The 225,430-nt window shown below is 39.9% G+C and overlaps 7 protein-coding genes across 30 annotated transcripts; 6 read left to right on the forward strand and 1 right to left on the reverse strand.

Annotated features, from left to right (window-relative positions):
• Nucleotides 1-6,209: 6,209 nt before the first annotated feature.
• Nucleotides 6,210-19,922, forward strand: LOC137139754 (cytochrome P450 3A27-like). 4 transcript variants are annotated; one of them, XR_010916387.1, is made up of 14 exons: nucleotides 13,376-13,531; nucleotides 14,770-14,863; nucleotides 14,937-14,989; nucleotides 15,091-15,190; nucleotides 15,296-15,409; nucleotides 15,532-15,620; nucleotides 15,772-15,920; nucleotides 16,006-16,133; nucleotides 16,222-16,300; nucleotides 16,580-16,740; nucleotides 16,838-17,064; nucleotides 17,156-17,318; nucleotides 18,178-18,325; nucleotides 18,700-19,922. XR_010916387.1 is itself a non-coding variant. In XM_067527451.1 (13 exons), exons 1-13 carry the CDS (start codon nucleotides 6,282-6,284, stop codon nucleotides 18,271-18,273), a joined length of 1,524 nt encoding a protein of 507 aa, XP_067383552.1. In that variant the 5' UTR covers nucleotides 6,210-6,281; the 3' UTR covers nucleotides 18,274-19,922. The 4 variants fall into 4 exon arrangements, 3 of the variants coding, with proteins under 3 accessions (XP_067383552.1, XP_067383550.1, XP_067383551.1); XM_067527451.1 differs by lacking the exons at nucleotides 13,376-13,531; nucleotides 14,770-14,863; nucleotides 14,937-14,989; ... (7 more) ...; nucleotides 16,838-17,064; nucleotides 17,156-17,318 and adding exons at nucleotides 6,210-6,352; nucleotides 9,158-9,251; nucleotides 9,325-9,377; ... (7 more) ...; nucleotides 11,677-11,903; nucleotides 11,995-12,157 and having other exon boundaries at nucleotides 18,178-19,922; XM_067527449.1 differs by lacking the exons at nucleotides 14,770-14,863; nucleotides 14,937-14,989; nucleotides 15,091-15,190; ... (8 more) ...; nucleotides 18,178-18,325; nucleotides 18,700-19,922 and adding exons at nucleotides 6,210-6,352; nucleotides 9,158-9,251; nucleotides 9,325-9,377; ... (7 more) ...; nucleotides 11,677-11,903; nucleotides 11,995-12,157 and having other exon boundaries at nucleotides 12,281-13,422.
• A 2,394-nt stretch (nucleotides 19,923-22,316) lies between these two features.
• On the forward strand, nucleotides 22,317-36,652 carry LOC137139760 (CTTNBP2 N-terminal-like protein). Of its 3 annotated transcripts, none has more exons than XM_067527470.1 (5): nucleotides 22,317-22,471; nucleotides 24,806-24,913; nucleotides 32,278-32,529; nucleotides 33,089-33,196; nucleotides 34,200-36,652. In XM_067527470.1, exons 1-5 carry the CDS (start codon nucleotides 22,466-22,468, stop codon nucleotides 35,496-35,498), a joined length of 1,773 nt encoding a protein of 590 aa, XP_067383571.1. In that variant the 5' UTR covers nucleotides 22,317-22,465; the 3' UTR covers nucleotides 35,499-36,652. The 3 variants fall into 3 exon arrangements, with proteins under 3 accessions (XP_067383571.1, XP_067383573.1, XP_067383572.1); XM_067527471.1 differs by lacking the exon at nucleotides 22,317-22,471 and adding an exon at nucleotides 23,250-23,398; XM_067527472.1 differs by lacking the exon at nucleotides 24,806-24,913 and having other exon boundaries at nucleotides 22,372-22,471.
• A 5-nt stretch (nucleotides 36,653-36,657) lies between these two features.
• On the reverse strand, nucleotides 36,658-41,269 carry capza1b (capping actin protein of muscle Z-line subunit alpha 1b). Its single transcript, XM_067527473.1, has 10 exons — nucleotides 41,137-41,269; nucleotides 39,798-39,861; nucleotides 39,615-39,666; nucleotides 39,318-39,381; nucleotides 39,027-39,233; nucleotides 38,860-38,939; nucleotides 38,564-38,642; nucleotides 38,414-38,485; nucleotides 38,187-38,249; nucleotides 36,658-38,087 (listed from the first exon to the last, which is right to left on the reverse strand). The coding sequence occupies exons 1-10, from the start codon at nucleotides 41,173-41,175 to the stop codon at nucleotides 37,947-37,949; spliced, it is 861 nt and encodes a 286-aa protein (XP_067383574.1). The 5' UTR covers nucleotides 41,176-41,269; the 3' UTR covers nucleotides 36,658-37,946.
• Nucleotides 41,270-41,681: 412 nt separating this feature from the next.
• Nucleotides 41,682-51,146, forward strand: apeh (acylaminoacyl-peptide hydrolase). 2 transcript variants are annotated; one of them, XM_067527467.1, is made up of 23 exons: nucleotides 41,682-41,806; nucleotides 42,309-42,438; nucleotides 42,523-42,649; nucleotides 42,740-42,827; nucleotides 43,001-43,076; nucleotides 43,180-43,271; nucleotides 43,399-43,473; nucleotides 43,606-43,743; nucleotides 43,834-43,925; nucleotides 45,287-45,327; nucleotides 46,227-46,348; nucleotides 47,300-47,360; nucleotides 47,456-47,553; nucleotides 47,671-47,722; nucleotides 47,821-47,909; nucleotides 48,024-48,162; nucleotides 48,528-48,611; nucleotides 48,997-49,077; nucleotides 49,360-49,448; nucleotides 49,762-49,952; nucleotides 50,177-50,279; nucleotides 50,375-50,481; nucleotides 50,578-51,146. In XM_067527467.1, the coding sequence occupies exons 1-23, from the start codon at nucleotides 41,795-41,797 to the stop codon at nucleotides 50,681-50,683; spliced, it is 2,193 nt and encodes a 730-aa protein (XP_067383568.1). In that variant the 5' UTR covers nucleotides 41,682-41,794; the 3' UTR covers nucleotides 50,684-51,146. The 2 variants fall into 2 exon arrangements, with proteins under 2 accessions (XP_067383568.1, XP_067383569.1); XM_067527468.1 differs by lacking the exon at nucleotides 41,682-41,806 and having other exon boundaries at nucleotides 42,024-42,438.
• A 147-nt stretch (nucleotides 51,147-51,293) lies between these two features.
• Nucleotides 51,294-55,471, forward strand: tlr9 (toll-like receptor 9). The gene is made up of 3 exons (XM_067527466.1): nucleotides 51,294-51,552; nucleotides 51,812-54,784; nucleotides 54,899-55,471. Exons 1-3 carry the CDS (start codon nucleotides 51,424-51,426, stop codon nucleotides 55,103-55,105), a joined length of 3,309 nt encoding a protein of 1,102 aa, XP_067383567.1. The 5' UTR covers nucleotides 51,294-51,423; the 3' UTR covers nucleotides 55,106-55,471.
• A 479-nt stretch (nucleotides 55,472-55,950) lies between these two features.
• LOC137139756 (ERC protein 2) lies at nucleotides 55,951-195,832 on the forward strand. Of its 17 annotated transcripts, none has more exons than XR_010916388.1 (21): nucleotides 55,961-56,317; nucleotides 58,416-59,538; nucleotides 62,653-62,676; nucleotides 62,823-63,578; nucleotides 71,339-71,383; nucleotides 73,095-73,250; nucleotides 74,450-74,542; nucleotides 75,437-75,604; nucleotides 90,294-90,461; nucleotides 106,593-106,730; nucleotides 110,687-110,875; nucleotides 115,414-115,607; nucleotides 115,922-115,936; nucleotides 122,186-122,279; nucleotides 126,258-126,410; nucleotides 130,189-130,349; nucleotides 152,861-153,008; nucleotides 159,169-159,333; nucleotides 163,819-163,880; nucleotides 179,616-179,726; nucleotides 194,454-195,831. XR_010916388.1 is itself a non-coding variant. In XM_067527453.1 (20 exons), exons 2-19 carry the CDS (start codon nucleotides 58,681-58,683, stop codon nucleotides 163,843-163,845), a joined length of 3,549 nt encoding a protein of 1,182 aa, XP_067383554.1. In that variant the 5' UTR covers nucleotides 55,961-56,317; nucleotides 58,416-58,680; the 3' UTR covers nucleotides 163,846-163,880; nucleotides 194,454-195,831. The 17 variants fall into 17 exon arrangements, 12 of the variants coding, with proteins under 12 accessions (XP_067383564.1, XP_067383554.1, XP_067383558.1 ...); XR_010916389.1 differs by having other exon boundaries at nucleotides 179,682-179,726; XR_010916390.1 differs by lacking the exon at nucleotides 179,616-179,726 and adding an exon at nucleotides 188,653-188,737.
• A 1,542-nt stretch (nucleotides 195,833-197,374) lies between these two features.
• On the forward strand, nucleotides 197,375-208,952 carry wnt5a (wingless-type MMTV integration site family, member 5a). 2 transcript variants are annotated; one of them, XM_067528001.1, is made up of 6 exons: nucleotides 197,375-198,477; nucleotides 200,225-200,362; nucleotides 201,141-201,289; nucleotides 204,048-204,295; nucleotides 207,257-207,549; nucleotides 208,184-208,952. In XM_067528001.1, the coding sequence occupies exons 3-6, from the start codon at nucleotides 201,153-201,155 to the stop codon at nucleotides 208,640-208,642; spliced, it is 1,137 nt and encodes a 378-aa protein (XP_067384102.1). In that variant the 5' UTR covers nucleotides 197,375-198,477; nucleotides 200,225-200,362; nucleotides 201,141-201,152; the 3' UTR covers nucleotides 208,643-208,952. The 2 variants fall into 2 exon arrangements, with proteins under 2 accessions (XP_067384102.1, XP_067384101.1); XM_067528000.1 differs by lacking the exon at nucleotides 200,225-200,362 and having other exon boundaries at nucleotides 197,378-198,477.
• The last annotated feature ends 16,478 nt before the right edge of the window (nucleotides 208,953-225,430 follow it).

A 225,430-nucleotide genomic window follows, 5' to 3' on the forward strand; every position in this document is an offset into this window, starting at 1 on the left:
GTAGCAAACTGGAATTGTATTTAATTTATGAAATATATCTAAAAAAGCTGGGGTGATGAAGCACTACCTGAGTAATGTCAGCTTTTATACAGTACTTACGTACCTAGGTTTTAATATACATTGTAAGACTGCTTGACTCCTCTCACGCACTCTGACAAATATAATTGGTAAGTCTGGTTGGGTCAGACCATCTCTAATCTGCTGTGTTTGCTGCTCTCTGGGTAAAGAATAGAGAAGCAAGAATTACAAGATTTTCCATCTGTAAATCCATGTTAGGTTTGCACAAACGACAGAGCCCAAATCCAAGTAATGCGCGTTATAGGAGCTTTCTGTTCCCTCCTTTTGGGATTAGAGAGTTTACCTCTGAGGGCAGAGTAAGATGAGTGTGAGACAGATACACACACATGCGAAAACACACATGCAGGCACATAGACAGATTTTTGTCTCTGTATATAACAGAAAAATAGCACGTGTACATACGCATGCCTTTTTTTATATTCGATGTTCATTTCTGCAAATCCCAAAACTAGGATCAATGTCAGTATGGCTGACATAGTTGGGGGCTTGATAACAGCTGTATCATCCTATATATCTTATTCAGTCCCAAGCTCACTCATGCACCAGCTGCAGGGGAGATATAGAAACAGGAGGAGGAGGAGGGTGAGAGGCAGATGGTAAGAGGGTGAGAGACAGACAGATAAATAGATGCTGTCTTTTGAGGAATTCAATAGTGCTGTTAATGAGAAGGAGGGTGGATGGAGGTGTGTTCAGACACTGGTGAAGGCTGTCTGCACAGACAAACCAGTCACGCCAGTGACATCTTTCGGATTATTTGTAATGGCAATGCAGATATCACTGAGATAAAAGTGTCACCTAATTGTGCTTGGTCCACAAAGAAGGATGAGAGGTCTATAATTAAAATAAAATGCACAATTATCTACTGTTGTCCTGACCCTTCATTTAAGACAAGGCTTTTGTTATAAACTAGCTCTTGACTTAGATAAAGTCAATTTGCTTTTCATTAAATTGCATTCGCTGTTTATAAAGCATTACAGTAAAAATAATAAAAGAGGATCCTATTAAACAAACGATAAAATACATTAATAAACAACATTCCCACAACAGGGAAACTCTGCATTTAAACTACAGAAACAGGCACAGTTGCAACAAATCTCACCAGGCAGTTTGTACCACAGAACAAAGACTAAAGTAACTAAAGAAATTTGGCACATCTGGATCTTTTTTTTTTCTACAGAGTTAGAAATCCACGACCTCGTGACCTGAGAGGTCTGACTCATAAAAGTAGTAGGGAGCCAAACAATTTTCTATGTAAAATTCTGTCAGTAGAATTTTACAGTATTTATTGCTCTCAAAACTGGTGAGGTGATATTAGTACTTGAGTAATACCTTCTTCTTTCTGTGCATGAGTAAGAATTGCTGCATTTCAAATATCTCTTTTTCAAATAGTCTTTTTTTTTTTCTTCAGCAAAGAGATTGTTACAGTAGTCAAAAGATGTAATGACTACATGGCCAGTTTCTCAGAATCCACATGTAATAATCCTTAAGTGTCCAATATTTCTTTTCAAGTGAAAAAGATGCACTACTTTTGTTGCTTTAAAAAAGTCAAAACAATTCAAAGATTGTTTCAAAATGAGGCTCAAGTTGTTTTGTTTTCATTCGTAATTTTTTTTTTTTACCGTAGACAGCTATTGTCATCCTAAACCTATTAGAATTATGTCCTATTTGGATGACATATTTCTTCATTATAAAAATTATGCCAGCGGCACCCTTTAAAATAACCTCTGAAAATATGTTCACATGAGCTGACATTTCAAAATATGTCCTGCAAAGCTAAAATTTAGCCAAGCTTAAAGTAAAAGTAAAACAAAATGACAATAGTCTGTGCATCGCAAGCATTTAAGAAACTCTTTTTATTTATTTACTTTCTTTTGAAAGAACAAGCAGCACATTATTTTGCTTGCAAAGCTCATTTTCATACTTTTGGACATTGGTCTGTGCACATGTTTTAAGAGTGACTATGTGTATGTGTGTGTGTACTTAATCCTTAATCTCTGCTTTACTAGAGAACAGGGTCACTTGTCAGTTGAACAGCAGTGACACCTCCTGAACCCAGGCACATGTCCAACAAAACATCAAAACCACTAAACCCTTCAAAACAATCCAAAGATAGATCGAGAGATTACAAAGTCACATCTCCAAGCAGCTTTCACACGATTCAAAATGTCCTCAGTATTAGAGAGCAATCAGCACATGTAATCTTAAAGAGCCCTCGGTGTGAACAGCTGCAACTCCAGCAAAAATACATATGTTGTCTTTGCTCATCAGGGTCCAACACATACATTTGTGCCATTTTAAGCCGAACAAGTAAAGTTGATTCATTACTGGTTCCTATTTACTTAGAGCCGTGTTTCTCAACTTGATGGCCAGGAGTCCATGTGGGCTCACAAAATACGTCTAAGGAAGTGCAATATGATAAATAAAGCAGTAAAAACTAGTCTGCCACAGAAATGATTTCTATTTTTGGTTACGTAGTATAAATAAGACAAGTAAAGAACTGACTGATGAAATAGGTCACAACCTGTAGATATGCAATTAGGCACTGCATCACTTTAAAGGGACACGAGGTTGAGGACTGCAGTTTTAGAGTTAAAATGTCAGGTTTGGTTGCACTACAAAAAAGGTTAAATAGCTACATAGAGGACATTTACAGTATATGTACTGGTTTCAACACCATGCATTGTTTTTGGAGTTAGTCTCATCAAAGTATCCATACCTTCACTACTTAGTAACAGTATAAATTCTGTGTTTAGGGTGAAATGATGATTGTGTCAACTCCGCATCTGTAGAATTAATATTGACTATACATAAAAACAGCAGTCAGATAATGTCAGACCAAAGCTTTCTACACTAGCTTGACACTACATATAGCTGAGATTTTACAATCAAACGTTTCTGGCTCTGCACATCTTAGAAATCCTTTGGATAGGAAACCAAGTGGATTTAGTGGATTCAGCAATTTAGCACACGCCGCTGATGGCAGTGATGGAGTCTTCACACTCTTGCTCTTTACAGAGGAGATCTATGAAGGGTTCACTGTCCTCCCTGCTCACTCTGCACTTTCCTCCAGTGTATATTGTAATGAACTCTCAAGCACTGTAGCCTGAACACCCACAAAAGTGTGGACCAGGCTGCTCCTAGTGTGTCACTGGAGGAGGATTCTGTTTCATGTAGTTTACCAGTGTGTGTAATCAAGTGCTGCTGTGAGAGAGGAGCGACAGGCAATTTAAGAATGATTAAAAGCCACTAAATCACCCTGTCACTGTACTGTGAGAGTGTGTGTAAGTGTGCTGTAAATCTGTCTGTGCTTGCTTGTTTCTTGGTACACTTTTTCCCAGCAAAGTTGCCTTTCATCACAATGGCTCGCCTGGACGAGCCGCCATAACTCACTAAGAGTAGCCGACTGATGGAGAACATGATTTCCTGTCTAAACTAATGGGATAGATTGGACACTAGAATCGCCATCTAACAAATAAACATTACACACTCCTAGTCAAAAGCTAACATCGCTGTGTCTGTCATATTTGAATGCAGATTTTCATTTTGCCCTCACACTCCAGCAGAGAAAAGAAACCGCTGTTAAGATGTTTGTCAGACAAATATGTGAAATATAAAGACAGGAGGTCAAAATCTTGTGCTGTGCTGTCACTGATGCAGGTGTGTGACTTTGCAGTAGCTCAGATGGGACACAGTCACAATGTTATACAACTCCCTGGAGTGGGGGTCCCTGTACCTGCTTCTGCTGCACAAAGACATATTGCACCAGAGGCCTAACTGTCATTAACAGATTAACAGATTTACTTCAAAATTAGAGTATGCAGCTGCTATATGTGTATGCTGCTGAAGAAATGAATGGTTTGGCTGCCTAGTATATTTCTGACCTGGCAGACCACTGCCAGTAATCTGATAGTCACCTTCTAGCTTTTCCCAGAATGATGCAGGTCTTCAGACTGAGCTTTCACTTACTGCTTTCTGGAATAAACTGCCTGTTGAACTGCGAGCATTCAATACTGTTTAAAAAAGATTAAGATTCAGAGGTCATTGTAAGGCAGTCTGACAGTGGGTGATTTTATATTTTTCAATATTAAATTACAATATTGAAGCACCTTGCCACTATTGGCAGAGTGTATGAAAAGTGCTTTACAGATAAAACTGACAATATCACAATTGCTACCCTGCACTGTCCTCTGCTGGTAGGTACACCAAAGTCCAGGACTTAATAGGTCAGAATAGGATGAGTTCATGATTGCGTTATAAAGTGACTTTAGTTTCACCTTCAGAACTACCAGGTTCCAGTCAGACTCACATCTCCCCATGACTCACCTTGTGATGCTTACACATGCAAGGCAGTAACAGACAGAGAGAGATAATCATCGGCACACATCTACAACACTCACTGGTTATAGAAGGTGACATTCACCAGGCTGCTCGCCAAATCACCAGTCAAGCTAGGGTGGTCACTGCAGACCACACAAAGGCACAATTAACTCTGGGAGCCTTTTGACAGCTCTACTACTGTATGTGTATATTTGTCACAGTGACAAAAAGTCCCTGTCATTTAACTGCTGTCATCAAATTAAGCCCTTGTGAATAGAAGTACAAAATTCTGATTTTAGTACACTTTTTTCAAAGAAAAATAAAAGTTTTTTCATTCTGTTGTGGGGACAACAGCAAGAGGAGAGAGAAAGAGATGCCTTTTTTGTGTGCCTCAATATAACTCGGCTTTGCTGTCATCTGGTCAGATTGGCAGGTGTCCCTTCCAATGTCACAGACTCCCAGAGGCTCAAAGCTGACAGGAGGAGCCCAGACTTCATTAGCAGGTCAATTACCATTTCCCAGACAACATCTGGAGGACACACTGGGCACCCAGCTGCTATTACACACCTCTTAATTTCCATCTCCTCATAATAGCAACAGAAAGAATGTAACGTCAGTCTAATGACTCCGTCTTCAACTTGTACTGAATGTAGAACTGCATTAAGGCGTGTAATTGAATACTGTCTGGCAAAGTACACAGGGGTACTTAAAACAAAGTCATAAATGTTAGCTTTGGAAATTTATATCAGTCGTACGGTTGATATATTAGTACATTATTCTTAATCTTCCCCCAGACCTCATCTGTAGCTTTTTCCTTTATTCTCATGGCCTGTCCACAGTACCTTATCTCTCTCTCATGGCTTTCTCTTACTGCAACTGCGCTATTGCCATCCACTGTAGTGCTGCTGGCAGACAAGCATTTGCAAAATTATGAGTACACAACACACTTACAGAAATACAAGGGAAAAAAAAAAAGGAAAAAAAAGAACTCCATTCATTCTCAGATGGCCCATCCACAGTCACGAGTAGCCTCCTCACATCAAAACAGAACTTTTTTTTTCCCGTCTCAGTTGACCGGTTGGGGCTGTCTTTCTGGAGTTGTTTTCCTTTTATTTGATGTACTTGTTTCAACAATCAAAGAAACGTAACTGCATCCTTATGAGGGAAGGAGATGTATTGCAGTTGAAAGCAAAGTAAAGAGTGAGAGGACACACAAGTAGGACAGGAGGTAAAAATGCCCACATAGAAAGTAATAAACAGAAGAAGCAGGTGGCGGGTTATCTGCTCATGTCAAACCTGTATGACTGGCTTTCAGTATGAGGGTACTATTGTTTGTAGTGACAGTAAATGCAGAGTTTAAAAGGTATTAACCTGGCAGGGAAATGTCTTTCAGGCAGTAATTTGGAAATAAATAGTTTGCATTTATTTAACACTTCTTTACCCCCTCAGCCACATGGTATGTTATGCCACTGAGGGTACCTAAAATCTTTAAATAGATATTTCATAAACATTTAGCTCTGTAATAACCTGTAAATCTGCCATTTCACATTAATGCCAAAAATCATTATAAATAATACACTGAACTATTTGAATTTGTATATATATATATATATATATATATATATATATATATAGAGAGAGAGAGAGAGAGAGAGAGAGAGAGAACGAGACATATTTTATTAAATTATGTATTCTTATTTTATTACTATACGGTTATTAAAAAGAGGAAATGTGATTTGCGCGCAGATGTTCAAAGTTCGCACTTTGACGCTTGGACTTTGCCTAGTGATCGACATCTTATCTTCCCCATCCATGTGGATCCGCCTCTGTCCAGGGCGCAAACACAGGAAGTGATCGACTCCACAGCAGCGCTGGCGGCAGGAAAGATGGGCTGTTTACCCGACTGTTCTATGGAGACCTGGAGCTTAATGGCAATCGTTGTAACTCTAATTGCAGTGTAAGTGTACTTGTATATCTCTGTCTTTTCCAACGTTTAGGGATAAAGGTTCAGCCTCACGTGTAGATGACCAAGGGCGGATAAACTTACGGCTTCTCACCTTTGGCCTGTACAGGTGGATCCTGTATGACTGTTTTAAATTTAGTTTGTTTTTCTTTAAGTGGAATCTGAAATCCCACCGGACTTGCTGGACATTTGGGAACTGGTTGTTTTGGAACTGCAGTTTAGCAAAACAGTGACTTAGCAGAGAAATTAATTACATGGATGTTGTTTACAATGGGCACAGAATATATAAGATAAAGGAAACATATAGGAAACAGGTTTCACTTCCCCCAGAATGTATCCAGAGCCGTGGGTTCCTTACTTTACCAGGTGAGATTAGGTGTACTTTAACCTTTAAGACATGTTAAGGTCAATAAGGTGCATAGTTTTATTTATTTTTTGTCCTTTCGGCTTATCCCATGAGTTCAGGGTTGCCAGAGGGGATCATTGTGATCATGTTGATTTGGGACTGTTTTTTTACAGGATGCCCTTCCTGAAGTAACCCTCCCCAATTTCTTCGGTGCTTGGACCGGTTCTGCACAGCTGGGGAAGGGAAGGGGCTGTTAGGTGTTCAGTGTCTTGGTCATTAACCTTCCTCTTGTGTTAGCTTTCTGTTACCATCCCTTGTGTTAACGGGTCAGTTTTGACCCGTGTCCTGAATCAGCTGTAAAATACACACAAAAAAAATTATTTCTCATGTAATTTGTTTCTCATTTGTTGGTTACCTTGTTAGGCTTCTTTTTCAATGAAAATATTAGTTTTAATGTTTTAGGTGTGGGCCTTTTGGGGCTTTTTTTTGTCAGCATACCCCTCAATCTTAGTATAAGAACATTGTAAAATGAACCTCAATAGAAAAATATAAATAAATACAAGATTGTTTTGTTACCTTACCATTATTAAGGGTTGTTAGAACACATCACTTTAATAATTTTGTTCAGTTTTTTTTTTTTTTTTTATATTTTTAACAATAGTAACATCTATGGTGTTACGGGTCAGTTTTGACCCATATACATTTACTTCAAGGAAAAGCCAAAAAATAAAATGATTTCACTAAAATTTCACTAAAAGTTTCCTCCTGAGAAGCTCTTATCCAAGGTCATAGCTGGTACAAAGAATTGTCACAAGTGATATTGTGACTCTGCAGTCCAGTAGTCACATCGAGGACCACACGTTTTCCTTGATTTTTCTCTGGGATGCCACCAGCAACTTTGCCTGTGTAAATCTGTAAATTCCAGGCATAGCTTGTTTTTGAATCTCAGGCTGCCCAGATTTTTATACCATAAGTGACATTGTTGCGCGAAAAATATTTCTGTCTGTTGATGCGTCCCAGAGACTATCAGTGGCCTCATTGCAGGATCTGTACCCTCCACCAAGAAGAAGAACACCAAGGTAAGCATCTAGGTGTTCCTCATCAATGTCTTTCCACTTGTCACCATGGACTTTTTTTTCCTTCAAGGTTTGTCAAAGCAAGAATTACTCTTTTTAGTGACAATGGCATAAAAAGCTCAAAACATGTCTTGATGTCACTGACTCTCGTCACAGCAAACCTTGTGAATCCAGGGGTCATTTTGATGACATTTGCAGCAGCTGCCCTGCCATGTGCATCATGAGGTACTGACCTCCAAAAGATCTTACCATCTTTGGACTTTCAGCAAATTCTTCAATGGTGGCCTCCTTATCAGACTCATCAGATGTGTCTATCTCTTCTGGATGAAACTTTACATTGTCTTCCTCCTCAGAAACCTGCTTATGCATGTCGCTTTGTTCCTCTGTGTTTACTTCCTCATTTTTACCAAAAATACTATCCAGAACTTGGCTTATTTAAAATCTTTCTAATTTTTGAAGCTGTAAATTGGAGATGTGAACTCTGCAAGTCACCAATTCAATACTGAATTCACACGTCTGGACACGTCCATGTTTGTTTGTTTGTTCTGTATTTGTGCAGCTATACAGGAAAACAAGAGTCACCTAAAGCTCACATGATTGGGAGAGGAGCTGGCTGTCAGTGTTTAGGCTGACAGTGCACTTATTGTTTCAGTTTTTGCTCTAAATATTGCTTTATAACCTTATTTTTAGAAGTGGGTCGAAACCGACCCTAACATCACAAATGTCATAATTTCATTAAGAGCATTTCATAATTTAGTTAGAAGTTTTAAATGTTTTTTATTTTGTTGAAATAGAGGTTACTGACAAAGTCAAAAAGCCTTGATGTAACAAACAAATGTATATGGTTTTTTTATGCATTTAAAACTGAAAATGGGTCGGTGCCGACCCTAACACAAGAGGAAGGTTAAGGAGCATATTAATAGCTTAGAAAAGTAGACTCTTTTCATATCAGACATTCAAAACACAAGTGCAATAAAATATTAAGCGTAGCTGGTTTCAGAAGTGAATGACCACAAATTGGAACTCAGCTAACTGGTTAGGGATGATAAAATTACATAGATAAAGATAATGATAATAAAAATAGGAAGTTAAAAGTTCCACCAGCTCAACATCTAGAACAGAGGCAGCCCTGCTGATTCATTGACGTAGGGACCATTTGAATGTGCAGTACAACTTAAATCGGATAAAATTATTATTGTCCATGGAGAGAAAATAGGATATTTTATTATTTTATTTTTTCACTGTTGTTGTTTTGTTTACTTACACTCTTAATATAACACAAATAAAAGAAAGTGTAAACAAAAACCCTGGAGGAAATTGGCCATATGGCAGAAATGGGGTGGTTGTGGTTTCAGTTATTGTGTTTTTAATCCTCAGGTACGGATATGCTCCATATGGCGTTTTCAAGAAAATTGGCATCCATGGACCCAAACCTTTGCCCTTTATTGGGACATTTTTGGAATACAGAAAGGTGAGAAACACTTGTCATATTGGTAAAGTGAAAACTTTTCACTTTTTCACTGTTCTTTCATTTTTATCTTCAGGGCATCCACAATTTTGATACACAGTGCTATCAGAAATATGGGAAGGTGTGGGGGTAAGTGTTTAATATTGAATAAGAAGGACTAAATCATGCCAATAATCTGTAATGCAACGTTCAAGCCTGTAACTGTTTCACTGCAATATCTGCTATTGCATTACAAGGTTGTACGATGGCAGAAGGCCTGTACTGGCTATAATGGACACCGAATTGATAAAAACAGTCCTGGTTAAAGAGTGTTTTTCTGTATTCACCAACAGACGGGTAAGTAAAAACATTGTTGGGGCGACATCCCAAGGTAATAATATGAAACGAATCCAACAACATAACGTAAAGAAAGAATCTTCTGTGGGTGTGTGTGGTTTAGCGTATGGTCTTAAATGGACCCTTACGCAATGCTGTTTCAGTAGTCGAAGATGAGGAATGGAAGAGGATTCGCAGCATACTCTCTCCGTCATTCACCAGTGGACGCCTGAAAGAGGTTAAGGAGACCACTAAAGCCTTTTTTTTTTTATTGTTTACTATTCACTTCTGTACATATACAGAAATGTCAATGACACGTCTACACATATTTTAATGCTGTTATTATTTACTTTGGGGCAGATGTACACGATAATGTTGCACCACTCCAGTAATCTAATCAAGAGCCTTCAGAAAAAAGTAGAAGCGGATGAAGTGATAGAGGTTAAAGAGTAAGTTTTTGTTTTTGTTTGTAATCAGATTTGGAGACAAAACTCTTCATCTGAAGTTTTTCTCTTTTACTCACAGATAAGAGTTTATACAGTAGTAAGTTTCAATTGCATTTGTGTCTTTTCTGCAGAGAATTTGGACCTTACAGTATGGATGTTGTGACCAGCACTGCCTTCAGTGTGGACATTGATTCCATCAATCATCCGTCTGATCCTTTTGTAGCAAACATTAAGAGAATGGTCAAGTTTAACTTCCTTAATCCATTAATATTGTTAGTGGGTATGTCACACATTGTTTTTTCATAAGAATGTCTATCGTGTCTTCTTGACACATGAAATAACTATAGAAATTAATTTTTTTTTTAATTTCAGTTCTGTTTCCATTCCTTGGGCCACTACTTCAGAAGATGAACGTGTCTTTCTTCCCTGCTGACGTGTTAGATTTTTTTTTCAACTTTCTGAGGATGGTTAAATCAGACCGTAATAAGAATGAACATAATGTAATTCAGTTTAGCTACAGTAGATTCCTTGTTGGCTCACTTTTTGTTGTTGTTCCCAGCATTTCCAATGAACATTTGTATTTGTTTTTTTCTGGCAGAATCGCGTGGACTTCATGCAGCTAATGGTGGATTCACAGATGCCAGAAAACTACAAAGATTATATGAGCTCCAAAAAAGGTAAATAAAAAAAAAAAACAGATGGAGAAAGTAAAGTGCATTTATCTGTGGTTCTGACTAAAGGTAAACTTTTCATTGTTTTTATGGTAGTGTGGCTGTACATTGTTTGTGTATTTAAGTCACATTATTCCATGAAAAAGTGGTTGATTGTTTATAAGCATATTAATACAATCAAAATGTCAACATCAAATCATCGATATTGGAATTTCAATAATGTTTATGAGTGAAATAAATCTCAGAGTATGATCAGGTTTTCGTGAGAGTACAAGTGGTCTTAAAGCTTTTGCTTTTTTCATTTTGTTCAATATAGCGTCTTCCATCCATGTAAATACATGGATGGAAGACCAAATGTTTACATCAATTAAACACTCAACTTACATTTGGTATCTTTTAAGTTGTTGTGTCAGTCACTAATTATATGCATCAATTATGACCTTTTGCAATCTTCACTTGCAAAAAGAAGAAATACACAAACGGGACTCCAGACCTGGTACTAATCATGAATGTTACTTCTTTAGTTTACCACTTCTTTAGTTTTTCTCTGTCTGTCTGCTGGCTCCATAGTGCTCCGTATTTATATCTGCTCTGGCCGCAACTGACCATCCAGCTTTTGAAGCTTAGATCGCTCCTCTGGTATCTGTTTCCATCTCACTCCGTGGAATCTGAGTTTGCATTAAAAAGCTGTCACCATCACGGTTCTGTTAGTTCAATCTTGGTGTGTTTGTGTTCCAGGACTGACTGATCATGAGATCCTTTCTCAGGCCATGACTTTCATTTTTGCTGGCTACGAAACCAGTAGCAGCTCATTGGGTTTTTTAGCCTACAACCTGGCAACCCACCCCCACATCCAAAAGACCCTGCAAGAGGAGATTGATGAAACCTTCACAGAAAAGGTCACTTTGTTTGTTTCACTCTAACTTTTTGTTTCATCATCTACTGCTCCTGTGCTACCAACTAAATTATACAAAACCATACTTTGCCTCATTCCAGATCCGGCCAACCTATGAAGCCCTGATGCAGATGGAGTACCTGGACATGGTGGTGAATGAGTCGATGAGGCTGTACCCTATTGGTACTCGGTTGGAGAGAATGTCAAAGGCATCTGTCGAAGTGAAAGGTGTCACCATCCCTAAGGGGACTGTTGTCATGATACCAGTTTACGCTCTCCACCATGACCCTGCTTTGTGGTCTGAGCCTGAGGCCTTTAAACCTGAAAGGTACTTTACAGGGTAAAAAGTGGGTAAGGATCAAAGTTTTTTCAAAACTTAGTAATTTATGTAGTTATTGGTATTTGTTCATTACTTTCAGGTTCAGCAAACAAAACAAAGACAACATAGATGCTTTTGCATTCCTGCCATTTGGAGCAGGACCAAGGAACTGTATTGGCATGCGATTTGCTCTGCTGATGATGAAGTTGGCCATAGTGGAGATCCTTCAAAACTTCAGCTTTATCACATGCAACGAGACAGATGTAAGAAGACATTTCCTGTATTTATCATATTATAATAGGGACAGATTTATATGTATAATAGGGTGACAGTGGCGTGAACCTTTGTTAGAGGCCCCTTTGTGACACAGTTATCCGTTTTCCTAGATTCCAATGGTGCTGGGAAATAAAGGATTTACCGCACCCAAGAATCCAATAAAGTTAAAGCTCAAGCACAGAAGAACAACCACCAATCCACAAACCTAAATCTGATGATCTGATGGTCAACTTGCTTCAATTTCAAATCAACTCACATGTTTATGCTGCCCCAAGAACCCCCTTTAGAAGAAAAGGTTTTATATTGTATACAGAGAGAAAGGCTGCTGCGTTTGTTTATTTGTTTCATTAATGCTTTGTTGAGTTTCCTAAGGTTTCTTTTTTTGCCTCAGCTTGGGTTGCATTTTTAATAAATTCCACTTTTTTTTCCAAAGTTTTTCAGAGTCAAGTAAGGCTGTCTCCCTTTACATGGGGAGGATACATGTGGAACACAAAGCATTTGTTAAATGAAAACAGTTTGCAGAACTAGAATTCTTTTAGTAAGCATTTCATTAGGAAGTGTAAAGACAGTTGACAACCTGCCGTGTATTTCATTTTTCTGTTATCATTGATTGACAAGTGATGATGATGAATGAAGTCATGAAGAATGGGAAAGGAGATTGATGGCTTTGGGCATTTAATCATTTTGTGCAACCGGCCTGCCAGGGAAGAGTCTTTTTACAGCGGTCTTTGACAGACATTTGCCACTTGTGGTTGCAGATTGCACACTGTGCCATAGCAGACAGAGTTACACTGTTTCTAATGTTTTTAAATTGATCTCTTGTGCTTCTTTAAGCAGATGATTCATCATTCAGTTATATTTGTGATATAATGTGATATAAATGTGTAACCTTGTCGTACTTAAAAACTTAATTTTTGGTCTGGTATCATTTTTTTTTATTTAAATTGACCTTATTACAGTAAAGTACTGTCTTCGTCGGTATCAAAAACACTTGGCAGCTATCATTATTAGCTGTCATTGATTCGCCATTAGTTCCTCTATAATGACAAATGCTATTAAACTTTCAAGGCCCGGTGATAAAGAAGCAAGTTTTCATGATACTTGAAAGGCCTATTGGAGAAAGCAGTGCAAAGATAGAAAAATTTCCAGTTCATGAAAGATGGCTGGGCCAACCTCAACTTATGGTGGAGATGTGATCTTGCGTAACATGTTTTCAACGCAGCTCCGTGGCACCGCCTCTGTTCCGAGATTAACAGTAGGAAGTGATCGACGGTGAGCACAGGAGGGAAGATGAGTTTCATACCGGACCTTTCCTTCGAAACCTGGACTTTAATAACCATCGTCATCACTCTCATTGCAGTGTAAGTATATTGTTAGAGATAACGACGGAACCAGTCGCACCTATAGATAAAGTGGTGCAAATGAATCTTTTGTGACAGTGCGTTAGAGGTGAAGTCTCTGAGCACTTTCAACTTTTTGAACTTTTGAACAAAGTGAGTCTGAGATGAGCTGTGCGGTTTCGGTCCAAATGTTACACATTTTACCCAAATTATTACTAGTTTCTTACAGACCTGTACATCAGCCTCACAGTTCCCCTCTCCTACGCCTACAGATTCATTGTCTATAATTTTTTTTAAAGGAAAACTCTCTTCTAGATTCATTGTCTATATTTTTTTAAAGGAAAACTCTCCTCTCGAAAACATGAATTGCACTGTGATACTGTACAATTATTCTTGGCGAAAGTTCTGTTAAAGCTGATACAGACAGGCGCTATGTGGTGCAATGTGAATGACGAAACTTGAGCACATTATCTACTGGGCCATATGTATGTAGGCTCAGTTAGGGTTTAAAGTTGAATGTAGGCCTAAAGAAAAAACCAAAAAGAATATACTTTGTTTAGAATGGAGTTTTAACCCAAAATAATAAAAAAATAATAATTAGATTTAGAAATCACGATGTAGAACACACGGCTTTAAAAGCGTTTTTTTTTTATTATTATTATTATTAATTGGGATTATAAATAACATGTGACATGACATAACATATAACAGAGTCAAATTTACAGACTTGAGCTCTCAGTCTATAAATTCACACATCAGCCATTATAATTTGCCATGCATTTGTAGGTTACCATAAGCTTAACTTTAACTGTAGTACCATGAAATAAAAATTTTCAGTAGGCACGACTCCTGCCTATAGAGGTCAGTATTTAGTAGTAAATATTTGCCACCAATGTATGATCATAAGAGAAGTTATTCAATCTCTGCTTGCAATGAAGCAAGCATAGATTGCAATAAAAGCTTCAGTGTATTAGAATTACTGACAACTGAACTGAACTACTATTTAGTGCCCCTATTTCTGTTGGAAATAAAAATACAACCTGACAGATGGTGTTACCATTTACTGACAGCAAGTAAGTGTATGTCATTTACTACCGAGACATTTTGTAATTTCAGTTTTGTCCTATGTATTTTGCAAATCTTTACATAGACAAAACATGAAAGAAAAAACCCTGCAATGTGCAGTATGTCACTATAGAAATGGTTTAATCAATAATTAGTTTTGGTCTCAGGTTTCTAATTGTGTTTTTAATCCTCAGGTACGGATATGCTCCCTATGGCTTTTTCAAGAAAATTGGCATCCATGGACCCAAACCTTTGCCCTTTATTGGGACATTTTTGGAATACAGAAAGGTGAGAAACGCTTATCATATTGGTAAAGTGAAAACCTTTCACTTTTTCACTGTTCTTTCATTTTTATCTTCAGGGCATCCACAATTTTGATACACAGTGCTATCAGAAATATGGGAAGGTGTGGGGGTAAGTGTTTGTGATTAAATAATAAAGAAAAATTGTACCATACTTTTCTAATTCAAGTTCCAGCCTGAAACTGAAGTACTTTATCTATGTTACGTCATAAGGTTATATGATGGAAGGCAGCCTATCCTGGCTATAATGGACACAGCAATGATCAAAACAATTTTGATTAAAGAGTGTTATTCAGTTTTTACCAACAGACGGGTAAGTAAAAAAATACTGCAATTTCACAAGGATATAAATCAATAATAACCACAGAACCCAATGTAAAAGGCATCCTGTGTGTGTGTGTGTGTGTGTGTAATTCAGGACCTGGGCTTAAATGGACCCTTAAGCGATTCTGTTTCAGTAGTCGAAGATGAGGAATGGAAGAGGATTCGCAGCATACTCTCTCCATCATTCACCAGCGGACGCCTGAAGGAGGTTAAGGAGACCACTAAAGCCTTTTTTTTATTGTTTACTATTCACTTCTGTACATTATTCAAAAATGTAAATCACACATGTCTACACATATTTTAATGCTGTTATTATTTACTTTGGGGCAGATGTACACGATAATGTTACACCACTCCAGTAATCTAATCAAGAGCCTTCAGAAAAAAGTAGAAGCGGATGAAGTGATAGAGGTTAAAGAGTGAGTTTTTGTTTTTTTGTTTGTTTGTAATCAGATTTGGAGACAAAAATTATCGGCATTATGCTGGGTTTTTTTTCTGTTTTTTTCAGTGTCTGTCCACCGTTATACCAGGTGTAACTAAATAGAAATTGCATTTGTGTCTTTTCTGCAGAGAATTTGGACCTTACAGTATGGATGTTGTGACCAGCACTGCCTTCAGTGTGGACATTGATTCCATCAATCATCCGTCTGATCCTTTTGTTGCAAACATTAAAAAATTGGTCAAGTTTAACTTTCTGAATCCCTTGCTTGTGCTGATGGGTTTGTGGAACATTATTGTTTAACAAGAATGTCTATCGTGTCTTCTTGAGACCTGAATTAACTAATTGATTTTCATTCATTTCAGTTCTGTTTCCATTCGTCGGGCCACTTCTTCGGATGATGAATTTCTCATTCTTCCCTGTTGATGTGGTTGATTTTTTTTTCAACTTTCTAAGGAAGATTAAATCAGACCGGAATAAGAATGAACACAAAGTAATTTATTGTAGATACAATAGATTTGATGTTGGCTTTGGTTTTGTTTATAACATTTGCTTTGAACATTTGTATCGTTCTTTGGCAGAATCGAGTTGACTTCATGCAGCTCATGGTGGACTCACAGATTTCACAGACCAACAAAGATGAGATGAGCTCCCAGAAAGGTAAAAAATAAACCATCATTCCCAGATCTACAATTTCTTTATTTGTTTGTGTACCATCAGTTTAAAGAAATCAAAGTTGACTTTCTTCCTTTACACAAATACAATATTGGTGCATATACAATGCTAGGATTGTGCTCATTGTGTCATATTTATTGCATAATTGACAAAACCTTTAGACGTTTTCTACACCATACAGTTGGCTACCAGGCCATAACTGTCATCACTATCATTACTATCATAACAGCAGTCATTTTTTATCATGCTGGGTTTGTGTTCCAGGACTGACTGATCATGAGATCCTCTCTCAGGCCATGATTTTCATTTTTGCTGGCTACGAAACCAGTAGCAGCTCATTGGGCTTTTTAGCCTACAACCTGGCAACACACCCCCACATCCAAAAGACCCTGCAAGAGGAGATTGATGAAACCTTCACAGAAAAGGTCACTCTGTTTGTTTCACTCTAACTCTTTGTTTCATCATCTACTGCTCCTGTGCTACCAACTAAATTATACAAAACCATACTTTGCCTCATTCCAGATCCGGCCAACCTATGAAGCCCTGATGCAGATGGAGTACCTGGACATGGTGGTGAATGAGTCGATGAGGCTGTACCCTATTGGTACTCGGTTGGAGAGAGTGTCAAAGGCCTCTGTCGAAGTGAAAGGTGTCACCATCCCTAAGGGGACTGTTGTCATGATACCAGTTTACGCTCTCCACCATGACCCTGCTTTGTGGTCTGAGCCTGAGGCCTTTAAACCTGAAAGGTACATTACAGGGTAAAAAGTGGGTAAGGATCAAAGTTTTTTCAAAACTTAGTTATTTATGTAGTTATGGGTATTTGTTCATTACTTTCAGGTTCAGCAAAGAGAACAAAGACAACGTAGATGCTTTTGCATTCCTGCCATTTGGAGCAGGACCAAGGAACTGTATTGGCATGCGATTTGCTCTCCTGATGATGAAGTTGGCCATAGTGGAGATCCTTCAGAACTTCAGCTTTGTCACATGCAAGGAGACAGATGTAAGAAGACATTTCCTGTATTTGTAGTGTTACGACTGTTACCATCGACCACTATACATGTATTTAACACATTGGGTACTAAAAAATATGGTTGTTTATCTGGGTCACAGTAGTACACATAGTGCCATATATTTTCTCTGGGACTAAAGACAGGGCCAGGTGTCAGACTGGAGGTTTTAGCTTGTGAGATTGCATCCACATCCACCTCAGTCATTCACTGTAGCCAGTCGGTGACATCCTTGTTACTGGCGTCTACCTGAAGCTTGTTCAAGTGCCACTCTGCTTCATATGTGAGATGTGGTTTAGCTGATTTGTCTGTCTGCTCTGTGTTGCTCTGAGTTGCAATGGAAAGGTTTCCTGACCAGATTGTTTTAAAATGTTCTCTTTTGGATTCGGCCCAGCTTTTACTTCATCTATAGCAACAGAAGTAGAGATTTTAAAATACAAGGTCTCTCACTGGAGGAAGAGAGAATCTTTTGAAAATTCCCCAGTCCCAAATCAAATGTATTAACCCTTAGGTGTCTGCTTTAGTTTTTGAAAACTTCAGATTTTCAAACAGACAATCATGTGACTTGATCACACTAATGTGATCACAGACTCCTAAGGGTAAAGTTCTTCCTCCACCTCTTCAACAAGTCTGTGTATCTGTTGTCCCTGCCACAATTGGCATATCATGCCATAACACTGCTAAGCACCTGATCTATAATGTTGACGTCAAACATAACACCTACTTTTGAGTATGACAGCTCATAATCATTTAAACATTCACATACAGGGCTGTGATTTACACATATGATAGGTTGACAGTGGAGTTGCGCTTGTGTACAGCCTCATTTATGACAGTTTCCTGTTTTCCCAGATTCCTGTAATGTTGGGAAATGAGGCATTTACCGCACCCAAGACTCCAATCAAGTTGAAGCTCGAGCCCAGAGGAACAGCTGGCGATCCCCTGTGAATCTAACCTGACGGTTTTCACTTTTACCTGCTTCAATATGAAATCAGTTCAGGTATTTGAGGCAATTTAGAAGAAAAAGGCTTCTTATAAGAAAAAATATTTTATATTTCAAATTTTTTTCAAAAAGTTTTTTTTTTTGTTATGGATGTAGACAGAAAACACTCACAGGCATGTACTGTTTAACTGTTTCACATGTAGTCTAATTCTAAGCATATACCTCCACTAAAGAGTCTGTAGTCTAAGCTCCATTTGCAAAATTTAATATTAATTTGGTTAATTTAAGCCAAGTTCAGTGTAAGTCTTCTTAAACGAAACAATTTAACAGGACAGAACAAAAAGATTTCCTTTTCCTATGCATTACATCGTTTCTGTAGGTCTATCAAAATACGCTAATATTTTTTTTTGTTGTTATGTTCATGTTTGCAGTGATGAAGAATGTCTAAGCCAAATGTTTGTCTATCCAAAGGTGTGTTTCACCTGCATCACACTGTGCCAAGTCAGGCAGATTTACTCTTTTACTGATGGCTTTATTTGTTTGATTTGATTAACCAGTGAATTTCTGTGATTTACAGAATGTACTTATGTGCAAAATATGTGACTGCAGTTTATATTTACACTTCAAATTTGTCACAAAGTATATATCAAACTATTTGAACGGAACTGTGTGACAAATAGTTAGCTTGATTGTTAGAGTACTGTAAACGCTTTAAAGAAAATAAATAATTATATCAAGATATTTTAGTCCATATTATCCAGCCTTATAAAACCTACATTTTTGAATGATTTCTTAAAATCTATGAAAATACAAAAACCTTTTAAAATTTTCTAAATGTATTTTATTGTCTCTCATTCTTATAGTTATGTTTCTTTATAGTCATTTGATTGATTCTTGACAAAATCATCATCATCATCACATCAAACATAAGCTCAGTCACAAGGGCTTGTGCCAAGTGATCCACCCGTATGTTAGATTTTCATTAGTAGCATTAATCAAAGCAAAGGATACATTTGTTCACTGCATCTATAATAAATTGTGTCTATAATAATTGAATAATAAATGTGTTTAAGGCTAATGGAAAAGTTGATTTTTAAGTTGTTGGTATTTCATATAAGATATTTAGGAAAGGCAATGGTGTATTTTCCATATCAGTGACACTAATGATGTACAACTATACAATTGGAATATGATCATCAGAACTAGAAAATGGAGCAATGTAAGCAGGTGGCCTGATCTTTGGACTCATGTTTTCTTTTGCATCCTGTTGGTGGCTGTGTGCATATGTGCGCTGTTTGTTTGAGGAAGAAATTACTTCAGGATCACTATGGGACTAAATGGAGGCCTCACTTTGCAACTTAATGCCAGATACCCTTGGATACCTTTTCTGTGGTTCAGAGCTGTTTGTGGCTTATTGGTTTATATAAAGTTGAGCAATTGGATGTAAATGAATATTCAGACCAAGTCTGCAAAATATAACAATGGCACAGGAAGAATGGGGTGAACTGTCCCACTTTTTACTCTTTAATTTTTTTAATACAGTCATATCAGCCATATTTTAGTATGTGAAAAGTGAGAACATTTATTATTTTAATTAGAAGTTAAAATTTCATTTTTGAAAAGATAACTTTATATGTTATAACAGATGTTTTTTTAATAACACAAATGTGCAAATGGAAAAATAACTTTTGAATATTATTTTAAACCCACAGCTGTAATCAAAAATGCCTCATAGCACTATTGTATATTTGTATTAAATTGTGTTAAGATGAAAAAAATATTCTTAAACATATGTTTAAATAATGAAGGATGTTTTGGTAATCTTTGTTCACATGAAAATGCTTTATGAAACATTTAAAAAAGAAATGAGTCAAATACCACAGCTCAAAAAACAATGTGGGTCAAATGCTAGAGGTTACAGGTGACCCCCCACGTCTTCCTTTTAACTGGCAAATATATCCTAATGCTAAAACATCACAACTACTATGATACACTTACTAGCTGGAAACTAAGAAAAGACGTGGTCATAGCCTGGAAAACATAGTTTGTTTTATATACGATTCCATAGGTCCAATGTTTACTGTTTGTTTGTTGCCGTTTTCGACACATTTAAAAGCTGACAATTTGAGAATAACACCCCTGACTCTGCGAACACTGTGATTTTAAGAAAACTTGTTGGTTGCGGTAGCTTAGTAGTAATGTGTCATGATCAGAAAAGTGCAGTATTCAATCTCTGCTGACGACATTGGTATGTTTAGTATACAGTACATGTGTACGCTCAGTGTACATTGTGTATGTATAACATGGTGTTTTACTTGTTGTAAATCAGTGACAAGTAAAATGGATGTGTAAGGGGACCTACAAAGTAAACCTCTACAAGTCATCTTACAAATATTGTAATGTGAATGCTTTCTTTTTGGTCTGTTTGCTCATCAAAACAGCTATTAGCTGGTCAACAAACAAATCAGGTCTAGCAGGATTTGGACCAATCAGAATTTATGGGCTGTAAGTGCTGTGACTCAAAGCTCCTCAACCTTGTCAACCACTATTTAATGTTTTTCAAAGCTGCATATTTAATCAGGTAAATATGAATAAATATGCAAATATTTGGGCTGATGGTTTCAGATAAGTTAGATAAGTTAATTAGTTATAAGATAAGCCAGTGTTTCCCAAACAGTCCAGTCACCACTTCTTTCTAATTTTAAAATCAGTCAAACAGAACCTCAGACTGCTGCAATTGTACGTTACACTTTAAAAAAGGTTAATATTGAGACAAAAAACCTTTAAATAATTTAGTCCCAAGCTAATGCTTTACAAGCCATAACTGCTTATAGTTTGATTATAGTAATAACAGTTTAATGATGGAGTGTTTGTGTTGCAGGTCTGGCATGAGATCTTTCTCACCCTGATTCTCACCTTTACCAGTAGCAGCTCACTGGGTGTTTTGACCTCCAATCTGGTAACCATACCATATCCAAATGAACTTACATGTGTAGATTGATGAAACTTTTTTTAAAAAGTAATTTTAGTTTATCTCCTTTTTTTAAATAACTAATTTGTTTGTGTCCAACAACCCGGTAATCTGTGCTACTTATAACACTATACAAAACTAAACGTCAATCCAGGCCTGGCCAATGTATGAAACTCTGATTGCGATGGAAGAAATGGACACAGTGGTAGAATGAGTGAACGGTGTCACCGTATCTAAAGGGACTGTTGTCGTATTACCAGTTTACATGACTATTGTCAGAGTCTGAGGAATATGAAAAAGATCTTCAGGTTTCTGGTTCTAAAAAAGAGATTCTGTAGGAAGGAAACAACAATTGTTAACGCGTTCAACCCCATTTTTATTTCACTGAATATTGGCCTACATTGAAACAATTTAAGGGGCTGAGTCTCACCATTGTATGACAATCCCAGCACTACTACTGCAATATCTTTATAATCTTCTATATGTGACAGGTGTGTAAACATTACTCAGAAACAACCAACAGAGCCTAAAGCAATGCTACTGTTTATATTTATGCATCATGAATTCATGCAACATGAATCTTACATTAATTCATTTTAATATCCCAAAGAGCTACAAAAGTTTAAATCTTTAAGGTTCATTTGACACATCTAGTACACGAACTGACAGGAGTGTCATTCTGCTATCTGGCCATTAAAGGGTGCTGAAACACTATGAGATAACAACAAGATGCTGGTTTCAAGAACGGGAAATTTGGTCAAACCGGTTTTGCTAGTTTACGTATTGAACGCTACGAGATTTATTTTTCTTCTTCCACATATTTATAATCTGTGAGAAAATTAAGAGACAGTTAGGTTGCACTCTACTTTTAGTAACTTATTAATTACCAATCAGAACTACTCGTTTCATTTTACGGTTAGATAAATTAAATAATTAAAAGTGTCTGTGCAGAGGAGGGGACAAATCAACACTGGACGTCCGGAACAAAGAGGTTTATCCCAAGACTAGATAACGCCCGTATCCCCACCCCAAAGCGATAGCGCTCCGCCATTGGTCAGAATGTTGCACTACGCCCTCCTGATTGGCTGGCGGCCTCGTCAATGACGGTCTGTTGTTCACCCTCTCCCCGCAGCGGCAGCGCCTGTGACAGTGGACAGCTTTGATTCATGCTTTAAGGATCAAGGTTTTGGATTTACACAACAGTCAATGCAGCAAGAACAGCGCGCATGAAGGTATGTTTAAATGGCAATTTATGGGAACATTTTCGGCCTGCTTTCAGAAATTCATTCTCAATCTCAGTAGGGCTTGTTGGTAAGAAAGCAAAATGCATAAATCCATACGTGTCTGAGCCAATCCGATATTTGCTCGCACTGTGTGAAGCTTCGGCTTTTCTGGTTAAATAAAACTTCGGCTGCAAATCGGCTAGGTCTTTAAGTTGAATAATCACAGCAAAATAATAACTACATAATCCGTGGCCAAAAGAATAACAATCGCTGGGATTATGGCTCTTATCTGAGTTCGTTTTCAGGCTATTGTAAGTATTATTGATGCAGTATTGATTTTACCATCACCACTAGGGCGACATACAGTTAATAACCAATTTAATGAATGGGAATGTCTACCACACTTTGCGAAATGAAATGAAATTAATGTTGCGAAAACGGAAAATAATGACAGTCCCTTGTGTCAAACAAAGGCCCAGGACGGCAGGTGGATCCTCCACTGTTCCTGAGCAACCACTGCGATTATTTACTGCTTTCTACTCACTGCGCAGTCTGCTAAACAAATTAGCACAGATCTTTCCTGGTGTCCCGACCAGGATGATTGAAGTTTAACGCAGACTTTGTTTGCCACCAGGCAGAGAAGATTGTAAAGAGGAAGGCACGAAAAGCAATCAAGTGTGACTGGATGCACACAGTCACAGAAACAAGGCGTCACAGTGGCATCTTCTGACTGTCACCATTTGTTCATTTGCATGAATTTACAGTAACATCTCATGACAAGCTTTGCCTGTATTTCAGCAGCAATCATAAAGTGAAACCATGTGGGCTCTATGGTGGGATTCATGGATTTGTGCTTCCCATGGTGTGGGCATCCCCGGAATGTTGGAATCCTTTTCCATGGAAGCTGATTTACAGATATTGGGTGACACATAGCAGGTTAAGCCTACAATGACAGCCACACATTAATATCTAACCTAGACTAACACCAAAGTACGTAAGCATATGTGTGGTTGGGTGGGAGTGGGAACTACCCTCGTTATGCAGGACATGTTATTGGCCAGTAACTAACTACTGATTCACACAGTTTGCTGCGAATGTGCGGTGAGCCACAGAATGCAGAAAGGAATTTTAAGAGAGACAGATAATGTTCTAGGATGCTGCTGCAAGACAGTGAACAGTACCATACAGAGCCAGCCTTTGCTGGTGATGAGGAGAAGAGGAGACGTTTGTTTAAAGTGATGCAAAAAAAAAAAAGTTGCTTTCATTTTTAATGCAGTTTGTTTTAAAAAATCCAGAACAAACAAGTGAGCAGAGCATGAGGGCTCACTGAATGATTTGATGAAAACAAAACAGCAAGAATGTGGCTTTTGCAGCTCAACTGATCTGATTGACAGCAGCTTAATCACCAAAAAAGCAAACGAGGGAATGTCTTTTAAAAGAAATCCCGCTGTTAAACAAGTTTGAAAGACTTGTAGAATGTAGGTCAGTGAGCACTAAATCTGTTCTGGCAGCTTGTGGTGGACTCTACTAAGATTTTACTTGGTCTAATTTGACAAACATCTGTGTGTGCCACAAATCCTTAAAGCATCCTGCACTGTGCTTTGTCATTGTGTTTATTCATGGTGTGTGGGAGAGAACAACACAATGTGTAAAAGAGAAGGCTGATCATTTGAGCTTCTGATTAACACTCTTATACATGATTAACACTCAGAGCAGAAGCCACACTATTCTACAAGGCTCTGAAAGCAGCTTCACCTCCCGCTTAAAAGATGATGTCACCTGTGTCTTATCTTTTTCTTAATTTTAAAGATGATGTCAGCTGTGTGAGCTGTGTCATGTCTGGTCCCTATGACCAGACTGGACCAAGGTGATGAATCACAATCACAGTGGCTAGAGTGTAGGATGGCTAAGACCTTAGAAGTGTGTGCCAGTGTGTTTTCAACAAACATCAAACATCTTGGGATTCAGATTATATTTTGCAATGAACAGTTGGACCTGAACACAGCAGATAGCTGCCCCCAGTCCCTCAGCAACTTACCATGCAGATATGTTAATGACTTGGTGTTTATAACCATGGACACAATACAGCGAGGCCACAGATGGGACCCCAAGTCCAGTCCTGCATCGACTCTACAGCACTTATTAACAATAGCACTACTAAATGCTGTTCCAAACATAAGTTCTCTTATTCACAATACTTATGAAGAATGTTTGTATATTACTTGTTTTGCTGGGCAACCTTTTATTTTTTATATAACACAACCAGGTTTGAGTTGTCAAGCATGGTATTGTAATTATATTGACCAGTAAGAATATGTTTCCGAATCCCTTTGTGCTCTTCAGGAGGAGAAGATGAATGTGGAAGCTCTGAGCAGAGCTGAGCTGCTGACTCTCCTCAGTGTCTTGGAGGGAGAGCTGGAGGCCCAGGATGTGGTTATACATGCGCTTAGGGTGAGTCGGCAGCTACAACCTGCACACACAAATTCCCCTTTGAGCCGTGTCATACACATCGCAGGAAACCATGCGCATTATTCTAACTTAAACAAAATGTTTATATTGTAAATTATATTTTGTGTTTTTATAGGAGAAACACAAGGAGAAAATTAACCTGTTTCTATATTACACCTGAAAGAACAATGTGAGCTAAAAGCAATAGGGTGTGTAAACAGGAAAGTGAGGCAACATAGCTAAAAAAGACATCAGCAAAGGAGCCATAGTGGTTTGCCAGGACAACTTTATCAACATTATCGCTGGTCAGAACAGCCACAGAAGGAATCTGTGTTTATTTGTACATTCACTAATTCGTTCAACTCAAGCACTATTCAGATGTACTTTGCACACACTGTGCGCTCCGGCACATTTCCCTTCACACTTGGTTTTGCTCAGATGTGTGTTAAGTGACCATTAGGCTTCACATTTGATTTAATATGGGAAGGTGCTGTTGCTGCAAATTTTTACCTTGGCCAAAGAGAAATACTTTGGTGGCGTGCATACTTGTTGTTTGGCTTTGGCAAATCAGCTGCATGCAACTGTGTTTGGAACGCTAAACTCAAGCTACAAAAATCTCAGGCAGACTTTTAAAGCAGTCAGATGCATTTTGAAAATGCTATTTAATGTGTGCAGACGGGCGACTTAGGTGACCTCTGAATGTGTTTAGATATGTTGAAGACTTGAGCAGCTTGAACTGTGAAAAGCTATTTAGACATTTTTCAACAACCACCTAATCAGATTTCATTAATCCTCAGCTTTTATGCAGCTTATTTACGCATATTCAAAGAGACAGTGCTGTATGCCCCTGCAATGCAATTTCTGAGTCCAGTTTGATTGGCTCTCTCCATGCCCCTGGATGGTTTTCACACTCATGACCACAACAGCTGCTTCATGCTTCGATGAAGATGCTTAGGCCCAGATTGTTTGACTGATTGTCTGAAATAGTAATTGGGGCTGTGAGGAGGACAAATAACAGTCTTTTGACTTTTTCTAATATAAAGCCCTAAAACATTGATCTAGCAAGTGAGTAAGACTGTTATCATGGCACAATTTAATTGCCAAGGCCTGAGGGGAAACTGTTTTTCCACGCCATTTTATATGCATCTTGTATGGCAGTTGTCCAGATATGACACATGTAGGGCTTGCCCTGGAATACTTACCCACACAACCATTCCCTCAGGACAACTGTACAGTCGCCGTGTGGTCTGTACATGTTCTTCTTCCTATATCTATAGCTCTACTGCTTATTTCCTTCCTCTGCCCTCCCTATTCTCTCTTCCTCACACACTGCCACATTACGGGGGGGTCTTTCATGTTTGACCATGACCCATGTCCAATCTGTCCGCTCACTCACATAAACACACTCTCGTGGTCTCTGGTGGGCCAGTTGTGTTTATTGCGGAGAGGATGTTAAGAGTTGTAGGCTCAAATCACTGACTTCCTTTGTTCCTGCTTTGAGCCTCTGTACCACTTTTGCTGAATGGTCCATGTTAGTGCAGATTGTGTGTAGACAAGTGGCTGCAGGGAGAGTGTCAGGGTTTGATAGCAGGCTAATGTGCCTTCACTGTCTTGGCCATGTTTCATTTTCCCTCAATCTTGATATGCCACAAAATGTTTCTATAAAAGTTTTGTTTCTCTAAATAAAGCTCCTTATTTAGTCAGATCAAAGAACATACCACATTAATCAATCTCTGCATGTGACAGTAATGTTTAATTTTGTATGAGGATGGTTTAGAAAGGCAAAGAGACTCGCTTTCCTTCTTTACATATTTCAGGAGCAAGTGATAGTTGCCTGTATATTGCTCAGGACAACAACACTCAGGAGGTGTCACCTATGGACTTGTCTGTACAGATTCTTGATTGAACACATGCAGTTCTCACACTTAGAGAAATTTTTCTAGAGGGATAATTCCCAAGCATATGACACCAGAAACAATTCCTGCACCTCCACATGAGTGACATATCTTTGTAGTTGACGATTATACAGGGACTAATGTTACTGTATTATTGTCTTCTCTCTGAGGCATAGATGGCACAAATCCAAAGCAGAGCGAGTTCTCAGTAGCTCAAAGGAATGTCCGTTAAAGACATGAAGTAAGGTGTAAATGGGTAGCATAACTTCACACCTGCTCCTAATACTCAGAAATGGGGCTCTAAACTGTGTTCTTCACTAAGTAAACAAGTAGGAAACAAACTTTCTCACAGTGAAATATGCCTGAGGCTTGTGATGTTGATTACCTGCAGCTCTGGAACCAGTGTTGTTGTTTGACAATTGTTTCCACAGGTTTTGTTTTCCAAAGCTCTCAGATTTGTGGGGTTAAAACAATTCCATCTTGATTAACAGGGCCTGTTTTGTTTTTAATATGTCATCATGTCTTGAAATCCTAAAATGCTTTGTCTATTTTTGCAGGCTGACGTGTTTTCCTGACTTCATAAACAATAGGGCCTGGGTAGTGTGTGCTGTTCAGATAAGATTCTGTATTATCTCACCCTGCAAGAATCACTTCACACAATTTGGTCATGTTATTGAGATTGACTGGAAAAAAAGAGCTATATATTAGGTTCTCTTCAAATCAAAGCGGTACCTAATATGACACTTTTGTGTACACTGGTCTGTGAGTTCAGTGCAAAAGTCTGCATCTCTTACCTTACACTGAAATGCAATGTTCACTCTAAGCGTCACACAATGAGAATCCACATTCAGGTAGTACACATTATTATTATAAGCGACAAAAATTGTCAAAATGTGTATAGAAAGGTTGTAATAAAATAATGAAAATGAGATTAGTGCAACAATTTGCATCCCCGTAATAAATTAATAAAAAAGTCATTTTCATTTCTGTTAAAGGAACATTTGTACCAGCTAATTGTATAACTCTTTGATTTATTGTTTTTGCCATTTCAGAATAAATATACTTGAGCCTGAGGCACGAGAGCTCACTGACCTAAAAAATGCTCAGATAACATCAGAGTGATTTTACTTTCTTGTTTTTATTATGAAAAAGCAGCGCACAGAAAAAGAAGTGCAAATAAAAACAAATAAAGGGTCATATCTGCAGTGGTAATGTACTCCACCCCTAACTGCTATTTGCACTGAGCAGGAGAGTATTTGCCAGGTGCAAATGAAACTGTGATGTAGCAGGTCAATTCAAAATGAGACAATAGCCAGTCTGAGATTGAAAAAATGAAAAAAAGCCCTACTTTCTAAGTTGACTTCATCTTTTTTCAGTTTTTTTCTCTTAGTATCACTGATTTACCCTATCAGCACTTCCGTCTCTACATAAATGTTGCCAAGTGTCCAAAGGGTGAAAGCACCTGACTATATATCATCACTAACCACTGATGATAACATTGAAGTCAGGTAGGGAAACATTAAGCAGAGGCTGCACAGCCCATAAAGCTAGGTGAGGTTTTATTTGGCTTCTCCCCAGTTGTCTAAATGCCATTGGTGGTTAATGTGTGGGTGTGAGATACGGAAGATACAGCTTAAGCCTTAAGCAAACACCTTAGCTTGCACTTGAAATCTCATCTCTCTCGTTCTCCCTCTCACTCGCTTTTAGAGAACAAAAGCCCCTGAGGTAGAACCTCTATACAGGTGAGTTATACTTACTAGACCGTGGAACTTGTACCTTCAACTTATTACCACTTACTGTATGCCCCCAGTGACAAAGATCATTACAATATGCTGGGGAAATCATTGCACTACCTTTGTACTAGCTCACAACAGTAGCACAATTCCTCACTAGCTTCCAAGTTTTTAAAGGGACCAAACAATGTTAAAGAGGATGGAATAGTTATTTCTGCAGTCGTTCGTGCGACTTTTCCTCTGCGTCATTTTGGGAAAATCATCAGTGCAGCTTATTAAACAACTAAAGTAAATGTACAATTTGCTCAGGCTGCATTGGTACAACTTTGCACCTATTGCACGTGGATGGTATTTTACTCTTTAGTCAACACAGGACAAATTCAAATGGCTTTTCCATCTGTCATTTCCAAGAATGATTAACATCACAAGTCATCTGCCAATTCTCAGTAAGTCTTCAGTAACTGCAGATAACTGCAGGCCCAAAGCTTTACTGTAAACCCAGTCAATTTAAGACCAAAGTTCACAAGAGTAGATTTTTATGTAGAGATACTGAATGTCACAGATTAGCGCTCCAGGAATTTATCATTTAAATAACTACATGTAATGTAAAGCGATGACAATCTCAGTTTATTTATATCCCCTATACCCTCTACTTTATACCCACCACACTATGCCCTTAAAACTTACTGTTTTAATTTCACAGGCCAAAGTTCTACTGTGTCACTTAGCTTCATCAATCTCTCGAACTCCAAGTTCAGCACCAGCTGATGACCCAAGCAGCAGTCAGTTTATCCATGAAACACATTAGTACCTGTGCTGTGAGGACAGATCAGAGTTCATTCAAATCTGTTGTGAGAGTGATATAACATAATGGATATGGTGATGGGGCAGACAGACAGATCAAAAAGCACTATACTAGAAAGAATAAGGTCCAGGAAGTTACCATTACATGGAATAGGTAAATAAATGAACTGAGTGAAACATAAAGCGTCAGTGAGTTACATTTGCAATTTTTGATTTAGCTAATGATTGTGTGTCAAGTTAGCTAGTGATTACTCCCCATCTCCAGAATGTCACACCAAACACTATTTTTAGTGGCACAAACAGCTAAACAGCTAAGGCAAGCATTCCTTATAGTAGGTTTTTTTTTTTGGCAAATGTTAGTGAAAGACGTGCTAATTGATAGGTATCACATTACAAGCAGAACCATTTCTCAATTGTGGATTTGACTACCTTGGATAATGTTTTTTGTTTTCTATTGGAATAACAGAAGAACTGGAAGAACTGAAAGTATTTTGATGTTTACAAAAATAAGATGTTGGAGCATCCCAAAGCATTGTCTTCTTCTTGGCAAGGTGCATGCACTGAACTCTTTAAGTTTATCTTCAATGAAAGAGGCTTTTCACATCTGACAGGTCTGTTCTTGTTGTCCTTTTGTTTCTTCTGAAGAGCGGACTAATTCACCAAGAATGCATACCCCCCCTCCCACGACAAAGCTTCTGGATTTTGAATGTTACCCTGGAGACAGCCGGTTATGCTAAGAACCTTATGCAGCATGGTGCTCACACACTAAGGCAAACATAAGCCAGCTGCATGCTCATAGATGTGCATGCATACAATAAACAGGCATATTTATTTTTATGATGGTTATGTATTTCTTGCACTTATAGTATTGTTGCCAGAACAAAGTCTAAACTGTAATTTTGCAACTGGAGGTGTGGTATGGTGCTACTATTCAGAGATGTAATTCTGTCTCTGTTAGCTACTGAGTCCATTGTTTGATAGTCATTGTAGAGGCTTAGTAAGGAAACAGGACTTCCTGACTCTTTTCAGCTCACACAAGGGCAAGACTTTGCCCTGAGGCTGAAAATAACTGACTGACTGAGGTGGAAAGTATCAGGTTGTCTGTCCTGCCATGTTATCGCACTGATGAAAAAACCTGTTGAAGAAAGCAATGAAGTAAGCTAGATAACAATATTTTAGTAGCTACAATGTTGCATGGCATTTCAAAGGAATTCTTACATGTTTCATTCAAATTTAAAATGGCAAAACCGTAGAGAAAATGTAAATCAATACCGTATCGCATATTAGTTCCCAAAACCTAGCTCTACAGACGTTTGTCATGACTATAGGGCAGAAATTAGAGCTTTGCAGCAGAGAGGGTTTGCTTGTTGTGCCCTCTCATAAAGGAAAGCACACTCTGTCATTATGATCAGAATTATCTTGAGAAAACCATGAGCGAGTAGACCCTAGGCTAGAACTGCCACACACACATGTGCACAATCAAATCTCAGCACAGCCCTTAATGGCCTGTTTTTACAGTTTTTAACTCAGGAAGCTGCAGTTTTGTCTCCTTTTAGATGAAAAGAGTTTTTCTGCCCGGCAGAAAAACAAATTTTCACCATGACACATCTTTACACTTTTAATTTTACAAAAAACTGACATACAGATACATACACTCATACCCACTGTCACACATTGAAGGCTACTGGGTCAGACATGGGGACAATGCACAAGACTGCAGGCATTGAGACGATGTCTTTGTGCGAGTCCTGTAATCTCTTCACTGAGGGTCACATTCTTTGTTCAGCAAGAGAAAAAGCCTCAAATACAGCCTACTTATTGATTCCCTAAGGGTGCAGCTGTTTGAGAAAGTTTGAGAGAAAGACACTGACAGAAAGGCTAAAGCAGAGAGAGGCATTTTCTAAGAAATGATGATGAACCGGCTGAGGAATGTGGTGCCATGCATGTTTGGGCAGGGGGATTGGGGTGTCTGATAGGGGCCGCATGGGGAGATGGAGACAGTTGTCCTGAAAGCACGTGGAGTAAGCCCTGGGGCATGTGCCATCACCTGACTCTGCGTTTCTCTAGAACTTAATTCTGTATGTAATGAGGCACGTTGACCATTTGTCAGGGTGACCAGAAGTGAGGTTAACAAGCCCAGTTTTGGTCGGTTTCAAACCAGTTAAATAATTAGCTTTTATACCAAAATGAAACAGGTGCACTTCACTTCCGTATTTTGTTTTAGTTTAGGTATACCACTTCATTACAAACAGCTCTGTGTGTGTGATTTCATGGCCCGGTCCTTCATCCCTGTATCCCTGGGGAGGAGTTAACATCTGCCCCTGGTGGGGGTTGGATAGCTCTGCCTCACCTCTTTGTGTTTGGGTTCAGGGGAAAGACCATCTGCTTGTGCTCAAACTGCTCACATCACTCCACCACTACATGTTTCCTGCCCTCTCTCTCACACACACACACACAAACACACACTAACACACATCTGAGCCTATGTGTAAGCAGTGAATTGGATTAATAAAGTGTGTATCTACAAGTCAAACCTGTGTATATGCTTATACAGCATGTTTGTGATGAGCGACCTTGTATTTTTCTCAGCACTGGCAGCTGGGTGTCATGTTGACTTCTCAATAAATGTTTTCCTGTCCTGCAGTGAGGAAAGTTAAATCCCGACATATACAAACACTCTGGTCATTCCTTTCTGCTCATTCAGAGCTGAACGTGTACACAGACACACATATGTTAAAGTCTGCTTCCTCTAGGCCACAGGTAGATGTTTGCAGCAATGCAGCTCTGAAATAGATTACATCAAACCTCTGCTGCCTCACTACTACTTGGTTGCCTGCATGCTTCCTCATTTAGTAAAATCAAATTTTGTTTTCAAGTGTCAGCATATTAGTATAAACGACACAGTTTAATCTGTATGCATTTGTGTATCTATTAGGCTCAGCACAGAGATGCTTTCGTTCAACAGCGCTATGGCCAATATGACCTCAGCGATCCATTCCTGGCCTTGCAGCGTGACAGCGAAGCTGAGGAACGCCAAGACACACTCAGCCAGACCTACAAACACCCGCAGGGACGGGCGGTGGGCCCAAATCCACTAGCTGTGCTTAAACTGGTCATGGCTCACTGTAAGAAGATGCAAGAAAGGATGATGGGCCAGTTGGCTGCTGCTGAGAGCAGACACAGGAGGGTAAGAGACATATACAGCCATGATCCCTCACTGATGCACATTCACTGAGTTATGCAGGTCTCGAGGTTGCATTCCAGGTTTGTTTTGGGTGACAATGTTACAATCAAGCGAGTAAGAGTGTCACACAGTGGCTCACACTTGTACAATAGGCTTGTTGTGTGTGTGAATGTGTTCATCTACTCACCCTGACTCCATCATTCAGACACTGTAGGCTTGGCTTGGTGAAGTGAGGCAAACAGACAGCAGCTGCACCCATGGCTTTGAAGCGTGATATAAAGCAGTTTCACAGCACATTTTTGGGAAAAATAAACAGTCAACCTATAGAATATCTATGAGTCAACTTGAGAGTGGTTACAGCACTGACTAAACCTTGTAATAAAGCGGAGGTTCTGCTATTTAGGCTGATGAGCGAGCCACAATAGCAATACATTGTAAGGCAAAAAGCAGAAAAATACATTTCAACAAATGAAATTTGCTAGTTTTGGAATAATGTCAAGTCCTTCTGTACAATATGTCATGTCATACACCGGATTGTTTCATTTGTCTCTCTGTTCGATAGATGATAGTTGATCTGGAGGAGGAGAAACGACGGCACGCCCAGGACGCTGCGCATTGTGATGATTTCACCTTCATGCTTCAGATTGAAAGAGACAAACTGATGCAACAGGTGTGTCAGACAAGTCAAAGATACAAAGCAAAAATGTAGTGTTGCGCATTTTGCATTGTGGTAATGTTTGGCAAAAACACCCTGAAGAGCAACCACATCTCTCATGGTGTAAGAGATTTTTTTGCTTCTCATTCCCTCGCTCTGTTCCTGCTCTTCCTCTTTACTCCGCCTGTCTGGAGAGTGTCCTTCTTCATAGTAGTGGCTGTGATTTAAAATCCAGTGACTGAAGGAGTAAGCTTTGGTGCAGCTCCATTGTGTAACTCAGTGGGGCAGAGAGGGCTTGGCCAGTTAAAGTACAGACACACACAGGCACCCGTCTGTACAAGCACAGGGGTGTTTCATAGGAAACAGAGGAGGAAGGGGCCATTGTTTAGTTGTGAAGCAGCCATGGCGCCTAATGGCCCCAGGAAATCTGAGATAATGGACGTCCATGTCTTACGCGAGGTCACACACACTGTGAGCACACAACCAGCCACTATACAAACTTCACATAAGAGCCTTATGTAAGAACGGGCTTCCTGAGTGTAGTCTTCCTCAGGCTTTCCTGCTCTTTTGAACACTAATCTAGAATTTATTCCACCTTCCTTATATTACTCATCAGCGCTTTTAAGTTCCATTGACCTCACAGCAAACTAAACCTTCAGTAGTTATGTCTTGCAAGCCAATTCTTTAAAAGGTGAAAATGTGAAAAACAGCTGTCACTCATTCGTCTCTTGTGACAGTGAAATGATAAATTGTACTCCCTCATTCCTGATTCTGTATGACTCACGTGGATCCAATTTTAGTCAATTTCAAAGAAGAAATATTGCTCATTTTCAAGTCACTTAGAGTATACAGTTGTGGTGGTTACATATCCAACAACAGCTTTTCAGTAAACCTTTTTCCAAATGGGAAGGTCTCTCATTCTGTATTGGATCTAGTGTTCTTTTGCCTCCTTGTGGTCAAATGTGGTACAGCGAGCCTGCTTTGACTCTTTCACTCTCTTATTTACCTCCTTTGCTAGTTGGAAGTGGAACAGGAAACAGTGCGGAGGTTAGAGAAGGATCATGCCCAGGCAGTGAGCAAGGTGGAGGAGTCATTGTCCCAGCAGCAGCAGCTCTCCTCAACTCTGTCTCTGGAACTCCAGAAAGCCAGCAGCCAGGCACAGGAAGAGGCTCAAAAGGTCTCCCAACTTCGCACCTTGCTCCAAGAAGAGACCAGTGCTCTGGAAAACCTTCGGAAAGTGCTTGAAAACGAAAAGAGCAGGGCAGCCCAGCTAGAGGCCAGGTGTGAGAGGCAGGTGGCTGAGTTCGATGCAGAACGAGAGCAGATGAAAGCCAGGATCAGTAAAGAGGAGGAGGTGAGTAGGGAGCTTGCAGGACAGGTTGAAGAATTAAAGAAGAGGTTGGCGGAACGGGAAGGGTCTAAAGAAGAGGTAAAGGAAGCTGTTATGGATGTGAAAGAGTCTCTTTTCAATACGATGCTGGTTTCCACCTCTGTTCAGACTGAGCCAGATGGAAAAGTAAATGTCCCTCCTAAGTCAACCTCGCTGTCAAAAGTCAATGGCCTTCACGCTCATAAAGAGACAGAGCCAGAAGGGAGAGGAGCAGAAAATGGAGGGGTTGTAGAGAATGGGGGAGGAGCACCTTTACATTCGCCTCTACATCCTCATCCTAACCCTCACCCTCACTCTCCCTCCAGCACAGCTTCTTCTTCCCTCTCCTCTTCCCCTATTTCCTCCCCCGTTCTTGCCAAACGTCTGGGCAGCCCAGGCTTCCATCAGTCCTCCTACCAGGCTGGAGTCAACCAACGATTCCAGGCCGCCAGGCACAAGTTCCAGAGCCAGGCTGAGCTTGAGCAACAGCAACATGGTGGCCCTCTTTCCCCCAGGGATCTCTCCCCCACCACCGCCTCCATTCCTCCTCCACCAGAACACAGTGCAGCTAAGCAGCTGGCCCGCAACACCGTCACTCAGGTGCTGTCCCGCTTCACCAGCCAGCAGGCAGGAGTCAAGCTAGCAACAATCAGCAGCTCTCCATTTGGTACAGACTACCGCAATCTAGCAGCATCTCCTACTGGGGGGAGGTCCCCTTCCTCGGGGCCTATATCTCCAGGCATCCGTTCTCCCCTCACTACTCGATCAGAGAGGACCCATCCTCCTCCAATCCATCCCAAGAAGCCAGGCATGAGTCCAACTCCAGGTTCCCCGAGTCACTCTGCTCGGACCAGCCTCTTCCCAGAGCTGACAGGGACCTGTGGCCATAGCAACAGTGGGCAGGAGGGATCCAAGGAACTGGACCTGGTTTTATCTTCTAGCAGCTAATGGACAGATCATACAAACTAACTGCTAATGGAGTCAGACATAAATAAATATTTACTTTAAAATAATTTTTGCTAACCATCAAACTCACTTTAGAGTACTCACAATCATTAGTCTATACAATACACTACAAAGCTGGACTTTCCAAACACATGCAATTATGAATTTAATGCACCCCAACCTCTGTACCACAACCTAAGAAAAACCTGTTGAAATATAGTATGTTATGTCTATAACATCTCTATATTGTCTATATTTCCATTTACAGAATTCTTGAGTTTGCAATTTTAGAATGAAAATATTTATCTTATTTACCACTTTAACAATATGAAATCCCTTATGTAAAGGGACAAAGACTCTTCAATTTTAAAGAAAGAATTATCAAGTTGATTTTATTTGCAGAACTGATTTTCTTTTACCTTAATGCTCAAACTGCCATTCCTGTTGTGAGGCTTTAGTCAGAGGTAAAACTATTTAGTATGTAAAAGGGCTAAAATACATGGATGTAGAGTTACAACAAATGTGTAGTTATCACCATTTCATACATACAATACACATCTTCCCTAATAATTCTTAGCAGTTCCTGTACTAATTCTCCATAAAACATTATACTGTAAATATTTTAAAGAATTTGTGGTTGATTCCTAATGATCGCATGCAGTTTTTTTTTTAATCTGTTACAGTTATGAATACACTGAATTTTGTCTTGGAAAAGGGAGAGCACAGTTTGCACTACATTACTGTAAAATATTGAAAACTGTATTTACAATATCAGATGTTTATTCGGATAAATTAATTTCAGCTTCACCCAAACCAAGGACTATGTATTATTTAATCAATTCATGAGAACTAATAATTTCATTAAGACATTCAACATAATGGGACTAAAGGTTTTAATCTTGCAACATACATATTGTTTTGTCCCAGCTGTTCTACAGATGGGATATTTGCTTAAGGTTTACCCTGTATTCGTTTTTTGTAATTACCATAAATCTTTACCTGTGTACAGTATTGGGTTTAATGTCCGTGTCTGTCTTTAGTAATTGTGCAAATAATTGACACCTGCAACGCCTGGTGCTATTTTAAATGATTTGCCAATGACTGGTGGGCTATGTAACAATTTGTATGTGGCAGTATTAAAAGTGAGTGACACGCTAGCCAATATGTTCAGTCCATTTATTTTTACAACAGAATGGGGCAGTACAGTCTTGAGCTTTTTAACTGATTAACACACATTTGCAGTATAGTGTGAAGGTTAAACACAGCACATGGTCTAGCCAACATGTAACTGATCCAGAATCAGCCTGCTGAGAAGTCATTTAACACACACAGAATATTCTCTTGCTTTACAGGGTAACTGCTTTGCATTTGCTTGGTGCTGAACAATACACAAACTGTTACACGTAAGAGTCCAGTAGTCTAGGACTCCAACAAAAACAGTGTATTAAAATAGAAATTTGCATACATGAGTGGGGGGATGAAGTTCTTTACCATAGGAAAGAGATTTTGGCAAATAAATCTTGGTTAATATGAGTTTTCCTTCCACAAAGGAAAAGTTTTACAGCAATGGAGGTGGTGTCGCCAACGTAAGAAAACAAAGAATGCATAATAAACACAGCAGTGCAGGAGTTGCTTTATCTTATTTCAGTCACCTTAAGTTCCATGGGTAGAGATGCATCACTGGAGTATAACAGAAAACAAGTAAATGTTCCCTCAGCCGTGACAGACACTGACACACATACAGGCCTACAGTGCATGAACCGAGCTCTGCTGAGGATTGTGCTACTTCTACATGTTTAAAAACATGTAGAAATACTGTTAACCTTTTTTTTTAGCATTGTATAACTATCATCTATGTCAGTTAACTCGAAGATAAGTGCTATTCATTATCTAGTCAATGACCTGATTTTTTGATGCATCTCACCTTACATGACAACCACAAAGTCACAAAAGCCATGTTTTCCTGTCCAGAATGAAACCCTGATTTATGATGGTGTGCTTAATTTCTTTTATCAGCTGCCGTTTGTTGGGTTGAGATCTCAACTGTGACATACCCACAGCTGTGCATCAGTCTTAATGACAAGAAATACTTTGATATCTGACACCTGAATCTATGCCATTTTGTAATTCCTTGGATGGCTGAAGGAAAATTTACTTCTTATATGTAGCAGTCCCGAGCACAGCACTGCACACTGACCCAACACCTCTTTTTACAACACACCTAGAGGTAACCATTATGTCCAAACCTTGATTATCTCCAAAACCCCAACTGTCTTGTAGCAGACAGGTATCTGTGCTTAACAGTCTGCAAATCTTCAGTTACACTTTTTTTTTCTTTTTTTTCCTTGCCCCATACTGATATAGTTTTGCTTTGGTTAGTCCTTGCACATAGATAGGCAGGTTATGAACCTAGTAGAGCCCACATCTCCCTGGTCAGTTGCTGACCTTCCTCTAGGCATTCTGCATCTCCTTGCCAATTTTGTAACTTAGGATCTTATTCCAGTCAATTTTAGTGCGTGTGACAGGCAGCTGGCGACGCAGGGCTTTGAAAGTGGTGTCAGACATGGTCTGGTAGTTCTCACTGATTGCAGTCTGAGGGCAAAATTAGAAGGAAAAAAAAAATCACATATGCCATACGTACATTTATTCATTTTAAAGTATAAAAAGTGTAGACAATAAAAGGCAGCATACCTGGTAGTCATTTTCTGCATTCTCAATAATATTAACAAACTCCTTGGCTGTCTGGCTTTCATTCTGTTTAGAAATACACATAAATGTATCACTTCTTCCATTGGATGACCTCATTTGTATATACCTGGATGCAGGCAGCCCATTACTTTTTAAGCAAAACAAAGTTTGAACCATGCAAGAAACACTGTAAAGTTGTTTTTGCACTTATGTATTGAATGTTAACTTACAGTCACCGGTATTGATTCTTCAACTTCCTTATGGCTAACAAGCTGCACATTCCCATCTTCATAATAGTGAACCTGCAGACACACTTCATTAGTAGGTTGGTGTTTTACTTGTGTTTAAAATGCTTGATATCATTTAAAGAGATAATTCACCTGTATTTTTAACACTCCTACCACCTGAGCTGTGGACTGACCAATGGTGAGCTTCCACTCTGACCTACAGCGTCCATTCCTGGGTGAAGACAAATTAAGAAATGCCCAATATAACAACCACAAAGGCATACCAAGAGCCTTTAGAGACCAATTATTTAACTTCCACCACATGTTAAACAAATGCGCAACATGTTTGTGATAAAGATATATCACAGATTTAGTGTTTTATCCTATTAGATACACTATATTCACATACTATGTTATTAAACAGCCATATAAAAAGGATGTCAATATACCAAAAGTTTTTGGGTTGGAACTGATGTCCCTCAATGCAAGCAATGATAATTTGCTGACCATCAACTGATTTTCCATATACCTGAAACACAAGGTTGATATAGGTAAGCATTTCTACAGGGAAAATGTAGGCCATTGTTTAGGTATTGACAATTTTTATGTGACTTACTGTGCAGACTCCAGTGGGGTAGTGCTCTTTGACATAGGCACTAAGGCCAGAATCACAGGCATCCCTCCAGCTTTTCAGGGCGGTCTCTCCTTCATACGGCTGCACATCGCTCACCTCTTTTCTTAGGTGGTCAAAGCGGAAGGACAAATGGTTGCGGGGGTCCAGGAAACGTCCCTGCCCCAAGTCACCATGCTCTGTGATCAGGACCTATAAGGGGAGGAAAAAGAATGAGGTCTGACTCTGACATTGCTCATCTGAAATGAAAAGGAATGACTTAAGAAAGAAACATACTGGCTCATCGTAGCCCTCTATTTTTGCAGGGGTAAACTGATCCATGTTGTATTGGGCAAAGGAGCTGTCAAAATAGATTGGGATCAAAGGTATAGTAGGCATCACACTGCTCTCAACAAAGCTTTTCCACAGACCATTTTGAAAACATTGAGTAGTACTTGCCCTACTTACTGTGTAACAAATGCTAAACCTTACTTTGCAACTGATTGTCCCTCATATGGAGGGTGTGAGGATTAGGTCTTTATAAATTATGAAAAAGTACATTTTCGACATGAGACATACTTAAGTCATACTTACTGTGAAGCCCCCTCCCTAAGGAGGTTGTCATTGTTAAGAAGAAGCCGCACATCTAAAAAAGAAAATACAAAACACTGTTTGTGGGGTGATTTTAAGAGACAATTTTAAAAGTTGGGAGCAAATGTTAAGTTAAATAAAATACAATGTTATTATCCTGATCAATTTTCCACAACTGCTTCTTACCATTGAAGACCTCATTGAACTCTCCTGGGGGAGCATGAGTCACAAAATTGGCTGCTATGCGGACCTACAGAAACAAAGTATGTGATTAATGAATTCAGACATTCTGATAATATGACTTGCCAGGCTCAAGAAGAAAGAAGGAACACGTGAAGTCTTCTATTTTCTCTGTTTTTATAGCTTTATAAGCAAAACAAATCTCAAATCAAAATTAACAAGTCAATAAAAGCTAAAGGAAATGCATTGCTTATTTGTTATTTTGGTAATAATGTGGCATGTCGGTGTGGTCTTACACTGCTGTAGCTGATAGCGTGATGCACTTTAGTTTTGCAATACTAGTGGGCTCTTTTCTTGTGGCTTTTCTTTTACATTTAAATTTGCAAATCCTATGCTTAGCAATTCACTTTATACAAAAAGAATAGAAGGTCAATTACACAAAAGGCATACAGTCGATTTTACTAAACAAATATGCTTTTTTGCTCAGTAAACCTGAGACAAATTGACTACAGCTTTGGCCATTGGAAGCAAAAGTCAGCTTGAAACCCCACGAAACAATAAGCAGTAAGTCCTCAGTAAATACAGAATGGACAAAGAGTTATAACTGTCATGTATCATGCCACAAGCATACCCTCAATTTTCTTTATGACAGTTCTTGCTGCTTATGTGGACAATGTCGCCACTCCATTATCTAGCTTTGAAACACGTAGTGGGTGAAAATCTAATTATCCCTTATAATCGCCTTTCCAAACATAACTCTGTCATTGATTAATTTTTTTTGCTTTGCCTTCAAATGGCAATACGTCCAGCTGCAAATGGTAGTACCGAGGGTGTCACTAAACTATAGACGCTCATATCCTGATGTCAAGCCATGTGAGGCTAGAAGTATTTGAGCTGCAACTGAATCTGTTTGACCCAGAAATCCCAAAGCAAAGTAACGTTAGCCGATGTTAGCTAACGCTATGAGAGGAATACGCAGCCCACACTGTAATTATTGCAAACTAGCATGGACGTTTAAACACGACTTTTACAGCGGGGTGCCGTTACATTCATCCTGATGAATCTAGTGACAACTAATAAAAAGTTGACTGCACAAATATGTAGTGGCTAACTCGTCTGCCGACGTTTACTTCAGCTGCTAACGTTAGCCAACAAACATTGACGTTACAAGCTCTCACTAGCACTGGGAAGTTAGCTAATGGTAGCTTATAAACATAAGTTTATCCCTTTGAGTGGCGACGAAAAACGGACATCCTCTTTTCAAGACCCAGGCGTTAATTTATATGAACACATAACACGGATATATCTCCAAATAAGAAGCTGGCATTGAACAAAAAACACAAACCTTCTCCTCATCTGACAGCGGCTCCTCAAAGTCAGCCATCTTGGCTCTTTGTGACCCCACCTACCTCGGCTGACTGACAGAGGCAGTACGGTGGTTGTCATTCATGCAAAAGAACTGATTAATACCAGCATCGATTTAGTAACATGCCTTGCCCAAAATATAGATATATATAGATGTAGACATATATGTTTTAAAGTATTAAAAGAATATGCAACTCAATGGCACAGTATTTTTTACAATGTAACACTGTCTACAACTATTTCCAACGCCAGAGGGCGTAAAGTCTCGGTATTTTTTTAACCACCTCTTCTTTTAAGGCGTTGCAAGGAGGGTTTGTCTACAAAATAAAAGCATATATTTAACACGCTAAAAAAAGTTGTATATACATATACATAGGGCTAGGACTGACCTGCCTCATTTACAAATTAAAGATAGATAGACAAATATTGTAACTCTATATTGCTGTGTGCTGTGTTCATTCGCTGGTTCGTTAATTGAACCCTAGATACGTTTTTCGATGTTGATTTTATTTTGGGTTTGGCAACAGGAAGTTGCAAACGTACGTGTTTTGGCTCGCTTTGAAACACCCCCTCCGTTCACTCTATTGTTCTTTCAGCGGGTTTACATTTATAGACCAGCGACACACAGCGTCCCTGTCATGGATTCACAGGTAATCACTAATTAGCCACTTGTCCTTCGCACCTGAATACGTACGCTCAAATAACAATGTGTATATATACGTACAAACGTGTACTTACGCTGTCAACCTTTTGCCAACAACTAAACTAACGTTAGCCAGCTTTCAAGTCAAGCTAGCAGAAGGACGGACTTGTTCGTTGGTTGATGTCACTGTTACGGAAGTTCCTGGTCAGATTAAATCTGCCAAAACAACAATTTTGCTTCACACAAACTAGCTTGTTACTTTGGTTTTACTTGTTAAACCACTCACCATTTGACAGTTTGGCTTGTACAGTTAGGCAAAATTGTTTATTAACTGACTTAATTTCTTTATGGAGGGCTGAGTTAATTATCGTTATACGTACTAATTTAACTTATTGCTGGCTAACGTCAGTTAGCTAAGTCACCCAGCTAGAATGAATAAAGCATTGTTCGCAGTGAGACAGTATGTATCACTGACACGCAGTTTGAGCTTTACTGCTGCTTCTTGTCAGGTGATCACCAGTCCCGAGGAAATTGCCAGGCTTTACAGAGAACACAGTCTTTTCCCGTCTTTAAACAGAGCAGATGTGGGCCCTGTTGTTACCTCTCAATATGGAGGCAAATATAGCAACATATACACAGGTAAACTTTTATTCTGCACCATCCTAAAGTGGTCAGACCTCCCTACGGTCATATTCATAGCATGTTCCTTACTTTCTTCTGCAGAATGGAGCCAGTGTGATCTGGACAGGAATGAAAATGTCAAGTTTTGCCGGCAGTACATTCTATTCCACGATGATAAGTCTGTGGTCTACTCTGGAGCCTCAGGAAACTGCACTGAGATTAAAGGAGAGTGCGTACAACATTTTGTCATTTTATCCTTATAGATCTAACCATTAGCAAACTGAACAAAAGTGTCTTATCAATGTGTTTCTGCTGTCAGGGTACTTAGTAAGGATTCTCCATCTGGGCAAATGAAGGCTGTTGTCAGAGAGTGCCCAATCAAAGGAGAGGACAAACAGTTTCTGGAGGTGTGCAGCTATCGGTCTGACTGAAACTCAGCTCTGAATTTCTCACCCACACTTCTAAATGTCTTTGTTTTACTTTGCTTTTTTTAACTCTGTTCCATTTTACAGATAATGAATACATTTAAAAGCTAATTAAATCCTTGAATTCACTTTCCTACTTCTATGTAACCCCTTAGATCTGGAGTAAAAACATCAAGATGAAAAGCATCAATCTAACTGCTTTAAATAAGCATGGCAAAGTCTATGAAGACGGTAAGTCATTTTTGAGTCCTTTTTTCTTTGTTGATTAATTTGTTTCTATTTTACTATTTGAAATCTAAATTACATCTATATATTTACTATTTTACATCTTTAGAGCAATTTGGCTGCCTGGTTTGGTCCCACTCTGAAACACACCTCTTGTATGTGGCAGAGAGAAAGAGACCAAAGGCAGAATCCTTTTTTGAGGTATGTCAGCAAAACTAGCTTTAAGGTCAAATCATCACTTAATTGCATAGACGAGAGAACTGCTGCATAAACTATTATTATAGTATGATAGTTTACTTGTTATTCTTTCTAATTTTTTTGTTTGTAGACTAAGTCACCAGAGTTGTCTTCTGTTGGAGATGAGGAGGAAGCCATGAGAGTGGATAAAAAAGAGACTGTAAAAGTGAATTCAGTTAATAGTTTTGAGAAAAAAAAAACTCTTTCACTATTCATATATAATTTAGTTATGTTCATGTGTTACTAATCCACTATGTTGTCTATGTTTGGCACGAATGTGTTTTCTTTTTTCCTGCAGGGGGAGCAATTTGTCTTCCACGAGGACTGGGGAGAGGCATTGGTTAATAAAAGCAGTCCTGTGCTTTGTGTTTTGGACATTGAAGGTGACAATGTTTCTGTGTTAGAAGGGGTGCCTGAAAATATCTCGCCTGGACAGGTTGGTACAACAGTTTCTGCAATGTTCAATGGCTCTGTGAACCTTTAATATCTTCATACTCTTGTTCTTGTTGTCACTCTGTCTCTACAGGCATTTTGGGCTCCAGGTGACACGGGTGTGGTGTTTGTAGGTTGGTGGCATGAGCCTTTTAGACTTGGCCTGAAGTACTGCTCCAACAGGAGGTAATAACTAAACTATCTAAACTAAACTACGGCAATCTGTTTACACCGTTCGGAGAAAATTCAGAAGCAGAAAATGTTCTCTTTGAAGGATGACTTTGGTCATTTTCTAAGTTAACCATAATGTCCATAATCACTATACAGAGCCAACATTGAATCTTCTTTTTTCACGTTTGGTTAGTTGTTAGACCGCAGCCTGGATTCACTTGTTCGGTGGTGCCATAGGCCTCTTTGTAGTCCAAACACTATTAACAACACTTTAGTCAGACACACCGAATAACATATTTCTTCATTTCGAAAACCAAGTCCCTTGTTAATACTGTCCATAGTCTTCACACTCTCCATAATTGCACCCTAAATGTTTTGCATGTGGAGTACACTGGCCTCAGTGCAAGGGAGTACTGAATCAGAGCAGACAGTGCAATGTCTGGTGGAGTGAAGAAATATGTTATACAGTCGAGTGGTGTGTCTGGCTGATGGGTTCTTATTGGTTTTTGAACAACAAAAGAAGTTTATGGCACCTGTAGGAGCCAGCTAGGGTTTCATATCTTTTGTTTAACTTGTGTATTGTAAGGTTAATTAGAATAAGAAGTATATGTATAGGCGTACTGATGATGTCATTAGTGACCACATATGGCTTTGATGTTTGCCTTTATAGTTTGCCTTTGCCTGTCACCTTTTAAGATTGGTAACCTGTTGTCAAGGACACGATGCCTACCAATGGTTTGTTACAAGAGAGTTCAGTTCAGCTGCTATTAAAAGGAACAGACATGGACAACATGAGAGACAGTAACTGGAGCAAAGGAACTGACTTTAAGATAGTGGGGACCCACAACAAGATAGAAATGAAGGGTTCAGTGCGTAGCAGTGGAGGCACACGGTTTCTTACCGTGTTCTGGGGAATAGATATAAGAAACGTGTTCTGTGGATTTAGGAATCACTTTGAAAAACTTTTTTGATGTTATTGATTCATGAACGTTTTTGTGAAATTACTGCTCGTAAACTTGTCTTGTAGAATTAGTCTGTTATCGGCTAAGTTGAAAAACTAGCAACACAATAAATGTTCAGTGTTCACCATACAACGATCCCTGGAGTAAATAGTTAGTTGGACCATCAAATACAATTAAGATCACCTCTACAGCACCACTAAACAAGTGATTCCAGGCTGCTGGCTAACAACCAACCAAATATGAGTGTTAGTTTGTCTAATCCCCAGACAATTCAGTGTTGGCTTTACTTTCTATATAGTGATTGTGAATAATAGATGTAATATAGGTGACAGAACTTATCTTTATGAATTATAGATTAATACTCCATGGACTTGGAGTATTAATGTGTATGTATGTTTCCCTCTTCTCTGTCAGGTCATCTTTGTTTTATGTGGATCTTACTGGTGGGGAATGTGGTAAGTAACTCAGTTGTCAGTTGTTGCTTCTGCCTCTCTTTTAACTGGCAATCCAAAATATGAGCACATTTCTCCCATTGTATCTTCCCTTCACTGGCTGCCTGTGCAATTTAGGATCCATTTTAAACTTCTATTTGTTTTTAATGTTTAAATGGGGCTGCCGCACTGTACCTCTTTGAGTGTCTGCATCCATCAGTCCACCCCGGTCACTTAGATCAGCTGACCTGCTGCTTCTGAGTGTATCGAGAACTAAACGTAAGCTCAGAGGAGACCGAGGTTTTGCAGAGGCTGCTCCAAAACTATGGAACACCATCCACATTAGACAAGCCTCATCCTTGCCTGTTTGTTTTAGATCCCTTCTTAAACCCCCCCTGTTTTCATTGGCCTTCGACACAGTCTAAGCTGTCGACATGATTTTCTCTGTCGATTATTTTATTCTGTCTGTCATTTATTGCTATCTGTTTTTATTGTACACGTTTTATACAATTGAATACTTCTGTGCTGTGTTTTTGTCTTATTTTATGTTTTTAACCTGTACAGCACTTTGGTCAACCTAGTTGTTTTAAAGTCCTTAACAAATAAAGTTGCAATTTACAAGTAAACATAGTCCAGTTCTGTTAAGACATTAACATTAATGTCCATCCAACACTGAGCTGTTTCATACTAAGCTTTGTTTAATGTATTGCTATATGGTCCACTGACATAAACAACTTGTGCTTTTGATAGTTTTCAATATTTTCAGTATTGTTGAAATCTTCAAATGCACTGCATTAACTAACCAAACCTTAACACCACTCATTTTACACAGATTTATGTATTTTGCACCAGACAAATATTTATAATGAAATATTTACAGGTACATTTGGGATGCTCATGTATATATTTTTTGTGTTCTTCAGAGCAGCTATCTTCAGGCACCAGTGCAGTGTCCTCGCCAAGGTTAAGCCCGGACCAGTGTCGAATTGCCTATCTGGAATGTTCTGTCTTTGGACCACACATGCAGTGCAGCAGACTTTGTATGGTAAGACAGAATGCAGCATTTTTATCCGAACTATCCTAAGAGGTTAAAATACATTTTTCGTTACATAGTGCAAAAACTTGTACTTTTCTATTCTCTTGACATATGACATATTTGTAGGGCTGGGTATCAAACTTAAATAAATTAATAGCACCAACCAAAGTGCTTATAATTGCTAATGCCTTGTTATTCAATAAGAAAGTTTGATACCTAAGCAGAGGCTGACAGTGCAAGCGTTTCACAAAACAAAATAAAGCCTCAAAGAGTAAGAATGTGGACTGATTCTCAGTCTCTCTCTCTGTGAGACGGCAGCTTCCCCGGTCCCAAAAAGCTCCCCCATGTGCCAGCAGGAACTGCTCATCAGAGAGAGGAGGACAGATGATTTATTTAATTTCTCATTTTTTGAAATAGGGCGATGCACATTAATCAACACATCAGCAGTGTGCATCAATGTAAATATGCCAGAATTAGCACAATAGCTATTCATCCGTCATCCTAAGGCACGTAGATGCCATTAAAACAGTCCGACATCACAATAGATGCTTGCAGACATAACATTACATGTGGATCACTGTGTGATGGTGACTAATTTCTATATTCTTTATTTTTTTACTTCACCTAGTGACTAATATTTCATTTCATAAAGATTTTACATATAGGGGAAGCAAAATATCATGTCGACGGTATTTTGCTGTTGTACAAATAAAATCTAATGCAACAGTCCTACAGGAAATGGTCCTTTCTGAAGGAGAAAACTTATTTTAGTGAAAAAATGCCAAGGTGGTGAAATTAAACAAAAGATTTGTTAAAATTGATATTTTAAGGATAATGCAGGTACGGGTATCGAAATCAAGGTACCAGTATAGAAAGACTTTTTAACAATACCTAGCCCTACATATTTGTTGATGTGGAATTCTATTTATGAGTTAATAAATACATTTGTTTTATTTCTAGTATGACTGGTATACTAAGAAGACCTCAGTAGTGGTTGATGTGGTAAAGAGACCTGGAGATGGTAAGGTCTACTGAGATGTAGGTACATTATATGACTTCCTATTCTACTGTATCTCAAATTTTGTTCTCTCTCTGTGTATTGGTGTGACTTCACAGATGGCTTTACCGGTATATACAGTTCTCAGTTGTCCCCTCAATGCTGGTCAGCTGATAGTCAGCGTATTATTGTTGCTTGTCCCCAACGCAGCCGCAAGGTACGTTCAAACTTGGGAAATAGCTTCTTGCTATTATGAAAGAAAAAAGACAAAATTACACTTTGTGTTTGGACTGAGGATATTGTAATAATTCCAAGTTGTGATTCCTCTTTTTAGGATCTATTGATGGTGGACATTAGCACAGGGAGAGTCACCTCATTAACTTCAAGTAAGTTAGACTTTCCATTAACTACGTTCACGTCTACAGTCTTGTTTTACTGATATTCAGCGTTTGCATTGTCCAATAGTAATTTTGTTTGTCTGCAGAGTCTGATTTTGGTAATTGGTGCCTGCTAAACATGGAGAGAGATCTGATGGTGGTCAGCTGCTCCTCTCCAAATTGCCCTCCAAATCTGGTAGAATCAGCATTTTCATTAAGAATTGAGTATTTTCAATTCGATAGGTTCTATAAACTATTATGTTACATAAAGGGAATTTGTTACCTCTTACATTGTAATTCTTTTGTCCAGAGGGTGGGTTTCCTTCCCGCCAGAGATTCCGAAGACGAAGTGTTGTGGGTTACTTTAGAAGACTCTCAGACGTTGCCAGATATCGACTGGCAGATTCTGACTTTCAACCCTCCTCCAGAGCAGGACAACTGTCAATATTGTAAACATTCATAAATGTATTTTATTGGTATATAAAAAAGGAACAGCTTGCAGAAGTGCCATTGTTCTAAGCTTCATTTTATTATCTGCAATCTAATTTTTATTTATTAAATAGCTTAATAACAACTAGACCTTAAAGATTTGGTTTTATACCTGGATATTTGTGCAGCCACAAAATATGCAATGTAATTATTATGATTAAACAAGAAGGAGTAAAATGGTTTACAGCTGAATGTTTCTGAGGTCAGAGAGGGTAAAATGTGTATGTTTCCAAGTATACAAAAGGTTGAAAGGGTTTCTGCTGTCTGTAGAAAAAATAGAACAGTGCAATTGTAATGGGACTTACACCTTTTTTCTGTGTTTTAGCTGGCCTTGATTTTGAAGCTGTGCTGATCAAACCAAAGGAGGTGAAGGATGGGCTAAAGCTGCCTCTTATTGTCACTCCACATGGTTGGTTCCTCTCATTACGGCTCTTTAGCCACTGTTTGTTACTCACATGGGAACATAATAACCACTTAAGTCACATTAACTGTTTAAAGCTTTGTTTATGTTATAAACAGGAAATGTAATATTTCATCTGTATTTTGATTTATTTCTGCTTAGTAACACATTGGCCTTGCCAGCAGTGGTTACTATGACGATAGTACCCTTAGTGGTAAAAGGTTTAAATCGCATTTATCTTCTTTTTCTACAGCTGTCTCTTCTGTACTGTGTTTCTTTGTTATACTAGTTCACTGTTTGCATTAAAACATAAGTGTGACTCTGTGGCCTGTGAGACATGAACCCAGAAACAAACTGGCTTTTAGAAGTATTTAATAGCTTTTTCTCTCATTAGGTGGTCCTCACTCAGTGATTGTTGCTGAATGGCTTTTGTCTTCCTCTGTGCTATGTAAAATGGGCTTCGCTATATTACTGGGTAAGTAACTTTTAACATTTTTACTCGTTTCTTTTAATTGTAAGTCACCATAAAGCGTCATTGGGGAAATTGTAACTACTTTCAGTTTGTGGGCAATGGCTAAGCAGAACATGGTCAAGGTGGATGTCACCGAGGCCAGCAAAGTCCTGAAAGCTTTGCTTTCTTTTTTTTTAACCTTTTGGTTTGAGACTCATAATTTTATAGGGTGCTGTCAGTGTGATTATGTGAATAAGAATGCATCATAATATCTAGCATAGACACTGTTCATTTCATCTTTTTCAGTGAACTATCGTGGCTCTCTTGGGTACGGCCAGGACAACATTCTCTCATTACCTGGCAATATTGGCAACCAGGATGTCAAAGATGTGCATGTAAGTATATGCTGTTAAAATATAAATGTAAAGTTCAAATGATGAAATTGGTTAACTGAATGTATCTTTTGTTCCTTCTTGTCAAAATGACTTCCAGTGCAGCTTAATGGAGAAATTTAAATTATTTATTATTAAATTGATTTTATATTAAGTAAATTATATTTGCATTCAATCATAATTTAAATGAGTGCATTTTTTAGATTTCTTCTCACTCCCCCAGCTCCTGCTTTAGAATTCTCTTTGTCTTGTACAAATAATGTTTTTATTTTTTCAAGAACTTTAAAGAACTTTTCCCTGTTTTTCTAACCTCTAGTTTGCTGTTGAAAGTGTTCTGAAAAGTGGCAAGTTTGACTCGCAGAAGGTGGCAATCACTGGGGGCTCCCATGGGGGTTTCCTGGCCTGCCATCTAATTGGCCAGTACCCAGGTTTTTACAAGGCCTGTGTGGCTCGCAACCCCGTCACCAATTTGGCGTCTATGGTTGGCACCACAGACATCCCAGACTGGTATGGCTTTGTATACACATGCCCAAATTCTTGGTCACATTTGATACTTTTATTAATTAACTGTCAGTTGTGGACTACTACAGATCTAGTTTTATACTTGATATTCCACTCTGACATTGGTAAACATGTGACTACCATTAAAAGCCATGTCTGCCTTCCTGCCAGGGAAAAAAAACTTGAATAATACTTCTCCTCCTGTTAAATTTAAACTGTGATTTTTGCAGGTGTGTGTTTGAGGCTGGCTATGACTACAGTACAGACTATCTACCTGACCCCTCTGTTTGGGAACAGATGTTGAAAAAGTCCCCTATTAAACATGTCACACAGGTATGGGTATTGTGTGTACTGTGTATGCATCATGATTCTATCACTTCATTGGTATTTATATGTAATTAACTCAACAAAGATGATTTCCAATCTAGGTACAGACACCAGTATTGCTTACCTTAGGGGAAGATGACAAGCGTGTCCCTAGCAAGCAAGGAATTGAATACTACAGAGCTTTAAAATCAAAGCAGGTCCCAGTCCGGTAAGCAGCTTCTCTGAGTACCATTCATTGGTTATGTCAGATATGCAGTGCAGCTTTTATTGTTTATCCACTAATGCTCTGATGTGTGTTGTGTAGGTTGCTTTGGTATCCAGGGAACAATCACTCTCTCTCCAAGGTGGATGCTGAGTCTGATGGCTTTATGAATATTGCTCTTTGGATAATTCAACACTTGAGTCAGTGATGGTGTATAAATGCACAGTAGAGTGTAAATGCTGCTGCTGCTGCGACAAAAAGATGGCAGAATACTACTGTGTGTAAAGAATAATATACTCTTCTTTTTGTGCGGTCCAGTCTAAAGCCAAAGCTTTGAATGTGCTTTCCAATTAAAACACAACTCTAATTCACTTTACTTGTTGCCACGGTAACTTTCACAATGTGTGGGGAAATAATAGTTTTATCACAGCGCTGGAATACAGGCTGTTTTGATTTTGTATTTGTATTCATACTGTAACATTTTTTATGTGTGTCTATATACACAATGACCATAGGTTTTCTGTGTGTTAATTGTGATTAGGATATGCAAACAAAGGAAATGAATAATCCATCTTTTTTCTTCTAGAGTACTTAAAATAAAAAAACACAGTAAACTGTAGATTATAAGAATTTCATGTCACAGTGCACTTAATAAAGTGATTGTGCAAATACTTCTAGTGTGGGTTGAGCCTTTAATATATATTAATGTGTTCAAATTGAAAGTGTCCTTATACTGTCCTTTAGAAATTGTTACAAAATTACAGACGTCCAGCTGTGTCCACCAACAGAACACCCCCATTTCAGAAAAGGACATGTATTCCAACGTGGTTGTGTCAAAGTGCAATATGTTTGGGTGTGAACAGTGTTCAAATCACGTACAATGTCTGTTTTAGCTGCCTCTCATGAATTTAACGTAGGTCACATGATTTGCATCAGACTACGGTATTTATGAACACATGCTTTCACTTCTGCATAAAACAAGAAGCTGCAGTAGGCTTCATGTCACTGCGCAGACTTAACAGTTTGCTTCATTTTGCTCGCAGTGTGACTTTTGAGATTCATGTTCCATCCACTATGGTAAGTAAGATGACATTCTACTACTGGCAATGTACTATTTTTTGCTGTTATAAAATATTCCACGCACGTCTGTTCTATTCTAAAGAAGTGATTGATTATAAAGGCTTCAACAAACCAAAGTGATTTTATTGACATTTGTTAGAGAAGTTTCTTTATCTTGAATGTTCTGAGTAATTATTATGTAATATAAAATAGCCACTTCAGCTCCATTTTCTCAGCCAGCAACAAACAACTGAGTATTCATTGATTTTCTTTTCAGGCTCTGTTGACAAATGTCCTCGTCTTTAGTGAGATTCTTTCATTAGCATGGAGCATAAATATGCTCTTCTTCCCATGTGACTCTGATGTGAATGCCACCACAGTTGACTGCTATGACAGACCACTCAACCATGTCCCCGCCATTAAGTCCATCTCTGTAGTGTCATTTAACTTAAGCCGAACTAAAATACAACAAGTGGGGCAGTTTGATTTTGAAGGTGTTCCAAACCTTCACACTCTAAAAATGATGGGAAATTGTCAACCAGGCCGACTGAGAGCCCTGGCAGACCGTTCATGCAAAATGGACATCCACATTTATGCTTTCAAGAACCTATTGAAGCTTAAATTTTTGTATCTGTCGGGAAACAGCCTCACCTCTATACCCTGGTTACCTGAAAGCCTGAGGGTTCTCGACCTACAGAATAATTGCATCTTCCACATTATCTACCCTGTAAAAACACCAAATCTCGAAGAGCTCTACCTCTCCAGGAACTGCTTTTATGCCAACCCTTGCAACCAGTCCTTTTACATAAATGAGGGGGTTTTCAGAGAGCTTTCTAAACTCAAAAACCTTGCATTAGGGTATAATAATTTGACAGCTGTCCCTAAAGGACTGCCTCCCTCATTGGAGAAGTTGGATTTAAGAGAGAATACAATCACAGAGATCCCAGAAAGGGCATTTGCCAAACTAGTTGCCCTCAAAAGTTTGAATTTGGAGTGGAACTGCCAACGATGTGACCATGCTGCAAGGCCCTGCTTTCCCTGCCCACAAAATCTCCCTCTATACCTACATCCAAACTCATTCTATTCTGAGAACAGCTCCATCACTTTCCTAAGCTTGCGAGGAAACTCACTAAAAACATTCCCAGAGGGCCTATTCAGACCATTAAAATGTTTAAAGAGATTGGACCTCTCGGACAACCTCCTAAAAGACGCAATACAAGATGGTACCTTCTTCACAGAGCTGAAGGGCCTCACTTGGATCAGCCTTATCTATAACTATGAACCACTGAGGACATCTCCACAACTGAACCTCTCCAAACACATTGGCAATATTTCTGGTCTACAATATCTCCTTCTGAGTGGTAACTTTTTCCACACGCTTTCAACAGACAGCCTCAATGTTCTGTCCAAACTTAAGCATCTAATGAAACTAGAACTGAGAATGAACTTCATTAACACATGTAACTTGACCGCTCTGAAACAGTTACCATCGCTCACCAATATCGACCTCTCCCAAAACATGCTTAATTTCCTTCCATGCTGCGCTAATCCATCATCTGAGATTATGGCACAGGGAAACTGTCAGAACCAGAATTTGTATGCACATAATTTACATGACCAACCCCTCATTGTAATTGATCGAGAAGACACATCTGGAAGCGACATCTGGGAATCCAACTATTCAAATGTACTTGAAATGTCAGAAGATGGTGATTCACAATTTCCATCACTGTGGGATTTTAGAGGTCATTGCTGCCACAATAAATTAACATTTGACCTGTCTCAAAATGACATTCTGTCTCTTAATAAAGATGTGTTTGTAGGCATGGAAAATGCTGTTTGTTTGGACCTTTCCTTTAATTATATGAGCCAAACAGTGAATGGTGGATTGTTTGATAGCATGGAACATTTAGTTTTTCTAAATTTGTCATACAATAGGCTTGATCTTTATCATAAACAGGCTTTTAGTGAGCTTAAAAGCACTCTGAAGGTATTAGACATAAGTAATAACGAGTTTCACTTTAAAATGAGGGGCATGGGCCATCGTTTTGAGTTTCTTCAATATCTGACTCACTTGGAAGTCCTAAGTCTGGCGAACAATGGCATTGGCATGAGGATAGATCAGAGACTGGTCAGCAGCTGTTTGAAGTTCCTCTACTTCAATGGGAATCAACTGGACATCATGTGGGAGGCTGATAACAACAAATACACGTATTTCTTTCAAAACCTGACAAATCTAATCTACCTGGACATCTCAAACAATAATCTAAAGTCAATATCACCGGAAGTGCTATGCAGCCTTCCAGGAAGCATTAAGGCCCTCATCATCAGCAGCAATGTGCTGAACTACTTCCCATGGCACAACATCTCAGCACTTGGACATTTAATTCACCTGGACCTCAGTCAAAATTACCTCTTTTATTTACCTACTAATGTAATTGAATTTGGAGCTAATTTTTCTCTCTTGGACCTCAGTCACAATCACATTAGTGTTATTCCAGAGGATTTCTTCAAAAAGGCAAAATCTTTGCAGTACCTGTATCTCAGCCACAATTTTATCAAAGAGTTGGACCATCAGTATCTGCCGGCTCCCTTTAAAAATGGTAGTGCCCTTCAAACACTCACCCTGCATGCCAACCCCTTTAAATGTGACTGTGATACATCTTGGTTGGCAGACTTCTTGCGTACTACCCCAGTCCAGATCCCTTATCTCACCACACACATACACTGTGAATTCCCAGAATCCCAGCTAGGTCAGAGTATACTGTCTATGGACAAGCGTTCCTGCCAGGACATATATGGCAGTTTAGCCTTCCTTATCTGCTCCTTCTTGGCTGTGATGTTCACTGTTTTGCCCCTGATGAAGCATCTTTATGGCTGGGACATGTGGTATTGCTTACAGGTGTTTTGGGCTGGACATAAAGGCTACTCACAACTAGCAGGTGCTGATTCACATTATCACTATGATGCCTTTGTGGTGTTTGACACAAGGAACCCAGCTGTGAGGGACTGGGTCTATAATGAGTTGACTGTCAATCTAGAAAACTCAGGTCATAGGAGATTTAGTCTCTGTTTGGAAGAGAGGGACTGGATTCCTGGGCTTTCATGCATTGAAAATCTACACAATGCTGTTTATAACAGTGTAAAAACAGTGTTTGTACTGTCCAGTGGTTTTAATGGCGGCGAGAGAGTGAATGGTGTTATCCGACAGGCTTTCTTCATGGTTCAGCAGCGGCTTCTGGATGAGAAGGTTAGTGAAATATACTTTTTCTCTTTCATGCACGTTTTGCACATGTCGATATTTTCTCTGACCCATTGCCAGGTTTGTAATAATATGTGTAATATATGATTTTATCTAAACAAGGTGGACACAGCTGTGCTGGTTCTTTTGGATAAGATGTTTCCCAAACTGAAGTATCTACAGTTGAGGAAGAGGCTGTGCAAAAAATCAGTGTTGTCCTGGCCGAGAAACCCAAGGGCTAAACCCCTGTTCTGGAATCGAATGAGAATGGCACTGTCATTAGATAATCTCAAATTTTATGACAACAACATGAGTGAAAGTTTTATATAATAGCCTTTGAACTGCTTGTAAAGGGCACTGTGGTAAAAAAAGAAAGTTCATCTTTCCCTTACCTAATTTTGACAAACGTATATTTTCCGATCAATGATGTCAACGATGGTTGATGTTTAAAATATATAGTAAAACGTTTTAATATTCTTTTCTGTTTTTTCGTAAGCCAATGTTGCTCTGTAGGCTGTTTGAAATGTTTGAAATTTGATGATGTGACTTCTGTAAATTTCAAAGTTTCTTAATTTTATTTAATTTTTTTCATATTGACTTGACCCTTGCCTTGAATGATCTTGGGCTGATATTGTGGGCTGTTAACCTATTGTTCATACAAACTGATATACTGACTGAAATAAACTTGATTGGATTTTATTCGAGTGACTAGACTTTGTAAAGACACCTTTTATACCGCCTTTAAACCCCTAACGTTTAAAATTTCACTTCTCGTTGGTTAGCTGTATGGAGGAAATGAAAGTGATGATAGCCAACAGCTGCATACATTCAAGTAACAAAAGTCACTTTTTTTATTCTAGGAGCTTTGGGGCTATTGTGTATCTACAAAATCTCCATCATCAGAATGTCAGGGACATTTGCTCTGTAGGCGTTTGACAATTACAGAACATTTACAGATAAGAGACAATGGTGCATGTAAAAATATTAATTCATCAGCAAGAGCTACTGAGCTGTCCAGCTTGTTGTACTATTTTAGTTTTCTGTCTCACGATCCGGAAACTCCAACGAATTTACAGTATCTTTTTTCTGAAAGGGAAATCTGGCCAAACATAGTTATTACTGCTTATCTGAGTGAGTTACACTGAGTGGGTGAAGACTGAAATGAACAGGGGCAGGTGTCACTTCGGAAACTTCTTAAACAGTACTGACGTGTTTTAAGGTGTTGGAAACTAATTGTGACTTTCCTGAAACATCAGTCAGCGGGGAGGTGGGGGTGTAGCTAATACCTTCCATGTTTCATGCTCAGCATGTAGGTGTTTGAGCGGAAACCCTCCCACAGTTGCTGTTCTTGTTGCCCTACCGCGCCGCGTAGGTCGCACACGCGCCAGCGTGGTAAAGCGCGCCCACGCAGACCCGTTGGCAGGACAGGTCAGCAGAGAGCTGCTGCTGCTGCTGCTGCTGCTGAGCCGATGACATCATGGAGCCTGCGCCGGGGTCGGACCGGGTACAGCTGGGGCACGGGGATGGAGCGGTGCCTGTCCGGTAAGCTAGAGCACACGCTGTGTCCACATCTGGACTCCGTGGCATCATTTAGCGACACCGTTTGAAGAAATGTGCGCTTCCACTTTGCGTGGCAGCTTAATTATTATGTAAGGTACTAGCTCCAAGTCATGTAGCCGTGTGCATATGAACAAGAAACTAATCCCTCATGCGATGGTCGTAGTAGAGATATTCGAGCGTGTCCGTGCTGCGTCCTAACACGAACGACCGCCGTTTTACTCGTGCCGCTCCTGAAATATAGTGAGGTGCACCTGTGGGTTGGCAGCATGTTGAGCTCCGCGACAGGCGCTCGTATGTGCAGCGTGTCATCATGCAGAGTTATGCCATTGCAGTTTGGGTGGTGACTCGACTTTTCTCTTCGCGGCAACAGCTGGCGGCAAACTCATACCTGAGTACGGAGGCTTGGCCACCTATGAAGTGGGGCGTTTCCTACTTTTAGCTTTTGATTTTTTACATCTCAAACGACGTTTTTTCCTGTGACTCTGCATCTGGTCGTGACTATTGCTGCCTAAAAATTGGCGCGTATCCATCCTTACAAACTTAGGACACCACCATCCCAATGCAAATTATCTGCACACAAAGCTTTAACAGTAGCAAGCTAACAGGTTCCCATGTTTTTTATTTTAAAACCTTTAGACGTGGAGTTTTTATTTATAATTGCTAAATTCCCACGCTCACTTTAGATCTAAATGTAAAGCGGTTGTAACATTTTTTTGGGGGGAATTGATGGCTCCATTGCTGGCACATAAGGCTAAATTCATTGTTCCAAACAATGATGGACAAGGGATTGACAGATATGTTATGACTGACAAGGAGACTTAACCAATCTCTCAGCTGCATCCTGTGCGTTGACTCCCGGGATCCAATCCTCTTGGATTAGAGGAGGGATTATGATTTGGATTTGCCTCTGTATCGCAGACAGTCCTGAATATCTGGTGTATCATGGATTGTGTAGTGCCTACTTTGAGAACCCAAAGCATTGTTTTTACTTTTATTATTTTTACTCTACATCCTTTTTTCCGTCTCAACAGTAACTAACAACCTTATACTACTAACTATGATATAGAGAATGTAACTCTATGTGCTAATTTTTTCTATGTGCACAATATTAAAATGCTGTACTCTTCTTTAATTTATCCTAAATTCCAGGTTTGTGTCCATTTGTCCTATATTTTTAGTCAAAGACTAAGGTACAGGTATGTCTACAGTCAGATGATGATAGCCAATGGATTTGCAAGTCCCTCAGAGTGTTGGTGGATAAAGACGGTGCTTTCAATTCCACCTGCCATCGAACACTGCCAATGCCAATTACACAATGTTGTCCCTGTTTCCATCTGACCTGAGCAGGCTTTAGAATCCCTGTGCTTTATGAGGAGTGTAATTAGTGCTCTCCATGGTGCTGAAATGATCCAGCTGTTCCCTTTCCTTGTTACTACTTGTATTTACTCAAGGTGCCCGAATCAATATGGGCAACACTATGGCCCAAGAGAGGCCAGTAGCACCCATCACAACAAATCTATTGTTTCTTAGTTAGAGACATTGTTATCCTGCCCTCCCATCATCCTTCTAACACCATATCCAATTGATCACAGTTCCACACCCTGCTGCTATGAACCCTGCTTAGTTTGCACTAATTAACTAAAGCAGAATTGGTAACTCAGCTCTTCACTGGGTGAACACCCCTAATCAAAGACAGAAGAAAAATAATGTTAGTTTTCAGGGGCAGGGGTGGGGACTATGAATGTCAAAAATTTAGTTGTGATGTTGTAAATGTTGTCTGTACGTAACTGGTAAATCAACAAGCACTTTAGGTATTTACTATTTGAAGTCTCAGTATTTTAACCATAAGATCCAAATATGTATGTAGGGCTGGAGTGGGCATTTTATGGCATCTGTGGCCTTTGTTACATATTCTTTTTAATGATCAAATAGTAGCAATTATTTCTCCACGCAAAAGAACAAAACGGTTTTTATTATTGCCCGTCATTTTGTAAAAAAAACAAAACTTACCAGTCATATCAACCATGTATTTGATGCTGCTTGTGTTATTTTCATTTGATATGATTTCCATTCTACCTAGAATCCACAATGGTTTGCACTGTGGATGAAACCACAAGACCTCTGGCTTCTGTGTCTGCGAGCTGTGTAGTCAACAGTCACTGCTACTTTCTCCTAATAGAACTGAAAAAGACTCAAGCCTCAAGCCCTAAACAATCAAGGATGGACAGGTGAAAACTGAGAAGTTGCCTTTATGCTAAATCTAGTTTTCAGTCTTGTTCCATAAAGGGGCATGCAAATATTCACACCCTTAATAGCTTTTAAAAATCCACTTTTATCACATAAAAATGCCTTTAAATATTAGAGCCAAGTCCTCGCAGACTAAGCCGTGTGCTGGGCCAAAGAGTAGCGGCCACACTGATAGCAGCACATCTCATTCACGTTTCTCAAAGACCCCTAAACATGGGAAAGGCAAACAAGCTCTAAGCTCAGCACCAGGCTCCCGCTCAGGGCTCGAACCGGGCTCTGTGTCGGGAGCTGTGCCTGCAGCAGTGTCAAAATTAGCTGAAGGTCAAGGGTCAGGGTTGAGGCCAGGCCCAAAGAGTAAACCTGTATCATCAGCAGCCAAAGGAGCAACTCATGGTTTGGCAACTGCACCTGGAGGCAAAACCCTGTCAATGGAGAACATCCAGTCTTTGAGTGCTGCTTATGCCACTTCAGGCACCATGTACCCTAGTGAGCGGGATTCCTTACAATCCTCTGGTGGCTACCCTAAAGGCACGATGACGCTAGACAGAAGCACTAGCCGATCTTCCTACTCTGGCCGGACAACAGTTACAAGTAGCAGCCCAAATATCACCACTTCTGGGCTACACCCCCCATCAGACTGCTTTGGAGACCAAACCTTGTTCTCCGCAGGATCTTCCAGTTTGCGGCGCCATTCTGTGAGACATCCGCACTCATCAGATTCGGCTGGACGTGGGGAGGTTTCCACATTTGATCTCCAGGCACAGCTGAGGGAGCTCCAGAGAGAGAATGACAATTTGAGGAGGGAACTAGATGGAGAAAGGGATGGAAAGACAGGCTCCAGTATGAACAGTGTCAACTTCTGGAGCCCTGATGTAAAGAAAGACAAGGGAGTTAGACGGGAGGAGGGAGCGAGGACCTCAGCCTTAAAAGATAGGATGAATCAAGAGGATGTGCAGGTGAGAAAATTTGGCAAATCGAAGATAACCTAAAGCTACAGTGTGCAACTTATTTATTTATTTCCTTCATTTATTTTTCATAGAAATAGGCTCCAAAACACATCTTAAAAGTTGCTGTCAATGCCTCCATAGTCATGAATCAGCACTGTCAGCAATGCAGGCAAATATTTGCTTTTAAATATATTTCAGTAAGGTTCACCCTTTTAATCAGTCAGAGAATTTCAACAATTTTTTCATGATTAGTGACTACAGCAACATTCTAATTCAATGTCATTTGATAATGACTAATGCCTGAAGGGCTGTGCAGAGTGTGAAGGAGCACAGCAGAAAGTAGAAGAGCACTGAGGAGTGGATTGTTTTTAAGTCTCACGTTAGAGCCAGTTTAAGTTGCATGTTTTAGCTTTAAGTTTTTAATGGTAAGCCACTGTAACATAAACAAGTCTTCGTTAGAGGAGATGTCACAATATTGAAGGGATGGAAATTTTTGATGAAAACGTTTGTTGAGACTTTTTGTGTTGATCACATCTGCCCGTCACACATTTTTTTGCTGCCTTCAAGGTTGCATACAATGTCTTCTGTGTGGTTCATTTGTAAAGATGTTTGCCTGGCTCTGCGCTGTCTGTGTTTCCATGGGAACGTGCCCTGGTGGCAGCCATCCTAAGTGTTAGCCAGATTCTAAAAAAGCTCACAGCCATTCCTGATGGGGCAGTAACAAGTCTGTCCTTTGCTACCTCTCCTCCCAGTCAGAGGCCTATTCCATCTGTCTCACTGCATAGCTGCTGTCTATTCTTTGTGTCTCTGTCTTGTCAGGGTTTAGTTTCTGCATTTCTCTCCATGGCATTTTACATCCTGTGTTCATGTCTTTTGGACAACAAAGTGTTTCTCTAGAGGAAAATATCTGGAAATCTGTGTTAGAATTTCATTATGGAATCTGCGTAGCATTTGTAGTTTGTGTTGAACCTCTTTATCACCCATTTGTGCTTATAATCTCACACATAAGCATCTCTTCACTTTAATCATATCAACAACATATCAGTGCTCTTCCACCTAATTCATCCATTGTGTAACCAAGGAGCCACCTCTGCATTTATATTTATAGTTTTTTCATCTCACATTATCACACAGTGTGAGGACATCGTGACACACAAACACTTTCACACGTTCAATTTTAAATCACAAACCTGTGAAATAAAAGTTAAAACGGAAAAACTTCCTCTACAAAAAAACAATCTCAAAATGCTTCCTTTTGATGAACAGAATTTACCACTAATCCTCTTCAGAAGAAAGACACGTATCATTTACAGGTGCACACACACACACACACACACCCACACACACACGCACAAATACTACTTTTACCACCTGTGAAACTTGCAGAGGGATTTCTGATGAAAAATGTGTATTACATTGAATCACTGATTTTGAGATGTGATTTTCTCTGTTCTGCTCCTCCAAGCAACAGATTCATACAGCTAGTGTAAAGTGGCATCTCATTGGTCTCTACCTTAATCTCTTATCACATTTTCTCCTTTTTTCTTTATTTTCTAAAGCCTCTTACAACATTTTCCCTTTAGATTTACAACCTATTACACAAACTGACCAATGTCATTCTTTTCCAGCAAGAAAAATGTTAATGTAAGTGTATACAAAAAGACAATTTTGTATACTCACTGGAGATGTGTCTATATTACATCAGTATTTATTTATTTTTTTTTCAGTATAACAAACCAAGAAAGTCAGTGTGCTTTAACTTGCACATCGATCAGGAGGCAGCGTGGGAAACATTTAATCCTGGCTGTGATCGGCAGGTGTCAGAACACGGGGCATTGCAGCTCGCAGTCAGACTGCTCATGCTGACACCTGTCCACCACAACATTAACATCACCACGCAGTGTTTACACTCCCATCATATGAAATATTAAAAGATATATTTCAATTACTGTTTTTGAAAACAGAGAAGCTGTACCAGTGCAGAGATGTTATTCACTTATCACCTCTATCCCCCAAATCTCCTTTGAGAGAATCACTTCCTCTTTTTTATCATCTCAGCTTCCCCTTGTTTTTGCCCTTCAAAACACTGTGAACAGTTCAGTCTGACAAGAGAACTTTCCATTAGCATAAAGAGTGTCACATTTTCTTTCAGCTGCAGTGACCAGAGTTGTCCTCTAACCATCTGTTTGTGAGCATGTTTGTGTGTGTTTAGGCATCGTTTGTTCGCTTCTGTATATGCGTCTGCAGTCTTGGTTGTCTGTGTGTGTGCATTTGTGTGGAGGATTGTCCACCCACTAAGACTTGATATTAAGTGCTAGCTTGTTGCATTCATTATCCCTGTTCACCTCATCACCCTCCTACATCTCTGTGTCCTTGGTGCTCCCCACCTTCTGGACTCGAGCACAGGAGTCAGAGAATGTGAGGAAAAAATCTTCACTTATATGAAAAGATTTGGAATGTAACTCTTGTTCATGTTTGGGTCAATGCATTTTAGACCATCTGTATTCTGTAAGGTGCATTGTGTCTGTTTCTGTCCTGTTCACTTGATTTCCTTATTGGCTTTTCTTACATTTTTGATGATTATCTTGCTCAGGAAATCATAAAAAATATCCAAGTGTCCATTGTTTGACTGCAAATTAGCAGATCTTAATTTATGTTACTTTGCAGTGCAACATGTACCAAAAGCAGTAGCATTACTGCACATCACTACACTCCATCAGTGTCTCTTCGTTTCACTTTGCAAAAAATGCAACAGTTTCATGAGTTTGTCCATTTGTTTATTACTGTGTTAACTGTTTAATTTATTAATAATTTGTCACTTTATCAATATTAACTAAAGGGCACATTTGTGTCCTTTCAAGGCATAGCCTACTACATTTGGGCCAGTAGCTGTTGATCTTGCTAAAAACAAGGCCCATTCAAGTACAGTCCATTCTCTACATTCTTATTTTTTTTGTCAAGAGAAATGTCGCCCCCATGTAGCCACAACATGTTATCACAATCACCCAACAGATTTATAAACTAAGGAGACTAAAATAATTTCCATAATAGTTTAATATTCTGCTTTCTATTTTGGCTTTATGCATGTGTGTGTCTTTCTTATGTCACATCTCTCTGCTGCAGCATGGAGACATCAGAAGAAACAAGGTGTGTTTTATTTCATCCACTTTACATTTTTCAATATGTGTTTGTGTATGTGTGTGCGCATCATGGTCAGGGAACTTTTTTACTTGTGTGGTATGTTTTTGTTCCAATTGAATAAATGAGAGCTTAATATTTCTCTGCCTTTGTAGCAGCTTCCTTTAACAGTTCAGGAGCTTCAGGAGGAATTGAGAGCTCACCGGGAGATGAACAGTCACTTGCAGCAACAACAGCAGCAGGGGAACTGTAGCTCATATCGGGAATTCCATATGGACCAGGACCACAGAGGGGGGCCCAGCCCTGGCCACAGCCCCAGACAAAGCCCTAACAACCTGCACAGTCCTGGACCAAAGAACAGCCGCAGAGCCAGCCCATCCAACACCTACAATCCAAGCCAACAGGAAGCTGACATCATCATTCACAGCCCTGGGTATGGCTGTAACACTGCAGTTGCCACACATAGAGTCAGCCCAGCCAACACCCTTCAGCCTGGGCCTAGGAACAGCACAAATCGGCCCCTCTACAGTCCTAGCCAAGGTGCAGTCATAGCGACCGGCTCTAGTTCCCATCGCTCCTGCAGCCCCTGCCAGGTCCCTGGGTGTGACGGCTTCTCTTCACCCCTTGCTCTTGATCTATCAGAGGAGAATTTCTTCCAGTTGCAGTCGGAGCATGAGAGGCAGGCCAAGGAGCTAAACTTGCTGAGGAAGACGATGGAAGAGATGGAGAAGAGAATCGATTCTCAGAAGCAGACGCTGGGTGCCCGGGACGAGAGCATCCAGAGGCTGTTGGAGATGCTTCAGGGCCAAGCTCATGGTCAGGGACAGTGGGTTCGAGGACAGCGGACAGGCATCATGACGATGGCAGCGCAGGAAGCGGAATCCCAGCTGGAGAGCATGCATGTGAGAGAGGTGTGATTCTTTTCCTCATATTTTTTAGGGCTCAAGAAAGTGACAGCTTATATACCTGAAACATTCATATGCAGCATCAAAATGAATATACCAGTAGGGCAGTAAAACATCAAGGCAGCTGGTTGATATTTATTAATTATGACCAATGACTTGGTGTAACATTATGGGCATTTTTGATATTGTGACCTAGTCAACTGCATAATAACAATTCAAAGCAATTATTAAGTCAGAATGGTTTTGGCCAGCGCCAGTGCCACCTGAAAATGACTTCTGCCTACCACAATACAGTATTGTTCATTAAGGCAGAATAAAAACATACAACAAAATCATTTGTTTTAAATACCTAAAGATACTGTATTTGTTTTCATTCGCTTTTTCTGTAAAGGGATTATTTAATCATATTTTTCTGTGCATGCATTTATGTGTGCAGTATGTCTCTGTACTGTACGTATATGGGTGTGTGTGTTTATATTATGTGTCAGGGCAGAAAGCAGCTCAGCAGGTCTTATCAATGGGCCAGATTAACATACGGAGATCTCTAAGCCGGTGTTGTGCCATGCAGTTTTACAATCTGACTTTGTATGTATATGTGTGTGTATTTGTGTGTGTTGTTGTGCTGTTCAGTATGTACAGGCTCCTATGGCAATTGCCATATGTCTGTGTGCTGTCTGTAGAATTGGGCATTTTCTGTTTATTCTACAACATGTGGTATGCAGTGAGCATGTGGTGCAGTGGCATTTTAAAATAATTAAATGAGGTGGATGTTTAAAACGGCAATCACAATTGATATTGATTTTTGTCTTAGATTTTAGACATTAAAATTAATTGATTGAGAATATAACAGCGCCAATCCACCAGTGAGCAGTGGTGTAGCACAGGTGTGTCTCTATCCTCTATTAAGAGACCTAGGAGTAGGCTCACTCCTGCTTTATTTATTTTTAACTCCCAAATCTTCTTAGCCTTTAATTTCTCTACCTCTCTGTCAGTGTGTGTTTATGTTGTTGTGTGTTTGTGCCTTTTTCTGTTATTGTTTGTTTTGAAGGTTCTTGTTTTTTGGGTTATGTATTGTTTGTCTGCCTCTGTGTCTGTTCTGTCAGAATGATTGTGTGTGTTGTTTGTGTGTGTGTGTCAGTGAGCATGCGTGCACATCTGGGGCCTGTCGGCTTAGCCTTTCCAGCGAGGACACTACATTGCCGGGCTGCCGGAGGCTGATGGGATATCCACCCATGCTGTGTGTTTGGTCACTGTGGTGATTTTGTCAGAGGGGAGTGTGGGTGTTTTTGCCCATGCTAATGCATCTTGGGATGTTAATACAACCAAAGATGTGCATATTTGTGTTTGTGTGTGTATTTGTGCGTAGGACCTAACCATGCCGCGTGTGTAAGAGGTGAGTACCTGTTCACACACACTCTGTGTGCCCTGCTATTTTTACCTGCTTGACAGCTTAACACATACTGTGTGTGCTGTGAGGGAGGAGGGGATGACTGAGTCTGAGAGGCGAGAGAGAGAGATGGGAGAAAAGAGTGTTTTTCTAAGGTAGAAAAACAGACTGTGTTTGTCTGAATATTAATGTATGATTAATGAGGGAAAACACTTGGGCCGCCCTGATTGAAAAGAGAGGCGAGTGTTGTTCTTTCTTTTTTTTTCCCTCATGCTCTTCTGGCCCCATCACCTCTGAGGTTGCAATGGGGTGATGGAGTCTCTGCGTGTGTGTGTGTGTCTGCGTGTTTGTGTGTGTATGTATGTGTGCTTGCATGTGTGCATGGACATGTGTTGAATTGAGATGAATTTAATGATCATTTCAGTGTAGAGCTTAATTTTTCATTTCAAACTAAAAAAGTCAGTGAAAGTCAGATAGTTCCAAACTCAATGTACGTGTACTGTAGAACTATTTATGTTATTGTGTGCATTGTAAATAAAGCAGATGTTAAGATTTTTTATTATTGTGTATGCTTTACTACAGATAAAATATTTTAAACATTTGAAAACAATTAATTAAATAATAAAACTAGTCTGGTTTCTGGTTTAATATTTCGGCCACTCAAACTTTTCATATTGTAGAAATTTCAATGGTTGGTTCAGGTGGTTAGACAGTGTTAAAAACTCAAAAATGCAAATATAGATTCATTGAAACATTTCACTAATTTAACTGTAAGAAGAGCCTACTTTCCAGAAAAGGCCTCTTGCCATTGTTTATGTGTATTAGTGGTAATTGTGCTTTACACTTGCACTTGTGAAGCGAAGCTCTTTATGGTAGTGCAGTTATTGCATTTATTAGGCTGCACTATTTCTTTTGATTAGCTCCAAAGGAAACCAGCCCAACTGCCTTTCATTACCACACCTATTAGTCTCCCTTAAATGACCCAACTTGTTTAGCCTGAACTGGCATAATAAATGTCTCCACTTTCAGTTCAGTCTTTTTTTTATTTATCTTTCAAACTTGGCTGAGGGGTTGACAGAGGGGCTTTCTTCATATTCTTTGTTGGTTTAAACAGAAACTATGACCTTAAATTAGTATCTGTAAGATCCTATTTTTTACGTAAGGATGTTGAGACACACATGCATCAAAATAACCTGTGGAATTTTTATATTATGCAAATCGGAGAATTGGGTAAATGCCCACAAAGAATTTAAATCTCTGTTTTTTAATTTTCTGCTCGTGTTTTAACCCTTAGAACTTATAGACCATGTTCAGATGTGAAGTTACACTAACCATCTGTCTGTGGTGATGGTGCATATGGTTGACTGGTGTTCAATATGGACTCATTCCATTACTCCTTCACCTGCTGATCTGTGTTGTCAGGAAATGATGTGTGTAGTTCTGCTCTCTCACTTGTGGTTCCTTTTCAGCTTTGTCAGCTGTCATGCTGCCTTAGCTGCACAGACCTTACAATATGGAGGCCATATGTAAAGTAGTATGTCTAAGGTAGACTATTTCAATTCTTTTAAAATGCCTCCTCTCTTGACTATGTCCACAGATAAATGTTCACACTACTAACAATATCCACTAGGTGGCAGTATTCTATTAGACTATACCCACAGTGGCGCTTACATGCAACATCTCTAAGTTAGGTGGCACACACATAAACATACATACTGAGACCTAATCGACTCTCCCCAGCCACCACACACCGTATCTGAAGAGATCTCACTCAGTATTGTATAAGTTGCTCTACTGTTATGCAAGGCCAAAGCAGGGCTTCTCTGTTTTTCTGTATTATGACTTTCTACAGAGGCACTGCTGCTGTTTTTGGCCCTCTCTTTCTGCCCCACACTGATGAAACATCAGAAATGTATCTTTTTAAAACGTTGAAGTGCATGATAATGAGAAGTGGATGGCAAGTTTAAAATCTGTCTTTTCTTTTCATCCCTCTCTCATGCTGCCAGCCTATTAACTGTAGAATTTTTATACTTCTCTCTAATTTATCATGTGTCTTTCATAGTTTATATTGTCTGCCCATGAACTTTTCCCAATTTGTCATCGCTCCCTAGGCCGATGTTGGCGTTAGGTTAATCTTTAAATGGCCTTTACACACAGGTGGGTGCCTGGTGGCTACTTTCAGTCTCTGCTAATGAAGCCCCTCTCCGCTAAAATTAGAAGACCACTGTAAATGTCATGAGCGAACACTCACACACACAAGTACACACATCAGTGGTCCCTTCTCCCCACCACACCCCAGGCACCACATACTCGCCACGCTCTGTTGAGCTCCCAGAATGTTTGAGCGGAAAAGTTTATCGGGACAAAATTACACCCCTTAAACCTTCTCCTCACCCCCTCCCTGTTGCTCAGCAAGGCTTTGATTCCCTGATTTTGCCTTTGTCTTTACAAAATGCACATTTAAGCAGCTCTTTTGAGCTGATAGGCAAACAGATTTTTTACATTTGTGGCCAGCAAATGTGTTTCCTTTTTCTCTCACTGATGGAGAAGGGATGGGAATGTGATTGATGAATGTGTGTGTGTGAGACTGTGAGCGTGAGTGTGTGTGTAGAATCTGTGAATGTTCTAGTCTACGCATGGTGTATATGACACCATTGCCTTCAGGCTGGAACTGAACCTTTTGACCGAAACCTTCATTTAGGATGGCGGCACCTATTGCTATAGTGTTACATTTGGTCCTATTCATTCCATATGCTCATTTCTCTCACACATGTGGAGCAGAGAAGATAGCCTTTGATGACATGCTCTCTTAATTTCCCCCATTTAGAGAGACAACAGTTTCGAGAACTATGCTCTAACTGTTCTTGACACTCTCTCCAAGGGACAGATAAATGTGCTCAGGCAGACAAAAAGACAGACAGGCACACTAAGAGTGACACATTAATACACATATGGTCAGTAGAAGATTAGGGCTGTGGCAGTGGTGGGCATGCTACTCTGTGGGAGGCATGCTCTGACAGCAGTAATCCCTCCTTATCCACAACTGACGTACAGGCGAGGATAAGGCCCCTGTCTTCTTTCATTTCAGCTCATTGGGAGAACTGGCAGGAAAAGGAGATATGGGAAATCACTGTAAACCTCTTGCCTCCCACTCTATGGCTACCCATGTTTTTTATGTTCATGTACTGCCAATGTACAGTTTCTCTCTACAGTTCTCTAGAGTTCAGTACGATTTTTAGGTAGGCCTATTTCTCATTTACTTTTTAAATTGTATTCATGATTCAAGATTCAAGATTTTTCAACATTTCCCCTATTAGAAATAAATGAATGTGGACATATAGATTCTTTTGTCATGGAGCCTGTGTTCTGTCACCTGGGACACTATAAAAGTGGAAGGGGTGGGCTCAAGCTCTGAGGAGCCTCTGGGGTTTGGTAAAGATGATGATCTGGATAGGATTTAAAAATGCTTGGCATCAGTGAGATGTCCCTGAGCAAGGACCACTCCCTCAGTTGTAGTGCCCCTAACTCCTAACTGCTTCAGTGGCACTGCCTGGTGGCCAGCAGCAGATCCGACTGTGGTTGTGCTGGGTGGTGCCTGGGTGTGAATGTGCGTGGCTGCATGGGTGTGAACACGGTGTTCATAAAAACAGAGAACATCTCATGTCTCAGTGGGGACTTTTGTATGTTAATATTAATCTGACCTTTTATTTTGGTTCCTTTTAGACAGGACCAGGTCCAGGTCGACCACATACCTAAGTATGCTTTCAAAACAATTGTGGTGGAACCTGTTGATGTTATTTTATGTTTTGCATTTATGATGTGTTTTGGATACAAGCAGAATTGTTGTGCATCATGTGCAACATGATCATAATCATTAATGATTATTATGTGTGTGAACAATGTGTTTGGGCAATAAAGCATTTGTTGGAGTGGGAACAAACCTTGTGGAAGGTGCCAGAATTAACAAACCATGAAAACATGACACCCCCGAGCCCCTTCTCCTATTTTAAACAGATGTTGAGCCAGCACAGGTGATGCCATTTTAATAATGCTGCAGGGTGAACAACGGCTTCCCCATTCTGGATTCATACCTTTTATATACAACAGTGCGGAATGGTGCCATAACTACCCCTTAATCAGGCAGTGTAGAAGGCTAATGTTCCTTCCCCGATTAAATAAAGATCTAAAACAGTAGTCTACTTATGCAGGAGAGTAAATCCATTCATCATCTTTAATCAATTATCCTGTTCAGGGTGGCAAGGAGCTGGTGTCTATCCCAGCTGTCAGTGGGCAACAGGAAGATTACAACCTCGACAAGATGCCAAAATGTATTCCAGGGCCAGCACAGAGAGACAACAATTAACAACCCACACAAGTACAGGGGGAACATGAAAACTTCACACAGAAGGGCCGCAGCTGGCAGCCACATTTGAACCGGTGAGGCAACAATGCCAACCACTCCATAACCATGCTACCTTGGAGACTTAACTAATATCAGAATACAACCAACTCTATACAGTAGCTAGTGTTTAGCATTGATGCTCTGACGGCAGACTAAAATAGATTTGCCTTAACAGGCTACAGATCCTACATGTAGAGGCAGGGATGGTGGTGAGAACATTAAAAGTTGTGTACATACTTTTAGAGCTAGGCAGCAATGGTGACATTGGCAATGTAGAAATGGACATTTTTGGCAGCTTAAGTTATATTTTCTAAGGATGAGATAGATAGGTGCTGCACTGGAGCAGGTCACACATGCATGTAATTAAAAAGCTTCACATGTATTGCGAGACTCATCGAATTATGCGTTATTGTTCTTTTTCCTGTGTGGACATTGTCACGCTCGGTTCAAATGTGTCATAGTTGTAGGTCAGAGCTAGCATTAATTATTGATGGAGAAAGCTTAGCGCATGTGCTGGCAGAAACTGTTGCTAAGCAAGAGCTGTACCATGCCAGAGACATCTGCGAGAGAGACAGAGCAAACAAGTGAGAGATAAGAAACATTCAGACACAAAAATTGAAGGAGACAGATTTGTATGACATATAGTTGAGTGGGTTGCCTGCTTGCTAGTAAATAGAGAAGAAAAGACAGAGAAAGGAGACAACAGTTAGAGACGGAAGGAAGTTCTCTGGAGGGAATCAAACCCGGAACCCACTTAAAGATTATAGGAAGTTTTTTTTAAATTGAAATACAGGATGGATGGACAATAAGGATGTACAATACAGGGTAAGAGCAGTGCTTAACAAAAGACAAGCAACGTCAAAACACGTTCTCATGTCTCCTGAAAGACAAGGAGACATAGAAAGTGATCAGTTTATTTTTTAAGTGGCTCTGAAGCTGTAGGAGTGCTAAAGATGATGAGCCGCCAGGCTTATTTTTACCGAGTCCCTCCCCAAGAGCTCCATCGTCGGAACCAGCTCCAGGCTGATCCGGGCAAGACCAGGGCTCTGCAGACTGTCATTGATATGAAGGTAGGACTTGTAGCAGCTTGGAAATAAAAAAACTCAGGTGCATTTTAAGTAATAATGTGCCATGATGTGTATTACTGTACTGTATCAGTTCTCAGCCTAAAAAATGTTAGTATTTTTACAACAGCTGTAGATATGACACTTTATGTCAAATTTGAGATAAGGGAAATGAAACTGTCCGATGTTGTGATCTCGCATCAGCAGTCTAGTTTGCTCTTCTTGTTGTGGCATGTTTTCTGGTTTAGTTTGATATCAGCTTTTACCAAGAAACAAATGATTTTTGAACACTGCTGTTATGTGAGCAGTAGATGATCTGGCTCTGCCTTAAATGTAACAATAAATGTATATGCATAAAAAAATCTATAAATGGCATCTTAATGTTGTCTGATGTCTGTATGGCAACTATGCCTAAGTAGAGTCCATTACTGGCCCATGCAGAGTTGAGCACTTATTCAATTTGTTTCAAATGTCACATATGGAAGCTTTCACTCTCATCTCAGCCCTTTGAAGTTGCTCGAGCTGTGAAAAAGCAGTTGACTCCACATGTGTAACTGTGCACACCCCGCACTCTCACATATTTAGTGTTTATTCAGCAAGCGCTTGTACCAAAAGTGGCTCCTTTACAGCAAAACCACAATTATTTTTCACACATGCTTTGTGATTTGTTTGCTTATTAACAATCTGCGCATGCGCTTGCCAAGGATGCCCACAGTGTTGTAAATGAACGAGAGAAGCCAAATTAAATCAGACTACATTAACTACAAAAGGCCAAACAAACCAGAAGGATTAGACAAGACAAGGGCGAGATTAAGAGAGCCACATTAACTTTCTTCTGTATTTGTCCAAGCTGCCTGTGTTGTCTGTGTGTTTGTGTCTAAATGGACTATATATGTCTAATTTGTAATTCCAGAACACCAACCCCCCTTTCTGTTTTGATCCTGATGTTATCTGGCAGGTACAGTAATGAATGCTCACTACTTGATCATCTTTTTCACGTTTTTTTGTGTTTCCTATCCTATCTCGATTACACACACTGTGGTGTTCCTTTTTATTTGGAGCGTAGCACTATCAAGTAAAAAAGTTCACATTTTAGTGATTTTTCTTAGTGGTTTCTACAACTGTTACACACAGTACATTCCTACTGGAGCGTATGTTGTTTTTAATACTGCCCTTTTTATTTTCTTTGGGCTTGCTATGTTTCTCTTTCTCTGGGTGATGTTTTCTCTTGCTGTGCTCTGAAGCAGAAATAAATAGCTGTTAAAGACAGAGCATAGCTTTTGTTACAGAAATCAACTTGAAGCTATGGAAATAATTGAAAAGCTAAATGTGTGTGTGGGCATTTTTGTCTCCTGTATCAATGTGTGTGCTACTGTGTGTTGGTTAAGGTAGAGAGAGTACTCCAGATGCCTGGACTCCTTAATATATTTGAAATCTGTGGGTTTCCATACACTTCGGTGTAATATATGCACCTTTCTACATTCCTTTTTGATTGCTGTAAGTGTGTTTGTGTGTTTAGGATGGTATATGTAGCACTGTGTGGTAGGAAGAGCTGATGTCAGACAATATAATAGAGGGCAGATGCTTACATGTTGTCTGTGGTTTGTGATGATGGCATCATGCAGTCTGTTTCCATTTATTCAATTACCTTTCTCTTCTCTTCCACGGTTTAGTATTTAACGTATGTCTGAACCCATGCAGATAAACAACCTCAAGACCTGTCCATGACAGGCGCTTTTATTCCCCCAAAGATGTTCTGAAGAAAAACATCTTGGCTGCACACAACTTCCTGCCTAGATATTTCCTTTCTCAATTAATTTCTCTAGACATACCTAGCTTTACATTAATAGGTTATAATGTACATACAGGATGCTGTGGACGTTTGTGTTTGTGAGTTGCTTGTATTGTCAGGGTGTGAGTTTTTCACATTTTCCGATGCCGAGTACTTGTCAAAGTGAAGCAGGCAGATATTATATAGGGTACTCAACACTGACCTTAACAGTAGAGTCCAGAAATTGCTACTTCAGTGTTGGCTTCACACACATGCATACACACACACACACACACACACACACACACACACACAGTTCTAGGATACAAGCCGTCGTATTATAAGCTTTTTTTTAATGGTTTTAATAATTTATAATTAGCAAAACAAGCTAGGTTGGCTGTGTGAACACACGCGTAGACACAGTAGAGTAAAACCGGTTAGGCTTTATTTTAGTCCGTACTTAACCTTATAAAATACACTTCGATCCTCCTTGATATCATTGAGGTCAAGCCTTCTCTAATAGCTAGTAGCTAGTAATAGCTAGTAAGTCCTTATTATGTAGGGTGTTCATCCAGTCAGGTGTACTCTGCCATTCATCTACTGTAAAGCCTTAAACCAGTTATTTTATAATGATCCCAGACTACAATTAACAAGCACAAAGCTTTTAAATCACTGAGACAAATATTCTCTTTCAAATAACATTTTGTCAACCTTCTCTCTTTGGCCTCTATTTCTTGACAGTTTAGCATTTTAAATTGATACATTAAGGGTTAAAGAAATCAACAGATCAAAGAATCAAAGAACATGAGAAATTGTTGTCCTATAAAAAGTCCACAATTCATTTAATATTCATGGTCAGGTCTTTGCCAACTCTGTTTGCCTATTGTTGCCGGTGCAGGACACCAAGATCTCTTCCCTGGAGAGGAATATCAGAGACTTAGAGGATGAGGTCCAGATGTTAAAGACCAGTGGCTTGCTGCACCCTGACGACAGGCAAGATGAGCTCAAGCAGGTCGAGGTCTACAAGAGCCATTCTAAATTCATGAAGACTAAGGTATAATGTCTCTGCACGCCACCTGAGACGACTCCAGACTGCATGACCCGAGTGATGTATGTTAACCTTAATAACAAGTGCGCAAGAGCCTGTTATGTGCGTGTTGCTTGTGGCTATTGCATGGTTATGCAGAAGTAAGCTTAAATGTGAAAAATCTTAATACTTACTGCATGATGCAGTGTGCTGCATCTTTTTTTTTTTTGCTTTTGCTTTATCGAGCCTCTGAGCTGCTTGTGTTGCATGGAGACCAAAAACTCCTACGCTTAAAAATGTATTTCTCCACTTCTTGTGTACTTTACCTGCTTTACTTTTACAGTGTCACCATATGTGTTTACTGTCCTACCTCTGGCTGGCAAAAAGACGTTTAGTAAAGCCTGACTCAGATTTCTCTGTCTTACAGTATATACTGGTTTAATCATTGGTGCACAGCAGTGCACAGACTGACGTGCACACATTTGAATAGGCGCATGGACATGCTAAAGAGTGCACGTAAAAATATGAAGTTTCAGGTTTCGGTTTTTAGCTGAGTGTCCATGATGACTGAGGCCCATGAGTGAATCCATGTGAAAATAATGGTCTTTGGTTCATTAATGGTGCTCTTTGTACAACCCATTTGTCATTGCATGAGGGAAGTTCCTGATTCAATCATAAAAGAGATGTTTTTATGAATGGGACCCTAATAGATGAATATAAGCTTACAGCTACAGAGGAAAGAGCTCTCTCCTCTAACGTACTGACATGGGATAATATACATGACAGTGATGGTCCTGGCTCGATCTCCCATGTCTCATCTTTCTGCGTGCAGTCACAGAAACACCAGGATATGCACAGGCACAGAGATTCATTCTATATCCTTGAAGTGTTTCGGGTCCTGGTCTTTCAACAGTGGTGTTGACTGGTGTTGAGGTGAGACTGTGATAAGAGAGAAACCAGAGAGGACAAGGATGCTGTCCTCTTTGGTTTCTCTCTGGGCTTCTATGTACTCTAACATACTGTAGAACGTTGCAGGATTTCTTTAATGATGATAAGGGAGCATTAGAGCAGACAAGTTTATTTATCCATATAATTATGTCTTCCAAAAATTCAGTTTATCATTCAGAAACCTCCCTTGTGTTAGTTGTTAAGTGTTGAGGAGCCGAGAGGCACCTGTGTGTTGTAGTTTAGTGGTTTGCTGTCTTCTTGTCTTTGTGTCTCTTTAGGAGCAGGACTTGTCACCATGTGTGTCTTCCATGAGACCAGCTCCCACATTCCTCCTCCCCACCCAAAAGCCTTGGATCACAGAACAAGCCGAAGTATCCTTCCCATTCATCTCTGTCCTCTCTCATTCTCTAAATTTCCCTAGTATTATTTAAATTTCCACGCTTCTTATTTACTTTTTGTTTATTTTGACTTCTTTTCAACCATGTCTTTGTATCCTCTCATCAGTCTCACCTCTCTGAATATGTCTAACTCCATGCCTTTTCTGCTTCACGTCACCTTTTGGCCCTCTGTCTCCTATTAATCTATCCCTTTCCTCCCTGCTCACTTGGACTCTTTCCGCTTTCTTTGAGTGAGGGTTGATTTCTCTGTTATGAGGTAACCCCTGCTTACCTAATTAGAAGAATCACTCTTTGAATCAGCGTTGTGCATATTTGGCAATGGTAGACAGATGACAATCTTCTGCACATAACTGGCCTCAGCACAGAGACCTCACGCTGTTATTGCATTTGATTTCCTTTGAGGTTTTCTGTCCTGTTCTGAATGACCTTTCTTAAAACAACCTGTAATCTGTCAGCTATGTGAGTGTAATATTGTTTGTCTTCACTCTGGCTGCATGCATGTATTTTTCACCCTTTGCTTTTTTAGTTTGTTGTTTCCAGAGGACAGTGGCCAGTAGGCCTGGACTGTAGGCCTACCCACAGTGAGGACTGATAATGCTGAGATATCTGTCTAACACTATCTATTTATCTATGTATCTATCTCTTATATACTGTATATATACATTTATATTCCCATATTAAATTACATATTTAAAGTTCTTTGTGTTTGAACAAATTTCTTTTCTTGCAGATTCAGTAATATAGTAATCAATAAATTTTTTTCCACTTTTAAAAGTGTTAAATTTAAGTTATCTGCAGGAATATCATTTCACTGAATGATGGGGTTTTCACAAGAAGTTTATGTGTTTGTATGTGTGCGATTGCTAGATCGAGCAGCTGAAGCAGGAGCTGAACAGGAAGGAATCAGAAATGCAGGCCCTGCAGACCAAACTAGAAACACTGACCAATCAGAACTCAGACTGCAAGCAACACATTGAGGTACTAAAGGAATCGCTGAATGCCAAGGAGCAACGCGCAAATACATTGCAAACAGAGGTCAGTGCACGCACACCCTCACATATACAAAGACATACAAAATGTCCAGATGTACAAACACAGACAGATACACCTACAGTACACTGATGCAAACACTGACCATGACCCAGTCCAGCTTCCTGGAAAACAAAACACATGATACACACAGATGGATGAGGGAGTTGCTGGAAAGTAAAGACGTCTGTAGCTTCTTGAAATAACTTCACTGATAGCAGTGGTGTTATGGCTCATTGCAGAGCTGACGTAGAATGCGTATTTTAACACACTTTCCCAAGTAAGCATTTAGATTTTTCTTCCTCAAAATAGGGTGGCCCATTTGGAAATTATATAAAGCTTTTAAAGTCAAATTTAAAGTGTAATAACCTGGAATTATTAAACTGTACATTAATAGGCTAATAGTGTATGTGTTTGCTCATTGTCAGAAATGTCAAATTTGTAACTTATTTTCCATTTCTCAGTCAAAAAGTCATAAACAAATAATAATATGACTTAATATTAACAGGGAAGAGGTACAAATCCATCTTTTGCAGGCATAATCTACCTGGTTGCAACTACTAGAAAATGATATTGTGATAAAAGAGGTAGTGAACACCCTGGACAGGTCACTAGTCTATCTCAGGGCCAACACAGAGAGACGTACACAGACAAACAACCATTCACAGACATTTAACCTAATGTGCATGTTTTTGCACTGCGGGGGGAAACTGGAGTACCCTGTCAAAGCTCATGCAAATAGGATTCACTGTGCAAACTCTACACAGACATGACACAGCAGGCTAGGGATTTGAACTGGGGACCTTCTGGCTGCTAGATGGCAGACCACTCCAATATTGTGCCGCCCCACAACCATTCTGCATACAAACACATGGGATTTGCCACTTTTATCACTTCCTGAGTATGTTCAATTGATTAAGGTAGGGGGTGACTTTGAGGACAAACAAGTCTACATACCTATTGTTTACTATTATACAATGGTTAGATTCTAGTGTTCATGTTTCCTTTTATACACTTTTATGACTTTTGGTCTGTTGCTTGCTTGTACTAATGTTTTTCTGATCCATTACGATCAAATATGTGAGCAGTAATTAGCTGTTTGGATAATGCTGGCTAATTAACAGTGATATTGATCAATAATAAGATTATGAATAAAGTCACTTTTATGACCATGGCACATGCACAGATCAAAATGATTCAGCAAATACACTGTTGCTGACCACATTCACTCAGATGCTTACTTACATATAATGATTCTGTTCTCAGACACACAGCATAGAAAACCTCGGCAAGTCTGCATGAGTTTGTCTTTTTCTGCCTTGGTTTCTTTCTTTTTTCATTTCTCTACAGGACATTGAGGTGGGTGGAACATGTCTATGCGTGTGGCTCATTTAGTCCACCAGTGGGCTTGTACGTGTGGGTGGGTCAGTCAGTCAGAAGGCTGGAAAGAGCTGGCAGCCTTTTCTTTTTCATCTTAGAAGTTTTTACATTCTGTGGCTCTAATGATTAAATCACAGCTGCTCGGGATGGAGGTGGTTGGATTGTATGTTGGGGGTGGTTGATCATTTAGCATTTTTCTCCATCACTCTCTAGACTTGGAACTGATACTCTACATCTCTTTGTGTTATGCAGTTTAAAGTAGTCTGTTAACTATGTCCACTCATCTCTACAGGAAGCAATTTGGGCCAAAATTAGGCCTAATTGTCCATACATGTGCAAGGAATTTAGGCCCTCACCATTAACTGAATACATCATACTTAAAGGAATTGGTTTTTCGATGGCTGTTTTTTTCTGGGCACAGGTTTTAGTTTATGCATCCAAATGAAATGGCATGATGTAAAGGCATTTGTATATACGCACCTGTGTAGCCTCTTGGAAAAGCGGTTGACCATGATTACAAACTCCACAGTGTGACCAACAAGATAACATAATCTGAATTAAAGTTTCCTCCAAGTGATGTCATCAGGAGGCGTTTTTCAGCTAGAAGTAGGAAGATATTTAAATGTAGGGAAGTCAGAGGCAAGTTTAATCGCATTCATTTACAACCTCAATTCCAACAAGTCAGGAAGACATAAATATAAATCGCAAATAAAAACAGAATGCAATGATTTGCAAATCTCATAAACAACATCTCAGATGTTAAATGTGAGAGTTTTTACAATTTCAAGGAAAATATGAGCTCATTTTGAATTTGATGGCAGCAACACATCTGAAAGAAGTTGGAACAGGTGCAACAAAAGGCTTAAAAAGTAATTGCCACAAATCAAAAACAAATGGAGGAGCATTTGACAACTAATTAGGTTAATTGGTAACAGGTCAATAACATGACTGGGTATAAAAGGAGCATTTCAGAGAGACAGAACCTATTGAATGTAAAGATGGGCAGAGGTTCAGCAATTTGTGACAAACTATTGGGGAACAATTTAAGAAACATTTTCCTCAATTTAAAATTGCGAAGACTTTGAAAATCTCACAATCAGGAACACATCTAGAAATCATTGTAAGTGAAGTCCAAAAATGTAAGTTACAGCTGTATCATGCAAAGAAAAAGCCATATGTGAACGCAATCAAGAAACGCTGTCATGTTCTTTGGGCCAAAGCTCATTGAAAATGGTCTGAAGCAAAATGGAAAACTGTTCTGTGGTCAGATGAATCAAGCAATTTGAAATTCCTTTTGGAAAACATGGATGGCGTGTCCTGCGGACTAAGACGGAGAGGGACCATCCAGCTTTTTATCAGCAGACAGTTCGAAAGCCTGCATCTCTGATGCTATAGGGATCTATTAGTGCTTATGGTGTGGTCAGCTTACACATCTGGAAAAAGAACCATCAATGCTGAAAAGTATATAGAGGTTTTAGAGGAACATGTGCTCCCATCCAGACAATGTGTCTTTCAGGGAAGGTCTTGCAAATTTCAGCAAGACAATGCTAAACGACATGCTGCATCCATCACAACAGAATGGCTTCACAGGAGAAGAGTCTGGGTGCTGAACTGGCCTGCCTGCAGCCCAGACCTTTCACCAATAGAAAATATTTAGTGCATCATTAAACAAAAAAATCGAGCAACAACCTAGAATCCTGCATCAGACAAGAATAGAACAACAGTCTTCTCCTAAAACTTCAGCAACTGGTCTCCTCACTCCCCAGACATTTACAGGCAGTTCTTAAAAGATGAGGGGATGCTACACAATGGTAAACATCACCCTCTTCCAACCTTTTTGAGATGTGTTGCTGCCAAATTCAAAACGAGCTTTTCATTAAAATGTTAATATTCCTCTGTTTCAACATCTGATATGTTGTTTATTTTCAATTGTGAATAAATATCGGTTGATGAGATTTGAAAATCCTTGCATTCTGCTTTTATTTGCATCCCCTTGTTTTTAGAAATTAGGGTTATATATGTACTGCTCTAGACCCAAAAGAAGCAAGTTCAATATCAGTGAAGGTGTCCTTTAACTCGCCAACACAATTGGGGGTCCCTGTCTTCTTCCACATTTTCCCTTTGTTTAAACTATTTAAAGATTATTGTTTCAAACAAAGTGTTTGGACTTTCTGAAATATATTTACATTTATGATTAACTACTGTGTTCATAACTAGATTTATTTGCCTGCTTGCCTAGTTTGGATATGCACATAAGCCTTTCACGAATTAAAAACTGCATCCTTCGCTGACCATTGCCAGCCATAGAAATATAATCTGGCAATGAAAAATAAGTATAATTGTAAACCCACATCTGTTTATAGTATAGAAAGTGAATACACTTGTAATTTGTAATCACAAAAACAGGATTAAGCACCAGGCTGCTCTATGTGGCTTTGTTGCCACCCTGTATGACTGCTTCTTTAAAAAAATTGTGATTTTTTTTCTGAACTGTGCATTTGAACTGTGCAGCATTTGATATTATTATAATATGAGTCTGCACACTTGTTTATGCACTCAACTTCAATAATCATGAGCAATGCAAATAGAGGTTAGGATCCTCCCACCTCCCAAAAGATTTATTTAAAATAGGTTATATAACATATCACACATGAATATTATACCATACTACTCTTAACTTGCTGTTAATTGATCTACCACCATTGAATTTGAAATTATGCCCTTATGCCTAATCTATGTGTGTGTGTTTGTACTGTATGTGTGTATGTGGATGCATTTTGTGTGGGAGCATGACAAAGAAATATATATAATATAGCATGAGTAATGCTCCTGCTCTTTTTAATTCTTACAGGCTTCTGCCACACGACTCTAATCAGAACAGTCTGGATCCCTGCAAACACACACAAAGTCTCCTTTCTGGTTTAGAGATTTGTTTTTCCATAGTTTGAAACTTGCATTTCCCTTGCTTGGGAAAGGCCAGAGATTTTTGGACTAGATGGTCAAACCAGAGGATGAGTAATGATACTGAGTTTGCAAGGGGCCAGCCATGGTCATGCATTACTCCACTGTCTGTCAATCAATCGGTTAGTTAGGATAGCAGTTCTCACAGAACCTTTTCTTCCGTCCACCCATATTATTCCTTCATCTCCCTTTAGAAGTTTGTTTCAACTCTCCCACATCTCATTTAAAATTCCTCCACAACCTCACATTTCCTTTTTTCCTCACTTATGACTACTGGCCCATCATACCTCCACCCGTATATGACTGCGTGTTTGGCAGGTGGGTCTGATCATGAATGACAATGATTGGTGCAGTAGTCCACTCTCCCAGAGACAGAATGGTGTCTCCCAGGCCCGAGGAACAGCTTCATCTCACAGTCACTTTTTTCGAGAACCAATTTCTCTAAGGACGGATTGGCCACTGAACAGAGCGGACACTGTGAGCAAGGGAATGAGAAAATGGAGGTGTATCTATTTGTCAGTCAAAGTTAGGGACAGTTTCTAAATTGGTGTGATTGAATCCGTCTCCAAGATAACTGGAAAATGTGGAAAATAGTGAGTGTGTGAGCAACGAACCTCTGCTGCGCACATCTGTGGAAACTTAACTCTTACAGTAGCTCCATGTGCTTTTCTGGTTACGATCAGGACAAAGCAGGGCTGTAACTATACCCCGGCAGATCAGGTAACCTATCAGAGGCCTTCCTGCATATTTAACAAGCCGTCAACAAAGGGACAGGCCACAACCCCAGAGCGAAGGGGGTTTGCAGGTACTTTCACCACATTCAGTTTTCTTTGACAACATAATTTCAAGTATAAGCATTTAACTAAAAGAGGCCTCATCAGAATTTGTTGTCTGACCAATTTCATTGTTCGACTTAAAAATTCGTACTTACTCCTTTGAACTTGAAAACAAAAAAACAATTCACTTCTCCTAGCTGGCTATAGTTGTCAAGTTTGAACACACTCTGATAAGCAGCTCCTAAATACATATAATTAATATACTGTACTCCAGAGGTAAAATAAGCAACTATTTGTACGTACTATGTTCTGACAGAGTTTATTTTTTTCTTTGACGCAACTTTCCCCTTATGCCGACAAGTTACTTTCTAACTGCAAAGCATCTCCTAAACTCTGCATACTGGGTTACAACACTTCTGTCTTGCCTCAGTGGTTTAACCTATTATAACCATCCTGTATCTCTGCAGTACTTCAAATAACATAATATGGAAACAATAATTAATGTGAATAGGAGTGTGTTTCAGAGGAAATTTCCCTAGATTTTACGTTCTGAGGTCACCGCAAAAAAGCAGGATTAACGATTAAAACGCTGTCTGTTTTCATTTTGGAAATATTAACATGCTTAATTATCATATATGATTAATGCAGAACATTTAGGAATGAAGATCTTGTTTATCTAGACAAATTTTGAGTGTGTTTTTACACAATACTGTGTCACATCAGTGTGGAAACAAACTGAGACACATTCCGAAATGAGAGCAATAGAGGCTTCATTTTTCTCGATTGGAAATACTCATCTAAGCAGCTCCTTCGGTCACAAATACGCATACAAATGAGTTGCTACTGGTAAGATGATTGGCTTGAGCTTTTTTTTATTATAAAGCACAGCCAATGTGTTTTGTTTTTGAATGATTATTTTGAAACTAGACAAAACACACAAACCATAATGAGGGCTGTGCGTGGTTTACTCTCTGTCAGTACCTGCTTAAACAAAAAGCAGTGTGGTGCTGATAGACAACCAGGGACAAAATGCTTCTTTCTTAATGTTTTGACCTCCTCTGTCCTCATGTTCACCTTGCTGTTTTTAGACCACTTAACCCCTAGTGTTAATGTTGTGGCTAAGTGGTTTAAGGGTTGGACCCTGCCTACCATCTTCACTCACAAATGGTTCCTTTGAGCTGTGTCTCACTGGTTATATAGTGCTACAGACGTTCATGTTAAAATGTGTAACATACATTATCTTGAACAAATAATTTATTGCTTTTCTCTGTGTGGTCTGCTTTAGCTGTTAACACTGGGAGGCTCATAGAGTCACACCATTTGAATTATTACATAAGTTTTTTTGATATAAAACAAATATTTTTCTAAATTAATGTTGTTGTCAGCTTTTATTTAAGCTTGTTATTTTGTGAACGTTGATGTGCTTTGATTTAGATGTTCAGAGGTGAACATTTTGCAGGTGATTTATCCTCACAGGGGAAATCCAGACCTGAAGTAAGCTCAACGTGTTTAAATCAAAGTCTGAATCAGGTCTATAAATAACACCAATATAACACTTGCTATTTTGTTCCTGTCTAAATGCCAGAAGACATGTTAGAAGCAGCGTACTTTAAATGCACACGATGCGATGTGGCAACATGTCTGTGTTTACCAAGAGAGTCTGTGGTTTTTTAATTTAAGTTTCAAAGATGTGACCTCAAATATCTTGTCCTCTCTTTCATCCCCAGCATTTGCAGTGTGTGTCTGCCCAAAGACCTCCAAAGAGTTTTGAGTTTGAAGTTGAGATGTAATCACTCAAAAAAGATCGGAAATGACTCGCTAACATCAACCTTAGTGACAGTGATGTATAGGGCAAAGAAGAAGAAAATAGAAAAGAATTTGGAGTTGGAGACGGAAAGAATCAGAGAATGATGGAGTGACAGGATGAAGTGAGGACTGAGAGAATAGAGCTGCTTGATGGATGTAGGAGGCTGTAGGCTTTCGTCAGTTAGTGATGCAATGGTACAGTTTCCTGTGCTCCCTGCTGGACTATTTTTGTTGATCTTTCCTTGTTCCCTTTCCTGACTGATGGCTCATATATGTAGTGAGGCGGAGAAAAGATGTGGTCTCAACCAGGTTGTGCTCCACCCTGAATTCTCCTCCCGCTGTGTCATTCTTTCTGCCTCATTTCCATTTGTTTCATTTATTCAACGTTTCTTTTCCCTTGTACACTATCTACCTTCATTTGTCCTATCTTTCCCACATTCTCATCCCCCGTCTGCTGGTTACTGCTACAGTGGAGGGTGTAGAACAAATAAATGTAAGTGAGAAGTTGATGAAGTGGACTGTGAGGTTGTTGGCCTACACAAATGGAAACATTTCCTGTTTTTGGTTGACCACTAATTGTCAGCTCCATATTTAAACCCTGGACCTGTTGTGATGAGCCCCAAACAATTCATACTAGTTTTAATATGACCTCATGTGAACTTGACAGAGCACGGTCACCATTCTTAGAGCAGCATGCTCATGGGTTCCTGGGGTGGTGTGGTTTGAAATGCAGTGTGAGTAGCAAAGCGCCTCGGCCCCCCAGAACAAACATGGCACGGTCCAAAATAAAGCCCCTTCGAGTGCTTCAGAGGCCATGTGCAAAAGCAATAACGTGGAGTTATAGGGGTCAGAATGAGGATGAGATGTTTAATGGTTTACACAGGGATCAAGGTAAATATGTGCACAACTGAAGTAGCTGACAAACACAAGTGTGTGCACATGGCTACTTATGCATACAGTATGCACATGAAAATGCACTTTAGGTTTGTGCAAATACCGATACCACATGCTTTAGCACAAATGATGTGTAAAGTTAGAGGACATCTGAATTTAGTTCCCCTGCGATTATGCGCTCGCTGTGTTTTTCTGTTTTTGTACCTTTTGAAACTAAAAACACAGACAGAAATGGGGCTGTGCTTAGTCTGCGGTGCCTGGTTAACCTAAAGACAGTGAGGTGCTGACGAGAGAAGGCCAGGAACTATAGGTTCCTTTGGTTTGACCTATTGCCTCTGCAGGTTCATGCTGCTCTACTGTAAACACCTAACAACATTATCTGGTCCTTATCTGCACATCATTAACACCACCTGGTGGTGTTAATGATGTGGTGGAGGGATTAGGATCAGGATTGGCTCTGCGACCAGTCTTCAGCTGCACAGCTTCAAACACAATAAGCTGTGAAGCTCTGTGTCTTCTGGCACCTGTCCATCAACATTTAAACCAGGAGATGGTATTAATGTTTTGGCTGATTGACTTTCAATTTAGGCCCGACCAAGAACATTGTATGCTGTAGACAAGTTACCTCTTCTCATTGTTGTTTATGTGTCAGCGCAGATCTCTGCCCTGAACATAACAAGAATTACTTGAAGAATTACTTATTCATTCATTTTATCTGATGCACCTAAACAATAAATTAGGCTTTTAATTTAAGTTTTTTTATACTGAAATATCTTGAGGATGTGTTAAAAAGACCAGCAAACTCGCAAACAAATAAAGCGAACAGGCTTCACTTGGTGATCAAATCAAAAGGATTTCAGGTGCATACTGTATACAGCAGCCTTGAATCGTGCTCCACATGTTTGTCAGAGTTACTGTTCGGTTTGGTTTGACAGGAAATGGATTTCCTGGAAGCAGGATGTAGCAACTGGCACGAAGCACTGGAAATGATCAGGAAAAATAATCAAAGACGGAGCAAGTGTTAATGAGGGGGAACGCCTGCAGCGTCTCTTCCTTTATATGTGTGTGCGTATGTGTGTCTCTACTGGAGGAGGTAATGATGATGGATGGAGGACAAAAGAGGGATTGAGGCAGCTGCATGCTGCCTCAATAGTGTGATGGTACTGGTTGTGGATTCCCTAAACTTTGTGTTATCTTTCTGCTTATACAACAGAAAATGGTGGGGACTTGCCACTGGTACAGAGCGTGGCATGATTGATGTAGGCTGTAGCTACTGGCATGATTAACTTTCATGCTTTGGCAGAAAACCTTCATTCATTCAGATGACAAAGATCCTTTTGTGAGTGAATCCTGGAGTTCTCCGTGTGTATGTTTATGTATTCTTGTCTCTTTTTTTTTTTTTTACATCTGTGCTTTCCCATGTTCTCCCTGTAGCCTTTGGGCAGACAGCTGTGTTGCCATGGTTTTATCAACAGATGTTGCGGTGTACAATGAGACTGTGGCCCGCTCTCCACCCTGAAACCCATGCTGTGAGGCAGTTTACATCCGTTTATTATCCCAAGCCGACCCTGAGGTGATTTGTCCATTATGCACATTCTGATCCGAGTTCTGACTCTTGCCTCTCCCCAGCTTTGATGACACACTTCAAATGACACCCAGCCTAAGCCTCAGGACAGAGAACGTCCCTCATTTCCGCACAGATCAGCCCCAGTGTCGTCATGTCTAGTTTGGCCTTCTCAGGTGGAGAGGAAATTTTTTGTTTGTGTGCCTTTGCTTGTTTATACAGTATACCAGACATGTATGTGTGTGTGTGTGTGTGTGTGTGAGTGTGTCAAATTACACACACAAAAAAAACTGGAATCAGTGCAGGGTCTTAGGTAAGCCCTTATTTACAGTTTCCCTGTGAAGAGCTTCATTACTTGGATTTGATGTTTCAGCTTCCATCTGCACCTGTGTGCACATACAACATGCATGTGTCTGCTCAAAAGAAAAAAATCCATTAGGACTCACTGTTGTCTGACCGACAATGACCTTCTGACATGTATCGGAAGTTTCTATTGCGCCATCAGGAAACTATGGATCATTTAACACCACTCATTCTCAGATCTGTGCTTACTGTATATACCATGTGTATGAGGCAGTACAGTATATATACTGCAAACATATGCATATCTTATAAAAGGTGAATACTCACTGTTTATTTGTTTAGTTCTTTGTTTTCCTTCTGTGTCATATGTTTTGGTTTTTCTTTGATGGTATCGTTTTAATAAAAAGAGATCTTGAAAGGATTCTGGTAGGTATTAGACCCTAGTGATCTAGAATTGTCTTGAAATAAAAGAGCCTTCATTTATTTAGTAAAAAAGTCCAGACCTGGCCACATTAATGGCTAGACAAACAAGGCTTAGTTGAATATTATGTCATAAATTTAGATGATTAATTTAACAGCACAGGCTTTTAAATAAATTAAGTGTAATGGCTCCCCTTTTTCTGTATTTATACAGGCGGGCTGGACGCCATAAAACCAGAGAAGTGACTCACACAGCTGTTTGTAGTGCACCATAGTGGCTCGAGCAGATCTGAGTTTAAACTTGGATACACTGCACCAGACTCGTTCTTGTAATTTAAGAACTTTTATGGTGGTGTTGTCAGCAGAAGTGACATTTAGACTTCTTTGAACAGCAATAAACAAGATTGACTGATGGTGTGTGAAAGTATGCATGCAAACACCATATGTGAGATTTGAAATTATATTTGAAATATTTTCCAAACATTTCTTTCAATATTAGACTCCAGTGTGGGAAGTTAGAGTGGAACTGTAAATAGTATGTTGGTGCATCCCTGGGCCTCAGCTGTGGTCTGTCATCATCTCTGGCCCTGCTATTTGACTTTGATCTATTCATCTTCAGCCTCTACCACAACATTATTAGCCTCTGCTGGTTTTAACATCCTGGTGGACACAGGTTACCATGAGAAAAACATCATGCTGGTCATGACAGGTGTCAGAATGCACAGAGCTTTGCTGCTTTCTGTGTACGGGGCTGTATAGTCAGTGCCCATGCTGACTTCAGTTCACCACAACATTAATACCAGCAGGTGGTATTATTGTTGTGGCCAATCAGTGTTGTCCTTTTGTTGTTTATTGCACCCCCCCAGCTCACTCTAGGCCTGACACTTTTGCAGATCTGCTGGCCAGAAAAACTTTTATGATGAAATGTGAGATATTAAAGTGGGAGGTGAGGACAAACAGAGAAGCTCTTTTCTTTTAGCCTCTGATTTACTTTGCTAACCAGTGTCCAGAATCCACATTTGGCTGTAATTTGAAGCATGTGCACACTCAATCCTTGCATGTTTAATTGCAGGTAAATGCATGTGTGATGTTGCAAACAGTTAAATCTTTGCGTTTGAGCATGCACACTTTGGAATAAGTTTATTCCCTCATTTAAAAAATACCACACTTTAGAAAGAGTTAATAGTCTTGCAACCACAGAATCTTGAAAACATATCAAGATCAGTTTTCAAATGATATGGTGCTGAGTGAAGGGCTGGAAAGCTTAAGTGGGGTACTGGGAGTGATATAGATGTGTATTTTTAATGTTTTTTTAATTCATCTACTCAGTGGAACACCTCAATGTAATATCGAGTTTCCCCTTTGGATTTGAAATGGGCCAAACTGGACAGCAGTCGGTTCGTTTATTTCTTTTACTTACTTTGTTCCAGTGTTTCTTTTTTCTCTGATGTTCTAAAATCCCTGTGCTGCATAGGTAGAATTACAGTAGTACACAAGTTGTCCTGGATACCACAGGAGTTTTGCTTTGGGTGTTATCTCTCTCATATAGAGACAGAAATCTGCACTGAAATGCACAAACATACAATTCCATGGTTGGGAAATATGGGCCTGTCCCAAACAAAACCTGGCTTGAGTACTTGTAGGATTTCTCAAATTGACACATGACTTGTGTTTAAATGGCAATAGGAAAACCTCAGTGTTTGGAGCATCGCATGATGGACGATGAGGCCTAGTTGGGAGATGACATGGTAGAAAAGGGAAGATGTGGAATGGAAAATTGAAGAGGAAATTGAAGGAAAGAGGTTAATCACCCTAACTTGTTCGTCGTCTATCATCTCAGCATATGTGCCAGCTGATAAAGCCATACAGTATTTCCTGTAACACACCTACTGATGGGGTTTGAAGCATTGTGGGAGCAGCATGTCAGTGGTTTTATAATTTACAATATTTCTAAGCCTTCGATCTGTTAGGAATCCCCATCATCTTCTAGCCACTGTCCTTCGCCTTTTCATTCATCGCTCCCCTTGCTTTCAGCATTGCTTCTGTTCATCCTATCATCTCCTCATCTATCCACCTCTCTCTGCGCTGTTACTGGCAGAAATGAGCGCTTTAAGAGGGTATTAGTCGGGTGTCTGTACAGTGCTATGGCAGCTTAGTGGGCCAGTCCATGTGAGACAGCAAGGATTTCCTGTTAGGCCCCTTAGCTGAATTCTTTGCTAAATTGTTCCTTGCCAGGTGGGGTTGAAGGAGAGTGGAGTTTCTTTTTCTCTGTCTCTCACACACAATCTCAAACACACATGCACGTGCACACACACTTGCGGACAGCAGGACATGGTCATCAGCACATTATAATGTGCAGCCACTGACATACTGTGCCTACTGTACACTGGATTAGTGGTGTCACTGGTGTGTGTGGCAGTGTGTAGTGGGGAGGACAGAGCATGCCTCAGTATTAGGCTCTGGTTGTCTGCCAGGGGAGCAATATGAGATAAATACTTCACCATCTTACACCTGAGGGTCCTGGGCTGCTTCTAATGCTGCTACTTGAGAGGAGCCCTCTGCCTGTCGGCAACTTCACGGTGACCTCTTATTTTACGAGCTGGTAAGAACTACAGTAACTGTAATTGTGTCCAAACAGAGCCCTGCTTCTAATGTTCCCTCTATTGTCAAAGTCTTTTTCTGCCTTTTCTGTAGTCACTAGTGACACCTTAGTGTTTTAATCTTTAATCTTTTCACTTGTAACTGTCTAAAGTACAACTAACTGGTGGTAAGGAGCTTACTAACTTACTAATCACTCAGAAATTAATTGAATTAATGAATTTGAATATTTTAGCTTTAAAACACATGCACACACACACATGCACACACACACACACACTCATGCATGCACAGTACATCAGGTATCACAGGTGCTGGAAGACGTGTTTTTGAATTACGAAGAGAACCCTACAGGTTGGCAGTTCCTCCTCACTTTTGTCGTGATGATAAGCTGTTGATCTAATTTACTTCATGGAAGCATTTTTATGTCCCAACTGTGTGAAACTCATTTACTGTAGTCGATTTTATTCATTGTTCATCAGGCTTACGAACAGTTGCTCATAATACATTTTTTAACTCTAAATATACAAAGAAACTAAAAATCTTAAAATGTTTCTAAAGTTGGATACTGAAAGTACAAGAACATCAGAATTTCACGTAAGTGCAGTTATGGAGTAAATATACTTTGAATGAGTAACTCACTCTCTTTATGAATCTACTTATGTACAGTGTGATACTGTTATAAGCTTGACAACGCAAGAGAGTCTGTGTTTTCACACTTTGCTGGGTCCAAGTAACACTTAGTAAAATGACCTTTTGTACTTCTTTCCTTTATCTGTGACAGTATGTGTGTGTGTGTTTCTGGAATTTGAATAAAAGAACACATATGCACAACTTGAAATTAAGTTTAAGTGGGCTCACTTGTTGAACTGTGAATAAAAAAGTGCTGGAAATGTAATCAAGTGTAAAGAGCAACAGAGGAGCACATACTAAAGTGCTTCTTACGGTGAGCTAGAAGTGTGTATCCAAGTACAGCATAGTACAGTATGTACTGTGTATTTGTGTGCATGATTGTCACTGTATGTGGTACAGCAGAACACCAATAAAAAATACGTCCAAAAAGACGTTATGGAGCGAGCTCAGATATCACTCATCTCATAGCATACAGCCAGATACAGGGGATCTTAATGTGTGAGCAGTGTGATTCGTGGCAGCATTGGCCCAATCATACAATAACAAATGATGGGACAGGCTCCAGCCCCCTTCTCTCCCACTCCCCCATACTTTCACTGCATTGGCGGTTCATATTATGAACATTAGGTCAAAACTAAGGTTTTACTACTTCCACATTTCAACAAGTGAATGTGTTGAGATATGTCAGTTCCAGTGCTGAATAATCACATATGGGCCACCTAACTGGGGATTGGAATAGACTTCCTTCCCAAACAGTCTGCCCTGTACAATGTAATAAAACACACTTTCTGCTTACACCAATCGGCCACATCACTAATACCACCGGGTGGTTTTAATGTACAAATATTATGAACTAAGAACTGATATATCATTTTAGGTTTAATAACTGTCAGCACATAAAGTGGTTAAAATCAGCTCCACTTGTACCAACAGTGATTGCTGACCCTTATTTTTTATTAATTACTGTATATGTTTTACCATATTTACCATAATCAGTGTTGAATAAAATACATTGTTTTCTTATAGGAGTACTTATCCTTTGCCCTTTAAGTAAAATGTTGATAATCCACGTAGTACTTTTTCTTGAGTAAAAGAAGTGGTACACTTTTAGGCCAATATTGACATTTGTATTTGAGTATTAAGTTTGTGTACTTCTACCACCGCTACATGCACTGTATAACATTGTGCTGCATATAGGGCTGTGTACATACGCTTGCCACCTCTTACTCTTATTTCCATTGTTTTGTTCACCTGTTGGTTGGAATTGCACTTCAGTCTCTGTATGAATAACTCCCTATATGAGTGTCCGTTCACGACTTCTGCCTATCTGCACTTAACATTTTGTCTTGGTCTATTATAGGTAGATGCTCTGCGGTTGCGTCTGGAGGAGAAAGAGCAGTTCTTAAATAAAAAGACCAAGCAGCTGCAGGACGTGACTGATGAAAAGAGCACACTATCGGGAGAGATCAGAGACATGAAGGACATGCTAGATGTCAAGGAGAGGAAAGTTAATGTCCTGCAGAAGAAGGTATGTGAATTCAACTAAAAAAATAATAGAGTATCCCATGCATCCAGTGTGGCCACACCTACAATATGTAGCCAACTTTTGTTTTAAACTTGCTTAACTGCCTTCAAGAAAAACTACTGCACTGAAAGATTAATTGTACCTAGTAGAGCTTTAGAATTTAGTAGAAATTAGTTATTTCTCTGGTTTAAAACAAGGACATTTAATGAAAGCTGCAATTATAAATATTTTCACGTTGACATTATTTATGAAATACACATGTTTAAAGGGGTTACTTGTAGTTACAAAGCTAGCAAGACTTATTAGGACACAGTTTTACTGTATCTCATTATGATCTTTGCGTTTGAGCATGCACACATGAAACGTAGATTTCAAATTATTTGCAGATCATTGCATTGCTTAGTTTTTGTTTTATTTAATTTTTACATAATGTCCCAATTTCTCAGAAAAAAATTTTATATACAGTATGGCCTTATATTTACATGGTTTTATATAATCTATGTCCCACACAGCCTTTTCCCTTTGTCCTTAATGACTTTTATTCGGTTAGCCTTTTAACCAGGGCTGTGGCTGCCCATGGTGAGCATGTGAGCACGAGCAATTCCTCTATAGACCAATTGCACACAAATAAAGGTCGCCTCTTAACTTTCTTGTTGCCTCTCATGTCCTTAAATTAGATCTTAACCTCTCCCCTCTCCCCCTACCCCTTGCTGGGTTTAATGGGAAAGAATCCCAAGGGTCACATGTATTTCAGTCTGTGTGAGTGTATGTGCATTCATGTAAGTGTACATGAATGTGTTCCAGTGCATTAATATGTTTATATGATCTCTAGGTTCTTGCCTATAGCTCTTTATTTGTCGCACCTGATAGGCTTGTTTGTTAAGGATAAATGGGCCCTCTCCGCATCTCTGCATTTCACTCATGTCTGATCTGAACTTCAGACATCAACGACTGGAATCTGTGTCTTTGCATAAAGCCTCCCTCTTCCTCTGTATCCTTGTCTTATTTCTCATCCTTTCCTTTCAGCACACTTTATACAAGCCTTTGTCTCCATTCACCATTACAAATAAATTATAGACATGGATTCAGCGCACTTTGAAAAATGGTAAGGAGCAAGATAAATTCTGCTTGACTTGTTGTAAATGGGCGAAAACATTACAAATGTATTTTAAAAATGTTTAAAAATGTAATAACTGTTTTCCTTATAGGCATTGAAGTAAAAGAATGGAAGAATAAGCAATGTTTGAATGGAGAAGAATGTTTAACAATGTGAACCTACAGGTGTTTCACTCCATTAGGCTCACTGTACACACTGACCACAATTTGATTGGTTTTCCAAACTTCCTATTTCCCAACAATCCCAGGGGGGTATAACTTACAGTGCTGTGTCCATGGGGAAAACAGGAGTGGAGCTAAGAGTCAATGCTTGTTTCCTTTCTGGGCTTCATACTGCATAAGTTACTGCTGCCTCATTGTAAAATACACGAACAAGCTCTTTGTGTGTTTGATGTCTTTGCAGGCAGTATGAAGTTCTCCCCAGACATAAATCCAAATGCCAAGGATGTATTTCTCAGCTAGTGGCTGATTGCAAACTCCTCAGCAATGACATTGATCCCACATTGAGCAAATCAAATGTGCTGAGGCTGAACTGAATATAGTAGCTTAAATTCGTTTAGCAATTGTCCGATTTTGGCGTGGTGTAGTCTTTGCCGTCAGCCAGAGTTCAAATAACTTGGAGGCTTGCTTTCATTCATCATTCTGACATGTTAAATGCTGGTTCAAATGCATTTATGTATTCAGTACCTTATTCAAAACATGTTAATCTTTTCTGACTTTAGCTTCTACCTTTTTTCACTGGTTTGTCTCAGGTAGAAGCTGAGATAGTTTTCCTGTAGCATTTATTTGTTGGAAATCAAACCTGCCGAAAAGTCTGATTCACAGTTAGGTCATCCTCCGGCTTTACTTTAGAAATAAAAAATACTGTGCTTCTGCAGGCATTTTAATGAACTTATTACATGCAAAATTACCATTGCTTACTAGTCTGTAACCTAGTAAAAAAAAACGAATTAATTGAGAAAATGTGTTTTATCAAAAAAAAACTTTTATAAATGAACAGTGAAATTGTTAAGCAACAGTTTATGTATTAAGTTAAATTCTTGTGATTTCTTCTTCCACTGCATTTTCCATCTTTGCCTTCTTCATTCCTGCCAACCTAAAGTGTAGTGAAGCTGGAAGATGGATAGTTTGACATGCTGACAGCACTGATTGTAATGACCTTTTTGATGGGGGTCTTTTCTGACAGTGAGGGTATTTGTTCTTTCATTGAGGGATTTCTCTTCTGCATCATCATGTCTGCCACTCTGCACAAAGCCTCCCTCATTCCCTGAATATGTGCCTTTACTTCAAGGTATGCTTTTCTCACCTTTTCCATCTCCTCCTTCTCCATCTCTTTCTCAGCATGAAGGTTTTTTGAAGGTTTTTCGCTGTTTTTGGATGTTCTCCTTCACCAACTGGAAGACATTCCTCACCTTGTGGATGCCTGTCTTTTGGGCCTTCCTCATTATTGTAATATATTCCTTTTCTATGTCGAAGGACTCACGCTGATGATTCAGAGCATCATTTTTAGTATCAAAGGCCTTCCTTTTTATAAGTTTTATCTTACACTCGTTGGCATAGGTTTCTATTTCTTTTTTCACTTTTTTTTTCTCTAACTGAAAAGCTTTCCTTATTGTCTGGAGTTCTGTCTTCACTTGAGCAAAGGCCTTTCTAATCTTGGCCATCTTTTGCTTTTTTTATCTTGAAGGCCTTTCTTTCCTCATCCATAGCATCTTTTTGAGCAAAAAAGTCCTTCCGTTCCTTTTCCATGTTCTCTTTCTCCAACACAAAGGCATTCCTCATCTCTGTCAGCGCACTCTCTCATTCTTTGCGTTTCCATCTCTAGCTCCTCTTTCTTCTTGTTTATGCATGCCTCTTTATCCAAAGGTTTCTTACATGCTTTCTCAAAAGATAGTTTTCTGGCTTGTGCCTCTATCTGCTTCTCCAGCCTGTCTTTCTCAGATGAAAACATCCTGGCATTTCACATGACAGAATCTTCTCATCTCTGCTGCTCCATTTGGGATGCAGATTCTTGTTTTGCATCGCTCTAATAAGTTCTGGCTGGAGGTGGTCTTTATCATTATTGGTTATTTTCTACAAGAAAAGAAGGCAGTACATTTTTCATCAGGAGTATGATCTGACAAAATTCATATTGTCTTAATATATCAACTCAAAAACCATCTATACTTTCCCTCTCTCAAAATGTGGATAGTCCAGTGCAGGTTTGGGAAATATACCAATTCTACAAGGTACAATTTGACAAGTGTTCTGGAGAACTGTCTATAGGACAATAGCAAATATCACTTCAATTTAAAAAATTTATTTAATTTAAAATTGCAATATTTCTATGATCTCAATTTCTTTGTGTTTGCTTTTTTGTATTTTTCTTTTCTTGAACCACATAATGCATGGACAAACATTGAGGAGAGTCAATTATGGTATTAGAAAGTCTTGGCCATGTATTTTATTAAGAAATAATTCAGTATAGTCTCACTATAAAAATGAAAACCTTGTTGATAATGTGTGCTGACAGCCAGCAGATGTGCTGGTAATGCTGTAGATTACTTTAGATTTATACATTTATGAGAAAATAAATAACAATCATGCTTTTATTTTTATTGCCTTAAATTATGAAAAACCATTTTAAATCAGTTGAACTTTAGTATTCTAAACAACTTATTGATAAATAATTAAATATCACATAGGTGTGGATTAGTGACGCCTAACTATAGCGGATGTCTAGTCTTATGGCATTAGTGATTTAACCTACTAACTTTAGCTCTCCTGGATGCATGCATTTCATTTACATTGATGTAACTACTGGTTTCCCAAACACCTACTTCATCTCTTGTATACAGTATGTACCACCAAAAGTGATGGGTTCTCTAAAAGATTCATAAATGACGTTTTATACTACAAATTACAAAAGCAATGGATACTGTCTCAGTGTCTGTCTTCGATCTCCAGCGGTGTGTGTACTAAAATGGCTGCTTTTCAGCTCATCATAGTTTGCTTCAGCAAGTTGCATAGTGAGGCAAGAGTTCTAAGTTCTGTGTTCTAAGTTCCTATTGCAAGCCGTTCCCAAGGTTTTCCCACAGTTTTTCAATGTCAATCTTAGCTCAGAATCTGTGGACCTTAGGACCTACAATTTGCACTACCTCAGTTTTGAGCTGTGCTTAGTCTAATTTAGCAGGTTAACATATTAACAATAGAAGGAATTGTTGGGGATTGTAGCTGTTTGCAACCAGAGATGATGACAAGATACGAATGTACTCACAGCAAAACACTGTGTTATTCACAAATGTTTAGCTTCAGTCACAGAATCAGGATTGTGATGTAATAGAAACAAAATGCTGTCAGCAGTATTAATAGAGACCAGAACCTTACCCCCTGAGAATCTGAGAATATACAGTATTTTTCCTGTAATTTGGGTGAAACAACCCAGTAATATGTTATGGTAATTTAATATTCTGTTTTGTTTAAATAGAACTCAAGTAAAGGCAAAACAGTGATACTTATTTTCTTTGCAAGGTACAAGACTTTGACAACTCCGTGTACAGCAAAGCTAGACTGTACCCTTTTGAATGTTCCTGCCTGATTTGTTACCAGTTTATTAGCTCTCTTAGGAGGCTGTAACTTACAAATCAGTAAACAACAGGAAAGGCAGGAGGATAACTTGGAAATCTTGCTTGTTTCCTTTCCGGTTAAATCCTGTGTGTAAGTCATTGCATTCCAATTGTAAAAGTCCGCCCTGTGTTATTAAAGGCTTCCAAGGACAGGAAGGCTTAAACTTACTATGTATAAATATTTTTTTTACAAGCAAAGGGCAACTTTTTTTGTTATGGCAATCAGAAGCAAAGCTGATTTTGTGTCAGTGGAGAAGCCGATGAAAGCTTCTAATAATGTTGAAGTATGTTTTTCTAACCTTTCTTATGAACAAGTAAGGCTTTGTTTTCCATCACACAATTGGGTGAAGTTTAGCTATGATCATTTAAAAGTTAAATGAGTGGTAGGCCTCATTCCCATAAAATTATGAGCTCTGATTGAGTCAACAAACCACAATTCATAGGCTAATAATCTTTTAGATACTTACAGGTAGCATCTATACAACACACACAAACACACACACATACACACACACATACAGTACATACACTTGTGTATGTGTTTGTGTGAGTCTTCCAAGTCATAAGGAATTGAGATCTGGAGAACTAAGAGCAAAAACATCTGCAGGATGTTTATGTGGGTGTAATATAAAATAGAAGTTGTAAAATGTAAATAACAACAGGAACTGTAGCTCATGAACCTCCTTATGTTGCACTATTCCTAACTAAATCGCATCTTTCATTTCTAGTCTCGTGTTTTTTTGGATGGTTGCAGGCTTTTATTTTTTTTAACGGATTTTTTTGTTTGTTAACCTTTTTACATAGTGATTAAAAATCTTGAATCGGCAAGTGATACTTTACAAATGCAATCACTGCCAGACTAGTGGGCACATGAGACACAGATAGACCATTTCTCATCACACTGATCTCTACAGTGACATCATTGATGCTCCTTTTTCTGTCTCAGGAGACAGATGGGAATTTTTATCTTTTCCCACAGGACTCTCAATGTACGGCCAATGTGACTTATAGTACAGTGCCATGCTGTCACCGCTGTAGTTTGAGTCTGACATTAATAGGAGTAGTTAGAGGTGTAATTCATATGAAAAGTGAGGAACTTTTTTATGCGAAAAAAGACAAAAAAAAAAAAAAGCACATGGTTAGTTTATGTGGGCATTTTCGGTCTTATGCATCACAACACAGAACAGTGGGAGCTCTGTTTAAGCGCTTGGTCTATGAGACCATGACCAATGCATAATGTTGGATATATTTATTTATTTTTTCATGTTTGGTCCCTTTTTTTTTTTTTTACTTTTGCTGGGGGCATAGGTTTGGGGGAGGTACACATGCAGAGCCGGTTGTGGTGCGGTTTTGGCATACATGTGTTATTCATGTTCAAACGTTGTGGTCGTCTCAATCCATATTCATGCTTTCAAAAAGCCTGGTTGTGCACATGGACGTATAGTATCCCCTATCGTGTTCCCTCCCTATAGCAACCACAGACTGGGAGATTCTGTTACGCTTGCTTGGCCTATGCTGGACATAAGTGTGTAAGTTGTTGTGTGTGTGTCGTATAGAAAGACGCTCTGTTAGTTATGATAGCAGGTTTCCCCTAGAATTTCTCAGGGAAACCCATCTCTGTGTCAGCGCACCCTGTGCCAGGCTCTTTCAGCACTTGCTCTGGCCTGGTGTCATCGCTGGCTCTGCGGTGGTGTCATCGGCATGGGTCGACCTTTGATTATGAAGAAAAGTAGAGAGAGTGATTTAGAGATAAATATAAATGGAGATGTTCCCTGGCCTCCTACATTTTATCTCCTCCACCCTGCTCTCTTGCTCTCTGTGGAGCAATTCCTCCTCTGTCTGTCCATTTTTCATAATTTTATGAAGTTTCACTTCAGATGGAATGCACCTTATTTTCATGCTTCTCGTTGAATAATTTTCGACTGGCAAAAAAAATTGTTCTCTTTTTCTCTCTGTTTATTCCCTCTTCCCATCTATTACACCACCCCCAATACGACATTGGCACTGTCCAGTCTGATGCATATAGGAGTGCTAGTCAATGATAGAAATGAAAATTCAAGTCCATCATGAGCATAGTTCTCATTGTGAGTGGGTATGTTTTGTGTGTGTCTCCTTTCAGAGTATCCAGATGTGTAAGACAGATGCTCTGTCTCCATTTTATGCTACTTCCTAAAGCAATCATACCAAGTCTCTGACGACACACCAATAAAAAAGCTGGGTGTGAAACCTCTATACTAATATGCAACTTAAGCTATACTCTCTGCTCTGTCCAGCCCTTGTGCTCCCTGTGCCACATACTCATTATTAAATTACAAAAAATAAAAATGCTGAGAAACTAAATAATCCAGCAGGAATATTTTAAATTGTCAGATTTGTTAAAAAGGAGAAGCTTCTGAGAAAAGTCTGACTTCAGAGCAGGCTTAAGTAGCAGCTCTAAGCATTCTATTTTGTTTTGTAACATATTTCCACTGAAAAAAAAATCACTCAATCACTAAATAGATAAGTAAGATTGAAACGTCTCACTGTAGCATCTAATGTCTGGTCAACTTTTTAGTTAAGCTATTTCCTGTTTTAAGTCAGTGAATATTTTGTTCAGCTGCTTCGATGAGTACAACAGTGTCACCACCACTAAAGTTTCAGTTTGTTAATTGATTCAATACGCTTATCTGTTCTACAAAAGCTTTCTTCTTATAGAAACCTGATATAGCTAGTGATCGTAACTAATAAACTGAATGACTCTTTATTGGGCATGGTGACATCTAATGTTCCCAACAACATCTGTCTCATTTAGCCAGTTCCTAGCAGCCATCTTTTTAAGACATGTACAAGCTCAAATACAGCATGAGTGGGGTATTTACTGATGACTTTTATGTTGGAGAATATAACATGAAAATATCTAGACCTGGATGAGGGTCAGAGAATCAAAATGCTAAGTGATTTCCAGGCTTTAGGACTCATTCCTTTGGCACTTCATTGCAGGTGAGTGAGTGTGTTGGTGTAACACAGCTGTACTTGCGTGGGTGATCTTGAAAGACCCATGATGAGGCCACCAATATCTTTCATCCTAATGGATTCCATCTGACCAATCACAGTGCAGAGACATGGGTGTAGATAAGCCAGCTGGAGTTGGGGAGGTTCTGGTAAACCGCCTGTGATAGGCCCGGTGTATCCCCTTCTGCTCCTATCAGCAATCAGCTGAGGTTAATGGGGAAAGCCTGGGGCTGGCTGATTGGAGACAGGCTACACATCAATCAAGACAAACCTAGTGTCGGGCCATATGTCAGGCTATCAGACCATCAGATTTGTTTAATGACTCTCCAACTTGATGAAGAACTTAAACTTGACTTTATCCTGATGATGACATAAGCCATAACTCAGGCTGACCTGTATCAACCTAACTTGTCAGCAGTCCAGTGTTAATATGTCATACTTTAGGATTTTAGACAGGCACTCTAGTCCCTGTCTAACTGTCTTTCAATAGGTCAAAGTGGGTCACAGTTTGACTCGTGGACTCCCGGTAGAACTGTATGGCTTTATATAGTATTTGTCCTGTCTGACCAAATAACGTGGTCCTGGGTCAGAAGCTACAGGTTGACACACATCTGCTGGGGTCCCCACCAGGTGGCCACATTTTCTCTTTCTTTTTTCTTTCAATCTTTCCTTCTTTCTTTCTTTTTTTCTTTCTTTCTTACCTTCAGATCAAAGTGCTCCCATTCCCTCTCTCCAAAAAGGAGAATTAATTCTAATGGTGCTGGGAGCAGAGGAATAAAGCGTAGGGTAATTACCCAGCAATCACTGCAGCATTCCACAGCTGAGGGGGGGGCAGAGATAGGGTCTTGAGCCTAAAGAGCATGGACTTGGATCAACACACAGACACACTCTAACTCACGTACAGCCTAGCAATCTGTCTTCATTGAACTGCTCTGGGTCTGCAGAAGTCTCTCTCCGATCATTTTGCTCTCTGGTCAACCAGGAGAAATCACTATGAAAACAACAGTCGCTTCATCTTTCTCCCTGTTTCTTCTGTCTGATGCATGTCTGCATCTCTGTGTGTAGAATGTGTGTGTGTGTTGGTGCCTAATTGATATGTATGAATGCAGTGAAGGGTCTCTGTATGAATGACTTTGTGGAGGAATGTGTAGGGAGAGGGGAGGATGTCTGCTTGTCATGTGTGTAAATGCTATATGTAGCCCCTATCGCCTGAACCTAGCCCAACATTCATGATGATAATCACAGCCTGATTGTGTGTGTGTGTGTGTGTGTGTGTGTGTATGTATTCCTCAGAGATTAGTGCTGTCTGTTCAGAATAAACAATGTTACAGTGGCCATACAGAATTTGATTTCATTTAGCCAACTAATTAAATATTTTTGTTTAACTAACTGTAAATTGATAAACCGAAGCTCAAAAGTTGATTTTATTTCAGTTTTCATTAAACAGTATTTGTTCTATGGTTGGTTCATATCAGAACGAAAGATTAACTGCAGCTTATGGAAATAACCCAGGTTCACATGCAGATCCTATTCCCTCTAAATGCTTTTGTATTTGTTTCTAAAACAATCAATAATGGTGGAATGCATACACAGATTTTTCATTTTAGGGGAGTATTTGGTGAGACAGTTATATCGGAAAAATCCTTGTCAGTGTGTTTGATTTTGCACGTTATCTCCATCACTAAAACCTCGTCTGTGTAGATCTGTGTTTAGTTTAGTGAACTGGGTCACAGCTTTTATCCTGCTTTTACTAAGCCCAGGTATTTAGAACAAACAAACACTGAACAGTTGAGATAAGCTGTATTTTTATTTATGCAGAATGAGACCTTACTGTGGTTTAAGCCCACATGCAAAGTTAAAATACAATAAACACTTTCCTTCTAACCACCTTGCTGGTGATGGCAGCTGCACTCATCTGTTTAGCAGATCTTATCTGAAATTCTTTGGCTCTCTTCTGTAGTTTTGTCTGCATGCACTTTTTCTTATTACAAAGTTTCATTTTATGATATTTTATCACTTGTTTCATGTGGCATTCTGTAAAATAAAATATTTTACCATTTTCTCATATTTTCTGTTAAAGTAAAACATGTTGTGAAGCAGAAATCCTCATTGTTTGGCTTTAAAATAATGTCTGCTTTTTGAGTTTTTAGTAGCATTGACTTTTTTCTAATCTTTTTTTTGTGTCCAATTTGACACAATTTCTCAAAAGAATAACCATTGTGGGTGTAGTCTCAGGCTGTTCTGTTCTGTAATGTTATTTTATGATAACCAAAGTAATTTGCTGGAGGTCATGTGATTGCACTTCTAATTTAGAAAAGATTGGGCTTGAGATGCATGCTGTCAGCCTCAGGAGTCATAACATATACAGGGCAAGTTGCCTGTTTATACAAGAAACTAAATTACATTTATGAATAGTGAAGAAAAGGGTAAATCAGACTCTTGTGTATTCATCTGTTTTCTGGATGCTTTTTTTTACTTCATGCATTTTGTGTATGTTTATATGCTGGTGCGCCTGTATATGTGTCATTGATAGACACAGAGCACCTTTGTATTTCTACACAGGCACTAGTGGTTAGGGGCAAAACGAGAATTGTACCAATGGAGAGGAGGCTACTGTGAGAGTCACAGGCCTCAGTCCTAATCATAGTGAAACCAATTGAAATCTATGCCTCTTTCATTTGATCCCAGTTCTAGTTTGACACATTTTCTCTTGTTTTCTTTTCTGCTTCTTGGCTGCAGGATGGGTGAGGACTTGCTTGTTTGGCTTGTCAACACTAGATCTTGACTCTGCATGCTGTTCTTTTTGTTTTAGAAGTACAGGAGAACAACACGGCAGATGCAGAGAGACATGCAGGCACGCTAGCACACATGTAGGTACACAGTGGCACAACACATGTTTTCCGTGCAGTTGTACTCAGCCCTCTTCTGTAGGCATGTGGACAACAGATCAAAGCACATAAAAAAAAACCTTTATTTAATTTCTTCATTAGAGACCATTATGTTGCAACTCTTTTGCAATCTTTGACATACGCTGTATACTTTGTCGGACTACAAATCCAAACTGTTCCTAAGCAGAAATAAAAGACACGTACTTTTTCCTAATTTAGAAAAGTGGGGATGATTTCAGAATTTGTGCATCATGCTTTGTTGACCCTCCCTTCTGTGCCTCCCTGTCTCCGGCACCAATTGACTTATGAAGTCATTGTGCTCCATCTCTCTGGTTGATAACAGATGAGTTATGACTCCTTGAGCAAAGCAGCATGAAGGTTGTTTGGGTTGAATACGGGGGAATAAGGTGTCATTTTTGTCTTTAAAGGTCTCTGTGTGTCATGTTGTCCCAGATGCAGATGACTCAGTGGTGGCAGCAATTTCCTAACTTTATGCCGTATAATGTTTAAAGTAGTGTGTGCAGAATATGCATGTTTCTTGCTCAAGTATGATTAGTAGTAACTTGAGTAAAATGTACGTACAGTAGGAACAGAAAGGACCTAATCTCTCCTTACACTCTGCTCAGTAAAGTGAGGTCACATCTCATAGATAGACTTCAATTTTTTAAAGAAAGTTAGAAATAAAATAACCTTAACACAAAATCTTTCACTTTAAATAAGCTCCATGAGTTCTTCTGATTAGCAAAAGGGAACGTAGAAGCAAACTGCCACTTGGTGGCGCCAGCTGACATAGTATCAGTGCTTCTACAGTATTCAGTCTACAGTGGTGGTAGTGTCTGCTGGGGGGGGGGGGGTACTTGGGTCAAATGAAGTGCAAGTACACCCTCCCCAACCTGAAAAGGTCATTGTCTTTCCTGAGCTTCATGACCAAACTGTGTTTCCTTTTAAAGAGCCACATCTGAGTGCTCAGGAATAGGAGGAAGTTCTTTATTAATGTGGGAATCAACAAGCTCTGTTGGCAGGAGATGGGAACTTTATGCAGGTGTAAATGTCGGCATATACGCTAACACGAGTACACACATACAAGAACACACACAAACATGATAACATTTAACTTTTAATACGTACACGCCTCCCTTGGATCACAGCATGGGATTGTAGAGTACTGATATTTCCAGTATGTACACTCGTCATGTTTGTGTTTGACTGTGACCTAGATTTCTACACATAATGTTACTTCATATTGTTCAGTTTGCGGTTATTGTTGCCCAGTGTATTTTTGTGTGATTGTGCGTGCACGTATTTTTGTACATGTCATTGCCAGAATCTTTGAGTTTTACAACTGTCCCTGTTATATTTTCAGAGGCGATGACAAGCGCAGAGAAATTAGTTCCCCTTCAGAAAGAGCGGGCAATTATTGTTTGGTATTTTTATTGGTCCAAAAGAGTTTTAAAAATACAAATGATTGTATTTTTATGGTGGTCACGCTCCATACTGGTCTTCTTTGTGTTCTGCAGAAATGATTCTTTGGGGGCCACAGAGTTCTAGCTCTTAGGTTGGATGCGAAACGGACGGGTTGACCAAGTTTGTGGTTCTGCTCCAGAACAAGCTGCTTTTAGATGACCATTTTTTGCCAGAGACGCAGGGCCTGATACAGTTTCACTGGTTTAACTTCTTTCCTATTATATTCAAACTCCACTTGTTCTTATCATGTTACACTACAAACTGGAACCACAGCAATGCGACAGCTGAGCCACCAACAAATTCCCAAGACCACTGATCAGAGAATCAAACTGTTTTATTGACAACTATTAACTTTCTAATTTCTTGATTATACTTGTCTATGTATAAGCTGTTGAGTTTAGGATAATGAGTTCCCCCTCCCTATTTGAAATATTTTTGCCTCATCAACAAACTAACACATGCTAAACATCATTATATTTTATTACACTGATGACAATCTCACAGCTTATTTTTCTACTACTTTTACCTTCAAGTTGATATATCATATCACTGTAAAAATGACTGTAATCATGAACATTTAGGGAATTTGTAATCTATCTTTATTTTGATATTTTAACATATACAGTATATTTGTTGCATTAATTTCTCTGCATCTTATTATTTGTACACGATGAATAGTTGATCCAACTAAAAATAGCCAACTGCTATTTTTCAAAAGCTGATTATTCAAAATCATAAAATCTCTACAACACAAAGCCCACCAGAGTTTTAGGGTGTATTGTATTTTGGAGCTACAACTGTTGATAACATTGCAAAGCCAAGGTCAGTGGAATGTAACTGTGCATCATCAACCCAGCCAATTTTAAGGAGAACCTGGTCCCCTTCTGTCAGCTTGTTGATAAAGTTATCAGAGTCAAAACAGTATGGCTGTAAACAGTCAGGAGCCATGTGTGTGGGAGATGACTTAAGACAGACGTCACGATTTCTCAAGAGGATGCGCACTCATGGGGCAGACAGTCCACACCACAGTGCCTGGCTCCCAGAGTCAGAGTAACTGCCTATTGTAGGTGGTCTGCTTCAGCGGGAGGTGTGTGGTTGGAGAGTGGGGTGACATATGCGCAGTGGTTTAATGATAAAAGCCTTTGTGTGTGTGTGTGTGTGTGTGTGGGGGGGTCTGACTGTGTGTCTTTGTGCATTTATATGTGTGTCCGAGATGCGGGAGTGTAGTGTGAGTTAGCTTAGTACGCTCAGAGATAAAATGAATGACTGCTGCTCTCATCTTAACAACCAAGCTACTGGAAGAGAGGCCCCCTTTTCTCCTCAAAAGGCATCCAGCTTCCATGCACCTCGCCTGTCCACAAAAGGCATTTATCTTCTAAGAGTACAGTATGTTTGGAGATTTCTAACAGAATTCCTAGCCCTCTTTCCCATATCCAAGGATCATGTGACTCATTCTCATCTGCCTCTTAGGTTTAAGTTGTATTTAACGTTTTTCTGCACAATTTCACAGAAGCCCGAGCTATGAGGCTAAATATTTCAGCTAGAGGTTTGTTATTTTGTTCAATCAGGCCAAAGCAAACTTAAAGCCCGGTGAAAAATGTAATCGTTTTTCTAAGACCAATGGTGACATGCTTAATTTGGCATTAAATGAAATTCACAGGAACAGAGAGTAATAGCGTGCAGGAGCGAATATGTATACATTTTGATGTGCTGTGATGTGAAAACACAATCCTGCTACAACTGGAGGCCAAAGGCAAAGATATTTGGTTTGTTTGTACTTCCTCCTGTATTTACTGCATGTGAAGATAAGCATGTTACAACGTCAGTGTTGTATAATCTGTGGGGGCTTCTCTAGTGCTTAACAATGTTGAGATCTTGCACGTTTTAATGTCTTTAGCTTTAGAGCTTAAGTGCCTACATCCCTTGGAAAATAAGTGAAAAGTACCTATCTTTTCAAACCACTCACTTCAAATAAGAGAAACACAAGAGAGTAAATAAGGAAACCTCTATAAACTTTGGCTTTCTCCGTCCCTTTCCCTCTCACAGTGTCTGCTGTGAGAGGCAAGTTTCCTCCTAACACACCCATGGCAATCTTGAATTGCAGGGAATGTTATCTGACTTTGGTAGTGTGAAGCTTTCCCATCATTCCCTTAAGGGTTTAATGTCCCTATCGCTTGTTGAAGGATCAACCAAAGCCTTTAGCTTGGTTGTGTAATGACTGTCATTAACCTATCAAGATCTGCCGAAGGGTCCTCGCTGCCTTTTCCCACCCCCTCCTGCCACTTCCCTTCCATTGCCAAAACCAAGATGGCTCCTTTAAGTCCTTGCTCTTGCCCTCCGGGGATCAGAGAACACCAAAGTCTACAGTCTAATTGGATTCATTTGTAAAATAGCTGTGGTGATTTGGACATTATCTATGTATGTACCCATGACTGGAATGCAGCTTATTCTCCCCATCAGACATTTTTTTACCCTGTCACATTTTCAGTTAATATGTGGTCTCTTGATGGCCTGAAGTGCTTTTCTTGGTTTTATTAGATTCTCATGTTCATTAAATAATGAATTCTTTTCAGTGCATATGCCTCTCTTTTGTACAACACAATCCATGATCTGAGAAAGGGCCACTTGGGTCAAATGTGGTATTAATGCTTTGCAGCAGTGAGTGAATGGTGCTTTGTCTGTCTGTAGAAAAACGACTAAAGAAGACTGAAATAATGCTCTGTGGTGGTGCACAGATCTCAAAGAATCTCAGAGAGTACATCAACCTTTCAAATCAAAAATAGCTTCTTTGTCAAGATGAGATTAATTCAGCATTTAAAGGAATATAAACTGTGCTTATAGAAGCTAAGAGACGCTGCAAGCATATCACCATGTTCTGTCACCAGATGTGCTGTGTCTTTGGAGCTAATTTGTAGGCCTCAAGAGTTTTACTGCATTGTACTATGTCCTTCCCAGCTGCATCTGCTAGTGTTTTGTCTGATACAGCCCGGGGCATTTTGTGTTTTTTTGTGTTTGTGTGTTCACCTGTGTGTGTCTGTGTATGTGTATGTTTTCTGTTTTGCAGATGATCATCAGATAAAGGCTGTTGAACACCACAACTGGCTTTTACAGCACCACTTTAGTGACATGAGGTTAGCCACAAGAAAGGCAGATACAGAGGCACAGTCATGAATGCCAATGGACCCATTTAACTCTCAGTATAACACTACTGAAGCTGATATTGCTAATCCCCATTTCACCAGTGTCCAGTGGACAGACAGTTGGAGGGGCATGTTTTCGATTTTATAATTTCTAATTTTATAGCAATGTATAAAAATGTAATAATTAGGAAACATACAGAGTTTGACATAAATACACTAAACTATATTTAAACTAAACTTGTACTCGTGACAGAGAGACTGTCTGAATCTGGAGAAACCTTTTACACCCCAATTGATCAATAGAGACAAGATCCTGTGTGACAGTGTACAACATATTACAGAAACAAATCTCTGTAAATTATGCTGCTCATGAACATTTTGATCAACCAAACACAATAAACAATAAAACATTTGAAGAATTTCACAGGTGACAGGGAACAGGAGAGTTTGAAATCCAACATTAAAGAAAGCACACAAATCTTGTGTTTCTTTCTCGTTGACTTTTTGGTTTACACCTTGCCAATAGTTTTTTCCAATTAGAAGTAGAGTTTACTTCCAGTAACCTCGTGGATGCAACCATAATTGATTTGACCAGAGCCACACAGTGGAGGCTTTCATTGGTGCTCATCTTTGAAATGTTAGGCCAGAATGGAATACATTACAGCAGGAAACTGAAGAATGCAGCCAGACGTTTAGCCCATTATTCAGCGTCTAAATGCATCTTCTCAATGAATCAGCGGTCAGTGGGATAATTCCTTTTTGTGGTTCTCTTGTCATGATAATCCACTTGGGTACATTTTATGAATGTTACTTAACCTTTCAGGTGCAGTTTAAACATTTCTATTCATGATTCTATCTTTTAAGCTTTGTTATGAGCATGTTTTGTAGAAGTGCACTCAGCTTTCTCTTTCTCTGCCCTTCTTTCCCCAGATTGAGAACCTGTTGGAGCAGTTAAAGGATAAGGACAAACAGCTGGCCGGGTTGAGGGAAAGGCTTCAGGGCCTTCAAACTGATTCCAGTAATACAGACACAGCCCTGGCCACACTGGAGGAGGCTCTGTCAGAAAAGGTACAAAACAAAGTCAGGGGAGAGGGGAGGGTGGACTTGTTGCCAAATAACAGAGAGAAGGTAAAGACATTGAGAAATGGAAATGGATTTGAGGGTATTTGAGTGACATGTGGACAGATGGATAGTCTGAGGTTGTTTTTGATGAAGAAGCTAAAGCTTATTTTTCATATGTAGACAATAAAAACTCAAAAAGTGAAACCATTAGATCACTACTTGCTCTTCAACAGTCTGGAAATATTCACCCTTTGAAGCACAGTGCCTCATTGTACATAGTTTAATTAAGTTGCATGGTTTGCTATGATTCACTGCCATAATTTACGGGGCCAGCGTCCAAATTTATAGATATTGGACCACACTTGATATAGTCCATGTGAAAAAATTTAGGGTAAAACAAGGGCACTGGGAAAAAATAGGAAACTTTCAGGTGAACGTAGACAGAGGATTAGTCCCTGTCTGTAACTGTCCCGAACACAGGGAGCCAATGATCTATAGAATAAGAAGAAGATATAAGTTTTAAATGGAGGAGGGATGGAAAGATGGAAAGTGAAATGCCATAAGCGGTACAGCCCTAATGGGAGAAGTTACCTCAGAATTAGGGGAGGAAGAGGTCTAGGAATGTGACTGTGGAGGCAGAGTAAAAAAAAAAGAAAATGACTGAGCTTCTGCAAAGACATATGAATGAAGAGAAGGCTTTGAGCTGGCAAGAAAAATACACTTACAGCATGGAGGAAAAATGAAATTTAACAATATAACAGACAACACAGCCACACACATATTCAGCCAAAATTAAAAAATAAGCCACTGCGACCATGGTAGGATTAAAATATATATCGATACAGACATGATGAAATGTAAAATCTTAATGGATGTATTAATTTCAAAGATCATTTAAAGCTACAGTTTGACTGTTTTTAGCAGAAATACGAACCAAAATGTGCTGTTGCTTTTGCGGTCCCAGAGCAACTCTGGTAGCAGGCCAGAGATATTTGCAGCTTAAAGTTTTTAAATGAGGCTTGCCTTTCAAATCAGATAACTTCAAGAAATTCTGCTTGATTATTTGTTGTAATTTCACAGTGACCACTACCTAAAGGCCTGCACAGAACATGGCAGAGCATAGCAGATGGTAATGTAGAAGAGCATCATGGAGGAGCAACAGGGAGAGCTGGGAGACATTTCGAGTCTAATGCTAGGCCTGGCTTACTGTAAATTGCACATTTTAGCTTTACCGTCAACTTCAGCTGACTCTATTTTGTAATTTTTCCATTGTAAGTGATGGATTAATGGCCTCCTAAAACGGGAACAATAGGAACGATACGAACAATAAACCAAGCACCGTCCGTACAGTGGATGAGCTCGTATGTGTATGCAGTATGTGCCCATATGCAGAAAAACAGCCTGTGATTCAAGGTGAACTGAGCAAACTTTCTGCACATGAGTTGATGGCTGAGTAGATGAGCTGGATGTTGGTCATAAACATTCAGTGTTTGTTGTTTTCTGGCAACTTGAGCAAGCAGCTGTACTCTATAAAGCCTCACCTCAACACTACTGAGCTATACAACTAAAAGATAAATGGCATTGCCGGCCACTGTGGGGTTGTGTTTTTTTCCGTAAAATACACTCCATTTCATCACACAGGTCTTTACCTAATAAAACCACAGATTTTACAGTTTTCTAGTGAAGGTAGGCTATTTTCGAGAGGCTGGGGTGCTGACAGAAATTCATTCTTTGAATAACGGGGATTTTTTGCTTCTACGCCAGCATTAGCAATGTGTTTATGGATTGCATTCGTGGTTACCAAGCGCCAGCTTTTTTAATTGGGGACAGGCGTGATCGCAGGGCAGATTTGATATTATGTACTGTACTATACATCATACCCATAGAGATGTCAAGTATGGCAGTATGTATGCATGCTTGTTACCTTAAACTGACTGGCCTGATTTCAGAGTGTCTCCATCTTGCTTAGCTGTGAAGCATATTTAAAGTTTTTGCTAGCACACATTTGTTAGTAAAACAGACTAAAAAATGACTGCTTTGGTACTGAAGGGTAAAAAATGGTTCCCAGTTACATGTTTGTTTGTACTGCAGGCTAAAAGATGGATGCTGGTTTACATTTTGCTGGCACTAGCTGCTGGTAAAGACTTTATAGAGTTCCCAGTTGGACCAGATGTGGATGTTTAGCTGCAGTGCTTGTTTTTCAGTGGCTGCCACATTTTATGTGTTCCAATATGCACGCAGTGTATACGTGTTTATTATGTATATATTTAATTTGTTATGTATGCCTACTTGCAACATTAGATCACCGTATTTATGGGCCAAGTGTGTAATTCATGTTAGGGACACTAAAAAGAGAAAATCTAGAAGAGCTTAAGTGGAGTCAGACACTGGGAAGCTGTAGTTCTTAACGGATGTATGTATGTGCACCCCTATCTACTTGCTATTACTTCCCTTGATTGTGTTGAATTTTCTTTAATTGAATTGCACTGAATGTATATCCATTCAATTAAGATTTGTTTTCTTTGTCTTCACAGACAACAGACTTGATGTTTTCTGATGTGCGTTTCATTGTTTTGCAACGCATGATCTAACACACTGCATAGATGTTTTCACTTAAAATGATCTTTTATCACCTAAATTTGTTTTTGTTGCCGACAGACTTTGAAATGAATAGCATAATGGCACAATAAACTGCAAATCCCTTTTCTGTGTTGGCCCATCTGTTTACCCAGAAACCACTTCTGATGCAGCCTACATATAATTCAGCTGTGATGAGGAGAACACTGGCGAGCTTTTCAGACTTTGTGGTCAACACAGGGTGTGTGTAATGTGTTTACAAGAGTGAGTGTGTGTGTTGCTAATCACACACCCTGTCAAAAACCTGCTCTTGGAGCCAGTCGCTAGCCACACTGCTGTGGTTCTATTTAACAGGCTAGGGCATTGTGCCCATGCCAAGCGCTGCTCTTTTGGGTGTGTGTGCCTGTTTGGGATGTTATGTGTGTGTTTTCTGTTGTGTTTACATGTGCTCCACACAAGGCTCATAGAGGCAGGTTTTATTATCCTATCCTGGTCTCATTCCCTAAAGCCCAGACATCCTCTAGATATTTCAGAAAGTGGGGAAAACACACAGGTCCTATTAGCCATGAGGTCTCGCTCCTTCTTTTCTCTCTCTCTTACACCCTCTCTACCAGAGCCCAATATGCAGTATGTTACTGTGCCAGGTCTAGTTAGTGGGTGTATTTGTCCAATTACCCAAGGGTTTAAAGCTGCCAATCATGCAACGATGCCACATCGTAAAGCCTCATTGCTGAGCTGTGCTCTGTGCCTAAATAAACACCTGAATAAACACCTTGATAATCACTTCAGTCCACACCTAAACACACACACATACACCTTAACACACACCTACTACACACACCTTGCATGCTCTGCCACCCATGGGGTGAATCTGGCCCCAAACCAGTGCCTAAAGCTCTGGTCCTCTTGTGGTCCAGTGTGATTAGAGAATAGAAATATGATGTAAACATTCCAACCTGGTTTATCACGAAGGTGCGTGGAGTCATGAGGAAGTGATCTACAGTACTCTCCAGTTCATTCTCAATAAATCTGTCTATGTCACTAAACCCCATTGATCCAACGTCCTTATGTCTTTCTTCTGTGTGGCTTTGATATACTTTTGTGCCTATGATTATTTATGGTAGTGCTATTTATGATGGGCAGTTTTTATGGGCAGATGGGCAGAATTTATCTCTGGATGTGCTTTGCAAACTTGCTTTGGTGAGCATAAACTGAGCAAGAGATTGGTGAGACGTTTTCAGTCGTGATAGGAATCCTTTGCACTCTTGAGGCCAAAAAATCAACCATAAAATATTTGTGATCAAACTTTTATAGACATGATGGATATTTGGATTTAATACTGTATTCAGTTCTCACCAAACTCTTTCAATATCTCACTTTTTCAGGAACGAGTGATTGAGAACCTCCGGGAGCAGAAGGAGCGAGAGGGCAGGGTTTGGATGGAGGAGATGGAGCAGATGAGGAAGGACAACCAGGAATTAAAGGACAAACTGGCTGACCTGCAGCCCCCAAAACTGTCCCAGAGCCAGCCCACTAACCCCAGCCCAACCCAGAACCAAAAGCCTGATGGAGAGGTCAGTATGGAAAGTTTTGATGCCGTAGAATCAAATAGTAGGTTGTAATGTGTAGATAATAAAACAAATGTGTGTGCGCGTGTGTTTGGTATGCAATGTTAGTTATTTTGTTCGTGTTTTAAGTTTTGTTGTTGTCATTTCCAGAATATGACATTATTCACAATACAATTTAGCATAGTTGATGTTGACACTGTACACTGTGCGTAACACCTCAAGATTGTTGGTCTTTTTCAACATCTAACGAACACCAAGATACAAAAAAAATTAAATAATTTTGTTTGACAAAGGTGGAATGTGCTACTTGTGACCTGTGTTTACACTGTTAGCATCTATAATAGTAACAGTTCCATTCTCTTACCTCCCTGTGACCATCCACAATATTGTTAGCAAAGGCCCTGCCTTCACTTTGTCCCACACAATAAAAGGATGGATGACGAGAGAGTGATTTATGAAAGTAAAATATCCCTCTATCCCTATTCGGGTGCCAAGTCAGAGGCCTTTCTGTCTGTTTTCTCGTGCTTTTCCCTCTCCCATGCTTACAAGCCAGGACAGACTCTCATCCTGCCAGAATTTATGAGAATGTTTTCTTTAATACTCATAAAAAGCATACACACATCTCATTCCTGTGAAATGATATCTTGTTGAATGTTGACGCTGCACCACATAAAAGGGACAGCAGCTCAATAACTCTTTGTAGAGAGCAGATTCACACTCTGACAGAGGAGTTGCCATAATTGTACTCGGCAGCGATCAGACCTGTTATGTAAACTTACAGATTTCTCAAAAAGACAGATGATGTTTGTATGTTTATATTTGTGAGTTTGTGTGCGTGTTTTCCCCTTGTGCCTGTGCATGCATGCAAGCACAACAATTATTGCAGATATGTGTGAGAATAGGTGCGTTTTGGCATCTGCATGTGTTCATGTGTGTTGGTGTGTTAAAACCTAATGTAGTGCAGTGGACAGGCTGTGAGGCTGTAACACTGTACTCAGTAATTGAGTGGACTGGCGTGTTGCGTGAGATTAGATTCTGGTCAAACTGACTTATAAACACACACATGCAAGCACAAGCGCAGACATGCATTCATTTCAGTTGCGTCAGTTAGCAAATGATACAATTCAATACTGATTGTGTCCTCAGTTGACGTTAATACCTCCAAAAATGGAGAAGAAAAGCTTTTGCCTCACAGTGCTGATGCATAGCCAATTACCTCTCATGCAGATACAGAGTTTTTGTTTGCCATTAGGTCACATACATAGAGTGGCCCGCTCACCATGTGCAGATGTTTGTATTACTGAGTCAGACAAGCTGTTAGCGCAGCTTTTTATCTTGACCTCAGAGCGCTGTTGACTTTACTGCATCCTCATCCTCTACCCATAAAACAGTATTTGTTGATTCCAAGCTTAATAAAGGACTTCTGGAACTAAAAAGCAGCTCTTCAATGAGAAAAACAGTAAAGAAAGAACCTCAGTGAACGCAGTGCCCTTTTCAGAGACTGGCTTAAATCAGCAAGGAGGCGCCACACCTCTTACCTTTGAGTCACCTCAGAGACAGCTTGGTGTTTTTAACATACATATTTGATCTTTATATATAGTAACATAGTGTACGTACTGTAAAGGCGTATTACTGTCTGAGTTAAATAACCCAGTGCAGAGCCTGGTGGCCACATATATTTAACTTATTTGTAATATTTACACTTCAGAGAAATTTCCAGGAATGATAATAATAATTTTTATAACCATACATGTAATTGTATCTTTACAGGCCTTCCCCCTCCTATCATAATATTACAAATTCCTGTTGGGCCTGCTCTCAGCCTCAGCTTTCTGCCTCTGAAAGAGCGTAACAAACTCTGATCCACTTAGGTCTAATGCTTTCTTTGCGAGCACATATATATATATATATATATATATATTTGCGGACACAGCTTTCATCAGTTTACTGAAGAAAAAGTATTGTCAGAGTTAGCTGATTGACTAACTTACCAGCTCCCTCTGTTTAGCTGTGATTTTATGAGACCACCAAACATCACCAAAAAACATATTTTTTTTTCCTTATTTTTGACTTCTGGTGACTCCAGCAAAGCTGGACATTAGACTGCTCTGCTAACTTAGTAGTAATAAGTTAACTCATGGTAAATGTCAAAGTAAACCAAAAAACAATGTGATAACAAGGGAAGCTCTGTTATTCAACTGTCTGTTGAATATTATGGATACACTAGCAGCATTTAGCATTTTAATTAAAACTAGCAGCAGCATTTTAATTGTTATTATTTCCACTGCTCCAGTTACCACTATCTTGCTTTTTGCTCCTGTTCTTCTTTTTTCTCTCAGAGAATAATAACTTCTCTTCATCTTCATCAGCTGGTTTTCGTTGTTTCATTAGACCTGTTTGTTTACACTGAATCGTGCATGAGAGTCGGGGTCCTCTTAGGGAGGTCTGAGACTGGTACTGTCATTGCAAACTTTGCACACAGTCAGTGACGTACATAGTCAGCCCTCGTGGGCCCCCAACTGGCCTGCGGCCCCAAGCAGTTGCCTACCTTATCTGCTGACACAGAGCACCTCTGAATATAACTGTTAGTATAACTCATATGCATGGACTTACACATCTATTATGTAACAATAAATATTATCAACAATTTCATCAATGACTGAGTGTATACTTTACGTTTAAAGATGTTATACTAACCTCACTCATTACACATGTTTGTGTAAGATTGCAACAAGTAAGACCTTTCAATCACTTAATTGTGCACCGTGTGTTGCACCCATGTCTGTATCTTCCATATGCAGTGACTAACATGCATATTTTGTTTATCTGTTGGGTTTGTGATAATTGCAAAGAGGCATCTGTTCTGTTTGGCCGGTGGTAATACTTGACAGTCAGTCCTTGGGAATTTTTCTAATGACAGTCTCAAGTAGCTATGTGAACAGTCCCAGACTTATTTAGGCCCAACAATAAATTGTTCAATGTGTGTGTGTATGTGTGTGCGCACACTCACTTGATGATGTTTAAACGAGTGGCCTCAGCTGTCTCAACAAGTTAAACAATCTTCACAAACACAGTAGAAAGAAAGAGGTTAAGACCAAGAGAGAAAGAGAGAAGTAGAAAGAAAGATAATTCTAGGTTACAAACTTCCTCTGGGATATTTTTCTCAGAGAAGAAAGAATTCATCAGCGTAACCGTTTTTTCTTTCTTCTTTTTTTTTTTTAGCATTTCAACTAGGCAAAACAATCTAAGATGTTTGGTGGTCTCATAAAATCGCAGCCAAACAGAGGGAGATGGTAATTTTATAATGATAATGACTGAACTGAAACTCTACATGAAAGATGCCCTGGGGAGGCCACTGATAGAAACAAACCACAGAAAAGCAGGCAGCAGAGGAACTGAGGGGTGATGAAGGAATGAGAGCGGATGAGGGCACAGATTCTGCTTCTGCTAAATTCTGACCCTAACCACATATACAGGATTGATTCACCTTTTTTAGATTTTAAAGCTTTTTTTAAAGCTTCCGATGTGAGGTCACATATTTGACCCTGTGTGATTGTCAGAGTTGTTATACATTCTTGTTCTCTATCTTTTGTTTCATCCATCGGTTTTTTGTTTCAATTGGTGGGTGCCAGCCAAAGTTGATGGGCTATCCCAGTAAGCAGCCCCTCTGTAAGTTCTGTAGCCCCTTGTTGGTAACTTTGGTAATTCTGTGCCTCTTGTTTGTTTGTGCTTGCACGTGCATGAGCAGAGGCCTTTTTAGGGCGTCGTCCAACGCAGTGCATGGTTGCCAGACTTGGCTTAACTTTAATCAGACTGAACTGTTTTTTGTCATGCTTATCTCGGCTTCTATCAGCCCTATCTGTCCTTTGTCATTTGTAGCTTTACTAGCTCAGTCTGAGCTGCACTGGGAGCTCGAACTGTGATTCACCAGCCTCAGTGATAGTTTGTTAGTTTCAGCTGCCCTTAATTATCCTCAGCTGTAGTTTGTTAACTGTAGATGTACTTTGTCAGGCTCAGCTTTACTTTGTCAAGTGAGCTGCACTTTGGTCAGCTTCAGCTCAGCTTTGATCTTAATTCTTACATGATAGCATGCTAATACTTAAAGTAAACAGTTAAACGTATATACACATTTGCACAATGTTAAGGGGACCGAGTTCTATCACTTTGAAATGTGCACTGTTTGAAGGTACAGTGTTATTACCATGGTGCATATTGTGTTACTGAAATCTTAATGAAAGTCTTATGTTGCACTAATAATTGTAAACTCACAGTATCTGTAGGAGATTCACGAGGAGTCTCAAAGAAGAATGTGCCATTGAATTTGATGACAAAGAGCAGCTAAGCCTAATGGATGTTGAGATAGGTATGGTAAATTGCAGTTCAGACTGATAGTCCGACAATAATCTTAAAAAAAGAGTTGAGATGTTCTACAGTGACCACTCTACAGCATATGTTCTTTGATACAGTGTTAATAATTGTCCGTTACATTGTGGTTATCTTTGTCTATAACGTATTCACACTCCCTGTGTCTTCCCCATTCGAAGACCCAAAACACGGAAGAAACAGTCCGGAAGTGTCCAGACATCACAGATCGTCTGAGGCTTCTCGAACAGGAAGTGGCCCGCTACAGAGAGGAATCTGGGAAGTCGCAAGCCGAGGTGGAAAGACTGATGACAGCTCTAAGGGATGCTGAGACAGACAAATCATGCAAGGAGAAGAAGACTGCTGAGCTTGAGAGGTGAGGATAAAAAAATTCTGTGACATCCATATCCATCACAAGACACCACCTGGGTGTCCTCAGAATGCCGTGTCCTTCCAATTGACCGGATCTTCGTAAGATCTCAATTTATTTCTAAGTGCTCTATTTATGAAGCGGTAATCCACAAGACATAAACTGTCTAGATTGTGTCCTCCCAGCACTTTAAACCACTTCCACACTGTCATGCTTTTTGCCTAATGTAATCACACTCTAGAAATGCATTATGTGACCTATGTATATGTGTTATTTTTAACCATTTTACCTAATGTCTTGTTATTTGTTTTGTGTATCAGTGTCTGCAGATCTGGGTAAGTAGTTTTTGGTGAGCATTTTAAACATGCCATCAAAATACTGTCTGTCTACACCCATTACTCTTGACATCATGCCATGACTGTAGGGCAGATTTTAAATGTTATAAAGTTGGGGATTGTGGCATTTTGGCTCAAAATGTCTTTTTCTCCAAGACATTTTAGGTTTGACTATCCCATTGGGACAGTAAATGCACAATGCATTTGTTTTAAAAAGTTGCAATCCCATTCATGTCACAGCTACAACACAATGAGAAGCTTCATTTTTCCGGATTTACATGAGTGCAATCCTACAGTATAGCTTCACTATTGCACTGACTTCTGCAAAGCTTCTTAACTATCATTTGTTGCTGTGTTGAGTGCTATCATGTGTGTGTTTTTCCATCATACTAACTGTTAACGGTGTGTGTTTTCATATACATAACTGTAAACTCAACAGATGAGCGGTCTTTCTGTCTTTGCCTTGCTGCAAATGTAATAAATCAGTGTGTGTGTGTGTGTGTGTGTGTGTGTGTGTGTGAGTGTGTTATTGAGTTTGCCAGGCAGGCAGCCAGTGAAATGCCAGTGGGAGGTGGTGTATCCAGCCCAGACACTGGCTGTTTATACTGCTCTGTTTATTACTGGCACAGTGTTACTCAATTATCATCTGATTTATGGATTGGCGTGGTGTGTATGTACCCAAGTGATTGGTTGGGTAGTGCCAAAGCAGAGGTACTACATAAGAGTGTGTTTATGCACATTTACTCTATATACATGTGTGTATGTGTAAAAGAGAATCAAAGAAAATTCTTTATGTGTTTGCAGAGAATGTGTCTGAACTTGTAGCAGTCAGTTGTGTTCTGGTTTGTGTGCTTATATATTCAAACGTTTGGCGGTTGGTTTTTCTGTAGGTGGATTGTAAACTTCACAGAAAAAGGCAGGCGTGTAACAAATGTATGCGGGAAGCACAATGTTAAAATACTGTATGATGGCATGATCAGGTGTTTTAAAACTAGCATTGGTTCTGGGTGGTTTTGAATGAATGTAGATGGACCGCATGTACTGGATCCAAAACGGTTTCCTGTCTCATTCATTACCTGTTTTACAGACCCTCCACTCTGGCAGGGAAACTCTGTGCTGACTCAAACTCTGTGGGATCTCGTGAGCATGCAGAGTTTGTTCACACACTTTCTGTTTCCATGCGTGTGTGTGTCATTTATCTGTCTCCACATGCACATAATATACATGTGTGTACTGCTTTCAAGAAGCTTTCTGCAGCATGTGTAAAAACATGTGTACGATAGTCTGTGTGTATAGTTGCTGGGTTAAGCCTTGGGAGGGTTTCTTTTTCCCTCAGCTCACTCATCTTCTCTGTCTCTTGGTGTCAAACAGTCATTCCTATCAGTTTGACCCCTCTCCGCTGGTCAGTACACACAGGTCAGAGGTCACATGCAGAATTTTTAGAATTAGAATTTTTCTGTGCACATGGGGTTGGTCAAAGATAGCATGGGTGGATCAATGTGTGAGCTCATCGGACTACTGTGTACAACTCAGAGATTCATTGGGGCAGATGATGAATATCTTTTAAATCAGAGTGTTTCTGTTGGAACATGGACAGATGTCCTATTGACCACTATCTGGGTGGAGAGAGAGTAGAACAGATGATGAATTAGACACTTTCCTATGTAGTTGGATATGCAGCAGAGAGTCAAAGATGAATGTTAGTAGTAGGTCATTGTAATAAATACCATCCAGCTCAGGGGAGATTAAACTGTCTCATAGATTAGATCTTCCTTAAGACATTAGTGATAACACTAGATACTGTAGTTTAGTGATAGTAGTATTTATCACTATGTGGTAATTCCTAACTATTCTGTCTATAAGTGATTGGTACTAATATGTGCGCCGGCCGCATCTGAATCAGCTATTAACATCTCTTGCAGAACTTTGTGTAGAATTTGTGTAGAACTTGACATACTGGATTTCAGTTACTTTAAGTAAATTGTGTCATGTTTCTACAATTTACTTAAAAGATAAAATAGAATCAATACATCAATTAGGCAATTCCAGTTTCAGCAACTGGAGATAAAGATTTTGAAGAAAGTTGTTCTAACATGAAAATTAGAAAGATGCTATGTTTTATGGGATATACAGTATGTTAAGTGAATATAAAGCACCTTTTTTTCCTTCCTGATAATACTGTTACAGTTCTAGACTGTACTTTCACTGTTTCTGTGGTGATGTGGGAGCTGAACTCTGAGAACTAAATCAGCCTTCCAGTCTCACCATCATAGCAATTGACGTGATAAGCACCATGGTATGTTAGGGAGGGTTTCAGGAAGGGAGGGAGGTGTGTATATGCAGTATATACAGTATATAAATAAGTCTGAGACCTTATCGAAAATCTGTAATATTTTCATGTCAACCTGGAAATAACCAAAATGTTTTTGCAGTTTTAAAAGCCCAAGAAATTATTACATGTAAAATGAAGAAGAAACATTACAGATTCTGCCACCATTTACTGCACTGTATGTCAGAAATCAGATTTAAGCAAATCTCATTCAGATGATACTCAGGTGGATATGACCTATTCACGGGGGGATCACGGGGGATTGTCAAATTGTAGCAATTATTCACCTGTTAGTTCCCAGCAAGACATTCCTTAATAAGTGTCACTGCGGTCAGTGGTAAACATGTCATCAAAACTAAGTGAAAGGATCAGAGGTCAAAAGTATGAATAAAACTTGGACTTGACATAGGTCTGTTGACTGGGAGGGATTGATGGTCCTGACAAATAGTCAGTCATTCGTTCATTCATTCATTCACCCTCACGAACAACCCTTTGCACACATAAACACATATAAACCGGGGCCTTATTTCTGTGACTGTTACCGAACCTCCAGATGTTGAGAGGAGCAGTGTTTTGAGAACATGCACGCATTGCATGCATATACACTCAAAAACAACCATAACTTCCAAAGTCTCTGTATATAATATTTCTAAATACAAATGCCAATACAGTTTAATCAGCCACTTCAGTAAAGACAGGAAAAACCTGTCATCTTTCTGTTTTCCTGTAGAAATATAGACAAGCTGCACCTGCATCAGGGAGGAGGTGTTTTGTAACACACATATGAAATACATTGGCAGTATTGGGAATCACATTGCACATTCTCACATTTAAACACACGTACACACAAACAGATTACCTGTATGTTAAATATTTATGGTACCTGATATGATAATATTTATAGTACAATACAAAAATATTCTTGACAGTACGTCCTATTTTCCACACAGAGACAATAAGGTAACAGTGCAACAGAACTTGGATTGCAAACCTTTGTCTAGGCACCATAAAGAACTTTTAATAAACAACTTTGTTCTCTTTGGAACTCTCAGCACTGCATCTAGACACTTCAGAACCCCATTGTGGACCCAACTCCCTGAAGCTGCTCTTTTATGGTTCTCCCATTTCTTCTCCTTCTCACTCCTTTTCCTGTACCCCTCCTATCTTTGCACTTCAGAGAAACTGTATTTACTTCAGATCATATCTGCCTCTCATTTCTTATACTGTGAACCCTGAGCGTTTTCCCGTCTGCTTGAAATCAGAGCATTTTGTGTCTCTCTGCTCTTTATTAGGAAAGAATTGAAAGTAAGAATTAAGCATTATGAGGAGGGAGATAAACATCAGGATTTAGTTTCTTAAAACATTATTATTTATTTTAACCTTTATTTACCTAAGGAAAGGTCAACTGTGAATGCATGCTTTTTAAAGCAACACCCTACTTTATATTCCCAGTTTCCCACATTTAGATTTGGGTGTGGCCCATGTGAGTCTGCAGCTTCAGCTTCCTCCTATTGGCCATACACCAGCTCCACGAGAGCCAATCAATACTTGTGCCTTGCTCATTGACATGCCAGTGGTAGACCTCAAGTGAGGTTAGCGTATAATTCATTAATTTTATTTTTGTTATAGATGGATGCATGAGTGACTAGCTTGACAGATTGCAGTAGCTGTCACAAAAGACACAAAATAAAGAAAGAAAGAATAATAGTAATGTGTATCAACTCAGATATACAAAGTAAAAAACAAAACAGCTCTGTGCTTTGACAGCCAGAAACACAGTGTAGCTGCTCTACCTGGAAGGTGGATGTGTTGAGTGCTCCAGGTGGAAGAAATGAGAGCAAATGTGAAAAATTACTTATATTGCTCAGTTTAGGAAATGGTTGGACTCTTGCACACTGTCCTCTGTCTCTCTCTCACTTCATCTCTTTAAGAAATGTCACGGAAATAAAATATAATTTCCCCCCTATGAATTTACTCATTTCTGTAATCAACAAATCACAGCTCCGTCATATTTTCCACTTACATGCCGCCCAGCCCGTCTGGTCACACTCTACATGCCCTCATCGGCCTTGACATTGGTCACAACACTTACTTCATTTTGTACTGATGGGTTGATGGGGGCATATCAGCTATCAAAAGGGACCAGCGTGTCTGCTGGTTTATACACCTGTGCCAGTATGGCCTGTATGTGATAACTGATATGCCCTCATGGCAAGTTTGTTCTCCATGGACATGCATCTGAGCTTATAAAAACACACACACAGACACCAAAGATCAGAGAATAAACAGATTCCTCTCCTCCTTTTCTCTGCTGTGTAAATATGTGTGCACATGTACACATGCCTGTACATATGCTTTACTCATAAAAGTAACAGAACGGAGTGATAATTTTTTTTTTTGCAGCAGTTTTCAAAACCTGTCTTCACAAAAAAATAAAAACCTTCTTAAATCAACATCAGAGTTATGAAAAAGGAATACATGTAAGCCAGAGACATACCAAACAAAGTTTATGTGTTTTGTATAAGGGGAGTAATATCAGATAAAAATAATAATATAAATTTCATGTAATCCCTTGCTGCTCTGTGCTTTGTTATTATTACAAGTTCTGAAAAGCCACTGTTGCATTGTTGTGTATTAAACTTATTCACTGCATTATTAGTTATATTTTTTACAAATAATTACACAGCAACATCACTAAAAACTGACACAAAGACACATACACACACAAACACACACACATCATTCTGAAGGTTGTGACAGCAAATATTTGCCCATATGTGGGGGCAACTTGTAGGTTTTGCCCAGAGTAAACAAACCAGTGTGGATATGGAATAATAATGTGGCGCGTTTTAGCAGCTGCTTGGTCACAGCCTGTTTACAACATTGGAGAGTTCTCTTAAGCCCTAATTTGTCACTGTCACTTTTCTCACACTCTCTGTGCATTTTGCAATAAAAAAATAAGTGTGAAAGTTAAACTGGGAGTGTTTGTGACAAAATATAGATTGTGTAAAAGTGCAGCAGTGTATGTGTCTTATGGGGCATTAGGTTTGTGGGCTATGTGTGTCTATTTGTGTGTGTGTGTGTTTATGTGTGTGAGGATGCATGTGTGTTCCTGTATATATTTATATGTGTTGATGTGTGTGCCATAGTTTAGTAAATGACAAGGAGCAGGTCTAAGTGTGGAGATAAATACGCAGTCACCCTGGCTGGTTTATACACAGATTTACTCTTTAATCAGCACCTCAGCAATGCTCAATGCCGGCAGCAGAATTATTATCCTGTGTACACTATATGTCTTTGGCAGTGTCTGCAAACTTGCACTAATTTATTTTTAAAACACACGTGCTGTTGTGTGTGCGTGTTGGTATCATCCTGTCTTTTTATCTGTAGACTTTCCTCTGGCACATATCTATTTTTTGAGAATGTGTAGAAACACACATACTGTATGTGTTTGTCTGCATGCTTGTGCTTGCATCCGTTGTCTGCATGTGTTTGTGTATTTTGTTGTTGAAAGATTTACACAGCAGTGTCTCGTATCCATCAGTCAAGTCTTGTCTTGTTTCTGTCTACCTTATTACTAAGACTAGACGCATGCACTGCCTCAGTGCTTTACGCTTTCACCCGAAGACCATAAACATAAAGCAAACATGACTATGAAACAAAATGAATATACATTTCTAGTCTAGTAATCCTACATTTAAGACTAAAGTAAACTCAAAAACATACTTTTCAGGAAAAGTAATTAAAAGTAAAATGTAATAATTTTGTAGGGTGTTTAATGTGGTTCCATACATTTTTAAATACACAGTACAAACCATATTCATGTTGTGTGACACACAAATGGAATAACCTTTTGTATTCTATAATATTAGTGCTATTAATTATTAGTTTACACATGTTTAATCTTTCTCTGTCTGAAGGCAAATCAAGTCTCCTAACATCCAGAAGCAGACAGTGCCGGGTGAGATGAGGAAAGATGCCCTGACTGATGGACATCCGCACTCTTTATCGCAGGTTTGAATATGTGTGTGTGTGTGTGTGTGTGTGTGTGTGTGCACGTGCACGTGCACGCATGCACATCTGCAAAGTCATTGGCTCTTCATCTCTTCTTCAGCTGATCGAGTTCAGATACTCATACTCATTTCTTCCTCCATCTTCTTCCCACATCACACAATTTGCCATCCAGTCTTTAGTAAGTATCTTTTTCCCCTTCCTCGCTGTTTACATTTTCACATTTTACTCACTGTGTCCCTAATTTCTCCTCCTATGAGTAGAAGGAGCGTGGTTCCACCTCCATGCCCTCCCTCAGTGCATCACAGAGTCAGTACTAAGTGGAAGAGACAAGCATTTAGTGCAGCAGAAATATGCTCTATACACCAGCGGGTAACACCAGTATAATGGATGACATGGTAATAGTAAAAGACCGTGTCTAGTCAGGCAGGAGAGACAAATTTGAAGCCTTTTTGATGAATTAAGCGATAGAATTTGTGCTGAGCACTGGGTATAAACGTGAGTGTTGGCTGTTTGCTCTGTGGTGTATGCCTGTGTCTGTGTGCATGCTTGTGTACTAGCCTGCATAGCTATGCTGAGGTGTTAATATGCAGAGTGAAGCTATGCCAAGTTAATCCCACAGGACCAATGAAGTAGAGTACACCTCTCTGTGCTTCTCAGCCAAACAGGGCCAGAACCCCTTTCTCAGTCTGTTTTTGGTAGAGCTACTTTATTATTTCTGTGTGTGCTGGCAGGCAGCATCCACCATCCTATTTCCTCTTCTAAACAGTGTCTGAGTAGTAAGCATTAATATTGCTACAACCTGGAAAGTGAATGAAACGAGTGCCAGGAAGAAAGGAGGAGGTAGAGGGACAAGTGCAAGTGGGATTAATGTCAAAGAAATAGATCCACATCATCAAAAAGGCCATAATGGAAATGTTTTTATTTGGGTATGAACAGTAATAACAATCTGTTTTAACACAACAACCATAATCAGTAATAGAGCACATGCATACAAACTTTTTTTTAGATATACTAGCTGCTTTTATGTTTTTAGAAAAGCTCCCCACCACTATTGAATTATTTGCAGTAATGTTTGGTTCATATATTCATGAACCCCTCAGCATGGGGTCTGACCACTTTGTGGTCTGTCATCTTGCGGCACATCAGGTCAAAATTCCAGTTTCTCCAATATGATTTAAGGTCTAATACCTGCAAAACTAATTATATTTCCATCAGTCTCAGCTTTATTCTTGCTTTCTCTCCCCTACTTGTGCTCTGTTTATCTGCAAGCCCATCAGGAACACAGCACGCTCCGAGGGTAAACACAAACAAACAGTGCCTTCCCTCCTCGCTCCCTCTCCCCATCCAGCCAGGAGAGTTTATGTGGGATGAAGAGATATCATCTCTCTGCTTCATCGTCTCCATCGCGCCACGCTGCACTTCACAAACACAGAGAAAACACACAGCGGAAATGTTCACTTCAAGCCTTCATACAGACCTTTTATTTCTCTTTTATCTGTAATGGAGAGGCATCTGCAACACTCTGTGCTTTGTTTAGAGACACAAAGATTATAGAAGCCTTTTTTAAGTGGGCTCAGTTAAAGAAGATTGACACATTTCAAGATTGTCCATCACTCTGTGCTTATTCCCGAAGCAGATGCACTTACTGTGTATGAAATGTCTGCTTTTGCAGACATGTTTAGCATTCTTTAAATCATGAAATAGAAACATACAGTAGAGGCTGATGCTGCAGACTGTTTTTTGACAGAGACAGATGTCTGTGTCTGCTTGGGTCAGGTTATGTTGTGTAAGTAGTGTGTGTGTGTGTGTGTGCGTGTGTGTGCCTGCACGTTGTGTGTGTGCATGTGTGAAGCTGAGGATCGTCCACAGCTGCTGGAAATGTGCATTCTCTCACTCTCTTTACGTTTACTTTAGTGATTATAATCCCTCCATGAAACCAGAAAGGGCTAGACTCCATAATGATCCTTCCCAAGGGCCTTAGGTGATGATTGGTGCTGCAGAGGCAATTATCTTTCCATTTTTCCCCACTCTCTATATCTCTCTCTCTCTCTTGCCCTTTTTTTCCATTCTTTGTATTCTTTAAATCCAGCAATATTCTCTTGTTACCAATAAAACTTACGTAACGCATAAATATGCCCCCACAGTCAGACGCATATACTGCACACGCGCACTCTCACCCAGGCAAACACAGCCTTCTGGTTAGGTTTCATCCGGGGGTCCAGCAGTGGCAACTCCATCTCAGTGGGGTGTGTGTGTGTGTATGTGTGCACGTGAATGCCTGTGTTTCTGCCTGTGGGGAGGGGTCCGACCAGTACTTGTTGATTCTGGTGCATTGAATTACTGCCTGTCTGTCACATCCAATTACAACTTTGGACTGCTGACGCACACAGCCTGCCTCTGTGTGTGTGCGTGCGGCTGTGTGTCGCTCACCTCCAGCTGTGTCATGCCGACGTGACGAGCCACAAGTATCCGCTTGTGATTTGGCTGGCTTGGTGCTATTTTCACCACCCTCAGGGATAATCCGATTGCTTCTGTTTTACTCAGCACTAATGACATAGTAACACAATTACCCTGTTTTAGTCAGTAAGTTAAATCTTTATCATCCATTTGTTTACAATGCACAATTGCATATAAACATGCATACTTAGATATATTTGCTATGTGCTGGTAATGATTCTTACCTAATATGCGTTTTATCTTCTTTGAAATTTATTAGGAACAAACCATTCATCTCGCAGTGTTTCGTGAAATTACTTTTGCTTTACACGTTTTAGATGTGTTAGCATCTAAATGTTTTACACGTGTTTAGCATCTCGTTTTTTGCCATTCCAATCGATTCCCCATGTGTGAGCCATGGTACCGTTTCGCCTGGAGCTCAGGATTATGCAGTACAAAAAAGTCTATTCAAAGTGCTGTCAGACTTGGTAATAGTATTAGATATAAGCATATTCACATTGACCTCTAGCTGATGCATGTGTTTAAAAGCTTTCAAAGTCACTAACTCACTTTTACCAACAGGGAGCAGCCACTTTTGAGGTGAAATGGCGGTTTAAAAGTGTGCAGTGAGGGTTCGTTGAATTCAGCCAGAGAGTGTTGTCCAATAAAACAATGTACAATGAAATCTACATTTTTCTGTGTGACCATCTGCTGTCCGTCCAGACTTTCTTTTTTTATCTCAATTGCTTCCAACATGCCTTCCTGCCACTTGTTTCTTGTGTTAAATTAATTTGCTTGTGTATTTTCTCACAATGTGTCAGATTGGTTCAACCTAATTTGCACCATCAAAACATTAGTTCGACTTAAAAAAAAAAAAAGGATCTACCCCACATGTTAACTGAACTCTTATGTGGACATGTCTTGTCCATGTGACTCCCAGGCTTCTGCAGTGCTCACAGAAAAGTGTGAACGTGTGAACTTGAAGGTGTGTCAACTTCTAGGAGATGGAGAGAAAGTTAAAAAAATGAGAGGGAGGGAGAGAGAGTCAGTGAGAGAATTGGGTTTATTATTTCTGTCCAGTGTTTTCTTTCACAGTTCCATCACCCAGTGTGGAGAGGGGTCCTTTCCTCCCACTCACCATAGGTGTCAGAGAGGCCACACACAAACTTTATGTGTACACAGTCTACTCTACACACTCACACATGCACACACTTATGTGGATGATGGTAAAGGTCATAGCACTTAATACTCTCTCCATCACTTATCACTCTCTTTTGTCTTGGCTGTGTCTATTTTCTCTGAGAATGGTTTTGTCTTTCTCTCAGCACAGCTTTCTTAGGTCTGTCATTTGGTTCCATTGTGCACGGTTTGGATTCTTTTTAGCAAAGGACTGAACAAGTTCAGCTTTCTTCAAATTATCATTTGCCAATAAAAAGATTATGGTGAATTTATCATACAGAGTATACCTAAAGGAAACCTCTCTCTCCCTGGCTTATGCCACCTTTTTCATCCCTCCTCCTCTGAACTCCCTTTGCCCTCCAGTTTCTTCTTCCAGCTTCCCAGGGTGCCATGCAGGAGACGGCAGAGCGCATCAGGGAGTTGGAGATGGCACTGAAGGAGAGCATGAACACATCTGCACATAGGGAGGCTCTCTGGGCGCAGGAGGAGGCTGACCGTGTTGAGGCTCAGAAACAGGTTTACTTGAATTTCCACACACATGTGGAAGACTCTAGAGCGTTATATGTATATAAAGACTTCCATACAAACAGATAGTCGCATTTCTACTCAGGCAGCCTGGCATAACTTTTAAGATCAGTGTGGGCATCAACTGAGTTAGGATTAGAGCCAATGAGAAAATGTGAAGAAATTAACTGCACCCCCATGTGGCTTCTGCTGTGTAACTGCAGGCAGACTGTGACTAATGGATGATGATGAATCACTGTATATGTAGCTCTTTACTAGCAATCATCGTTTTTTTTTTTTTCTTCAAATGGATAGTTGCCCTTTCCTTCCTGTTTGCTATTGCCTTTTCTTCTTAACTTTGTTTTAATTCTCTAAATTTGCTTTTGTTTATTTGTTCTTTTAAGCCTGAAATTTAAGACTGAACCAAAAAATTCCACTGTCTTTCTTTTATTTTCTGTCTCTCATTAAGTTTGCTCTTGCATGTTTGAAAATGTAAGCATATGTTTGACATATTGTGAATTTATGTGCATGCAATCAGAATTCATTTACAAAGCTTTAGACTTTGGGCTTGCAGTCTTGATGGAGTACAGGCTGCCCTTTTTGTATGTCCCGCTATCTATCCATCTTTCTGACTGCCAGCTGCTCAGTCTACATCCTTAAGTCGGTCCAAAAAGTGTATGTTTGTGCATGTGTGTGTGTGTGTAGGTGTGCCTGTGGTGGGAAAGAGAAACAGCACGAGGGAGTGTGTTTCCTCCCGGTGTGAGTGTGCATTTGAATGAGAATGACCTTGCATTACTTATGAGTGCCACAAGTAACATGAGAGGAATTGGTGGTTTAAACAAGAACTAACATTTTGAGGCAGAATGGTGGCTGTATTGCTTCAAACACACACACGTGTTTGCTCTCTCTCTCTCTCTCTCTCTCTCTCTCTCTCTCTATCTATCTATCTCTCTCTCTCTCTCTCTCTCTCTCTCTCTCTCTCTGTCTCACACACACACACAAACACACACACACACACACACACATTTAAGGACAAGCTAATCGAGGAGAGCCCAAAAGATGAAGTCAGGAGATTGGTGGACAGAGCGGGAAAGTAAGAGAAGGTCAAAGTCAGTTTAGAAAATTTAGTGAGAGCCAATGTTAACTGTGGCCTGTTTTTTTCCTCCTTTTTGCAATTTCTGTACTTTACATGCTTGACTTACAGTCAGCATGGATACTGTGTTTATCAAACAATATTCTGATCCACTGAGAGGTCCGTAAGAAAAGTATATTTATGTCTGTGGGACTTTTTGCACGCATAGAAGCGGATGATTCAGCCTTGACCTAAGTTTACCCTTGGGTAGCCAAAGAATCACGGAAATCCTAACTTGTGACATGTTAACACTCATTGACCCCAAAAGCCACTTTCCATTCAAGTCAGTTTAGACCCTACACATAGCGAACACACAGAGCCAACATGCAGTCATACTGGCGACTGGACTCGACACCTACAGTATAGAGCCAGAATAGAGTCACAGTCACACTGTTGACATGAACAGATACCCATTTAGCCTGGGACCCAAGCTGCTCAGTCACTGATCCTCACTGCTAGGTGCTTTCAACACACTTAACACGCTGAGGGATCCTGATGTCATAGCAAGACAACATGCTATTAACATGTAGTTACACAGATGTCAGTCAATGGCTGTTCGTGCCTCAGGCTTTAAAGAAGGAGAGAGTGTGTGTGTTTGTGTGTGTGTGTGTGTGGAGTGGGGGACTTTGGAGGAACGCAGAGAGAGAAAGGTCTTTCTAAGACATCACCTGACCCTGGCACCATTTCAGAGCACCCTGCCAGACACACATTTTCACATCACCCCCTCCTTACCCTCTCCTCGATTTTGTTCTTTCTTCTCCCTTCTGTCCCAGAGTAATCAGTCTCATGATGTGTAATGCGCTGAAAGTCTTCCATCAGCCTGACCTGCTGAAATGGAGCGTTGGTAATGCCCTGGGTCACTTTTCTTCACACCCCCGCTTTCTAAGTCTCTCACTCCATCGCTGCTTCTCTGTGTCTCCTTACTATCTCCTCCTGTCATTTCTGCCATCCACGCATTGTCCTGAGCCTCATTCTTTCCCATCTACCTTCTTAAGTTGTCTTTCCCAATTATCTCCACAGTCTCTCTCCCTTTTTTTTCCTAATTTCTGTTCTTGTCTCTTTCCCTTTCTCCCCTACGTTGCTGTTTGAACTAGGCCTTTGAACCAGCAACACCAACACAAATGGACAAGAGGGATTTGGCCCTTACCTCTGAGCCCTCAATCAGCTTAGCAACTAAAGGGGCTTTGGGGCAGTCTTAGTGAGCTTTAGCCTGACTGGGGGGCTTTGCCTTGAAGTTGAGCTAAATTAGCACGCACAGGTTCACCGCTAAGCTGATTAGGTCGATAATTTCACTAAAATGCATTGTATTCCTTATTAATGATGTGATTGTGAAGTGAGGGCTATCCTGGGTGGTGGATTATTGGGACTGAGAGGGGGCAGTTAGCACATAAGGGTTGAAAGACGTGGTGGGTAAAAATTGAGTTGTGTAAGAGAGTGTTATTGTGAGCACTGGCTTTCGAGGTTGACACAGCTGTCTGTGGCATCAGATATTAAACACAGTTTGATTTTGGTCAGTTGGAGTCAGTCTTACTGATAATAGCTACTGGATACTTTGGTTAGTTGATGTTGGCAGGGATATACGGTTATTTAAAACAATCCGTTGTTAGATCTTCAGAAAGATATGTGTGAAGGTTGTCATTTTCCCACCATTTTGAATTTCTGCATTACCCAGTTGCTTTGCATTCCTGCTTTCTTCTCCAAGTCCATTTGTGATATTCATGAACAGTCAGTGAGCACATTATCTGACATCTGTGAAACACACCTAGAAACTGGCGGAGATGGAGACTGTCCTGAAAATGTGTGAACGATTTGGCCCCTTCATAAAAGAGGCCCATTCTTTTTTCATGTCCTACCCCATGGTGTGCTTTCCCCTAACACTCATTTTCTCTCTTTTTTTTTCCTTTTGCTTCTGCTTTACTTTTTTCTCTCTCTTCATTTGCAATTTAGTGCTTCAGAGTTTATTGTTTGACTCTATTATATCACAAAACTGCAAATCATCGGAACTGAACAAAGATAAATTCATATTTCCATGTATCTACTTCATCTGTAAAAACCTGCCTAGTAGTGGAGGCTATTGTAAAATACTTGTTGTTGGACAATTAGTAACTTCCTGTCTTAGGATAATAACGCCCTGAGGTCACATCCTCTCTGTCAAATGCACACAGGTTGGACACACAGGTCTGTGTGGCTGGAGGGCATGTGTGTGCAGAGGGAGGAGATGTAGTTATGGGGTTGAGTGCTATTCTCACCTGCTCTAAACTAGAACCACCCTTGAGAGTGAGAAAAAATAAGTGGAGAAAGGCAAATACTTTTTCTAACAGAAGCTTCAGTCGACTTATCATTCAAATAGCCTTTGAGCTTGATTCATTTCACCTGCTCCTTGTCTGTCTGTTTTTCATTTTTAGGTTTAGTCAATTATTTCACATCATTTTGTCATCCTAACACACAAACCATGTGAAAAAACAAGTGCAGTGAGAATATACATGCATACTTTAAATTAAAATAGATCTGGTATTCATGGATTCATTGTATTCATGAAAAAAATGTCTAATGTCATACAATCAAAGCTATCTGTATTTGAAAATCAGTCACATGTGTGATTTTCTCAGTTTTAATTCAGTTTTCATTTGTGTATACTGTATGTCTTCCCCTAAACAGCTGGAGGAACTGATGGGAGCTTTAGAAAAAACACGGCATGAGCTGGATGCCACCAAACTGCGTCTGTCCTCCACTCAACAGTGCCTGCATGAGAGGGATGGACACCTAAGCAGTCTGCGCCAGGAGAGACGAAAACAGCTGGAGGAGATGCTGGAGATGAAGTTAGTCTCACACTGACTACCTGCATATACTGCATTTACCGTATTTTCTGCAAAGTTGTTGTATCTATCAGTTGACCCTCAGTATATCCTTTTTGGAGGAAACAATTGACCAGTAAAACAATTGATCAAGGTTTTTGTATTAATAATTCTATCAGTACAGACACATTTGTCTAGTGTTATGTACATTTATTCTCTCGCCCATCCACATGTGCAGCTGTGCATGAGTCTTACATAGACATCAGTGTTGAGGTGTTTTTTGAAGCAGGATGAACCTTCGCATATGGCTGCCTTGTGAAAAGTTACATATATTAAGGACAGGTGGTATACTATAGACTTTAACAGAAATTCAGAAAGATACTGTATGTGTGCATCTGTTTTTTCCATGTGAATGTCTGTGTGTGTGACAGAGACAGAGTTAGAAAAAAAAGTGTGCAGTCTGCATTTCCATGTGTAAGTATGTGTTGGTGGGAATGTATGAATGTGTGACTGAGTTCCGTGATCTGTCAGTGGAGCGTCCACATGTGTGCTTGCTTTGAGCGCTGTGATTGAAGGGGCATGGAGCCACATATCTACATGTCAAATGCAGCAAAGAAATTCCTTCAATGTCAGTTATTCAGTACAGTATAAAATGGATGGCTTTAAATGTGTATTGAAAACACAACTTTTAAAATCCATTACGCCCCACAAGCCCCATTAACCACACTGTAAAAGAATGTGTATATGCAAACGTGTAGCTGTACAGTACGTGTATATGTACAGTCTGCTGGGAACCAAGAAAGACTTGTTTATCTTCACACACAAGCACCCACAGTTGTCTATAAACACATCCTGTCTGCTCCGGTTTTCACCACCATCAATACATTGCTAGTGAGGTATAGCAGAGGAAATATATTACATATGACATAGACATGATCCATGCTTCTTGATACGTTTGTGAAATTAAGAAGACAGTGACACACTACAGGCATTAGTCACAAATCGTTATAATATTACTGTTCGAAATATGTGTGAGGAAGTAGGTTATTGGGACAATTGGTTGAATTAAACAGGAACAGAGTAGATGCATTCCCTTCGTTTGTGTTTGGGACTTTGACTGAATGCAAGCCTACACTGGCAAGGGTAAATGTAGAGGACACAGGGGACATATATGTGTGTGTGTGTGTGTGTGTGTGTGTGTGGTCTCTCGTGTGTGTGGTGTATTGGATCCTGTACAGTATGTGTCTATGTGTAGGAAGAGGTCAGGGGCTGGGGTTTAGGGTCACTGATGATAAGGATTAAAGGACTGGTGGACTGCAAGAAGCGAAGCTTCGTGAGACTCACTTAAATCTCAAAAAGCCACAAAGATACGCATGCAGAATGTACACACAACCTCAGGAGAACTCACATATAATCATTCACGTCTGCAGATATCCACATACTTACACAAACTTTGGCTTTCTGCTTTAAAGGGGGCCATATTCCCACAGCACAGCCCTGGTCCAAGTTAGCACAGGGAAAACTAAACAGGAAAGATAGGGCAAAGAAAGAGAGGTAACAAGAGAGAGTTAGAATGAAAGCAAGGGAAAAGAATGAGAGAGTGTGGGAGGGAGGGGAAGATGGAATGGAGGGGGTACACAGACTGAAGTATTTCAAATCTTAGAAATCATGAGAGAAGTTTGATTGCATGCCAAGTTTCTCCTTCTCTGCTGTAATGTGGCATTTGTCAAGAAGACCAGCTGAAGCAAACCATGTGAGGCACGTTCCCTAGTGAACTGGGGAACTCTGTGTGTGTGTGTGTGTGTGTGTGTTTTGATGCATGTGCATGTGTAGGAACAGGAGAGAGAGAGCAGACCCTTGGCTTTTCAACACTGTTAATGAAAGAGACAAGAGGGGAAAAAATCATTTTCAATATCCTCTCATTGCATGCTGGGTTTCCTAGGATGTATTGTGTGTGTCTATGTGTGTTCGTGTGTGTGTGTTGGTATACTGTAGAACAGAATCCTTGATGTATAAGGAGCAGTGCAATGCATGCTTTATCACCCCACACCAGATTGAGTTTCCTCCAAACTGTACAGTATTCACACACACATATACACACACACAGACACAGGTGGCCTCCAGAGGAGCAAGTCATTCACTGAGTGTAGGGTCACAGGGTATAGGTGCACAGTAGAAAAATTACGTGTTTGGACAGTTTGAATAGCTAGTCATTGAGATGTTTCCATAGTCTGAATGGGATACTACTACATGCCACGCCATCACAGGGGCTTTCTGAACCAGACTGTCCCATAGAAACACTGGGGATGATGCTTATGTTATCATTTCAGAGATGGAAAATTATGGTAAAATAAGGGTAACAGCAGCTTTGACACAGGCACATATAGAGATGCAGAGATGACAAAGTGGAAACTTTAAAGAGAAAGGGGTAGATGACAGTTCGAGAGATGACAGGGAAATCATGCACAAATTAGGAGGCTCTCCGTAGACTCTGCAGGGCAGAGTAGCTGTAGAAGAGAGTAAGTCAGGAGACCGTAAATAACAGAAGAAGGATGACAGAGTGCCTGAATGATCGATGGAGGAATGGAGGAGGAGCATGATAGAGGGAGTGGTGGGGAAAAAAACAACGAGAAGATGGAGTTGAGTTGTGAAGGATGGTTGGGAGCATTGTGTAGTTAACAGGAGAGGGCCATAGAGGAGAAGCATGGCTGAGAGGAGAGTGACTGAGAGTGACTGTTTTATCACATCTGGGCTCAGACTGGTCTCTCTGTATTGGCCCGGAGAGAGACTTGCAACCTGTCCTGGGTGTATTGCCCAATAACAGCTGGAATAGGCTTCAGCACCGCTGTGACTAGACAGGATAAGGATGATGGATGAATTAAATAAATGTGAATAGAATTTTTCTTTTAAGTGATTATCTTTCTGTAGGTTCATGGTACATCTACCTTTGTTTGCCCTTTCCTTTAATGTTGGCTTTACAATAGCTCAAAGAAACATCTTTATTGCAATTATATAATGCAAAATATCAGCTATATTTAACATACACAGTGACCTCCGAATTCAATTCTGTTAATAAAGTGTGTTGTTGTTAGTTTGTTGGCTAATTACTGTATGCCATGTTTAAAGCAGTAGCGACGTTTTCACTTTCAAATCTAAATATAAATATCCTGACTGCACAGCACCATTGCCATAGTTACATGGACTAAACACAGAGAGAGACCAGCTTACTGGCAAGGTCATATCCCCACTCACTGATCTCTTTGAGTTGCCTGGACACACACAAACTCACAAAAAAAAAAATTGGAATATATTTACCTGTACGTATTTACATGTTCCTGTATGTAGTAAAGCAGCATTTCAGTTACTTGTATGGCTTTGTTATTACATTCCCTTGTACTGGAAATATCTTGTGCACTACACACAAAATGCAAATGATGCAAGATTTAAAGTGGATGCAAGCATGCACATTACCACAGTGCACAAGTGTGGTGTTACAGTGCCATTGTTGTATTGTATGGGTAATGTTGAGCCATCAAGGGTCAGTGCAGTGTATAAATGGGAATCTCTGTATTGCACGGACAAGGAGGGGTTGACTACACATCACCTTTCTCTGTGTCTGAGCACGTTTGTATGTGTGCCGCCTCGTGGGAACTTCAGGCCATTCATCATGTCTGTCTGTGCTCCTGTGCCCCCTGACACGTGTGTTTACCTTCGACATGTGTGTTGGCTATCCAGATTGTAGGTGTGTTATTATGTCAGGGCCTAGGCATGCTCCACCCTTCGTCTTTGAGATTTTGTCAATGAAGGGCTTCATCACATGAAAATCCCTGCTTTTAAGTCCTTGTTCAGTTCAGAACAGTGCGCTAATGACAGACTCCTACCTGGGCCCAACACACACACAGTAAGCTTCAAGGCTGTAAAGAACAGTCCAGAGATGCATACCTGAGGTGTGCTAGTCAGTTTTTACATTGGGTATAGGTTAGGTGCCTAAAAGTTTAAAGTTCTGACCCAGTTATTTGCACCATCATTTCTTGAGCTCACTTCTCTGTCTCAGATTTGTTGTCTTAACATCAGTGGTGGTTGTTTTTATCACTATTTTTGGCTGGGATTAGCCTCCCAGTAAATGTAAATTAAATGTTTTGGGCCTGTAGAGTATGTATAGTACACTATGATGTACATTTGGTAAAACTGGGACACAGATGTACTCATACTGTTTGCTACAGGTATGCTAATTGTTGCTGTCATAATAGAGATGATTTGTGTGCCCTGTGCAGGGTGAGTTGAGTGAGTTGAGTGAGACTTGAGCTCTCTGGATGTTGATAAAGGCAGACATTAATCAAAAAGAGAGGATAGAGAGAGATGCATGTTTTTGTTTGATTGGGAAGATAGAAGAGTTATTAAAGAGACAGGAAAAACTTCTTTAACTTTATGATCTGAACACTGACATTTTAAGGATGGGATGACTATGACACGCAAAAACCAAAGAATGAAGCGATTGAAAACGAGAGAAAATCAGGGGGCCATGTAAAAAGGCCAATAAAATGTCATCTTTGTACTGCAAAATTACATTTTGCTTTGTTACAGTAAAATTCATGGTCTTTTCGAAACTCATTACATTGTCACTATTTTAATACCAATTTCCTCAAAGTATTAAGAAGTCATAAATGCAGTCCCTCGCTCTTTTTCTATCTCTGGATGGGTGGAAGAAGGCCTGGAATTTATCACACATACCTAATAATTACTATCACAGGAAATGGTCCTGAGGAAGTAGGTGCAATAGCCCTGCTAATTAGTGTCAGTCGTAAACACACATGCATGTCCACATACTTGCATGCGCACACATAAAGCTAATTAGTGTCATTTGGCTGGTGTAGAAATCTCTGGAAAGCCCTATCTGATAGGCCTTAGGGACACTAACACCAAGTTTGCCCAGTTGTATAATTCTCAAGGCTAATTGATTGGAAGATTTGGGTGTGTATGTGTGTGTGCATGTGTGACAACATTTAAGTGTGTACATGAGTGGACAATTGATTAGGCGAGCCCTGCAGCCATAAAGTGGCCGGCCAGGACACAGCACCCAGAGGTGACCACTGACTCCTAAACAACAGTCCTGCCCTCAGGGTCACCAAAGGAATGAGGGGAAGGAAGGGGGGGTCAAGTGACGAGGATGCTCTCAATGTAGACTGAGGGCACCAAATAAAATGTGAAAATTTAACATACCGATAGATAGTTGTAGAGAGATGGAGCACAAGAAACTGGGCAGCAAATAAAAGATTTTGCAAAGAAAGAGAGATGGTTGTTTTAAATGCAGCTGCATGTAATATGTTGTTGGATGTGCTATGTTGTAAAACAGCCATTAAAACAGTGGCTTAGTGAAATGCCCTCATGGTTTACCATTATGGGCACATGAAATGCTGGTATACCCACAAAAGTGAGTCAATGGGGCTTACTGGCATATTTTCACACACTGTAAACACCTCCAAGCCTCTGTGGTTGGCAGACACACCTGAGCTCCAGCTCCTGTTTTTTCCCCTCTGTGGCATATTTGGATATGTCTGTCTGTCTGTCTGTCTTTATCTGGAAAAGTCTATGCCTTTGTCTTTGTGTGTTTTTCTATCTCTTAATTTCTCACAAATTAAAAATCGATTTAAAAAGGTTTAAGGATATTTTTCTGCGTCAAAATTTTACTTTTACATATTGTACCTAGTATTGCTCAGAGTAACATATTGTTACATAAAGCCGCCTTCATTAGGGTCTTTGTTGTACTCTTTGAGGTTATAATAACAACAGTAGAAAGGACCACTTCGCAGCACTAGGCTGCTACAACACTGCACACCAGTCACCATACACCACAGCAGCCCCTGGCACTTTTGGATTGTGTGTGTGTGCTTTGGTGTGTCTGATCTGGTTAATTCGGGGATGTAGATCCAAACTGTAATTATCATTATGTACTTCTCGGCAGTGGAAGGAAACAGCCCAAGCAAGTTTGGATGAACTTGTGTATCCTTGCTGATGTGCACTGAATTGGTTTGTTTGCAAAGAACAGCATGTGCATACATGAATTTGACTCGGTGTGCGAGTGCATGTGTGCACATACAGTAGGCGGTATGATGTAGACAGCATGAAAGCTAATAGCAGTGAAAGATAAGCAGTTTGTTCCAGCGGCTATGTGATGACTTTTCCTGCTTTTGTTTTGGTCTTGCTTTTTTTCATTTTGTCTTTGCTAAATGGAGACACATTGGAAAGAAAACTGTTCTCTGGGGGGCAGTGGGTATCCAGAATTTAGGACTGGCAGGAAAAGGAGAAAAGATGAAATAAGAGGAGAGTAGGAAAAAGGGAAATGAAAGGAGAAAGCTGGAAATAGAATAAGAAGAAAATAAAAATTAATTCAGGAGAGTAAGAGGGGGTCATTGGAGTTAAGCTCACCAGTAGGATTTCAAATCTCATAAAAACCAAAACTATATTTGTTTGTGGAGAGAAATTACCATTCACGAGCAACGGAGACACTGTTAACTTTCACAACTCTGCAATAAAATGTTTGTCCCTTTACGATATCGGACTTCATGTTCAAGAAAAAGGAAAGGAAAACACGCTGAAAAGAGAAAGAAAAAAACAACTCAAAGTTTATTTGGAGCAAGCGTCAAAATGGCAACCACAGTTTAATTTTTGTAGTCCATCTTTAAACCTACTACAGCGTTAATAAGACCAAAGAGGCCTTCATGTGGGTGGACAGACTGCATAGAGACAGGACTAAACAAACAACACAGCAATCTTGCCAGAATTGCTAGAGGAATGACAATGGCATGACTTTCAGGGTGTGATACACAGAATACAAAGCTTTAAGTATGTTATTATTGTATTTTACTATGTAATATTCAAAGCCTGAATAAGACAGGACAAGACAGAAAACAAGACAGATATGTGCTGTCACTGGCACCTCAGAAAATCTTTAAATATACACACTGTAAATTATAGTGAGGGTGAAGACATTTGGAGAGAGAGAGTTAGGCTGTTTTTGAGGTAGCAGTGTATTACCTTAACCTGAAGCACGCATTTTGTATAACAAATAAAATTTAAAAAATCAGTGTTCTCATAACTTTGTCAAACTGCAGTGCACAAATGTCAGACTGTATACACACAGGACTGAGATGAACTGTTTTGACTTACAGTACCAGCAATCATTGCGATGAAGCTCGTTGAGGGAGAATCCCCACAATTGTGTTTTTGTAATCACACTGTATAAAAATAGTCACTATAGTTGAGGCAGTCTGATTTAACCTCATAACTATTTTTTTTTCGTTAGTTTTAAACATAACAGTGGTGATTGTTGTCTGAGCCTCCAAAGTCACAGTCACTCCAATATCACAGGGACTAGATGATTAAACAGCATGCCTTTATAAGAAAAAAGACTTAACTTACTAATCTGCAATATTTGACATAATATGAAAATATTACAAAATAAGCATATTTAAATAATGCAGGTTTCAAAAAGCGAGACCATGAAAGAACTAAAAATCTCTCACACTCTTGATCACTGTACTTTTTTTTTGTTTTCAGTTTATATAATGTACACACCGATAAGCCAAAAATATGAAGACCGATGAAGTAAATAAATTCGATCTTCTTGCAACAAAGGCACAAGGCCTGGAATATATTAAATGCTAAATTATTTGCTGGTTCTCATAGTCAGTGTGTTTGATGCGGGACAAATAGGAAGGCGAAAAGGCCTGAGCAACTTTGACATGATCCAAGTCTATGGCCAGAGAACCAGATCGGAGCATCTCCCATATGACGATGTAATGATCAACTGCTGTGAGAGCCAAAAGTCATCTGAGACGGGCCCATGGTCTGAGGAAGGAAAAACCATGACCTGTGTATAACTAAAACCTTCCTGATGTGAAAACTAAGCAAACACAGCTTTCAGATGGTTAAAGCTTTTAGTGCCTAACACTGACTAAACAGGTGCACTAACATCCCTGCATCCTAAACATACACACATGGGATATCATTTCAATGATGAAATCGAAAAGAAATAACACCAGTAAAATCTTTTTCTTTCTTCTGCTTCTTCCTCTCTTATTCACACACACTCAATGTAACATACACTGACATATCTGACAACTCTCTGGCCCATCTGAGCCACAGGTCTCTGGGTTCAGCATTTACTGAAATCAAATGTGTGTGTTTGGCCTTAGGTTACACACTCAATTGAATTAGAGAAAAAGTGCACATGCACACAAACACACGCACACACACACACACACACACACACACACACACACGCACCTACACACACACACACACACACACACACCGAGCCTCACAGGGACACAGATTTCTATTGAGTTAAAAAAAGAGAGTTGAGTGTCTTCTTCCATTGCAAGAGCTTTTATGTGATAAGATCGGCTCGGGGTGCTCTCCTATGCAGGATTCCTGAGCACATCAAACAACAGTAAACCACATCACAGAGACAGGAAGAGCTCAGCTCCATTAGCCAGCCCATAAAGAACATGTGTGTGTGTGTGTGTAACAGGAGAGCTGTGCTTGCCACTACAAAAGGTTTACACACATAAGACAAACATTGTGAGGTATGCAGTCCCCTGAGATACTCACAAATTGGTACTTTGCATTTTGGTGCAATTGCTCATTCATACAATGTGTTCATGCACAAATACTTGTGCTGTGTGTGTCTCTGGTACATTATCATTGTCACTGTTCATAGTTCTTGTTGTACGCCTACGCACAGAAACACACATGGTCACACACATATGAAAATTATTCTAGCTTTATCTGTATCGTCTGCACAAATTCTGCATTTCATTCATTCCAACCGGGTTTTAACTTTAAAGTAATGGTTTTAAAAAGTTTCACACAAGCTGGGCTGGAATAATGCCCTGGTAAAAAGAAAGGGACTCTGCTTGCAGACCAGATGGCAATCATTAGCTTTATTAGTACACAACTGGTACTGGCACAGACATGCCCCCAAAGCACAAATGCACACATCCCACTCTAACGCTCTCTCTACAACTGCAACACTGCTCCATCTCTTCATTCTTTCTTCCTTCACTTTATGCTGAAAAAGATGTCTCTCTTATGAGGTGTTTAGTGACAAAAGGCCAAAGAGACGCCCAAATACAACAAGAGAGAGACAGAAAGACAAATAGCGAGGAGGAGAAGGGATCGAGGGGCAGAGGGAGAGAGAAGTTGACCCAGATTGCATTTAACCATTTTTCTTACATTTATTTGAAACAGATCTTCACTGTGACTGCAGTCCAAGCCACAGGCAGTGAGCTATCACCCCCTGCTCAGGCTCCAGAGGATCTGATTCAGACTTTATGTCCATCAGTCACTGTGGCTGGACTTACTCCGCTCTGACAGGATGTTTTAATTATATATTTAGCAGATGTGAATTGAAAACCAAAATGAGAAATGTAAAATGTGTGTTTTAAACTACATCAAACAGTAGTAGATTCAGAAAAGCAAGTAGTTGTATTCTTATAATATGAATGAATATGACAAATTTGTTGCAATGACAGGGTGAAATTGAGACACAGGGCCCACCCAGCTTTCTGCTAAACATTCTCAGTATCTATTAAGCCAGAGAATTAGGCTACCTGCTAGAATTACATACAATCCTATTTCAGTCAACAATGGCATGTGATACCCACTGATGTTTACACCAGTGGGTATCACATCTATTTACTGTAATGCTGCAGATGATGTACACACAAACAGAAGTTTTGCTGCTGCTGCCACACCGCACAGAGTTATGTTGCTGAGACTGATATGTATGAGTGTGTGTGTGTGTGTGTGTGTGTGTGTTGTCAATATAGGGTCATTGTAGCACAGACCTAAAAATCTGTGCTGCAGGAGAAAGAGTGGTGAATGGCAAGTGGGAAACAGAGGGTGTTCAGATAGGAGTTATGCACTATGGCAGGCCCTAATTGCTTGTGGCTCCTGTTGTGTGTTTAGCTTTGTTTGAGCATGTCCAATATAACCAGTCACAGGGGAGCCTCAGCAAGAGCAAACACACACACACAAAAACACAGTGCTGAACCATAGAGAAGGCTTTTATAGTGTTAAAGACTTCGGTAACTTGACACCTAGGGCAAACACTGAGTAATAAAGCAATTGTGGCACATTGTTTAGATCCTTCTCCTGGCATGGTTTGTTTATCAGACTCAGAGTGTCTCAGTTTCCTGACATCAGTGTCCTGACATGTCACTTTGGGATCTTGGTGTACAATAAACACAAGTGCATGCACAAAGACACATTGGCAAAAACAGTGCACATACAGGATAAACACCAAATTCATTCATCCACATACACACAGACCCACAAAACCACGTGTACAGTATTTGCACGCACACAGCAGACATCCTGACAAGTCAGGCACAGTGTTTCGTGCCAACGTTTGCCCAAACCAAAAGCAGTTTACTGGTATGTATGACTGCAAATATATAAGGGCAATAAACCTTTCTTGTTGGCTTGTTGGCTTATATTCCTAACCTGCTCATCTCCTCCTTTTAAAGTTGATGTTCTGCGACAGACAGATATGTCAAATTGTCAAAATGTTTGGATGTGTGTCAGTACCCAAGCCAGCAGATTTGATTTTTGATCAACTGGAACTCTAAGGTGGTCTCCAGTCCATCTTTTGCACATAAATATGTATTGTTTCTTAATGCATGTTATGTCATTAATGTAGCTGTAAAATGAACCCTGTTTTTTGACTCGTAATCGATGTAGGCCTTTTTTATGAACACAAATGTCTCTGTTGTATCTTAAATCGTAAGGAGAACTGGAAACAGACACCATGTTCACAATATTTATAGTAAGCACACACACACCTAAATAATGTTGCACATGCATACAAACAGAACAGGGGTCAGAGAAAGCTCAGTACTGGCTGTTCAGTGAGTCATAATCAGACATAAGTAAAGGAAAAGGGAACATGTGCTGTATTTAGGTCTGTCAGGAGAATCAAGAGATTTGACTGTGTGATAGATGAGTCAATTAAACTTAATGGTAAATTTAGAATCACCTGTAACAGCTGCTTACACAGTACACGAGGGATTTTCTCATTAGCAAAAATCAAATCATACCATGTGTCTAATTGAAACACATATCATACATATGGTACATGCATGACACATTGTTAAAATATTAGGTTGTAATCTACCAGTGGAACTGGCTTGGTTGTGTATGTGTGTGTTATCTATCTGGTAATCGGTGAGTCTGTCAGCAGCATCTAACTGCACACTACCACTGTTCTCTTTATTAAAAACAAGACATATGCTGGAATTTATGAACAGGTGTGGGAGGGCTGGCTGATTACTTGTCATAGCTCTGTATGACCTGTATTTACAGTATATGTGCAGGTTTTATGTGAATCCTTTCATATTTGTTTTCATGTTTGTAAGAAAAGAACTGACTCTGGATAAAATATTGCAAGGAGTAACAGATCCCATCAGTTACTGGGCTAGAGGCAGGCTACACCCTGGACAAGCCGCCAGTCTATCACAGGGTTGACACAGAGACACAGACAACCATTCTCACATCCACACCTACAGGCAATTTAGCATCAACAATTAACCTAACTGCATGTCTCTGGATTGTGGGCGGAAACTGGAGTACCCAGAGGAAATCGACACAATCTCTAGGAGAACATGCAAACACCTCACAGAAAGGCCACAGCAAGCAAACTTTTGTAACTCTTTTAGAATTTATAAAAGCCCTTTGAACCTTGCAGGAACAAGAAATGCCCTTGTGACATTGTTATAATGTATCTTCTCACACGAAACAAAGTCACAACGACTATACTTTACAAATAAAGATCTATTGGGAATTCACACCAACTTATGAACAAGCTAATGCAATGACACAACAGGTTCACTGTACCAGAGGCATGATCTGTCTACACCAGCTTTAACGTACAAATTACCCAGATTATAGAGTGGTGCTGGTGTATATGTCTGTCTGTGTGTGTGTTTGTGTGTGTGTGTGTGTGTGTGTGTGTGTGTATGCGTGTGTATGTGAATGTGAGAGAGAGAGAGAGAAAGGGACAACGTGAGTGTGCATGTGTGTGTTTTTGTATGTCTCTGTATATTTGGTGTGTTCTGGTCCAACTCACTCCACATCTGTTCTACTGGAGGTGTGTGTGTCTATTTGCGTGTGTTTGCGTGCATGCACACACAGGAACATGCTCAGAAATGTTTTCCCAAATGTGTGTTCTCTGTGTATTGACAGGAAAATAATAGTGAGGTTTTTTTTATTTATCAGAAGCCCAGGTAGTAATCATGTTAGTCTTTGATCCCATGATCCTCACTGATCTAAATACACAGCAGACCTGTCCAGACCTGGCAACAGCTCCTCTAATCAGCACCCTTGCTTAGCCCAGTGTGTGTGAGAGAGAGAGTGGGAGAGAGAGGGAGGGAGACTTGTTTCTTTCTGTGTGTGCACCTCTCTTTCATAATTTCTTACTTTGAATGTATTTTTTTCCCTCTACACGTTAAAGGATTTTAAAGCTGGGCCTAATGATGTCTATATGTTAGTATGTGGTCAGAGTGTGTTTGTGTAGTAGACGGTAAAGAAAGCATGTGGTTCCTCTGCTTCCACATGAATCAAAGCAAGATTTTTTTTAATTTAACTTACATTCTGCTATTCTTTTTTTTTTTTTAGAAAGAAAACTATTAACCAAGGTTGGGATCATGGGTTGGTAATTACTAACAGATGCATGTGTGCATGTGTATGTGCTCTGTCTGTATCATAATCTACTGCAGCTTTCTACATATAGATAGTAAAGGTATTACATTTGCTCAGTCACAGTATTTGAATACATTTGCCTGGCTTTTGTTTCTTAATTAATTCATTCAAGTTATTCTGCAAATTGACAATGATGTCATGACTAAACTGATATATGAATCTAAAGTTTAGAGTCATAATAACTCGGCAGAGAGAGTAGTTTAACCTGCGTTAGTCAAATAGATGTTGCTATACTTCTATGGTTTTAGTTAGTAAATGTTTGACTTCTTTTTTGGTTTTTTTTGTCCTTTCGACATATCCCGTGTGTTCAGGGCCGCCACAGCAGATCATTGTCCGCATGTTGATTTGGAACAGTTTTTACGGTTTGTAATGGTGTATTTTTACACTATAACGCAATGCGATGTCTTTTTTTAATCAACTGGTCACAATCTTTAAAAGGTTCTTGCACAACAAAAAATAATTGTAACAGACAGGTTCATTAGGCATCAGAGCACTATTTTTGTTTTAATGTCCCTGAAAGGATTACAGAGCATGACAGAATATATTCAGCGGTCTACACTGTTTAGGGATACATGTAGCTGTAACCGCGAAAAAACATTTTACTCCATATAATTAAGTGTCAAAACTTTTTTTTACTTTTAAAAACGTCTCTCCTCGTGTTTATTTAAAGTTTAGATTTTCTTCTGTGGAAAAAAAAGAAGTCTTTACTGGGAGGACTCACAGCAAATTGTGGGCATTGTAGTTTTCCAGATATGCAGCTTATTAAATGGCTGAGTTCATGTGGCTGTGATTGAAAATAACTGTGATTGGCTGATGGAGTGTGGGGTGAATGTTAGTGTGACCCTGCGTGTCCTTTACACACTGACGGGAAATAGACCACTCCAAGCTCCAAAGAAAGCTATAATTCTGAGTGTAATACAAGCCAAAGGAGCATACACACATCTTCTCTCTTACACACATAACGAGCACAAAACTTGCACAGAGTAAAGTCATAGCTGTGCCGTAGTAACCACATTAATTGGGTTGTGTAATTGTTTGGCAAAGCATTGTGGGAAACAGCCCATACAGATCTGTCCCTCTACCTCAAACCACTTTTTAAACATGGACTCCCATCGACATGACAGTGCTATCCAGGAAATTGCTGAACTCGTATGTCAGTGTGTGTGTGTGTGTGTGTGTGTGTGAGAGAGAGAGAGTGTGTATTACCCTAAAATCACCTATGTGTGTGTGTGTGTGTATGGCTCCTTTAAGGGAAGCAAGTGTGGTGCCCTTCCATTCCACCACATGTCAGCTGCGGTTCAGCTGTGGTCCACCGCCAGTCCCTACATTTGGAACACAGAGAAAATACACCAAGGGTACTCGCTCCCACTGTTTTCTGGACCTGTCTTTCAACGGTTTGTCTGTACAGTACGTGTGTATTTTGGTTGCACATTTGTGTGTGTCTAAGTGTGTGTAATAGTGCGCCAATATGTTGTACTGTCTGCCACTGATATTTTAAAGCTTTCTGGCCCCTTGTCATGTGTGTGCGCAGTATTTCCAGGCTGCAGTTAGATGACCAGAATGAGAGAACCCGTACAGGCTGGAGGAATGGTTAGAGAGGAAAGCAAGGCGGGTAATTGAAGGGTTCAAGGTAATACTTAGGCCAAGGATGGCTGTTTTAACATGTTTGCATAACCTCCTTGAACTTAATATTTAGCCCCACTGTGGAACGAGTATGACACAGCCAAATAGGGAATGATAGAGAGGTATAAGTCAGAGGCGGAGTTGTTGCCATTGTCCCCTCTGATGACTGACTCTTCTCTTTGATTAGCAAATGAAGGAAGCACAGAAGGAGCGATGGAGGGAAGAAGTCATCAGATTGTGGAGGCCTTCCTGTTTAAATACCTAATGAACTGTTAGACAGAGGGTTATTTTAACACAGTGGAACACACAAGACAATACAGATCCCTTCATTTGAAATGATGCAACAGTGAAGGTATCACCCTGGTATTTTCAGGTTACATTACTCACTGTTGAGGGTAGAGGCTTAACTGTGGCCCCTCTCGCACCAATACTTATGGGGAAAGACAGAGAGGACACATGCTTCGACGCATATGGAAGGTGCGTTTATTTGGTAATATGCAAATACAGTCTAAAGGGTCATTGCAGTCATTTTCTTTACTTTAGTGTATCATCAGCGATGCCAAGTGAGACAGTAAAATCAATAATAAATCTCCTTTACTCACGTGTGAGCTCAGTCTGAAACCTAGATTGGCTTGTTCCTCTGTGACGTCTGTGGGCTGTTTTTAAACAGGTTAAATACACAGCTGGTCTTTGTGACATTTTCTTTATTCTGAAGCAAATCTGCTGTGCTGCAACAAATTTCCGTAATATTTTACAGCGGTCGGAATAAGCTGCTGAAAATGTGCAACCACTGTAAAACATACAAAATAAAAAGATGATGTTGAACCTTTGATAACTAGGTAGATAGATAGTTTACTCATCCCAGGGGTCACCAACCTTTTTGAAACTGAGAGCTACTTCTGAGGTACTAATGGGTACTTAGGTATTAATGAGAAGGGCTACCAGTTTAATACGCACTTTTGAAATAACAAATTTGCTCAATTTACCGTTAATTATATGTTATTATTAATATTTAATTAAATTAATGATATTCATCTATGTGAAGACACGAATCATGTTAATGATTTCTCACAATATTATCAAAACTGTCAAAACTATCACTAACTATTTTTAATGTGATTTAAAAAAGAATAGCAACAAAAAAAATTAGTTGCAGCTCATTGGTAAGTGGCGCTATGGTGAGCTATTTTTAGAACAGCCCCTCGGGCTACTCATGTGGTCCTTGCAGTGCCCACGGGCACCATGTTGGTGACCCGTGATTCATCCCATTCATCCATTCATTCAATTCACAAATGCATTAATTTGTTTAAACGGTCAGCTTGTGGGTTTACATTTATTGCATAAGTCACTTACTTAAGTAAAAATGTTGTCACTGTCAGATTTGATGATTTGTTTCCTAGGATCTTGGATCTTGGATATTTGGTTGTACAAAAAATAAAAGTAAAATATTTACAATATGCCACATAGGTATTTTTAGCCACTATTAGTTACAGACCTGTGTTAAAGCAACAGAATATACATGTGATGGTGGCTCTACGTTTATTTGGATCTAATGTGACCTTTATAAAACGCAGTCTCCTTTTCCACATATTGTGTAGTTTCATCTTTCATGTAAAAAAAAAATTGTAGGGAGGGCCTGTGGGAAGCAGGTAAGGGGGTACATAACTCATCAGTGTTTATACTGAGGCCTTAGTGCTCTTTCTGTGTGTGTGTGTGTGTGTGTGTGTGTGTGTGTGTGTGTGTGTGTGTGTGTGTGTGTGTGTGTGCACGTCTGTATGTGTGTGTTCTTACAGTAGTGTGACTGGATCAGTTCAACGTTTTCTGTGACCCTCACCTCTGTCTCAGATGACATGGTGCTTTAAACAACCCAGCTGTTGTACAGCATGTGTGTGTGTGTGTGTGGGTGCGTGCGTGCGTGTGTGTGTGTGTGTGTGCATGTACTTGAGGCAGGGAAGCCCTACATGTGCGGTACAGTTCAGCACCCTGGCTTGTTTCTCATGCCTTGGGGAGACACTGTCAGTCAGCTGAACAGTTGAAAAGACAGTAAAACAATCCTCCTCTTTAACGGAAAGGAAAACCCTGTTCTGCTGTTGGTAGGGTGCCTGGAAGTTTTGGGTCAGAGATCATCCTGTTGGTTGACGCTGTGTATGGGGAACTTATGCCAGACAGCTTTGGAGATTGGTAGAGAATTTGACTAATTTGACATGGATAGGTTTGTTCTCATTGACACAAAAAGAAGTACACTCCCCCACACTCATGCACGGGCAAACATGGAGATCTCCAAGGTCATTCAAATGGGAAAAAGCTGCCGGTGACATAATTATCCCAGTAGATTTTTACAACAACAGGAATCCACTGACCCCTCACTGATCCTCAAAAAGTGATGCAATGAAGCTAAGGACATGTAACGCCACTAGTCATTCTGTCAGACTGTTGGCAGCCTGAACTTTGATATTTTAGGGAATACAAGTATTTGCTTACATTCCAGGAGTTAAATGATAATATTGATATCTTATGGTTTTGCATTAACACAGGGCTGGGAGGTCAATCGCAGTCATTGCTTTTTAAAACTAGATCTTTTTCCTGTACATGTTCATTTGATTTGTTTTTTTTTTCCATAGTTGCATTGTATTATATTGGCAATTTTTTTTAAGTACTGTAGATATGTTATTAACCCTTGTTAGCTTTTGTATAATACATTTCTAATATATAGATAAATATCGTTTTTTTAATCCCTACATGTCTGGGAAGCTTCAAACCATCGGTAGTTACGAAAGTTCTGTACATTAAGAAATGCAGGAGTTATAGTTAATCCCTTGCTGTTGTGGGATAAGGTCAGTGAGCAGAAGTTTTGAATTTGTACCGACACGAACAAACTGTTACACTGTGAAAAATCCGCAGAAGCGCCAAGTCATTGTACACACCTGATGTACCTGAAGCAATTGTTTGTTTCTTCTTCTTCTTCTTATACTTATTATTATTATCATTATTATTATTATTATTATTTGGATAGAACCATGCAGTCTGTTCGCCCTGCTTCTATTCCTTAAAATAATTATTCTTTTGTCTGTACAGTACGTGTGTAGTCCATTCGTAATATTTATCAGTAGTTGTGTACCTGTTTAGCCTTGACTGAAGGCCCATACGTAAATTTTCCACAATGTCGAACAAACCTATATTCAGTTTAAATTGAATTATTGTATCTTTCATATGTTGTTTTTGCCGTGACGACATCTGATATTGTGAAGACAGTTTTGATATAAAGTTAAAAGGCTCTCTTCATCTCACAGTGAGAAAAGTGCACACACACACTCAGCCAAGCACCTGGTCTGTGTCGCTCTCTTTATTCTTTACTCTCCCTGGGTCTTACTGTGTCCCCCCCCCCTTCCCCCTTTGACAGGAATGCAGCAGTGGAAGTCTGTTCCTGCTCATCTCTGGGAGCAGTCAGCCATCGCTCCTCGTCCCTGCTCGCACTCTAAACATTTGGCTAGTTTTGGCAGATTTGTTGATTTTTGTCCCCTCGTATTTTCCTTCTTGTTGCTGTAAAACTGATACATACTCTTTCAATTAAACCCCGCACCCCCCACACCCCTCTCATCGACCAGACCACTAGTCTGGGAGTGGGGGTGAGCAGAGTAAGTGGGTTGTATATTTTATTAGTGAAGTGAAAACACACACAACCTGGCCCAGTTCTGGTAGAACCATCTGCTGTCATGGAGGTTTCTTGGGAAGCACAGCTCAAGGTTAGCATGTAAAGTTTAGCATTCTTGCTTGAAGCTCAGGATTACTATGAAATGTCTAATATAACCGCTCAAGAGGGATATTGGAGTTGACATGAATTTTCAAACAAGACAGGCATGCTAGTTTTATTTCTGGTGGGTATGGATAAACCCTACCTTGTAGATTAAGATAAATAAAGGCTTTAATCCAGGCAAGCATACAGAAGGAAGTAGGTAATAGGTGGATCTGGCATGTGGCTGCAGGTTAGCAACTTCAAGTTACTAAAGAGCTGATCCCACCTGAGGTAGCCAAAAGTTGGACCTCATAAAATTATATTTAACCCACATTTAAAGTTGAAACACAGATTTACCATCTCAACTGGCTTTACAGTAAGCTTACCAAATAAAGTCAGAGTGTGTGTTTTCTGTTTGAAATAGACATTTTCCTTACCTCCTGAGTTGTAAATAACACAGTGTTCCAAGGCCATAAATTACAGTGTCACACAACCATGCCCCATTCTCATGTCCTCTGCTTGCTCTCACCACAGGCCTCTAGCACTGCCTAGGCAGGGGCCCCCGGCCTTGTGCCGCACCTTCACACACTCACAATCAAGGAACAGCCATAAAATTTCTGTGGAAAGTTTCTGTAGAATGGGACAGTTAAGGCACGATCACAAACGAGAAGTCTCATAATGGATGTTCTGGGAACAGATATTAGTAGGGTCCCCATGTTCTTGCTAATGAAATACATCACACATGCACATAGTATAAGGACATGAAAGCACACGAGTGCTCAGACAACCAAATGCACGCACACGCACACACTCTGCACTTAGGGGCAGACAGTATTGATGGTTCCCTCGGGCATCACATAGATGCATCTGTTTCTGTCCAACTGACTCTCCACACTCATAATTTCAAGTAAGTCATAACAAAAATTATAAACACATATTCCTCAACCATGACGCCTAGGAATAACAACATGGAGTGCGTTGAGCTGATTTAGGGTAGGCTGGGACTCTAAATCCATAGCTTTGGTTCTTTCTTCCCTTCGTCCTCTCCTTTTACTCCTCTCTCTTCTCTATCACAGAGCACAGGTGACAGTTACTCCTGGTCAACCCATACTTTCCTCTTTTCTGCCTTTTCTTTTGAAATCTAATTATTCTTTTTATTCATGACCTATGGCTCTACTGTGCCTCTCCCTGTTCACTGCAACATTACATACCACTTCACATCCTCTTTCTTTGAATTCGGCTTGCTCAAATGTACGGATGTGCGTTTATGTTCACTCTTGACCCCATCTTAACCCCTTGTCACACAGAAATTTGTCTCATCAGCCAGTCTCTGTCCTTTGACAGCAGCCCTATCTCAGATGTTTTCATCAAAGTCTTCTCTCCTCATTTTTATTTCCACTGTCCTAAATTATCTCCTACTGCCTCGTGTCTTCTCTTCTTCCACTTGTTGCATTCCTAATTTTCTTATCTTCTCCCCCCTCTTCTCTCCCTCTCACCTTTCATCGCATGGTCATGTACTTCAGCCATCCATCTCCCACCTCTGTTGATCTGAATGTCTCAATATGTCCCAGGGACCATGAAACTTCAATTGGAATCACATGTTTTAGCCCAGCTGAGAATTTCATCCTTATAAATAAGATGTCAGTCCAGCCTCTACTGTTCTTTACGGCACTGAATGTTCTCCTGCTAAAACCAAAATTAAATGTTCCAGCTCTTTATGGGAGCATAGTTTATTGTAGATGAGTTTTATCACTGACGATCCTGAAGCAGGATTTATTTGTCCCTTTATTGGAGGACCTTATGACATATTAGTGCATAGGGTCTGACTTATATGAAGACTTATCACAAGTTTGTCATGATAAACTGTTTCGTTGTCACCCTTTGAATCAGACAGGAAATGAAGATTATCTTTTGTTTGTTACAAACACCCAATTCTAAGTTAAGCATGGAGTGAAACAAGAAGGATATGGGTTAGGGATGGGGGGCTTCACCCACCTAAGGTCAGCCAGCAGGTATAATACAAGTATTTGTCTTTGTATGTTTCTGAAAGATGAATCCTGTCTCCCAGATTAATGCAAATGCACGCTGCCAGAGTGCCACTCAAATTAGATTAAAACTCCATTATGATTCAGGTTTAAACATTGTTAGTAATAGTAATCAGCACACACCATGTGCACACAGTCACTGATTGAGGATGTGGCAGACATAGTTAACAGGCTGGTTAATCATAGTAATGCCCCTTTTTATTGTTTTAGGAAGACATCACTCAGTAAAACACAGCGGCACTACTCAGAGAACACCCTACAGGAGACAACATCTGTAATCCGCAGTGTTCATTTAAAAGACTGGAAGTGATTACGCTTGCACTGAACCATGGTGGCCACTTTTCATTAGGTTCAGAATATCACAGGGTCAAACACAATTTGGATTCTCAAGTCTTTGCCAGTGCTAAGAAATTCAGGCAGCGCCATGTTTTCATAGACAGCAGCAAAACTTTTTGTTCACAGACAAACACTGTACGGGGCTTGTTTTAAAAAGTAGTGTACTTGTAGAGTTCTACAATCCTGCTGACAGACTATGTCTGAAATGAAACATTTATAGAGACAACTTTTCTTTAGTTGCAGTAAAGAAAAGCAGCACAACACCGTCTGCAACACCTGCTGGAATCAACAAAGTATCACATTATTATTATCTTTATATCCAAAGGCATGTCTTTCATGAGTTCATTTAGCAGAGACAAGTTGATAAATGTGAGTGTAACAATACTTGATAAAGGGTCTCAGCGGTGGCCAGAGTAAGATGGATCTCTGTTTGGGTTTTTCAGATGCATTCACAGATTAGATAAGTCTCCCCTTTTAAACTAGAGTAAGGGTTAAGCCCCTAACCTTTAAGCATAAAGGTTAGGGGCTTTAAGTGTTTTTTGGGGGGCTGAATAGGCCCGTTTCACATGTTACCCATTTAGATTGCCAACATATTTTATCTTACAGCAAAATGTAAAAGGTTTGTTGGGACCACTCAAAGAAAGATTTAAAAGTCCACCACACTGTTGATAGATCTGTGATTTTTGTGTGTGTCTGTGTGTGTGTCTGTGTGTTTATTTTAACATTAAACTGAGCATTACAAGCAATACCAGTGGTGGGGAGAAAATCATTGCATCTCTAATGTTCACTCTAATACATGTCAGAGTGCGCATGCATTAATACAGGTGTGCACAAATACAACATGCAAACACATACAACCACAGAGGCCTATTAAGGAGATTCTCCTTAATAGGCCTCCTTAATGGGAGATGCTATTCTCCCCAAAAGGAGAATCCAAAATCAGGAGGTGTTATGCAGATAATTCTGCTAGAGACACCAAATGTGGCGTTGCAGGCTAGCCTCACCTCATTCTGCATGGGCTTTGTGTAAAAAGAGCACAAAGTAGAATAGGATGTCATTTTTAATTGTGTTAAGAGTTCATTTTGCACCCTACCCCCTCCTCTAATTTTACCCCCAGTCTCACAGAAAACCACACATTACCATGTCGGTTTAACACCATCCTAATTTTCAAATTCTCCTACCGTGAGTTTGAGACTCTTGCCATGTCATTCACTTCGTAGACAAAAGGACCCACAAATAAATTAAACTGTACAAATAAATGTGTGTTTCTAGTCTCCCCATCATCTTTTTCATTCTATTTTATTTATAGTGTGCAATGACCAAAGGAGGTGCCTGAATATCCCTGAGAATATGTTTGTGCTTTCCGAGGGTGTTTACAAGAAGGGGGCGGATAGAATCTGTGTTTGTCACAGCACTGAATTTACAACATCCTGCTTGACGATGAGGATAGTCATCACCAGTCGGCTGTGAAGACTCAGACTTTGATCCAGGGGTTACGCAACGCATTCCCTTGAGTCCTGTGGGTGTAAATTTGTGTGTCCGGTTGTGTGTGTGAAGAAGCTTAGTAGTTTCTCTGCACCTGCGAACAGTCATTTGTTACCCCCCACCACCACACCCCCACACACTGAGGCAACCAGCAGTGACAGAGAAAAGATGTCACATCCTCTTCAGCCTACCCTCCCTCACACTATTACATGCCCATGAGTCACACTGAGGTACTACTAATACTGCTCTTAGCAGACCACTTCAAAGATGTCTGCTTTGCTTCTGTGGATTCTCTGTCTGAGTTTAAGGAGCTTTGGAATGAGTAAGTGCGCCTTTGCATCTGGATACAGTAAGTACGTAAGGGCCCACAGCTGCACATGTGGGTGCTGTGTCTCTCTGTCACTGTACTGTCCACCTGCCTGTTCTCTAGATATTTCCACATTTAAACTTTTTTTATTTTTACTTGCTATGAGTGTTTTAAAATATTTTTGTCTGATTCCTCCTTACATTTAGCAACATGTTGTCCATATCCCCAATTCTTGCCCATGCAGGCAGCAGGCTTTGCTGGCAGCCATCAGTGAGAAAGATGCTAACATCGCTCTGCTTGAGTTGTCCTCCTCTAAACGGAAAAAAGCCCAAGAAGAAGTAATGGCCCTGAAGAGGGAGAAAGACAGGCTCATGCACCAGCTCAAACAGCAGGTATATCCACCGCACGCAACCACAAGCTGTTTATATGTGCTTATAAATGACGAATTAAATTTACAGCACTTCTGGTCTAAGGGGTTGACTGACCTTCACATGAATCAAATGGAGCCTGCTTTGTGGTCACCATTCAGGGCAGATTTTGGCTTTGTGAATCAAAGCAGGACTACAAATTTAAACCTGCTGCAGGATGGTGAAGCCTTTCCTGTATTAAAGCCTCCCAGGCAGACTTTTATATTCTAAAACTTAGGAAAGACAGGATGTTTCCCCAGATAACTGATGAAAAAAATATTGTAAATCAATAAACTCCAAAGTCATAAGCAAGATGGTGTACAGGTGTTTTTATGTCTTAATTCTTTAGAACGTTCACCAGGAACTTTGAACCAGGAACAGATGGAGGTTAATAATTTCTCTCATGAAACCACACTTACTGCACTCAGTCATCATGAGCCAAACTGGTTAAGCAGAAGCTGTGATCCCAAACACAGCCACATAAACACATGAGGATATTAACAAGCATGTTGCAATCAGAGGTATTACATATTCTCAGGTCACAGACAGAGGTTGGTATCATTCGTGAGTCACCTGTGGACTTTTCTGTCTGACTTCTTGTGGACAAAGAGACGTAAATCCCAGCACACAGTCACACTCATACTCAGGCACACACCTACAGTATTTCCCATCCTGCCCCTGGTTTCAATATGGCCAGAGGCTCCTGAAAGTATGCAGGTCATTAAGGTCTGGTCAGACCACATCAGTGACTTAGCCAATATGAATGTTAACGATAATAAGGCAACAGTAGGGAGTCTTAATGCACGATTTCCTGAGTCACAGGGGCTTCTGGGAAACATAGTGCATTTAAAAGTCAACAGATGAAGTGGCTGAGTATGCACGTAACTGCGAACCTATGTTTGTTCATGTCTCGTAAACGGTAAACAGTTTCTAGGGGGTGCAATTCCATTCGAGGAATTTCAAGGAAAGCCTATTATCTGTTTATCGCCATTGGATGCGTCATGTTTTCCCGTTGGGTAACCAGCAGTTACAGTCCACCTGATGATGTGATGAGCACTAATTGCAGTGATGGGGCCTCTGGGCTTGTATCAGAGGGGTGGAAACAATAGGAAAAAAGGGAGAAGAAAAGAGATTCTAGAGGAATGGTAAATGGTCTGCGCGGCCTGCACTAGCGCTTTTCTACCTATTGGTACTCACAGCACTTTACACTGATTCACCCATTCGCACTCACAATCACACACCGATGGGGGAGCTGCTATGCAGCTGGCCAACTCTCACCGGGAACAACTAAGTTGGAGTTCAGTGTCTTGCTCAAGGACACTTCAACGTGTGCCCGGAGGAACCAGGGATCGAACCAGCTACTGGGAGATTGGTTTTGCTAATTGACTCTGTACCAGTGCTCGATGGCAATGCTACAGCAGCTCAACAGCCCAGACAGTGTGCAACTTTGTCACCTATTAATGTTAAAGAGGATGTATGGTAAGCAGATCCTCTTTGTGCTACTTGAGTTTCTTCCACTCCCCAGAATGAGCTCTTTGGAGGTTGTGTTCAACATGTCAAACACCGACGCTCTGTCTCCTGACCCACTGACACACATATCATAAAAAGGTTGCCTTCCTCAGGACCTCAGCAGCCAATGGTGGAAGGAAACTGATCAGGAAATGCCAAAGAATTATGGAACTCGGGGTCTCTTAGGAGAAAGCTGATCTGTAGACAGCAGATAGATTTACAGATAGCAGTGGCCTGCCTGACCTACCCAAATCTCTCTTTTGGAAGTTGTGTGTGTGTGCATAAAGCAGGCAGCCTAAAACAAACTTTCCTTTCTCAAACAATTTGCCTCTCTTTGAGGCATAGGCCTGCCCTAGCACGGACAAACACATAAAGACACACCCACACACAGCAACACACACACACACGAGGAGTGTAGTGTTTAGACTTCCTGTGGAGAGAGTCAGAACAAATGTATCCCCATGTGGGAGCACTCTGAGTGGAAGCATCTAGTGATGGATGGCCAAACATCAGCGGTGCTTTGAAGTGAAGAGAAGATGAATTTGGTGTCTTCAAAAGTGTGCCATTTTCTTTGATTTTCTTGCTCATTGTTTCCCTGTTTCCTCCCTGTTTGGAATAAACTCCAGCATCCATCCTGCCTTTCTGCTGAAAAGACAGATTTCATGTTTTCAGAGATGTGCCACTGAGAATGTCTTATGTAAAGCAATCTGCCTACATACTGTGTCACTAGTATGTTTTACTGGGATTTCATGACTATGTTGCATGCACATAAATAAATCTAGAGACATGATTAAAGGACTATGTATAACTATTTTGTGCAGCCTTTCCTCAGCTGCAGCAGTTTGTTTAACGCCTCTCTTGTAAGCCTTCCGTGTCCATATGTGTTAAAACATTCCTGCTCTAATCAAGACAGGCGTGTGATTTAGCGAGGGATTGGATTGAGGTTAGGGATGCAGCTGTGAGCACAGCAGCGGGATCATCACTGCCATGTTTACACCAGCAGCTGCACTTTGATACAAACGCAGACTGATATACGGTACAGGCAGATTCTGTTTTTGTTAGAAATATGAATGAAGTAGTCTTCTCCATTTTCCTCTACTCTCTTTCCTCTTCTTTCCTCTGATTCCACTTGACTCCACTCTGCTCCTCCCCTCTCTAGTCTATTCCAGGCTGCCTGATCTACAATCAGGCCTGAAGGCCATTTCTGGACTGTTTACTCGGCAAAGCCACTAATTAAAACACACATTCCATCACATGAATGTTTTATGTATGCACACCTTTATTACACATGCACACAGAAATATATCTGTAAGATGGAAGTGGATGTGTCTGTTTTTGCAAGTGTATGTACGTCTGTTTGAAAAAAACTGCACGGCCACATATGGTGACCGCACAGTCAGACTCGTCCAGAGTCAATCCATCACTTCATTCATCTATGTTTGTGTCTCAGGTCATTAAATACTAAGCTCATATGCACACACTCACAAACGCTTGGCTTTTTAGGCTACCAAATATGGTTGTAATTATATGTACAGGAACAAGTAATATGGTTCTTATTAGATTAGCAGCAAGGACTGAACACACAATAGCGTCTTTGACCCTTGGCCACAAATTAATTTTGAAAATATTCCTTTGTGAGAGTTAAACAGCATTAGAATAGTCCACGTGAAAGCACCTACAATACAGAATGTACTGTGTTATATTACTGTGATTTTATCAGCTGTGTTGCATATGATAGTGATTGTAAACTCAATTACAGGTGTCACCTTTGTAACTATTGCACTGAGGCCAGCCCCACCCAGTCACACCTGCTAGTGTCAACACCTGAGGTCATGTTGGGCTGGACACCCCAACCTAGCCTTTAACTACCCTAAGTACTAGTCTGGTGTCTGTCTGAGCCCATCTCCCACTCTTCATCTTTATCTTTGTCTCTCTTTTACCTTTTCACCACAGTGTCAATGTTCTCACCTTATCTAACCTACTCTTTCCAGTTTAGGCTAATTGCTAACCTCTTTCAGACTAGCCACATCCTCTCCTGTGATCCCGGGTGTCTTGTTACTTCAGTCACTTGGCCTCAATTCTTATCTCAGCATGATGGAGATGTCTCCAGTCCAATGGCTTCTGTAAAAACAGTGGTGTCAATTTTTATAATCAAGTAAAAGTGCAAGTGCTTGCCCAAAGGAGTACTACACTACAAAGAACTACTAGTACAACATGCATAAGTTCTTTAATAAAGTTAAAGTACTAAATGCACACTCTAAATTGTCCTTTAAGTACAAAGTTACAAATATTCCACAAAGAAAACAGTGTACCGGAATGAAAACACTTGATGTGTTTGTTAACAGGGATGTTAGGTTTAATCTTGATTTGTTCCAAATGTGTCTCATAAATAGGGTTTCTAGATAAAAATAAAATGTTCTCATTAAGTTTAATGAACAGATTCAAGGAGAGAATGACTTCAATAACCTATTTTTCGAGCATTTTACCTGAAAATCATCAACACTTGTTTCATCTCTGGTATTAGTCAAAATAAAAAGGTGAATGTTGGGGGCTATTATCTGTAAACTCATATTATTTAGGATCACAGGAGGGCTGAAGCCTATCCCAGCTGTCATTGGGCGAGAAGTAGTGTACACCCTGGACAGGTCGCCAGTCTATCTCAGAGCCACCACAGAGAGACACAGACAGACAACTAATCACACTCACATTTACACCTATGGGCAATTTTGAGCCACCAATTAACCTAACGTGCACACAAGCACAGGGAGAACATGCAAACTCCCCCTAAAGTCCGTGGTCGGCCGGGGACAGGAACCCACAACCTTCTAGCTGTGATGGAGCAAAACTAACCACTCCACCACTGTGCTGCTCCCAGTAAAGCTAAACTTTTAAAAAGCAGAAAATTATATTAAATTATATGCGCTGTAACCTTCAATTGTGAAAAATATGACATAGACAGTTTTCTAGTAATCAATAAAATGGGCCATGTAATTTTTGTCATTTAAAGATGTGATGTTGAACAAAAAAAGCAGCTCGTAAACATGGAGCACATACATAGATGTATGAAACCATACTCATGTCCCTCAGACATTAGAATTGGGGTGTAGAGATGACAAATTCAACATGCTGGATAAACTTAAGTCAGTATGTTAGTATGTATCACTGCACAGAGCTAATGCTTCAGGTCGATCTAAATTTGTTACTATCAAAGTACAAATCGATTAATTTGTTTTAAAACACTGCATGGTCTGGTACCGTACTATATCCCTGAGCTCCTCAGCTCCTGTTCCACATGCAGCAGACACCTCAAATCTGCTGACCTTTTACTTCGCTCTATTCCGTCCACACAGTTAAAATCAATCATTTTAAAAAATTTCCATTGTTGGCCACAAAATGTTTTTTCTCAATATAGTCAATACTTTTTGGATAGTATTTTTTATTTCATTTATTTGTTGTATTCATGTATTTTTTATGTTTTTTTATGTATTGCACCATCTTTTTAGCATTTTTATGTGATTACAGTTATCAGATGTATGATCTAATTTATTCATACCAGTAAAGAACTTTAGTCAACCACTGGTGTTTCTTGAAGTACTATATAAATAAACTCACTTGACTAAAGCTATCAATTAAATGTTATCAGTAACGAAAACGTTCAATACTTCACCCTAAAATGTCATGAATAAAATGAAAATACCCCAGTAAAGCAGAAATAGCTCAAAATGTATTTAAAAAGAGTACTTGTATTTACCATCTCTGTCACACTATCTGTCCCTATTCTATCAAGGCTGACTCTAGGCCTTTGTCTCCTTTACTACTATGGCTGTCTCTCATTTAAACAAGGAAAGCCACAGCATTTGGATGAGTGATGTGTGCATATCTTTCCTTCAAATCATCTTCATCCCATATGCAATCCAACCCTCTGCTCTGCAGTCTGTTCTTCCCTTAGGGGAAGTATCTGCAGTTAAGGGAATAAAGCCGAGCTTGTCAATGTATCTGCACCCACTCTGTTTCTGTCTATCTCCTAGACAGCTGGTCTCACTGGAGTTCTGCTGATTGTTAATGTTAGTCAGCCTAGGCTGTTATCACTCTCCAAAGCAATGATGTTGGCAGTATGACAGCCTCTTCCACAAACACTTAACGAAATACACGCTTAAGCACAGACACACACATAGTCTTACTTAACCTTTTACAGGCATGCAGAAAAAAAAATGCATATTTGAGTGCAATTTTAATCACTGACATCTATAATAAGGTTGCTTCACCCAAGCCAGAATGCCTGTGGGCTTAAGCTACATGAAACAGTCGCTAACTGTTCTTACTAGGATTTGCCTAATCGAATTAAATGATAATCTGCTATATGAATTACATTTGACAGACTTACGATATTTTCATCAGGCATCCCAACTAAACAAATTTATGACCTGTCAAGCATTGTTAGTGGCACTGTTTTTATCATCTTTGATGGTTTTCAACATACTTTACTCCCATCCAAATATCTTTTCGCTAATCATTCTAAAACCATTTTGCGAAACAAAAAACATTATGTTTCAGAAATAAATAGCCAAGTGTATTCATGGTGTACTGTAATTACAGAATATGTTATAAATATCCTTGTTTATCTCCCCTTTTGCAGACTCAGAATAGAATGAAGTTGATAGCAGACACCTATGAGGAAGATCACATCCATCTCCAACATTATCCACACCATACTCACCACTTGCATCCAGCAAAGGTGCATCAACGAAGCTTGCCAAGAGGGCCCGCCCTTCATGCCAACCACCGGCCCTCTATGGAACAGGTCAATATTAATTGACAAACACACACTCACCCATATTGACCAGTTTATAGCTTGGGTTTCTTTTACACAAGTTAACATGTACTTTTGTGTTCATGTTTTTAAAGTCATCTCCACCATCTCCGTCAGCTGTGGTCAGACTCTGCAGCATAAAATTCCTCCTCTGTCTTATCCTCTGTCTTTTCTCCTTCAACCTCATTAGTTCCTGCCAAGTCAGTTATTCATATCATTTAGATAAGAGGCCTAAAGGTGAAAGCTGTCAAATGAGGGTTTTGATTGATGGGATTTGTATGTGAGATTAGTTTATATATCATTCATCCATCATATGAGCTCCTTTTCTCTATCTGAGTATCATATCCAAGCTGCCCTGAGGACAAACTTAATGTGTTTGAAGACAGCTGAAGAACAAACTGTTGTTGTTATCAGCACAAAGTATTTGTGTCTTCGTGTGAACGTGCATGCTTCCAGGTGTGCGTGTGGAGATGGTGTTGCACAGCTGAGTCCTTGTTGATACTAGTACCTAGATAAATTTGCTAACGGGAGAATCTTCAAACAAAGTCAGGGATGATTTCACTGTTCTGCCATTAGCTGATAAAACTTCTAGTTATTTGAAAGCAGTATATAATCATCACCGCTCAATTGTTGTCAAAAAGTAGTGACTGGGGAGATTCCAACCTATAAGAAAGATGTGTGTGTGTGTTTGTGCATGTGTTTTGGGGTTTAAGAGGAATACCTGGGAATTTCCAGCTAGGTCTACATTCCCACATCTGTTCTATTTGACATGCACTATTGCACGATTCAACCTTTTTTAAAATGTTTCTGAAACTGTAGTTAAAATAAAAATCAAACATGCATAGGGGGTTCCCTGTTTCTAATATCTCCCACGCACAAGCACACAGTGATATATATTTACAATATGTGAACATTTGCATTATTTTCAACTACAAAATGTTTTACAGATCTACAAATTAAGATTATGGGAGTTTGTGAGTTTATGAGTTTAGTGGGAATATTGACATGGAACGTGCCTTAACACAAAAACTACCTTGGCCATACAGAGGCTACTTTTATATTCTAGCTGTGAAGTTATTAGGTTATGTTATGTTAAACATATGACTTGCTAAAAAAATATCAAGCTGTGATGTTTCTACAGAGTTGTGGGTATATTGCAGAAGCCTGCAGCCATGTTTTGCTAAATATTAAACTCAGAGCTGCAATTGTTCACTTTTTAGTATCACATATAATTCCCCTTTATTTTTATACAAATATCTTTTCATCAATATGTTTACACAATGCTGTTTTACTGCAGCACTGTTTATAGTGTTTGAATTATGAAACAGTAGCTGTCTGCAAGGGATATTTCAACATTTCAAGTTGGACTAAAAAGTATTATTAGTATTACTGGGAAATCTTGTTAAGAATGTAGGGAATAACAAAATTAGAAGCTTAGAAATATGGGCCAATTAAAAGTTTACTTTTTTTTTATGTCTATACAAGAGAAGTGTGATGGCTCACACTGCTGAATGCAACATTGCGGCAATAATGAAAATAGGTTTTAAAGAAGAGCATATTCCACTGTGTGCCCACAGTTGCAAATGAAAAGTTACATACCCTCATCAGGGACATGGCTGTCATGACAACATTGCATGGTAATATTGAATATACAAGAAAACCTCAAGAATTTGGTGCACAAGATTTTGATTATTTGGGGTTTTCTGTCGTCAACACGGGTTAAAATTATAAATATGGGGTCAAAACTACATATACACCCTCTGAGATTATTATTCCAGTGGTGTTTAATGTATTTTAATTTGCCAAGCCCAAGTTCCTAACTAGTGATTTTGATTGACTACAGCTGGTGGCTTCTCTCCGCCAACATAAAAAGGGTTTGTCAGGATTTGACAGCCATCATTGGATTAACCAACAAACAGTACAATGAAAAAGTCCAAGGAGTTCAGTGTAGATCTGAGAACATGGATGGTGGATTTACACAAGAATGTTTCTGGGGGCCATTTCTAAACAATGACAGATTTCAAGATCATTAGTGCAAACAATTGTAAATAAAAACAAGGTACTGGGAGGTGTAGCTACTTTCCAAGGTCTGGAAGAAAGGCTAAAATATCTTACTTGGCTGAGAGGACATTAGTTATGAAGGTCAAAAACAACTGAAGAATCATCATGGCACAGGGCTACCATGAACTGGTTACTGCTGGAACAGCAGAGTTACTGTTCCCGTTCTAGCAACAAAAGGCTGCTATTGCACTCGGTGCCTAAAAATCAACCTTAAAGCTTGACTAAAGTTTTTAGGAGAACACACTGACATAGAAATAACCTTCTAGAAGAAAGCTTCAGATGTTTGGCCTAAATGACTAGAGGTATGTTTGGAGGAGTAAAGGTGAGTTATTCAATCCCCAGGGAACAGTGTTACGCACGGTAGCAAGGGGGAAGCAACATGGTCTAATGCTCTTTTGCTGCTAGTGGACCTCCTGCATTGCAAAGATTGGATGGAATAATAATAAACTACCTCAGAATATTTCAGCATGACCTCAAATTATCAACTAGATGGTAGAAAATTGGACACTCTTGGTTGTTCCAACAGGACATTGACCTCAAACACACATCAAAGCCGGTTTTGGAATAGATAAAGCAAGCTTATGGAATGGCCTTACCAAAGTCCTGACCTCAACTCTATTGCAAATATGTAGACAGTGTTTAAAAGCCAGATCTGTATCACAAAACCAACAAATTTAATTGAACTCAATACTGCCAAGAATAGTGGTCACATATCCAGCCAGAGTTATGCCAGAAGGATTTTGATGGCTACCCAAAGTGTCTGCAACAGGCAAAACGGGCTAAGGGTCATTTAACCAAACATTGGGTGTGCTGCATGTGTAGTTCTAATTAATGGAATGAATTAAAACTTGTGCACCAAATTCTTGGGGCATTTGTTTATCTAAAACTTTGTTTCTTCTTTTACTCCATTGTATGATTTATCCCTGCCTCTTTCATTCTTTATTTATTCCCTTCTCTCCCCCATCTTTTGAATATTACATTTAAATATATTGTCCAAGTGTGGCCAGTGGTTTAGTGCATTGCTGGGTTTACAAATGCCACTCAAAGGATGATTGATGATGATAATGATAATTAAGTGGGTCTGCAGGCCTTACCTATAGAGACTGCAGTGCATTTCCAAGGCACAGCTAGTGCCATGAATAACAGGGATCATGCATGCATTGTTTTATTTTTTCATGCATAAATAATATGTAAACTGAAAAAAATGGATGCAGTGGAATTTTGGATACACACATGGCAGAACAAAGTTCAAGGTTTTTCAAGAAGCCCAACTGCATAATATTTAAAGCTCACTGGTACAATTAGTGGGTCCATCCCAACTCCTGACTATACTCGATGTACTTAACAAAGTCCATCATAGTAGACAAGTGAAATCTAATTGGAGGAAACAGGTACAGAAAGTGGATTTAGCCTCTTGGGATGCACCCCAGGTCTGTGTCTCAGCATGGAGTGTGTGCACTTTGACAAGCATGTTGTGCTCATGTTGTTCTTGTTTAGCCATGCCAGCACCACTGCCAGATACTTGGCTGCCGCTTCTAGAGGAAATAGAAAACAGCTATGAAGTGTTTATCAGAATTATAGAACCTTTTCTTTTAGGTTGTTCATTTTTTTTCTAAGCCTTAACATGTTGCCTGCTTCAGGTTTATGAGAAGTAGCACATGGTATTTGCCCTGTTTGTGTGGATGTGCATTTCTGTGTGTGTCTGTGTTTAACCTGGCAGACTGAGTGGTTATAGGTCTGGCTCTGTTTAGAGGGCCTGTCACAGCCATTCATTGCATGTTAGCATTTAGCATCTAACATGTTCCATTGAAAGGCCATTATATGTATAGCTTTGCTGCTTAGGTGTAGCCTACTGAGTTTACCAAGCTTGTCACAACCACTCAGTCCAACCAAAGCCACTGTGGACTGCAGCCAAGATCCTTGTTTTTGTTTTTTTTTGTTTTTTTGCTCTGGTGTAGCTTTAGTGTAGACTCTGCTTTGTCGGAGCCTAGTTTAGCATTATGCAGGCAAAGGCTTGGCTGTAGTGAGCTCCAAATGCATGCTAAACATCGTAATGTTAGTGTCTGAGTGAATTAGCCTTCCTGTTAGCAGGGCTCTTGTCTGCACAGTTTCAGCCCCAACGATACACCTCGTGTGTTTAGTTACTGGTTCCTAACAGTCACACTGAGGAAAGCATTTTATGATATCATACACTGCTTTTCTGCATGAGAGACAAGATGTTTTGATTTGAAGCCACAGGAGAATCATAAGATTAAGCAATGAGACTTACCTTGTAAAGTGAAAACCAATGCACTAGAGTTAATCATTTTTAAAGAGAAGTCATCTTTTGCCACTGACATTTTTTTGATGTAAACTGATGGTTAATGAATAGATGATGAGGGAGAATGACACCTGTTTTACCTGTTTTTGTTACAGGACGATGAAGAAGGAATATGGGCTTGATGAGCACCAACCTGAGAACCCTGAACCTTTTCACGGTAAGTTTCTTCCTAAGTTTCTTTTTTATTATTTGGTTCTCTTAATATGCTCTATGGCACTGTGCAGTACGTTGCTTAAGATATTTTAATAATCATCTGCACAATAGGTTTCTTGAGTGGGGCAGGAACAGCAATAGTACCACAAAAACCACAACATTTCCCAACTCTCACAGAAGAAAGTGTAATAGAACACAGCTCCTTTTCCCATAGCCTATGAATTTCAGGGTCTCAGTTGGTTCAGCAGGTTACGGCTGACTTTCTGTAAAGGGCTCATATGCTGGTCGGGCCATTTGCTGTGCGTGCACTGTGTGGCTATATAGGTTACTGTGTGATATTAGACCTATATACACCCATCAGCCTAAAGCAAGCATACCAAGGCCCGGAGGTGATAAAAACGACACAGTGAGAAAAACCAGAGATGGACAAGTCTGTCTCTCCGTGCCCCATTTTTTTTAGTCGCAGTAAAGTTTTACCACATTACCCCACCCCGTTGTGTGCCAGTGTGTGGGGTAGTTAATTACAATACAACACAGAACAGTCATGAAGTTTGTTTTAAGGCTGCAAGCTGAAAAAAGCATAAAATGAAGAATGCAGAGTCATAAAGGATAATTCCTGTTTGGGGAGTTTTATATTGAAGCCCCCCCATAGACTCAGGATGCCTTTGAACACAGAGGTATGAAAAGAGGTCTGTGTAGGGAGGGTTATGGTTCGCTTGGAGATAATACACATGTGTGCAAAACAAAGAGAGACAAAGAAAAAGACAGACTTCCAAATGTACATTTGAGAGTAAAAGAGACGGGTAAAGAAAGTGAAACGAGACGGGTTGTCATGTATTTATGTTGCAGTAGGAGAGAAAACAAGGCAGCATGGTACCACATACTCATAGTTTCCAGTGCATCTCATTCTTTTCCCCCAGTAATCCACAGGTGGACCATCACAAGCAGATTCTGTCTCTAACCTCAGTGTCTTAGTAGTTATGCACTTTGCCCTCGCACTACTTTTGGGATTAAGAGTCCTAGGCTTGTGTGTGAGCAAATTGTTTGTCTTCCTGTAGTTCAATACATTAGTGTGTTTAGCTATGATTGCTTGTGCATTTACAAGTGAGTTCTGAGCATTGCTGAGCTATACAGTACCGGAGCAGCCCACATAGCCTCTAATCCAGTCCATGTGTGCTGAGAATGCAGTAGTGTCAGGATTCACCGTAATGAAACAGACCACACTGCCCCCTTTCTCCCTTTCTTTCCATCTCTCTGTCTTTTTCCATCACTCCTGTTCTTTCCACCTCTCCTCAGATTTTAGCTTGCTGTGCCCTAACATATCCTTCAAGGTAAACCTAGAGTCAGTCCTGTGGGTAGCCTACTGCCTCAGTATCTCCAATCAGATATCACGATAAAGTGTGTATGTAAGTTTTTCTGTATTAGTGCTGCTTATCCCGATCTAATAGAATAAGCCAGGCACATTAGCCTTTAGCGCAGAGTGGTGTTGTGGCTAGCGGTATCTGTGCTGCTCATCTATCCACTGCTGTTATTCTGGCAGTGTACATCGCGAGTGCAGCTAACGTGTATTAGCTCTCCTCTATGGGGGAACAGATGGGAGCCATTTAGCGGTGTGTAGCTACTCCACAATAAGGCCAGACCTAATCCCCATATCCTGTCCATAAGTGAGCCCTCCCTAATATGAACAAACAGAGATGACAGCGGCGATAGACAAATAGCCAGGGATCTGTGTTTCGGCCTGAATTTCTGTATATCATTGTATTTGCAGGTATGCATGTTCACTTTGATTGGTATTTCTTATGGATAACCTTGACTCCCAGTCTAAGGCTGCATTTTGGATTCCACACAAACCTAAGTGTTGAGTTTGACTTGGCAAGATAGAGTTCTGAGCGTCCATTTGTATAGATTAGCCACGGTTACATTCAAGAGGACACTGTGTTCTGATTGGCTCGTTGTGGTTGTGTATGTCCTGCTGTTGATTACAGAGGCTTTGTTTACCCTCTTGGCCTCCCAGACCCACCCCCCCCGTCTAATGAAATTAGAATGTCCTTTTGGAGAGAAAGCACAAGAAAAGGGGGATGGCGGAAAAAGTGAAGGACACCATGGGGCCAAATGAGTGAAGCTGAGAGGGGGAAGAGGTTTTCTGGAAACATTAAGCTTTTATCCCACCGTGAAGTTATTTGTACTGAATGAAGTGAAATGAAGCTGAGAGGCTTTCCAAGTGGGGACAGAAATATGTTTGTATGTGTGTGTGTGTGTTTGAAGAAAGGAGTGAGGTCTTGTCTAGGTTTAAACCAGACAATGGCTTTAATTTGCCCCTGTTGTGTTTGCACTGTAAACACTGTTTGTATTTCTACATTGTGTACGTCAGTAAGTATCCCACTCTTGTGTACTATAGACGAACTGCCTAGAAAAAAGTAGTTTGGGGATTGAAATTCGGCAGCAGATGTTCAGTTCTAAAACATTTGCACATGTCACAGAAATGTTTGTGCTTAACTTTCCTGTTTCTGATTTGTTGTGGTTCTACCTTCAAGTCCACATTCTCCTCACTACCAAAACTAACCTCACAACCGACCTAACGACCTGAGAAAAGCATGGAACCTAACTATAGCAACTATGGAGGCAAGGATGACTACATAATAGATCCCCCCACAAGCAAGGTGCAAGATGCAGGTGTTTCTATTACAACACATTCTCGCAGTTAAGACTGTAGCCATGTAGGGGATTTATTTTGTAGGAATTGGGCTTTAACAGCCCATAAATGCAGTGCAGCAGAAATAGCAGATTATACTGGCTGATTAAAAGTAATGCAAGTTTTCTTTTGCTCCACTTCTACAGCTAAGACCACAACAGGTTTAGCCTGCACAAACTGACATTGCTGTTCTTTGTGTTCACTTATCTTCAGGTAGATCATTACACTTCAAACCCAAACACACTTCTCACAGTGCATAAAAGTGACATTGGAAAATTTAAATGTGGCAGTATTAACCTTGGGATGGTAGACACCTCTCAGTGTCCATAATTTTACAATAATGATAATTACAGTTTACAGCCCAGTTGCATTGGTTTATAATGTTACATTGTTCACATTTATTTCAGTGGTAAACAAAATAGCATGCAAATATCAGCTTGTTTGCCAACGGCATATAAAATGGTTGAGCTTGCCCTGCCACCTTTTCTGCACTGTGTGCCAGGTTGAATCTCTAGTGTAAACAACTATTATCCCACACATTAATTACTACAAGTTGATGGCATATAGTTTTGTAAGTCGCCTGAAGAAACATCTGTATTATCAACAAAACTCTGTAAGTTGTAATTAATTACTATGTTGAGTTTCTTTAGGCATTTGGGAGGAAATAGAAATTATTGATTTAGTTGTTTTGTAATATTCTGTATCATACTTAGTCTGTATGTGAAAATTGTTGTTGCAGAAAAAAAGTTAGAGGCTTTAACCTCTAATGGGACACATTCCATCAGTAAAAGCAAACTTCATTTGTACATTAAACTTAAGCTATTTTATAGCAATATTTTTCTGTTTATTGTAGGTAGATTTTACTTTCCAGAACATACATAAACCTTGTAAAATAGTTTAATCTAGGCAGTACACCACTGCCCTAACTCCCTCACTTCGACTTTGCATGTGTGTGTATGTGTGTGGTTGTTTCCAATTGTTTGAAGGTACATGTAGATTCTGTGTGCATTCGGCTAGTGTTTGGATATGTAGGTATGTCCTACATATATGTAGCTGTGCTATGCTATGTGCCTTTGCTGACCAGTGAACCACAGCTTGGAGGTCAGTAGAGGCGTCTAACCGAGGCCGTTCCTCAGCCAGCTGTCAGCATCATCAGTCTGTGAGGTCAAAGGTTGTTCCACCAGGTTGAACATGAGTGGGGAGAAGTTGGTACCTCCATAACACCTGACCACTGAAATTTGAGAAGGTTGTTTGTTGTATCTATTTTAAAACCTCCTGAAACAAAACTTAAATCATTTTTAAACTGCCATCTGTGTGTAAAAATGCAAGATGGGGGAAAAACAATTATTTTTAATTGCCAGAAAAAAATTCTCGGATTTTACCAAGTTGTGCAGTATATTAAACAAAAACATTAAAAAAACATTTTGAACTTTTTAGGAAAGGCACATAAAAGAAACCCTTTTTATAAAAGAAAATGAGAAAACCCTACTTGTGAAAACCATCCCAGTACTCTCCACCTAGGTCGAATGCTTATGACACTTATAGATCATGATTAATTTGACACTGACATATTAGTGTTTAAAGACCGTGCACAATATCACCTTTACGAAAGTAAATGAAGAGCAGTGATAGAATAGCTTTGTCACTGTCAACAAGTCAAGCTGCAGACAGACAAGACCCAGGGATCCCTCTTCAGCCACGGCAGACAGAGCAGGAGGAGGTGGTTGAAGGAGATAAGGAACAACTTGCAATCACTATTAGGCAGACAAGTTTATTCATGATTTTTATTTTTTATTTTTTTGTGGTTGTCTTGAAGTTGTATTAAGGTGAAGATAGTTAGATACCTGATGCGTGGATCATAAGGCAGTTCATCTAAGTAAGCTCCCTTTCCCCACCCACAACACACTCATTACACACTGTGAGACACGGCCACACACACAATCGCTCGTGCAAACCTGCAGGAATGTAGAACAATCCTTTTTTAAATTCTGGTTCTGTAATCACAGGTAAATACCTGCACATCAGTGCTTATCCATGCACAGAATATTGCCATGTGTGTGTCCATTCAATCAGAATGAAACTATTAAGCCCTCTTTGGATAATACCAAAGCACAGCCAAGACCTGCAAATCTGAAGCTTGGCAGCCAGTCAGCTTTCCTGACTCCACCTTTACCCTAAATGACCTTTGTAGGTCTTCTGTCCGCTTCAATGTGGAGATGATGGTGGTGATTTAGAGGGCTGTTATCTGTAATGTGAGTGACAGGACTTCCTCCCTTTCAAGCAATAGTCATCTGGGACCAAAATGCTTGAGTTTGCATCCTCTTGCAGGGATAATGGACCATGAGTCCTGGCATTATAAGTGATCATGCGGTCCAGTGCCCTAAGGTTATTGTAGTTGCATGTTTAAAAATTAGCTTTGCTTTAATATTATTTAAGGATTTGATTATATTAGCACTTTAGTTCCAGTATGGTTTGGCATGGTATTGATTTTTTACTGACATCCCCAATTCATTAAATAATATCTGTCATGCTACAATGTGGTGGTTAAATGTTTTCCACTTGTAGCGGTCTGGTATTGTTATCTGACTATTGAGCATGTCTCTCTTCAAAACCTTAAAAATACAGTCGAACGTAGTTTTGTGAGTCCTCTTTTTTTATTTCATTTCAAGTACACAAATAAAATGCCTGAAAACAATAAGCACTTACTTTTGTTTCTTGGGTGTGTAATTGAAATGACACTTTAGTGCTTTCTCGTTTACGACCACTAATTCTCTGGCTCAAGCTCAAAATCCCAAACATGCTCTCCTTGTAACATAAACCCCCAAAAATGGGCTGATCCTGTTTGGCTGGGCAAGCACATTAAATTTTACATGGCAAGGATGCGTGGTAACCTTTAACGTGATTACTAAAACACTGAAAGGTTAGATACAGTACATGTATAAGCTCAAATACTTCCTCATCTTCCCTTTTCTGTCTCAACATGCCAGGTGTGACTCAGTCACTGTCTGTAGACTTCTCTCTCGTTTGCTGTCTGTGATGGAATGGCTCAGCGAGGCCATGGCTTTGATTCAGTAAACCTCAAGCTGTTGCTGTTTTTCAAGTCACACTGCCTGTATTTTACTCTTTATCAGTTATCTCTGTTGCTTCTTCAAATGGCATTGCAACAAGATATTGTACGTTCAAGATTTTTTCTGGTTTTCTGATCAAGAATATAAAAACTCCAGATGTAAGTGCCATAGTAAAAAACTCTAATGTTGAGGTCAATTTGGAAAAATAGATAGTAAAATTGACAGATTAAATAACTTTGAAATCTTTGAAAAACTCTGTGTGTGTCTGTGTGTTTAAAAAAATATTCAAAAAAAGTAAGAGGGAGAGATCCTGACATCCTGACAAGATTATCAGGGTATTTAGTGAGCTTACAGAGATGGCAGCACACAAAAGCCCTTCCCTCAGGAGAAACTCGCACCTGGGGAAGCACTCTTGAGTGTTTATGTGCATTTGTTTATGCATGGGTGAGTGTGAGATAGAGAGCAAAATCATTATGTATAAGAAACCTCTCAGTTTGATGCTTTGGAGGTCAGATCCCCTGTTCAAGCCAGATTACATCCCAAAGAGAAAGTCTGAACATCCACAAAGAGGTGCTGCTTGAGGGAGGTACAGGAATTTCACCTTAAACCTGTTATTTTCCTCTGACTTCCTGTGCTCTCCTATCTTCTACAAACACAAATGGATGCACGCACACTCACACACACTCACACACACACTCACACACATACAAACACTAAAAGCACTAAACTATCATACAGCCTAAGGTCATGCGTAAAACCTCTGTTTCTCCCTAAACTGTGTTTTTAACATATAGACCCACCCCCAGGCCACCTATCATAGATGTGGACAACTGCTCTGAGGTAGAGAGAGATATTCAGGGGTGCACAGGTTTAGGGAATTTTTAAGATGGGGGTCAGTATCATAGCTACAAAATAGAAGACTCACCTGTTGAATTTATGAAATATGACAGCTGATTATTACCAACTTCTCGCTGCGACATACAGCACGTGGATGGTACAGGTCGAGCGCTATTACACACACAGAGACCTACATTCACTTACTAATGCTAATAGAAAGTATTTATAATTAAGATTGACACCCTGGAAAGACTGTGGTGGTAAAATGTCACAAAATCTATTTTAATAAGTAATAGCAGTAGGAATTTTACTATTTTCTTTCCTTATTCTAGAAATGCCAGAGCTGCTATCGGACACTCTTTGTAGAGTTGAAGAGGAAAACTAACAGGAATTTACTTGTTTCCTCCCACTGAAAATCATCCTGGTGCAGAGTCAGCGAAGAGGCTTCATAACCCAGGTTATTGTTGAGCTACTGCAGTAATATCAACAACCTTTGGACTGCCACTCTACATTAAGGGCTGACCACTAATTAGACCTTGTATAACAGTAGGCATCAGTTTATTTCTCACGCTAGTCCAACACTTTCCCAAAGCTTGTCCACATCTAGGAACCTTGTAAAATGAAAGACATATTGTGTTGCCATTTGTCAAAAAAACACCAGTTTCCTCTGTAAATGGTGTCTTGCAGCATAACTATGTAGCTATGATGGTTTCTTGTTCTAAAAAAAAAAAGAACAGTTCCTGACACTCTATATCATTGACCTTTTCAAACTTTTAAAGCCCCTGAGACAGAATAAACTTCTCATTTGTGCTCCACTTTTAAAAAAGTGTATAAATCCCTGGCTTGAACGAAAGTCAGTACAACACAGCTCAGCTTGTTGGGATAAGTAGTGTTTTCAGCCAGGTTGTGTTTTCCAGTGAAACATTAGATTTGGATGCCAGAGTGGCCTCTTTCTCTGTCACTAGATGAGCTCAGACAAGAAGATTAGTGCTCTAGCTGCTCTGTGTACTTCAACCTATTATATGCATCTGCTATAATTCTTGCCATCAATCTGAAAGTTCTGACTTTACAAGGGTGTCTCATATATGAATGTACTTATACCAACATGCTCACATGCGTACAACTTACATATGTGCCACAGGACCCGCTCTCCTGCTCTCTCTCTTATCTGGGCCTTTGGAAAAGCCACACTTGTATGATGACATTCAGCACAGGATTAAAGCCCATGTAAGACCCTCCTCAGCTTACACTGCTGCTGCCAAGAGGGGATCTATACTACCACACATTCTCATGCAGCACTGTACACACACTGGCAGAGTCACAACAGCGTGCACACACACACACACACACATTGTAGTTAGGCAAGCACAAACTTGTTTGTGTCCAAAGACATCCACACACACAGAAATCCCTGCGACCTTAGCACGTTGTCCTCTTGTTACTCCAGATAAAAGGAAGTCTATCGCCTCAACAAACACAGTGATACACAAAGTTATGCACACAAACAGTGCACACAGACATACATAAACACGCTGACATTCTACACAGTCATATAATGAACAAACACACGTGCAGGACACATTCACGCATACTCTAAGCAGTAGAATGGACAAAGGACGGAAAAAGGCAGTTACAGTAGAGGTTGATTGGAGGTAGACTGAACACAGACTGCTTTGGTTTTAGTAGTATGACACTCTAGGTGACATTCTTTGTATAAATATACATCTAATCTAATCTGTACATACCTCCAGGGTTTGGTTGGTTGGTTCTGGGAATGCATTCTGTTTTTTCTGATCAGTTTGTTTATCCCCAAGCTTCCACTGTGGGAGTTGCTTTGAATTTGTGTACCTGTGTCACCCCATCTCCATTTCTTTCTACTCCTTACTTCCCTTACTATCTCTATGACAAGTACATTATGTTTTGATTTAAGATTACTAAGAACATCCAAATCAATCTCTTACATTCCCCATTGGCTTTAAACACACTGCCATCACCTTGGGTAATAAAAACTAGGTTAAATGCAAACTTTTCATCAACTGGCTGAAGGTCATCAAAGGAGGTAAGAGAGCAAACGAGGCTTGCTAAAAGAGTAGAGCATTGAAGCATAAAACCTATCGGCAGTCATCATAAGGTACTCCAGTACCACTCCAGTCCAATATCCTATTCAGGAGCGGCCTAGCTTGTCAGAGTGTGTACGCAGCAAGACTTCAACCCTGCAGCAATGGGATTAACTCCACTGCTGGGTGGTCCTCTTCCCGCTGACCTAAGAACAGCAATGAGGTTTACAGCACTCCCATTATAGGTGTAAGGATTATGAATCAGGTCCAGTTACTGAGGTTATGTCTGAACATTGCTAGATTATAGTGTTTAGCTTAATTTGAATGTTTTACATATTGCAATTGTTTCTGTAAACTGATGATGAAAGAAAAACCTTGACTGAAGGGTCTTGACTTGAAGGTTGTTGGATTGACTCACCAATCTGGCTGGGAAAAACTGCCTGGGTCAGTGTGTTCTGCTTGAGCTCTAGTGTTACTGCTCAGTGGCTGGCATTCATAAGATGTGGCTGTATTATGCCCCGGTCAGATCAGATCTAGCAAGTCAAAGTTAGTTGTAGCAGGCGAATAGGAAATACTGAGGGATGGAAAGATATGAGGGTTGGAAGTATGAAGTAGCCAGCTCATATTAATATTGCACAAGCTAAATATGATCCCTGTTTTATCAAACACTGTATTTACCTAATTCTTGCAATCATTCTCATTGCAAAAATCAGTTCCTCCTTGATGAAAGGTAAATGTGGTCAGTCTTTCTACTGTTTGTGGGTATTTTAATCACTCCACAAAGGGAAATTATTTAAACTTTTGTTCTATTTGGTGTGGTTGCAACATTAGCTACCTTTGTGTAGAATGATGCAGCTAGGGAGGTGAGCCAAGGTGCTGCGGAACATGAAAAACTTCAGAAAAAAAGAGTTATGTAATGTTTGTTTTTGTGTTTGATGTTTGAGTTTGTGATGTTAATGGAAGAGTCATAATCACAGGCAGCTTATATCTCAAAGTCATGTACATTAGTCTCTTTTTTGTTCTTCTTTGGCTCATACCTCGTCTTTCATCCTTGAACACATCACTCTTGAGTGGTTAAGCTGGTTGAAAAGAGGACAGAAAACTGGTTGGCATTTCTGAGTCGCACACACAAAAGCACATGTTCTCCATAACACAAGTCTCTGAGACAGACAGGTAGTGTGACAGGAGTAGAGCTGTTGGAGGCCTGGCTTCCTCCCCATCTGTAGGGATGGGAGCAGAGGACAATGTAAACACTCTGTCACACACATAAACAAGGCCCCACTCAAGTTTCACTGCACAGTTACAGAAAGCTCACCATCTCTTTTATAGAGAAAGTATTTGTGTAATTTGTTTATGTGAGATTCCATAGCTCTAACAGGCAAATGGCTTTTTCAGCACCTGAGTTTAATTTCACTAGCTCTCTCACAGACAGATCGTAAACATGGCATACCAGAGCGGACACAATTTTAATTTCGAAGCCTTCCTCACCTCATTCTTCGTCACATCTTTCACTTTAGCACCTCCCACTCTTTTTGTGTGCTCACTGTTTTTATATTTCTCTATAACTAATGGCTGTGGGGTGCAATTATTCAACATCAACAGCAGGTGAATCTGAGCAATGTTGAGGCATTTGGTTTTGCTGGGTATGACAACTCTTGTCAGGATGTTTTGTGCCTAATAATGTAAGCTTAAAGTTGTTTTAATTGTTTGTATTTTCTTCAGTGATAATTTAGAGGAGGAATTTCCAATACCCAAAAAATGTGACACACATTCCCATCTGTAAAACATAGCTTCTAGTTAGCGAGAGCTCCTAACCAATAAAGCTTGTCTGTCTGAAAATCCAACATGTGTGCATATAAGAATGTGTGTCTGCTATTCTGCATAATACTGTACATATGTTTGGGTCAACACAAAAAACGCTTTTTGAAATACAATCTCCACAATCAGTGCTTTATAAAACCAGTATTATTCTATGCTAATAATATTCCCCAGCCGACTATACTGACACATACACACACCACACATACACATGAGCACATTTATTCTTGGCCAACTTCAACCTTCTGCTCCAGCAAGTGTGTAACCATATGTTTAGCAGCACTGAAAACAATGGCTTAGTAGAACTTTCAGCACCCCAGAGCAAATGATGGGAAGTAAATGCCAGAGAACAAGACCCAAACATGTGTTCACTTTGTTTTTACCTTCTAATTACATATACACACATAGTTATTTATCTCATGCAGTGTGTGTGTGTGTGTGTGTGTGTGTGTTGGGGGGGGGGGGGGGGGGTGTTTGGTGTTGTAACATAAAGCTTTGCGTCTGGAACTGGTGAGTTTCACAGCAAGGACTTCTGTTTGCTTGGGTAGTAACTAGGCTTCATGTTAATTTGTTTGTGTATATGTTTGTGTGTGGCTGTGGAAATAGTTTGTACTTATATAAATCTGTTAACAAAGTCACCATATGTGGACAAAACTTCCAACTTCCTCTTACAAAATATCCCTACTATGCAAATCATTGAATTTAAGAGTAAAGACTTTGGGTTAGGTCTTAAGTAAAGGCTCTGGTTAGGTAAGAAAATGTGTGTGTGTGTGTGTGTGTGTGTGTGTGTGTGTGTGTGTGTGTGTGTGTGTGGCCAAAAAAATAATTCCCTTGCATTTTATATAAAGACATGTCGGTACCCGAACTTTGAAACAAGCCATCCACAAAGGAATGTTTTTTTAATCTCTATTCATAACCAAGCCTTCTTTCCTTTTCACTTTTTCCCCCATGATTTCCTGCTCCCTCAAAATGGCAATTACAGTAACTTTGGCTGTTAAAAGATTTTACAAAACACAACCTCTTTATACCAATTAAATTTAAACACACTGGTTAGCATCATTTTCATACTGATAGGCCTCATTGATCTTGGGCTTAAAGCATGCAACGCATACATACATACACACACCACCTAGTGAGAGCATATTTCCCCTGAAAACCAGGGGTCAACAGGGACTAATTGCCAGATAAGCTAGGAGCTTGCCAGATCTGACTTGTAGCTGCCAATTGAATCCAACACCACACACAAACAATAATCACAGGCCAGAAGTTTTATCAGTGATGTCAGCTGTTATGTCAGCTCAGTCAGGCCTACCTCTGGCTCATCCTACAATTAAACACACACTCATGCCATATCAAGTGCTTTGATGTGATGGAGAGAGTGGAGAGAATGATTAAATTTTGTGTATTTTGGACAAAATATCAAGAAATTTTGCCTTCGGAGTGTGTGTTGATCGACAATCTCCTGTGTACATGTAAATGTACAAAGGTATTGTTTGTATGTGTGCATGCATTAGTTCGACCTTTCTTGTACACATATGCAAGTGTGTGAGTGTGTGTGTGTGAGGGTGGAATGAGGCAAAATACCGCAACTTTATCATTGCAAACAGAAACAGTATTAACAGCTGGTGAAAGATGTTTTGTGGACATTGCTCAGATTCTTTTTTGGTGGAATATAAAATAGTGAGAGATGAGAGAAGGGAAAAGATGGAAATAAAAACGGGAGGTCAACTGAATAATGAATGGCTAAAGACATTTCTGTTGCTTTTAAACTGTGTTGCTGTTCACTGATCGGTATAAGCCCCCTTGTAGTCATTCTATATCATTTCTCTGTGGCAGTTTTGAATTTCCAAACACAGGAAGCGTTGCTTGATTTCCTCTTTCTTTGTATCTGAAGTGTGTGTTTTGTGTGTGTGTGCGTGTGTGTAGGTGTATGTGCATGTGTGTTTCCTTTTTTCTTTCTCATGCTCTCACTCTCTATCCCCTTTCTCTTCTCATACATGTATGCAGATGTGAGATAGTTGTTTGCTTTTCTTGCCAAGAAAAAATGCTTTCTTCTTTTTGTGACTTGCTTTGGTGTTACCTGACAAGTATGTCTATGTGTGCAAGGGTGTAGAGAATGAGCAAGTGCTAAACCCAGATCCTTGCCTGAGTGCTGCTGCAAAGGCCCAGGTTGACAGAGAGGATTGAAAGTGTCATCCCTGGGATTAAGCATAATGAGCCAGATTGAAATACAAGACAACGTTGTACACTTGCAGACACGTACACTCTAACTATACACACAGAAATGTACACAGGCAATTATAGAGAGGTGTATCAAAGCACTGGGATAAGCCCCTGTTAAAATGCGTGTGAGCAGGCCATTCCATCATTGCCTGCACGCCTCAACAAGGAGGGAATAGTGATTAGCCTTCTTTACTTTCACTGTATCTGACTGATTTCCACTCCCAATCTATTTGGTCCTAACTATTTCCTGTTTTTTATTTATGTGTTTTCTCTGTGTATCCTTAGCAGACCAAAAGAGAGACAGAATTTATGAACTTTCTTTGATCCTGGATTGTGCTTTTCAGTGTCACATTCCTCTGGCTTGTTTAGCATTCCTAACAATGGCAATGACTTTTGGACAGAATGGAGAAACATTTTGGTTATTGCCCTCAGGTTTTTCTACATCATGTAGAAATCATATTTTTAAATGCTGTGAGAGAATATTATTTTTCTAATCTGGTTAATCCTGTTTCAGTCTAGAGCTTGTAAAGCTCATCTGAAGTTTAACTCCGTCTTATGAAGTTCACTGTTAAATTTGCAAATTATTTTGCATTATTTTTTAAAGACAAATTGCAATTTTAATTTCTAACACAAACTGTCACAGATAGATAGATAGATACTTTAACGATTCCCAACGTTTTGTAAATGTAGGCTTGATCCTGTTTTGGTACAGGTTCCTGTTTACTTCCATTGTGTTCATTTCTTCTGCATTCAATCACTTGTCCAGTATGTGCCCATTCCTGATGGCCAAGGCTGAAGAGAACACTCATATGCATACAGTATAAACATGCATATGGAAATGTATCAGGCCCTAAAATCCATGTGTGCCACAGAACTTCAAGAGACCTATTTTGTCAGCAAATCTTGTTCATTTTTGATCTGTAATCACCAAGTGGCAGCTTACAATTACTTTCCCATCAGATAGCAGGTGATAAGTGTGGCATGTAGCAGTTAACCTGGCACCCACCAGGCCCTCCTAGCCTGTTTGAAGGCTTGTCGGCACAGTGCACATTTGAGGCTTTGCAAGATTCTTCAGGGGAATCATCAGCTTTCATCTTATCACTTTGCACAGTGACACAGGCTTCAAAGACTGCTGGTCATTTTTGTGTGTGTGTGTGTGTGTGTGTGTGTGTATGTTTGAGCTATCGACACATTCCTAAAAAGCTGTTTCAGGCTGTAGGACTGTGTTTAATGAAGGCAAGGGCATGGCTTCAAAGACCTGGAATCCAATCTGCATGTGCAGATGTACACACACACACACACACACACAACACACATACACCTCTGTAGGCTGGAACGAATGATGCCGTTTGAGCTCAATGTCTCTGCCTGGTCATGTAATTTAGCATCACACTTAACTTTTAGAAAATTATCAAGAGAAACAGATGATATCCAAAAATTTGTAAAATATGTAGGAAACATGCAGGAATAAAATACAAATCTGAGAAATTCACCTGACTTTTCAGAGCCTTGTTTTACTCTTATGGACTTTTCACTAAATATCATTAAGTTTGAATACTGTAAGAATGATCTAGTTATGGTGTTAGTACTTGTGTTAGTGCCACAATACATTGATGCAGCATACATGTATCAGAGGTGATGTGCTAACTTGGTATAGAAATGATGACATTTCAGAATTAATAAGCTAATTGTTGTGATCAAATTACATAAAGCTCCACATAATATTGCTGTCATAAGTAACAGTCTCATACGTTCTAGGATAAAAGATAGCAATAGTCTAATTTTCAATTTGATTGCTGACAAAACTTTTCAACGGTGCAATGGTCTTTAAAGACTAAAAGATACAAATTTCTAACTGTTACAAGACTTTTCAAAAAACACGGGAAGGCTTTTCTTCTGTTTGGAAACATGAGATGGTGGAAGGCCTAGAATTGACCCTCAAACCATTTGTTGGAAATCCTTCATGCTTTAAGCTTTATGAGCATGCATATGTTTGAGTTAGGATGTTTTAATGTGTGTGTGTCTGTGTGTGAGAGTGTTTGCACACATGGGTAACTGTGTGTCTCTGGTTCCTTTGAGGTTGTGTTAAGGTGTGTTTCTCCCTTTGATGTTTGGCATTGGGTTTTTTAAAAGGGTTGGTTTTAGAGGCATGAATTTTTGTGTGTGTGCTGTGAGTCTGTGTGTCAGTGTGCTGGCCAGCAGTGGATGTGGTTCACCTTGCATTGGCCACCTGTAAGCCATCGACAGAAATTAGCCTCCTTAGACTTGATGGCTTGCAGAACAGAGAAGGAAGGGGCGGTGGGAGTATGGGCTGTTGGTGCGGGTTTTGAGAAGGTGTGTGTTTATGTAGGTGTGTATGGTGGAAGATATTTGGACAAATATTTTCAAAACTACACTCTCCATGCCATCATAAGAGAAAAAAAAATGGGAGGCCAGTCATCTAACATACGGTGGAACCATTTGTTTCTCATTTGTCTGCACGGTCTGGGGATCTTTGTATGTCTGTGTGTGTGTGTGCTTGTGTGTTATTTAGGTAACTCCGGTATTCTGGAAGTAGGCCCAATCCTTCTGCAGAGTTCTCCTCTGACTCTTCTAAACCCACACAAGCTGGACTCATTACACTCCGTAAACAAATAAGTCATTAATACCAGCCTGTAGGCTCTATACACACAAACACCAACATATAGAGCTGTGCACACTTGTAGACATACCACCACCTAGGCCCATTCCCATCATGTTCAAGGCTCCTATTGGCTGTGGGGCTTGGAACTAGCGAGACTAATGATGTGGTCCTTGTATTACTGCTTCCTGTCCTTCGCTGGAGGACTTCCTGTAGCAGAGTCATGTGGTCTAGATTACATTTTCACATCCAAGCCCTCTGGAGTAGGACAATTTTGATCTGAGACACACACAATTGATATAGAATAACCTGCATCCCTCTTGTCAGATATGTGATATTATTGACCAGGAGCACAGGAAATACTGAGCATCTGTGTTTACTTCTCTGTCTGTTTCTGTTTTTTCTGTCGTCCCTTGTTCTGCAGCCAGGAGGGTTGTTTGGTGTGATGAGTTGCTGACTGGTCCTGTTGTATTTTCTCATTGCTCTGCAGCCCAGCTTTGGCCCCAGACCTCCCAGAATGGCTATTGATCAGCAGGTTGGTTAGTTTGTCGAGGGAACTTCGCAATAATTGATATTTTCTAGTCAATACAGTTTAGAATTTGTGACAGAAGAAAACAAAAATATTCTTCAGTTCAGTTTCCATTGAGAACCATCTATTAGACAACTGTATCGGGATTCTTTTATCCTTATACTTAAAAACTAGAAAAAGCTAAATATACTATTATATAAGAATTGGCACAGATCCAGCCACATTTCAAAGGATCGGTGCAATTCCTTAGTTTTACTGTGCTCTATGTGAGCGGATTAAGCCTCTGAGGGCTTCTAACACACGACTGACCTATAGTCTGTCCAATCTCTGAATGCCTCCCAAACATGGTGAAAGCCTGATCATGCTACGTCCACACATAAGAGCAAGTTAAAAGTCCATCTATGACAGCAGGAGAGCAAGTATCTCATTTCTGGGCTTTTGTTTATGATATACAGGTGTAGGTTTGTGGCATGTCTACAATTACCACATTTGTGTGATTGAGAATGATGAATTTCATCATCATCTTTATCATCTTGGAGTTTTTAGGGTAATGGCATTGCCTCTAGAATTGCATCAAACACAGGTGCTAGCACAAGGCGAGACTTTTTAAGCCTTCGCTTCAGACCCTATTTGTCTGGAGGACATCCAGACTGACATGGAGCTGCCACTGAAGATGGATGGTCACATGAAACATTAGTTACTTTACAATGAAAAGCCTATTTATCAAAGGTCACTGGGAAAATGCTGAGCTAGCAGTGTGTCATTTTTAGCCTGTGCAAAGACTGCAATTACTGGTTAAAATGACAAATGTGGTTTCATATGTCACTAACAAACATTTATTCTTTGAGGAGCTTGTTGGTTAAGGGGCTCTGCGTTGTCTCTGTTAGTACTCAAAGATTGTTTGCGAGTAAAGATGTTTTACTCTGTAAAACTGTGGTGCAACCACAAATGGACTGTGTGATATTGTAGCTCTAGAAAATTCAACAGCATATTCTCTGATCATTTTCACCCTAGAGGATATTGTCATATCAGTTTCAGAAATTGCTAAGATGTAAGTACTGGTTGCCCGGCAACAATTTTTAAAAAAAATAGACAAACAACACATTTTGCACGACCCCTCCAGAGCATCTTTGCCTATTGTTCATCCTCCAAATTCAATATTCTGGCAGGAAAGATGTGTTTTCTGGCAGCTCAATGTTTTTGTAGAGATTTAAAGAGTTCACAAAGTAGAATTCCACAGATGATCCCGGTGCACATAAACTATATATATGTACACACACACACACACACACACACACACACACACACACACACACACACACACACACACACACCTAACTGTCTGGAAGATCAACAGATCAATCCAAAAAGACTGGAAAATGATCAGCAGTAATATAAACATGATTTATTTGTATATTAAATTTGTGGTTAGTGGGATAAAACATGCAAAAGTAGTATGATCTTATAAACAGGGAGGATCTAAACAACTGACAAAGCTGGCGTAATCTAATAATCCCTTGCCGTTGTATTAGTAATTTTTTACATTTTGTTTAGCAGAAACAGCTCTATTATCTTGATGGAGCATCACACTGTTTAACAGCTCCAGCCAAGTGTAAAGTTGTCATTCCTCATCTGAGCTCTGTAGTGCAGGAAAGTGTGTGTATGTGTGTGTGTCCATGTGTGTGTGTGTCAAACCACTCTCTGAGGGGAAATTGTTAGCAAATGGGCTCCAACTGCTGGCCTTTTAGCTTTGCAAACACAACCTGAAAGCCTCTCCCCACATCTCCTTCTCTCCAGACCCCCACACACCTCGCCTGCTCTCCCACCCTCTACCAATCACCTGCCCAACAACCCCAAGGCTTCTCATCCTTCTGTTAGTTGCTCAGACATTTCCATACCTCTTCATCATTCCCTCTCCCTTCGCTGCTTCTCCCTCTTTACACACAGAAAGTCATTCCAGAGTGGATAAATAGAGAAAATTGGGGCTGACCCCCAGGGTTAGAAGGGGCCATGCTCTCTTTTCATGTCAAAGCCATCTGAAGGCTGATTGGTTGATTGCAGTGCTCTTTGCTTCCCAAAGGCTCCCTTGTGCTGCTGTAATTGCTCTATCGTGCACACACACATCCACATATTTAAGGCGTGAGCGCGTGCACACACACATATATTCTTACAGCCAAATGACTTAATTGGTGTTAATTGCATAATGACAGTAGTGAATTGGACCAGGGTCAGAGGTGACATAGGTTTGAGTGGAGAGGGGGATGGAGAAAGGATGTTGACAAGATGTGAAAGAAACTCTGGCACTTTTATTTTTCATCTCTTTCTTCATCAGTAATACTAAGCAATCCTTGACCTGATTGCTAGGTGTTGGCCCATGGGGATACACACACACACACACACACACACACACACACACACACACACACACACACACACACACAGTTACGTGCACACACACGCATGCACACACATGCAAACAGACAGCCTTTTGTGGTATGGAGAGATACTCTCTACATTTAACACAAGGATTCAATTTGGCTCAGTGAGCATCTGTGACTGTGTATGTGTATCTAAATGTGTGCGTTTAACTATACCAGCAGAGTATGTTTGTGTGTGACCAGGGCAGCTGAATGGGCTCTATTGGTGAAAACGTTTAAGCCATCATCATTAGAGAGTTGTTGGTACAGAGGTGTGTTTAAGTGAAGGACGTAATTGGCCCGTCATAGTGCTGTAATCTTCTCATATTCTATGAAAACAGCAAAAGCTATTGGCTATAATGGCTATGTTTAAGGTGGGACCTTCCCATGTTAAACATACAGAGTCTTGGCTTGATATGGGCTGGGACTGAATAGCAGAGAGAGAGAGAGAGAGTTGAGTTTATAATGTTAAGTGTATACCAGAAGCTGTGCAGTCAAATATCCTGTCCCAATGCTCTACTGTACACATTTATTTCCCTTTTATTTTATTCCATGGAAATCGCAGCTATGTGTGTGTGTGTATACGTGCAATTTGAATCCAGTATGTTCTGGATCGCGTGATTCCAAAACCAGAGCTTTCTCAAGTGGAAACATTGCTGCGTCTAAGACCACCCGGGATTAATTTCTCTTTGTGAAAATGTTATTGTGTATATGCATGCATGCATTTGTGTGCATGTCTGGACTGCAATTAAACGAGTAGGCCTGTGTGTTTTTCTGAAAGTGCATGTGTCCTTGTGTGTGTAGGAGTTACAGTATCCCCATCCTGCTGTTTATAGGAGGGAGTGAAAAGTGATGGAAGGTATAGAGAGATGGACCAGTGATGACATAGCCTTATGTTCACCCCCTCTGGATATGGCCCATTCTATATTAGATCTATTCATCATAAGGTTACAGCCAAGCCCCATATGCTTCCTATACCATTCATAGATAGATGTCCACTGTACATGTGTTAGTCTCATCAATGTCCTTCTCATATGGTACATGTCACGCTCATACTTGTAAAGCATGAATGTACTTTGTCATTTCCACTGCATACTTAGTGTGTGTTGCCTTTTGTGTGTGTGTGTGTGTAGCTTGTTTTGACTCTCTTTAAGTGGTTTTTGAAGCTCAGATGATAGATATATAGATCTTCTGGTTCCCCAGAAAGACATCCCCACAGGCTCATCTGAACACAAAAGAAGCTGTCACTCTCTGCTTTTCTGATCTCGCTGTGTGTTCTTATAATTTCTGTGTGTGTGTGTGTGTGTGTGTGTGTGTGTGTCCGTGGTGTTGCTAGTTGGATGAGGTTTTGCATGTGCATGTGTAAATGCCTCCGTGTGTGTCAGAGCTGTCACCTGGTCCTTATGGTCTGTGCGAGCCCTGTCTCAGGGCAAGCCTTTGATCTAGTCAACAGGAGATACCTACAGTGTGAAATAGTCCCGGCCAGATTTACTCAATGAAAGAGCAGGCCTTAACCACTGTTATTACACCCGCTTTTTTTTTTTAAACATCACTCCTTGTTTATGTCTCTTTGTCCTCTCTCTCACATTCTTCTCTCTGCCTTGCTCTGTCTTTGTCATTTGTTGCTTCCTTAGATGTACTATAAATGTGCTTATGTGTACATAAACCTAAATTAGAGGGGATTTTCTCTTATATTTACTGTAATTACTATTGTATTCAGTCTTATATGGAAAAGTCAATGAGTCAAAAAGTCAATGAGTTTTGTAGTCAAAGTCAAGGTTACTAGTAGTAAAGACCAGATGTGTAGAGGTGGTTGTGAAGTTGAACGCGACTATAATACAGATTATTCTTCTTTATCATTGTTTCCTTATCTCTAGGAGGAGAAATTGGACTTAATACAAGAATGCACACGAAGTTTCTGAAATTGTTGCATGTTTGTATTCATAAAGGAAGGCATTCAGTTCCAGTTCATGTAAATGTAGTAACAAAACAAATATGCATGGTAAAAGTGACACAGCACTTTTAAACTGTTTCTCTAAGAGAGACGAGAGTATTGCTCAGCCTCCCTCTACACCCCCCCCCTCTCCCTGTTCTGACAGTCTGACGTTACTTTGTTATTTTTTACAGGTGTTTGGGCGTGGCTGTCTGAGCTGTTGAGCATGTGTCAGAGCCCAGGTGGGGAGAGACACAATGTAATTATCCCTGTGAAACACAATCCGTTTAACACAAACACAACACATATGTGTACTGGCAGTTGCAGGGGCTGATGCTAATTTATTGTGGTGAGCTGTACTATGTAAAGCGTTCTGCAACAGTGGGAGCAAAGCCAAAGGAATGATGACAAGTATTGGTGGGGGTATTAATTTAATTAACAAAGTGAGTTTGTGTCTAACCAGTAGAGTAGGGCAGCTTTGCCGTACAGTTTGTAACAGAGCTGATGCCAGGTTAAGCAGTGGGTGTAACATGTGTAACATGACCAGTCCACTTTAAGGAGAAACCCATGTTTGCTTAACCACTTCTGGGCACAGATTCACTCTGTTTCAGCTCTGTCTTAGTCAGGTAGTAGTCGGATGATAATCAGGTTCCCATAAGAAGATTGGCAAAGGCTTGGCTTTTTGCAATCATTCTGCCTAACACACTTCCAGTGGACATTGTACAGGACACACGTTCAGTTAGAGACTACAGGATCATTTCATGAGGCTGTGTGACAAACAAATTATCAAGTGTTTCAGCCTGAAGTTCTCTCTTGTTACCTTCCTTTACCACAGCTAAAAAAAACAAAGAGGACAGGTTGTACTAAAAGGAAAATGGCCACTTGATTTGTATAATTCAGACTAATAAAGTCTCTTAACTGAATTTGCTCAGCTAAGAATTGCATTAGCAAAAAATGAAGATGGTGGATCTGTATCCCATCATCTATTGAATTTACACTAGAAACGTGTCTTTTGAAACAGCCAGTGTGAACAGGAGGAATGATTTGAGTGGGCAAACTTGTTTCAATGTCCACTTGTGTGTATGGTTTTAAGATATACTTGATGTTACCCGAAGGGAAATTTCAGATCTGGAGGAGTACAAATACAAGCAAGGCAGAGGGAGGAGTATAATACTATTTATATACTGTACATGTACTCCCCAAACTACAACCAGTTTAATCCAGTTGAAAGAATTTTTTTAATACAGAAATATTATTGAATATATAATAGTTTAATTCCAAATTAACATAAGATAAATTTTAATCCAAAAGTATGTGCTAAATTTATAAATTTGTGCTAAATATGTAAATATGTGCTAAATATGTGCCTGCTTAAAGTTTTTATACGATACAAAACCTCCAACATAATGTCCAATTTATGTCTAGCAGACTATTTTAGTTAACAGAAAACTGGGAGAGAGCTGTAGGCCATGCCAGTCAAATGGCTCAAAGATGTGGGGCAATGTGAGTGATGGATGAAAGTCACAGTCTTTGACGTGACAAAGCTCCTACTAAACATCAGCACATGATCTTGCTTGGGAGGCCTGAATTCTTTTAGCCTTAAGCCGATACTATTCCCAGCACCACCCAGACAAACTGGACCAAGCTTACACCCCCCCTTACTCTCAGAGTTTATGAGGTACTGGAAGTCAGCACACACTTCACTAAATCACTTGTTCGATATTAGTGCAAACTGTCACTATTTATTGGTCTTGATATCAGTGAGTCATTAGTTTTTGGTATCGGAATTAAATAAACCAGAGTTGTAAAGCAGTCTTTGAATTATCCACTACATTAATATTCCACGCTTTCATAAACATCATGGGGACAGGTTTACCTAAAGTCCCCGCTCTACTCATTTTTGCCTATCGTATCAAAGAGTGTTCGCCTAGCCAGTGCATCATAACCTGTTGGCCCTATCTCACAGGAAGACTAAATGTTTAGTGCTAGCTATGTCAGAATGGATGGCTCTATCAGTGCTTGTTTAATGGATACAGTGTGTTTCAGCAATAAATATCACAAAACTATGGGTCGCTGTGTCAAAACTAATGAGGATTATTTACTCTCTATCTGTGCCCAGAGCCAAACCTCTGTCACTTTCTACGATGCTTATTTACGATCCACGGTATCTCCCTTTAAGTTTCACTGACAGTGCTTTCGAGTGTCATGCAGAGCTCTGTAAAAGGTTGTTAAAGGTTCAAGACGGCTTCACAACTAGGCGTGGAGTTGTTTTAGTCAGAGTAAAAAAAACTCACATGTTTAAGGGGCTTACAGCACTTCAGAGGGCTTTTATAGTTCAGAGATGTCTTACGAATCAAAAGAGCCTCAAATATCAGTGTGTTTTTTGTTCGAATGATGCATGCATGTTGAATCTCTACCCAGAGACTGTAAAGATGGGTCTTTTCTTCACACTTTTCTTCACTTTTCTTCTTACTGTACCCCACATGCACACTCAAAAACAAACCTCCACATCTGAGTTTACATTTATATTTTTTAAAGGAAACAGAAATGCACCATCATTCAAAGCCAGAGGATGCCATTAAGGTGTTTTATTTTGCTGTCTCTCTTGATCTCCCTGTTAATTCACTTCAGAGAAAGTCATTCTCAGCAACGGCCACTTCAAATGTAGCTGATTGACATCTTATTTACATATTTACATATATCTTGTTTTAAATAATTTGCTCTCCCTGAGCAAACAATAAAGTGGTATGGTATACTAGCGATCTCACTTCTGAGGTAGAGATCACTAGCATATCACGAGGCCCTGAGAAAGCCTCTTTTAAATCCTGAGGCCAAGCTGACCCCAGGAGCACAAACAGACTCAGCCAGGACTTATTCTCCCTAAGACTGGACCTTCCTTTAGCACCAAAATGCAGCTGTGTTAGCACATCCACTGTATCAACCTTTGTCTTGAATGTTGTTTGTACAGTCAATTTGTAGATTAAAGGAAGAGGAAAATAGGCAGGAGCTATCACTGATGTGTAAGAAGGAGGGACACAACTTATTAAAGAAAGAATAAATTATGAAACTTAATCTGTTGACCCCTCATCCAAGTGGGATTGATGAATAAATGAACACAATATTAACATTGGATGAGCAGAGGCTCTAATGTGTTGACCACACACAAATCTGAGTGAGTATATCTCTGTCTGAACTTGTCCACCTCAAATACTTGTAGCAACTGAATAGACATTATTATCAGATTTTGTTGATACAAGTGTCCCCCACACACACGTAGATAGGATTCGTAGGCAAGCACATGAAGATCTACATGCAGGCGCAGATACACACCCCTAGGCAAAGGTGGGCCCCTTTTTTTCTTTGTGGCCCAATTGAGATCTTAGGAATCACATTTATTTGCTTTCCTGGTTCAAATGGTCCTAAATAGATCTGAAATGACCAAACCGGATCAAAACAAACCATTTTAAATTCACAACTCTAGCTTCATTGTCTTTGTGTTTATTTATTTATTTTACATTTAGCGAGCACACATTCATATACACATGCAGACCCCCTTCCGCGCTTTCTGTACATATCGACTCATGTCCAAAGATCTATGTTGCTTTAGGCCAGATGATGCTCAGTAATCAGCCTCTTCCTGTTTATGTAACGCACATCAGGTAGAAATTGTAAAATGTATGGTGTAGTTTTTTGTTGTTATTGTTGTTGTTTCACCTGTGTTTAGTTTGTATTGTTTTTTGTTTGTTTGTTTGTTTGTTTGTTTGTTTTTTTACACAGAAAAGAAAGAAAGAATAAGAAAAACTTCTGTTATGGTTCATGTTGTGTAGCATGTTGTGGTAGGAGGGCAAAGGAGTTAAGAGAGTGAACTGTGGGGAATAAAGAACAGATGGAGAAGCAGTGCGACTGTGGGCAGTGGGAAAGAGAGGAAGGGACTAGTTAGGTCACAAGTGAGGACTGATGGGTCAGTGGAATTTGTTTGATCTTGAGAAGACATCAGAAGTATCCTAAAATAATCTTGTATAAATTAGGACAGTGGTATTCTAAAAATATTAACTCACACAATCACAGATGTAAAACAAAAAAGATATAAGTAGAAGAAACATTGTAGTAACATCTATGGTGAGTAAGGATATGTTTCCTTAGTGTTGCTGTTTGTCCTTCTTTCCATCTTTGGGGAATAAGGTCTTGACTCCAGCCCACACTGTGTCTCCTGCATGAAAACTATTTTTTTTATAAAACACGAATATTAAATTAATTAAAATGTCAGACATGTCTTTTTCCCCATACTTCTCCCTGTATCCCTGAGTTTCATGCACTGTAGGAGTCACGAGACAAAGTATATTTCACTAAAAAATGTGTGAATATGGCAACTGCACATATTTCATCATACTGTGTCAGTCCTTCAAAGCAAAGTGAATGCCACTATGCACCCACCCCCCCTTCCTTACCTGCATGAGAATGCACCGCAGCAGGGTTCGCATCCACTCCAGGTTTCCAGAATAGGGGAGAGAGGCTGTTACCGTGTCAGTCTGCATATGCCATCTTATCGGACCATCAGACTACCCTCAGATTCTCTTTCCAGATGGAGGTGAGATAGGGCCCAGAGGCCCGGACCCCCACAGACACTGAGTGCATGGAGGCCTCCCCAGATCTCCTACATGATGGAGGTACTTTAATGTGGACTCGGATTTCACTTGTCTCCCCTGTCTGGCTGGGCATGAGCTCATGTCAGGGCACTTGGGTCTAGGTTCTGACGGGCCACCACTTCTCCCCTGTGAGATTTCGCTCAAGGTCAAGGTGTTGTTATGGGATACAAGCTCACTAGGGTATCTACACCATTCTTATTGTGAAAAATAGTACAGTGCTGGGTTGTATACACAGCTATTCAGGCACTCCCAGGAAGCCCCACCGTAGGGCTCTTGACATCTTTCTTGATAACACAAACACTACCACTCTCGCTGCCGACAGTCCAAGAGAAACACAGGAGGATTTCTGTGATAAAACAAAGGATAAATCAGTGAGATTAGTCAAAGAGAACATCTCTGTGCTAAGAGAGACACATTGAGAAAGAGTGTGTGTGGGGGTGTGTGTTCATTCTGGCTGCACAAACCTTTATTTTGGACCTAAATGATTATTATGCATGTTTCTGAACATATTTTCTTTTTCACCTTGGGGCTTTTAAGTGATATTTCATCATGTCACACAATAACATTTCAGCTCCTCTCTCTTCCACCCATATCATTTGTACGTTGGCACACCTTGGCTAGACTCGGGAAACTCACCCCCATTCCACAGAGCCTTCCGTCATTCCTCAAAGGATTAGAGACCAAAAAAAGAAAAGGGAAGAGGGAGAAAGTTTCAGAGCTGCATTGCTTTTTGCTTCTTATACCTGGCACAGGCTCTACCATCATTTAGCTGAAATACTAGACGTTTTCAAATTGCTACTAGTGTCTCCCTCTGTCTTCCTCCCTTTGTGTCTCTTGATTTCACACCAGATGTCAATTTGAGGAAGCAGAAGGAGTCGAAGCATGCTGGGAAAGCAGTGTTTGAACAAGAAAAGCTCTAGAACGGCACATGTGAAGCATCCACAGTTTCTGAATCACTTTCAGATGCATGCTGCCTCTCCATGGGAGTTTAATGAGTTTGATACATAAGATATATTTTTCATCAACAGTCAACTCCACCTAGTGGTGTTTGTACTGAACAGATTTCTGGCTCCAGTAATGAATTAACTTTTTTTATTTTTTTGTTGTTGTCCTTTTGGATTATCCTCTGAGTTCAGCGTCGCCACAGAAAATCATTAGTCTGCTTGTTGATTTGGCACGGTTTTTATGGCGGATGCTCTTCCTGACGCAACCCTCCCCAATTTCCACCGGGCTTGGGAATGGCACTGCACAGCTGGAGACAGGCTGGTGGGGGTTCAGTGTCTTGCCCAGGGACACTTCAACATGTGGTCGGGAAGAGCTGGGCACGAACCTCTGACCCTATGGTCGGTAGGCAGCCAATCTACCAACTGAGCCACTGGCTGAGGAATGAACTAATATGAGAGAAATGTTACCCCAGCAATTGTTTATCCGCACCGAGTCAGTTTACCCTGAGACTGGTGTAGAAGGGAGGATCAATACCAAGGTTTTGGATTTTAATATCTCAAAGGCTACAAACTGTGCAGATAATGTTGCCTCTGGGATCTGGCTAAATGTGTCCACGGCCTAGACTGTTCACTGCTAGAGCACTTGTAGAGTGTGTTAGTAGGTCTCACCAGCACCTCCTAGCCTGGCATCTGTGGGGCTTGCTCACACTTGCTTTCAACCAGCCTGTGTTTGCTCAGATGAAGGAAATTATGTAATTAGCCTGTGAGGAATTGTTTTCTCTCACTCTTTGCCCCCCCTCTCTCCTGCTCTCTGGCTTTCCTTCTCTATCTTTCTTGTTCTTTTTTGCACTTTCCCTCTCTCTTTCTACTCTCATGACAGCAAGAGATGGTTCCAATTTAATCTAAGCCACACCCTAACTCACCTCAGTCATTAATTGCCAGGGACCATCGGTGAAAAAACAAGTGCTCTTGTCAAGCAGATCCATCTTAGCTGTTGAAGAGCAGCTTTGTTAAACTTCAAAGGGAGATTTTGAGAGGTGTATGAGGGAGTGGAAATTGAAGCCTTGGGTGTGCGGGGGGTTGTGTCGGGCTGATTTTTAGTTGGGTTGTGTTGTGTGCGGGAAGATGGGTGCAGGGGTACACATGGGCAGTATAGGGGGAGGAAAACCTGGCATTCTGCTCTCTAATTCCAGCCGGCCTGGAGGCCTGGAGCGCTAAGAAGGGCCTCACTGTTGCTCTCTGGATCAGCCAGGTATTGCTTACATAAAAAGCAAGTGAAAACAGCTGTAGGGATAATTAGCTTGATTCTCCATTACATGCCATGAGGGCCAATAACTAAAAAATGGAGTTTTGTTTGGGTTAGAACTGCAGCCCCAACCAGGAGGAAGTTGTAAAAGTCAGGCAAAAAAAAAAAAGAAAGTGAGGGGAAAAAAGAGCAAGCTCATGAAACAATTATTGCAAAGATGTTCTCTCTTCCTGGGACAGCTTGATGTAGACCATATTTTTTGAGGGTTTAAACATTTTAGAATGATTGGGTGGGAGTATGCACCATCCACATTTAAGTGCTAAGTGCTTTTATTACATTTGCTTCTTTGTAATCAAGCAACGGAGATGCTGTGTGATATTTAACCATCACTGAGCATGTTGAGTCACCATTTCACCACACTCTCCGCATTCAATAAATCACTTATACAGCATAGTAAGAGCAGTAATTTGTCTTATTATTTTAAATTTTTTTCTGTAGTGCTTCTTTTCTGACATTTTTTTTTTTTTTTCAGACTGGCCTATCTGAAATCTGATTTATTTATTTTTTGTTGTTACATTCTATACCTGTGTTCAAACTGTATCTTAAATGTGTGTGTGCGGAAGGTAAGCCAAGTAAATAGTTGTCATTTCTCTCACTTCTTGTGTTTCACCCACAGTGCGCTGTATGCCCCTTCATTCCTCAGTATAAGGGCTGGGGGGGGATCTTTGTACTGGTAATTGAATTTGGAGTGTTTCTCTTTTTTTATGTTAGAGTGAAAGAACACCAACCACAGGGTAATTCCAAGTGAAAGAGCAGCACTCTAACATTGGTGGTCTAAAAACTCAAGGATCCATTTAACAGGCAGTTTATATTAGTAGCACTTAAAGACAAGAAGGGCTTCAGCCGCTCACATCCACACTCTCAGGCTTGATATCCAATCCTCGGGACAAAGACGGATGAACAGTACGACAGAATAGTAGGGTTCTGGGAAAATACAGGTATGCTAATAGAATCAGCACCATACGAGTTTTAAATACTTACCAATACTTGGAAGTATTTTGTGCATGTAAAGATGCTGGTTATTACTGAATACAGTTTAATCCTAACAAGGTGAATTCTGAATATAAAATAATGCCAGGCTGCATAATTTTTTTTGTTTTACTTTGATCAGACCTCTGCTTCTGCAGCCAGTAATTGCAGATTTGTATAAGTCGATCATTTCCTTTCTCCAGACATAGCATAAGCCAGTATTAATATGAGAAAATGTTCGCCCTGTCTGATCCCAAAATCAAGCATACAGAGTTGGGGAGTGTGAAGGAGGGTGACGGTTACACAGGGAGTACAAGATTGGAATGGTTGATCAAAGTTGAGTTGAGTAAGAGAAGGAAATGTTGTAGTTGTATTGTATTTAAATATTTAAGTGCAAGCAGGCGTGGTGTATAAACAAAAGGGGTAATTGTCCGACATGCTGTATGCAACTTCATGTGTGGAGATTAAAGCCATTAGAAAATGTGTGTGTGTGTAGGGGGGGAGTGTGTGTGTGTGTGTGTGTGTGTGTGTGTGTGTGTGTTCATCTTTGCAATAAACACACCTTATATAAAGTGGCTCAATATGATGGAGGGGATGCGGCTGAGCAGTTTGAAAGAGTGTTGAGTGTTAATGCATTACTTTTATCAGTAGCTGATAAGTTCAGGTCAGGATTTGGATATTAGAGTGCAATTTATCACATTCATGCCCATACAGTCCTCCTGAGGCCAGACTGCTGCTCATCGCCAAAGTCTATGTGATAAATGGTAACTCCATATGTATTTACTACAATGTGCCAAATGAACTATACCTGCAAATATATTTTAGGTTGTCACCATCCCAACACTAAGAAAAATGAAAAATGTTGGAATTGGTAATTCAGGACAATTTACTGAACACAAGTGGTTTTTAGTGATATTCAATGTATTTTTCTCACTACTAAGTAATACTCAGAGTTGATTAAAGTGACTCTGATCAAGTTGGCTGGAACTAAAAAGTTGAATTATACCTTTATGCACTGCAGCAGTATATCTGTAGTTTTTTTGGCCTACATTTAGCAGCTGCTGATGCAAATAATTGTGGACAATGACCTTGAGCTCATTAAATTAATCAGAGCATGTTTCTGGTTTTCTTGGCTCATGTAATATGCTTGTCTTTGTCACATGCTTCCAAAGCGGATACAGTCATGACCACAAATGCAGCACTTTACCTCAGGAACATAAAGTTTCATTTGATTTTTACACTTTGTCACAACATGCTGACATGTAAAATAATCATAGGCTGATAAGCGTACACACATTCATGACCACATAGCGACACACACTTCCTCATTAACAACACGGACGCAGGCGTCACACGTGAGTTTGTGTAGTGAATGCGTCTGTTGTGTAGAGGTAGTGAGGTGCTGACAGAGAAGAAAGAGGAGCGGCCTTCAAACACATCCACAGGCAGGTCGTGCTCTCCATTATGACCTGCCGGGGGCCCTTATTTGTTGATTCTCTGGCCCCCAAATCATTAATTTAAATGCAGACGACGGCAAAGAAACCTGAGATTGGCGTCCAACACACACACACACACACACACACACACACACAGACAAATGTTTGGTCATTTTTACACACAAGCAGGCTTACATGTACATGCACACGCCCTGTGTTGCATAACAAATGATGGCACTTTAACTGCTGCGCCTGTTTATTTATTCCTGGCTGTAATGGATGGTCCTTCTGTGCCTGGCAACCCGTCACAATGAAACAGGAAGAGTGTGAGCAGCCTTGTAAAACTGGACACATTCCTTATAATTTGGAATTCTCGCTTAATACATACACACAACCTACAATACTACAATTAAAAACTAATAATGCTACTTGCATGGGAATTTAGTCCATTACACAGGTCAAACCACAACATTTGCTAACTTTACCTTTGTACAACTTTCTTTCCTTCACTATGCCCTCACTGAGTGACTGATGATAACATCTTCAGTGATTGGTAGTTATTTTGGGGCCTGTTTGCTCAGCCAATGAGGCGCCCCCAACATGCCAGACATAGATCATTGTTTTTTTGTTTTTTTGTTTTTTTTCACACAACCGAACCCTCGGGAAAGAAGTGAGCTGGTGCAGTACTGCTGTGCGGTCTGAATAACCAACGTTCAGATTTTTTAGTCTTTTTATTAATGAGCATTTGATGTTTGGGCTGATGCCATCTGCATTTAGAGCATTCTTCAGAAGCTCTGGAGACTTGCCAGACATTTGGGGAAAGAAAATGTTCAAACTATAAGGAAAAAGAAAACCTCTCGACTGGACCTGAGTTTCTGAATTCTCTTTGCTAATTACCAAGCAATGTAACTCTACTCTATGATGTAACCTTTAGGAGACAACCAAGGAAATTAAAAACAAGTTAAGATCCTTGGCTTAGTGACACATTTTCATATCCCTGTGTCGATTTTGACATTTGTTTTTCATTCATTGTGGTTGACTTCTCACAGTGATTCTTGTTTCTCAATGTTTTTAATTCACAGCTGCTTGTAGACCCAGGTGCCAAGAGGTTCAACAGCTTCAACTGCAAGCATACACATCAACCAGGCCATGGCCACCAGGCATACACATAATCAGATATGCACATTCCAGGGGCCACTGTTTCAGTGTGTTTTGGTCAAGTTCAGTGTTCAGATGGCAAGAAGTTCTCCATCTTACCCGTGAATGTCACCTTCATAAAGTGAGTGACCTTCAAAAGACCTGAGCTCATTGTGGGTGAATGCCCACCAGAGCATCTGTCATCACTGTGCAGCTTCAAGGTACTGGCAAGCGGTCTGCTGCCTTCATTTTCCTTGCTCTTTTCAGTAGACTGGGAGCTGGATTCGTTTTACAGTACCATGTTGCTACAGAGGTCTGGCTTCCCGTCAACCAACAATCAGTCCACCACTGTCGACTACTAGCGTGGTTAAGCTGAGCCAGTGGAACTAGCCATAAACCCATGCCAATCCTGAACTGGTTTATTTTGGCATGAATGTGTTTACGTCTGCAGCTAAATGTCAGACCTTTGTAAATATCACAACATGGACCTCAAAATCCACAATCCACAGAAACCTTCTCGAAGTACCGTGCCAAAGGAGATGTCCCCGTCTGCTGAAACAAATTACCGAAAGAAGACTGCATCTGAATCATTTGGTTTACCCAATAAACCGCCCTAGTTACTCATTTGTCAGATCTCCCACGTCCTGCCGAGACATCGAAAAAGTAAAAAAAAGACACTTTTGGTGTTGAAGGTGCCCGACAAAATTTGTTTGCATATCAGATTACACCTTCTCTAAAAATCTGGGCCTTCAATAACAGAGAAGAAACGCAGTTGACCTCAAATCAGCCCGATTATTGTAAGAACAATCTGTTTATGTATTTTTCCCTGTGTTCTTTTAGCTTGCCGTGTGTTTGGTAATGAACCACTATCATGTTCTTTTGCTCCAAAATGGTTTGGAGTGCCACTCTTCTTATATTGTTTTTTGAAATTGTAACAGCTATGTGTGACAGTGTGTCGCACTCCTGAGTCATGTATTATTTTGTTGTCTGTTTGTTGATCCTATGAATCTGAGTGTCTCAAATCTGTTAAAGTGACTTGCATTTTAAAAAACAGGGTCGTTACTTTTTTTTGGATTGGAGGTGATGACAAATGTACAGTTCTATTGTGTTTTGAGAGTAACAGTGTTTCTATTTGACCCTTATCTAATGTTTACAGTTTTTGTACTGCATGTGTGAGCACCTGTGCGTGTGTGGGGAGTTCCGTGCTGCTCTCCTGATAGTAATGACTGTAAAGGTTTGGGGGTAACCGTATTCACCCTTGACTTGTTCCACAGTGTTTTGCAGTGGTCAGCTTGTCCCTGTCGTTTGAATAAAGGTTGTTTTCACATTAAATGCAACATGTGTTTTATCAGAAATAACAATAATGTGAACATTAACAATGTCAGTGGGATTGGTAAATTTAAGTACAAGATTGGGTGTTTTCACAAGATTAGTTTCACCGCCACTAATGGCAACTACAACAATAGAATCGCGCGCTGCCCAAGAAAAATTCTTCACAGTTTTCATGGTCTACCAAATGTCTCTCTCTCTCTCACTCTCTTTCTCTCATAAACCCAGCCAGATGTTACCCAGTTTTCTTCCTAGGGGAACGTGGGGGTATCAAGGAGGGGAGGGTTTCTAACAGAGGGGGAGGGGGTGGTGGCGAGGTATGGAGAGGGAAGAAGAGGGGAACAGAAATGTGGCCGAGCATGTTTTAAGTGCTCTTTGACGCAGCCACAGCCTCTACGGCATCCACAGCAGGAACATTAGATGGGAACAGAACTCGTGCAACAATTGTTGCCATTTTACACTCAGTGCTGCGGCAGTCCCAGAAATCTCACCGCCATTCTTACAAAGTGATGACTCCCACCAAAAACCCGAAGTGCGTTTAAAACATTCTGTGAAAGAACCAGAAGTATATTGTATTGTTTTATTTTTCTTTCCATTAGGCACATGGTATAGTGTTTTGGAAATTGGCTTTGTCACAAAGAATTTTGTTCTGTTTTATATAAACAGAAGTTTTTATATAGAACAATTTGAAACTCTAAATCTCTATTATGTAGCTTAGCCCTGGGGCCTGCCTAAGTGCTGTAAAAAGCCACTAATCTGAACATGCTGGAAGCCAAATGACCACTTCTTCACATATTTACAATAAAGGGTTGTGGCACTAAAATAAAGTCTGCAGGAGGCATGTAAACTCGATTAAAATAGACTAAAACTACATCAGAACTGGTGTGACGATGTACAAATATCTGTTTTTGCCTCTATTTTTACCTGAGACAATTGTGTATTTTGACATACAGCCAGTTATTCAGATGACTTTCCCTTTCCATAAATATTTAGCATCGTTTTACTTATTTTACTGACATTCTATCTCTTGTTTCTCCAAACCAGAAGAAACTCGGCCCAGTGCAGTTGAAAATAACACGGCGTTCACCCTTCAATGCCTTCAGTGTGTGAAGGGCTGAGAAATCAAAAGTGACACACGTGGAACTATATTAAACACTTTGCCCTCTGACACTCATCATCGGGTCTATTGAGAAATATCAAACTGTAAGTCCACAGATTCCTGCAGCATGTTTTGAAATAATGCACCATAAAATAATAATTAGCCTACCGTAATGACCGTAATACTCGCAGGCCTTCAGGTGATGAGAGCAGCTTGTATAAGCACACAATATGGACCTGCTTGTCTTGATTTTGCTGAGTGGTAATTCGATCTGCTGCCAGTGGAAACCCCAACTCTGCTCTGGTATGGATAGGGTAATAGCCTCGGGTGCTTTATACGTTTATTTTAGGTAATAGAGACGCTTGTTTTGTTACAGCCTCTCTCACCCTCCTCTTTTTTCCTCATATCCCTCTCTCCACATAATTTTACCTACACTCGAAAGTTCTTCTTCAACGTTAGGGACTGGAAGAAGAAAAACGGCGATTTGAGCAGAAATGGGAAGCGCATGCGCCATTTGAAGGCTTTGCAATGCGCATCCATGCTCCAGTGTGTTAGTCTGTGAGAGGAGGTGACTGAAGCAGGTGAGGGAGAACGGGAGAGAGGGAGGAAGAGTCGATACTTCTCTGCACTTCAACACACGCACAGAAACACATACAGAGTTGGGAAGACGACAGACTCAAGTCTCGGCAAAGCCGCTGCTCACATGCTGTGCTCTTTTCCTCCCCCTGGCACCGTGTGCGCTCGCCAAGCCGCACTGTTTGGAGATAGACCGCGCGGAAAGTTTTTTGGAGCACACTGTCTGGAGTCGATTAATTGCTGAATCTGATTTTTTTTTTCTTTTTTTTCGAGGCGGATGATTTACTTTTTTTGCAAGTGAGGACTTTTAACTTGAGTCGAGGAGTTGTCAAAGTTGTTTTTTTTTGCACAGAATGGAAGGTAAATTGACAAGTCGTTTGTGGCGAGGATCACCGTGCGGATCTTTCCGCAGGTAAAACGTGCTATGACCTGAGCGTGTGAGCGGCTGGATTTTATGTTCATAACAAGATTACACACGTTATCGCTTTGATACAGTAGCTGTTATCTGGAACAGTTTTCATTTAGGGGCTGTAAAAGTAGGCCGCCTTCAATTACAAGACGTTGCAAGTAGACGTTTTCACCGGTGGCATTTTGGGTTGCTTTAATTGTTCAGTCACAGCAAAGTCCAGCACTGATTTGTTAAAGGAACTGATTATTTCTTCACACTGTCTGGGGACATTTTATACATCCCGCTGTTTCCTACCAGCCACTTGAGCTGTCAGACGAAAGGAGCGCGTTCTCTGATTTCGGACGTCCGTGTCCATCGAAACACCAAAACTTGAAGAAACTCTCAGCTTTACACTTTCCTCACCCCAACAAAGCACTTTTCCAAAGATCCGGATAAAACCAGGAGACTTGTCTTCACTGAAACGGAAATTTTAAATCCACCTGGCCCGCACTGGGATTATTGGTTTGATATCGTCTGCAGAAAGTGGATTACAACTTCCAACGAGCTGTGCTCCCTGGTGAGTAGCATGTACTGTCCCCTGGGTGTGTGTGTGTCAGTGGGAGGTTTTTGGACTAATACTGGTCCTTGGATGTATATAAAAGTTGGCAGATGTGTTAAACATGCACCCCCACCCCCCGCATTGATTTTGACCCGTATTAAAATGTGTTAAATCAAAATTAATTGTAAGTTCTTTGATAGGTTATAAAGTTATACATAAATTATATTTTATTGCTTGCTTCTCTGTAGTTAATGAACCCTGTAGATTCAGGCAATGTTCTTTGTGCTGCTTCTCCTCATCAAATCCTTGTACCTGGCTCCCTCTCCTGGATTTTTTTTTTCACATCAGACAGAGACTCGTCAGTTTGCGCTATTAAATTCGGATAATATTTCACCAAGTAGCCCGCAAATTATGGTGCAATGCAGTTTGGGAAAGGGAGGGGGTTATTTAACTCATCTGTACATGTAGTGATTTCTTCTTGTCTACCAGCCCAAAAAGTCAAATTCACTGACTTTAAGATTCCTATAAAATTGTACACAATGATTCAAAGTTGTCACATTTTACATTAAAAGAAACTGGATATTTTTTCCTTAAGATTTAATAAATGTATAATATTTGGACAGTTTGATCAAACATTCCACTCAGAAAAAGTAGAGAAAATCCAAACACAATTTTGACTAAAAGGAAAAATTACTCCCGACATTTTCAATGAACTGTAAACCACATTTGCTAAATTCTCAAGTCTATTGTTAATCGACTTGATTTCACGGCCCCTGAAAAACTGAAACCATCACTGCAACAGCAGTGAGCTAAATTTTAATTTGCAATTTGTTTAGTTTTGTGGCAGGTTGGACTACAGAAATAACGAAGTTAGTCCTCGTTCATCAGTGAAATCTATTAATAACCTACTTCACTCGGGTCAAATCGTTTCCAGGGGTCATGTATTGTAGGAAATACGCAGTGTTCACTGTGGATGTCAAATGCAAATATGTCTTTTTAAAAAAACAAATGCGTGTGGAGTGCGAAATGCTGCAGCGACTCAAAAGAATTAAATTAAAAAAGAATTTTAAAATAATAGCCCCGTCTCTTGTTTGTCTCTTCAAACGACCCTTAGCTTACTGTTCTCTAATCTGATTGGCTGAGACTCAGTCGTGAAATGCCAGATAATTGTGAGCACCTGTGGTGTTGCGACGGCGAATTTAAATACGAAAATGCACAACAAAAACTACGTGCCCCGTGGTACACCCGCTGGTGAATTACTCCTCTTGGTGAAGTGTCCAGTTTGGTGCAAAAATAATATTAATTGCATACATTTAATTTTCCATGAAAATGCGCTTTTTGGCGAACAGGACAACTCCAATTAGTTGGTTTAAAATCAGTGTAAAACCACCGACGTCTCTGGATTATTGCTTAATTCATTTGGAAGAATTGCATCCTCACCAGCTAAGAGTGAGACCAATGTACGAGCTGAAAACACGTGCTCGTGTGCGATGGGTGAATGATGGTGAACTTGGCCCTGGCGTTAATGAGTATTAGGCAGCCCCAAGTCTCCTCGACTCAACCCTGGAAAATAACACAGCGTGACAAATTAGAGCTGCTCCCAGACTCAAAATTCACACACGGCCAAACTGGATGGTTGGCACCGTCAGTGTAACTTGCAAATTTGGGGTAATAATTTTAAAATAATTTTCTGCCAACGTAGCCACCGAACTATATCTCCAAAGCCAGGCTGTAATTGACATGTTTCCCTTTTAATTCCTTGTAGTTTTCGCCAGGCGCAAGGCTGCACAGTTGGCAAAACCAGGCCCCAGACCATCACCCGCTACTGTGACTCCTTACACACCGATCTCCATTCATTACATCTCATATTTAATTTGTACATAATTACTGAGCGGCGTGACAGGTATTGTCATATTGCATATTTAGCACACACACGTCACAGTCCCCCGAAAGTATAATTGTTTTTAAGCATAAATGAAAACAAGTTTTATGTTTGTTTGTTTTTTTGCTATTTTTTTTAAAGATTTTTTTTTATTTACACAAAGTAACAAGTTGAACTATAGTCAAAAGGCTACAGTAAGTTCTGACAATGGTTGCAAATTGTATAGAAACAAAATGTAGTGTTTTGGGACTTATTTTAATTTGTCATAGAATTAATTCTAGGGCTTTTTGAGCCCTATTGCAGCAGTAAATGTGTACAGTATGTAGCCTAAAATGAATTTAAAAAAGGATCACTCACTCACTCACTATCTGATTGGCATCTTTATCTCTGCCCTTGTGTCTCTTTCTCTGAGTAAAGTGAACAGTCAGGAATGTGTCTTGATGGGGTTTCATAGTCATTGTGTTTTCTCCAACTGTGTCTATCAGTCTTTATGTGATTCACACTTAGACCTGCTGCCAAGTGACTGCTCTGCAAGCACTGATGGCCTCAGGGAACTCATCTCTCTCTCTCTCTCTCTCTCTCTCTCTCTCTCTCTCTCTCTCTCTCTCTCTCTCTCTCTCTCTCTCTCTCTCTCTCTCTCTCTAACACACAACACAACAGTTATGTTGCTGCCTTCTTGCTTGCATGTTAAAAAAGTTTTTAAATATACAGGATTACAGCTGAAATGTGTCCTTTCCTGTTTTAAATGGACTGACCAGGCAGACAGACTGACATGCATCCTTCTTTCTGTCCTCCTCAGACCAGCGGCAGTATGAACCTTGGGCTGGGCTGGGTGTGCCGGTCAGCTTGCTGGCCCTTTGGCAGCGTATTGGACTCCAGACACTGTGTCTTCGCCCTCACACTCCTCACACTCCTCATGCAGGTGGTTGTGGAGGCTAACTCTTGGTGGTACGTATTGATTTTTCTCTCCATATCTACAGTTTGTCTGTGTGTTCATTTGTGCAAAGTATGTTTTTTTTTTTTGTGTGTGTGTGTCATAAAAGATGAGCTTTTAAACTGCATTTCTGTTTACTCATTGACGAATCACATTTCTGTAGGTTATTCATTTAAAAGCCTTCACATTTGTCTTTTAGCTTAAGAGTAAATTTCAGCAATGTGTGTTTGCTGAATAAGCCTCAGCATGCAGCAAATATGTAACACACCATGCTGACTGAAGCACATTAGCTTTTTAGAAATCCCTTTTTTCTCCATTTGTATGTTGCCAAACCAAAATTATGGATTTAAAAAAAATAAATAAAATAAATCTGTTCAAATATGTGTAAACACAAACACTGTGTGTGGCTGCTTGTATGCGTTTGTGTGTGTAAGTGTGTGTACACACACAAACTGCTGCTATTAGGAGAAAAGTCTACATTTGAGTCGGCTGCACTTAAATACACAGTAGTTCTGATAATAAATGAAAATACAGTCTACCAGTCACTATAGAAGCACTACATAAAGCAATCTAGAGGCTGCTTCTCCTTTTCTTTGTATAAATGCGCACTTGTATATAATTATGTATCACAACTACTACTAAATCCACACTTCGTGTCTAAGATTTATATTTACTTTAAACAACAAATCAAAGCAAGTGGTGACATCATGTGGTGATGGCCCAATTATTTGAAATAATAAGTTAAACAATTAATTTAAAGGGAACTTGTAAAGATAAACAGAACTCAGCCCAGTTAAAATGAGATGGATCACAGACATGGCTGACTTGCACATTACCACACACCCTTTGGAAAACTGAGTTTGGAGCACAAACTGTGTGTGTGTGTGTTTTTCAGTTTCCTCTTTGAGAGGTCACACAGGTGTGAATGATTTGGAGTGTCAGAGCAGTGGGCCTGCAGACTAGACGTGTGTGTGTGTGTGCACGTGCGGGTGAGAGTCTGTCTGCATGTGCGTTTGAGCATACTAACAGCGTGTATGTTGATATTTTTTTTTCTCTCCCCTTTTCTGTTTGCTTATGTGTGCACAACTGTGTGTGTGTGTGTGTTTTCAGTCTGTGTTCCCTTGCTTCTGAGTTTCCCCAGTCGATCAGGTTACACTGGGGGCTAATTGTCTCTCTCTTGGGGCTCAGGGATGGGCTTCTCTAATTGTCCTGTGGCCTGGAACCAGATGCTCATAGTAGTGTTCCTCTCTCTGTTTCAACTGTGTTTGTTCCTGTCTCTTTCCCTTTCAATTGATGTTTTCTAAAACAGAACTGAATGGTTCTGTACATGGCATTATTGGATTTTACAACAAAAGTGTGTACAGTACAGAATCTGTAGGGGAAAGTACCCAAGTACTTTACGTATAATTGTCTCGTATCATTTACTGCTACTTCTGTTTTGCACTTAGGTTTTAGTACATTTGAGGGCATATGTTGTCCTTTTTACTACACCACATTTATTTTAGAGCCTTGGTTACTAGTCATTAATTACTGCTGAGATTTAAATTAATAAAAACATAAAGTACAGTATAATCACAAGAGTTTATTTATCCCTGATGTGAAATTCACAAACCACTCTGCAGCATGAAATTATAATTGTTAAATTCATAACATATGATCATCATCAAGACAGCATGTAAGGTCCATGGGGAGATGAACACATTAATACTGTACATCAATAATTCTAAACCTCTATAAACATCATTTTCCTTGATGTGATATAAGAGATTCTGCAGGAAGAGTTCTTTAACATTTGGTACTGAAAGAATTTTGTTTAAACAATATGTTTGTATTTAACTCAAGTAACTCTTATAAATGCATACATTTTACTTGTGTACACTGTGATATAAAAAGCAAAAACAATCTTCCACCAACGTGCAGAAATCACGGCTAAGAGCTCTTGGCTCTTGAGTCGGTGTTAAGAAATATTTTAGCAAAATATAAACATGTATAGTTTTTTTTCCTTGGTATACATGTGCAATACAAGTTAAGTTATTTATTACCACCTAAGACAGTGTTTTTCCAACCTTAAACTGTGGCTTCGGACCATATCAAGGAGAAAAATTACGTTCCAGCCAAACAAACATAGTATATGTTTTCTGGTATTTCCTACATTTTGTTTAAAATTCTTAAGCATAAGTCATGAAGACTGAAACAATCTTAGAGGTTAGTATAACACGTGTTCACAGGTGTACAGTATGACTCTGTGACAGTAGACATTGCTTTACTATAAAACGTAACAAGTAAAAATGTTTGGGATGAGTAAAAGAATGACATCATTATTTTAGTGTTTCCTTTCATTATTGTTTTCCTATTTTTGCTGTTATATCACTTGTTAATATACAGTATTTATTGCTTTTGGCCCTAAATTTTTTTTTTGTGTGTGTGTGTGTGTATATATATATATATATATATATATATATATATATATATATATATATATATATATATATATATATATATATATATATATATATATATATATATATATATATATATATATATATATTTTTTTTTCTTCAGTCCAGTGTCCTTAAAAACTAAGAGTGTAAAGCCTTTTATTCCGTCAAGTAGATAACTGCGTCACATTTCAGTGGTTAACATACTGCAGCTACATGCAGTAGAGGGAGAAACCAATAAAGTGAAAACAGCTGTTGATTGTGAAGTTGCCCTGAATATTTAAATATATGGCACATAAGTAAATCAACTGAATTATGTGTTTCACTCAACCAGGTCTCTGGCAATGAACCCTTTACTGATCCCAGAGGCCTACATCATTGGTGCCCAGCCACTCTGCAGCCAGCTGGTCGGCCTGTCACAAGGCCAGAAGAAACTCTGCCAGCTCTACCAGGACCACATGCAGTACATTGGTGAAGGTGCCAAGACAGGCATCAGAGAGTGCCAATACCAGTTCAGACACCGGCGCTGGAACTGCAGCACTGTTGACAACTCCTCTGTTTTTGGACGGGTTATGCAAATAGGTAAGACACGGGTAAAGATTTTTAAAGTAACATGAATTAGAAACGCGCACATGAACACACATGAGAACAATGCACTGGAGGTGTTAACTTAGTTGTGTGATCTTTTTGGCAAATGCAGTTTGTACTTCTGTTAAACTCTGATGCCTTCTAAAGCAAACTTTACACTCACTGATGTGAATGTGATTTACAAAATAATACACACACCTGTTGGCACTATAATTCAACTCAATATTTTCTAAAATAAATGTACTGTTGAGTCAGTGCCTCTACAAAAATATTAACAAAAACTGAACTTAGTATATGAGGATATGTTTACATTACATATTAATCAATGGATTTTAGAGTCTTTTTTTTTTTTTTTTCATTTTTCCACTCTGACTCACTTACCATATTCTGTGTGTTGTTAAAAGTGTATGTGTGAAATGTATGAGGCTGGTGATTCTCAGCAGCTGTGAGGAGGGAATAGTTGGTGGGTGAGGTTGCTGGATAAATCACATGTGGCTTTAGGCTGCTAAACCAGCTCCTGACATGGAGCAGGAGGGAGACTGAGACTCTGCTTTTCCCCTGATGAATGGGAGACAATCAAACACACACACACACACACACACACACACACACACACACACACACACACACACACACACACACACACACACACACACACTCTTACTGTGGGACTGGACTGTAGCTGCCCTGTATTTACAAGTAGTGGGAGTGCAGTGTATGCACCAATATATATCACATTGTCTGATATCACACTGTGTGTGTGTGTGTGTGTGTCTGTGCCAAGATCTCAGAAGTCTTAAAGTGATCCCCTCTCTTGTATCATATTATTTAACGTGGTTTGTTTAATTTTCTTTGAATGTTTGCCTTTGCTTCAGGGCCTAATGTAAAGGTGGTTTACCCTTTATTGATCATAACTCTCCAGCTGAATTACAGCGAATATATACAATGTCAGTGATCGCAGCAGAGTTACGGGCTTTGCTACGTAGAGGCAAAGTTGGAACAAAGTTGGAGCTCACATTTTAGGATTCTTTAGAAATGCACACAGAAATGTTTTAATCAGTTCACCCAAACTAAAAAAATAGTGTCACTCACAGTAGTCAGTTTGCATGCAAACAGGTTTTTTTCTTTTTGGCTGTCCAGCTTATGAAATATCATCTCTAAGATTTCTGCTCTCATTCAAATGCTATTAATGGAATAAATGGTGAATGGAATTTCTGCTATGGTGCTCACAGTTTAAAAAATAACATTTAATATGCTCAACAGCAACTTGTCATAATGTTCCTATTACTCTGGATAATCCACAGATCGAGCTGTCGACAGTTTCTGGGTGACTCGAACATTTATTAAAAAATAGTTTCACTGAAAACTGACACCGATCACATTTTAATTAATCGTCTTTTTTTCAAAAAGATTGCATCTGTGGATATTTTCAATACAATGCTGTGACCATCAACAAAGTTTCATTCAGTTGCATTGTACTTTGTTAGTGACAGATGTTTCAGAGATAGAAATCCAAGTCCCACAACGTTTAATGTGCTGTTCATGTGTGCGCAAAACAAGTGGGTCTGTGCTTGTACTCATGGTCAAACTGTACTGTTTTCTCTGTGTCTCTGCTGCTGCTGACTCCCTCACCACAGATTAGTCTTCATAGAAACCTCATCAGCAGCCATTCTCCCATTCCTCTTCCTCCCTCCCCTCCCGTCTCAACATTGCTTCCATCTCAAACCACTCTGGGCCAAGTAAACATATCCTCCCCTTACTGTATGTCTGTCTTTCTGAAGCCCTGTTTACTGTCTGTCTGTCTCGCTGCCGCTTTATGACACATTGGGTGAATTAAAGCTGAGCTCCAGGGGGTGCGGGCGAGATTTTGTTCAGACCAGCTCCAGGGTGGGGTACAGGAGAAGAGGGACAGTGATGTGGGAGAGTACTATTCGTCTGTCTACAGGTCCACCAGTAGACCATTATCTTCAGGCTGTAATAAAACTAGACGAATACCCTCACCCCCACACCCAATCACCTGCCGCAAGGGTTTCCCACCTGGATGTCTTTCAGACTTTCCAATTGGTTTATGTATTAGTCTCTTTTCTTCCCAGTGATTGTCTTTTTGTTCTTTCTACATGATGCATGCATGTCTCCTTTTTCCATTTTGCTTACTTTTTTAAACCGCTTTTACCTAACTTATCTCTTCAGTCTTCTTCTCTTTGTCCTCCCTCATCTCCTGTTCTTTGTCCATCTGTTATTGTCATTATAGTATTCTCTCTAAAGGCTTGGCACAGCAGGTAGAAGAGCTGTGCATTTTTATTTTGTAGCAGCCCCTGTCTTCAGTGTCAACACACAGCTTCATAGTTTGGTTGGCTTTATGTGCTCTCCTTATTCTCTTTCAGTCTGTGGCTTTGCACAGGCGTAGTAACCGATAGAGCTTTCGGTCTTGCATTTATGTATTTGTGTTTATAGGTAGCTCAAGCATTTATCTCTATCAAGCAAATGTGGAGGTTAGAAACAGTGGAGGTTAGAAACAGTGAAGGTTAGAAACAGTTCAAGGTAATGAGAAGCATTGTCATGACAGATACCGGGAAGAAGGCTGTGTCACTTTTAATTTTGGTGAAATGGCAGCTGCTTGTTAAAAGGGATCTCTGTCACTGGAGGGCACTCTCTTCTCTCTGGCTGAAGCCCAATAACAGCAAACCAGAATTCTCTGTTCAACATGTTGTTGATGAGGAGCCTGCAGCACTTGGCTGAAGTGCTCTGTAATCTTAAGTGTATGCTGAATACTCTCGTATGACATCACATTTCATAACTGTACATAATCTGGGGAAAAAATGACAATGTGACATATTCATTATAAATTATGTTTAAAATAGAAACAGTGGGTAGATATGGCAAATTTTATTTATACACTTAGTCTCCTAATGTGTCGAATGTTGACCTAAAGTTCTTTCATTTGTCTGTCTGCAGGCAGTCGAGAAACAGCTTTCACTTATGCCATCAGTGCAGCAGGAGTGGTGAATGCTGTGAGCCGAGCTTGCAGAGAGGGGGAGCTCTCCAGCTGTGGGTGCAGTCGTGCAGCTCGCCCCAAAGATCTTCCCCGAGACTGGCTGTGGGGTGGCTGCGGAGACAACCTCAACTACGGCTACAGGTTTTCAAAAGAGTTTGTGGATGCACGGGAGAGGGAGAAGAGCTACCCCAAAGGCTCGTATGAGAGCGCAAGGCTGTTGATGAATCTTCACAATAATGAGGCTGGAAGAAGGGTAAGAAACAGAGGTTTCATGTGTACACACACACACACACACACACACACACACACACACACACACACACACTTTAGTGTCATCAGATATGAACCAAAAAGAAATGTATAAACTGCAGGGCCTGCTAACCAGAGATAAAAAGCGGAGTTTGGAAGTGAGACAATCCAGGTCAATCAGATAGGTCTCCGGTTGATCATCTGTGTAACAGCTCTGTGTGCTCTCACCTCACGAGGCTTTGATCTGTGGGGAGATGGAGTCACTGGAAGCAGCTCTGGGGTTTCGTTTCCTTTCCAAACATCTTGAAACCACCTCAAAGGGAATGCAATGCCAAATATCTGTTGCCAGGCTGTTCTCTTTCAACTTGGACAAATGAGTGGACAACATCTTATTCACTGCACCATTAGAGACATGGACAGGATCATTTGGTCTTTATGGCAAAGTACTGAAACCTGTGAGATCACGAACAGCATATTGTCCAAATATTTATGCAGACGGGACAAATTGGAATTAAGCGTGTGTCACTTGGACATGTTATTTTTCTGCAGTGTGCCACGAAAGCAAAGACGCTTATAAAAGTCATGTTTACCTAAAATATGCCTTTTCCCTTTTCTGTCTCCCTCTTCTCCATTATTAGACTGTGTCAGATCTTGCCCACGTCTCCTGCAAGTGCCATGGCGTATCAGGCTCATGCAGCCTTAAGACCTGCTGGCTGCAGCTGGCTGACTTCCGCAAGGTGGGCGATGCACTGAAGGAAAAGTATGATAGTGCTGCATCTATGAAGCTCAACTTGCGTGGAAAGCTGGTGCAGATGCACAGCAAGTTTAACGCTCCCACGAGCAACGACCTAGTGTACATCGAAGCCAGTCCAGACTACTGCTTGAAAAACCAAAGCACTGGCTCCTTGGGCACAGTGGGCCGGCTTTGCAACAAGACCTCAGAGGGCATGGATGGTTGTGAGCTGATGTGCTGCGGCCGTGGATATGATCAGTACAAGGCCCAGATAGTGGAGCGCTGCCACTGCAAGTTCCACTGGTGCTGCTACGTCAAGTGCAAGCGCTGCACCAAAATCGTAGACCAATTTGTCTGCAAGTGAGAAGAGGAGTGTCACCTGTGTGTGTGAGTTTGCTTGCAAACAATGGGCATACGTGTGTATTCATGAGCAGAGGAGAGAATGGAAGAAAGAAACTATATAAATTATATTTATAGAGTTAAACAATTATGCCATTGCAAAAAGACTGACTTTTTCGTTTTCAAAAAAAAATCTTATGTCTTCAGAAACTGAGAGTATCGTGAAATATTTATTTTGAGATTGTTATGTTTTATTTTGGCCAAGTCAACACCAGCCAATTTTAATCCCCTCAAGTGCCTAGAATGGCTGAAAATCTTCCACAACCCACATGCACCCTCTTAATTTCAAAAACGCATCACTTTTCTCGTCAGATGGCTAACATTGATTGCAAAATTCGACTGTGTTTCTCATTTCCTTAGTAGATTTTGATATTTGTGGCAAAGTTGTCAAAATATGTCCTGGTTTGCTGCTGTTGAGAGGAGAACACCTGTTTTCTGTGATGTATCAATGTGTTTTCATGGGCCCAGTCCCAAACTAGCCTTCACAACCTGACTGAAGACTACTTGTCCCCTCTCCCTAAGGTTAGAAGCACTGTTGGATTACAGTAGCGATAGGATACGATAGGTGGGATCTATTGGCAACTGAAATATTTGTCATCCCATAAGCCTTAAAGTTTCCCAGGTGCTGCGACAAGCCCATTACCAGTATGCACTTTGATACAGAAGCTGAAACCTGTCTGTATGTGTCTGATCAGCTGTTCTTTTTTTTGTCTCTTTTTGCAACAGTGCATCAGCAAATGTAACAATATTATAACCTACATTCTTTTCCATACTAATTCAGATTATCCATTTAAAATTATTCTACAATACATAACACGGTTCAAATATATATGTGGGCAATGTTGTGGTTAAAGTGGTGAAATATCCATTCTCTGTGTATATAGTATGTATATCCAGCCAATCAGTAAACTGTATTTATTTTCTTTAGCCAGATTCCCCTTTAAGCTTTAAACAGAGAGTATCTTCATCAGATCACCTTTAACCAGTATTTAGTCAGATATTCCCAGGTTTTAAAGTCACTCTTTAAATTTTTTTTCACAAATGTGGCTCTTCACTGTTTGTAAAGGGAAATGCACCTTATTGTTTCAAAACACAAATTATTTCTTCTCACTCAGCTTTACTGTTACACACACACACACACACACACACACACACACACACACCACAGAGGTTCAGACTGTCATTGCCACAGATGCTCTATACCACTCAGTTAACTGCTCACTATCCCTGTGATGATTTTCAATAGACAAACTATTTCTACCAATTCAAATATGTATATTTATAAGCTTCTTCACGGATTTGAGATTTGTTAAAATGTGTTATAGCTGATATTTTGTTACCTTTTACAAATTGGCTCAATGCTCTACTTTGTTTCAATAAATATCAAATGTAAAACAAGCAGAAAAAGACTTTCTCACAATATTTTTTTCACATTTTGTTTTCTGTGCTTTTGATTAAGCTTTCTACTCTCCTGACAAATAATTTCCTTTACTGAGTTTGCCTCAATAGAGATTAAACCACTGATCCCATAACATAAGATCTAACTCTATTTTCTTTTAAATCTAACACAATTTCAGGGGTTTTCTAAACTTGTTACATGCCTTCACTCAGCCCCTTCACCCATGGGTAGATTTAGTAACAGGCAATCAACCCCACATTGGATTACAGCTGTTTTCAGTGTGCAATTGAACAAAGAGGAGAGTTTGCTTGAAGCCTTTGGAAGATGGTCTGGAGATTAGATGTCTCTCAAGGGGATGTTTGAGGTTGTATTATAAATGCCCCTCAACAATTCAATGCCGGTGGATCAGTTAATGGAATGATTAATCATTTTGTGTCAGGAGAATAGGAAGAGGGGGATTTTCAATCTCGGGGAATGGGGCTGTCTGGAAGTAGACAGGGCTTGTCAGAGAGCGTAGGAGCTCAAAACGAGATGCAGAGAACAGGAGAAAAGATTGGGTAATGAGAAACGGGGGATTACACGGGGTCTGGATGAGAGGGGAGCCCCAAGGGAGAGCAGCAGAGAGAGAGCCTTAGGGAAAGTAGAGCTGAAAGAGTCCTGTTACAGTGTAAAAGCTCCTGACACCTACTAATATTTGCACTTGTAAAATGATAGACTTTAGGAGCACATCCCATATGTGACCCTGTCAATTTATGTGTGTGTGTGCGCCCAAAATTACGTCGTGATCAGTGTTTATATTTATGATTGGTGTCACATAGGCCAAAAAGCAAAAGTGGGAGGCAAAGACACGAGGTTAGCAAAGGGAAAGAGAAAATGTTACTCAAAGGAGACCAAGGCCAACAAGAGGTTTCACATATATTTCACAAATATTCAAATCTTCTGTCAACAGCAAGGCTTGTAAGAAATGAAATAAACCTTCAACTTTGAACCTTCAGCATGTCTTTTATGCATGAAGTTTAAAAACTACTTGAGCTCTCTGGTAGAGGCTCTTTGGTTATCTGAGTGAGTGACTGACTATACTGTAGCAATAGCACAAACAGAAGTCCAGGTGCACTGCAGGCAGATGAAACCTGAAACCCACAGGTGTACAGGTATGACTTTCCTGACTTCATGACACAAGTCCTTTGGAGGAGGAGACACACATACTTTCAAATGTTCAAACAAAATACTTGGATGCTTGATCTTGTCAGTTCTTTCTGCACCTGTTTCTTTTTTCCTTTCTTTCAGCTAGAGTTTGACAAATACAATGCTCAGCAAGTATTGCAAGCGGGTGGGAAGCTAAACATTTCTATTTCTTATTGTCATTTACAGTTTATTAAAAAAAATTAAAAAACTGTCATATTTTCATTTATTAATATCTCTTTCCCAGAGAAATGTTTACAGAAATAATGTTTTTCCTATAGGAAACAATAATGATTTTGCATTGTTAAAATGTCAAAATGTGAGAATACTAGTTCGACATTTTTTGTATGTTTAATGCTTGGTTGAATGTGTGTGTATGTGTGTGTTTTCATAGTGATGCAAAGGTGATTATGATGATGAAGAGAACAGGCTGGATATATACTGCGGTTCACACAGCCTATTGAGTGGTTTTACTCTGGTCTTCTTCCACTACATTAAAATTCCTCAGGGGTTCTCCAGGATGATTACATGACAAGTTGTGTTTTCCTAAAACAAAGCAAAAGCAGCTGGTTGATATAAGGCATCCTCTGTCTGCTGAAGCTTCAGCTGGTTGATATAAGGCATCCTCTGTCTGCTGAAGCTTGATCTGTTCAGCGCAATTGTGTAGATTCACGAATATTTTGCTCACTCTGTTCCTGCATAACTATAACTGAATTATACCAACACATATTGATTTGATATTTAACATCACATTTTAGCATCTGTGAAACAAAACCTCAGCTTGAGCCCTGACCACCACAACATGAAGAAGAATTTTGCCGTGTTCATAACAGCACATCAAACCATGTGTCTACCTTGTGTGCTCTAAAAACCCATTGTAGAAGAAACACATGTACTTTCCATTGATTAATGTTGGCTGGTATTGGGCTCTAAATCTTTAGTGCATCAGCTCTGGCAAAGCTTATCCCTCTAACCGAAAGTGGAGCTTGTTCCATTCCTCAACTTACTGTAAGACTCAAAAAATGGTAACCAGGCCCAAATAAGAACGCTCCGCAGAGCTGCATTTAGAGCTATTTGGGATTGTGGTTGTGTGTTTTAGAGAAAGAGGGCAGGACGCCGCACCGTGACGTCGCAAACAGTCTGGACTGGATCAAAGAGACAGGTCGGTGCCACAGAGTTACCAGCTCCCCCTTCTTTTACTGCCAATTTTATCCCAGGGTCCCCCTCACTCCTACTCCCCTCCAGAAACCACACACACCACAAGTTGTTTCAGTGGGGCACAACTCTGGCTGAAAATAGCATGGTTTTACACAGAGGTCATAGTTTCTAAATGTGCATGACTGGGGCTTTTGTGTATGTGAGAGAAAGAATGACTACTTAAAGAAATTAATATCAGTTCTGCTCTCATCCTAACAACATTTGTTCCAGTTTACAGTATATTACACTGGGTTACCCCATTCTGAACTTGCTCCATGTCTTATAATCATGATTATTGCTGCTTTTAGTACTAAATGGAGATGCAAAGCAGAAAAAACAGAGGATATTCCATGAGTGTGTGCATGTGTGTGTGTGTGTAGGTGCAACTGTAAAGTGCACTGCAGCTCATCTTGTTTTATTGCTCACAGATGTGGAAACATATTCACCTTCATATGGCAATAAAGGATTACAATCTGTTATTCTGTCTTAAATGTCATATAGAATGACCATTTTACCAAATGAAGTTGATCTTTGCAGAAGCACTTTAATCGATTTTACAGACATTTCAGGAGAAGGGTAAACATTGACTGTAGACTGTTCCACTCTGATATTTGATCTGCTGTTCTTATATACTAACACTGATGCTCTGTGCTTTTTTTGTTGTCTCACTGTTCTCTCACTCACGTTTATTTTTAAGGAGTAGTTTACATGCAAGACTTTCTCACTCTCTGCACCTTCGCATTAGAAATTCTTTTGTGATGCGTGCATTACATGTTAGACAATGAGACATGTTTACAAGCCCAGGACAGGCTTGCTTGTTTGAGGTTTGTCATGGGATCTTCTCTTTCTTTCCTCTTCTTTGGTGGTGGTGGTGGTGGTGGTGATGTGTGTGTGAGTAACTCTGCCCCACAAGGAGCTGAGTGCCAGGTCAGAGCTAGTAGCTGAGTGATTCTGTCAGTCTGCTAAGCCTTCGTGGATTAGACTAAAGTGGGCCCCTGGGGTTGCTCTGACATGAGTGAAGCTCTGCCCAGTTATGTTTAAAGTATGGTACAGCAGTCATTGAACTTCCTTTGCTCTATCGTAATTCTGCACTGTTCTTACTGTATGGGACAAACTTAAACTTACTCTAAAAAGTTTTGGCAAATACACTGGCAGACATTTGGGAAATAGGGAAGCTACAAAATAAGTACAACTGCTACGCGAGAAAACACTCTTTCTCCCAATTTTCTGGGTTTTAAAAATATAGCCATCATTTGGATTTAATAATTTCACACATTTCACACATTATATGAATCTTTTCAATAAATCTCTATCTCCCAGATTCACCTTAAATGATCTTTGGCCCAGCAGAAGGTTCGTGCCACACAATACAATTCCACATGATGGTAAGCTGAACATACTCTCATCCCGGTGATGATTAAAAACAATAAAAAAAAATTAAGTAAAACAAACAGTTACAGACACAGTTCAGGAAGCAAACAGGCAGTGACAGATGTGCTCTCGGTCTCTGAGATGAGGTAATTTGCCTTAATGTTTATATTAACAGAGCATATCATTGAAGTGTTGAAGTTCAGTTTTACAAAGGATCCTGGTTAATCCAACTGACAACCTGTTCTCACATAAATTCTCATCGAAGAATGAGAAACGTTCTGAAACATGTTCTACACTGCACAATAAGAGAAAAAAAAAATCTCAAAAGAGATTCAAATTGAGTTCCAAGAATTAGGTCCTGAATGAAGACGAGTCACTGAGTAATGACATGTCAAACTATTAGAGAAACAGTTAAACTTACTCATTTGCAGTAAGTTACAGCAAATGGACCATATTATTACTGCAAATAAGCAATTGTGAAACAAAGAGCCACAGCCAGCTTTAATGTTAAGGAATGGCAATGCAAAAAATCCTCCAAAGAGGTCACACAGGATGCGCTTGGACTGAAGTGACACACACACACACACACACACAAAAACCACTCATCATACCTTTTACCATCTCTGGAAAGATGTAATAGACCACAGAGAAACATATTTTTCCAAAAGCTTTGGCTGTTTCTTTCTTGATGACTGACACCTGGGCTAGTTAGCACCCTCATTAAAAAGCACTTAATGAAATAAGGTGTTTAAACAGGGGCTTTACACTAAGGTCTTTGTGGTTAATGAAGCAACACACTGCAGATGGAAAACTGGAATAGCTGGAAATGCAGGTAATGTCCCGCTTGATCCAATAAACGTAACACCTTTTTAAAGGTGAAAATCCCTCTATAAGGCCCTGTGTCTCTTCATGGAACATTCACACTTCCTATTGGCTTTGACTTTCTTAGAGGGGGGCTCGGAAAGGCCGCCTTATTCCCACATATTGTATGTCGTGTTTATTTGTCTGATTTGGCAGGGACTGAAGCTTTTCTAAAATACTGCAGTTACAGTAGATTTTAGAAGTAATTCTTTACTGTTGTTTTAGGACCACACCTACAGATAAACACTGGAAGGGAGATTTAGATTTTTTTCTGAGTTTATGAGCACTGAAGCAAGTCGGTGGATCCAGTAGCCCGTCTAGCCTTACTGACCTCACCGAAAAATGGAACCTTTTTCAAATGAGATTCAGTTTAACAATCTGACAAAGGAGACACTCAGAAACATTCCTTATGATAAGTAGCAAAAACTGTAAAAAACAAGCCTAGATAATGAAGGAAAAATAAGATAGTGAGGGACCAAAATCCAAACAAAAAGAGAAAGAGCAGCCAGAGATATGAGGTGATGCTGTGGTCTAGCATTTTGTTAAAATTGCTTCTTGCTCTAACATTATCAAGGTCAGACAAAAGTTAGAAAACCATGGTTCAGATTAAATTGAAATACCACAAATTTTACCGTTATAGTTCATATCACATAGAAAATATTCAACAACTGTCAATCAGCATATTTGTTGTTTTTGAAACACGAATGTTGTTTTTACTCGACCAAAACCTTTTCTAGTGATTATTGCACAATCTGTTGGATTTGTGTTCTTCTGGGAAGTTTGAGTGTAAGAGTGAGGTTTTTGTACAAGGGTGCCTGCGGGTATTTATGTATTATGAGAAAGAGAGTGAGGGAGAAAGTGGTGCTGAACTGTCTATGCAGATGAGAATTGGCGCGCTACTTTAAAACACGACATATTTCAACAGACTGCCTTTGCCTGCTTTCTTCCAATGTAATCAATCTCTCAGGCCTCAAGAGCCATAAAATGCTATATTTCAATCCTCAGCATGATGAAAATCTGACTAATTATAACTCAGCATGTGAAGCAGTAAAAAAGTGTATTTATTGCAATGTTATTAAGGTAGATTTTCCTCCTTTTGCCACCGAATCTAACAACGAGGCCCAGTTACTCATATTAGAATACAAAATATTTCAAGTGTTAATATAATTTTATAACAAGGAGCACATGTAATGGAAATGTCAATTTGAAAAAAAATTTAAAATGTTTTCCTAAGCTATGTCTTGAAGATGTCTCCAACTGGTGTGCTTTGGGTCATTGTGGGTGTGTGTGTGTGTGTATGCGTGTACATACTGAATGCTTACTATGGCTCACTGACCCGTGTGTGCTGCGTAACTCCTGTGCTGAGGGGCCACCCTTCTCCAGCCATTTGGTTATCCAGCTCACATCAAAGCTGATGGAAGGCTGGCTTGAGGCCCAGCACCATGACAGACTGGCGGGGAGCCCGGAACTCAAGCCCCTGGCTTTAGGCCTACAGGCCTGGGGCTGGAGGTTGACAGGGCCCAGCTCTGAGGGACTGATGAATGGGTTCTGGCACTGGGCTGGTGATATGTTGGAGTTTGTGTGTGTACAAGTAGATGGAGTGACTTTCAGGGCCCCCTTCAGCTTAATCTGACTTACAGAGCTAACAGGGAGAGGTTGTGATTGGCCACAGAGTCAGGCAGAATAAGAGGACGTTAGCCCTTCTTACACCCAGAAATTTGCTTCCCTTGCATCTCTCGGACAAATATGCTCACACATGGCCCTTAAAACATATTTACACTCCCCCCCACTGTGCACACACAAACACATACCATAAAACAATGCACATCTTTACACGTGAAGTTTTGCTGAGCTATTGTCCTTGCAAGATGGAAAATATTATTCATAATTGACACAAAATAATTATGTGCTTTGGAATCTAGAAAGGTCATACATATTCATATAGTCTCACCTAACTCAGACAAAGGCCAGTGATCATATTCACTTGGAATTGCTGTTTTCCACTACAGCTTAGTACATGCCAAAATGGAAGCAAACAGCAACTATAATTGGCCTACAAATTATGTTTGACTTATGTTTGAAAAATGCTTGTGACAGTATATGATATAGCTTGAGTTGTTTTAGGCACATATATGGTGGAAATGTTTTCCTTATTGATATTTTTGTATTTTGATTGAGTATTGTTCTATTGGTTGCATTGGAATAGGAATTGAAGGAGACTAAAGAAAGGTTAAAAACGTAAAAGCAGAGAGCAATTTAGAATTAAAAATAACTTTTAATCACCGAAGCACAAAGGTAATGTACAATGTTAACTAAATACAGCCACAGTATTAAAGACACTGACAGGTGATATGTATAACACACGTCATGTTGTTACATTGGTACCTGTCGAGGAATGGAATATATTAGACAGAGTGAGACAGTGAACATGTTTTTCTTGAAGTTGATGTGTTGGAACGGGAAAAAATAAGCAAGTGTAAGGATCTGTGTAACTTCAACAGGGCAATGATGTGACGGCAAACTAGCTCAGAGCATCTCTAAACTAGCCTAGTGGGGTGTTGCTTCAAAATGTAATGTTGGCTGTAATCGACATGTGTCACACAGCACAGCACACCACTGCATTCTGCACTTGGGTATGTGTAGCTGTAGACCAGGCAAAGGCTGATTCCTGTCCACTGCACTACGCTGTTTGTGAGCCACAAAACTGCACCAGCGAGCAATGGAGGAAGGTGGCTCTTCTAATGAATCTCGTTTTCTTTTACATCGTGTGGACAGCCGGGTGTATGTGAAATGGAACCAGGATGCACATAGCAAAGAGCAAGTTGGTGGAGGCAGTGTGATGCTCTAGGCTTTGTTGTGCCAGAAAACCTTGAGTCCCTGGGTGGACATGACTTTGACATGTATTACCAATCTAAATACTGATACAGACCAAGTGCACCCTTCATGGTAGTAGTATCCCTGAAGGCAGTCGCCACTTTCAGTAGAATAATTTCCTATTCCACAGTTCAAAATTGTTCAGGAACATGACAAAGATTTCAAGGCGTTACCTTGGCCTCTGAATACCCCAATCTCAATTCAATCTACCATCTGTGGGATGTACTGTTAAAACAAATCTGATCCATGATGACATCACCTCACAGCTTTACAGGACTTTAAAGGATGTGCTGCTGACGTCTTATTGCCAGATTCTAAAGGAAACCTTCAAAGATCACGTGGTCTCCGCCTCAATGGGTCAGGGTTTTTTAGTTTTACGGGAGTTACTACACAATTTTAGGGAGTTGCTTTAAATGTTTTGGCTGGTTGATATATATATTTGGTGCCAGTATTTCCCTCACTCTTCACTTTAAGCCCTTTATGTGCTGCACTTTTACACAGTCCCTTGCATCTCTCTTCCATCTTTCCCCTGGCTCAAGCTAACTTTTGGATGTCAATAAAGAAAAATATAATTTCCTGTTTATACAGAAGACATCTAGAGACAAAAGTGAGAACAGTACTTGGTCCCCAAACAATATATGGCAATGCTCTCATCCAGTTTTTGGTGGAACCTTATCTATGTGTGCTTAAGTGTTAAAGTGTTAACAGTTGGTAAGCCATAACTGTCTTTGAAAGTGATGTGTGGGTGTTTAGTGCTCTGATTCACTGCCAGTCTCCATTTTAACCTTTAGCTCATCACTTGTGCCGTGCTTCCTAATGTCTGCTGGAGAGCCTCAGTGTGCCGTCTGCCTAGGAAAACAAGCTAAGACTAACTAAGGCAATGTGTTAACCTGATGCATGGTGCTGTCTGCCATCAGCCCTGAGGCCACACTAATGAGACACGATTAGATTATAAAGATATCCTGCTGTGCCACCTCTTTTTACACTGCTTGGATGGGGCCACAGGAGATGGCAATGACCCAAAGCACACATATTGGAAGTTGTTTGAAACTTAACTAAACTCTTGTCTTGAGGAGGGAAACCTGAAATATACCAGGTGTTTCAGTTTGACTGGCCATGCAAGGACCGATCTTGCTTCTCTAGCTTGTGTGGAAATATCCGACTTAATAAATTCTTAAGACATCCTGTACAATTAACAGGATGGACTAAACTAGCCAAGCTAAGGAGAAAATTGCCCGTAAGGCCACACATCTAGGTCTGGGTCTGCCTAGCAAAAATGTTTCCACTGCTACACCTCAATCACGCACACTGTGGCCATCTCCAGTGGCTCATGCTGAGAGGTGCAGAGGTAGACCAGTAAAACCGGTCAGCCATCCCAGTGACAGTCCAGTGCAAGCCTGCAGACATGCTGTACAAATACCTTACTGTCTACAGGAGAGGGTTGTTTTTTTTCTGCTGAAATTCTGAAAAGGAGCAGAGAGGAAGTTTCTTTGGGAGTGTAGAGCATTTTTGGGCCTTGTCCATTTCTATAACGCGTGGATAGTATTTCATTGCACTTTAACCACTGAAGCCAAAAAACGTTACTGATGTTAGAACGAGTTAGGTAGCATGGAAAAAAATGACACAAGCTATACATGCAGCATTGGTATGGATTTGTGCATTTCTGCATGTGAACACAAATGGCTTTTATGCATATTTCTGTGCGTGTGTGTGAGTATTTATCCTATACATGTGTGTTTGTGTGAAAGCGAACATTCATGAATGTGTATGTTGGATCAGGATTTTGAATCTTTCTGTACACTGGCTTCTATAAGGCGCAGGTGTTTTCAGTCAGACCGTGGTTCCTAAGTCCTTACCAGAAGGGTTTTAGTAGACTGACATTCCTTTAGGGCCTGTTCGTCTGCACTGCAGCTCTGGGGAGTGTGTTCTAACTTAACCTACAGCAGCCACTGATGACTCCTTTACTGTAGTTTAATTCAACAAAACATGGTTTCACAAGATAGCAGAGATGTACTTTTTCAAATGAAAAAGCTACAACTGTCAAAGTGTCATCAAATGCATTCTGCAGCCTCTGCCATAAAAGTCAGCATAACACACACTGCACAATATTTCAACCATAAAGTCTGCTTTTTCAGGCTTGTAATGCTCTAAGAAAAATAGCACAGGCCAAAGAAAAAGGTGAGGGGGGGTAAAGAGCCAGGAGGATACGGTTGTCTTCTCCACTATAGTAATATATGGCCGTTCCCCTGAGCACCGAGGGATGTAAGGGAACACAAATCACCACCTTGCGTAGATGCAAGCATGTACACACACTCATATATAGCTACACAGAAATGCCTTCAGCTTTTACGAGGGTTTAAAATGTGCCCATCACACTACCCTGTATCTAACCCACTGCAGGCATATCTCAAAGTAACAACTCAAATCTACAAAGCAAAGACGACTATGGAAGCAGAGGTGACGGTGGCAATTTTATCCAACCTTACACATTAGTTACACAATTTATTAAAAGTCAGATGTCTGACTTTGCGTCATTATTGACAGAAAACTGTGTTTTCCTCTGTATGGTTCAGTTTAAATTGCGGAGGGGATAAATGGCTGTCTGGCACCATCAAATGATAAGTGAGCAGCAGACAGTAGTAGGAGCTTTCAGTGGTGTCCCATCGTAACATGATCTCTCCACAGAGAAGATCACTGGAGCCTTATGCAACCTGATTGTTTAAAACCCACAAACAGCAGCCTGGATTAAAGTGATCAGTACTGGCTTTAGCAGACTAGGAGTTACGCTATATGTCAAATGGTATGCAGAATGATGGATTCAATCTGACAGAGGAAAATAAAATGAAGCTGCCACGTAGAAAGTCTAGATACGCTTCAGACCACAGGTATATACAATTTTAAGAATGCACATACTTTAGAAATGTCTGAGGATCCGTTTATTTTGCGTCTTGCAGAATTACGAGTAATAGAAAAAAACCTGTGTGTTGCTCAGAAAATTCCAACCACAGTGTATTTAGCCTATCTGGTTTTGTTTAGGGAAACCTAAAAATGAGTGCACTTGTAATGTCCACAGCAAAAGATTTAAATGTGAGATTTAAACTGTAGTATAAACCTGTCTGTGGACAAACTTTTTTAGTGTTCTGGGAACTGTGTCATCAAAGGCGCTTAAACCATATATCTGCTGTGATAGGAATTATCTTTCCATAAGTGCAAATCACACTTAAGAGTTATTGTACATGCACACCGTTTACTTTACTAGCTCAGACCTCCACTCCTGTGGCTAACAAATCAAGTTATGTAAATGCCATGATATGGTGCAAGTGCAGGAACACAGAGTGTATTCAGTGCTCGCATTTATTTTATTGATAGAGACCTGAGGTGAAAATTCCATATTTCTTTTATTACATGTTGAATTGTTAAGAATGTGAACTAAAACTTCCCACATGCAAGCCGCTTTCATTTCTTTTTATATAAAGTGCTTTTGATTTATGAGCCCACAATGTCTTTTTCCTGCATGAAATAAATTATGTAGGTGAATTCCAAAAAAACAAGATAGAGGGAGTGTGGGGGGAAAAAAGACTAGGGAAGTCCTCAAACCAAAGTCAGGCTGATCTGCCAAGGGTCGACCCTCCAGGTTTTATAAGGAGGTATGAATATGTGGTTGAAAAGGAAAAGAACAACTTAGCTGTTTAACAGCTTGACTGTTTATCTTTCTCATGCTTAGCTGGTAGATTAATGGGGGAAATGGGTGTTCATTAAACGTTTACAAAAACAATTCTTGGTGAGGTTTATCAGAGAACACAGTTTGCATTATGAAAACACTACATTTTATGGGTTTAACACTCTTACACCCAGACCAGCTGGGTGCACAAGCAGAGTTGTTCTGCTTGATATTTTAGCATTTTATTAGTTGTTATCATTCTGTTTGTATGTCTGTGTACACACATTTGTACTCATTCCCACCTTATAAGGATGATTTTGAGGTAATAGACCCTTTTTTATTTTCTAAAATGTCTGTTGCTTACATCATCCCTGCTTGCTTATGTTTCTACAGATGTGTGTCAATATTTTGGCTTGGACATGTTTTCAATGGTGAGATTTAAATCTCTTGAAGCATCGAAGCAAATTACAAAAGATTACCAGCTGGATATAATCACTGAAGAAAGCCATACAAAGAATGACTAAATGGTTTGGACCCCACATCTCCAGTTTATTTTTTCACTGTTTTCAGTTATTGTTTCATTACATTTTACTTAATACACAAATCTATATGGACATACAAAATGCACAGAGAGTATACTGTACGAATGACAAAGACAAAAAACAAACAGACAGAAAGACAAAGTAACCCTTCCAACGAAGTGTTGTTCCACCAAATCGAGACAAAGAGATACAGTATGAACTAAAAGGTTAAACTGCAAATTGTAGGACTGTTGGCAACATAAGCAGATTCTAGTATTGTTCCATAGTATAGTATGTCTGCACAGAGGAGTCCAACAATGTAACAACAGCTAACTTATGTTCTCACTCAGTTCTTGCTACACCACCCTTATTCCACACAAACCACACAAACACACACGCACACACGCATACACACACACACCTTCTCACTGATCTCACTGTAAATGAGGATGATTTTCATTTAAAAAAATTCTGATTAAGCTTTAAAGTAAGTTTAGCTTGGAACCTCTTCTTCTAAAGAGGTGTGTCTGAGATTTAGAAGTGTGTCATTTAGTCTCCAACTGTAATAAGCACACAAACACACAAATACACACACACACGTGTCTGTGTCTCTGTGTTTGCGTGTGGGTGTGTTTGTGTGTATGTGTGTGCTGGTTCCCTATGACTGGATGTGCACCTGACCACATACAGTTCACACACCTGGAAGAAACACACCTGCTACTGTTGTGAGTTTATTGGAGAGACATTGAAAAGAGGCAGGGTACTGACCAGGCAATCCACCAAACTAACTATCCGAAAGTAAAAGAAGCAAAAGAAAGATTCAGAGCATGTGCCTAAAGCAATTTACGACTACTTTCACCGTCAATTCACCTTCACTCAAGGGCATAATTTACATTTTAACTCTATGGGATACAGCTGGGAAATACTCAAGGCTCCTCAGTTATATGTAACTCTTACTATGTAGCCCTTTGGCAATCAACAGAAATTAGTTGTATGCAAACATAATTTATAGGTGACAGTGTTGCACTTGACATTCTGCTCTGGACAATGTAAAGAAACACAGGTAGTAAACTGTAGTTCTAATTTCCACAGTAGTGATAGTCATATGACAAAAAATAAAACTATTTGTGAAAAATAAATTACACATGTAAATAGATAGAAACCTGCAAATAAATAAGTAAACACAAACTTGAATGTTGTGTTTAAAATTGTCAGCAATGAAAATCACCACATCAGTGTTGGACAAAAACAGAATCAACAGAACCAAAACACTTGATTGTAATTTGTGTGCACATTTTAGGGCTAGATTTTTCTCCAGCAGAAGGCATGATTTTAGATACAGAAAACCTTCTGGCTGATGAAGGCCTGCTGAGGTCTGGAGGACCCTTGACAAGGGGCTATAGCGAGAGATCAGCGAAGTTCATATTAAGAAACAACTAAACGAGCTACCAAACTCTGCACACTCAGCAAACTCACTCCAAATATTCAAAAAACTGCTGAAAACAGAAATCTTCCTATGCACTTGACGTTTTGTCCTTGTACCTCACTTGTAAGTCGCTTTGGATAAAAGCGTCTGCTAAATGACTAAATGTAAATCTAAATGTAAAATATCTTCAAACAGGAGACTTTGTTTTAGATGCATGCAGGTGCACCTCAGTGAAACCTGACAGACAGACTCAGTGGAAACGTCTGTATGGCTGCAATTCTACATTATGGCCTAAGATTTCCAGTTAGAAACAAACAGAAGTGATCATGTTGACTAAACCTCATAGTGCATACAAAGCAATTTTTCACTGTCACTTACCAGGCTCTAATATCTGCAAAAGCCTTCAGCCAGGTCACAGTTTTATGCCTTCACAGTAATGCACTTTCTTCAGTGTAGAAGAGATCATGTTAAAAGGAGCAGGCATTTGGTTCTTAAACACCACACACATTGTTTACACCAAGGGGATTGTCAAAACATATATAAAGAGATGCTGGCCAAAATTACTATTCTGACTCAACTTGTTACCCTCAGCCCATAAATACATAGTTTATTAGGATCAGGTCCATTTCTCCTCCATCAACACAATGGCAAGACATTTGGCTGGTGAGCATGGGCTGGGCTGGTTTGAATAGTTTACAAAGGAATTATTTTCTCAGATAAACAGCTCCAGGCCTCAAAGCTGATTGGGAGGCAAAGCATACAGCTGGAGTTCCTTCCTGTGTCCTTAACTGCAGCTGTGACACTGGTAGTGAGAGTGCTATGTTAAAACAAGGGGGTGAGAGGTGTTCATTTGACTTTACCCTACTCTCTATGCTTTTATGAACCTGGATATTTGAGCTTTGGTTTAAGGGCTGTTTTCTACAAAACCAGTGCTCTAGTTCAAGGTTCAGTGAGAAAGGGAGGGATAAAAGTGAGGAAAAAGGAAAAAAGACAACAGGAAGAGGAGGAAATGTGTCATTTTAGATGGGGATGAAATATTGTTCATTCAGAGGATGAGGCAATAAGGAAGGAAATAGGGTTCACTAGGAATGGAAAGATTCACTCAAGTAACCTGTTCCTGGTAAGGAGGAACCACACCAGTAGATTTGGATTGAACTATTAGTGATGTGTCACACAGAGAGCGATGTGTGTGTGTGTGTGTCTCCCTCTCTTTCACTTGTACAAATACATTTGAATACAAACAACACACCCCGCAATCCTGAACCTGATAAGCAGTTAAAATACTGGACAGATGGATTCACACACACACATACGCACATGCTCTGTCAGATTGCCTCTCATATATGACCTGTTCTTTGTTTCTATCCTTCTTTGCCGTTTAGAAAATTCATACTGTGTCTGTTAACTTCCTCTCCTCCCCTCCCAGTAATGACACACTGCAGGATTTTTAGATTACACAGCTCATTGATAATACACTGCATACACCCACTAAGCAATATGAATTACAAACACTTATGTGTGCACCCACAGACATGTAGCCACACACACAGAATGCCTCTGAGCTATGGCAAGATCATGTCCTGAGTAGCTTACATTATTTTAACTAAAACATGGAGTTTGACTGTGGAACTGCAACAATTACGCAAATAAGAGACCTAATCAACTGGTTCCCAAGGCCTCCCTTCCAACTGCGGATCTCAAAAACCAAACAGATGGCGTCACAGTTTTGCCTCTACCACAAAATGTACAGCGCTCAACGTTACCCTGCTGTGATATCATGTACTCTAAATGCTCCCGACAATTAGGGTGAGAGAGAGCAGGAGGATAGCCTGTGTGAAACAAACATGCACATAATATACACTGTAAGCATAAGTATAAATATACAGCATGCAGTGCTCATGTCTGCACTGACACACAAACAGTCAACACAGAAAATGAGTTTGATGGCAGTTAGAGTAAAAGAGCAACATGCAGACAGCTGTGGTTGATGTCAAGAGTGAGCCTTTGGATATTCCTACGGTCAAGAGGGTAATGATGGGTGAGGGCAGGGTGAGATAAGGGTGAGAAAGTGGGTGAGTTGGGGACACTAGGGTATATAAATGTCACATTGCTGTAGAGATTTTTCTGTCAGGGCCTGTGGTTGAAACCTTAGCCTCCCTTTCACTGCTCTGCTATGCAAAATAAGTGCGTTGAAACTTCAGGGCCAGGCATATGCAGAACATGCAGCTCACTGGTCTGGCCAAGCGTGCACACACATACAC

This window comes from Channa argus, chromosome 13 (assembly GCF_033026475.1).
Source record: "Channa argus isolate prfri chromosome 13, Channa argus male v1.0, whole genome shotgun sequence".
In the NCBI taxonomy this organism is placed as follows: Eukaryota; Metazoa; Chordata; class Actinopteri; order Anabantiformes; family Channidae; genus Channa; species Channa argus.

What these genes read in the sequence shown, in the direction of transcription:
- LOC137139754 (XM_067527449.1), top strand. Translation starts at nt 6,282, where the DNA reads ATGGGCTGTTTACCCGACTGTTCTATGGAGACCTGGAGCTTAATGGCA. An exon ending in TCCATTAATATTGTTAGTGG is followed by an intron (nt 10,290 to 10,381) that starts GTATGTCACACA and finishes TTTTAATTTCAG; the next exon opens with TTCTGTTTCCATTCCTTGGG. An exon ending in GTAATAAGAATGAACATAAT is followed by an intron (nt 10,510 to 10,607) that starts GTAATTCAGTTT and finishes TTTTTCTGGCAG; the next exon opens with AATCGCGTGGACTTCATGCA.
- LOC137139760 (XM_067527470.1), top strand. An exon ending in TGGTTATACATGCGCTTAGG is followed by an intron (nt 24,914 to 32,277) that starts GTGAGTCGGCAG and finishes TGTATCTATTAG; the next exon opens with GCTCAGCACAGAGATGCTTT. An exon ending in CTGAGAGCAGACACAGGAGG is followed by an intron (nt 32,530 to 33,088) that starts GTAAGAGACATA and finishes TCTGTTCGATAG; the next exon opens with ATGATAGTTGATCTGGAGGA.
- capza1b (XM_067527473.1), bottom strand. Translation starts at nt 41,175, where the DNA reads ATGGCTGACTTTGAGGAGCCGCTGTCAGATGAGGAGAAG. An exon ending in CGCTGTCAGATGAGGAGAAG is followed by an intron (nt 39,862 to 41,136) that starts GTTTGTGTTTTT and finishes TTGTTTCTGTAG; the next exon opens with GTCCGCATAGCAGCCAATTT. An exon ending in CTTAGGGAGGGGGCTTCACA is followed by an intron (nt 39,382 to 39,614) that starts GTAAGTATGACT and finishes CTATTTTGACAG; the next exon opens with CTCCTTTGCCCAATACAACA.
- apeh (XM_067527468.1), top strand. Translation starts at nt 42,231, where the DNA reads ATGAATAAAGCATTGTTCGCAGTGAGACAGTATGTATCACTGACACGC. An exon ending in TGCACTGAGATTAAAGGAGA is followed by an intron (nt 42,650 to 42,739) that starts GTGCGTACAACA and finishes TTCTGCTGTCAG; the next exon opens with GGTACTTAGTAAGGATTCTC. An exon ending in CAAATTGCCCTCCAAATCTG is followed by an intron (nt 47,910 to 48,023) that starts GTAGAATCAGCA and finishes TCTTTTGTCCAG; the next exon opens with AGGGTGGGTTTCCTTCCCGC.
- tlr9 (XM_067527466.1), top strand. Translation starts at nt 51,424, where the DNA reads ATGAACACATGCTTTCACTTCTGCATAAAACAAGAAGCTGCAGTAGGC. An exon ending in TTCATGTTCCATCCACTATG is followed by an intron (nt 51,553 to 51,811) that starts GTAAGTAAGATG and finishes TTTTCTTTTCAG; the next exon opens with GCTCTGTTGACAAATGTCCT. An exon ending in AGCGGCTTCTGGATGAGAAG is followed by an intron (nt 54,785 to 54,898) that starts GTTAGTGAAATA and finishes TATCTAAACAAG; the next exon opens with GTGGACACAGCTGTGCTGGT.
- LOC137139756 (XM_067527452.1), top strand. Translation starts at nt 58,681, where the DNA reads ATGCCTTTAAATATTAGAGCCAAGTCCTCGCAGACTAAGCCGTGTGCT. An exon ending in AGAGCATGCATGTGAGAGAG is followed by an intron (nt 63,579 to 71,338) that starts GTGTGATTCTTT and finishes TTGTAATTCCAG; the next exon opens with AACACCAACCCCCCTTTCTG. An exon ending in ATCCGCACTCTTTATCGCAG is followed by an intron (nt 122,280 to 126,257) that starts GTTTGAATATGT and finishes TTTGCCCTCCAG; the next exon opens with TTTCTTCTTCCAGCTTCCCA.
- wnt5a (XM_067528001.1), top strand. Translation starts at nt 201,153, where the DNA reads ATGAACCTTGGGCTGGGCTGGGTGTGCCGGTCAGCTTGCTGGCCCTTT. An exon ending in GTGGAGGCTAACTCTTGGTG is followed by an intron (nt 201,290 to 204,047) that starts GTACGTATTGAT and finishes TCACTCAACCAG; the next exon opens with GTCTCTGGCAATGAACCCTT. An exon ending in TGGACGGGTTATGCAAATAG is followed by an intron (nt 204,296 to 207,256) that starts GTAAGACACGGG and finishes GTCTGTCTGCAG; the next exon opens with GCAGTCGAGAAACAGCTTTC.